Raw genomic sequence first — 237,816 nt, forward strand, 5'->3', positions numbered from 1 at the left:
CTGAATCCATCCCTGATGCAGTGCTCTGTCCAAGGAGCCCACTGCAATAAAGAAGACCTGGATCCTACTAATTTAGCATCTTAGGGGAGCTAAAGGAACTCACCTGGAATTCTCCAAAGTCATGGCCACTTGGGGTTCCTGGTTCTTACCCCTTGGCCTTCACTGGACCCCAGGATCAGCATGTGGTGGATGAAGACACCCTGGAAGAGGACGGGAGCCAGGACGCAGAGCTGCAGGGGCTGACAGAAGACGCTGTCTACACCACCATGCGCTTCTCCAGGCCCTTCCGCTCCTGCGACCCTCAAGACCAAGACATCACGGTAAAAGGCGGGGGTCGGGGTGGAGAACGTTTGAGCACAAGCGGCTTTTCCTCCTGGGGGGTGAAGTCACCCCCAAGCTGGAATGGCCACACATGTCTGTCAGTCTCGGCTCTTGGGACCTCCATCTCCCTCGGCCTTCCCAGGCACAGCCCCGGCCCTGGGCAGGGTGGCCTTCTGGTGACTCGGCCTCACACCCCCTCCCTAGTGTTCCCTCCTGAAGAACCTTGCCGGATCTTATGGGCCTTCAGAGCGTCACACACCCAATGCGACAAGGGCTCAGAGAGGGGATACGAGAGCGGTGTGGCTTGCTCAGCACCTCCAGCAAGTTAGCCTCTGGGCAGAACTGGAAGCCAACCAGTTCTGACCCCCAGTCTGAAGGTCTCTTTGCTCCACGGTGCAGAAGTGAGCAAGTGGCTTGTGATGGTGGTGGGGTGTGGGTCTGTGCAAAGTGCTGCTGGGGGGGGGGGTGTAACACCTCATTACACCTGACACCCCCAGAGTGACACTGTGAGGGTGCTGGCTGCCTACGGCCCTGATGACACCCTGAAGCTGGATCGGGAGCGGACGTTCGTGAAGTCCATCTTCCTGCTCCAGATCATCCACCCCGACGATCTCGACGCCCCCGAGGACACCGTCATCCACGACCTGGAGATCACAGATGTAAGCCCCTCCCTCCCAGCCTCCCCAGCCCCCTCCCACCTTCCACCCAACCCAACCTTCCCCCTGCACCCAGTCCTCAGGATGTTCTTGGGACCGAGGCTCCTCGGACTCCCCAGGGCCCCTGAGGATGGCCAAACTGGCCCTCAAGTGACCGCCCTTCCCTGATGTGTCCCTTCCCCTCCTTCTCTGGGAGCCCCACTCCCACCCACTCAGCCTCTGTGGGTCCTGCTCCAGTTCCTCATTCCAGAGGATGACACCACCTATGCCTGCACCTTCCTCCCTCTCCCCATCGTTAGCAAGAAGCATCACATCTACAAGGTACCATGAACCAGACCCAGATGGCGGGACATTGTCCAGGTGGTTGAGACAGGCAGTGGGCACGGGAGACTCTGAAGAGAAGGTGTTCAGACCACTGCGGGGACAAAGCGGGAGGGAAGTGACCAGGAGAACAAGGGAGCCAGGCCAGGTTTGGTGGAGGAGGTAGTTGCATGATTTCCAGAACTATACCTCCCAGTACTGTTTTATTTGAGCCCTGCAATGCAATAGCAAATCTGACTAAGATCATTAGTTAATACGTGTTTGCAACAAATGAAGTATAAGTGCTATAATTACGTTCTCTTAGCCCAGGAAAAACCGCAGGCCAGGGAGATGTGGCTGGAAACTGTCAGGTCAGCGAAGTCTGGCTAGAGGAAACTCAAATCTGTCACCTGATTTCACATTTGAGTGATTTCATCTCTGATCAAATAAATAAAAGTATGACCTTATAATGAGCAGTTAATGCGTGTGAGCCATTTTGGGTCTCGAGAGAGGGAATCCCACCAGGCATGACCACATGCTCAGCTATGGTGAACTGGTGAGGTTATCCAGGGAAAGGTGGGGAGTTCCCACTGTGGCACAGTAGAAATGAATCTGAGTAGTATCCATGAGGAAGCAGGTTCGATCCCTGGCTGTGGTGTAGGCCGGCAGCTATAGCTCCGATTTGACCCCTAGCCTGGGAACTTCCATATACTGCAGGTGCAGCCCTAAAAAGACAAAAAGACAAAAAAAAAAGGGGGGGGGAGTTGGGAGTCTTGGGAACTTCCTGGCTGGATCCAGTATGCTGGGCTCCCAGGAAGCCCTTTCAAAAGGTTGAGGGCTGGAGTTCCCGTCATAGCTCAGCAGAAATGAATCTGACTAGTATCCATAAGGACGCAGGTTTGATCCCTGGCCTCACTCAGTGGGTTAAGGACCTGGCGTTGCCGTGAGCTGTGGTGTGGGTAACAGACACTGCTTGGAGCTGGCATTGCTGTGGCATAGGCCACTGGCTACAGCTCTTATTCCACCCCTAGCCTGGGAACCTCCATATGCTGTAGGGGCAGCCCTCTTAAGACCAAAAATAAAAATAAAATAAAAGGGTGAGGGCTGAGAGAGGAGTCAGCATGTGGGGGAAATGGTAGTTTGGGGAAGGTAAAAACAGAGGAGATGGAAGAGAGAGGGAGAAGCAAGGGCCTGCACAGGAGAGGGAGTGGGGGACTGAGAACTTGGCCCAGAGGATCCTGACGGTGCCCTGTTCTGGGTCCCCCGCCCAGTTTGAGCCCAAACTGGGACCTCACAACGAGACCATGGTGCACCACATCCTGTTGTACGCCTGCGGCAACGCCAGCGCCCTCCCCACGGGCATCAGCGACTGCTACGGGGCCGACCCTGCCTTCTCCCTCTGCTCCCAGGTCATCGTGGGCTGGGCTGTCGGGGGCACAGTGAGTCCTGTGATGGGGGAAATCGCTAAGGGGATGCGTGGGGTCGGGCAACTGGGTTTGCTGGACAGACAGAAGGTGGGGGGGGGGGACGGAGGAGGTCTGGGACGAGGGCCAGAAAACAAGGGCAGGCCCTGGCTCCCAGCGCCGGCTTCCCAGTCATTCCCGCTGCCCAATCTCCCTCCATCCACCAGAGTTACCAGTTTCCGGACGACGTGGGCATCTCTATTGGGACGCCCCTGGACCCCCAGTGGATCCGACTGGAGATTCATTATAGCAATTTTCACAATCTTCCCGGTGAGCGCCTAGCGCGTTGAGACGAGGACACGGCTGGCGGGGCGGCTGCGCCCTCTACCGGCTGGGAGGAAGTCCCCCGAGGCCCCACAGACCCCTTCGGCTGGAAGCCCCCCCCCCTTTTTCCAGGGGGGCGGGGCGCTCTTTCCCCTCATCTTGTGACCCAGTCTCCTGCCTTCTGGGGGTTGGTTCCAGGGGTGTACGACTCCTCGGGAATTCGAGTCTACTACACGGCAAAGCTGCGCAAATACGACATGGGTGTCCTGCAGCTGGGCTTCTTCACATTCCCCATCCACTTCATCCCCCCGGGCGCCGAGTCCTTCATGTCCTACGGGCTGTGTAAGACGGACAAGTTTGAGGAGGTGAGGCCGGGAGGCACCCTGCCCCAGGTTCCTCGCTCCCCACCGCAGGTCTGGTGTGATCCTCCAGCGCGCACTAGCCTGAGCCCGACTTGGAGAAGGACTACTGCCCGGCGCACAACAGGATGGCTCACCTGGATGGTGCAGGGGAAGGCATGCGTGAGGGCTTTGGGGCAAGGAGAGGGGCAGGAGGGGCCAGTGGGGCCCAGAGGGGTATGTGTCAGTCATGAGAGGAAGGTGTCAAATATTAAAGGAGGGAGTTCCCTGCGTCATTCAGCCGTTAACGAACCTGGACTAGGATCCATGAGGTTGCTGGTTTGATCCCTGGCCTCGCTCAGTGGATTAAGGATTCCGAGTTTCTGTGAGCTGTCAGTGGGTTAAGGATCCCGAGCTGCTGTAGCTGTGATGTAGGCTGGCAGCTGTAGCTCCGATTCGACCCCTAGCCTGGGAACCTCCATATGCTGTGGGTGCAGCCCTAAAAAAAGAAAAAAAAAAAATATATATATATATATATGGACAATTGAAGAGCAGGGCATCATGAGAGTCCCTGTTAGACCAGGTGTGTCTCCTCCCTGCTACAGATGAATGGGGCTCCGGTGCTTGACATCCAGGTGTATGGCTACCTGCTCCACACCCACTTGGCTGGCCGGGCTCTGCAAGCCGTGCAATACAGGTAAGGAAGGCATGGGTTAGGAAGCTCTCTCTTCTGTACCTGCAAATGCAAGTTAGGGTTGGACATCAGGATTCCGCAGCATGAGATGATGCTTGGTTGGTTGGTCTAGAACTCTTCCTGTAGGAGAGAGGACAGGAATATGATGGTGGAGGGAGGAGCTTTTTGCGTGGTGGGCCATCTGCGCCCACAGAATGGCCTCACACACAGCTTCTCTTGTGAAGGGCCCTCCTCCCCGCTTCATCCTCTCCTGACTCCTGTCCCCTCCGCGTGTCTCCCTCTAGAAATGGAACACAACTCCAAACAATCTGTAAAGATGACTCCTACGATTTCAATCTGCAGGAGACTCGAGATTTACCTTATCGCATGGTCATCAAGCCGGTGAGAGCCCGGGGGGTTGGCATGGCGGGCACGGGGGGAGGGAGACAGGATCTGACCTCACGTTCATTAGCCACAAGAGGTCTGAGACGCTCTCAGTCCCCCTGCGTCTTACTTTCAGCCTTTGTTTCACTCCGCACAGGGAGATGAATTGCTGGTGGAGTGTCACTACCAGACGCTGGACCGAGACTTCTTGACCTTTGTAAGTCCCTCTCCCCCCACTGTGGTCAATGACAGCCTCCAAATAGAACCTCGTCCCTGGCCTTGGCAATCAAGTGACAGGGTGTTCCAGCCAGAGCCCCTCTCTTTCTCCAGTGGAGTTTTCCATTGACATGGGGCTTCACGCTGTCACATCCCCATGACTGTAAGAATACAGGATTCCCATTTTCCCTGTCAATGACCCACTAAGATTATGAAAGGAAAGCATGTGACAGGGTCCAAGAGCACGAACTCTGGGCCTGATGGCCTGGGTTTGAATGTCAACATGGTCGTTAATACCTTAGGCAAATGATTCAGCTCCTTTGTGTCTGTTTCAATTCATAATTAAGTATGAATTAAGAATTAAGAATACTGTCTCAGAAGGTGTGGGGGAGAGTCGATTAACACATGCAACGTCTAGATCATGGCCCGACCTGAAGTAGATGATCAGTTAGACTTAGCGATTGTAATTATGGTCACGAGGAGCCACACCCATGTTGTGTGTCAGGAATGGCTCGGTGCTGGCAGGATTCAAAAGGGATCGCATGCTTTCAAGGAAGAAATCACAGCCATACAAATGATTACAACACAAGACAGAAAGTGAAACACACAGTAAGAGAAGAACAGCGATAATGCACAAGGGGAATTCGCAGGGGGAAATATCATCGGGACCTCATACAGTGAACGGAGCGTGTGCCATACGCGAGTGGGACCTGCTTTTGACATGCAGAGATGGGGAATTCCAGAGACGCTTAAGAGGAAGTGGCTTTTGGGGGGAAACTCGGCATTTTATCTCATCTTTTCAACCATCTTGTCTAAAACCAGCGCAGGAGCAAAGGAGCTGTAGAGGAGGAGGACACCATGTGGGATATTTCTTTGGAAATCATATCAATGATTATTGGCCGGTTAGAAACAGAACAAGAAAGGAAGAGGTATGTTAAGGAGTAGATAATGATTAGTGAGCTGGAGTTCCCGTCATGGCTCAGTGGTTAACAAACCCCAGTAGTATCCATGAGGATGCGGGTTCAATTCCTGGCCTCACTCAGTGGGTTAAGGATCTGGTGTTGTTGTGAGCTGTGGTGTCGGCAGGTGGCAGGAGCTCTGATTGGACCCCTAGTCTGGGAACCTCCATATGCTGCAGGTGAGCTGGCTCTAGGTTAAAGGAAAAGGAAAACAGTATCACTGAATGACCACCTAAGCTAGTTTTTGCCTACCTGTTCCCATCTCTCTGCAGGCCTTTGTATCCTTGTCTCTCCAACTCGCTCTCTCTTTTCTCCTCCAGGGGGGGCCCAGCACCATTAATGAGATGTGCCTCATCTTCCTCTTCTACTATCCCCGAAACAACATCTCCAGCTGCATGGGCTACCCCGACATCATCTATGTGGCCCATGAGCTGGGGGAGGAGGCTTCAGAGTGAGTCATTCTGGAAGATAAGACCCTCACATGTGACCTCTGGAAGTCAGAGCACTTGTGTAAAGATTATTTGTCTGCCTTTTTTTCATGGACCACCTGATTTGGTCAAATACTGTTTAACTTTCCAATGCTGTTTACTAGTGACCCTTAATTACTTGGAACTAAGCGTCCTCCCTGAGACCCTAATGAAAGCGCTGAAACTCTTTTCCAAGAAAGATGTACGTCTATGCAGAGGCAGCTCATTTCACATACAATTTCAGGACATTTATAGTTCCCAGAAGTCACTCCATCAACCTTCTTAGACTTCATGGCCCCCAGATTAAGAAACTCTTTTTTTTTGTTTGTTTCCTTTTTAGGGCCATACCCGAGGCGTTTGGAAGTGCCCAGGTCAGGGGCTGAATCGGAGCTATAGCTACCAGCCTACACCACAGCCACAGCAGCTCCAAGCCATGTCTGCCACCCACAGCTCACCGCAACATCAGATCTCCGACCCACTGATGGAGGCCAGGGAGCGATCCCGCATCTTCATGTATACTAGTTGGATTTGTTTCGGCTGCGCCACAACAGGAACTCCCAGGAAACACTTTTTTTTTTTTGTCTTTTTGCCTTTTCTAGGGCAGCATATGGAGGTTCCCAGGCTAGGGGTCAAATCAGAGCTGTAGCCGCTGGCCTACGCCAGAGCCACAGCAACACGGGATCCGAGCCGTGTCTGCGACCTACACCACAGCTCATGGCAACGCCGGATCCTTAACCCACTGAGCAAGGCCAGGGATCGAACCCGAAACCTCATGGTTCCTAGTTGGATTTGTTAACCACTGTGTCACGATGGGAAGTCCAAGAAACACTTCTTTAAAGGGTCAGATGTTTCTTTCTCAGTTTGAAAAAATTCCCATGTCTGGGAGTTCCCGTCGTGGCACAGCAGAAACAAACCCGACTAGGAACCATGAGGTTGCAGGTTTGATCCTGGTGTAGGTTGCAGACGCAGCTCAGATCTGGCGTTGCTATGGCTGAGGTGTAGGCCAGCGGCAACAGCTCTGATTTAGACCCCTAGCCTGGGAACCTCCTTGTGCCAAGGGTGTGGCCCTCAAAAGACAAAAGACCAAAAAAAAAAAAAAAAATCCCATGTCTGAGTTTTGATGATATTTCTCCTTCTGCCACGCTCACAATTGCCTCTGAGTTGTAAGACACTGCTTGAGGTTTATGCCGCATGGAACTGATGCTAATAAAAGTGAGGCTGTTTTATACACATTTTGTCAAGGCTCTAAGTCGCCCCTAAACTAGTGTCCATTCTCTGTGCCCACAACAGCTCCATGGAGGGCATGATGGCCATGAACAATGTTGAGTGGACCCCGGAAAGCATTAAGAAGGCAGAGAAAGCCTGCAAGGAGGCCCAGCAGACGGTGATAATAAAGACCATTGACGTAAGTGTCCAGGAAACGCCACCTTCTCAGGGTTAGGGATGGTGTTGGCCAAGACCGGAAAAGAGAAGACGATGAGAAGCACAATGGCAGGGATACTGGATCAGAGAAGGAGAAGCTGAGGGAGCAGAGAGAGGGCTGGTGCTGCTCTGGGAGCAGAGTGGAGCCTCTCGGCAGGCTCGGGAGGACAGAGGACCATCTAGGAGGGCCTTAGGAGAGGAAAGGAGGTGGGGATGTTTCCATTCTAACCCAGTTCTTCCTTCTCCTGCAGGAGCTAGTGGAAAACACAACAGGCTGGATTCCGGAAATCGTCCCTACTCCCCGAGGCCCCTGCTTGGAGTCCTCCGGAGGCAAAGTGGAGCCCGAGGACCAAACCCCTGCTGGCTTCAGGGCTGCACCAATGGCCCTCTCCGTCTCCAGCGCTGCTACTCCAAGTCGCCTCCCCCTGGCTGCCTTCTTGCTTGGGCAGGGGACCCTCTCTTGGCTCCTTGCCACCCTGCAGGCTGGAGTCTGATACTGTCCCCTCACGTCATGTACGCAGGCCCCTTTCTGCTCAAGCCTCCCCCTTTATTATTAAACATAGAAACTCCCCTCCGCTTTGGCCCCCTAAAGTCCCCCATCTGTGCCCCCGCCCCTGACCTCAGCCATGACCCTGCAGGCCTGGGCGTGGAGCAGATTCCATAAAGCCTCTCCCATGACAAGTGCTACAATCCATCCTTTAAAATTTTAGAAGCATTGGTGGGACCACACGTTTTCTAACCGAATCTGGATTCAAGGCTGGGTGAGGCAGTGGATCTCTGGGCAGTCTGGGGCCCCAGCTCGTACATTGGGGAGGCTTTGTGGGGAGGAGGGGGCTTGAATGCAGAAGGGGTGCCCTGTAAACCCTCCTCAGCCCATGTTGGCCCTGGAAGGGCTCCTATTTCTCTTTCTTCCCCCGGCCATGAGGCAGAGGCAACAAGCCACACCTGTGATTTGTGGCAAAGGGAGGGGTTCTGTTTACAAGGGACAAAGACACCAAATTAAATAGAATTCAACTCGCTTACTGTTGCCCTTTCTTTGCTATGAGCCTTTGGTCCAGGAGAGGAGTGGGCAGTCTCTTGAATGGCTCAGGATAAGGCGTCCGGGTTATACAGATAAGATAAGGACGCGGTTACTGAAAATGCAACATCTAACACAGCCATTGCTGGCTTCATCTGTGCCTCTACCGCCAGGTGATCTTCGTTGACTCAATAAGCTTCACATTCTCACCTTCCCAGCACTCAGTTCAGGAGTTCCTGTTGTGGCACAGAGGAAATGAATCTAGGGGTTCCATCCCTGACCTCGCTCAGCGGGTTAAGGATCCAGCATTACCATGAGCTCTGGTGTAGGTCGAAGATGTGGCTGGGATCTGGTGTTGCTGTGGCTGTAGTGTTGGCCAGCAGCTGTAGCTCTGATTCGACCCCTAGCCCAGGAACTTCCATATGCAGCAAGTGCGGCCCTAAAAAGCAAAAACAAACAAACAAAAAAAACCCAAAAAACGAAAAAACAAAACTCAGTTCACAGGGTACCAAGCGCCTAACTGGCCAGGGAGGTTGAATTGGGCTCTGTAGATAGGTCAAGGGATGCTAGTCTACGAATTACCTTGCTCATTGTTCCTGTTGTCTAGAAGGAATCCCTACTCTGTCTAGTCCGAGGTGTTTAGAGGAAATCAGGGATCTGGCCTCAGGAAACTCTCTGCCACTGCTTGAGGAGCAGAGTAAAGAAAACACGGCTTCCCGGAAGCCAGAGGGATTGTGTGTCCACTACTGGGCTTCTCTGTTGTCACCATTCAAAGCATAGAGTGGCTTTCCTTTAGGTAATGGTTGAGGCCCTTTGGAAGAGGGTTGAAGTACACGAGTCACTTTCTACAGCATGAAGAAACACAGGTACCAATGAATCTAGATAGAAACTTAAAACAATCAAAGCAGACTTTTTCTCTTTGGTTTGCCCAATTAACGAATGTCTGACATTTCTATTTCAATCTGTGTTAGTCCAAGCCCCCCTCAAGGTAATTCTTTCAACTCTATTCTTTTAGGGGAAAAAAAAAAAAAAAGGATAATGAAAAGAAGAACCTCCCTGGATGAGTTTCAGACGCCAAACCTGGGTCTGTGCTTCAGCCTTCTTCTCAGGTCTGTCCTGACAAGTTCAAGTCCTCTGGGCAACTACCCCAAGGTTCTGCAGCCAGAATCTTCCAGTGTTCTATATGACCAGCTCATGGCCCAGTGTGGTTCCCAGGCCCCTTCTATGCCTTCTTCTGATTTAGCCTTTCTTCTCTCATTTTATTTTCTTTTTCATTTCCTGATCTCCGCATTTCATCTTCATGCACATATTCACAGAGCCCCATGGGTGAGCAGGCCATTAGGTCAGAAGAGAAATTACTGAAATGAATAGGAAATTCACAAGCGCATGCCCACTCGCCCTTGTGGCGCTGAGGTCAAGCTTCTGCATCCTGGGAGGCGGGGGCGGGGCATTTTTCACTTGGGTTCTCACATCCACCTCTGAGTGTGTCCCAGAGCTCCCTGACTGCCTCTAGAGAGGAGCTATATTTATGTCGACCTGTAAAATGACTCGCTTCTATATTTTAAAGGGGCGCATTTGTACTAGGCATGTATATATTAGACAGGGGGCTTGGACGGCCCTGCTGGGCAAATGTTTTAAAACTTCCCTACATGGGGGAGGAGTCTGAATTCGATGACCTCAAGGTTTTTTCCAATTTATATGCTTTGTGACTGCAGTTTCCTGACAGCCAAATGATGGCAAAAGGGGCTCAGAGTTGAGGTCAAAAGGGATGACCCCCAACTTCCTCGCAGAACATGCTGGCCCGTGGGGTCTCTGTGACCCCTCATCCCTCAGTGGTCTCTAAGTGCGGGTCAGCTCTGAGCGACTCTAATACGGTAACTGCCTCTCCACCCGCGTCCTCCACATTAAATGTGAAGGGTGCACAAAGGATTTATTCACTCATGATAGCAGGTGAATGTTTACAGTCACTCTGGTCTTTCCTGTGGAGTAACAATAATTTGGTACGATTTCAAATTCATGTACAAGTTGCAAGAATTCCCATGAGCTTTTTCACTAGCTTTAATCCATTGTTTTTATTTTGCCCCATTTTTCTCTCCTTCTCTCTCCTCTCTTCATGCCCCTTCTCTTTTTCTTGTCCTTCTTCCTTCCTGTTTCCTTTGTGTAGCTGATTTTTTTTTTTTTTTGTCTTTTGTCCTTTAAAGGCTGTACACGTGGCATATGGAGGTTCCCAGGCGAGGGATCGAATCAGAGCTGTAGCCGCTGGCCTGCACCACAGCCACAGCAACGCGGATCCGAGCCGCATCTGCGACCAACACCACAGCTCATGGCAATGCCAGATCCTTAACCCACTGAGTGAGGCGAGGGATGGAACCCTGCAACCTCATGGTTCCTAGTCGGATTCATTTCCTCTGTGCAGCGACGGGAACTGCCTTTTTTTTCTTTTCTTTTTTTTTTTGATAATTTAGTTTCTTATTCCTGTTTGCTAGAATTCTCATCACGTCGAAATTTCTGCTCTACTTAGCTGAGACTGAACAAGAAAGCTCCCGCGGCACTTCTCCACCCACCCCACCCCCACCCCCACCCCCACCCCCACCCCCACCCCCACCCCCCCACCCAATAGCTCTCAAACTTGTCAGCATGTTAGAGTCACCTGGGTGATGGGAGGCGGTACCCAGATGTTAGTGAGGGAATAAACTCCCCAGGTGTTTCCAATATACATCCAAGGCCCTCTAAACCACAAGTTCAATTGCTTCTGGCTACACCCGTGGAAGCCACGGCGTAGGTACAGACCAGCCCAAATGAACACCAGTGAAGAGGAGCCCTGGAAGCCCCTTGATTTCCGAGGTTAGAATTTTATTTATTTACTTATTTTTGCTTTTTAGGGCCGCGCCCGTGGCATATGGAGGTTCCCAGGCTAGGGGTTCAATTGGAGCTGTAGCTGCCGGCCTACACCAGAGCCACAGCAACGTGGGATCCGAGCCGCGTCTGCGACCTACACCACAGCTCATGGCAACACCGGATCCTTAACCCACTGAACAAGGACCAGGGATTGAACCCGCAACTTCTTGGTTCCCAGTCGGATTCGTTTCTGCTGCACCACAACGGGAACTCCCAAGGGTTAGAATTTTAGTGGCTGGGTTGTGGGGATCTCAGAGAAGGGATACATTCAGGAGTTTCAGGGGTCTCAGGGTTATTTACCTAGCATCACACAAAAAGTAAAGAGCAAAGAATGAAGAGCTCTCACAAAGCCAAGTCATGATTATAGACCAAAAAAAAAAAAAAGTGAATTTAGAAAAATCACCATTTAACAAATTGAGAGTAATAATTGAATCAGGTAAGAATCATCAATGGATGACAAAACTACTAGGAGGAACCTGATGGCTTCATGGCCCCAGAGTATTTCCTGGTAATGTAGGAATTAGTTACAATGAGGAAGAATATTAACTTTACCACAGAGAGACCTGGCAGACACCACCTCCACCAGGGAAGGCTGTTATCCGCGCCAGCTGTGGACCTGTCTTCTGATCAGGTAGGACAGGAAGGATATACCATCAGTTCTATGTTATGTCTACCCAAGAAAGGCAAAAACCTTAATATAATCATGAGGAAATATTAGACAAACCCCAAATGAGGGATATTCTACAAAGATCTGGCTTGTAATTGTCAAAATGTCAAAACCATGAAAGAAAAAGGGGCTCAGGAATGGTTCCACAGTAAAATCCAATGAAAGTAAATGCAGGAGTTCCTGTCGTGGCGCAGTGGTTAATGAATCCAACTAGGAACCATGAGGTTGCGGGTTCGGTCCCTGGCCTTGCTCAGTGGGTTAACGATCCGGCGTTGCCGTGAGCTGTGGTGTAGGTTACAGATGCATCTCGGATCCCGCGTTGCTGTGGCTCTGGCTTAGGCCGGTGGCTACGGCTCCGATTGAACTCCTAGCCTGGGAACTCCATGCGTGGCGGGAGCAGCCCTAGAAAAGGCAAAAAGACAGAAATAAATAAATAAATAAAGTAAATGCAACATGGGGTCCTCATCCAGATTATGGCTGCTGTTGTTACTGTCACTGTTTTGTGTTTTTTATAAAGAACATTATTGGGATGACTGGCGAAATTTGACTATTGTCTGTATAGATGGAGACATTGGATAACATTAACTTCCTGATCTGGCTGATTATATTGTGGTTGCATAAGAACATGTTCTTTTGTTTTAGGAAATATACACTAAGAGCATTTTGTGATATTGAGACACTGTGTCTAAAAAATGTCTAATTGTAATTGTGTGTGTATGAGAGAGAGAATATGGTAAATAACTTACAATTTATGGATGATATTTGGGAAATCTGGGTTAAAAGTATGTAGAAGTTCTTTATACTATTTCAAAATTATAGCTTATTTCAAAATAAGGATTAATTTTTAAAAAGAAATGAGCATAAGCTATTTACAAAGAGCATGAAAATAGAGCAAGTTGGGTTTTGTGTTTTTTTTTTGAGAAAGAGGCAGAGCAGTCTAGGGAAAAAAAGTCAGTTTAGAAAAGTGTCAGTTTTTTCAAGCTAGAGTTTTTGACTAAGTAGAGAATTTTCAGCCTGCAAACTATAGTATACCCTTGGATTAATTTCAGCTCTCAGGCATCACAAGTGAGTAATAATATGTATTCCTTAGAGTTGCAAATCACTAGAATTTTATAGATAATTACTTAAATAGCCAAAAGATGGTGATGTTTAAATTAAATAGGCCTGTTTTTCTACTTTTTTGAAATATAGTTGATACACAATATCGTTACAGGTGAACAATACAGTGATTCACAGTTTTTTGAATTAAACTGCATCTATAGTTAATATAAAATATTAGCTATATTCCCTGTATTGTATGATATATCCTTGTAGCTTATTTTATACATAAAAGCTTGTACCTCTTAATCCCCCATCCCTATGTTGTCCCTTCCACCTTCCCTCTTCTCACTGGTAATCATTATTTTGTTCTCTATATCTGTGAGTCTCTTTCTTTTTTGTTATAGTCACTAGTTTTCTGTATATTTAGGTGGCACGTACAAGTGCCCTCATACGATATTTGTCTTCGACTTATTTCACTTAGCACAATGCCCTCCAAGTCCATCCATGTTGTCGCAGATGGCAAAATTTCATTCTTTTTTATGGCTGAGTAGTATTCTATGTAGTATTCAATCATATATATACATACTATATCTTCTTTATCCATTCAACTGTTGCTAAACATCTAGGTTGCTTCCATATCTTAACAATTATAAATAATACTGCTATGAACATTGGGGGGCATGTATCTTTTCTAATTAGTGTTTTTATTTTTTTCTGAATATAGACCCAGGAGTGAAATTGTTAGGTCATATGATAGTTCTATTTTTAGTTTTTTGAGAAAATGCCATACTGTTTTCCATAATGGCTGCACCAATTTACGTTCCTACCAACACTGTGCAAGGGTCCCCTTTCTCCACATCTTCACTATTTGTTACTTGTAGGTGGTTTGATGATAAGCCATTCTGACAGGTATGAGGTGATATCTCATTGTGTTTTTGTTTTGCATTTCACTGATGATTAATGATAGAGAGCCTCTTTCCATGTGCCTGTTGGTCATCTCCATGCCTTCTTTGGAAGAGTGCCATTCACATCTTCTGCTCATTTTTTAAAAATCAAATTGTTTTTTAGATGTTGAGTTGTATGTGCTATTTATGTATTTTTTCCTTTTGTAGTGATTTTTATTTTTTTCATTATAGCTGGTTTACAGTGTTCTGTGAATTTTCTACTGTATAGCAAAGTGACCAAGTTATACATACATGTATACATTCTTTTTTCTCACATTATCATGCTCCATCATAAGTGACTAGACATAGTTCCCAGCGCTATACAGCAGGATTTCATTGCTTATCCATACCAAAGACAATAGTTTGCATCTATTATCCTCAAATTCCCAATCCATCCCACTCCGTCCCCCTCCCCCGTGGCAACCACAAGTCTGTTCTCCAAGCCCATGATTTTCTTTTCTGTGGAAAAGTTCATTTGGGCAGTATATTAGATTCCAGATATGTGATATCATATGGTATTTGTCGTTCTCTTTCTGACTTCACTTAGTATGAGAGTCTCTAGTTCCATCCATGTTGCTGCAAATGGCATTATGTCGTTCTTTTTTATGGCTGAGTAGTGTTCCACTGTGTACATATACTACATCTTAGTCCAATCATCTGTCCATGGCCATTTAGGTTGTTTCCATGTCTTGGCTATTGCAAACAGGGTTGCAATGAACATGTGGATGCATGTGTCTTTTTCAAAGAACGTTTTCTCCAGATATATGCCCGAGAATGGGATTGCTGGGTCATCTGGTAGTCCTATGTTGAGTTTTCCAAGGTACCTCCATTCTGTTCTCCATTGTGGTTGTACCAATTTACATTCCCTCCAATAGTGCAGGAGGGTTCCCTTTTATCCACACCCTCTCCAGCGTTTGTTATTTGTGGACTTATTAATGATGGCCATTCTGATTTGCGTGAGGTGGTACCTCATGGTAGTTTTGATTTGCCTTTCTCCAATAATCAGTAATGTTGAGAATTTTTTCATGTGCTTGTTGGCCATCTGTATATCTTCTTTGGAGAAATATCCAAAGATGTTTCAATTGGGTTGTTGGCTTTTTTGCTGTTGAGCTGTATAAGTTGTTTGTATATTTTAGAGATTAAGCCCTTGTCTGTTGCATTATTTGAAACTATTTTCTCCCATTCTGTAAGTTGTGTTTTTGTTTGTAGATTGCTTTGGGTAGTATGGCCATTTTTACAATATTAATTTTTCCAACCCAGGAGCATGGACTATCTTTCCATTTCTTTGCATCCTCTTTAATTTCCTTGACTAATGTTTTATAATTCTCAGCATGTAAGTCTTTCACCTCCTTGGTCAGGTGTATTCCCAGGTATTTGATTTTTTGGGGGTGCAGTTTTAAACGGTATTGTATTTTTTATTCCTTTTCTAATATTTCATTGTTAGTATACAGAAATGCTACTGATTTCTGAATGTTAATCTTATAACCTGCTACTTTGCTGAATTTGTTCAGTTCAAGCAGTTTTTGGGTTGAGTCCTTAGGGTTTTCTATATACAGTATCATGTCATCTGCATACAGTGACAATTTTACCTCTTCTCTTCCAATTTGGATACCTTTTATTTCTTTTGTTTGTCTAATTGCTGTGGCTAGGACTTCCAATACTATGTTGAATAACAGCAGTGAGAGTGGACATCCTTGTCTTGTTCCAGATTTTAGTGGGAAGGATTTCAGCTTTTCTCCATTCAGCTTTTCTCCACAGTATTATATTTGCTGTGTGTTTGTCATAAATGGATTTGATTATGTTCAGGAATGTTCCCTCTATACCCACTTTGAAAAGAGTTTTTATCATGAATGCATGTTGGACTTTGTCAAATGCTTTTTCTGCATCTATTGAGATGATCATGTGGTTTTTGACCTTTCCTTTGTTAATGTGGTGTATGATTGTATGATGTTGATTGATTTGCATATGTTGAACCATCGTTGTAAACCTGGGATGAATCCCACTTGATCATGATGTATGACTTTTTTATATGTTGTTGTGTTCAGTTGGCTAAAATTGTGTTGAGAATTTCTGCATCTATATTCATCAAAGATATTAGCCTATAGTTTTCTTTTTTTGTGGTATCTTTGGCTTTGGTATTAGGGTGATGGTGGCTTCATAGAAAATTTTGGGAGTGTTCCTTCTGCTTCAACCTTTTGGAAGTGTTTAAGGGGGATTGGTAAAAGTTCCTCTTTATATGTTTAGTAGAATTCGCTTGTGAAGCCATATGGTCCTGGACTTTTATTTGTAGGGAGTGTTTTTATGACATATTCAATTTCATTTCCAGTGATCGGTCTGTTCAGTTGATCTATTTCTTCTTGATTCAGTTTTGGCAGGCTGTAAGTTTCTAAAAAGTAGTCCATTTCTTCTAGGTTGTCAAATTCATTGGCATACAATTGTTCATAGTCTTCTCTTATGGTTTTTTGTGTTTCTGCAGGATCTGGTGTGATTTCTCCTTTTTCATTTCTTATTTTGTTTATTTGGGTTTTTTCTCTCCTCTTCTTGGTGGGTCTGGCCAGAGTTTGTCAATTTTGTTTATCTTTTCAAAGAACCAGCTCTTGGTTTTATGACTTTTTTCTATTGTTTTTTGAATCTATATTTTATTGATTTCCTCTCTGATCTTTATGATTTCTTTCCTTTTGCTGACTTTAGGTTTTGTTTGTTCTTCTTTTTCTAATTCATTTAGGTGATGGGTTAAGTTGTATATTTGAGATTTTTCCTCTTTTTTGAGGAAGGCCTTTATTGCTGTGAACTTCCCTCTGAGTGCTGCTTTTGTGGCATCCCACAGATTTTGAGTGGTGGTTTCTTCATTAGTATTTGTCTCAAGGTGTTTTTTAAATTTCCTTCTTGATTTCCTCATTGAGCCATTGGTTTTTTAGTAGCATGTTGTTTAGTCTCCATGTAGTCAGTTTTTTCTCATTTCTTTTCCTGTGATTTGATTTCTAGTTTCATGCCATTGTGGTTAGAAAAGATACTTGAAATAATTTCTATACTCTTAAATTTGTTGAGGTTAGCTTCATGCCACAGTATGTGATCAATTCTTAAGAATGTTCCATGGGCACTTGAGAAGAATGTATATTCTGATTTTTTTGAATGTAATGTCCTGAAAATGTCAATTAAGTCTAACTTTTCTATTGTGTCCTTTAGGATCTCTGTTGCCTTATTGATTTTCTTATTGATTTTCTAGAGGATCTGTCCATTAAAGTGAATGGGGTTTTAAAGCCTCCTACTTTGATTGTACTCCCATCGATTTCTCCTTTTATGTCTGTTAATATTTGTTGTAGGTATCTGGGTGCTCCTATATTAGGGGAATAGATATTGATGATTGTAATATCCTCTTCTTAAATGGATCCTTTAACTATTAAATAGTGTCCTTCTTTGTCTTTCTTTATGGCCTTCATTTTAAAGTCTATTTTGTCTGATATGGGTATTGTAACTCCTTCCTTCCTGTCTTGTCCATTGTTATGAAATATCTTTTCCCATCCCCTCACTTTCAGTCTATGTGTCCTTTGCCCTAATGTGAGTCTCCTGTAGACAGCAGATTGTAGGTTTTGGGGTTTTTATCCAATCTGCCACTCTGTGTCTTTTGTTTGGAGCATTTAGTCCATTGACATTTAAGGTAGTTATTGATATGTATGTATTTCCATTTTAAACCTTATTTTCCAGTTGATTCTATGTATCTCTTTTCTTCCTTTCTTTTTTTGGTTGGATGATTTCCATTTATTCTATGCTTGAGTACTTTTCTCTTTAGTTTTCATGATTGTAATATTTGGTTTTGATTTTGGTTGCCCTGTTTTTTAAATATGTTAATCCCTTCTTATATCTGCCTGCTTTAGCCTGATAGTCATATAGGCTTAAGTACATTATTAAAATTAAAAAAAAAGAATCTATATTTTCTTACTTTCCTCCCTCACATCCTATGATTTTGAAGTCTTTTTTTTTTTTCTTTTTCTTTTTGGTCTTTTAAGGTCACACCCACGGCATATGGAGGTTCCCAGGCTAGGGGTCTAATTGGACCTACTGCTGCCAGCCTATACCACAGCCACAGCAACACCAGATCCGAGCCACTTCTGCAATCTACACCACAGCTCATGGCAATGCCAGATCCTTAACCCACTGAGCAAAGCCAGGAGTCAAACCCACAACTTCATGGTTCCTAGTCACACCACAGTGGGAACTCCTAAAGTCTTTTTTTAATATGTTTAGATCTGTTCGCTGGCTTGATTGCTTTCCTGTTGTGGTTTCCTCCATTCTATTTCTTCTTACTTTTTTTAATTTAGAGAAGCCCTTTCAGTATTTCTTTTAGAATGGGTTTAGTATTGCTGTACTCTTTTTGCTTTTGTTCGTTGGAGAAATTCTTTATTTCCCCTTCTAATTTAAATGATATTCTTGCTGGATAGAGTGTTCTAGGTTGCAATTTTTTTCCTTTCAGCACTTTCAATACCTTGCCACTCCCTTCTGGCCTGTAGTGTTTCTGTGGAGAAATCAGCTGATATCCTTATGGGGGTTCCCGTATAATTAACACTTTGCTTTTCTCCTGCTGCCTTTAGAATCCTCTCTTTAACTTTTGCCATTTTTATTATAATGCATCTTGGTGTGGGCCTGTTTGGGTTCAGCTTGTTTGGGGTCTTCTGTGCTTCCTGTATCTCGATATCAGTATGCTTTAGATTTGGAAAGTTTTCAGCCATAATTTCTTCAAATATATTTTCAATCTCCTTTTCTTTCTCTTTTCCTTCTGGAATTCCTATTATGTGTATATTGTCCCGCTTTATATTATCCCATAGATCTCTTATATTGCTTTCATGTTTTTTCATTTGGTTTTCCGTCTGCTGTCCTGATTGGGTGATTTCCATTTTTCTATCTTCCAAGTCACTAATTCATTCCTCTGCATTATTCATTCTGCTCTCTAGTGCCTTTAGCTCAGTTTGTGTCTCAGCAAATGAATTATCTAATTTTTTATGTTCCTCCTTATATTTTCTAGTTCCTTTCTAAAGGAATCTGCATTACTGTTCATATCTGCTCTTAATTCCTTCAGTATTTTTACTACCTCCCTTTTGAACTCAGTGTCTGTCAAACTGCAGAGGTCTGTTTCATTGTTTACTGCTTCAGGTGAACTCTCCTGTTCTTTTAACTGGGAATGGTTCCTGAGCTTCTTCGTCTTGTTTATGCTTTTCTTTTTCTCTGAGTATAGGGAAGCCAAACTATAGTCTTGGAGGGCTGCGTCTATGCAAGAGTGCCCCTTTGTATTTTGTGGGGGTTACTATTTATTTTTAGCATGGGAGTTTGAATATTTGCCATCTTTCTTCAGTGTGGACAGGCCATTATCCCCAGGGTGCTGAGTGTGTTTCCAGGGAGAAGGAGGCAATGGGTAGGGCTAGTAGTCAGTGCCTGGTTTCTGGGCTCTTAACAGCAGCAAGGACCTGCAGGAAGGTTGTGCAGGCTACTCCTAGGGCCCTGGGAAGTGGTGATGAGCCGAGGCAGATTTACAAGGTGCCCAGAGCATTTGGCAGTGGCAGCAGCAGGGTGTGTGAGTTCCCAGGGGAGTGAGAGCAACAACAAGTAGTGTTTGATTGCAGTGCCCTCCTCTGAGGTGACTGGAGCTTCACCTCAGGGACCCCTAGTGGTAGCGGGCCATGCCCACCTCTGGAGTCAATGATAACTGTGGTGGTTTGCCCTGGCCACCTGAAGACCGTTCAAGAAGTGCCCGTCATACTCAGCCCACATAGGAGGTGCTGCACAGGCTGTTGCTAGTTGCAGGCTCCTGGGACGTGACAGAGATCAAATATGTGGTCACTGCTCAGAGCTTTCAGCAGTGGCAGCAACAGGGCTGGTGTGCTCCCAGGGGTACGAGAACAACAACCGGTAGTGTTCGCTCTCAATGCCCTCCTCTGTGGTACCTTTGAGGTGACTGGGGTCACAAATGGTGCCTGTTCACGGACCCCTTGGTGGTGACGGGCCACACCTACCTCTGGAGTCAGAACTGCGGTGGTTTGCCCCCGCCACCTGCAGACCGTGCAAGAAGCACCCATCCCGCTTAGCCCATGAAGGAGGTGCTGCACCAGCTGCTCCTAGTTGTAGGGTCTTGGGAAAGGACAGTGATCAAACATCTGGGGGCCACCTGGAGTGTTTGGCAGCAGCCGATGCAAGCCGGGTATGTTCCCAGGACAGTGAGAGCAATACCATATGGTGCTTGGTTGCAGTGCCTTCTTACTGGGGCCACAGGTGGACCCCACTCCCAGGCCCCCTGTGGTGGTAGGCCATGCCTCCCTCTGGCTTCCAAGACGACTACTGCAGGGCATCCCTGCTGCCTGTAGGTCATGCGAGAGGCACCACATCACACTTAGCCCTGTGCTGCCCTTAGCCCACACAAGAGGTTTCCAGCCAGCCTAGCTTGCACAAGAAGCACCTAGTCTCCAGTCTCCCCTAGCCAGAGCAAGTGGCTTCTTGCTCCCCGTAGTCCGCGCCAGAGCCGGCCCAACCTCTGAGACCCCATGCGCACGCATGCGCGGGGAGTTTCCTCTGGCGTCCGCCCCTCCTGCTCTCACCCTCCCCAACAACGGCGCCTTGCTCCTCCTGCGGGCCCAGACCTTCTCCTGGGTTCCCTCCGGGTGGCGTTCCACTCCCCAGCCCATAGCACACCGCTCCCCTGCCCGTGGCGCACTGCTCCTTAGCCCCTAGCTGTCCCCACACAGCCAGCCCAAGTCCTCTCCCCAGGACTAACTCCCTGAGCCCGAGTCTCAGCACCCAGCCCCCGCCTGAGTGTCTCGGGCTGTGGTGTCTGTGCTGGTGGTTCAGATCATCTATGCAGCTCTCACGCTGCTTTGCTGTTCTTAGTGCAGCTGCTGTGCTTGTCTCCGCGACTGAGGTCCTTTCCACTCGGCTGATCTTGCGTTGGTCAGGTGGCTTCCCAGGGCGCGGGTTCCTTTTCTCCTTCACAGCTCCATCTCAGGAGTGCTAGTCTCGTGTCCTGATTCCTTTTTTTCTCTCGCCTTTTCTTTTGTTCTACCCAGTTATGTCAAGGGTTTCTTGCTTTTTGGAGGTTTAAGTTCTTCTGCCAGCGTTCAGTGGATGTTCTGTGAGCGTCGTTTTACATGTAGATGCGTTTCTTTGATGTGTTTGTGGGAGAAGGTGAGCTGACCTCTTACTCCTCTGTCATCTTGATCCACCCCCCCCATTTATGTATTTTGAATATTAGCCCCTTATCTGTCATATCATTAGCAAATATTTTTTCCCATTTAGTAGGTCCTCTTTTCATTTTGTCAGCGGCTTCCTTTGCTTTGCAAAAGCTTTTAAGTTTAATTAGATTCCATTTGTTTATTTTTGCTTTTATTTTCTTTGCTTCAGGAGATGTATCCAAAAAATTATTGCTATAATTTATGTCAAAGAGTGTCCCGTCCATATTTTCCTCTAGGAGTTTTATGGTTTCCAGTCTCATATTTCGGTCTTTAATCAATTTTGAGTTTATGAGAGTGATGTTGAAGAAATAGGGAGATTTGTTTTTGTTATGTTTTGGTTTTTGGCCACACCCATGGCATCCTTAGCCAGGGATCAAACCTGCATCACAGCAGTGATCCAAGCCACAGCAGTGAGAACGCCAGATACTTAACCCACTAGGCCACCAGGGAACTCTGAAATAGGGAGGTTTAATCTAGATGGCTAGCAAGAAAATAGTGGCCACCTTAGGAAAAGTTATCAGAAATATGGTTTAAGATGAAAAACTAAAGCTTGTGAATTGACCTCTGAGGAACCAAAATTTATCTTCGTCCCAGGAAAAATGTTTTAAAAATAATACTGCCCAAAAAATTCAATGGGCGACCTTTGGAGAATGTATTTAATCAGACCCTGATGAGGATTGGAAAGATAGGGTTTAGAGGAAACTGTTACATGAGGTGGAAATTTTAAGCTACACAGGCTTAAAATCTTTTCCAACTCGGCTGTGATTCTGTCTCCGCAGACACTGGGAAATACGCTTGTATTGCCTTCATAACACGGTCTGTCATCTCTATTACCAATGTTCTTTCTGAAACATCACCTATTTAATAATTCAATAAAAGCCTAAATTTTTCACAAGCTAGAATTGGAGATATATTTATCCATAAAGGTCACAGGAATTATTATAATCCTCAATTATAACTTGTCCAAAAGAAAAACACAACCTCCAATTCTAATTTGAAATCAGAACACCTTGTATTGCTCTTAGACTTATCATATGATACAACTTCTCACCTTGGGGGAAAGCAGCTTTTCAAAGACCTTTAACCATCTTGTGGCCAAATGAGGCAGCCCCTGCCGAGGCTGAGATCACCTCTGAGGTTTTACCATCTCCTAGTGCCGATCAGAGATCCCCCAGCCGCGGGAGATTGCTGCTTCCCCCAGTACAGTGTCAACCCCACCTCCCTTCATGCCCCACTCACCATGGTGTGACTGTACAGTGTGGTTTCTTGCAATAAGTGTTTAAACATTTGCTATCCTTTTTGGACAAAACTGCAGTGAATTGAAGTATAACCAGTGTATAGACACCTGGTACAGCTAAGTTGTGGAACAGCTATCATCCTGTCCCCGCAGTGCAGAGCCTGGACACAAGTCCCTCCTGGGAAAACACTGTGACACTCAGCATCCCACTGCTGGAGCGAGAGAGAAGCCAGGCTACCTGAGCCAGGGTTCTCATCAGTGAGTCCACCTACAGTGCTCTTTGAAGAGCAGGATGAAACACCGACGTATTAAATTTCATCGTAAAAAAACCAAAGAATATTTGACTGGCAGGAAATGTATTTCCCATATAAAATAATGTGCATGAACTTACACACACACACGGTCATATGAACTCTACCAGCTATGTCAAAATTGTTTTGTCTGTTATTTGTTCATACGTTGTCCTAAGCTAGAGCTCTTGAGAGGGGGACATATGAGGACTTCTCTTGTGGTGCAGCAGGTTAAGGATTCAGTGTTGCCACTGCTGCAGCTTGGACCACTGCAGTGGAATGGGTTCAGTCCCTGGCCCGGGGAACTTCTGCATGCTGTGGGCACAGCCAAAAAAAAAAAAAAAAGAATTATAAAAGGTAGCATATGAATATTGGTAAGTATAAAAAGCTTAAGAGAAATTATAGAAAAATAACATAATATTAGGATAACTATATCCATTAACTTATTTTGTAAAATGAAGAAATAGGGGCATTATTTAATTTAATAGTGAAATATTTTGTCCCAGCTGAAAGGAAAAAAAAAAAAAAAGGGAGGGAGGGAGGAAACTAAAACCCAAAACATTTTCCACAGAAGCAGCATAACAGAGATACTGCGGGGGAATATTTGGAGAACAGCTTTTCTTTACACAACTTCAGTTTGAAAAAGCAGAGTCAGAAAAGCCTTATTATAAAGTATCAGCACTGAAGAGAAACTGCTCTGCTATCAGGGAATGCAAGGGGAAGAAGAAAAAACTTTAAACAGACTTAAGAACACTCAGGGAACCATGTAGTAATAGCAGTAATAATAAGCATTTGTATGGGTTTTTACAGATTGAAAATGCCCTTCCATATACATGGCAGTTTTGATGTTTACTCCGTTTCGTAGATGAGGAAATTGAGGCAAGGAAAGGGGCCCCACCTGGTACAGGTTGTGCTCTTAGAACTGGTCTGACGGCGATGAGCACATGGGGTAGGGGCTGATGCAAGCACAGACACAAGTTAAGCTCAGGGCTGAGAAGCAGCAAGCTGGTATCTGCCCTCACCTCTTCCCTCTCTCCAGTTTCTGAACCTGGTTCCAGGGTCACACCTTGTGCATGGACTAGAGTTTCAATTCTCAAGTTTCTTTAAACGTCTCAAGTAAGTGCAGGCCTTTTTTTTTTTTTTTTCTTTCCCCCCTGTTTGTTGTTGTTATTGTTGCTCTTCTCTTATTAGGAGTATTTAACCTTTTCAGAATTCCATCCTTGCAGTTACATTCGCTGCATCAGCACAACGGGATTGGAGTTCAGTAACTACAGAACCATGGTTGTTTGAACGAATTCCTCCCCAGTTTTCCAAATCCCAAGTGACTTTAGTGAAGCCTTTGGCCAACAAACCTGGTCTGGCGGGGTTGGTTGGCAACAGAGTCCCGTGCACAGAGCTCTTTGTCTGGTATCAGGGTGTGTGGTGCCAGCAGACACCTTGTGAAAAACGAGTGAGGGAGTCTTGGACCAAGTCCATTCCCACAGTTTAGAATGATGATGCGTTTCGTTCTGTTTTGTTTTGTCAGGACCTAAGAGTGAAACTGGGATCCTGCTGTTCCAGGGAGGTAATCCTCAAACTCTGGGGTCTCAGATTCCCTTTACATTCAAATTTAGTGAAGAGCCTGTGCTCTGTTCAGGTGGGTTGTCCCTACTACTGTTTATTGCATTAGAAATGAAAATTGAGTCATTTGTAAAATATTCTGTAAAGTATTTATTTCTTCATGCATTAAAAATAAGATATCAAATACATGATGACATAAATAATATATTTTTAATGAAAGACATCTTTTCGAAAGCCAAAAAAATATTAGCGAAATGAATAACATTTTATAATTGGCAAATGGGTTTAGTGTCTGGCTTAAGAGAAGACAGCGAGAATCTTGTCTTGGTTTCTATATTTATCTAGTGTGACAACACAGAGCACAGTCTCTGGAAAAATGGCATCATATACCAATGAGAGAAGGAATGAAAAAGGCAAAAACAATGCAGTGTTAACACGAAAAGAGGCTTGACCTTGTGGACTCCTGGAAGTGTTCGGGGGACTGCATATTCAGAATACTGTCCTAGGGTTAAGCCTTCAAATAGCACCCACCTGACAATATTTGGTTATGCCCACACATCTGCTCATGAGGGTGCGGGAGCGCTAAGAAGTAACATATCCGGAATAAGTGGAAGAGGGGATATGAAAGACCAAGACCATGCTGAAAGTCCCAAAGGACAGAAGGAGACTCTAGATGGTAAAATGAGGAGGAGAAAGCTGGTAAGTAAAAGACAAAGCAAACAAGACTACAATCCATGGGCAGCAACTGCCTCCCTGATGGCCTATCTTCACAAACTCATCTCTGTCTGAGTGATTTCTGGTCTAGAGAAGGGTTAGCGTTCCGTAAGTGAATTCAGTCATTCGTGTAACAGTAACAACCGAAGATTATCTTATAAATAAGTGTAACCATAATTCCCTCAAAGTACTTTGCATCCATCCAGAGTGTTGAAATGAGTGGTGTTTGCATTCATAGGTATAGTAAAATTAGTACTTACAGCAGTCATAAATGCATTACTAGTTGGAGATATGCTCAAGCTGGGAAGAGTAGAGGTAAGAGTAGGAACGGAACTGATGAGAGGAGTTTGGAAAGAAGTGGTCATGACAAGAATAGTGTTATTTGTCCTAATAACATCAGTATGTGCAGAAAAAAACAGTACTCCCAAGAAACAATATTACCAGTGCTAGCAGCAGACAGACTTGTAGAAAAAGGAGTAGTCAGTCATAGGAGAAAGAGTATGAGTATCTGCAGGAGAAGGGGTAGAAAAAGTATTACCCATGCTATTGTCCCCAGATGTTGTAGGGGAAGGAGAATTTGTAATAGGAGCATCATTACCGGGGGTATCAACATCAGCTTTTGAAGCAACAGTAACATTCACAGGATGAATACTTTCAGAAACATTAGCCATAATAGAAAAAAAAAACTATTGCAAGTGGTATCAGCACCACTGTTTGTAGGAAAAGGAGTAGTTGTAATTGGACTAGTATTATTAGTACTAGTAGCATCAATACCTGTTGAAGAATGAGTAGTGGTGATAAGAACAGCAGTACCAGTGCTAGTATCAGTAGTACTTGTTGGGAAAGAGGTAGTTGTGATAGGAAGAGTAGCACAAGTTTGAGCAGTTAGCAGTATTTGTAAGGAAAGGTACAGCATATAAGAAACATCCATACTCACTGCAACTTCAACAGCACTTGTTGGGACAGGCATGGTTGTGATGAGTAACTTTAGCGCTAGACAGCAGTAGTATTTGTAGATGTAGTGTTATTAGAAACAGTAGTACCAGTGAGAACTTGAGTAGCATTTGTTAAGAAAGGAGTGGTTGTGACAGGAAGGGTAACATCAGTGCCAGCAGTGGTAGCATTTGTAGGGGAAGCTGTCGTGTTATCAGGAACGGCAGTGCCAGTTGAAATTTCAGTAGTACTTGTTGGGAAAGGCATGATTGTGACAGGAAGAGTAACATTCATGCTAGGAGTGGTAGTATTTGTAGGGGAAGATGTTGTGGTGTTTAGAATAGAAGTACCAGTTGGCACTTCAGAAGTATCTGCTGGGAAAGGTGTGGGTGTGACAGGAAGGGTAACATCAGTGCCAGCAGTGGTAATATTTGTAGGGGAAGATGTTATGTTATTAAGATCAGTCGTGCCAGGTGGCACTTCAGGAGTACCTGTTAGGAAAGGCGTGGGTGTGACAGGAAGGGTAACATCAGTACTAGCAGTGGTAATATTTGTAGGGGAAGATGTTATGTTATTAAGATCAGTCGTACCAGGTGGCACTTCAGGAGTATCTGTTAGGAAAGGCGTGGGTGTGACAGGAAGGGTAACATCAGTACTAGCAGTGGTAGCATTTGTAGGGGAAGATGTCATGTTATCAGGAACAGTAGTACCAGTTGGAACTTGAGTAGCATTTGTTAAGAAAGGAGTGGTTGTGACAGGAAGGGTAACATCAGTGCCAGCAGTGGTAGCATTTGTAGGGGAAGCTGTCGTGTTATCAGGAACGGCAGTGCCAGTTGAAATTTCAGTAGTACTTGTTGGGAAAGGCATGATTGTGACAGGAAGAGTAACATTCATGCTAGGAGTGGTAGTATTTGTAGGGGAAGATACTGTGGTGTTTAGAATAGAAGTACCAGTTGGAACTTCAGGAGTACTTGTTGGGAAAGGTGTGGGTGTGACAGGAAGGGTAACATCAGTGCCAGCAGTGGTAATATTTGTAGGGGAAGATGTTATGTTATTAAGATCAGTCGTACCAGGTGGCACTTCAGGAGTATCTGTTAGGAAAGGCGTGGGTGTGACAGGAAGGGTAACATCAGTACTAGCAGTGGTAGCATTTGTAGGGGAAGATGTCATGTTATCAGGAACAGTAGTACCAGTTGGAACTTGAGTGGCATTTGTTACGAAAGGTGTGGTTGTGACAGGAAGAGTAACATCAGTGCCAGCAGTAGTAGCCTTTGTAGGGGAAGCTGTCGTGTTATCAGGAACAGTAGTACCAGTTGAAATTTCAGTAGTACTTGTTGGGAAAGGCATGATTGTAACAGGAGGAGTAACATTCATGCTAGGAGTGGTAGTATTTGTAGGGGAAGATACTGTGGTGTTTAGAATAGAAGTACCAGTTGGAACTTCAGGAGTACTTGTTGGGAAAGGTGTGGTTGTGACAGGAAGGATAACAACAGTGCCAGCAGTGGTAATATTTGTAGGGGAAGATGTCATGTTATCAGGAACAGTAGTACCAGTTGGAACTTGAGTAGCATTTGTTAAGAAAGGTGTGGTTGTGACAGGAAGAGTAACAATACTGCTAGCAGTAGCAGTGCTTGTTGTAGCAGAACTAGTACTAATAGTCTCAGAGGGGGTAGCTCTAGTAGTAAATGTAGAAGGATATGAAGAACTCTTTGGGAAGGTACTCATCATTGGCGTAGTTGAAACTATAGGACCACCATGAATCCAAGAAATCGCAGTTAACTTTTCCAGGCTGATAATCTTGTCAGTCAATTGAATAGTTAGTGTCTGCCAGAAAAGAAGAGATAAAGTTGGTATTTTAGAACTTAAACATCACACTTAAGTTATACCTCAAATTATAATAACAAAAAACAATGCAGTCATTCTTTTCCATGAGAGTAACAGAAGGATATGGAGATTCCATTCAGGTCCCACTGCTTCTGACAGATAAATATGAAGACATATGCTGTGTGTTTAATGCCTATGCTGGAATCTGTTTCTTTCCACTTCGTGTAGTCAGAACTACATTGCTCAAAGGTATTTTCAGTGTTGTCTAAAATCAGTGTCTATAAAAGTCTCTTTATTTTGCCAGTAGATTTAACCCTGTTGTGTTCATGTTTCAGCATCTCCAACACCTCCATAATACGCAGCTGATGTGCTAACAGAGTATTTCCCCCAAGAAGACATTAAAGATATTCTGCATAGTCTTAACTGGAAGCAGTAATTTGCAGTGGGTGGCTCTGAACTCCTTATAGTTCTGAGACTCCAGAGAGAGAATTTATGTGAGAGTTCATAGGGTCATTTTCTAAAATCCAAATATCATCAAGGCACTCTTTTTTTTTTTTTTCCCAATTTTTTAGAAAACAGAAACTAATCCTTGTCACTTCCTATGTGTCAGGAACCATATTTATTACAGGGCTAGTGTTCTAAAGTGGGGTACTTTTACCTCACTTGAGGTTGCTCTTGATATCTCTGTTGGTAATTCATCACCAAACAGTCGGCTTTGGTAACTAAAGCAAACTCTACTGGAAGGTCTAGTAGGGTCTCTGCTATTTATGTCATACTGTTCCGGTAACCCAAATAATTTTATCTCATATCACTGAGGAAACATATTCATTTTGATGATTACCAGGGTTTAGGCCAACTGTCACAAGTCTATAAGAGCTATCGCTTCGACTAGCGATATGAATAATTTTAGGAAGATGGGAGGAAAATGACCAATTTTAGACGATCACTATTTCCTTTGTTTTAGCCTCTGCCACAAAAATAAAGTTGATGTACTAGCCTGGGAGACCAGCCTTAAAACAGCACAAGTTCTCTGGGAAACACATGGCAAAGGTTTCATCAGGCGCCGATCCCTGAACTATACTGGGAGGATCACTAATGTGCATTTTATTTTAGATTTTGCTTTTTAGGGCCATGCCCATGGCATAGAGAGGTTCCCAGGCTAGGGGTCTAATCAGAGCTATAGCTGCCGGCCTACACCACAGCCATAGCAATGTAGGACCCAAGCTGTGTCTGTGACCTACACCACAGCTCACGGCAACGCCAGATCCTTAACCCACTGAGCAAGGCCAGGGCTCGAACCCGCATCCTCATGGATCCTAGTCGGGTTTGTTAACTGCTGAGCCATGAAGGGAACTCCCTGAATTTTATTTTTTTTTATTTACCTGAACTTTAAAATATAGTTCAACTCTGCAACTTTTCAGGAATACATCTATTGCACATATCTATAACCTTTCAAATAGAAGTAAATATAACAATGATAATAGCAGTGGTGATAATTTAGCACAATCATAAAATTAACACATGATGTGATAACATTCCATTGAGACATACCTGATTATAAGGGTCACTCTTGAAAGTCATCACCACAAATTGCTGGTTGTCATAGGTGAGAGTGACTTGTGTTACATAAGTAGAGTTTATGCCCCAGATTCTAATATAGCCAACTTTCAGTGGATTAGAGTCACTCAAATACTTATTGTGTATGGTCTGAATTTGCAATACGTTCTGCAAAAAAATGTATAAAGAGAAAAAATACATGATGCATCTGTTGATAGACTATATTCCACATAATAAAATGTTTTCTAAAAAAACCTCTAATTACTATTGTACTGGCTGACTTATTTTATGTTTTTGCCACACCTATGGCATTCAGAAGTTCCTGGGTCAGGGTCCGAACCTGCACCACAGCAGTGATCCAAGCCAGTGACAACACCGTACCCTTAACCCACTGGGCCACCAGGGAACTCCTGTTGTTTTTTTATTCTTAAACACTTCATGAAGACATGTCTTGAGTACTTGCTACAATAAATTTGATGAGGCCAAAAAATAGGTTTCTGCATCAACATTATGAAAGGTATTTTCCTATGTTATTACCAGCTCTTACAGTGATTTTGAAAGGAAAGCACGAGCATTTCCGTTTTATAGGGAGGAAGCTGAAGCTCTGAGAGATGAAGCAAGCAGCTCAAGGCCACCCAGCTCAAGGACACATGATTGGAACCATAATGGGCCTGCGTGCCTCACACATTAACATGTGATGAGCAAAGAGTCATGGCAAATGGTCCCTAGAGGAAGGAGAGTTTGCAGCAAATACAGGAACTTATCTAAATCATGAACTGTTTTAAGTCTCAATACAAGGGTTAAAATCATGTGAGCTAAGTCATGAGGTGGTCCATGAATGCGACCTAAATGGAAAGCATAGTGAATATTTGTTACAGGTATTAAGAGAAAGGAAAAAAAAATCACTGTGGGCGGAGGGTCATCCAAAAAGGACTTAGGGAGTTCCGTCCTGGTGCAGCGGAAACGAATCCGACTAGGAACCAGGAGGTTGCGGGTTTGATCCCTGGCCTCGCTCAGTGGGTTGAGGATCCGGCGTTGCTGTGGCTGTGATGTAGGCCGGGGCAACAGCTCCGATTAGACCCCTAGCCTGGGAACCTCCATATGCCATGGGTGTGGCCCTAAAAAGACAAAAAAAAAAAAAAAGATTTTAGGCAATAAATCCAGGAGAGAGTTGTAGTAGAGTGAAGCTATAAACTCCTCGACTCTGGCAGCAATGGTAGAAAGAAAAGGAACTCTGTTCAGCTAGCAATGTGGCGGATTAACAAGGCTTTTGTGACTGATCAGGTAAACAGAATCAAGAGAAAATGAAGAAAATGGAATAGAACAGGAAGTAAATGGATGTGCTGGAGCTAGTGCTTATTGATTTGGAAGATGCTCTTATTAAATTGCCTGGCATTTTGCAAGCCAGTTGAAAGCATAAAACTGGCTACAGAGGTAGGAGGACTTACACGACAGAAATTAGTAAATACTACAAATCTGCCTCGCCAACCCCCTCTCTCCCATAACCCCATACTGGCCAGAACACCTTGGTAAATAATAATGCTCAGGGGAAGCTGCTTTCTGTTTCTCTTTTTAGGGCCACGCCTGCAGCACATGGAAGTTCCCAGGCTAGGGATCAAATCGGAGCTGTAGCTGCCGGCCTGCGTCACAGCCACAGCAACATAGGATCCAAGCTGAGTCTGTGACTTACACCACAGCTTGTGGCAGCACCAGATCCTTTAGCCCAGTGAGCGAGGCCGGGAATCGAACCCACAATCTCATGGATACTAGTCGTGTTCGTTACCAGTGAGCCATGACAACTCCTCCAATGGAGATTTTAAAAAGGCCATCTTGGGAGTTTCTGTTGTAGCCCAGCAGTAACAAACTCAACTAGTATCCATGAGGACACAGGTTGGATCCCTGGCCTTGCTCAGTGGGTTAAAGGATCCGGTATTGCCGTGGACTGTGGTGTGCGTCACAGATGCATCTCAGATCCCGCATTGCTGTGGCTGTGGTGTATAGGCCAGCAGCTGCAGCTCTCATTTGACCCCTAGCCTGGGCACTTCCATATGTTGCACGTGTGGCTGTAAAAAGACAATAAATAAATCGTCCATCTTAGATCATCCAAGAGTCAGCTGACCCCCAAGGTGTGACCCCCTTGCCCCCAGATACGTGATCATCCAAGCAGCCTAACATTTCCATGGCTGATGGCAGATGGGTGTGAGCCAGCCAAGATCAGCCACGTCCAGCTTTAGGTCATCTAAACACTGCAAACTGATGAGCTATATAAGCATTCACTGTTACATGCTGCAGACGTTTTGAGGCTATGAGTTATGCCCCACTGGCGTGCGACAGATAGCTGACTAGCATTTACCTTTCAAAACTTTATCAGCCAGAAAATGTTCTCATCTCCTAAGAACACATTTTACATACAAGGATCCATTTCTCCCCAGCATTATATGAATTACAAGTTTCTTTTTATAGAGTGATGGGATACTAGAAAACTGCCAAAATAAAACCTGTTTCTGTTTCTTATTTGAAGGCTGCTAAAAAACCCGATTTATAAAAGTAAAGGCAGGAAGATGTGGGATTTTTTTTTTTTTTCGGTCTTTTGTCCTTTTAGGGCCACACTTGCGGCATATGGAGGTTCCAAGGCTAGGGGTCTAATCAGAACTGTAGCTGCCGGCCTACACCACAGCCATAGCAACGCTACATCCTAGCCGCATCTGCAGCCTACACCACAGCTCACAGCACTGCCGGATCCTTAACCCACTGAGTGAGGCCAGGGATGGAACCCCCAACCTTATGGTTCCTAGTTGGATTCATTTCCTCTGTGCCACAAAGGGAACTCCTGGGATTTTCTATTCATATAGTCCATGGATAATGCCTATTCTGTAGCTAAATGGAAAAGGGTCTATAAAATTCAGTAAAATCATCTTACCTGAGTTGCTGTAAAGTTTGCCAAGAAATAGTTTCCGTTTTCATAGGTGTCTGCAAGCAAGAAAAAAGAATAAGCAACAACTCATTGTTCTGACCACAGTGGGTAATCCTGCAAACAGAAAATATTTCAGTGGGATCACAAATACTGGTCAAGAGAGTAACGCTGTCTCTGAAGAGCAGTAACGATAGTGGCGGAGGGGCTGTTTCACCCCAGGTTAGTGCAGGGACATACACATGGAAGAGGGAGTTTTGAGGTGAGGGTCAGGAGGTTGCAAATATAGGAGAATCTGGATTGAACTAAGAATGGACACCACAGGAGTTCCCGTCATGGCTCAGCGGAACCGAATTCGACTAGGAACCATGAGGTTGATGGTTCGATCCATGGCCTCACTCAGTGTTGCCATGAGCTGTGGTGTAGGCCAGCAGCCACAGCTCCAATTCAGCCCTTAGCCTGGGAACCTCCGTGTGCCTCAGGTGCAGCCCTAAAAAGCAAAAAAATAAGTAAATAAAAATAATAGACATCATAGGTGAAAAGGCACGGAGGCTACTGATTGTTTTGCCTCTGCCAACACAGTAAGCACACGGCTGTGATGATAAAGGCTCGATGCTGAGGCGAGTGGTTAGGAATTCAGGCTGTCAGACTGACCTGGATTCTGATAAGGTTCAAGTCCAGCCACTCCCTTAAAACCTGATGTGGGTGTGGCTGCTTCATATCCTTTCTCTGATTTTGCCCTGTTTGTTATTATGTTAACCACCATGATTAAAATGTAAAGTACCTTATTTTAAATGCTTGTAATTTAAGTTTTATTTATCTTGTATATTAATGATACATTTTATTCAGCATGTCCAGAATTCTCTATTTAATCGATTATTATTATTATTTTTGTCTTGTCGTACTTTTAGGGCCACACCTGTGGCATATGGAGGTTCCCAGGCTAGGGGTCTCATCAGAGCTGTAGCCGCCAGCCTACACCAGAGCCACAGCAATGCAGAATTTGAGCCGCATCTGGGACCTACACCACAGCTCACAGCAACGCCAGATCCTTAACCCGCTGAGTGAGGCCAGGGATCGAACCCACAACCTCATGGTTCCTAGTCAGATTCATTTCCCCTGAGCCACAACGGGAACTCCTATGTAGTCAATTAAATGTGCATTAAACATGCACATGATAAGCAGTATCTTGCAGATTTCACAGATGAGGAAGTACAGGTAAAGAAGTATAAAGCAACTTTCCAAAATACATATAACTAGTAAATGACTGAAATGGTATGTGATTCCAGATCTTTTAACATGTCACATGCTTAACCCACTGAGTGAGGCCAGGGATTGAACCCGCATCCTCGTGGAAATTAATAAGGTTCCTAACCAGCTGAGACACAAAAGGAACTCCAAGAAGGGAAAGTTAAACTACTATTTGCAATGTCAACAACTCAGAACTACTTAGGATCCACTTGATAAAATATGTGTAAATCACATGCACTGAAAATTACAAAACATCACTGAGAGTAATTAAAGAATATATAAGCAATTGAAGATAAGATGAGATAGATAGGGGCTGTCCCAAAATTTACCTATAGAACTGTAACCAAGCTGGTGCCCTGTGGGGCTCCTGGACACACAGGCTGTCTGTGTCCCGTTTCTTGTTTTAGGGAGTGAGCCTCAGCCTCCATGACCTTCCCTGAGTCCCAAAGGGCAGTTGCTAATCAGGGAAGGGAGGGGATGCAGAGACCAGGGAGGGGCTGTCAAGAGATAACAGTGCAGCCTTGGGGCAGGTCCTCCTCAAGGAACATACATAACAATATCTTCCAGCCTTTCTGCCGAACTCAAACCCCCATCAAATGGAAGAATGACTTGATGAAGCATTCTTCATTCGGGGAAGAAGGACACCAGATAACCAGTCCTGGGGCCACCAGACACAAGCTTTGAAAGACAATGCCAGCTCGCCTCTACCCTGATCCTTATCCGTGGCTCTATTTTCCATTCCCCATTTATAAAACCACCTCCTAACTCCTTGGCGAGGGGGGGGGGGGTGGCACAGTCTTTAAGGCATTAGCCTGCTGTGGCCCTCTTTGCATGGCACAGCAATAAAGCTGTTTTTTTTCTACTCTGTCTCCTCGTTTCTATTTAGCAATGGCAGACAGATGCCAAGTTTGGGCAACAGAATCAATGCAATTTCAGTTAAAATTCTAATAAGTTTTTGTTAAATCTTGACAAGTTGATTTTAAAATCTGTATGAGGCCCTAAAAAGACAAAAAAAAAAGAAAAGAAAAGTGGGAGGGGCAGGCAGGAGGAGGGAGTCTTGTGTAGGACTGAACACTCTACCTGTGGGATCTGACACCATCTCCAGGTAATTCCTGTTGGAATTGAAGTGAATTGTAGCACACCCAGCTCATGTCCCAGAATTGCCTGCTGGTGTGGTGAAAACAGCTCCCCCCGCCAACCCCACACACTGGAATTGGAACCAGAACCCTTTTTGGGCCAGGCACAAAAAAGCACAAATCATAAAAGAAAAGCATAACTAAACTGGTTTTTATCAAAATTAAAGTTTACTCTTTGTAAGACACCATCTTGGATTTGAAAGGGCAAGTAAATCATGTATCTGATAAAAGACTGGTATAATACCTACCTTTTAGAGTTCAATAATAAAAAGACAAATGACACAATAAAAAAATGGGTGAAAGGACTTGACCTGATACCTCACAGAAGAAGGTGTCTAAACAGCCAGTATACATGATATATTGTATCATGTATCAACATCAAGGAAATGCACATCAAATCCATGAGATGTACTATGCACCTACCAAAAAGGTTAAAATTTTAAAAACTGGCAACTACAAGTGTTGGTGAGGATGTGAAAAACTGGAACTATAAATTATTGCTGTTAGTGATGAGACATAGTACAGCCACTTTAGAAAATAATTTGGCATTTACTGCCAAGGTTAACTATACACTCATCATATGAGACCCAGCCCAGCAATTCCACGTCCACATTTTTGCCAAAGAGAAGTGAAAACATATGTCTACAAAATGACATACTCAAATAGCCATGGCAGGTTATGCATAATGGTTAATAAGAAAAGAAACACCTGAAATATTTATCAATAAGTCAATGGATAAATAAAGCGTGGGTAAATAAACTCCATAAGATGGAATGTTATTCCAGAGTCCAAGTTAATGACATTTACATGCAATAATACAGGTGAATTAAAAAAAAAATTTGCTAAGTGAAAGAACCTAAACACAAAAACAGGACACAACTGTATGATTCTATTTACATAAAACCTAGAAAAGATTAATCTATAGTGACAGGAAGCAGATCAGTGGTTGCCAGGGCTTGTAAACTCGGATTGGCAACTGGGGGGCAGTTTGCTGGAAAGAAGTGAAAGGGGTTTGTGGTTATGAAAACATTCTATATCTTTTTTTTTTTTTTTTAATGGCTGCACATATGGCATAGGAAAGCTCCTGGGCTAGGGGTCAAATTTGAGCTGCAGCTGCTTGCTTAAGCCACAGCCACAGCAGCACTGGATCAGAGCCAAATCTGTGACTTACACCACAGCTTGCGGCACTGCGGGATCCTTAACCCACTGAGCAAGGCCAGGGATCAAACCTTCATCCTTAGAAAAACTATGTTGGGTTTTTAACCCACTGAGCCACAGTGGGAACTCTCAACATTCTATATCTTTATTGTGGTGGTGGCTATACAGCTGTATACTTTTGCCAAAACTTAGAGAATTGTATACTTAAAATGGATATGCTTTATTCATGTAAATATAACTCAATCAGGTTGATTAAAAAATAATAATTTTAGTTCCCTTCATGGCCCAGTGGAAACAAATCTGACTAGGAACTGTGAGGTTGTGGGTTCGATCTCTGGCCTCCCTCAGTGGGTTAAGGATCTGGCATTGCCGTGGGCTGCGGTATAGGTTGCAGATGATCCTGCGTTGCTGTGGCTGTGGTGTAGGCTGGCAGCTACAGCTCTCATTCAACCCCTAGCCTGGGACCTCCATATGCTGCAAGTGCAGCCCTAAAAAGCAAAAAAAAAAAAAAAAAAAAAAATTTAGGAATCTCTCCTATGGGAATAATCTGAAATATGAATAAAGGTTAATATTCAGGGATGTTATTTTTTTAATTTTTTTGCTTTTTTAGGGCTGCACTTGCAGCATATGGAGGTTCCCAGGCTAGGGATTGAATCAGAGCTGCAGCTGCCGACCTACACCACAGCCACAGCAGTGCCAGATCCCTGACCCACTGAGTGAGGTCAGGAATCAAACCTGCAACCTCATGGTTCCTAGTTGGATTTGTTTCTGCTGTGCCACAATAGGAACTCCTCAGGGATGTTACTTATAACAATAACAACTGAAAACATCCTTGGATCCTGTAGTGAGATTAACTATAGAAAGTTTGATAAATTATGTATAGGAAGAAAAGGGCAAAGAAACCATGAGACTTACGGGACATTTCCACCCCAAGGCCCCTATTGGACAAGGACTGATACAGGTAATTAAACAAGGCCAATAGGAGAAAACCACATCTTTCCAGACCCCACAATGGTAACCCCCCATCTTTAAGGGATAAAAACCCCTATAAGACTTTGCTTGCTTGCAAAAAAAAAAAAAAAGAAAAAAAAAGTTAGACAAATTATGGCATAACCTTTCAACAGAAAAAGATAATTACAAGGGTATTTATAAGGGGTATAAAATAACATCTGACATATTTATGTCATTATGTTACATGCAAAGAAACAGGATTCACAAATTAAATATGCCGCATGTTTTCAATAATATTAAAAATTAAGCATTATTTTAAGTAATATGACAGCAAAAGGCAATATGGCAAAAATATCAAATGGTTTACAATCTTTTCTAATTTTTTATCTTTAAAATGTTTTCTTTAATGAGAATATATTTACCCTTATAATGAAGAAAACCAAAAGGAGGAAACCTTTAGAAATATTTTACTCTTGAAAAATAAGCTATAAATTCAGTAACTACTACATGTTACAAGATTAGAATGTTCTGGTCCATAGGAATAAGTACTGGAAAATGGAAATCTGTGTATCTACAGAAATGCCTGGGGAAGACATTCTGATTATAGTGACAAAACCCAGTTTATCTAAGGCAGAACTATCTTATCCCTAGGTTGGTGAAAGAACTCATACAAAGCAATATTTCACTGATATAAGTATCCTTCTGACAATGTTTAATTCCCTGTTTCTAAGATACCAAGAAACGTTCTAAGCCCTCATCTGTCTCCTGAATGAGTTTATTTATTTATTTTTTTGTCTTTTTAAGGCCAGATCCAAGTCGCATCTGCGAGCTACACCACAGCTCATGGCAATGCCGGATCCTTAACCCACTGAGTGAGGCCAGGGATCGAACCCGCAACCTCATGGTTCCTAGTTGGATTCATTTCCACTGTGCCATGATGGGAACTCCTGAGTGAGTTTACTTAAGAGGAAAAGGGTTATAGGTGGCTAGCCCAAATAATAGAGCCAGGTCTATGAGCCACTGAGAATGAATGGTCAGCTTGATATCTGCACCCACTCTTTCATCCGAGCGAGACAGTTACACAGATAAGTTACTCTGGCTGAATCCATAACATCAGACTGATGAACTTGCAAAGCTGGGGACCATATACCCTTCTATTACAATTACAGCATAATATAAACGAGCAGGCAAAAGCTGCAAAAATTCTCAACACCATCACGTTATTACTAGTTGTAGAAATAGAGACAGGTTTTCAGTTCATGCCAATTGTATCCTGAGCCTCTATGGTCTGGTTTTCCTGAATGCTGTGTGGGGGCCCTGGGAAGTTCCTACTCACCGATGCTTTGTCCATCATCCCAGAATATCTGACCGTCAGCTCTCCCATTGCTATCCAAAGCAACAATCAATCCCATAAATTTCTGTCGACTGTGGAAAAAAAAAGAGTTATTTTTCTCTAGATTGTAGGAACGAAGGACAGCTTTTGTTGTAATATTAGTAATCCAGAAAAAAAAGCACATGCATTAAAAATGCACATAAAATTCCAAAAAATAGGTAAAATGAGATACAATTCAACATACTTAAGAGATAAAAGAATAAAACCTTTATATTTTAATGAAACATTCAATATAACTTTTAACTTTCAAAAATCAAATACAAGCTACTTCTTTAGCAAGAAGACTGCCCTCCTTTAGTAGCTTCCAGAATGCTACAGAATAAAATGCCATGTACTTATCCTGCATTCACAGTCCTCCATGGCCTGATAACTGGCTTGAATTTTATTTATTTTATCCCTCTCCCTCATCAGTGCACCTGTTAAATGATGCTCGACTATCCCCCAAATCCAACTCATTGTTCACCCTGAGTTCTTTAATCTTCCCTGAATGGCTCTTTCTGTTGTCTTCATACATTCAAGTTCTATTTATTATTCAAGACTCAATTCATGGTTTCTTTTTTTTTTTTTTTGCCTTTTCTTGAGCTGCTCCTGCGGCATATGGAGGTTCTTAGGCTAGGGGTCTAATCGGAGCTGTAGCCACCGGACTACGCCAGAGCCACAGCAACGTGGGATCCGAGCCGAGTCTGTGACCCACACCACAGCTCACGGCAATGCCAAATCCCTAACCCACTGAGCAAGGCCAGGGATGGAACCCGCAACCTCATGGTTCCTAGTCAGATTCATTAACCACTGTGCCATGATGGGAACTCCTGGTTTCTTTTTTTTTTAATATCATTAATTACTTATATTGCATTACAGGGCTGCACTGGCAGCATATGGACTTTGCCAGCCTAGGCGTCCAATGGGAGCTACAGCTATCGGCCTACGCCACAGCCACAGCAATGCAGGATCCGAGCCTCCTCTGTGACCTACACCAGAGTTCACGGCATGGCCAGATCCTTAAACCACTGAGCAAGGCCAGGGATCGAACCCACAACCTCCTGGTTCCTAGTTGGATTCGTTTCTGTTGCGCCAGGATAGGAACGCCGAGCTCAGGTTTTTAATAAAACCATGCTTTACACAAGGCTGAAAGTTAACTTCCCTCCTTTTGAGTTGTTACTGTTCTTGTCATGTGTCTTTTTTTTTTTCTTTTTAGGTCTGCACCCATGGCCTATGGAGGTTCCCAGGCTAGGGGTCAAATCAGAGCTGCAGCTGCCAGCCTACACCACAGCTACAGCAACGCCAGGTCCGAGCCACGTCTGTGACCTACACCACAGCTCAAGGCAATGCTGGATCCTTAACCCACTGAGCGAGGCCAGGGATGGAACCTGCATCCTCATGGATACTACTCAGATCCATTTCCACTGAGTCATGACGGGAACTCCATGTGTATGTCTCTCCTGATATAACGTGTTCTCTTTAATTAATGTGTGTGTGTGTTTTACATATGTATAAATCTCTCCTTGAGTCCACCAAAGTAGACCTGGGAATGAGTACTCAAACCTTGGGTAGACATAACAAATCTAAGATGTCCCAGTTTTAAAAAAATAATGTGAAAGAGGGGTTAATAGATGCAGACGACTGCCTTTGGAGTGGATGAGCAATGAGATCCTGCTGTGTAGCACTGAGAACTATGTCTGGTCACTTATGATGGAGCACAATAATGGGAGAAAAAAGAATGTATACATGTATGTGTGACTGGGTCACCATACTATACAGTAGGAAAAAAAATAATGTATTGGGGAAATAAAATTTAAAAAAAAAGAGGTACATGCTGCTATCCTCAGCAAAACTTTTGCCCTGAGGCTCTGACACAGGGCTACAGAGAAAAGATCTCCCCGAGGCCAACGTCAGGAACTCCTTCTCTCCCAGACCCCACCCAGAAGGCACTGATGGACTCGAATCCGGGGAAGTGTCCCTAGTTAGTTTATTTATCCCCAGAGCCTCTGTTGAGGCTGCCTCGTTATGGCCAAGCGAGGCCACCAAGCGCTGCGTCTCTTCCTTACCTGGAGAAGGTGTTCATCGCAGGTTCCTGCCAGGGCAGGATGTAGCCTCCTCTGATATGAAGGTTGATATGGTCAAGGGGAGCCGCCAGGATTTTCCACTCACCTGGCGATTCACTGCCAGATTCCTAGAAGGGAGAATACAGGCAAGGAATGATTTCTAAAAAAAAAAAAAAGACAAAATGAATCCATGCCTTATGACAAGTCTGTCCTTTCTAAGGAAGTATGTTGGAAAGTCAGCAAAACACTGCAAATCTAAGGAGAAAAATCTGATTTTCAGCTTTGCTAAAATCTCAGGAAATTTAGTCTTTTCTCTGTATTCTCCAGGAAAGGTGGGGGTTGGCAAGAGTCAGTGTACCATGGCTGACTATTTATAGATTTATGGATAAATGCTTTTATGGATATTTAATTTAAGCAAACTTAGCATGGCCAAAAGGTTAGAAATTACTGCCTTAGAAAATATGTGCCTAGGAGCTCCTGTCGTGGCTCAGTAGTTAGCGAACCTGGCTAGTATCCATGAGGATGTGGGTTTGATCCCTGGCCTCGCTCAGTGGGTTAAGGATCCAGTGTTGCTGTGGCATAGGCTGGCAGCAGTAGCTCCGATTTGAGCCCTAGCCTGGGAACCTCCATATGCCGCAGGTGTGGACCTAAAAAGACAAAACATATATATATATATGTGCCTAGAAGTCAGGAAAAGGTTCTAGCCACCTCTCTCCAGCTATGTGGACCAATCTGGTTCTTGACAAAATATTTCAGTTCTTACCGTGCTATAGTCATACCAACGGGCTCTGGGAAAATAAGCAAGGATCTGAAAAGTGTTCTGAAACATAAAATCAACATGTCATGATGAATATTCCGATAATTTAAATTTTTGAAGTTCTTCCTATATAATTAGCATTAAAAAGGGGATTTGATTAATGATTTTAAGAGTTTAAAAGGTCATGTTGAGAAAGATCCTGGGAAATTATTTTTTAAACACACAGAAAAGGTAAAATTTTTTAAAAAGGTAGATTTTTGTGAGGATGCAAGGTGACAAGACACTAAAATGGGAATCAGTTGTGGCTGTAAAGTTTTCATTAATGGCGTCCTTTAAAAAGATAAGGATCTCCCTTAGAAGTTCTAGAAATGCATTTGCCTGAAAATAGCAAGCTGTGCAGGACAATTTGTAAAATGCCCTTCCTGTACTTTAGATTATGTGATGGGAGGGTTTTTGGTTTGTGATGGAAAACTCACACTTTCCAGAACAGGGCTGATCAAGATGGCAGGACCCAACATGAATTGCTGGTCTATGTCCCATGTTGTAGCATCCTTGGTAAACCTTTAAAAATAAACACGAAAATCTGGAGTTCCCATTGCGGCTCAGTGGCAAGGAACCCGACTAGTATCCATGAGGACAGAGATTCAATCCCTGGCCTCACTCAGTGGGTTAAGGATCCGGCGTTGCTGTGATCTGTGGTGTAGGTCGCAGAAGCGGCTCAGATCTGTGGTGGCTGTGGCTGTGGTGTAGGCTGGCCGCTGTAGCTCCAATTCGACCCCTAGCCTGGGAACCTCCATATGCTGCAAGTACAGCCCTAAAAACATACATACATACGAAAATCTACCCCTACTGTTATGACAGTTGCAGAAGGTTATTCCTAAGACACCCCAGACTTGCTGCCTGGGGGACCCGGCTATACTCACTCATGGAGAAGGGGTCGGACAACAGTGCTGCCTTCAACGTGAGCTTTGTGCATCAGCGTGTAGAGGTAAGGCAGCAGGGCGTATCTGGTCTGGAGGACTTTTCTTGAGAACATCTCAAAGGTTGAGTTCCAGGCCACAGGATCTTGCCTCTATAAGAATAAAGGAGCATATGAAAGGCCACATTCTCTTTACTGAATTCTAGTGGAATCGGAAAAGGACCAGCAGGTGAGTTCCCACTGTAGCATGTGGAAATGAATCCAGCTAGTATCCATGAGGACACGGGTTCAATCCCTGGCCTCGCTCAGTGGGTTAAGGATCCGGCGTTGCAGGGAGCTGTGGCATAGACCAGCAGCTGCAGCTCCAAGTTGGACCCCTAGCCTGGGAACTTCCATATGCCATGGGTGTGCCCCTAAAAAGAAAGAAAAAATATATATAGAAAAAAAGGGAGAAAAAAGAAAACCAGCAGGCACACATTCTATATACGGGTTACTCACCCTTTCTCCCTTCATTTCTAGTCTCCTCCTTCCCTATATCTGGCACCTTCTAAACTAGAGCCTCTTGTTTCTTTCTCTTTACCATGGACTCCTCAGTACCCACAGGGGTCTGGCCTTCGCCCTGCACATGTGTAGACAGATGGATCTCTACACGGTACTGACATAACATAGAGATTTAAGTAAATACAAATGCATTCTTCTTAAAAGCAAAGGCAGACTCTTATTTTAGCCGTCTAGGGAGCCATAAACCCTTCTCTCCTTGTAGGCGCTAATTGCCCAAGAAGTGAGAAATAGTGTGTGTGTATTTTTTTTTTTTTTGTCTTTTCTAGGGCCACACCAGTGGCATATGGAGGTTCCCAGGCTAGCGGTCTAATGGGAGCTATAGCCGCCAGCCTACACCACAGCCATAGCAACGCGGGATCCTTAACCCACTGAGCAAGGCCAGGGATGGAACCCACAATCTCATCGTTTCTAGTCAGATTTGTTGACCACTGAGCCACGACGGGAACTCCAGAAACAGTATATTTGTGAAAATTGTTGGGAATTCTGGGGTTTTAAACTCGCTGAGTTTTCTACGAAATGGAGTTGCTGGGGATTTTTCGAATTTTTCTCAGCAAGTAACTATGATGACCTTGAGGGGTAAAAGGAAATTAGGATGTGAGAACACAGAGCACCTGCCATGTAATCTGCTTCCTCACCCTTGTCCCAAAAGTGTTGTGGTTCCTGGAAAATGGATAAAACGCCCCCAGCTGCATCCAGCGGACACACATCTCATATTCAGCATCTCCAAAGAACCCACAAATGTCTGCTCCTGTCTGAGAAGATGCAAAATCAGAGCATATTTTAGGGGGGGCTTTTGTGGGCTGCAGACACAGTGAAATCTGACTGGGTAAACAGCAAGGCCCCAATAGGACTTACATAAGAGACTCCAAAGAGACTGAACTCCATCATGCCTGCAAGGAGAAGACACAGCTGCGTTGGACACACGAGAGCAGCCCTTTGGGAGGGTAGGTTTGACCCAACTCTTCTGCACCAGCTTTGAAAGTGCTGGGCCATTCACGATGAAAATATCAAAAGATGGGTGTGGATTAAAACTCACAGCCACAGAGAACTCAGCTCCCGTGGATATCACCGACCCCATGGATGATGAGTAGACATAACCAGTGCTGCCGAAGCGCACACACCCCAGCCCCCTCCCCACCAGGTGAGGCCCCTGGGAATAAGCCCACGCACCGATGATAGATTTCCTCAGCTGGTCCCACGCTGCCGTGTTGTCGCCCAGCCAGTGTCCTGACCAGCGGCCAGAAGAGGGGAAGGTGGAGCGGGTGATGACGACTCCTCGCTGTCCGGTCACCTCCTGCACCGCTCTGCTCGGAGGGGAACGAGAAGGTGAATCTGAGAATGGCCATGGCGCTTTGTCACAGAGAGTAGCTTCAGCCTAGAGCATGAGGCGACAGTGGGGCTCCCTTTTACACCGGAGAGCGCTTCCCTAAAAGCATCTGCTATTTTAAAGTACTGCTAGGAATCCTAGTGAACTTCCCAGCCGGACAACTGGAAGTAGAGCATCACCTAAAAGGTGGATTTTTTTTTACTTTTAAAAAATGTCTAGGAGTTCCTGTTATGGTGCAGCAGCAAAGAATCTGACTAGGAGCTATGAGGTGGCGGGTTCGATCCCTGGCCTCGCTCAGTGGGTTGAGGATCCAGCGTTGCCGTGAGCTGTGGTGTAGGTCGCGTATGAGGCTCAGATCCTGCGTTGTTGTGGCTGTGGCGTCGACTGGCGGCTGTAGCTCTGATTCTACCCCAGCCTGGGAACCTCCGTATGCCGTAGGTGAGGCCCTAAAAAGAAAAAAAACAAAGTCTAATTAACCACCTGTCTCCATAGACCTAAGAGGAGGGGTGGGGTGAAGTATGGGGCAGATATTTATAGAACAGTATTTCCATCCCAGGCATTAACACAGGTCACGTTCACGTGGACTGGCTCACAACCTTGGCCTCCTTTTACTATGAGGAAACTGAGGCTCAAAGGGACAGACTGTCAGAGACGATCCGGCAGTCATGCTGTCACAGCAGGCAGATAGGTAGCTACGAGCAGAGAAGGGGGGCGTGAGGCCAGAGGTCAGGAAACCACACACCATCGCATCACGCAAACAGCAGGGTCCATGGGCAGACGAAGAAAAACAGGACCTTCCAAAATGACAGGAAGCCACACCTTTTGGGGTGATAAATGCCTTGGAGGCAGACGAAGAAAGGTGGAAAAGGGTGTACATCTCTAGCATCTAAAAGTAACCTGATGCTCATTATGCCCTCATTATAATGAAGATTTAAGAAATTATAATAAAATTAGTTATGCAGATAAGAAGTACCCATCATGCACAGATGCCATCACACTTAAAATAAAAGCTACATAAGGACGAAAATCCCTCCTCCCTTTGGGAAGGGGGAGCTGGAATGAAAATTAAGGAATACAACACTCCTGAAACCCCAACTTCCCAGTGAATATCCTGCGCTTGCAATTACCAGGCAGAGCAGCTGCTCGCCTCTCTGCCCGCCTCTCTTTAAGTGGTGTATTTCTGACTTAAATAAATCCTCAATGTTCTTTTTCAATTTCCATCTTGTTTCTGAATTATGAGACAAGAACCTAACCTTAACCTTACTTTTATTTGGATCCCAGGTGGCAGACCTGGGATCCAAATAAATATATATATGACAATAACTTTATTTTTTATTTTTTTTACTTTTTTTTTTTTTAGGTTTGCACTTGCAGCATATGGAAGTTGCCAGGCTAGGGGTCAAATTGGAGCTATAGCTGCCAGCCTACATCACAGCCACAGCAATGCTAGATCCAAGCCACATCTGAGATGTACACCACAGCTCACAACAACGCTGGATCCTTAACCCGCTGAGCGAGGCCAGGGATCGAACCTGTGTCCTCATGGATACAAGTGGAATTCATCTCCTCTACGCCACAACAGGAGCTCCCAACAACTCTTTTTTGGAGTATTACAGGCTTCAAGTTCCCTTCAAGGAGATTAAACCCCAAATCCACGTGTCACTGTCAGGCCCCTTTCCCACCTTGAGCATCCTGGTAGGGAAGGCAGGTCGCCCAACCTGTTCCCCAGGCAAATAAGGTATCTTGCCCAAGACCAAGCAGAAGATCAAACCGGGCCTCCACTCAGGTCCGCACTGTGGGGTATAAAGGCTACTACAGAGTGAGTCGGGCCTTCATTTCAACCTGCACATTTGTGAGTCCTCGCTCCCTCTCTGAAAGTGTACTTTTGCGTTAATTAATACGTAAAACGTCCACTGTTCCAGTGCTTTGCTACGGCGAGAAAGGGCCCAAGGACACTGCAATGTATCAGAGCCAAGGAAAGCATATCTAAGTACCTAATGAGGAGTTCCCGTCATGGTGCAGGGGAAACGAATCCGACTAGGAAGCATGAGGTTGTGAGTTCGATCTCTGGCCTCACTCAGTGGGTTAAGGATCTGGCATTGCTGTGAGCTGTGGTGTAGGTTGCAGATGCAGCTCGGATCTGGTGTTACTGTGATGTAGGCCAGTGGCTACAGCTCTGATTAGACCCGTAGCCTGGGAGCCTCCACATGCTGTGGGTGCAGCCCTAAAAAGACCAAAAAGAAAGAAAGAAAAGAACACGAAGTTACATGGGTCCATTTAATTACATGGAGCCACATATTACATGATCCCATTTTTATGAAATGTCCAGATTAGGCAAATCATATAGACATATAGACAGAAAGCAGATCAGTGGCTCCTGGGTATAGGGCTTCCTTTGGGGATGAAGAAAATGTTCTAAAATTTGACTGTGCTGACAGCTGAACATGAATATACTAAGTACAACCTAAATGCTCACCTCATGTTTTTACTGAGGGATATTTGACATTTAACATTGTGTATATTTAAGGTGTGAAACACATAAATTCAGTAACTTATGTACTGCAATACATTTGCCACTGTCGTGATAAACAGCACCTGCTCACCTTAAATAGGTGAAATTAGCAACCAACCGGATTAATCCACTTAAAGGTATTTTGGTTGCTAGGCAATTATGCCTGATATTTTGACAGGCATCATGTAAATACAAGCACCATGTATATATGACGAGGCAAAAGTACCAACGTGGAAAATGATCCTGCTGCCAGTGACAAAAACACACTCACTCGTAGGTGGGTCTGGTCTGGGACCAGCCATAGAGGCTGTGGACGTCGTAGTGCCGCACGGGGGAGCCGTCGGGCAGGATCTGCTGGCTCTCCATGCACAGCGTCTTGTTGCTCAGGCCCCCGTCCCTGGACTCCAAATCTGAGGAGGAGATGCTGAGTTACTTCCTGAAAAACTTCATTTGCTCCGTCACTAGAAATGCCCATCGTCTTGGCATGTCTCTATTTCAATAGACAACCTTGTTACCAGTAACAGCTCCAGTGCCAAGAATTCTTTATCTAGAAAATCAGCGTCCTGTGGGTTTATAATTCCTGAAGGGTAAGAACAGGGTATGGAGACCAAAAGGCACCCTTCTTTTTCCCCAGCTCTTGACATGTATGGGGGGGGGGGCTCTCATAGCCTATTCCTGACACAATAAACCCCTCTGTTGTTGTAACTGTTTCTTCCACTAGATGGCAATATTCTCAAGGGAACAAACAGGTCTTACTTCAGTAACTGGTTTTGTTTGTTTTGATTTTTAGGGCCACACTTGAGGCATATGTGGGTTCCCAGGCTAGGAGTCTAACTGGAGCTACAGCTGCCAGCCTACGCCACAGCAACGCCAGATCTGAGCCATGTCTGCTACCTACACCACAGCTCACGGCAACGCCGGATCCTTAACCCACTGAGTGAGGCCAGGGATTGAACCCACAACCCCATGGTTCCTAGTCGGATTCGTTAACCACTGAGCCACGATGGGAACTCTCACTGTTTTAATGTTACTAAATCTTTCTGATTTGCCCGATACACAAATATTAAATTAAGGGTGGAAGGAGAAAAAGGAAGAAAGGAAGGAAGGAGGAAGTAAGAAAGGAGGGAGCGATGGGAAGTAAGGAAGGTCAGGGAGCAGTGCGAGGCACAGCAGTGACCTGCACGTCGAGAAACTTGGATCCCAGAGTCCATTCCGTAAATCACTGATAGGGTGTTTTGGATAAAATGAGTCCCTTCCTTCCCCAAATTTCTGTAAGGTGAAAGAGTTCAAGCTCCTAAGACACTTTCAGACCCAAGGTCCTGTGATTATCTATTTCTGTTTGCACCACAGGACAACCAGGGAATGCCTTTCATGACGTTTCTGTGAACCCGGGTGTGGACTCGATTTTCATCCTCTCAGCAAAAGAGCCTTTGTGTGTATGTGGTGTGTGTACGTGTGTGTATTTGGGGTGTATGTGTGCGGTGTGTGTATATGGGTGTATGGTATATGGATTTGTGTGTGGTGTGTGTGTGTGTGTGTGTGTGTGTGTGTGTGTGTAGGGGGCTGTCTGGAGTTTCAGCAATCAGTTCAGTCAGCCGTGTCATCAGACACACCATGTGCTTGATTTCTTTCACAGCACATCATGTTATTATTTCTCCATTTAATTATTTATTTATTGGCACTTATTCAAGGTTATTTTATTTGGGACTTTCCGTCATGTTTAAGACGTAAAGTTTCTTGTTTTCTTCCTCCAATATTAGCCTTTGCTTTGAAAATAAGAGGAAAATTTGCAGGGTTTTTGAGCAGGGAAGGAATTTGATGACATAATCATTTTACCTACACGGCATATAGGGTGGATTATTCAGCACTTCATCGCTGCAGCCCGTGACAGAGCCATCCACAAAGTTTGATGGTTCATTCATGTCCTGCAATGAGTTAGCAGAAAAGACTCCATGACGTAGGAGGCAGTGAGACCTTTGCCAGGGACGACACTGACCTCCCAGAGATGAGCTCAACCCCACGCCAGCTGCTTGCTTCACGGACTCTGGGTAATCTCAGACATTGACCCAAATGGATTCTAAAAATTCCTTTTGGTTTAAGAAGAGCATTAAACTCCTAGTTTACTTGGCATTTTCAGGCCTGTGATAATTGTTTCATGGAGGCAAAATGGTGAAATTATGTTGGAATCAACTTAAGAAAATCTCTTAATTCCTCTCCCCCATACAACAAGCCCATCTTTATTTTCCTATGCATGGACAACTTACGTGTGTGTGTGTGTGTGTGTTTAGGGCCACACCTGTGGCACATGGAGGTTCCCAGGCTAGGGGTCTAATCGGAGCTGTTGCCATGGGCCTATGTCACAGCCACAGCAATGCCAGGTCTGAGCCACATCTTCGACCTACACCACAGCTCACGGCAACACCAGATCCTCAACCCACTGAGCGAGGCCAGGGATCGAACCCACAACCTCACGGTTCCTAGTCGGATTCCCTTCCGCTGAGCCACAACGGGACCTCCAACATCAACTTACTTTTTAGCTGCGGTCCATGGTTACTATGACCTATTCCTTCTAAGTCCAGTAGCTTAGACTAATTCGCACATCAGCACAGACCCAACTTGAGGAGGAGTATCTTACAGTCTTAAAAAATTGTAGGTAACTCAGAAAGAAGTGGAAATCAAATACCACCTTGCAGCAATGCTGGATCCTTAACCTGCTGGGCGAGGCCAGGGACCAAACCCGTATCCTCACAGAGACAAAGTTGGGTCCTAATCTACTGAGCTACGACAGGAACTCTGCCTCCCCATGTTTTTTCGTTTTGTTTGCTTTTGCTTTTTAGGGCCGCACTCACGGCATATGGAGGTTCCCAGGCTAGGGGTCAAATTGGGCTACAGCTGCTGGCCAACGCCACAGCCACAGCAGTGCCATATCTGAGCCATGTCTGCTACCTATGCCACAGTTCATGACAATGCCAGATCCCCGACCCACTAAGTGAGGCCAGGGATCAAACCTGCATCCTCATGGATGCTAGTTGCATTTGTCTCCCCTGCACCACATTGGGAACTCCAGCCTCCTCATGTTTTGACTACTAATATTTCCAAAGAAGAGGCATGAAGGGTAACGTACAATCCACAATCCATCAAACTTCAAGCTCTTCTCTGGCTCGCGAGGGTTTCTGTAGAGTTCTTCTATTTCCTTCTTCCACCAGGCAGCCGTGCTGTTCCGCAAGAAGTCGGGAAAAGCCACATGGGCTCTGTACAGCTGTAAGGGTGACACAAACTCTGGTGAGGGGTCTCAGCCTATCTGGGAAGGGGAGTGTGGGGACTGGGAAGGGGTGATAAGCAGGTATTTGTACCAGCACTGCCCAATCAGTGCGTGACCCAAACTCGGGTCTGCAGCCTCTGGCTGCACAGTTTACTGTGGACACTAAGAGGTCAGGGAAGGAGATTTCATTCTCTGTTTTCCTGCAAGGTTATTCTTAAATCCCCATTAAACATGAGATGTGCTTTACAACTGGGCATTTTAATCATATGACCTGAAAAATTAACTGCTAGTGTCTAAACAATCAAACGCTAGAACACAAATGCTTTTTCTATACTGGCCAAATGAAGGTTATGGGCCACCCAGGGAAAAGTGAGCTGCAGTGTGGAGGGGATGCTGGATACCCAGACCAATGTGGCATTCAGAGCGGAGGTCAAGGCCATTTCGCCTTCTTTGCTTACGTTTTCTTTTTTTTTTTTTCTTTTTAGGGCTGCACTCAAGGCATATGGGGTTAAATCCGAGCTATAGCTGCTGGCCCATGCCACCATGCCACAGCCACAGCAACTTGGGATCTGAGCTGCGTCTGTGACCTACACCACAGCTCACAGCAACGCCAGATCCTCAACCCACTGAGCGAGGCCAGGAATCAAACTCACATCCTCATGGATAGGGTTGGATTTGTTTCCGCCGCGCCGGGATGAGAACTCCCTACGCTTTCCCTTATATGTAGATAATTCATTAAAAACTAGCCTGTTCATAGCCTCTCCGGTGAAAATACCCTAGACTTTGCCGAATGTTACTGTTCAGACAACATCAAATTCAAACGCAACACAACCCATTAAGGCTGCACGTGTGAAGGGAGGACTTAAGAGGTCCTCCTGCACATCTCCAGCTTAGTTTCGTGTGGAGCTTCCATTTAAGGATCCTTTTCTGCCCCCCCAAATTACCAGCTGACAAGTACCTTCCGCTCAGAACTACCGAACCCAACACCAGGATAAATCTCAGAAACATCCAGATGTTTAAGGCCATGTAGACAAAAATCTGTAACTGTACCTTCACCTGAGTGTCAGGGTCAAGGGACCCATCCACATTTACATTAGGCAGGTCTGGCCAAACCTAGAGAAAAAGAGGAAAAATCAAAACCTTTAAAAGGCATTGCGCACAGACCGTGAGGTGTTTCTCACGCTAGACTCCAACGACATGCATCTCCATACAATTCTGGGCGATATCTGCCAGTAATAAAATTGCCGAGTTTGAATGTACGAAATTCTGTTAAGTGAAAATAGGCTGGGATCACAACTCATTCCATAAATTTTTTAAATTTTATTTTTAAACTTATTTTTTGTCTTTTTAGGGCCGTACTCAGGCATATGGAGGTTCCCAGGTTAGGGGTCCAATCAGAGCTGCAGCTGCCAGCCTATGACACAGCCACAGCTACAGCAACGCCAGATCCGAGCCACGTCTGTGACCTACACCACAGCTCAAGGCAATGCTGGATCCTTAACCCACTGAGGGAGGCCAGGGATTGAACCTGCACCGTCATGGATACTAGTCGGGTTCGTTAACTGCTGAGCCACAAGGGGAACTCCTAAAATTTTATTTTTGAATGTCATGATTGACTAAACCCATTTGAAACACACCCTTTGAATAATCACCTTGCAAATGATTATTCAGTTCTCACTGCTATCTGTCATAGACTTATAACCAGATTCCTCTTATGAAAAATAAATGTTAAGTCTGAATTTAAAGGAATAAGATTGACTTCCATTCACAAGCTGTAAACTTAGTCTCAGTGCTTTTAAGCAGTACCATGAGTTTCTGGGGACCCCAAGTATATGCATCATTAAAAATGCCATAGGAGTTCTCATTGTGGGGCAGCGGACACAAATCCAACTAGGAACTATGAAGTTGTGGGTTCGATCCCTGGCCTTGCTCAGTGGGTTAACGATCTGGCGTTGCCATGAGCTGTGGTGTAGGTCGCAGACGAGGCTCGGATCTGGCATTGCTGTGGCTCTGATGCAGGCCGGTGGCTACAGCTGTGATTCGACCTCTAGCCTGGGAACCTCCATGTGCTGTGGGTGTGGCCCTAAAAAGGACAAAAGAAAGAGAAAAAAAAATGCCATAGTATCAACCAATTTCATCTATAATTAGAAGGACATTAACTATATACATTGATTAAATGAGCATTTAATATATGCTAGGCACTCTTCTATGGTCTGTATCTACTGAGATTTAAGTAGGAAATAGTCCTTATTTTCTAATTCACGTATGGAACATAACGAGCTAAGTTGTGTGCAATACTCTTTGAGGGCAATGATACAGAAAAGGGAGAAAAAAGCTAGTCTTTGCTTTCTAAGGGGGACTATTTTTTTTTATTTATTTATTTTTAATCTTTTTTGTTAAGGCTGCACCCGCAGCATATGGAAGTTCCCAAGCTAGGAGCTGAATCAGAGCTACGGTCGCTGGCCTATGCCACAGCCACAGCAACACCAGATCCAAGCTGCATCTGTGACCTACACCACAGTTCATGGCAATGCTGGATCCTTAACCCACTGAGCGAGGCCAGAGATTGAACCTGCGTCCTCATGGATGGCAGTCAGATTCTTTAACTGCTGAGCCATGATGGGAACTCCTAAGGGGGACTATTGAAGTTGGTCTTGAAGGGCAGATATTACTGGGGTAAGCTGGGGAGGAAGCATTCAAAGGCACAGTGAGCACCACAGGTGCCCAGGGCAAGGGGAAGTGACATGGGATTATTACGGAGCAGTTCGATTCTGGCTAAGAGCTACTGTCACCTGGAGTCAGGAAGTTCACTTAAAATCTTGTTGCTATGAATCAAACCATGAGGATAAGGATTGAGGCCACACAAGGGAATTAAAGGAGATAAGAGGAAAATAATCGATGGCATGTAGTGATTTAGTTAGATGTTGATTAAGCTTCCTGGGTCAAAGATGAGAGTGAGTGACTGGGAGACAGATTGCCGAGCCATTCCCGAAAGGAGTCTTCATGTTTGTTAAATGACCAGCTGGGAAACATGAGGGTGGGGTGTTGGAAAACTTCCAGACGATAAACAGAGCTTACTGATTTCTTAGAGGATTAGGCCTGAAACCTTGGTCTTATTCATATTTATCGAGCTAAAAAGCAACAGATTTCTACTTATTCATAACTTACATATACATGTGTGTATGTGTGTATATATATATATGTGTGTGTGCGTATACATATATATACATATATATATATTTATTTTATATACATATATTTTTGGCCGCACCTGTGGCATATGGAAGTTCCCAGGCCTGCGATCAAATCCAAGCTGCGACCTAGGCCACAGCAGCAGCAATGCTGGATAGCCTACCCACCGCACAGGGCCAGGGATCGAATTGGTGACTCCACAGAGATAAGCAGGATCAATAACCCACTGCGTCACGGCAGGAACTCCAAATTACTCCCTATATTTTACCAAGATTTACTAAAAGCCTCTTTTATCTTACATGTATGTGTGTATGTATCTATTTTGGCTACAACCATGACATGCGGAAGCTCTTGGGCCAGGGATCGAACATGAGCCGCAGCCGGGACGATACTGAATCCTAAACCACTAGGCAACCAGAGAACTCCCAAGAACATCTTTTTTTTTGTCTTTTCTATGGCCACACTCACAGCATATGGAGGTTCCCAGGCTAGGGGTCTCATCGGAGCTGTAGACGCCGGCCTACGCCAGAGCCACAGCAACGCAGGATCCGAGCCGTGTCTGTGACCTACACCACAGCTCATGGCAACGCTGGATCCTTAACCCACTGAGCAAGGCCAGGAATTGAACCCACAGCCTCATGGTTCCTAGTCGGATTCGTTAACCACTGTGCCATGATGGGAACTCCCCAAGAGCCTCTTTTAATCAAGACATTGTGATGCTGATTAATTACAGGCCCCTAAGCCTTACCTTTCCCCAGACAATATCACTGTTGTCTGGCCATTTGATGAATACATTGTTTTCCTGCCCTCTGGTGAATGTGAGATACTGGGTCTCATTGCCAGAAATGGCTGGATCCTGCAATGAAAGGGTTTAGAACAGCAAGCATGAGAAAAACCTCCCCACAAAAAGTCCCCTAAATTTTTTAACAATTCACAGTGCAGAAAAAATGGTGAAGCTCAGTATCTCTCTCTCACACACACACACACACACACACACACACACACACACACACACCCACCCACCCACCCACAGACAAATGAGAGATCAATTAATATGTTGATGTCTATAACATTCTTGAGGAAAACAATTCCTGGTTATATAGCAGCATAATAAGACATTACCCTGAAGTGGAAAAAGGCAATTTATTGTGTTTTCACAGGGTCATAGCAATATTCCTTAGGAGTGTGAAACTATCTTTTCTATTCTGTGGCCCAACTTGTCTGTGTCTAAAGTGACATTCTCTGTTCACCCCATCCCACACGTGCCCCCACTACTCTCCATAAAACATCCTATTTCATAACTATCATCACTCTCTATCTGATAATATCTTTTTTGGAAGGGGGAATTTTTGTTTTGTGTTTTTAATATAAATTTTTGAATAGCTTAATCCCCATCTGTCCCACAAAAATCTGATACTAAAAAAAAATACTAAAAAATACTAAAAAAATACTAAATCTGATACTAAAAAAAATACTAAAATACTAAATGAGTACTAAAAATACTAAAATACTAAAAATACTTAAAAAAAATACTAGAAAAGCTTGAAAATGGCTTATGCATCAGCCTATGAAATTATCTTTTTTAATATTTATTGGCTGTCTCCTTCCAACAGAATAAAATCCCTATAAGAAAAAGGATATTGTCTTCATTTATTTACATTATAAACATACACACACACACACCCCTTTTAGAACAGTGATTTCTGGAGTTCCCGTCATGGCTCAGCAAAAACAAATCTGACTAGGATCCATGAGGATGCAGGTTCAATCCCTGGCCTCACTCGGTGGGTTAAGGATCCAGCATTGCTGTGAGCTGTGATGTAGGTCAAAGGCGCAGCTCGGATCCTGCACTGCTGTGGCTGTGGCGTAGACCGGCGGCTACAGCTCCGATTTGATCCCTAGCCTGGGCACTTCACAGGACGCGAGTGTGGCCCTAAAAGAACAGTGATTTCCAAGGCCCGGTGTTTAATTAAGACTTGAACGAATGAATGGACAAAAGTGAGCAAATACCGCTATAACTTTTGGAAGCTGGAAGGGAGGACCATTTGCCGGCAATTATTTCTGTGTTTACCAGGATATAGCTTCCAAAGTGAAATAATAAATTGGTATTCTGGGTCTTAACTCAGTTAAGATTAAGCCTGATGAAGGTTTCGGATGACCTTTGATGAAAACATCTTAACACTTGATTTTGTTCCTATCTTCTCATAAACTTTCGTGAGTTTAATTAAGAAAAAAGAAGTCCCTTGAGCCTCATCACTGCTGAGTAATGGTTAAGGGTAACTTAAGAGGTTTTGGAACCCCTCAGATAAAGGTGAGATTAAGATACAGCTGTTCCTTCTAGGGGAAAAGCCTGAAATAGATGCTTGTGTGTGTGTGTGTGTGTGTGTGTGTGTGTGTGATATTCAGTGTTTCAGCACAGTTCTTCTAACTTGACCAAAAGAACAGTAACAATTAATTGCATCCAGTGACACTCAGTTATGAAAAATACATATTGCAACGTACTATCTTTTAAAAGCCACTTTTCACTGGTTCTTCCTTCGTTTATTTGCTTTTAAATACTTTAAAAATTATAGATTCACAAGAAGTTCCAAAAAATTTTCAGGGAGGTCTCATGTACTCTTCATCCAGTTTCCATCAATGGTACTATTTTTAAACTAGGGACTTAGAAAACAAGATCTCATCTTTCTAACTACCTACCAGAATGAGAATAAATCTCATGCCATTTTTCTTCATTTGCTCAATCAGGAGGCCAAGGTTCTGAAAGCTGGGGCTGAGGGTGAAGTCCAGCTTCCGGTCCATGTAATCGATGTCAACGTGCTGGACGTCCTACAGGAGGAAGCATGCATGAGGGTTGGGGTCCTGCAGCAGGGACGGCTCGGGCAGTCTCCAGTCCTCCTGCTTGCTGACCCAGCCCGGGCCCCTCTTAATTTCTTATCTCAGTACCCTCTAGACAGACCTTACGATTCTGCTGAGGGAGATTGCTTTCTGATTCCTACATCTAGCTCACCCGCCCCAACCTCTTCTCCTGTTCTTCCAACTGGATTCTCCCCTTTCCTTCCCTGAGTTAATGTCTTTTCCACTCTTCAAGTCTCAAACCCATTGAGTCTCACACAAGTGCTGGTTGAACGTTCAAGGGCAGGAAGCCCAGGCGTGCCTGAGAAACAGAAAAGCTTGTACAGCTGTTTCTGTCCCCCTCCAGTAAACTTGACTGAAAGTATTCACATTTAGGACTACACTATTTTATGGCTTTCTAGAATGTATGTGTATATGTTTCTGCCATCCCCATTTGGCTGGATGGCCCCTGAGATGAAAATCTTGTCTTCCCTCTTCTCTGTACAGTACCAACCCAGCTTTCTGAACCTGAAATTCACTCAATCCATGATTATTAAATCATGGCTAGAGTGGTTAAGAGTCAGCTGGGGAAAAAAAGATGCTCCTTTGCAGCCTGAAGGTGAGAATCACCTGTATTGCCTTAACACTCCTGGTAAAGAGGGAGCAAAGATTTGTTCATAAGCCAAAGCATGGAAAAGAATTGCCTCAGTGAGGTAGGCAGATCTATGGATTTTTTTTTTAATCTTTTATTTTTTCTAGTTTCCTAATTTATGTTTAATAAGTATCTAGAAGAGAAGCAGATAAAAAGAAACAAATGAAGCCTGCTGAATGTTTCAGATGACCTTTGATGAAAACATCTGAACACTTGATTTTGTTCCTATCTTCCTGTCATGAATTGTCCTCCAAAAATCTCAGGAGGTGAACTGAGAGCGAAGAGAACAGGTGATGAGAAAATGATCATTCTAAGAGGAGAAAGAGCATGTTGTTTATGGAATTCTGCCTGGTGACAGCAATCAAGTGCACTTCTAGGGCATTTAGGAGATACTGTCATCACAGGATATGCTTGTGTGTATGTGCGTGTTGAAGAGAAAGTCAAGGCTTGGTTTTAACTGCTTTCTTTCATACTGTCACTTTATGTCCATTCTCTCCAGGCATAGCCTGTAACCTCCTAAAATGGTCATAACCGTGAGATGATTTTCAAGTCCCCTATGTCACGCCTTCAAAACCCAGCCATGGCTCCCCAGGATGTTCCTGGCAAAAGGGAAGGAACACTAGGCTCCAAGCACCCCCCAAAGTGCTGAAGGATTTACACAACTCGCAACTCTGAACACCTGATTTAAAAGGAGCTCATGAAATAAATTTAAAAAGCAATGTTTCCTAGCTCCACAGCTTCATTTTCTGTATCCTAAGGTAGTCATTCGTTAATTTCTATGAAGAAATCTCAATCTCTGATTAGCCACCAGCTCCCATAACTAATTAAACCACAGTCTGAGTGAGGGTTTCATACGTAGGGAATCTGAGCTGCCACCATTGCATCATACAAATTGGAAATTTCAGCATCATTCTGGTATCCATAGCGACTCAGCTGGAATCCCAAGGCCCAGTATGGAACCATTGCTGGCTGACCAATCAACTAGAATAAAAAAGAAACAGGGATCCAAGTAGACTTTTTAGAGAAGAAAAGATGATTGGCTTATTCTTGAAGTAACTGGAGCACTCCTATGGAGTATTGTCAGATCTAAGAGGCCTCACTCAAGAGAAACAGGAAAGTCACCTAAATATGGAATAACCACAAAGACACAGCATGATAGAAAGTCTCCTTATACTCTACAGCCTCCGCTCTAGGCAACCTGAGAACTCAGTGGTTGTCATTGCCTAGAGATTTTCAGAAAGGCTACTTAGCAAGTAGCTCAGAGAACTATGGGCTATCAATAGGTCTTTAGAGCCCTTTAACACTAAAGCCTGACTTTCAGAAAAGAGGGCAAATCATGCCATAGGAACACCCAGGGGCCTTAAAAAAAAACCCTTGGGCTTTCTTAGTGCTAAGAACCTGGTAATATCCACTAAACACTGGCTGGTTTATCACTGAATAGAAGGACTTCCAACCTCGGTGTATTGCTGAGTTACAAGCTCGGGGGTTGGCCCCAAAACCATATAAAAGTCCAAAATCCCTCCTGTGGTGCGGTATGTCAGGGCAGGAGTCGGCTGGAAGGTCACATCTATAAAAAAGGAAAAAAGAAGATGAGCATTATTGGAATTGTGAGTTATCCAGATACCAACTCTGCCTTAAAATTTGCTACTTTTAGGAGCTCCCATCATGGCCAGTGGTTAACGAATCCGACTAGAAACCATGAGGTTGCAGGTTCGATCCCTGGCCTTGCTCAGTGGGTTAAGGATCCGGCATTGCCGTGAGCTGGGGTGTAGGTTGCAGATGTGGCTCGGATCCCGCATTGCTGTGGCTCTGGCATAGGCCAGTGCCTACACCTCTGACTTGACCCCTAGCCTAGAAACCTCCATATGCTGCACGTGCGGCCCTAAAAAGACAAAAAATAAATAAAATAAAAATAAAGCAAAATAATAAGGTCACCCAAGAGAAGGGACAAGGATTAGTCAAAATTGTACCCCTAACACCTGTCCTGGAGCTCTCGATAAAACTTAAATTAACAAATGGAGTATCAGTTTATCTGGCCCATTTCCCTTGCCCTGGACTTACTTTATTCCTGGTGATATTCCAGATTCCAAAAACGTGGTCACAGCTGTTTATGCTGGAACACGGGGAGTATGCGTGAGACTTACCCATGGCGTTGCTGTTCAGCAGGAGGACTCCGTGGGCATTGCCATCCTCCTCCAGTGCCATGTAGTAGGGGTGGACACCGTAGGAATTCTTCTTGTACTGGGAGAGCCAGGGGGCGAATAGGTGGGTAAGCAAAAAAAGAAAATCGAAGAAATCATTTTCGCATCATAACCCAAACAGCCAACTCCGACTCAGTACTGAAGCCTCAGTTCAATGTCCTGTCTTTTGCAAAGCCTTCCTTGACCTGTTCCGCTACCCCGAATAAAAATCTAAGTGCCCCACTCCCCGTGCCATCCTTGTTTCTCATGATCTAATTTTATTACAGCACTGATTATCCTGTTAGCATTATTTCTGCTTTTATCTCTCTTACTAGCTCATAAGCGTCTGAAGAACAAAGATAATATCTTATTAAATAAGACAGCATTTTATTCTATGTGCTTAATACATATAACGTATTCACTAAAATTTTATGAAATAAAATCCATTGTCTGCAGGAAACGTATATTGATATTTTAAGGACCAACAGGGCAGAAGATCCTAACATATGGCTTATTTCATCTGAGAGCAAAATGTATCATTATAAAGTGGAGCTGAGGAATAGGGCTCCATATACGGGCGTGCAGATTAAAATAAGTGTGCCCAGAGAGAAAGTGATTGAAAACCTTGTTTTTCTGTGCTTACCGCGGGGGGCTCATCTCGGGCAAACATTCCCCACATGTGCCAGCTCATGTTTCTTCTGAATGTCGTGTGCTCCGTCTCCCCAAAGCCATAGAGGTACTGAGACGGGAGGCGCGTGGAGATGGAAAGGAACAGGTCGTTGAAGGTGAAACCAGGGAGCTGCGAGTCCCAACTGCAACACAGGGGCAGACCTCGGAGCTGAGCTGAGCACAGGCCCGGGCAGACATGGGCCACACAGGGACGACGAGTTGATCCAGAGGCCTCCTGAGTGACTGCACATCCGGACTCGGGGTCAGATACTGGGAGATGACCCGGGTCCCAACAAGGGCCATCACTCACTCCCAGGGTCCTGTGTTGGCCTTTCTATTCTGCGGTTGGCAGGACTAAGAGCTCCTTTAGTGGGTCACGGACTCCTTTAGAACAAGGAGCACGTCTTCCTCATCTCATTGCCTGGCACATCAATGCCTCTCATTGCCTGGCACGCCAGCTTGAATGTGCCAATAAATGGAGAAGGTAGAAGCAAATTTTTCAACAGAACATGTGTGACTCTTAGAACAACTTTTCTGGATTGGCCAAGGAACTTCTCACCAAAGAGGGTAACACACGGAAAGTCTGACAGAGAGTCAAAGAGGGCTGGAGGCAGACGCGCACACACAGGGGCACAGTTTCTACCCTGATGGGGTGGCGAACGAACGCCAGCCCCACACGAAAGCCAGATCTTGGCTTCATTCCATGCAGCGGCAGGACAAGAGAGGAGAGATGACAACTCCTTTTGTGCGTGACATTGTAAAAAGGCTTTGAGTCTAAAATCTCAATAAAAGCCAAGACTGAAAAAGCCATTTGGCCCTCCTTAGTAATCTCTGCCCTTCCCTCCTGACTCTTCTGTTTTCATTTCTTAATGAGCACAGAGAGAACTGATTTCCATCACAGGTTATCCGTTGTAATTACTAAATAGCTTTCTGTTCTACTTAACAAGAACAAGGAATAGAACATGTATTTTCCTTTCTCTAAAAATAAATATCAGTTTGTTTAAATCTTTGATCAATTAATTTTGCTTGCTGAGTTAAAGACTAACAGAAAACACAATTCTAATTGAAGTAGGGGCAATAGATACACTCCCTGTTTACAAGCGTTAGAGTCTCTAAGGTTAATATCTCACTGGCATTATTATTATTATTATTATTATTATTATGGCTTTTTAGGGCAAACTTCCATCTGCAGCATATGGAAGTTCCCAGGCTAGGGGTCAAATCGGAGCTACAGCTGCCGGCAACACCACATCCCTAACCCACTGAGCAAGGCCAGGGATCGAACCTGCAACCTCATGGTTCCTAGTCAGATTCATTTCTGCTGGGCCATGGCAGGAATCCCTGCATTAATTTTTTTTCGTATTTTTTAGGGTCACACCCGTGGCATATGGAAATTCCCAGGCTAGGGGTCGAATTGGAGCTGCAGTTGGTGGTCCTCACCAGAGCCACAGAAATGTGGGATCCAAGCTGCATCTGCAACCTACACCACGGTTCACTGCAACGCCAGATCCTTAACCCATTGAGGGAGGCCAGGGATTGAACCTGAATTCTTGTGGGTACCGTCAGGTTCTTAACCCCCTGAGCCAGGACAGGAACTCCCACTTGCAGCCACTGTAATTAGATCTAGAGCCACTTGGATTAGCATCAAAGAGTGCTTACATCACAGTGCCAGAGCTTTTTCGTCGAATCTGGATCCCGAAAGGATTGTTCTGAATCCTGACATCATACAGCCGGTTTGCAGTGGAGCCAACTGGAGAGGGAGGTGTGTTCAGAGATACTGGGACCTCATACCTTTTATTAGTGGGATCATAGATCTGCCAAGAAGGGAGAAGGAAACTTTCTGACGGTTTCTCATACCTCCAATCCCTCCTGTGACCTTATACTCCTCCGTTCTCATGTTTTCTGGCCAGTCTGAGTCATCAGATCCGGAGGCATCTTATATCCCCAAGCAAGTAGATGCATGGCCCTCCCACCTACTGTGCCTGATACACAGCCTGACCTCCCAAAATGCAGGGTAAGACCTATTCAAAGCCAGCCAGGGCACTTCTAAAACACCCGTGATTTAAGAGTGTGGGACCTCACAGATGCAATGCACGTGTGTGTGGTATGTAAACACATACGTGCAGGTAAGCGTTTAAGATTCTGTGTGAGCATGTGAGGGCATGTTAGACATAAAAGCGCTGAATTTTCCTATGAACTCTGGGACCTTCTTACTGGTTGAGCTTCGAGCTGTCGTGCAACTTTTCCCACCCTAAGGCTGCTCTTTTGTACTTACCACTTGTTCCTACCACCCCCACCGTTTTCACGTGCAGGGGAAGAAAAAAAGAGAGAAGTGAAAAGCGTTATCCAAGGCCAGGGAGTATAGCTTGATTGCCAAGCATCCCCTTCCTCATGACGTTACTGGTCCACGTACTCCGCTTAAGTATCGTCTTAAGCCTTGCTTCTCAGAATGGTGTTTCGCAGACCAAAAGCCACTTTCACAACCTTCAACAGTGTGAAGCAGCATCGCCTGGCAGCTGGTTAAGAACGCAGACTCTCAGCCTCCCCCAGACCTTTTGCATCTGAATCTCCCTTTTCTCAAGACCCCAAGGGTGATGCCTCAAACACTGAAATTGAAAAGCAAGGGCTAGAGCTGAGCTGTGCCAGGTGGGATCCACCCCCCCCCATGTGGCCATTAGTCCTTTAAATGTGTTGTCTGAACTGAGACTCACTCAAGTGCACACTAAACAGCACATTTCAAAGACTTAACATGATTAATTTATCTCAATAATTATATTTGGATTACAGGGTGGAATGATATTTTGATATATGGATGCAGTAAAATGCTATTAAAATTAATTACGCTTGGCGTTTCTTCGAATACATTTTAAAAATATGGTTATTGGCAAACAGGTGGTTCACACTTTCTATTAGAGCAGAAAGGGCCTCAAAGTGTGGCCCTTTAAGTTGCAATATCTTCATCACCTGGAAACTTGCTGGCACTGCAAATCCACCCAACAGAAACCCCGGGGGTAAGGCCCATCTGTGGTTTAACAAGACCTGCAGGTGGTTCTGGCATGTGCTGAAGTTTAAGAACCAGAGCTAGAGAAATAGCTCTGATGCTGGAAGTGACTTATTCTCACTTGTATGACTTACTGTAAAGTCACACACGTTTATATGACTGACTACCAAGTAGACGTGTTTTCTCAGGGCTAAGGACCGACTCTCTGAGGATGGTCATGACTTTGAGGGCTCACTGGTGTAGGAAGCTCAGTGCCTCTGTGGACCTAAGGCCACATCCTGGCTCTTCTTCCTTCTGACTTTCTGACCTTCACCTGTCTGGGCCTCAGCAGCCCCACCTGTAAAATGAGGGATTCAGATGAAAAGATGTTTCCATGTCTTCCGTTTGTACGGAGCTGCCAGTTAAGAGCTCCGTCCGTGGAGGACTCTGCGACACGGGCTTACCTTGAACTGCAGCATGGTTTCGGTGTGGTAGGTGACGCTCACGCGGAGGAAGCCGATCTTGGCGGAGAGGGGATCGGAGGCTGAGGCAGCCTTGGCGGCGGCGGCGGCTGCGGGTGGAATTTGCTTGCCCCGTGAAGACGGTGGTGCTGCCGATTCAGGGGCTGTCAGGTGGGAAAGGTCTGTGGTGATGCCCGTGGGCAGGTACTGAATGTTGCTGGCGGCGTAATTAGGGATGGTGTCGTAGAAACAGGTGGGCACGCCGGGCACCGTCGTGGGCTGGAACAACGGGAGGGACTCTCAGTCAGCCTCTGAGGTCGCACTTTGAGGCTCTAATTACTGGAGAAGGTGGTTATAACGCAGACTGCCTCTTACACTCTGTCCATTATTACGGGTTAAGCTGCCTTCCTCAGAAGAGATGCTAAGTCCTAACTCCTGGTATCTTGTTTGGAAACAGGATCTTTGTAGATAATGGAGTTGCAGGAGGCCACCAGACTAGGGCTAATCCAACTTGACCAGTAGCCTTGTTAAAAGGGGAAACTGGGACACAGAGATAGACTAAGAACACCAGGTGAAGACGAAGGAAGAGATCAGAGTGATGTTTTTATAAACTGAGGCACAGCAACGATGGCCGGAAAGCCGTCAGAAGCCAGGAGAGGAAGATGAAGCAGTTTCCCTCACAGCCCTCGGAAGGAACCAACTCTGCCAGCACCTTGATCCTAGACGTCCAGCTCCCAGAACTCTGAGATAATAAGTTGCTACTGGACCTCTCATTTTGGTGCAACAGAAATGAATCCAACCAGTATCCACGAGGACGGCATTTCGATCCCGGGCCTTGCTCAGTGGGTTGGGGATCTGGCATTGCTATGAGCTGTGGTGCAGGTTGCAGATGGGGCTGTGATGTAGGCCAGTGGCCACAGCTCCAATTAGACCCCTAGCCTGCTCACTTCCATATGCTGTGGGTGCGGCCCTAAAAAGCAATAAAATGAAATAAAATAAAATTGCTATTGTTCTAAGTTACCAGTTTACAGTATTTTGTCACGGCAACCCTGGCAATGCACACACACACACACACAGAGGCCCCCTCTTAAGGGTGAGTGGTGACGTGCCAGTAGCACCTTGATCTGAGACTGGAATTCTAAGGCAAGGTTCCCCTCCCCGTGGCCCTATTGTCCTTATTGTGACCTTAAGGAAACCACTTATTTCTTCTGGCCTTCAGTCTATTTTTCAAACCGAGAGAAGCAGACTTATCTTATTTACGGCATGGACTTTCCAACAGATGGAAAGAATTACTTAAAATACTCAGTGCATTCCCAACGAGTTCATCCTAAGTTTAAAAAAACGTGCGGTGCTGAGTGCTGTGATTGGAGGAAAGGGAGCGCCACAGAGGCAACGAGTTTCTTCTAGTTCAGGGTGAAACGCTGAGCACCTATCCCACGGCATGAACAAAATAATTCATCGCTTGGCACAGTATAATTTTCTTCCTAAAGTCGGACTGCCTCCCGTTCAACCCATCAGCGTTTAGCCCGTGTTTCCCAAGTGCCTAATTGCTGGTGGGACACTGTTTGCAGCTTCCTGCTCCCTGTGGTTATCTGGCCACCTGCTCCTGGTCCTCACCTCCCACAGGCACCCCCGCTGCTGGCAGCTCTCCTCAGAGACCGCAGGCTCCTCGGGGTAGCAGTTGAACTTCTGCAGGTCATGCACTGGAAGCTTCCACTCAATGGAGAATTCTTGTCCCAGTAACAGTCCCTGGAGATCCGTGATGCTCACCACCTGAGGGAAGAGGAAGGAAGCCACGGTGGTGACGGTGACGACGTGGGGCTGCCTGGATCACGCCCTTCCCTGACGGGCTGGGAGTCAGGATCGGGGGAGCCCTCTGTCCATCACCGCTTTGACGTGGGCTGTTTGTCACACTGTCTTTTCTCCTCTGGGGCTTTTGACCTTCCTGTCAGGAAAACGAATCTGACTTATTCCTGACCATGTTAAGGAACACAGATCACAAGCATGGTTGGCATTTCAAATTCATTGCCCCCTGGGTACTGCTGCTCATCCATTTTAATAACAATGGGAGTAATTAGCACAGCTCAACGTTACTGAGTATTTACGTGGGTCAGGCGCTGTGATAACCACTTTATATGCTTTATCTCTATTAATCCTATAAAGCAACCCTGTGCTATTAATAATATGGCTCTCTCCATATTACAAAACAGAACCCTGAGGTTCAGAGAGGTTTGCTGCTTTGGCCACAGCTAGGCACAGAAGAGCGAGGATTAGAATGCCCTAAACCCAAGCTCTCGTCCTCTGCTACATGTGTTTTCATAATGGAAGGGGGCTACCCTAATAAACAGTGAATTTCCCAGTGCTTGAAATAGTCAAGAGATTATCACATAAGGGAACCACTCCATAAGAGCAACCGCATATCACCCCATCATGTTCTACTAAACTCTCTTTCTGTGATGGTATAAAAAGAGCTTAAAACACTAAGAAAAAATAATACCAACAGTGTCTCAAAGAAAGTCTTTAACTTAGATGAGAGAACACACGTGTAAATACTCTCTAGAACTAGGCCAATTTATTGAATAATATTTTCTTTCTTTTCCTTTTTTTTTTTTTTTTTGGTCTTTCTAGGGCCATACCTCAGGCATGTGGAGGTTCCCAGGCTAGGGGTCAGATCAGAGCTACAGCTGCCAGCCTATGCCACAGTCACAGCAACCTGGGATCTGAGCCACGTCTACGACCTACACCACAGCTCACGGCAACACCAGATCCCCAACCCACTGAGCGAGGCCAGGGATCGAACCTGTGTCCTCATAGATACTAGTCGGGCTCTCTAACCGCTGACCCACGACGGGAACATCAATTGAATAATGTTTTCATAATACTACGTCTGCGGTTAGCATGTCTGCGTTTAAATTTGCCCAGAGGAGAACTGCTGTCTTTCAGGGTCCCAACTCCTACTGTCTTCAGAGTCCTAATGCAAACAAAGCTCAAGCGTCCATATGCAGGGGATTCTCCCTCTGCATCCCTGCGATTTTCCAGCGAGCCAGCTGTCTCTGTGACCGCCCAAAGTCAAAAGAGCAAGGGACAGCTGGCCGTCAGAATCTCAGGTCGGAACTGTCAGCGAGGGGGTCACAGGATGGCACAATATCCCACCTTTGTCGAACTGGTGTAGACAACGCTTGAAATGGGGGTGGCAGCATTATTAAGGAAGACAGTAAAATTAGCAGGTTCCTTGTCCATTCCCAAGATTGTGATATTTGTAAATGTGAGTCCGTTGGGGTCTGTGTACGTATTTTTTATAATCTTTGCCTGGAGACGGTTCTGGAGGAGAAAAATAAGTCTGTTTCGAGATCAGATGTATCACACTGTAATTGTGCCCAAGCACCACCCACTACCTTTCTTGCTGAGATTGAAGGTGTGTGGTCTCTAAGGTTCTAAATGGTGCCAGGTGTTTCGCTTTGCATTTCTCTAATAATCAGTGGTATCAATCATCATGCTGTAATGAGTTAACTATGTACAATTTTATTTGTCAGTTACACCTCAATAGAGTTCAGAAAAAAAGAAGCGCCTGCTTCAGCAGCATATACACTAAAGTTGGAACGTCGCTGGATTTAGAGAAGATGAGCACAGCCCCTGCCCAAGGGTGATGTACAAATCTGTGAGGCGCTGCATGTGTTTTAAACAAGTCATGAATGGTCACGTGATACACAGCACAGTGACTGTATTTTACCGTATAGTTGATCATTGCTGAGAGAGTAGATCTTAAAGAGTTCTCATCACAAGAAAAAAATTTGTAACTGTGTGTGGTGATGGATGTTCATTTGACTCACCGCTGTAATCACTTCACAATACGAATACTGAACCATTATGGTGGACACACGAAACCAATATGATATTACATGTTGATTATGCCCCAGTAAAAATAATAAGTTAAAAAATTTCAGGGCTTTGTTCAGAGGTAGAACTTAAACAAAAAAATAAAATAAATGGTGCCAGGTGATGGTCCTGGAGAAGTCTGTCACCCAGACTCATAAGAATCCTAGTTTTTTTTTTTTTTTTTTGGTAATGTTTTGCTTTGGCGTACAGGTTATTTACTGATTCTATTACCCGGAACAGGTTCTTCATCAAACGCATCCTGATGTTCTACAGGCTTACGGGTCTGACAAGATGAAAACTTTGCTTTTGAGGTTAAATCCTCTAGGACCGCTCTTACCCCACATGACCCAGTTTCTACAGCAAACCCAAAATGCAAAAAGCAGTCAGAGAAGAGAAAATGCACTGTGGGTTCTTCAAAACCAGTACTCACAGAGGTGACAGAAAAATCATACAGAATGTATTTGTTTTGAGCTACAGCATCTGAAAGAGAAAGACGAGGAGGCCCTGTTACTACAGGAGGAGAGAGGCAGGGCACATTCCTCTCTTCACTGGAAACACCTCTGCCGCCTAGTCCTGCTCACCCAAGTTCCACCTGTTTTGGCAAACCTCACAGAGGCGTCCTGCACCCCTTCGAGCCTCTGAATTCCGTGGCCCTCTGTGGTGCCCTCTTGTTGGCATTTAAAACACTTTGGCGCCACAGGCCCACTATCTTGCTGGACTGGGACTTCCTCAAGGCAATGTCTATGGCTTATTCATGCTTATCAGCCCCGCGCACAGCACAATAACGAATAGCCAATAAATAACAAATGTTAATTCTACATAGGGCAGGATTTTAGATGGTGAGACCAGAAGCTTATGTGAGGTACTTATACGTGGCAAAAAACACTCCCCAGATTACATATTTGCCCCTCAAGAGCAACCGAGGCAGTATTTTACAAATCTATTAGCAAAATGTTATTTGGTATTAATAATAAAACCTAGAGCAAAGAATAATTAAATCCAGCAATGTCTGCTGCTTTGATAGGGGCAATAACATACAACTTGCTCATTTGAAGTCTCCCCTAATGCATGCGCTTGGCCAACTGAACTTTAAGAATAAATTGATTCTGGAGTTCCCATCGTGGCTCAGTGGTAATGAACCCGACTAGTATCCATGAGGACACAGGTTCAATCCATGGCCTCGCTCAGTGGGTTAAGGATCTGGTGGTGCCATGAGCTGTGGTGTAGGCTGCAGACATGGCTTGGATCCCATGTTGCTGTGGCTGTGGTGTAGACCACCAGCTGCAGCTCCAATTTGACCCCTAGCCTGGGAACTTCCATATGCCATGAGTGTAGCCCTAGAAAGACAAAATAAAAAAATAAGAAGAAACTGATTCTAAGCTACAGCAATCAGCATTGGTGAAAACAGGGTTCGTGCCATACTGGGCAACTTGCAAAGATGAACTTCCACCGAGAACCATGGTGATGGTGCCATGAGCAAGTCTACCTTTAGAGTCACCGTCATCCCAGCACAGCTGCCCCTTTGCTTCTCTCTTATAGTCCAAGGCAATGATGAGTCCCAGGGAATTCCTCCGACTGTAAAAGAGCAATTCTCTATTTCAGAGAAGGAAGAGCTAGAGTGACGTTAAACCAGCCCCCTTCCTGTCCCCGGGACAGATAATCTCCGAGAAAATCCCAGATGCTAAGTCAATGCTGACACTGTATGAAAACACAGAAGCAGGGCGTGGGTGGATGGCAGGCAGCAGGAGGTAGTTCCTGCTGGGTTGGAGCGAGAGCTAACAATCAGCACTCACTGGGTGCTCACCACATGGCAGGCACTCTTTAAGCGTCTCGTGTATTCTAAATCATTTCTGTTATTTCCTTTGACCCTCTTAATAACTCTAAAAAGTTGAATGACCATCATCACCAATTTACTATGATAAGCAGAAACAAAGAATGGAAGCTGCCCATGTTAACACATTAGGTAAGAGGCAGAGTTAAGGCTTGAGCCCAAACTTTCTTGCTTTGATCTTGAACCTATTGATTTTCACATGACTTTTTTTTTTTTTGTCTTTTTGTCTTTTTAGGGCTGCACCCACAACATATGGAGGTTCCCAGGCTAGGGGTCTAATCAGAGCTGTTGCTGCCGGCCTATACCACAACCGCAGCAACTCGGGATCCGAGCTACATCTGCAACCTACACCACAGCTCATGGCAACGCTGGATCCTTAACCCACTGAGTGAGGCCAGGGATCGAACCTCTAAAGTTGTGGTTCCTAGTTGGATTCGTTTCCACTGCACCACAATGGGAACTCCCACATAACAACACTTTATCTTCTGTTGAACTTGCATTGCATCCCTCATGCTTAAGGGAATCTACTTAAGGACAATTTCTGACCCTAAGGAAATTATCACGAGTAATATTCTTTTCTATTGACTATTCTTTTCTAAAAACTTATTTATTTTGGCCATACACGCAGCATATGGAAGTTCCTGGGCCAGGGATCAAATGTGAGCCACAGCTGCAACCTGTGCCACAGCTGTGGCAATGCTGGATCCTTAACCCACTGTCCCGGGCTGAGGACTGAACCTGTGCTTCAGCAGTGATCTGCTGTAGAGATCATTGGATCCTTAATCCACACCAGAGTGGGAACTCCTTGACTATTATAATCTGATTCAATCTAAAAGTGAAAGACAATGGAACTGGAAAGGAATTGAGACTACATTTATCTCTGGCTAAATGAAGACTGAGCTGCCAAATCTGGGCTTGAAAGCACGTGAGAAGGATTACTCACTGGAGATGTTTTCCCTTAGTTTATCCACCTTCCGTCCCTATTTTCCTCTCCTGTAACACCCTGCCCCTTAGAGCACCAGAGCAGTCACCTCTTAGAAGAGTGAGGCACTTACCTGGCCTCTGTGGTTGTGTTTGGCTGCTGGGTGGGAAAGATGTAGCCCCCTCGAAGGTGAAGTCCTATCCTGTCACCTGGCAGTAGCATCTCCACAAATTGTTTCCTCCATTGGGTGGCTACTCCCTAACCATCAAAAGGAAAAAAGATCACATAATAGGCTGTTTGGGCTAGCCATGACCTTGGAGATCAGCTAGTTCAGCTGCCTCATTTTATTTTTTATGTATTATAGTTCATTTATAATGTTCTGTCAATTTCTGCTATACAACAAAGTGACCCAGTCAACCATTTATAATATATATAAAAAGACAATAGAGGAGTTCCCGTCGTGGCGCAGTGGTTAACGAATCCGACTAGGAACCATGAGGTTTCGGGTTCGGTCCCTGCCCTTGCTCAGTGGGTTAACGATCCAGCGTTGCCGTGAGCTGTGGTGTAGGTTGCAGACACGGCTCGGATCCCGCGTTGCTGTGGCTCTGGCGTAGGCTGGTGGCTACAGCTCCGATTCAACCCCTAGCCTGGGAACCTCCATATGCCTCGGGAGCGGCCCAAGAAATAGCAACAACAACAACAACAACAAAAAGACAAAAAAAAAAGACAATAGAGCAAAAATAAAATAAAATTAAAAATAAATAAATAAGAGAAAAACAAAACCCCCTCCCACTCCAAAGGGTAGTGCCTTGCCCAAGTCACATAAGCAGTTGATAGCAGAGATTCCAGTCCACCCTATTTCTCTGAAGTACCCCATGCTGTGATTCCACAACTGGGCTTCAATTCTCTAGGTCATCACTGCCCAAGACGCATCACTAGTCCAGAGAGCTGCATAGCAGCCAGGCTGATATAATGAAAATTGCCATATTATTTCAATGATTCATTGTACATCTGGAAAGGCCTTCTTCCCAGGAAAGTACCCACTAAAAGTACCCCTGTATTATTCTAGCCCAAGACCACGGCCTCAGAGTTGCCCTCAGCTGGAGGCAGGTCTCCAAGCCCAACAGGGCTGCATCACTTACAGTCTCATAGTCGTACCAGATGGCGTCCGGTATGTATGCTTTTGCAGAGTCCACACCCTAGGGCAACAATAACAAGCACTGACTTATGTAATAACTGTATGGGAAAAAAGACTGCACACATGCACATGTGTAAGCAACTCATTTTGCTGTACACCTGAAACAACACTGTAAATCGATTATAGGTCAATAAAATTTGAAAAAAAGAATGAGCAGGAGTTCCCGTCGTGGCTCAGTGGTTGACGAATCAGACTAGGAACCATGAGGTTACAGATTCAATCCCTGGTCTCGCTCAGTGAGTTAAGAATCCAGCATTGCTGTGAGCTGTGGTGTAGGTTGCAGATGCGGCTCGGATCCTGTGTTGCTGCGGCTGTGGTGTAGGCCGGCAGCTGTGGCTCCGATTCGATCCCTAGCCTGGGAACCTCCATATGCCGTGGAAGCAGCCCAAGAAAAGGCAAAAAGACAAAAAAACAAAACAAAACAAAATAAAACAAAAAACAAAACCCAATGAGCAGCACTGGCACATCCCTTTCCAGTTTGCACAACACATAGTTGCATGTGCTCCTCTCAACAACCAACAGAGACAGGTGGGATCATCCCACTGTACCAGCAAAACACAGATACTCAGAACAGTTGGGCAGTTTACCCAAAGCAGAGCTGTTTCTAGAAATTACATTGGTTTTGCTTTGAGGCTCCTGGAAGAAGCAGAGAAAGTTTATTCCCTGAGTGATTTGTAATCTGACAGGTGGGAGGAGAATGAAGCATCTAAGCCCCCAGAAGAGGCTTCTAGGAGGACCACTTGCTAGTTAGCAGGATGGACCATGAGATGCTGTGGCTAAAACATTAGCTCCAAGGGCCTTTGACGTGAGTTCCTGGGCCATCTCTCATATTTATAAATGGATCCATTTCTAAACATCAGCAGGACCCCTCCCCTATTCTTCCCCGCTCACCCCTGCCCCAAACTCCACTTAGGAAGGGTGTGTGTGGTCCCTCACACACAGGCTCCAGCATAACACACCTCCCACTCCCCACCCAGCATCTCCCTCTCCTTCCACACACCTCTCCCCACCTCTTCTCTTTTGCCACTCTCCACCCCAGGAGCACACGCTCTCTGGTCCAAGGGAAACACAGACAGCTGGCCAGCCCGAATGCGCAGGCATTTAAAGCCCCCATCAGTACCACGGCCACATGCTTAAGGAAATAAACATTCAGGTAATTTTGCAAAATATAGATTGTTTTGCTTGGTAAAGAGTTGGGATCAAGAATTACAATTTTTCAGAGTTCCCATCGTGGCTTCGCAGAAATGAATCTGACTAGCATCCGTGAAGTTGCGGGTTCAATGCCTGGCCTCACTCAGTGGGTTAAGGATCTGGCGTTGCCATGAGCTGTGGTGTAGGTTGCAGATGCAGCTTGGATCCCGCATTGCTGTGGCTCTGGCGTAGACTGGCGGCTATGGCTCTGATTCGACCCCTAGCCTGGGAACCTCCATGTGCCTCAAGTGTGGCCCTTAAAAAAAAAAATTACAATTTTTCTAATTTCCAAACTTTCATGATCTGTCTCTCTCATATTCATATATTAATACATATATAAACACAGCCACAGAAACTCAGGACCCACTTCTTCAGCTATAGAGCAATGAGGACAAGTGGGAAAGTCCACCCCATTGTTGAGATTATAAACACACTTCATATAAAACAGGCGTGATGAGGAGTCCAGGCCCCCAGAGGAACTGCTCGTGCACCTCCCACGTGGCTGGGTCCTGGTAGAACCTGGAAAACAGAGAAGGCAGGTGAAGCCTCCCTGATAGGACAGCAGCACATTCCCTACTAACCTTGCTGCTACTAACGAAGTAGGGGAACTTGGGATCTGAAAAGGATTCTTTGCAGGTCAGAAAGCTTACTCATGGACGAGGGGCCTGGCTACGGTCTCCCCCAAGGAATGAGCTCGGTAGAAAAGGGTGTAGAGATAGGGCAGCAGGGTGTAGCGGATGTTCAAATAGTGTCTGGCGGAATTCAACAGCGTTGAGTTGTTTTCACTAAAGGCAGCCGGATCCTGGTCCTAGAAGAAAATGTCAGCAATTACTAAATATTTCCATCAATATTTTCAAGGGCCCTGTTGATAAGAAACTTTCTCAAAAGGGAACCCTCCTACACAGTTGGTGGGAATGTAAATTAGTACAACCAGTATGGAGAACAGAATGGGGTTTCCTTAAAAAACTAAATATAGAACTATCTTATGATCCAGCAATTCCATTCCTGGGCACAGATCCAGAGAAAATTATAATTTGAAAAGATACATGCACTCCAATGTTCACTGTAGCACTATTTGCAAGAGCCAAGACTTGGAAGCAACCTAAATGTTCATCAGCAGATGAAAGGATCAAGAAGATGTGATACATATATACAATGGAATATTACTTGGCCATAAAAAAGAATGAAATAATGCCATCTGTAGCAACATGGATGGACCTAGGAGATTATCTTACTAAGTGAAATAAGCCAGACAGAGAAAGATAAATATCACATGATATCACTTACATGTGGAATATACTTTTTAAAATGATACAAAAGACCCTATTTATAAAATGGGAACAAACTCACAGATTATGAAATCAAATTTATGGTCACTAAAGGGAAACCATAAATGGGGAAGATGAGATTAACATATATATGCTACTATATATAAAATAAATAAAAACAAAGATCTACTAGATAGCATTGGGAAATCTACTCAATATTCTGTAATAATACAGGCGGGAAAAAAGAATGGATATATGTCTATGCATAACTGATTCACCTTGCTGTACACCTGAAACTAACACAACATTGTAAGTCCACTAGTCAACTATGCTCCAATAAAATTTTCAAAAAAAGAAGAAGCTTTCTCAGATGAAAGTAGCAATGTTTTCCAACTTGGAGGATGAGAAAGCATTTCCAGAACTGAAAGGACCTTGGTCCTGCGCCTTCATTTTACAGATGCAAAGAACAGCAGCTACAAGGCTCTTGCAACGTAAAACTGCAAGCAGGCGGCAGAGTTTACATTTGACATACGTTGTCTCTGGCAGCCTCGGGGTGATGAAGGAGCCCACAGAGGTTGCCATGGAGGTAAAGGTGCTGGTTGGGTCCTTCCACAGCTGCTCCAGTTTATGTCACATATTCAGGTTTCTCAGGAGTTTCCCGTTGTGGTACAGTGGTTAACGAATCCGACTAGGAACCATGAGGTTGTGGGTTCCATCCCTGGCCTTGCTCAGTGGGTTAAGGACCCAGTGTTGTGAGCTGTGGAGTAGGTCACAGATGCAGCTCGGATCCAGAGTTGCTGTGGCTCTGGCGTAGGCTGGTGGGGCTACAGTTCCTATTAGACCCCTAGCCTGGGTACTCCATGTGCCGGGAGCGGCCCAAGAAATGGCAAAAATGACGAAAGAAAAAAAAATTCAGGTTTCTCATAATGCTTCTTCTGGCTAAGCAGATTAAGGCCGTATTCCTCCCACAAAAGAATCTGAAAGCCACTGCCTTAAGCCACATTGCCTACACCATGATCTATAAGCCCTCTCTCTTCCTTTCCTTACACTTTTAGAAATGTGCGATTTTTAAGATTCGTTGTAAATTTTCAATTTAGGTTTGTCTGTAATGTTTTCACCATTGAAATGTGTTTTATTCTCTCTATTCCAAAGACAGTGACTTCTATTTGTTCTCCAATACACAATGTGCAGAAACAAAATCATGAGGAAAGTTTTTAGTAGATTTTATCCAAGAACAAAGAAAAATCCCTTTAGATGGGAAATCTAATTCTCTTAGGACCCAGAAACAGAAATTTCCATTGATGATGGGCAGTTGTTTTGTTCATGTCCATTGTAATTTTATTATTTATTTATCTATTTATTTTGTCTTTTTCTCTTTTCTAGGGCTGCACCTGAGGCATATGGAGGTTCCCAGGCTAGGGGTCTAATTGGAGCTGTAGAGCCACAGCAACGCCAGATCCGAGCTGCATCTGCAGCCTACACCACAGCTCACGGCAACACTGGATCCTTAACCAGCTGAGCGAGGCCAGGGATCGAACCGGCAACCTCACGTTCCTAGTTGGATTCGTTAACCACTGAACCACGACGGAAACTCCTATTGTAACTTTAAAGATGTGAAAGATATGCATGCCATATTTAGACCTGGCATCCTGTACTGTATTACTGCAACTGAATTTTAGAGGAAATTCTCTAAATTTATTACCCTTTTCTTGGTTCCTTAAGATGTCCATTTCCGCCCTCCACAAAGAACTGCTCCATGAGACCACTCCGCCCCCGCAGTGTGGAGTTCATGAAAACCCCGAGTCCAGATCCCAAAGAAACCATCCTCCACAACCTCCTTCTCTTTGGTCTCCATCCAAGAAAGTCCAGAGCTAACGCTGCCCATGACGATGGCTACACGGTACGTGAGGCCGTTTAACACCTGAGATGTGATCAGTAAGAATGAGGAACTGAGTTTTTAACTTTACGTGATTTTATTTAAATAGAAACCAAAATAGAATTAATGTAAAATAGTTTTTCCATTAAACATCGTTGTTTTGGCAGGATTACATGTCCTCCAACTGCTTAAAATTTAGCATCCAAATTGCTATGTGTTGCCACTGTCACGTGCACCCTGAATTTTGAAGACTTAGTGGAAAGAATATAAAATAGCTCATTAATGTGTTGGGTTAAACCCAGGTAGAAATGATAATGTCATGGATATACTGAGTTGCATAAAATATTTCAAGAATAATTGCTCCTGTGTCTTTTCATGTCTTAAATTTACATTTAAACATACACGCGTGGCCCGCGTTATCCTCCTACTGGACAGTGCTCGTCAAGAAGAAGGGAGAAGAGGCACGGTAACCTAGCAGCCCGACAGCACCTCTCCATCAGGTCCTTCCAGGCCGTCTCTTCAGGAAGTGCGCTTGCCCTACCTGCGCCCAGCCACCTGCTTAGAAGGTCAGAAATAGCATCTTTCTCTAGATCACCAATGGCTAGGAAGGCCCAGGGATACAATACTTGCTTGTGAATCTTTCCCAGCTTAGAGACGTGTCACTGGATAAAGTCAAGAACTTGAGCTAAAATGAGGCTTGGTTAAGTGACGCTGATGAGCCCATTAAGAGCGAAACCACTTGGATGTGAAAGATTTCAACCACAGATTGCATCATTAAAAGCAAGGGCATCCCTCCTTACTCACTCCTGCCATCACCAGAAACATCTCCTTAAGGGAGACTTCGAACCTACAGCCACACACCTGACCATCAAAGCCTGGACTCCAGATAGAAGAGGATAAAAGGGTCATGAGAAGTAGCAGATGGTCTCCCAAAACCACTCATAGAAAGACGGAGTGTTGTAACCGGGTGGGAAAACGTTCAGATCGCTGCCCTGCCCTCCCTAAACCCTTCCTCCATATCTAGGAGGGGTCTCCCTTGTAAAAACAGAAGTAAAATCTCCGTCAACTCCAATCCTTTCGTCTTATCTAAGGTGGAACAGAAGTGACAGCAAAACCACAGACACCTTAACAAGCCTCCTCACCTTTGTTGATATGTCTCCAAATAGAAAAGCATTCAATTATATACACATGGTTCCCCACAGGCCTCCATCCCAATTCCCTGCTTTTTAAGCCTAACACCCAGGATTTACCTATTCTGCTCCTGCACTGAGGACCAATCCCGAAGGGATCTTCTTCAAGCCCCTCTTTGAGTACACGCAGAGCAGACAGTCCAAGAAGTTTCCACCCCTTTTCTTGGAACCTACCCTGAACCCAGGCCCGTTGTGATTCCTCGATAGCGGATAAAATGCTCCAAGCTGCATCCACCTTCTGCAGAGTTCCTCTGTGACATTTTCTGCATAACCACAGATGTTGGCGCCCACCTGGAGAATCAGCACACACACAGCGCAGTGGTCAGTGAGGAAGGTGAAGGCTCTGACTGGGTACCTATGTAACAAGGCAAAGGAGGACCTCTTGTTTGCATTCTTCCGTGTTTAAGGAAGTCCCAGGCTTCCAGGGCAAGCCTCCAGCTAAAGGGAGAAAGAAGCAAGTATGCATCGTGGATCTACTGTCAAGAGGAAGAATGACTCTTGTTTCAAGGGCGCATCCTCAATATTCAGTTCCCAATTTCTTTTTTCTTTTCTTTCTTTTTAGGGCCACACTCGCAGCATATGGAGGTTCCCAGGCTAGGGGTCAAATCGGAGCTGTGGCTGCCAGCCTATACCACAGCCACAGCAATGCAGGATCCGAGCCGTGTCTGTGACCTACACCACAGCGCGCAGCAATGCCAGATCCTTAACCCACTGAGCTGAGCAAAACCAGGCATCGAACCTGCGTCCTCACGGATGCTAGTCAGATTCGTTAGCCGCGGGGCCTTGATGGGAACTCCCTGATTTCATACTTTGCTGTTTACTGACACTCTGCTGATGGAATTTTTCTATGATACTAATGCATTTTACTCATGGTGTCTCTTTCCCAACTTCAGAGAGTCCATGGATGGCCACCCAAAGACAAAGTTTTACCACCCTACCTTCAGAAGGCAGTTTACACAGCACTGATTAAAACAATGTCAAAGGATAACAGGTGAAGGTCCCTTGACTGAGAGTGAAACTCACCATGGGAATGCCAAATAGGTTGAATTCCAGGATACTGGGAATGGACCATCGGAGATCATCCCATGTGGCTGCGTTGTCCCCCAACCAATGACCAGCAAATGCGCCAGATCCGGCAAAAGTAGAACGGGACAGGATGAAGCCTCTTTTATTGGAGAGGATGGCCTCCATCGCCCTGAAAAGGAACACAGTTAATTAACTGTGAAGTGAGCTGTGAGCATCTAGGACTCTCTCATACCCAGGGCAGTAATGGGCTTTCCAACCGAACTCAGAAAAAAAAACATCAAAGTATCATGAATCAGGTGAGCAAATTAGTTTAGCATTTTAAGAGCTTTTTTCCCACTTCTGCATATAAAGTTTCAGATCTCACAGGACAGGACAAACCTCTACAGTCCAGTCCCCCAGGGAGTTTCTCTAGGTTCCTGTCTTCTTTCTCTAGGTTCCTGTTTCCTCTGTCTTGTTGGATCTGGTTGTGCTCTTGGCTTTGGGTCAACCACACACTAGAACCATGTTTTGAGGTCTTGGCCTCATCTTCTCCCTCTAGACAAAGTTCTCCCAATGTGCCTTGGCCATGCCTTGCTGCCCATTGACAATCCTGTTTGTTAGCACAATGCCAGCTCGGGCTGGAGCCCTGTATCCACTGTTGGCCTAAGAGTTTGTACACCAGCTGGGCTCCAGGCACCTGGGTACCTCTGAAGCTTCAGAACTTATTATTAGCAGCAATCCCTGATGTTAGAAAATCATAATATCTACAAAGTAATATTAATTGAAATGAGAATGCCAAACAAAATGCTAAATTAAGTGACAAGTAAAATGTCAACAATGACATATGACACTTTCTGCAAAGCATATACTATTCGTATCGTATTACACATAAATATTACATATCAAATAAAACTGTAAGAAAGGAATTAAAACGAGGATTGTTAGACAAGGGAGGCTCTTTTCCCAGCTTTTGTTCTGCATGCTCTTTCACGTAGGCACTTTACTGAAATTTCCATGCCTCCCTTCTCCTTCTACAGTTCGTACCTTCCTTTGGATTCCAAAACCAGGATGGTAACGCCCAAGCCACCATTGCTGCTAGCGCTCTGCAGGCAAGCGCTTCTACCTTTCCTTCCAATGCGTGGTCTGAGAAAAGCGTACCACCAGGCACCAGGTAAGTCCCCCCAGACCCTACGTCCACCTCTAGTGCTTCCCCACTGTGTGTTCCCAAGGTCATTATAGAGGGTCTCTAAATGCAGAATGCCTTAGAATGACTCAAAGGAGAACACTCGGAACTGGAAGACTGGTTTATGGAAGTTAAGTGCCCTGTTCTGACAATTTAATGACCCAGATAGGAGTAGGTTGGCAGAGAGGGCCCCTTCTTCAAATCTCATCCCCCTTCCCCTTTCAGATACTTTGCCTTCATTACCACTAGCCAGAGGCTTTATTCCATTCTGCCACCATCAGACACAAAAGAAACATATTCAACTTAGTGTGAACTGAAACAGGGATGAAGTTATCTGAGGTTTCTAGTTTGTTTGTTTGTTTATTTATTTATTTTTAGGGCCGCACCTGCAGCATATGGAAGTTGTCAGGCTAGGGGTTGAATGAGAGCTGCAGCTGCAGGCATACGCCACAGCCACAGCCACACCACATCTACACTGCAGCTTTCGGCAACACTGGATCCTTAACCCACTGAGCAAGACCCATATCATCAATGGAGACTATGCTGAGTTCTTAGCCCACTGAGCCACAGTGGGAACTCCTGGTTCAGGCCACTATGGTAACACAGATGAGACAACCGCCTGTTTTTTCCCAGCTCAGACGGACAATCTTATTCAGAGATGCTTACATGTCTATTTTCTGTCCCTAGGTTCGGTTTATTTATGGTCAGGTTCTGATCTCTGGGAGGATCTGCTATTCTGCGTTCAGTCTAGAGGCAGGTGAATTTCATCCTTTGGGTAGATCCGTAACCACTCTGCTTCCAGGTAAGGTGGAGCCAAAGAGTCATCAGATCTAGGACTTCCCTTCTCCCGATACCCAGATCCTACTGGATGGATGACTTATCTGTATTTACACCAATTCTGCCTCATGCCCAAAGGCCAAGTTATGTTTATTTCCACTGTTCTCTGGGAATTTAGGCCATTCTGCCCAACCCAGGGAAGTCAGGACACCTCCTACTTTCTTACTCACAGCTACCTTTTAGCTATTAACCACAGCTAATGGAATGTATTCATCAGCCCCATCATGGCGTCGCAGGACTTGACCACACCCGGAGACAATAACAACAAAGCAACTTAAACCCTCTTTCCCTCCCCCTGCCCGTCCCGACGCTTCCTTCCTGGCCTGGACATTTATCCACTCCCTCTCCCACCTTCCACTCTTGCAGAGATGCATCTAAGAGTCCAGGTAGATCAGAATAGCAAGGGGCCACTGGAAACAAAAAGCTGAGTTTCTCATGTCAAAGATGAGGAAACTGTCTTGTGAATCTAGTTATTAACTAGATCATTACTTATTATTATTTACTATTATTCCTGTTATTTCCTCGGAAAGGTAGAGTGAGAGACAAAGAAGCCAAAAAATACAAGATAGCAAAATCAGAAATGTGTGTTCTTCTTGAGGCTTTTTTCCCCATTGAGATAAAAAATCCTTGTTTACTAGACAAGGGTTCTCTCTCACCTGGATAATCCAGCATTAATACAAAGTCATGCAGGCAAAATGGTGCCAGAAAACAGACTCAGCACAGTCTCTGCCTCTAGAATTAAGTTCCCTGGAGGCTCATCCCGTCCTCGTCCTCAGGCCAGGCATTCATTCAACAAGTGTCTTTAGTTCACACATGAAGGATAGAGGGGCAACTTTGCCCTCAAGAAATTCACAGGCCAGCAAGAAAAAAAAATGAATACTTAAAAAGGGTAAGACTTTTGGAGTTCCTGTCATGGCGCAGTGGAAACGAATCCAACTAGGAACCACGAGGTTGCAGGCTCGATCCCTGGCCCCACTCAGTGGGTTAAGGATCTGGCATTGCTGTGGCTGTAGTATAGGCCGGCAGCAACAGCTCTGATTAGACCCCTAGCCTGGGAACCTCCATATGCCATGGGTGCAGCCCTAAAAAGCAAACAAAAAAGTGGTAAGATTTTTCATATTAAACATATTGCAGTATTAACAAAGGTCGCACCAAAAGAGGAATCAATGTTTTCTAGAACTGTTAGGAATGTTTCTAGAACGAACATCGGAGATAAGGTTTTTTTAAGATAAGCATCAGTCTGTACAATGGTCAGGTGAGGGAAGGCCATTCCATGCAGACAGAACAGGAGATGTGAAGACACAGAGGAATAAAACAGCTTTTTGATTTGGGAACAGTAAGCAGTCATATTTCACCAGTGCATAAAATATGAGAAGTGGCAAAGATGAAAGAAAGATTCTAAGGGAGGGTTGGGTTATAAAACCCCGGGGTGATTAGATTTTATTGTATGGAAAGTACCAAGCACAAATAACTTTACACTGGAGAGTGAAATGAGCAGACCTGTGATTCAGAAATCACTTTGGCAGCAGTATAGAGAAGTGCTTCTGTTGTTGTTGTTGTTGTTGTTGTCTTTTTAGGGCCACACCTGCAGCATATGGAGGGTCCCAGGCTAGGGGGTAAATCAGAGCTACAGCTGCTGAGCTACACCACAGCCATAGCAATGCCAGAGCCGAGCCATGTCTGTGACCCACTGAGCAAGGCCAGGGATAGAACCTGCATCCTCATGGATGCTGGTCAGCTTTGTTTCCGCCGAGCTGTGATGGGAACTCCTAGAGAAGTGCTTTTTAAACTTTAACATACATTCAATACACCTGGGGGTCTTGTTAAAAGGCAGATTCTGATTTCGAGGTCTAGAGTGAGGCCCAAGATGCTAATGTGTTTCCAGGTGAGCTCATGTTGCTGGTCCTTGGCCCATGCTTTGAGCAGCAGGAATAGAGGACTGATCAGTGGGAGACCAAGCTGAATTCAGGGAAGGGAGAAGAGTCACAGGAGTAGTGTAATGCTGTGTACAAACAATGACGACGACCTTAACTAAGAGGTGTCAGTGGGGAAAGAAAGGAGACAGTTCTAGAAGTATTTTAGAATCAAAAGGATCAAAGACCGATGACACGTGAAGGTGTGAGACAAAGAAAGAACTCAAAGATGATACCAGGTTTCTGTCTGGGGAGTCTGGTAGATGGGGATGGTGCTGCCACCAACCGAGGTAGGGAATTTAACAGCTTCAAACATGGTCAGCTAGGGAGTTCCCGGCGTGGTGCAGCGGAACCGAATCAGACCAGAAGCCATGAGGTTGGGGTTTGATCCTCGGCCTCGTGCAGTGGGTTAAGGATCTGGTGTTGCCATGAGCTGTGTTGTAGGTCACAGATGTGGCCTGGATCTGGTGTTTCTGTGGCTGTGGTATAGGCTGGCAGCTGTAGCTCTGATTCGACCCCCTAGCCTGGGAACCTCCATGTGCTACAGGTGTGGCCCTAAAAAGCTAAATAAATAAGTAAATAAAATAAAAAAGGTTAGCTAGCGTGTGGGGGCTGCGCAGAAACAGGTAACAGAGTAAGGTGCATGCTAGTGGAAGTATTATAAGATGTTCAATTACAGAAGGTCAGAGGGTATAGTTTCGGATATCTGGGTCTGAAGAACAGGGAAAGATCTAAGCTATAACTATAAATTTAATAAATAAAAAATCCCAGATCAAATCACAGTAAACACCAGGAGAAGAAGGCTGAGGATTGATTCCCAAGACTTGTCAATAGGAAGAGAGTAGACCTTATACAAAAAAGACCCTGATGCAAAGTCTGAGAAGGGGCAGCTGGGAAGAGAGCAGCAGTGCCAGGACAGAGGGGCGTCTTGAGACCAAAGGAGCACTCGGTGCTGCCACACGGGCAGGGAAGTCGGGTAAGAGAGGGCCTGAGAAACATCCCATAAGCACATCAAATCTCCCTGATCCCCACTGTGGAGGCCCAGAAACACCAAAGCAAAAGGAAAGAAGCAGAGAGAGATTGACAAACTCTTTCCTAAGCCACTGGAAGATCCCCCAGCCAATTCTGCCTTACAAATCCACAATTAAAATCTCCTTAAACGGTAGCCCTGAATGTCTTGCTCTCTTAGGTGTAATGATCGTATTTTACCACCTTCCAAGGGAAGAACTTGCCGGGAGCTATTCCTCAAGTTACAAGGTCATCAGCAAAAAAATCCACGTGACGAGGTATGAAAAGGACTGAACGCTTTGCAGGAAGCATCTGTCTCTTTCTTAGACTTGCATACTGAGTGGTGGTGGTGGTGGTGTGTGTGTGTGTGTATGTGTCTTGGGCCAGAGGGGAGGCTGACGGAGGGACTGGAGCGGGCAGTGTGTAGAGGGCAGGGGTGGGGAGCCAGGAATGCGTGGTGTGTGGCATGGCCAGATCCATACAGGATGCTCAGGTGGACTTGAATTTCATCTAAACAATCATTTTTAATACAAATATGTCCAGTGCAAGTTTAACTCGGTGGTCTGTATTTTTATTGGCTAAACAGGGCAACCCTAGTGTAGTAACCCTGGTATATTCAGTAACAGGATGCAAACAAGTGCCATGTCCAACTAGGGGCTCTAAATACATGACTGCTACTGGCTATGAATAGCTTTAAAATAATGAAGTCCCTTAGTCACAAGCCAATCAAAAATAACCCCGCACAGAAACCAAGGGGTTACATGAGAAAACCTTTTCAGCTGCCTGTAAGATTTGGATTTCTGCATCCCTAGAATTACAAAAAAAAAATTTTTGAAAAACATGCTTATAAAGGACAAGAGAAACCCTCCTTCACCTCCCACTTCCCCAAATCTGGCATTAGGAGGAAAACCAAGCGCTTACCTGTCTGTGGCTCTTGCCATGAAGTAGCCATAGAGGCTGTGGACATCATAGTGAAGGCCCTCGTGAAACTCAGCGTCCATGCAGAGGGTTCTTGCAAAAAGCAAGCGGTCCAGGACACCTGCGGGGAAATATCCACCAGTGACACATGGCCTTATCAACCAACTTTAACAAAATAACTACCTAGTCCTTTGCTGCTGCTTTTCTTTTTTCTTTTTTTGCTTTTGTGCTTTTTAGGGCTGCACCTGCAGCATATGGAAATTCCCAAGCGAGGGGTTGAATCAGAGCTATAGCGGCCGGCCTACACCACAGCCACAGCAATGTGGCATCCGAGCCGAGTCTGTGACCTACACCACAGCTCACAGCAACGCCAGATCCTTGACCCACTGAGTGAGGCCAGGGATCAAACCTGCATCCTCACGGATACTAGTCGGATTCATTTCCACTGCACCACAACGGGAGCTCCTAAACTTTTTTTAAGAAGTGAAGTAAGATTGTTCGAGTGGTTTCATGAAGAAGAATTGAGATCCTACCTCTAGAAACCATTACAATTACCATGGTATTGCCCTTTTCTCATACCTAAAATGCTCAACATTTTCTGCCCTATGCCCTGTAATCACTTTTATTTCTTTCTCATTTTTAAATTATTTTTTGAGTAGAAGTATAGGTGATTTACAATGTTGTGTTCATTAATGATTCAGTCATGTTCTTTTTCATATTCTTTTCCATTATGATTTATTATAAGAGACTGAACACAGTCCCTGTGCTATAGAGTAAGACCTTGTTGTTTCATACATAGTAGTTTGTAACCCCAAACTCCTCACTGATGCAACTGCTTTTTTTTTTTCTTCTCTTTGAAGACCAGTGACTGGGGGCAGTATCTGCCCCTCCTTCATGCAGCCTGGCCTGCACACAGGACCTCAGGATGAGGCACAATTCCAGAAAGCAATGCAGCCAGGAAACACTGAGGGTGAATTTTTTCCACCGGCCCCACAGGATCAGGGTTTGGAGTCAGAACTAAGCTGAATTACCAAACATGAAGAGTTCCCGTTGTGGCGCAGCAGAAATGAATCCAACTAGTATCCACGAGGATGCAGGTTCAATCCCTGGCCTCACTCAGTGGGTTAAGGATCCGGCATTGCCATGAACTGTGGCATAGGCTGTAGATGTGTTTTGGATCCTATGTTGCTATGGCTGTGGTGTAGGTCAACAGCTGTAGCTCCAATTTGACCCCTAACCTGGGAATTTACATATGCCACATGTGCAGCCCTAAAAAGCAAAAGAAAGAAAGAAAATTCTGTTTCTGGCACAGTTCAGCTTGTGAAACGAGATTCACAACTACTTCAATTATAAGAAAAGACACTAAAACTTCTCCAGGGTCAAAGCTAATTTATCTAGTCTTTATCATGCTAATGTATACTGTCCAATCCTGAAAATGTGAGGAGCGGCCCAGCTATGAGGCATAGCGGCTGGTTATTAATATATAGATAGACCTAATGCTGGCAGGGAGGGAATGGGGTGCTGGACAGAGGCAGGCAGAGGTGATGAGATTGCAGTTTTCTGTCTGAAAAAACACCACAGTTTTGACTAAGAAGAAGATTAAAAGGGAAACCCGAGGAGTTCCCTGGTAGCCTAGTGGTTAAGGACTTGGCATTGTCACTGATGTGGCTTGGGTTTGATCCCTTGCCTGGGAACTTCTGAATGCTGCAGGCATGGCCAAAAAAAAAAAAAAGGCGGGGGCACATGATAAGTTGATCCACAGTGAAAAAAAAATTGGGGGAACACAGACTGAGCAGAGAAGGATAAAGAAGAAATAAGAGAAGCAAACAGATTTTGCAAAAAGTTAAACAGTTTAAAGTCAAGATTCCACCTAAAAAAGTTCTCCACTCCTACAGTGACCAAAGGGGTCTAAAGAAAGAGCTAAACTTTGGTTCAAGGGTGCATTTGAAGTGAACAAACTGGCAGAGACTAGCTGGATGTTTACCAGGCCTGCGTTCTCTCCCTGGAAATAGAATTCACATTTTAACTTAAAATTAAGCTGAGACTGTGTGATTGAATTCTGGCCAAAGGAATGTGAGCAAATTGAATACGCCCCAGTTCCGGGTGTGTCCATAAAGCTCCCTCTACCCTCTCTCTCACCCAGGAAACTGGGATCAAAGGATTTTGAGAGGAGAGAACAGGCTATAGAAGTAACTAGATCCCAGAGTCACTGCCTGGATGAGAGCCATACATGCCCCTCTAGACTATTACATAAGCAACAAGTGAACTTGCGTTGTGTTTATCTACTGAGATATGGGGTTCATTTGTTTCCAGCTTTTGGCAGAATCTATTTTCTCTGCTTGTCTCCATTTGTCTTTCTCTCTTACACACACACACACACACACACACTATTTCAAAATCAGGGACTGGATAATTGACTTTGATTAGAAAGGGGACCTACACCTGTCTGTACAGCAGAAACTGGCACAACATTGTAAACCAACTTTTATTAAAAAAATAAATGGGACCTAAAAATAGAAAGGACATAAAAGGAAACACTGATACTTTAAATTGCTGCAGAGGAAGGAAGGAAGGAAGGAAGGAAAAAGGGAGGGAGGGAGGGAGAGAGGGAAGGGGGAAGGGAGAAAGAAAACAAAATTAAACATTTACTGTAATGGAAGGTAATCTATACCTTAACACAGTCTGATAGTCTTTGCTTAGTTTAAAAGTAAACCACGTGTATGAGGGGTTTAGAGACAGGGAACAGGATGGAAAAACGTAAAACCCTACAGCCACCGGAGGTGTGGCTTCACCGTGTCCCTGCCCCAGGATTGTGGCAGAGACCGCACAAGGCAGCAAGCTCTCTGGCGGGTCAGTGCCGTCAGGGTGGCCAGGGTGTCTGGGGGTGGGGAGTCCCCTGAACTAGGAAGTGGAATGTCTCGTGGCCGCACTGAGTACCGTGAGGTTGTTTTACATGTCCCGTGCCCAGGACACGAGCAAACGGGTGAACGAAAACTTACGAGGAGTGAAAGGAGGAAAGTTCAAGTTGTTCAGTTCACACTCATGATCAGGACTTTGGAGGAAGCTGGATACTTCATCCGTTTCCTATAGAAACACAAATACACAAGTGGGAAATGTTACTGACACACAGTAGCTACTGAGTAGTAGTTACTGAACTAGAAGCCCACAGTGTTCTTGACCTGCGTTTCTTCTTTGGGGTTAGATGATACATAAGGTGTCTTCTAGCTCCAAATGTTGTCAGGCACATTTCATCTTTTATACTGAATGAATTGTCAATCAGTTAAGAAATAGCATTTCAAAGACTGATGCTTACCTTATAAATAGCGTGATTTTAATTATTGCTATTATTGTTTCAGTATTGTTTTAAAGAACATAAGATAGGATAATATTTCAATTTTTTAAATTTCCCGTCTTTTATTCCACTCGGTGTAGGGCAAAAAGAAGATATAATGAGCTCATATCTTTATTTCTTCGAAGTTGATTAGAAATACATGATTCCTAATTCTGATTTTAAAAAGTTAATTTTTAAAATTTCAAACACAGGGAGTTCCCAGTGTGGTGCAGTGGAAACGAATCTGACTAGTATCCATGAGGATGTGGGTTCGATCCCTGGCCTTGCTCAGTGGGTCAGGGACCTAGCATTGCCGAAAGCTGTGGTGCAGGTCACAGACAAGGCTTGAATCCCGCATTGCTGTGGCTGTGGTGTAGGTCGGCAGCTGTAGCTCCAATTCAACCCCTAGCCTGGGAACTTCCATATGCCATGGGTGCAGCCCTAAAAAGCAAAAAAAAAAAAAAAAAAAAAAATTAAATAAAAAAAATCAAAGACATATTCCCACCAGCTATCCCCACCTAAAAAAGGAGGGGATCATTAAATTTTTCTCTAATCATTAACTTTAATTTTAATTAATCAGTGTGACAAACAGTAACAATAGCTTCTAATAAAACAGTATTTTTAAAGTTCAAATGCAGTTGATGGAGGAAAAAGCTGAAGCCATGAGAAACTGGAGGACTTTCTCAAAAAGAAATCACCAGTTAGTGTTAGATACAGAAGTAAAACCCAGGTTTTTTTTGGGGTGGGGTTAATTTACTGCTTATAAACTCAACATTAAGCAAAAGGATTTTAAATACCACTATGTCAAGCAAACTGCTTTATTACAGATCAAAGTTCATCTCACAACTGGAGAATCTCTGTTTGCAAAAGAAGCTTGATCCTGAAATAGCAACTTACAATCCACACTCCATCAAACTCCAGAGTACTGTTAAATTCAACGAACTGCTCTTTCCACCATTCAGTGCAAGCTGGATTACTGAAGTCAGGAAAGACTGTCCATCCTGGGTACCCCTAAAGAACAAAAATGAAAGCTGCGTCGATTAGTGTGTTTGATGGTTCACTGAGAGTTTACTGCTGGTGACGGCTTCTTCTCCTAGAAGCCCCCCCTGCATCTTATTACTTTGGAATTGAATTTTGTGACTCTCCTTTAAAAACTCCACAGTAAAATAACTGCAAGGAACCAAAAAAAAGAAAAGAAAAAAAAAAAGGAAAAACAACTGATTAACTAGATAAGAAGCCACCAAATGTCTTTTTCCTATTTAAAAAAAAAAAGAAAGTAAAATTCATTATGTCAGGCCCACTAGGAGATGAATCATTTAAAGCATTGGAAATCTAGGTAGATAATATTTGAGAAGAGAACGATTGATTTCTTTTAGTGTGTTATTAATTAAAGGTCATTTAAAACCCAGTTTGAATCATGATGTTTATTAATAATGTGTTAGTTTGGGACATGTAAGTAGCCTTTTTAATTTTTAAAAATTTTTTAAAGTGATTTCTTTTTCATTATGGTTGGTTTACAGTGTTATGTTAATTTTCTACCATACAGCAAGGTAACCCAGTCACACATACATATACACATTCTTTTTTCTCACATTATCATGCTCCATCGTAAGTGACTAGATATAGTTCCCAGTGCCATACAGCAAGATCTCATGGCTTATCCACTCCAACGGCAATAGTAAATTGTCTTTTTTAAATGGTTAAATGAATTTCGCGTTTCTTATCCAGGGCCAATATTTCTTACCCTATCTTCTCTTCCTATCTATTTCTATCAAAGTGTAGCTGCTAACATTTTCCACAGATAGCACACAGATACAGCCATAGCCAAATTACTAAAAATTGATGGGACAAGGGTTTTGTGCATAATTTCTTGCTCATTTTCCCAGCAAATTTATAGGTTGTCATTTAGGGACAACTGTACACTCAAATAATAAAATGTATGCAATTTATATATGCATAAATAGTGACTATATATATATATCACTATCACTACAGTGACAATCATATTGCAAGACATACATGTATCAAACTGTACACTTTAAATTTATACATTATATATTAAATATATTTCAATTAAAAAAAATCCTTCAGGAGTTCCCGTCGTGGCGCAGTGGTTAACGAATCCGACTAGGAACCATAAGGTTGCGGGTTCGGTCCCTGCCCTTGCTCAGTGGGTTAACGATCCGGTGTTGCCGTGAGCTGTGGTGTAGGTTGCAGACGCGGCTCGGATCCCGCCTTGCTGTGGCTCTGGCGTAGGCCAGTGGCTACAGCTCCGATTAGACCCCTAGCCTGGGAACCTCCACATGCTGCGGGAGCGGCCCAAGAAACAGCAAAAAGACAAAAAAAAAAATCCTTCAGAAATTTAATCATTCTACTATTAAATCTACTGGTCTAAAAACAGTAATAAAAGAAAACTTTAAAGTCATGAAAACCATAATGCTACCATAACTTGCCTTCTACCCATCCTCATACCAAAAGCGCAAACTTCCCCAAATGACTGTAATTTACTGATTTTTCTGAGAAATTACCTGCCCAATGACAGCACCTTTGTTCCCCAAGATCCACACTCTCTTTTCTCTTCCATTCACATAAGGCGGGTAGTCAGAGTTATTTACGATGCCAGGATGCTAATAAATAAATAAAATCATAAGTATTGTTTTGCAACTTTTTTCCACTTTGAAAGGAAAAACTAGGCAACCATTCTGTGTTTGTACATACCATCATAATTACATATTTCAATCCATAGCTATGTAACTCTCTGACAAAACCTGAGAGATTATAGAAGGCCATTCCATCAACAGTGAAATCCTTCTTTCCATCCATGTAGTCTATGTCAGAGTACTGGACATCCTGAAAGACAGTGCTGGTCGGTTAGAACCAAGAAATAAGACCATGTTGCTGGAAAAATATGAGCGTTCCACAGGGATGCAACTAGAGACTCTCACACTAAGTGAAGGAGGCCAGAAAGAGAAAGACACGTGCCATATGATATCACTGATTTTAATCATTTCTTAATGATTCTGAAACTTCCTGGACTTGCTACCTTCTAGGAGTAACTAAGCCCTTTTGAAAAGATGCTGGCACTTGTAGATTGCAGGTTTACCTCTTTATCCTGATAGAAGCACGTAGTAAGGTATTGGGAGGAACTTGGGGTAGGGACTAGGTCTCGTTCATCCTTGAAACTTGAAAGCGTGGATGCTTGACAGAAAACAGGTGCTCTTTCAACGTTTGTTTGAATGAGCATATTAGTAACGCTATAAACGTGTTCTAACTTGGAGTCTACACATCAAGCTAGAACATATCAGAGAGGGGAAAATGGTCTTCCTGCCTTACAAAATGGCTAGAGTCATAACGAACAAAGATAAAGAACAAAGACATAGAGCTTCATGTTTTAACTTTTTAAGTGACAGTTGATGTACAATGTCGTGTCAATTTCTGCTGTCATTATTTTTCTCTTTTAAGAAACCAATTCTTTTCTAATGACAATCAGGCGACTCCAGGCTAGAAGTGACGGGGAGTTTCTAGAAATTGGGGCCTTATTTCAGAACGCTCAACTTCTTTACCCACCCGCTGTGTCTAGAGTAACCCTCCCTCGGTCCCATAAGCTTACTTACATCTGACTTTAAACATCTGCACGTGAAAAGGAGGCGAAAGCACAACTGCCAACCATCCTTAACTAAATGAGACTGACCAGAAATTAAACTGTCAAATCTCCAAGAAGAGAAAAAGTTTTAGGAATCCTCCAGAGGGCTCTTTCCTTAACCCTGTGCCCTAGACTCAGAAATTGAAAGTCTTAAGCGGACTATCCGGACATAAAAATACCTCACATCTCAAGATCCAGACAAGAGAAAGCACTTTGCCACCACAGCCTGCGGCATAAGGCAGATCACTGAACTCATACAGTAGATGAAATCAACCACATTTTCTAGGAAGGCTTCCTTTTTCCTAATTCTTCGTTTTAAAATTATTTTTCACGTGTGCCATAGTATAACAGTGACTACTATTGTGTATAAGATTTGGCAAGGAAGTCAGACAATTAAGGGCAAGAGATAGAAAGCTTAACCCTAAATGAGAATCATATCTAAGGAATAGAAGCGTTTCTGCCACTAACAGTTGTGTGACCTTGGATGAGTCATTAACACTCATTCAGATGTGCATATGAAGGGGGTAAGTGACATTTCCCAAGGTCATGTGCATGGTGCTTAGGGGTCCAACGGGGCTATGGTGATAGGCTCTTGGATTCCAGACAATCTTTTTTTCCTAATCTACCATATACTCCAAAGATACATGAAGGTCTTCTAAGTGCATTTTCCCCATGTAGCCAAGCATGCAGAGGCTCTGGCGTACAGGCCTGATGGAAAATGTGGCTTGCGATGGATGTGCTGCCAGGGTCGCATCATCTGTTGTAACACTGGGCAATCATTTAGGACCCCCATGTCCTCCACAGGCCTGTGGAGGGAAAGATTCCATCCATGGAAGCTCATTTGTTTGGGAATCAGCAACACTTCCCATCAGAAGCAGGGGGACAGCCTGAAAGCAGCAGCAGGAGTTCCCATTGTGGTGCGGCGGAAATGAATCAACTGGGAACCATGAGACTGGGGGTGCGATCCCTGACCTTGCTTAGTGGGTTAAGGATCCAGCATTGCCGTGAGCTGCGGTGTAGGTCACAGATGCGGCTCGGATCTCACGTTGCTGTGGCTGTGGTGTAGGCCGGCAACTGTAGCTCTGATTAGACCCTTAGGCTGGGAATCTCCATACGCTGCAGGTGCAGCCCTAAAAAGAAAGAAAGAAAGAAAAAGAAAAAAGAAAAAAGAAAGCAGCACCACCTGTCGTCAAAAGAACTGCTTTGGGCGAGTTCCCATTGTGGTTCATCAGGTTAAGAACCCAACTAGCATCCATGAGGAGGCGGGTTTGATCCCTGGCCTTGCTCAGTAGGTTAAGGATCCAGTGTTGCTGTGAGCTGCAGCACAGGTCGAATATGTGGCTTGGATCTGGCATTGCTGTGGCTGTGGCTATGGCCAGCAGCTGCAGCTCCAATTCAACCCCTAGCCTAGGAACTTCCATAGGCAGCAGGTGCACCCCCCCCCCCCAAAAAAAAAAAACGTCCTGCCATTTAGCTGGAATGGTCTTAGAAAAGTTGCTAAGCATGCAGTGTCTCCATTTCCTCACTTACAAAGCACCAATAAATGGGAGTTAACCACAAATGCGAAAGCACTGTGTAAAATAAGAAAGATGTGACAAGACTTGGTCTGATTCCTCTTGGAATTGGATGTTTACAGAGAGCAGATGTGGACAAAGTAAAATGAGACCCATGATTAATTTCCCCTTAACACCAAAAAAACACTGTGGGCGTTTTCTCACAGGAACAAGTCTCCTGCCTCCCCTCATTGCTATTCTGAGAAGGGACTAAAAAATCCTGAGATCAGGCCAAAGTCTTTTCCACTTGTACAGTCTTCCTTCTGAAGCTGACCAAATCCGTGCCTGCCACACAGATCCAAAGATCAAGCCCAAAATACGTTGATAACTTCATTAACCATGATACGCATCTCCTGAAGAAACTTAACAAATACTAGACATCTAATAATTATGTATGAATGAGTTGACACGAACATCATAAATACTCTGCGATCCTAGAGCTTTCAAAATTAGAGTTGGCTATATCTGCAAAGAGTATACAGGTCACTACGAGAAACTCACTTACTGTAAGTCATTATTATAATCAGCAGCTCTTAGTAACGCTATCACCCCAGGGGTTGCTTTCTTGTACGTTAACAGCTAACTTTGATGGAGTTTATCCTCTGTGCTACATGCTTTCTGTGCAGAGATGAAGGCATTTTTCATTACTAGCCCACCAAAGTAAGTGTTATGTTCTCACTTATAAGGAAGGGAACTCAGACGTTAATCAACTGGCCCAACATTACATAAGGTCGGGTTCTCTTCCTGGCTTTATGCAATGTTGGGCCAGTTAACATCTGAGTCTTGGTTCCCTCCTTTATAAATTATAAATGAGAACATAATTAGCTATTATCATAGATTATAATGGATATCTATTATCCCTCCCTTATAAATGAGAACATAATTATTACAATAGCTATTATCTATTATAATAGATCATAATTACCTAATAATTATCTATTATCCCTTATAAATGAGAACATAATTATCTATTGTAATAGCTCATAATAAATATCTATTATAAGAGCTCATAATTGTCTAAATAATTATCTATTATCCCTTATAAATGAGAACATAATTATCTATTGTAATAGAAAATTATCTAATTATCCATTTACTAGTAGACACGAACATGATAAATGCTTTGCAATCCTTAAGCTTTCAAAATTAGAGTCAGATAATCTTATCAAAAGCTAAAATTCAAAAATATATCCATCTGTCCATAAACTGTGCTCTTTCCATGGTGAAAGAGAGAATCTAGCATGCAAATCTCTGATAGTAGATATGTATGTTTATCTATCCACCTATCCATCTACTTATATTTTTCCCAACAAACTGAATTAGATGCAAAAAACCAAAAGATAAGAAATGGTATCTTATATATGATAAGAGAAGTTCCAGCTTACATATGGGATCTCAGCTGCACGATTTCGGTTTACAACTTTTTTCAACCCGTCGATGCCACCATAATCCCTACGACTAAGCTGGAACCCAAGACTCCAGTAGGGAGGCAAGAATGGTCGTCCAACAAGCTGAAAAGATAAAGAAGTGTCTAAGCATTTAGAATAAACACTGTAGCACTGTGTCCCGTCTCATTTCCTGTAAAGTCCTCAGCGCTAAAAATGTCAGAGCCAAGAGTAACCTCCTAGGGTAATGTGCAAAATTCTACAACTCAAATGTGTCGACTATACATGTAGTTCTGACAACTGCAATACGAGAAAATAATGGGATTTGCTGAAAATGCTTGAATTACAATATTATCTTAGGGGTGGGAGGAAGTAACATTCATCCCCTCAATAAATATTTTCTAAGCGTTTATGATGTGGCAAGGGCTGACGTCGGCACGTGGGATATAGCGGCATAAAGCAAACACAGGTCTGCCCTCACATAATATAATTTTAGGTACATTCTAAGCATAAAGGAATACAGACTGCTAGGTGGAATGGTGATAAAATACGGAACTGTGTTTAAAATCCAAGTCTGAGTTGCTCAAGCCAACATTCTGAGAGGATCCCAGATACAGCCCAGTCTTACATGTTCCCTGAGAGCCACTGTCCTGTCCTCCCCCAAGAGAGTTCCCTCAGTAGGGGCACTCTCTCAGGCCTCTGAATTCCCACAGAATGCATCTGCATCTCATTAACAGCATTCATTATAAGGTATTTCCTATCATAATTATTTCAGGCTATGTCACAATTCTCCTATACGATTATAAATTCACTTGCAACTGGAATTATATTTCATATGCTTTACTGCCTCATCTTAAATCACTTCATCTTTCTGGTTTTAGGCTAAATGGTGTCTAAAGTTCCTTCCTGCCCCACAGTTCGAATCAAAAGTAAATAGCACAGTTCCCTTCACATAGTTTCTTTTCACTAATGAACGAATAAACATTGCTGATTTATGGCCTTAGAGCTTTGGGATGATGGATCATACAGAGACGGACTATGAGTTCTTTGAAAATAGGATGGCCTCTAACTTATTTTTACATTTCTCAAGACTTGCACCATGCCTCTTCAGCATGCAAAAGGCACACAATAAATGTGCCTCAACAGAAGGGAAGCCTGATCTCTGCCAGAGGTGCATCACATTTAGTGAATAAAGATACTGACATGGCACAAGTGAGTTTTCTAATCCAATTCTCTCTGTGTCTCGGCTAGTGCTGCTCCTGTTTGCCAGGTAGCCGCTTCCTTTTCACTGCGCTTCTCTTAAAGACTGTGTTTTGGGGACTTATCATCTTTTCAGGTATCAAAAGCCTGGCTTGAACAAATTTAAGCAAAAATTAAATACATAAATGAATGAATGGAGACCCTCCCCCCCCAAAATGCCTCAAAATAAAATAACAATGAATGAAAGATCACGGTCCCAGCATTTAGAATCCAAAGTTTACTCATCAATTTTATTTTTCTCTTATTAATTTATAGTAAGTGTTTGAGATCTAAGTGCAAAGCCCTTACCTCCAGATACTCCTGAACCACTTGTTCTGGAGTATTTCCCAGGAACACGTAGAAGTCGAGAATGCCCCCAGTGGTACGATAAGTGATAGCAGGAGCGGGCTGGAGGGTGACCTCTGAAAGGATTAAGTGAGAATTGTTATGGAGTTCCTGTTGTGGCTCAGCAGTAAAGAACCCAACTAGTATCCATGATAATGCGGGTTTCATCCCTAGCCCTGCTCAGTGGGTTAAATGATCCGACGTTGCCATGAGCTGTGGTGTAGGTTGCAGATGTGGCTCAGATCTGGCATGGCTGTGGCATAGGCTGGCAGTGGCAGCTTCAATTGGACCCTTAGCCTGGGAACTTCCATATGCTGCCAGTGTGGCCCTTAAAAAATTTTTTAAAAAAAGATGAGTCGTTGGAGTTCCCGTTGTGGCACAGTGGTTAACGAATCCGACTAGGAACCATGAGGTTGTGGGTTTGATCCCTGGCCTTGCCCAGTGAGTTAAGGATCCAGCATTGCCATGAGCTGTGGTGTAGGCTGCAGACGCGGCTTGGATCCTGCGTTGCTGTGGCTCTGGTGTAGGCTGGTGGCTACAGCTCCAATTAGACCCCTAGCCTGGGAACCTCCATATGCTGCAGAAGCAGCCCTAGAAAAGGCAAAAAGACAAAAAAAGAAAAAAAAGATGAGTCGTTAGAATGTTGTGGTTAGAAATACACTCTTCTCTGGAATATGAATATATGACCTACCCAAAACAGGCCTCGGTCTCATTCTGAAAGAGATGAAAATCACGTATGCTCTTTTTCGTAGACTGCTGAAGTTTATCAAAATATTACATAAGTAAAAAAAAAAAAAAAGGTAAAGAATTGATTTTCTTAAGAAAAAGTGGGGCAAATTCTGTTTTAATCTGGTCATATAAAAATACAAACTTCTGTGATTTGCGAGTGATTTAACCTAAGGGAAACGTTTAAAAAACCTTATTAGATGAGTTTAACTACAATTACAAAATAAAAATAAACTCTCATTAGAGTACCATTAATCCAGAAGCCAGAGAAGGAAGATTCTGGAGTGGGGGAAGGGGTGGGCTATGAGAAGCAGCCTTTAAGACACAGCCTTGTTGCCTACAGAACAGAGAGCATGGTTTATGTGTTGAGATCTGCAGGTATCTTTGAAACATACAGGTATCTGCCGGTATATTTGGCTCAATGGAGCCTATAATCTTTAAAATATCATGAGGACCCGTGCATCAAAAGAGAACAAAAGAGAACCGTGTAGCCGTTTTCAATAAAAATAGCTTCCAGCGCGAACTGGATTTGTAAACAGGGGAACCTAGTCTTGGGGTCCAGTTTCTATAGAAGCACTGCAGGTCCAATATGCCTTCTGTCAAACACTGATCTCACCATGAAAATAATTCTTATAGAAGCAGCTTCCTAATACGTATTCCCATCATGACAAAAAGATGTTTCTTACCCATGGCATTACTGTTCATCAGAAAAACCCCAAAAGAGTAGCCGCTGGTGTCTTCAAGGCACAGGAAGAATGGGTGAGCTCCATACAGATTAATCATACCCTGACAACAAAAACGAAAAGAAATGACAGTAGTATGTGTATGTCAAAAATGTTTTATTTACCCTAACATAAACTCAAAAGCCACGCACAACATGTACTCCGCCAATACTTACTGTAGCTTAGGATTGTACCAAAAAGGTTTTGAAATGGTAACATCAACTGGCAAATGGATAAATAAAATATGGTATATGCACACAATGGAACAATGGAGTACGGTTAGTAACAATAAGGTCTGAGGAGTTCCTGTTGTGGCGCAGTGGCAATGAATCCGACGCGTATTCATGAGGAGGCAGGTTCGATGCTTGGCCTCGCTCAGTGGGTTGGGGATCTGGCATTGCCGTGAGCTGCGGTGTAGGTCACAGATGCGGCTCGGATCTGGTGTTGCTATGGCTCTGGTGTAGGCTGGCAGCCGTAGCTTTGGTTCAACTCCTAGCCTGGGAACCTCCATATGTGGCAGGTGCGGCCCTAAAAAAATAAAAAAGCCAAAAAAAAAAAAAAGGCATTGTATCCTTTAAATAGGGGAAATGTTATGGTATATAAATTATACTTCAATCAAGTAATTTTTTCATTGGAAAATATCTGCAATAACATACAACAAAATGTTAGCAGAAGATGATACTATCATGAACAATTTTTAGTTTCCTCTATGTCTCACTGTATTTTCTACTTTTTCTGTAATTAACATATAATACTGAGTATAAAAGCTTAACATTTTTTAAAAAGATACAGTCACAGGACTGTGATGAGCATTAATATAAAAAGGGAGAATATGTACAAATCTAAGTGCTGTGAGAACAAGCGATATTGAGATTATAATATACAGAGAGCTTTACAAAAGCTTCCTGTGGGATATCGCAAACTCAGGCCCTGGTATAGGGCTGATTATGGAGAGAGAGAATCAGCGTTGATAATGTAAAGTAGAGAAGACCTGAAGCCCATGCAAAATTAGGCTGGCATTATTTATTGATTGATTTTTATTTATTTTACTTTATTTGAGTCTTTCATCTTTTTAGGGCCGCACTCGAGGCATATGGAGGTTCCCAGACTACCGGTCGAATCAGAGCTGTAGCCTCTGGCCTATGCTGCAGCCACTGCAATGCCAGATCCGAGCTTTGTCTGTGACCTACACCACAGCTCATGGCATCGCCAGATCCTTAACCCACTGAGTGAAGCCAGGGATCGGACCTTCGTCCTCATGGGTACTAGTCAGATTCATTTCTGCCGAGCCACGATGGAATTCCTAGGTGGCTTTAAGATTATAGCCAGGAATACCTGTGGCATAACACTCAAACAGGTGATAGAAGACAGACTAAACTGTTAGAAGTATTAAAAAGAAAGAATGAGAAGTTCCTGTAGTGGCTCAGTGGTTAACGAATCCAACTAGGAACCATGAGGTTGCGGGTTCGATCCCTGGCCTTGCTCAGTGGGTTAAGGATCCGGCGTTGCCGTGAGCTGTGGTGTGGGTCGCAGGCGAGGCTTGGATCTGGCATTGCTGTGGCTCTGGTGTAGGCCAGGGGCTACAGATCTGAATAGACCCCTACCCTGGTAACCTCCATATGCCTCGAGTGTGGCCCTAGAAAAGACACACAAAAGAGGAATGAGAGGTGGAGGGGGTGGTGGAAGAGAGAAAAAAGAAAGGAAGGGAGGGAGAGAGGGCTCCTTTGCTACAAATAAACTGTTCCAAACCAGTTCTTCTCTTACTTTAATATGCATGGGATTCGCTTGTGGCTCTTGCTAAAAGGTAGATTCTAACCCAGCAGGTCTGGGCTATGGCCCAAGGTTCTGCATTTCTTTTTTTTTTTTTTTTTGTCCTTTTTTGCTATTTCTTGGGCCGCTCCAGCGGCATATGGAGGCTCCCAGGCTAGGTGCCCAGTCGGAGCCGTAGCCACCAGCCTATGCAAGGGCCACAGCAACTTGGGATCTGAGCCGCGTCTGCAACCTACACCATAGCTCACGGCAACGTCGTTAACCCACTGAGCAAGGGCAGGGATCGAACCCGCAACCTCATGGCTCCTAGTCGGATTCGTTAACCACTGCGCCACGACGGGAACTCCCAAGGTTCTGCATTTCTAACAAGCTCCCAGGTGATGCCAACACTGCTCTCTCTAGAACATACTTCGGCAAGTAGACCAACAGTAAAGCTCCCAAAAGAGGCATCTTTTAGTTTACAAAGTTCTACTGAGAATGGCTCCCGCTCAAGCATTCCCCTGGACACTATTCCATTATTAAAGTCAATAAAGGTATCCTGCAGAAGTATTTTCTCATATACATTAGGCTAAGGTATAGACATTTAATGGTATTTTCCTTTAAAAGTGAGCTATAAACAAAATTGATATATTACTGATCATCAGTTTATAACCCATGAGAACAAATGTTCTCCAACACAAACAGATGTAAACTGAGCAAAATAATATATGGACATAACTCTGTAGGTTACTTTGCGGAGCAGAGAGAAGGTGACCTTACCGTGAGGAGTCAGCAGGAAGAAGGGAACCTCACCTGGGTGGGGGTGGCATCCCGGGTGAAGATGGGCCAGGTCCTCCAGGCCATGCTGTGGCGGTACTGTTGGTGCACGTGTTCTCCCAGCCCGTACACGTTGGCGCTGGGTAGCCGGAAGGACAGCTGCAGGTACTGCTGGGCAACCTGGAGGGGCCCGATGCTTGTGTCCAGCCTGGAGTAAGGGCCATGGAGTAAAAGTGGCCGTCACCACACTGCTCTCTCTGCTAGCAAACTGTCTGCGCCTTTTCCTGTACACTTGGAGAACAGCTGTTACATGTGTTCTCATCCCCCACTTTTCTGCTATCTTTGAAGCCCTTTTCCAGGGTGTCTCTGATGCTTTGATTCTAGCGGAGCAGAGCATTGGAGATGCAAGACCAGAAACTCAAATTAGACGATTGGAGGAAGAGAGTAAATGCGAATTTAGATCATCGACTTCCTGCCAGGCACTGCTTCAGACGCTTTAAAAATAGTTTTTATAAATGCTTTATCAATATTTAAGTAGCACCTCGGTAAAAAAAAACTATTTATAAAGCATCTAGAACAGTGCCTGGCAGGAAGCAGACAGACAGCAGATGTAAAGTCACATTTACTCTCTTTTCCCAATCATCCAACTTGAGTTTCTGGTCTTACATCTCCAGAACTTCCACATGCATATGATCCAGCAATCCCACTCCTGGGCATTTATTCAGACAAAATTTTCATTGAAAAAGATACATGCACCCCTGTGTTCACTGTAGCACTATTCATAACAGCCAAGACATGGAAACAACCTAAATGTCCATAGACAGATGAGTGGATTAAGAAGATGTGGTATGTACATACAACGGAATACTACTCAGTCATAAAAAAGAACAAAATAATGCCATTTGCAGCAGCATGGATGGAACTAGAGACTCTCATGCTGAGTGAAGTAAGTCAGAAAGAGAAAGACAAATACCATATGATATCAACTTATATCTAGGATTGAATATTCAGCACAATGAACCTATCTATAGTAAAGAAACAAACTCGTGGACATGGAGAACAGACTTGTGGTTGCCAAGAGGGAGGGGGAGGGGTGGGATGGACTGGGAGTCTAGGGTTAATAGATGCAAACTATTGCATTTGGAGTGGATAGGCAATGAGATCCTGCTGTGTAGCACAGGGAACTATATCGAATCACTTGTGATGGAACATGATGGAGGGTAATGTGAGAAAAAGAAAGTATATATTTGCCTAACTGTGTCACTTTGTACAGCACAAACCGACAGAACACTATAAATCAACTACAGTAAAAAATAAATCACAGTAAAATTAGGAAAAAAATAGCATCTCAGCACACACAGCAACAGTGGATGTTTGCATTCCCTTTCTATGTACAAGGAAACAGACACTGATGAGGTGGGGTCATTTGCCTGACATTATACAGCTGACGGGTGACTCACAAGTGCCAGGATTCAAGTACAGATTTCACTGATGCTAATCTTTGTGTGTCCTGCAGTATGATTTATGATTTAAGCTCAAGCTGCTGTTAGGTCCTTGATGGTAAGTGTCTCAGGAAATAATAATTTGGAATAATAAAGAGTGAGGCTGAGTTCCAATGTAGATGGTGACCCCAAATAATAAAATTCCCTCCTTCTTAACAGTCGCGTTTTTCTATCACTGAGCAAACAAGCACGGCATATTGTAGTATGCTCCGTGCTGCAGTTATGACCTGTGCTGCAGTGTTAATGATTTACAGTAACAGCTTTGACATTTTTGGAGGTTCAGACATTTTCCTGAGTCATACTTATGTCTTCACCCACCCGCATGAAGTCAGGATGAATGACCCTGGTAAGTACATTCAAAGACATACAAAGAGTGTGGAAAAGCTCACAGGACTCTCTTGTTGCTCGTCCTCATAATTTTGATGCTGAAGGGTTTGTTAATGATTTCTACGTGATAGCTCGAATTGGAGGTATCAGCAGTCCCATCGTCGAACAGCTTGACACTTTCATGGGGGACTTCATAGCGTATGTTATTGAAATCAGTGACCTGTCAAATGCAAAACAGAAGGGACACTTCCTTGCAGCCCATTTCAAAGGATTTTCACTTTCAAATAACCCCCAATAAGAACGCTGCCAATTCTTGATCGGGTGTTTCCTGATTTGTAAGAAGCAATCACCCAGTCATGTGTCTCCCAGCAAATAAAATCGAGTCTGCCCATCCCACTGAGAGGTTCCTGCCGAGAGCAACAGAGGCACCTCCTGCCTCCATGGCTCTAAGCAGTGCACACAGGAGAATGATCGGAACCCCGTGCAGACGTCCTGCTTTCTTTAGGGATGTCGTCGGTGGGAACCACCAAACCGACCTTGAAATGAAAACGATTGGATGTCTGGTACTCAGCTGTGAAGAGGGTGTCGATGACGTCATCTCCAAACAGGGATGGGGTCAGCAACCTTCTCAACTGGGCAGAAAGCACTAGGGGTTGGGGAAGGAGAGAGAGGGGTGGAGGGGGGAATGTTTATTTTGCAGTTACCTTATCTGGCCCAGCCCGCAGAAAGCTATCTCCTGTGGCAACATGAGGGCAGTGCTCACCTGTGCTTGTATTTTTAACCCAACTGCTGACTTCATAGCCCCAGTTTCTGGGGAAGAAGCACCAAGGGATATCAGTGTTTGCGACAGGCTTCCAGCAGCACTTATATCTCCATCTGCAGACATCCTGTGATAATGGCACAGAATTAATGGCACAGAATAAGCATTCCATGCCATGGAGGAAAGAAAGTGTTATTCGTTTACCTACTTATAACCAATTTTATTCCAAGAATTTCACCAGTCATAATTCTATTCAAGAAGAATTTCACCAGTCATAACTCCATTCAGTCATTTATTTATTCTTATTTTACTCATACATATACCCATCCATCCAATTTATGCATTTATTACTTGCCAAACAAGGAACTAATAGGAGGTCCCTTCGTGGCTCAGTGGTAAAAAACCTGACTAGGATCCATGAGGATGCAGGTTCCATCCCTGGCCTTGCTCAGTGGGTTAAGGATCCAGTGTTACCATGAGTTGTGGTGTAGGTTGCAGCTGCAGCTCAGATCCCTCATTGCTGTGGCTGTGGTGTAGGCTGGCAGCTGCAGCTCCAATTGGACCCCTAGCCTGGGAACTTCCATATGCTGCAGGTGCGGCCCTAAAAGACAAAAAAAAAAAAAAAAAAAAAACAAGGAACTAATAATGTGGGTAAATCAGACACAGTTCTTGACCTTCAGCAAAATTACAGTCAAGTAGTAAGGCTGGACAATCACAGTATAATGAGGGCTGCAATAAAGTGTGCCCAGTGGCTAAGGGAACACACCCACCAGGCACTATATCCAGCCTAGAAGGCTGTGAGAGCGGTGGGGAGGGCTTCTAGGTAAGTGGAAGGAAGTCCAGTCCTACTGGACCAGGAGGGGTTAGACAGGTGAACAGCAGAGCCATACTCCAAGCAGAGAAAGCAGCCACGCGTGACAGAAAATCCACAAGTTCATCTGGCCAAGAACAGTGAGGGAGAAAAAGGAGAGTGGAAACACATAGTGTTCACACTCCAGGTGAGCTGCGTGCCAGACCAGGCCCTTTGGACACTCTCGTGAGGAAGAGTCACGGAAATGCCTAACAGCATGGTGTGAGAACACGCATTTCTAAGAAGCAAAAGAAAGCAAAGAAAAACGGAGAAAATTAAGATAGAACTGGGACAGACGGGAACATCAAAAGGTTCAAGGGTCCACAAGGTTAAAAATAAACCACATGTGGTTTCTCAGAGTGGTTTCATTACAGATTTTAAAAAGTATTGGTATTTGGTGAGATAGACTTGCCAACAGTCTTATAAATTTCAGATTAACTTAAAGGTGTTTCATTATAATAAATAAATAAATAGATGGCAAATGGAACCAAAATGTTGAAATATGCACAGGTCTTCGGCTCTCCACCCACTCCATTTACATAAATTGATAGAAGCATGATCAATAAAAAAATTATAAATCCATTATAAGACAACAAAATATAATTCAATATAGCAGGCCAGAAAAGTTATGATATTCCTGAAACATAGAAAATAGACTTTATCAGCTCTAGGGAAAACACATGTTCATAGCCTAAAACACTCGAGGAGAAAAAGAACAGCTCTAAGCCAAGGCAGTGCGGAGACGTGGAAGAGAACATGGGTGCAATTCTGGATGATGAATTGGGAAGCTCTAGGATGCACATTTAGCTGCCCAATCAGACAGTCCTTATAGCTATTAGACAGTCCTGCTAATGAGTGAGCATCCTGAGGTATTTGTACAGAAGCTAAGGAAGTGGGGGGAGATGCTTGGAGCCAGAAGGTGTGACAATGCAGCAGCATAAACTGCCCCTCCTCCCAGACAAGTATCCATCTGTGTCCACAGGGGTCCTTCCCTTCCTTCCTAAATACTCAGTCAACAGGACAGGCAGGTGTCGATAATTAAATACAAAGATAACAGTCAAGGACCACGGAACATTGACGAGAAACCAACACCATGATAGAAAGCCACCAACCTTCATAAACAAAATAAACACATTGGAGGAAGCCACTAATAGAAAAAAATGACAAGCCTTCAAAATAAATATAATTGCTAATTTCAGAGAGAGGCCAACAGCTCTGTTGTTGCTTCTACTAAGAAAAGCAGCGAATAATATTGAAAGTTAAGATACCTAACAGCAGGGTTTAAAATGCCTTCATGTTTGGACTAGATAACAAAGAAACAGGAGAAGAAAAAAAGTGTCAAGGCAAGAAGACTATTATTAATTAAGCTGAGGATTATCTCAGCACACGGTGCACAAAGATAAAGAAATGGAAGTATGGGAGAAAGGGTAAGTCGAGGGACTGATGGACGGCAGCACTCAACTAGAAGATTCCAAAAGGAGCTAAAAGGCGAAGGAGGAATAAAGGAAAGGAAGAAAGTCATGTTACATGTCATGAACAACTCAATGCCCAACACTGGAAACAAGGAAACAACAAAATAAAGCCATAAGAGCTACATGAAAAATGAACGGGTAAAAGCAGTAATTATTGAACAAGAAAAGCTGCACATATCTACAGTCTACACCACAGCCACAGCAATGCCAGAGCCAAGCTGCGTCTGCAACCTGCACCATAGCTCGTGGCAACACCGGATGCTTAACCCACTAAGCGAGGCCAGGGAACGAACCTGTGTCCTTATGGATACTAGTCAGATTCGTTTCTGCTGAGCCACGAAGGAAATGCCAAGAAATCTTTTAATGCAATTCAAACACTGACACCCCCCCAAAATCTCAAGCAATGATCTATGATCTAATATGGCCCTACATTTTAAAAGCAAGTTATAAAAAAGATATCTAGTACAATTGACTTTGTATTAAAACCAAAACACCAAAAAGTAAATAAACATATGTGCCATATATATAAATACATATAAACATAAGCAAAAGCATAGAGAAATCAAGAAAATGATACATAACTTACTGACCTGATTCGAGGTAGGGATTTGGAGGTGGAAAGTATTATGAATAAGGACTTTTAAATTTTATTCTGTACATAACTATAGTCTCTGAAGCTTTCTTATTAAAGGAATATTTCCAGGATATATCTTGTGATTAAAAGAACAAAAGAATCCGTCACAACACAACTCAGAAAAAGCATAGTACTGACACGTATTTCAAATGCTGACATCTAGTGTAATTGCTTTGAAAAACCATATAACAAATCAGTTTCCTGCCTATTATCAACAAAGCAATCACATTACAAACATGCCACCTTCTTACATGTATTTACTAATTCTCCATGTGTATAACATACTCCTGCCTCATCCTTTCTAGATTAAAAAAAAAAGTTTTGGAGTTCCCGTTGTGGCGCAGAGGTTAACGAATCTGACTAGGAACAATGAGGTTGCGGGTTCGGTCCCTGCCCTTGCTCAGTGGGTTAACGATCCGGCATTGCCGTGAGCTGTGGTGTAGGTTGCAGACGCGGCTCGGATCCCGCGTTGCTGTGGCTCTGGCGTAGGCCGGTGGCTACAGCTCCGATTCGACCCCTAGCCTGGGAACCTCCATATGCCGCGAGAGCGGCCCAAAGAAATAGCAAAAAAAAAAAAAGTTTGGAGGGGAATCAATAGAAAAAGAATTTGGGGGTTCTGGATAACTTCTGGGTAACTGATTTTCCTAAGTCTGAGCGAGACATTCAATAGTTCTACTACCTCTGAAAGTGAGATCTGTAAAGTTAATTTTTTTAAACGTCCTCCCTCATAATTTTATTATTTTATTTTTATTGCAGTTGATTTACAATATTCTGCCAATTTGTGCTGTACAGTAAAGTGATCCCGTCATACAAATATATATATTTTCTCATATTGCCCTCCATCATGTTCCATCACAAGTGACTAGATATAGTTCCCTGTGCTACACAGCAGGATCTCATTGCTTATCCATTCCAGATAAGTCTGTCCCTACTGACCCCAAACTGTAAAGTTTAAAAAAAAGGTCAGTTGCTTTGCCATAAATTATTCCAAAGTCTAGCAACCTCGGTCCAGTACAGTCACGTAAACACCACTTTCACATGTGATCTGCCCTGACAATCCTATTTCATTGTCGAACCCTTTCTGCATCCCACACATCAAAAGTCCAACCTTTGAGATATACAATCTCCTTCCATTTCCATAGTTATCACACCACCACACACCTGAAGAAACTAATACCTGGATGATAGCAGTTACCTCATATAACAAGTTCTGTTTTTGCCAATAATTTAAAATTACTTAATTTTTCTTGGAATAGCGTTAAATAGCAAACAAACAAATAAAACCATGGTAACGAGTTGTGAGAGATACCACACAAGAAAGGAAAAACGTTTTAGTGCTATTAATGCTACCGTTGTCCCGATTTCGGGGCAGAAGATCCCACCTCTTCCTTTTGCACTGGGTCCTACATATTGGTGGCCAGCCCTGCTCTCGACTGCTGTACCCCTCCTGAGGCGCTCGGTCTGAAGCCTTTTCTTACCAGAATCCCCTTCCATCAACAGTCCTTTGGGGGCTCCACCTAGTTGTTACTGAGATGAAGGGCACCCTTGCTCCCCTGGCTCCTCTGCTGCTCCCCTTGTGGAATCTAGAGCTGGAACGGGACTGACTTAGAAATAATCCAGGGCCTCCACAAGCACTAGAGGAAGAACACCTGCCACAGAGGAAGATGCCACAGCTTCTCAGTCCCCTTCTAACCTTGACTTGACTTGCGGAAGCAGCCAAACGCTGCAATCTCTTATCTGGCCCTGCCTGTTCTCCCTTTGAATGACCAGTTTGGGCAGAAAAAGGCTTCTGGAAGACTCAACTTCAGCTGTAATCCGTGACAGCTTGGTTCCTCTCTGTCCTGTCCTGCCACTCCATGAATAAGCCATGAGCAGGCTTGAGCAGGTGAAAAGCTCCTGTTAGTAGCGACTGGTTTCATCAAAGCCTTTACGAGGGGTCCCGTAAAGCAGCGCTTGGGAGTTTGTTATGTTTTGTATTTGTCTTTTAATGATATAGCAGAATCACCTCTTCTTAAAAAAAAAAAAAAAGTGAGAAAGATAATTCTGGCAAATGTGCAAACACCACAAAACTGGAAATAAGAAACTTTATAGGAAACTGAAAACGAGCAAAACAAGATTTGTTTGTTTGTGAAGGATATAAAGAACATACAAATGTATCCTCAAGATTTATCATGGAACATTATGATCTGTCAAATTAAGGTATCAATACTCTCTAACAAAAACAAACAGATCAGAGGAAGGGTAAATACTCTAACACAGTGCTGCCCAACAGAACTTTCTGTGATGACAGAATTGTTTGTCTCTGTGCTAATACAGAACCCACGAGCCACAGGAATATTTGAAATGTGGCTGATATAATTGAGAAATTGTTTTTTGTTTTTGTTTTGTCTTTTTCCAGGGCTGCACCTGCAGCATATGGAGGCTTCCAGGCTAGGGGTCTAATCAGAGCTGCAGCTGCCAGCCTACACCACGGCCACAGCAATGCAGGATGCGAGCCACGTCTGTGACCCACACTACAGCTCACAGCAACGCCAGATCCTTAACCCACTGAGAGAGGCCAGGGATGGAACCCGCAACCTCATGGTTCCTAGTCGGATTCATTAACCACTGAGCCACGACGGGAATGCCAGGGAACTGCATTTTTAATATGGCTTGCATTTAGCTGCTTTAAAACGTGCCTACCAATTGAACAGCACAGTTCTAATGCCTCCTAGGTCAAACCCAGTGGTTTTTTTGGGAGACTTCTCTAACGACTGCCGAGGGCTGGGGGTTGGAAACAGGAAGAGAAGAAAGCTCTTAACAGATGTCTTTAGACACTTACACAAGACCTTAAATTCTCCACAGCCTCAAAATGCACTAGGTAGCACAACCTGCTGTAAGGAGCATGGGGGAAGGATACTTGGGGAAACCAAAGTTTGTCCTTCCCACTCCTGGCTAAGGCCAGTGGGAGGGAAAGGCCTAGGATTTGGGCCACTCAGATGGGAGGAGGATTCTGGTTCCACACAGACTCTTTAGGCTAGGCCATGCCTGGAGCATCTGTGCATGGAAATCATTGCTGTGGGGCTGGTGGGGACCTGAAAGTGGGGTGCTCATTTCTGGACAGGGTGTCCAGAGCCAGAGGAGGATTTAGAGGTGGAAGGAGGCCCCGAGGGCCCTTTCTGGCCACCTGCAGGCTGTAGCGGCTCTTTCTTTTTGGGATTAAGGTCTCGTTCCTGCTCTTGAACACTTTGCTTGTTCACAAAGGAGTCAGTCTCTTCCGTGAGTAGGTTAGTGTTGTAGGCGATGGGTTTATCCATGTTGAAGCATTGCTTGGCCAGTGGGCTAATGCCATAGCTGGTGGAGGCATACAGCCACTGCGGCGAGTCCAGGTGGGTGATGAGCAGGCAATAATAGGCAGTAAAGGTATCTGTGAGAAAATGCCAGTATAATGCTGTTAAGGAACCAGACCTCAGAGTCTTGTGCGATTGCTGGTTTTCCTCTTTTGTAGACAAGAAAAACCTCCCCATTCCCTTTGCAAGGATCCAGCTCAAATATCACACTGCATGAATTAAAGCGAGGCTTCTCTGGCTGGTTCTCACTGGCTTCTTGGGTATCGTCCTCCAGGTCTGCCAGAGTTGCTGCATTAGGAGTTGAGTGCATGGAAGGCTGGCTGAGTTGAGTCAGTTTTGAGATGCTGTTAATTGCCATGCAGCTCAAAGGAATGGTATGTGCATCCAGCTTCACTCTCCATGTCATATGGAAGCCATCTGTTATCAGGTAAAAGTTCTGTAGATTTGCACACAGCAGGCAGTTACTTTTTTTGTTCCCATGAAGAAATCATATGGGAGTTCCCGTCCTGGCACAACGGAAACAAATTCGACTATGAACCATGAGGTCGCGGGTTCGATCCCACTTAACCCACAGTGGGTTAAAGATCCGACATTACCCTGAGTTGTGATGTATGTCACAGACGGGGCTCGATCTGTCGTGCCTGTGGCTGTGGCCTAGGCCAGGAGCTGTAGCTCCCATCCGACCCAGTCTGGAAACTCCATATGCCACAGGTGTGGCCCTAAAAAGACAAAAAGAAAATCATATGACATATGACGTCCAGCGGGTACCTCTTCTATGATGATTACCTCTGTCAAAACGGGGGATGATTCTAGGATGCGGGTGATGCCCAGAGTCTGCTCTTCCAGGTGGGGCAGCAGCAGCAGGGGCGGAATCTCTTCCCTGGCTCATCCCGGCTCAGAGCGCCGCCGGCGCAGCGGCGGGACCGGCGCGGGAGAGGGGAGGTGCCGCCGTCACGTCCACGGCCTGCTGGGAGTTGTAGTGCTCTGCGCCTGAGAGCGCGGCGGGGAGGGGCTGGGGGCTGGGGGTGGGGGCTGGGGAGGTGGGGCGGCTGGACTCGGCGGGTACCCGGTACCACGCCCCCCGGACGCAGAGGCGACTCCGCCCTGATCCTCCGGCTGGGCTGGGCTCTCTTTAACACCAAACTTTTTCTAAGGAGTGCTGTCCAGTTGTCTTCCAACTTGATTTTTGTGTCATTTTCCATTCAGAAAGTATTGGCTAATAGAAGCTGAGAACTGAAAATTGACTTGGAAATTATCTAATCCAACTTCCATTTGACTCAAGGATTTTTTTTGGTAGAGTCTCTGATAGATGCTTTAATTCTGTGAATGATGGGTAGCCAACTTTTTCCAAAATCAGAAATTCCTCTTTTAGAGTTAATATTTTGCTGCAAATCTTTTTCTTTCTTTCCTTTGTTTTCTTTCTTTCTTTCTTTCTCTCTCTCTTTCTTCTTTTCTTTTTTTTTGCCACACTCGTAGCACACAGAAGTTCCTGGACCAGGGATTGAACCCACACCACAGCTGTAACCAGAGATATAGCAGTGACAACGAGGGATCCTCAATCTGCTGTGCTACCAGAGAATTCCCGAAGCTATTTCTTATATTTAGTTAAAATCAGTCTCCAGAAGTTTCCATTCTCTAAAATCTACTATAGTTGTGTATTGCTTTTTAGAATATCTCAAGCTATATTGAAAAATTAGAAGGAAGAAATATGTTTAGTGTTACAAGGAAAAATGGAAATGTATATTGGAAAAAATATTAAAGGTCATTATTTGTAGATAATATTGCTGTATAAGGAAAATCCAAAAGAGTCTATAGACAAGCTAGGAGAATTGATGAGTAAATTTAATTGACTTATCAATAAAATCAACATATATATTCAAAAATAAATCCACATGCCAACGACAGCTATATGGAGAATTAAAATTTGAAAATAACACTTAAATAAAATCAAGCATCAGGTAGTAAGAAAAATTTTTGAAAAAATTCAAGTCCTCTATACCAAAAATATCAAAAATAAAAATCTTAATAAATAGAAGGATATGTCACATTTATGGACTAGAATATTCACTCTTGTAAAGACAGCAATTCTCCCAAAATTAATCTGTGAATTTTATGTGATCAGAATAAAAATTTTGGTAGGTTTCATGAGAAGCTGATAAGCTGATTCTAAAATTTATTCGGAAACATAAAGAGTCAAAAATAGTCTAGGCAATATTGGAGAAAAATAAGAATAATTTGGAGGATTTACACAACTACATATCAAGATCTTATAAAGCTATAGTAACGAAGGCAGTGTGGTATTGGCAAAAGGACAGGCAAACTACCAATGGAAAAAAATAGAGATTCCAGAAACAGATCCACACATATAAAGAAATAGTATCACCATGCTGTACAGTAGAAAAATATATATATATATATATAAATGATAAAAAAAGAAGAAGTAATAAAGTTTTATAGTAGAGGTAGCTCTGCAATGCCAAGGGGAGGATGATAATTTCGGCAAATGGTGATGGATCTATTAGAAATTCAAGAAAAAAAATGTCCTGGACTCCTACCTGTTACCATACACAAAAGCCAATTCTAGATTGATTAAAAATCTAATTTTAGAAGATGAAACAGGAGTTCTCTTCCTGGCCCAGGGGAAACGAATCTGACTAGTATCCATGAGGACACAGGTTCAACCCCTGGCCTCGTTCAGTGGGTTAAGGATCTGGTGTTGCCGTGAGCTTTGGTATAGGTCGCAGACACGGCTCAGATCTGGCATTGCTGTGGCTGAGGTGTAGGCCAGCAGCTGCAGCTCCAATTCAACCCCTAGCCTGGGAACTTCCATATGCCGTGGGTGCAGCCCTAAAAAGAACAAAAAAAAAAAAAAAAAGAAGAAGAAGAAGAAGAAGAAGAAGAAGAAGAAGAAGAAGAAGAAGAAGATGAAACAATAATGCTTTTAGAGAAAAATATAGATATATATTTTTCTAACCTTGGAGTGAGCAAGAATTTTTAAATAGAATACAAAATGCACTAACTATTCAAAATTGATAAAGTGGGTTTGTTGAAATTAGGAATCATCTTTCATTAACTCTCTCTGTTAAGAGAGTTAAAGTCAAACCACAGCATAGATACTTAAAAATATCTAACAAAAGATTTGCATCCAGAACATATAAATATTACAAAGCAAAAAGAAAAATATGAACAGTCTAATAAAAAAATGGACCAAAAAAAGTAATTAAAAAGCACTTCACAAATATGATTATCCATCTAGCCCATCAGCATATGAAAAAGTGTTTAACTTTATCAGTCATTAGGAATGTACAGGTTAAAACCACATAATGATTATATTGAAAAAAATAAAAAACACCAAGACTAGGTTAGAATATAGAGCAAACAAATTTCATATATAATGCTAGAGGGAGTGTAAACTGGTTCAAATACTTTGAAAAAATATTTTGCAATATTACATGTACATATCCTATGAACTAGAGATTTCATTCTTAAGTATCATTATTTGCCTAGTATATAACTGTATATTTAATAAAAGAGCCACGAAAACCATTTTAGGGAGTTCCCACTGTGGCTCAGTGGAAATGAACTGGACTAGTATCCATGACTATTCAGGTTCAATCCCTGGCCTCACTCAGTGGGCATTGACGTGAGCTGTGGTGTGGGTTGCAGATACAACTTGGATCCTGTGTTGCTGTGGCTGTGTCATGGGCCAGCAGCTGTAACTCCAATTCACCTGCTAGCCTGGGAACTTTCACATGCCGCAGGTGCAGCCCTAAAAAAAAAAAATTTCTTAGAAACAGTGGGAAATTTACATTGGCCAATTATATAATTAACATAGTATGTTATGATATGGTATAACATAAATATATAAACATAATATAAAATACATATAATAAATATAAGATAACTGTTAGTAATAAAATAAGCACCTGTTAGAAAATATAATATATTGTATTTATAGCAGAAACCATGTATATAACATATCTATGAAAAAAACTTCATAATGCATATGTAATAAAATGTATATTAAGAGAAATAACAAGCTCGGTTGAGAAATATGCATATATATCAAAGAGGGTTGAAATGGAGAGACTTCCTATGATTTTAAAATGGGAAGATTTTAAATTATTATGTCCTTATTACCTAAATTTAACCTAAAATTTAATACAGTCCCAATTAATATCCCAATAGGACATTTGGGGACATAGAATATTGAATACAGGATAAATAAATAAAATCTAAATATACACACCTTATGATAAAGTCACTAAATCATCACTAAGCAGGGTTCAAAGAGTTGATATTCTTGCAGAAGCTACTCAAGTTTAAAAAAAAAGTATTTTTTTAAGCTCATTCATGTTCATCTCTTGCCAATAACATGATTTCAGAAGGCTCTTTTTATAACAAGTCACTTGAGCTCTGTACGTGTCTCGGTCATCCATGTATGCCTGATGGCCTCTATTCCCAAGGAACGCATCGTCTGGCCCTCAAGCATTTAACCTTTCCATGGCAATCCCTGGAATCATACTCATGGCACACTTAGCAGCACTGGGAACTCACCTTCTCCTCTGGACTTGAGACCCCAAGGGCCAACATTCTTGTTAGTTCCTTCTCCTCTTCCCTTTACCCTACTCTGCTTCCCCACCTTCCTTAGTGTTGCTGTGTATTTCAACAGGGCAGGAAAGAAAGAACTCCAACCAAATCAAAGGCCCATCAGCCACTCCATCACCACCCTCTCCCCGCCTCACACACTCATCATTTCTTTGAAATGAAACCCAGCAGGCCAACAGCAGGCAGCTGACCTCTGTCACTTTCTGGCCGGGAGCACAGTCTATCCTTTCTGCTTCAGGGACTTCTGGGCACTCCGGAATAAATGAAGTATCTGCATAGAAATGAAGGAACAAAGCTGAAAATCTGTAGGGTGATCACAGTTCCAGGAAGGAAGCAGGTGTACAGACTTTGAGCCAGTTCTCCAGTCAGTGATCACTAGTAGCTGGTATCTACATTTGCATAGATTGTTTAACACTTCTCCAAGTGTTAAACACATTTATTCTTTGTTTAGTTGGGGGCGGTGTTGAAATATAAGTCACATACCATAAAATTCGCCCGTTTAAAGTGTACAATGCAGTGGCTTTTAGTATTTTATAATCTTGTGCAATCAGAGTTTCCACTCTGGCCCAGTGGAAATGAATCTGATTAGTATCCATGAAGGTGAAGGATGAAGGTCCCATCCCTGGCCTCACTCAGTGGGTTAAGGATCTGGCATTGCCATGAGCTGTAGCGAAGGTCTTGAACACGAGTTCCCGTTGTGGTGCAGAGGAAATGATTAGGAACCATGAGGTTTCGGGTTCGATCCCTGGCCTTACTCAGTGGGTTAAGGATCTGGCGTTGCCGTGAGCTGTGGTGTAAGTCACAGACACGGCTCAGATTCTGCATTGTTGTGGCTGTGGCATAGGCCAGCAGCTGTAGCTCTGATTGGACCCCTAGTCTGGGAATCTCCATATGCCTCAAGTGTGGCCCTAAAAAGCCAAAAAAAAAAAAAAAAGATGTGAACAGACATTTCTCCAAAGAAGACATGCAAATGGCCAACAGGTACATAGACAGATGCTCAACATCACTAATCATCAGGGAAATTCAAATCAAAACCACAATGAGCTATCACCTCAAATCTGTTAAAGGAAATAAAAGATAAGTGCTGGTGAGGATGTGGAGAAGTTGCAAACGGGTCCAGCCACTATGGAAACAGTGTTGAGGTGCCTCAAAAAATTAAAAATAGGACTACATGTAATCCAGAAATCCCACTTTTAGTTATTTGTCCAAAAGAACTGAAACCAAGATCTCAAAGAGATATCCACATTCCCATCGTAGTTCATTGTAGCACTGTTCACTAAGATGTAAAAATTACCCAAGTTCTATTGAGAAATGGATAGATAAAGAAAATGTGGTATATACTAGAGTTCCCGTCACGGCTCAGCAGTTAACGAATCTGACTGGCATCTGTGAGGAAGGATGCAAGTTCAATCCCCGGCCTCACTCAGAGGGTTAAGGATCTGCTGTTGCTGTGAGCTGTGGTGTAGTTTGCAGACATGGCTCAGATCCTGCATTGCTGTGGCTGTTGCGTAGGCCAGCAGATGCCGCTCTGATTTGTTCCTAGCCTGGGAAACTTCATATGCCACAGGTGCAGCACTAAAAAAAACAAAAAACCAAAAAACAACAACAAAAAAGAAAATGTGGTATATACACATAGTGGAATATTACTCAGTCTTAAAGAAGGAAATATGGTCATTTGTAGCAACATGGATAAAACATGAGGATGTCATGCTAAATGAAATAAGTCAGTCACAGAAGGGAAAATACTGCATGATTCCATTTGCATGAGATAGCTAAAAAAAGTCAAACTCACAGAAGCAAAGAATAGAATGATAGTTGCTGAGGGTTGGAAGGAGAAGGAAATGGGGCATTGCTAATCAACATATATAAAATTTCAGTTATACAAGACAAATCAGTTCTACAGATCTATTGTACAGCATTGTGCCTCTGGGTAACAATACTGTATTGTACACTAAAAAATTTGTTAAGAAGATACAACGAATTAAATTAAAAAATTCCTTTTCAACTCATGGAAACATATCCTCAAAAAACATCTTTAGATAAGTCCAATATGTAAAATAGTTAAAAGTGGAACAACTCTGCATAAATTAAAGTATGGTTTAGCATGAATGCAGGTATGAAGACCTAGTTTTGCGCTAAATAAAAGAAACTACTTATTCATATATACCTGGATAATAATCTCATGGGACTTGTTTTCTCACCTCCCCAAACCCCCCACATTTTATAGGAAAAAAGCAGTAATAGGTTAAAATTATAGCAATGGTTTTCAAATCATCCTACAAAAGCATAACTGTTCTTAGAAAGTACCTTAATGTTTACTGTGAAAAGCAGTGAAAAGAGAATGAGTAGGTAGGGTTCCGTTATCCGTACAGGTTCTTTTCAGGGCATACTAAATCTCCATTTACAAAGTCAGCTTTAGCAAGCAGAATAAATCTCAAAGTCATTTTAAGAATAGATTTTTGTATTACACGTATTGTATTTTTATTTAAGTATAACGTGTGTGGAGGAGAGAGAAGGCGTTGTGCTGGGTGGTTCTGTGGGAGAAGAGTTTCAAAGGTATCAATGAAGAAATCATGGCTATTTAATCAGAATATGGGCTGGAGGCTAATTGTAGTTGACATATACAGGCCAAGTTAATCAGCCCTTAACGCCCCTGTAACTTGATTTCCTTTTCCATCAGGTAATGGCACTGTTCCCTCAACTGTTCTTTCTCCTTGAAGATTCTATTATTTTATGACTCCATGTTGAAGGACAGGCTTCCAAGGAAAGCCTAATTTTTCACCTTGTTAGACTTGCATCCAATGGGACTTAGGGCACCTTGAATATCACTAGCATTGAGAAAGAACACATCATTTGGAGATTTATTTAAATGAATTGTGGGTGTCGATTTTGAATGATGCAATGGGATGGGTGACATGCTCAAGGATGAAGAAAAAAAATGATCTCCTATTACCAACCCTCCCATCCCAGCAGCCAGAAGCATCTCCCTTACCTGAAGGATTTTCCAACACGAGAAGCAGCAAGAGGATATCTACGGCCAATATAATTAGGACAAAGATGATCAGAAGGATTTCCAATATGCTAAACTTCCTCGCCATCTAGATGGACAGAGATAACAGGATTAAAATAAGACTTGTGCTTGCCAAGGGGGAAGGGAAGGGAGTGGAATGGACTGGGAGTCTGGGGTTAATAGATGCAAATTATTGCATTTGGAATGGATAAGCAATGAGATCCTGCTGTATAGCACTGGGAACTATATCTAGTCACTTATGATGGAGGATCATGTGAGAAAAAGAATGTATATATACGTGTGACTGGGTCACTTTGCTGTACAGTAGAAATTGACAGAATACTGTAAACCAACTGTAATGGAAAAATAAAAATTATTTAAAAATTTTTTTAAAAAAGTAAGTTACGAAACCCCATCAATCCAAAAGAATAGTAGGCATCATGATTAGAGCATGAACTCCTTTGCAAGATGCTTGATTATCAACATTCCTCTTTATATAATCCTGAGAATACTTGTTTCTACTCATCACATTTCCAATTAACTCCGGTCAGTGCACCCAACACCTCTAGGACTCTTGACCCTTTTGTCAGCAGATGGACTGAGTATTGTCCAAGGAAAAAATATATCAGGCACAAAAGAATTGGAGGGAGAGATGGAGGAGAGGAACAGAGTATAGTAGGAAGTGAGATGAGGGGTTGAGATGGCTCACAAAGCCCTTCTAGATGCCGCTTTGACCTCACACCCTCCCTGGGCAGAGAGAAGAAGGTCCACTCAGGGAGGGGAAAAGTAGCAAAACTTGAACCTGGGTCTTATTCCAATTCCCATGCCATGGGGTTCAGATGTTTAAATGTTTAGAGGTCACTAATCCTTTGACTCTGGTAACAAAAATGTACCTAAACCTGATTGTCAGTGTAAGGCTTACCTGTGTATCCACAGCAACACAGATCCACGTAAGTTTGGTGGCTCACTATAGCTCTATGATCATGCAGAGACCCAAGTTTTAACATAGTTGGTATTTTGGAGGGTGGGAAGTGGGAATCAAAGAATTTCGGTTCTCGTCCTAGATTCCACACTGATCGATGGGTGTTTTAACTGCTTGGATGTGTGTTTCTTCATTTACAAAATAAAGTCAGAGTCTGGAGGTGTTCTCATTCTTCTGCTCTAACTATAGCAGATAATGCATGCCTGACGATTTCATGACAGCCCTGCGCTTCAGTGACTCTCATCATCCCCATATTTCCATCATCCCCATCATCCCCTGGAATCTATCATTCTCCAGAACTGCTCCACTTCTGAACTCCTACCGCTACTTCCTGTGTACCGGTCAAGTCTTTCTATCCTTTCATGTCATTGCTTCCTTAGTCCTTGATCACATTAAAGCTTCTGTTCTCTTTCATTTCCTTCTCATCTCTTAGCCTCTCCTGGCTTTCATCCCATCCGTATCTGTTATTGTTCACATCTTCTTTGATCCCTTATATAGTCTATGGTAATGCACTCATGAACGACCCGTCCAAACATCTGCCTTCTGGGTTTATGCACTCGGCCTAATGTAAACACTGCTGGGTTCATAATCTCCCAAATATCCTGGGCTTGCAGGCTGACAATCTTGCCAGCTCCTCTCATTTTTTGTTCACAGCACAAAGTTCACAGCACAAAGTTCTTTTCAAGCCCCAACCTGTTACTGACACTCTTACTCTCAGCCAATATTATTTCCAACATCATGGATAACTATTTTGCAGAAATTAGTTCATCTCCCTGCTTTGCAAACCAACCTTTTCCATAAAAATTATCCATATTTAGGTAAGTCCTAATCAGTCCCCCTCTCTTCTCAATGGAAGAGTTCCCTCCACTTGTCTAAGTATCATCCTACCATCTGCTCTCCGTATCTCACAGTTCGAATTGCTCAAAAATCTTATTCCACCCATTATCCTTCTTCTCTCTTCATTATCAACCTCTCCCTCTGACTTTGCTCTTTCTCCTCATATTTGTATCCCAAGCTGCCCGAAACTCTGTTGATGACTGTTTTTTTCTCTAGACCATTATTACTTTCTTTTTCCTTTCTTGGTAACTTTCCAAAAGATAATTCCACCCTGCCTGCACTGCCTTCCTCATATATTACCAGCATGGTTTCTGTTTCTTGCATTCCACTGCCAAGGTCACTCAAGGCTTAGCTGCTGAATACAATCTCTCAATCATTTAGAACTATCAACCACTCCCTCCTCTTTCCTCTTTAAAATTGTCTACCTTTGGATCATTGGATATCCTTTGATCTCAATTTTCCACCTACTTTTCTAGCTCCTCTTTGGTTTTCTTTGCAGTCTCCTTTTTCACTAAGTGTTAACATTGCCTGTATTTCATCATAAGTCCACGATTCACCCTCCTTCAGCCATCTCCGCCACTCACATGACTTTATGTAATATCTGAGGGACAATCCAACCTGTATTTCCAGCTCAGAGATTTGGATTCATATATTTAATTGCTTATTAGAAGTCTCAATTGGATTTCCCACAAACGTCGCCAAATTTAACATGTTTAAATGTGAAATAATCTCTCCCCATATCCTAATCCAATCCAACTTCCATCGATTCTGCCAAATTGGCTTCTTCTCAAATAATCAATACCTTGAAGGACAGAATTACAATTTCTTCAAAAAGCTAGATATCTTTTTGTTTGTGGGGTTTTTGTTGTTGTTGGTTTTTTTTGTTTGTTTGTTTGTTTTGTTTTGTTTTTGCTTTTAGGGCCACAACTACGGCATATGGAAGTTCCCAGGCTAGGGGCTGAATCAGAGCTACAGCTGCTGGTCTGTACCACAGCCACAGCAATGCAGGATCTGAGTCGCATCTGTGACCTGAAGCACAGCTCACAGCAATGCTGGATCCTTAACCCACTGAGCAAGGCCAGGGATTGAACCTGCATCCTCATGGATACTAGTTGGGTTCATTTCTGAAGCACAAAAACAGGAACTCCCGAAAACCTAGGTATCTTTTTGACCCTTCTCTTTCTGTTAGTTCCTACAGCCAGCTACAAGTTCAGTCTTTCAAGTGTGTTCCTTCTTCTCCGTCCCTACTGGAAATGCTTTAGTTTGGGCTATAATTTCAGGTCTGAACTGTCACCACCACTGCCCTGCTGGCTCCCTGCTTCCACTGTTCTTGCTCTTGAAATCTTCTAAACACAAATCCTCTAAAGAGCTGGACTGCTCTTTGGCACAAACACAACTGTTTCCATTTTCTTATACTCAAGACTTTGGTGGTTCTCCAGATAAAAACAAACTCTTTGGCTTTGTAATCAAAAGTCTCCTGACACCTCCCATGCCCAGTCCTCAGCCTCTTCTCCGACATTTCAGCTAACCCAATATTTATGCAGTGATCATCAATAAGTTGACATGGGCAAAGAATTGTCTCATGCTTTCTTTTTTACTCTCCCTCTATTTTAACTTTCCATTTCCCTGCACCCCTGCTCCTCTCAACCCCAGCCCAATGCCATGGCCATTTCTACAGGCACTTTCTTCATTTCTCAATTGAGGAAGCTTTTAGGTTAATGTTTAATAAGCCAAGAAAAGAAGTGCCTTCACTGTGAAATGAGGGCCAGGAGCAAAGATCTATAGCCAGTTTGCCGACGTGGAATTGAGGACTGAGGTTTGGGATTGAAGTTGGAATTTCTTAACTCTTCTTTCCTATGTGCCTAAATCCACCAAGGGTCTCTCCACTTGTCTAAATTATCCAAAGGATTAGTCTAATCCCATACCATATTATTATTTTCCTATAAAATCCCTATATCAAGGTTGACCGGGCAGGCATCACGATTCCCATTTTATCAATAAATGCTAAGGAATTTTGTATAACCATGGTTAGTGGTGGAACTGAGGCAAAAATTGAAGCTCTACTTCTTGAATTGGTACTTGAGTATTCTCCCTCTCCACGGGGTCTTCCAGACTGAAGAGCTTAAAGATCTAGAGACTAACTCTCCATTGGTGGAATTTTGGCCGGTGCGAGAAAGCTGAGGGACTTACCCCATACGCTCACAATGCCTGACTTAGTTTCTTACACATTTAGCCTATGATTCACGACCACAGCAGACACACGGTCCATCAAATAGCCTCCCTCTCCAAGATGGTTTCTCTCCATGGGGAGAGTTTTCTTTCTAACCTTTACAAACCAAAAGCAAGCACCTCTTCCATAGCTCCTCAGTCCTCTGGGGAAGCAGGCTCAACGTCTGTAACTCAGGAGATTTAGGTCACTCGGGGGACCACCCCAGGTATGTTCCTGCCGTGGGAACTATTGTCATCCAGGCAGAGGGTAGGAGCAGGGATTCCTGAAGCTAGAAATTCTTCCCTGCTTAGAAACCCTTCCTGCCCAAAGCTGCTTTTCTATACCAAATGTTTTAAGAATAATTAAAAGCCTAGTTATTATTAAAAAGCCTTAATGATTGGGAACCATCTCCCTTCCTGCCCAAAGAAGCGCCCTCCTCCCACTTCATGCCACCTTCCGGGAGTCATCAGCAGGAGCTGATCTGTTTATTCCTTCCTTGGTTTCTCTCAGTGAGAGAGGAACATATCATACCAAGACCCTCCTCACCTGCCCTCCCCCAAACACACACACACACACACACACCCCTCTCCCCTCTCCAGTCGGCCCGTGAGTCCATGCACTGTCTCATTCCTACTTCTCATGGTGGAAAGGGAAGAAAATCAAGTCCAGATCCAGGAAAAGTTATGAATTGTCCAGATCACATGGCAGAGAAGGAGACAGGGACATTTACGAGGAGAAAGGGATGGTACTTGTTCAGAGAACCATGTGCATGGGGAGAAGTACTCACCTCATAGCCGTATCTCTTTATGCGCTGTGTCTGTCCTTCAGTGCCTCTTAGGAGCACTGAGCAAAGGCGACTGGGCCGATGTAGACACCTTCTGCCAGGATTGATTTATTGCCTTATAAAGTTGATGGCAATGGGAGGAGAGGAGTGCAGTTTTCAAAAGACCATAAAAGGGCTCTTATTTTCCTTGTGACCTGGAGAAAGCTCCATTTGTTAATAAAAAGGGAAGGCGGGGCTTTTTCTAATAACTATGCCTTTTCAGTGTTCCTGTTCATATCCTATTACTTTGCTTGTCACACTATGTTATACTTGCCTGTGTGTCCATGTGGCCTAAAGAGTTCAAGAGCTAGAGTCTTCGCCATCGTCCTCACTGCTGTGTCCCCTGTGCTTAGCATTCTGCCCAGCCTCCACTATGTTCTTAAAAATATAGCTCTTTGTTGAATAAGTAAGCAAAAGAACAATAATGCTTCATTCATCACATTATTCCTTTCTCCAAGTTTACCTTCAAAAAATTTTTTAGTATAACTGAGTTTTGCATTAATTCAAATAAGCCACCCCATCATTAGTCTCATAAGAGAAACACCATTAAAATGGAAATTGTATCATGTTAACAAGGGAAGACACTTCTACTGCATACTTGTCATGTTCTCTGACTGCTCAGCATCTTCAAAAAACTTGTCTAGGAATTCCCACTATGGTGCAGCAGGTTAAGTATCCGGCATTGTTTCTGAAGCGGTTCGGATCACTGCTGAGGTGCAGGTTTGATCCCTAGCCCAGCATAATGGGTTGAGGATCTGGCGTTGCCACAGCTGTGGCATGGGTAGTGGGTGAAGCTTGGATTAGATCCCTGGCCCAGGAACTTCCATATGCCATGAGTGGAGTAAAAAAAAAAATTCTAATACTTAAAGAACTTCTCACCTTGAGAATTCTGCCTCCCCAAGGAAGAGGCTAGAAATTCTCATTTTCACAGTCTTCCTTTTAGCCAGTGTAGAGGCAAGTTGCCTGGGCTTGGCCAATGAGATATGCCTGTGATCCAGAAGAAAGCGGACAGAAGAAGGAAAGGCCATGTGGAATCCAGGAAAGTGGAGAGACATCATTTCAGAGGCATCAGAAACAAGGGACCTAGTATCATCCTATGCTCTGTGTTGGGGTGCTAGTTGCCAGATGTGTGCTAAGGGACATAGCAGTGGACTATCCCCCTGGGTAACTGTGCTCTTGTCCTTGGCCATGTAGCTTACAAACCTGATGCTCAAGCCCTCATGGAGTTTTAGCGAATCACTAATATCTTAAAAAAAATTTTTTTTCTTAAGATAGCTAAAGTGGAAGTCCTTAAATTAAAATATAGTTTGCATACCCTAACATTCATCCTTCTGAAGTGTACCATTCAGTGGTTGTTAGTATATTCACAAACTTGTGCAATGATCACCACTAATCCAGGACATTTGCATCATCCCAAAAAGAAGCCATATACTTAGTGGTCACTTCCCTCTCCCGTGTCCCTGAAACCACTAATCTATGTTCTGCTTATATTATGGATTTTCCTATTCTGAATATTTCATATGAATGGAATCATGTAACATGTGGCCATTTATGTCTGGCTTCTTTCACTCAGCATGTTTTCAAAGCCTATTCATGTTGTTGCAGGTATTAGGTATCTGTAGGAATCAATATCTTATTTCTTTTCATGGCTGGATGTCACCCATTGTATTGATATATCACATTTTGTTTATCCACTCATCGGTTGATGTATATTTGGGTTGTTTACACTTTTTTATTATGAGCAATGCTGCTATGAACATGCATGAAAAAACTTTTGTATGGGCATATATTTTCAATTCTTTTGGGGATATACTCAGGAGCGGAATTTCGGGTCATATCTCTAACTTTTGGAAGAACTGCAGAACTGTTTCCCAAAGTACTGGCAACATTTTACTTTCCCACCAGCAATAAATGAGAATATTAGTATTATATAGGATACTGCATATTCTATCTATAGAAATATATGAGGGTATGCTATCTTTTGATGGTATCTAAATAATATAGTACCCATAGTAGTCCATGTTTGCTTCAAATGCTCAGTGCATGGCAAGCACACACACACACACACACACACACACATACACACAGAAACTTGGTTTCTGCCTCTATAAACTCCTGGAATGACATACACATCTTATCTTTTGCACCAGTCCAAGAGAACCTTTGTTAGAGGGGAAACGCACCTGGATCTCATTTCAAATTGAGACAATATCTTGGCAAAAGATCAAGAAAGGAGATTTATTGTTACACAAGATCTTTCTATTCTTTGTGTAATATTTACATCCCGTGCCCACTTGTGATATCATTCATATTACCACGCTGACCACCCCAGCTAGAACCTGTTTCCTAAAGTATAGAAAATAGCTAGCTTCACCACCGCGTCCTGCTAACTAGCAACTGAAAGATATTAGGTCATATGCTTGTGTTGTCCAGTGAAAAAGTAACAGAGATGTTTTGAAGGGAAGAGACAAACTTGGGAGCCAGGATCTTCCCGTTGTAAGAAGGCATGGTGAAGTTAGCTATGGGCAGAACTCAAATGATCAAGGCAAACCGATGGTTGGAATCATCAGGTCAGAAACCAACAATATGTGTGACCCTTCACTTTGAGAGCACCATCCTCCAGGGCCAGACGCAAACCTCTCAGTGATTTTGCTGCAGCGACAGGGAGAGGATGTTGGTGACACACAGACCATATCCGCCAAGGCCATCACCACCTTGTCTTTGTAGGTACTTATGGGCATTAATGTAACGAAGATGTTCTTCATAAGAAAAGGAATGGATTTCTTCTTTGAGTGCTGGGATTGTTATTTTTTATTTTGGCATACCAATGAAAAGATCAAATGAAATGATGTGGCCTGGAGAGGAGAGAATATGGAATATGTCCCACACGTTCCCCTCAGAACTGGCCAGGAGTGTTAAGTACAGGTCCTTGGGAAGCTTTGGGACCCAAGGCTTTGGGGAGCTGCTCTGGGGTAGCTACAAATGGATATGGCTCCATGGGCAGAGCCATCCTCACAGTGTAGACTGGGCGTCAACCTCTGGGAGGTCCTTGTGACCTTTTCAGGTTTGTGAGGTAAAACTACCTCATAACACACTGAGGAGCTATTTGCCTTTCTTTTTTCTTTCTTTTTAGGGCTGCACTCATGACATAAAGAAGTTTCCAGGCTAGGGGTTGAATCGGAGCTACAGCTGCTGGCCTACACCACAGCCCCAGCGACATGGGATCCAAGCCACGTCTGCGACCTACACCCCAGCTCAAGGCAATGCGGGATCCTTAACCCACTGAGTGAGGCCAGGGAATCAAACCCACGTCCTCATGGATCCTAGTCGGGCTCGCTAACCACTTAGCCACGAAGGGAACTCCCTTATCTTACCTTTCTTACTCTCTTTCTCTCACTGGCACACAGTGGAGTTTTCCAGGGGCTACATACATAACGTGATATCACAAAAGACTGAATGAAGAAGTAGATATGAGAACTCCTTTTTTTCTATTAAGCCGTATTTTAAAGAGATTTGTAAAAAGGGAAAATAATGCAAATCTTCTGACTTTTTGTTTTGGAAAATGTAGTTAATTTTTAATATGATAACTCTCAAGAGCCATAACCCCATGAGCGAAAGCTTTTGGAATCGATAATTTTTAAGAGGTGCTGGGACAAAGCCATTTGAGGACTGCTGATCTAGTGCACTAGGATTTTCAAATGTTTGACATATGATGTTTCATATGATATATCGTAATGTATGTGATATGATGTTTTACATATGATGTTTTCATATGATATATGTAATGTATGTGAGGATGTACACATATATGCTGTACTTGAATAATTTTATATATAGTATATACTTAATATATGTCATATATTTAAATAACATATACACTTTATATAGATATTTGAAGATATATTTCAATATATTACATATATGTAATATATATTTATATACATTTAAGATTCTTTAACTAGAATTCCAGTACGTAAATAAATGAATGACTGAATCCAATGTGGAGGCTCGGAACACTTCCATCCCACTCTCTCCCCACTCTTAGAGGGCAACAAAGAGCTCGGGGTCTCTGCACAGTCCATGATTTGGAAGTCACAGCTTTAGTCTGACACAGTATTTTGCAAACAAGGAAATATGATCCCAGAGAGACAGAGTGACTTAACCAAGTCTCTTGACCCTAAAAATTGCTCCTGAGGTTTGTTTGTTTCGTTTTTTTTTTTTTTTTAGGGCCACACCCACAGTATATGGAGGTTCCCAGGCTAGGGGTCGAATTGGAGCTATAGCTGCTGGCCACAGCCACAGCCACAGCAACACGGGATCCTAGCTGCACCTGCAACCCACACCACAGCTCACGGCAACGCGGGATCCTTAACCACTGATCGAGGCCAGGGATTGAACCTGCAACCTCATGGTTCCTAGTTGGATTCATTTCCGCTGCACCACAACGGGAACTCCACTCCCGAGTTTTCTTGCTAAAAGGGAAGAAGCATAAAATGCCTCGACCAGCAGACCTAACACCTGTGATGGAACAAGGAAAGATCAGTGTTATACTTAGAAATGGACAGCTCTGCTCCAGAGAGAGAAAATGAGGGCGCCACAGAGCCAACCCCTCCACTGAACCCCCTTTCCCAGAGCCACTCAGAATTTTTCTAATTCTAGACTAGAAGTCTTCATGTCCATATGGAACTGCCTGCTTAAAAGCCAAAAGTTGAATGAATTCAAGAGAAGGTGACAGACTGAGCCTTGGGAGCCCTTGCAACAATTAAACAGCTACATAGGGTCTGAGTTGCAAAATGAAGTCTGGGGAGCTGATAACTTAATATAGGGGTTCTTGAACTCAGGTCCCCAAAACTACAGAGGATATAACTTAATCTCTAAATATAGATGGAAAAAAATACATCTTTTTTCTCTAACTGAAATTCCTTAGATTATGAATGTAGACAGCAGAGCACAGTAATTTTAGCAGTGCACGAGTTTTTCAAAAATAGAATCATCAATATTTTCATATCACATTAAGAAACTGCGGTCATTACCGCAGTTTATATACGTATAACCGAATCACTTTGCTGTACATCTGAAACATTGTAAATCAACGACACTTCAATTTTAAAAAAGAAATGATAGTAGATACTTCAAAATATGGGGGTTTTGTTTTGTTTTTTGCTTTTAGGGCAGCACCCACAGCATATAGAAGTTCCCAGGCTAGGGGTCGAGTTGGAGCCTGCATCACAGCCACGGCAACATGGGATCCAAGCCGTGTCTGTGACCCACACCACAGCTCACAGCAATGCTGGATCCTTAGTCCACCGAGTGAGGCCAGGAATCAAACCCAAGTCCTCATGGATACCAGTCAGATTTGTTTCCGCTGCGCCACAATGGGAACTCCATCAGAATATTGTTAATGCTGCTCATCACGGTGAAGTTATCACGTTTTAAATTCCATTTGCTGGGTCTTATAGTTAATGTGGTAATTAACAAACACCTCATGTATTAACATATTAAGTTAAAAATATTTGCATATGTTTTAATAGGATTCCTCTAAAATAGTATGTATTTTACTTTTTGCATTTAAGAACATCATTCTTTTTTATTTTTTCCATTATAGCTGGTTTACAGTGTTCTGTCAATTTTCTTATTTTATTTTATTTTTTTATTATTTCCCCAATATAATTTTTGTCTACTGTACAGCATAGTGACCCGGTTACACATACAGGTATACACTCTTTTTTCTTGAGTAAGAGGACGTGCTCACCTTCTCCCACAAACACATCAAAGAAACGCATCTACATGTAAAATGACGCGCACAGAACATCCACTGAACGCTGGCAGAAGAACTTAAACTTCCAAAAAGCAAGAAACCCTTGACATAACTGGGTAGAAAAAAAGAGAGAGAGAAAAGGAATCAGGATGGGACTAGCACTCCCGAGAGAGAGCAGTAAAGGAGAAAAGAACCCCACACCCTGGGAAGCCACCTGACCAATAGAAAGATCAGCCGAGTCGGAGGGATCCCCAAGATGCCGAGAAAAGCACAGCAGCAGGTCTGAGAACCAAAAAGCAGAGTGAGAGACACAGATCATCTGAACCACTGGCTCAGACACTACAGCCTGAGATGCTCAGGTGGGGGCTGGGCACCGAGACTTAAGTTCTGTCAATTTTCTACTGGACAGCAAGGTGACCCAGTTACACATGCATGTATATATTCTTTTTTCTCACATTATCATGCTCCATCGTAAGTGACTAGATATAGTTCCCAGTGTTATACAGCAGGATCTCATTGCTTATCCATTCCAAAGGCAATAGCTTGCAGCTATTAACCCCAAACTCCCCGTCCATCCTACTCCCTCCCCCTCCCACAAGTCTGTTCTCCAAGTCCATGTTTTTCTTTTCTGTGGAAAGGTTCCCTTGCGCCATGTTTTAGATTCCAGATATAAGTGATATCATATGGTATTTGTCTTTCTCTTTCTGACTTACTTCACTTAGTAAGAGAGTCTCTAGTTCCAACCATGCAAATGGCATTCTTTTGTTCTTTTTTATGGTTGAAGGAACATCATTCTTAGGAAGGGTACCATAGGTGCCACTAGACTGTCAATAGGGCCCTTGACACTACCAATGTTATAAACCCCTTCATGCCTTCCTCAGAGACTTGGCAATCAGGAATCTCTAGTCAGAAATCTTCTCCTTGCGCATCTTGTAGCAGCCAGAGCCAATCTCCTCCAACATGTCCTGATGACAACATTAATATTCCTCAAATATCAAGTAAATAACTTTTCTTCCTGGTAGCCTTCCTAGGCTAATCAAAGGATAGCTGACACATTTCCCATCTTTTTGTTCAAGGCATTCTTGTGATTGTTTTTTTGCATTTCACTAGTTCCATAGTTAGTGCAGGTTCTCATCCCAAAGCCTCTCATTTGGATAGCTAGAACACTTAGGAGTTCCTGTTGCGGCTCAGCAGATTAAGGACCCAATGTAGTCTCCATGAGGATGGGAGTTAGATTCCGGGCCTCCTCAGTCAGTTAAGGATCTGGTGTTGCTGCAAGCTGCGGCATAGGTCACAGATGTGGCTCAGATCCAGTATTGCTGTGGCTGTGGCCTGGGCCTCAGCTGCAGCTCCGATTCGACACCTGGTCCAGGGATTTCCATATTTCACTGGTGCAGCCACAGGGGTAGAGAAGAAGACACTTAGCTAACTTAACAACATTATTTTTCTGTAGCCTTATGGAAGCATTGACACATGAGTACACAGGCATAATTGGGCTTTCTGGTGTCAAAAAAAAAGAAAAGTAGAGTGGCCATACAACCCAGCAATCCCATTCCTGGGCATATATCCAGACAAAACTGTAATTCAAAAAGATACATGCACTCTTATGCTCACAGAAGCACTATTTACAATAGCCGAGACATGGAAACAACATATGCGTCCATTGACAGATGAATGGATTAAGACAATGTAGTACATATACACAGTGGAATACTACTTGGCCATAAAGAAGAACAAAATAATGCCATTTGCAGCAACATGGATGGACCCAGAGATTATCATATTAAGTGAAGCAGCAAGAGAAAGACAAATACCATATGATATCACTTATATGTGGAATCTAAAATATGACACGAATGAACTTATATATGAAACAGAAACAGATTCATCAACAATGTTGTAATTCAACTATACCTCCATTAAAAAAATAAAAGAAATAGGAGTTCCCGTTGTGGCGCAGTGGTTAACGAATCTGACTAGGAACCATGAGGTTGCGGGTTCGGTCCCTGCCCTTGCTCAGTGGGTTAACGATCTGGCGTTGCCGTGAGCTGTGGTGTAGGTTGCAGACACGGCTCGGATCCCACGTTGCTGTGGCTCTGGCGTAGGCCGGTGGCTACAGCTTTGATTCAACCCCTAGCCTGGGAACCTCCATATGCCGCGGGAGCGGCCCAAGAAATAGCAACAACAACAACAACAACAAAAAAAGACAAAAAAAATAAAAAATAAAAAATAAAAGAAATAAAAAGACATAGGAAAGTAAATACAGTCATCTCTAATTCACCTACATTCATTTTCAAGTAATACTAAAAGTAAATATCCCTGTTGAACATTGGTATATAATTTCTTTATTCCCAATTCTAACTATCTAGTGTTTCAACCAATAGTCTTGCAAATTCTGTTTTTGCTAGTTGATATATTCCCAGATATAGTAACTGAAAGGAGGATTAAAGCAACAACATTGGCCCAAGTACACTCCCTGCAAACTTATATCTTAAGAAAAACCCACACCAGAGGCATAAGGAAAAGGGTAGATACTCCTAAATCTGATCCTCCACTGTGGGTTAGCCTGTGGGAACTCTGATGCCAAAGAGAACAAGACCAGTTCACAAGGGTTTGCTGAATAAGAAGTTTTCATGTCAAGGTGAAACTACCCATGGTCAAATTACCACAAAATGCAAAATCTCTTGTAAATCTGTTTTATTTTTCTTTGGCATGTAAATTGTATGCATTTGTGTCAACTGTGGTTATATACATTAGGCACAGAGTAGAGAAATAAAATTTACATATTTTGAAGCACACCACTGCAAAAGTGAGTCATTTTTTACATTCAAACTCCTTCCTTCAGCTTCTCCTGCTTAAATCTTGTCCCCAGCCCTACGCCCACATGCTAAGGATTTATCCCAACCTTACTCTTGCCTTCACGAGACTTGGCCCTTCCTTCCTTCCTCCCCACGAGGCTATCACTCCTAATATCTTACTGTTACCCTCCACCTTGTCATGATCACTTTTATCCGCATCACCCATTCCCTCTCATCGTCCTTGTTTACCTTTCCTGCCTTTGCCTTTTCTTGCCCTTATATATGCTCTTAGCATGTCAGCTCATCTCCCTATAACCACAGGGAGCAGATGTTCTTTCTGGGTACTTCGTTGAGATGTTAGTTGGCTCTAGATCTGAACTGTCCTGGTCAGATGCCTCTTGCGTATTTGGCAAAGGTGGGCCCATTCCCTGATTACACACACACACACACACACACACACACACACTTCATCATGTGCCCAGTGAATCTTCAGTAAATTTTGTATGAGGCGCCATCAGGACCATACTAATCACACTGAGACATGAAGGTAACCCCCAGTTTTCCACACTTCCCTACTGCCTATACCATAGGGCTACGCCACAGACAGAACATAAAATTAATAAAATATTTTACCCATACTGGGCATGAATCAATTAGAAACACACAATAATTTCATGAGGGTGAAGTAGAAGTAGTTTCAAAGCCATGCATAGTTAGGCTCTTGCTCTAAGAATCCGGAGCGCTTGTCCACGTCAAGGAACTGAAATTATGTAGGCTGAGGTTTCTGTTGGTCACGTCAATGTTTAACACCTGTTGGGAACCAAAGAAAACGTGCTGGACATCTAGAGATGCAAGTTTCCTGCCCTCAGACAAATCAGATACAAGCCAATGGTCCCTATAACACTCTGACACTGTCAATGAGGCATTGGCTAGCTTCTAGACCGCCCTCAGATTTTCAGGGGAGAAGGGCCTTTCTTAATCCCTTAGAGGACCTAGAGTCATTCGGTGACAGGGAAAAGATGACAGGACCCTAAATAACAAAACACACAACCACTAAAGAGAAACAACCGCACAAATTGGAGGAAATGCCCTCATTTCCATTCCTTGGAGCCTTCCTTTATTCCCCGCTTCTCCAGTTTCCTCACAGGGCCTTGATGATTGCCAATAAGTCTGATATTTCAGCCTTTTCTTTTTTTTTCTAGGCAAATACTTTCCATAAAGTTTTAGCTTATGCGTCAGCTTGTGTGTCAGTGACAAAATTGGGCAAAGTCCTTTACAAGCTCTTGGTGGAGTCGGGGCAGTTACTTGACAAGAAAACCACAAATATGAGGAAACAAATAAAAAATACAAAACCGAAGGAAAACTTTTGTTTCAGGCCTTGTTATCAGGAAGGATTATGAAAGAAAAATAGTTTAGGAAAAAGCAAGAAGTAAGCATACAAAGGAAGAGACTACTTATTGCCAGGATAGGTTATGGAGCCACTACACTGCAGTAATCCCAAGGTGCAGATTTTCATATATTTGATATTCCTGAAATCACTATGGTTTTTTTTTCCAAATGATTTCAAGGAAATGAAATTTTATTTCTAAATTTATTTAGTAAAAATTTTTATTTTTTCCATTATAGCCAGTTTATAATGTTGTGTCAATTTTCTACCATATAGCAAAGTGACCAGTCACACATACATATATACATTCTTTTTCTCACATTATCCTCCCTCATGCTCCATCAGAAGTGACTAGGTTGAAATCAGTATGTGTCATGCAAGCAACAGCCTTGGGATTACTGAGAACAAAGGAGCACTCTGGACAACGGTGTGCATGTGTGACCTTCGTTGCTGTTACTGGTGTGATGAATGCATGGAATGCAAACCACTGAAGAATTATTTTAGAAGGAGTATGACTCCTGGCAGGTGGCCGAATCAAGAAAATGCTTTGATGAAAACTTGTATAAAGCATGATGCTAGTGGTTTTGGAGAAAAATCCCAAAGTGAGCAGTGAAAGAATTTTTATGAAATGACATATCACCAATACTTCTGATAGGACAGAGGAAATGCCTTAACCAATTCATGCCCCACATGCTTCTTTTAAATAATAATAAATAATACAAAAAATAATTGAAAATATCTATATAGAAATTTAAATATGAAAAGAAAAATCTGAGACATAAATTGGTTAAGATATTTCTTTTCTTTTTCTTTTTTTTTTTTTTTTTGGCTGTTCCTGGGCCAGGGATCAGATCCAAGCCTCAGTTGCAACCTATGCCACAGCTGCAGCAACACTGGATTCTTTTTTTTTTTTTTGTCTTTTTGCCTTTTCTAGGGCCGCTTCCATGGCATATGGAGGTTCCCAGGCTAGGGGTTGAATCAAAGCTGTAGCCACCGGCCTACGCCAGAGCCACAGCAACTTGGGATTCAAGCTGCATCTGCGACCTACACCACAGCTCTCAGCAACGCTGGATCCTTAACCCACTGAGCAAGGCCAGGGATCAAACCCGCAACTTCATGGTTCCTAGTCGGGTTCGTTAACCACTGAGCCACGACGGGAACTCCCGGTTAAGATATTTCTAATATTTCTTTGCATGTAGAGTTTGCCTTTTCTAAATCACTTTGGGGTTTTTTAATGCTAAAAAATTATATTTTGATGTATCAAGTTTTTTTTTAATTTCCCCAATACATTTTTTTCCTACTGTTCACAATGGAATACCACTCAGCCAAAAAAAAGAACAAAATAGTGCCACTTGCAGCAACATGGATGGAACTAGAGACTCTTATACTGAGTGAAGTAAGTCAGAAAGAGAAAGACAAATACCATATGATATCACTTATATCTTGAATCTAATATACTGCACAAATGAACCTTTCCACAGAAAAGAAAATATAAATCACTTTGATGCAGCTTTATCAATGTCCAGTACTTCCTTTCAACATTTTCCTCTATAGTATCACATTAAAATTATGAAAATCTCTACCTAAAGAAATTTTATAAAGCTCTCTATAGTTTAAAAATAGGAGTTTTTCATGACAGGAAAGCACTGTATCATACATTTGTAGCTTTTTTTTTTTTTCTTTGTGGCACAAGGAATGATGGAGGAATTTGTAACTGATGGTTTCTTATCATTGATGAGATATGTTAAGTTCAAGATATTTGGGCAGTAGATCTCTGAGGCAAAGACAAAGCTTACAAAGATTTGCAGAAAGGAGACATACACAAAAAGATCCAGACCATTAATTCCTAATGATGAGAAACCCTGAATTTTCCCTCCACCTCTATGCTGTCCCTTCCAACACCCTGAACAGAGGGACTCCTGAAGGGCTTTGCAGGAGAGGGTGTCAATCAGAAGCGAAGCAGCCAGGAATTGCATTAGGTATCTCAGGGTCGGGGAAATACCATTTGGACTTTTCACTGGTCACAAACCTGTGTTGCAGAGTCGTGGATGAAGATGGGTGTTATAACCTCGCCGCTCGCAGAGATGCTCACACTGGAAATGGGGGCACTGCCCACTCCCCAGATCTCAATGTAGCCCAGTTTCAAAGGGTTTGTATCACTGATGTATTTGTTGAAAATTACATGACTCTGCATCGTATTCTGTCAATTGGAGATAAAAGAAACCAGAGTGGGGAAAATGGCAAAATTTGTCCAAAACTTTCACAACCTCTTTTTAAGCACAAATGCAGATCAATCACGAAATAAGACAACGTCAGAGCCCTCATCTTGTGTCACTGGATAGTGAGACCGTGATTTCAGCATCCTACCTCCCGTTGCCAACTATCATCTAACTTTGCATTGGGTGAGCAACTTCAGGGGCTCCAGGACCCCTCTCAGGAAACAAGGAATCTCAGTTATCAGAATCTTATGACACGTGGAGCAGTCACAAAATGTGCAGGCTGTTTCAAGGCAATGCAGGAAAGGAGGCTGGAAAATAGAGTCTATCCATCTGTGTCTCAGTGAACTGGAAGTAAGTTACTGATGAAAAACAAATGGGTTTAATCACAGAAAAAGTCCTGAGGGTATATTATATCTCTATCTGAAATCTAGAGGGAGAGAAGGCTGGAACTAAGACGATGAACAGTGAAGGAAAGCTAGACGGTAGCCTGTAGACCTTAGGAGGTCCAGCCTCCAGCATTACCATCTAGTAAGCCAGGAGCGCTCCCTTCCCCATGGTACCAGTCACACTCACCTGGCTGACAGAAAAGTTGGCCAGGTAATAGAGTCCTTGTTCATAGGTATCTGCAGGCAAACAACAAAGTAAGCGTGACCTGGAGCTCTGCGCCAGAATTCTAATTGCATACTTGTTTTGGTTGAGAAGGTAGGGATGATTTTTATTTCATTTTCCTTCTTTACAGAGTTCCATTTTGGGAGATGGGTCAGACTCTGAACCCAACCTCGGTTTGCACAAAATGTTTGAAATGAGTGTACACAGGCGCCTCTAACAGAGTCATATCGGGATAATGGAAGTTTCCTAACATCCCTCTTAATCCACATCTCTTTGCTGGGGTCTACCATGCCCGACACCTTTGCAGTCACCTAAGAATTTCCAGATTCCTTCTTTTTTTTTTTTTTTTTTTCCAGGGCCACAACCGCAGCTTATGGATGCTCCCAGGCTAGGGGCTAAATCAGAGCTGCAGCTGCCGGCCTACGCCCCGGCAACAACAATGCAGCATTTCCTGATTCCTTCTGCTAGAGGCATACAAATTTGCACACCCGTGCACATACAATCACATCACAAACACCAGGACTGGTGTCTCAGTCAGTTTATCTTGAGAAGTAGTAGGTAATTTTTTAAATACAATCTCCAGAGAAGAGACTCTTTGTCTTTTATCCTGAATTTATGCCACAGATTGAGAGAGAGATGATGCTCAGCATATCCAGAAAAGGTGGGCTAGCCAGAGCCTTGCTTACAGGTGCCCCCATCTACACCCCACGTTTGTGGCTTTCTTACTCTTTCCCATATGCTTGCTTCTTCCTAGGTTGCTTGTCCTTCAGTCAGAGGACACTGGCGATCTTCTGGAGCTGTGCTGTCCAAGACGGTAGCCACTAGCCAAAAGTAGCTCATTAACCATATTTAAATTAATTACAATTAAATAAAAGTAAATATGCAGTTTTGCAGATGCCCTTGTCACATTACAAGTGCTCAAAAGCCACATAAGCCTCATTGCTACCATGGTGGACGGCAAGATACAGAACATGTCCATCACTGCAGAAAGTTGTATTGGGCATCGCTGGCCTTGCAATAACCAATGGTACGTGAGACACCCTCCCGAGAGTTTACTAATTCCTGTAAAGGCCTCGAGGGAAATTCCCCCTCATAAACAGGCCAGCTTATAGAGCCATTGGCTCTCCTTCTGGGACAGTAAACCATGTAATGAGGGAATGTGCCCTTGCATGTAAACCATATATGGAAGCACAGCCCAGTTGGTCACCAAGAAACTTTCCTTATGGCTCCTATCCTGCCATCTTCCATGGCGAATCAGGACAGCTAGATAATGGTGAGAGATTCGGGCTTAAGCTTCATATACGTGAGGCACTGGGGTCATGTACAATATGTGCCATACACTTAACAGTAACAAACGGCTTTATTTAAGCAGAGTGTCTTAACACAGGAGTTCTCAGCGTGGCACAGCAGAAACAAATCCGACTAGGAACCATGAGGTTGTGGGTTCGATCCCTGGCCTCGCTCAGTGGGTTAAGGATCTGGTGTTGCTGTGTGCTGTGGTGTAGGCCACAGACATGGCTCGGATCCGCCGTGGCTGTGGCTGTGGTGTAGGCCGGCAGCTGTAGCTCCGATTGGACCCCTAGCCTGGGAACCTCCATATGCTGCAAGTGCGGTCCTAAAAAGCAAAACAAACAAACAAAAAAGAATCTCTTAACACAGAAAGGAAATAGCAGCCCTATCAGATACCCAGGAACCCAGAGGATGGTTTTGACGTGAATGAATCCTAGGTGGCCCTTACTCACCAATGCTTTGCCCATCATCCCAGAAGAGCCAACCTTCAGCGGTCCCCTCATCATCCAAGGCAACCTTGAAGCCCATGAATTTCTGACGGCTGCAGTGAGGTAGGAGAGAGGTGTGAGCCAAAAAAAAAAAAAAGCCCAGGATAGTCATAAAAACATCAAGGAAGTGCTTCATGATACAAAGCCTGGGTATCAGGATTCAGAAGATGTGCGATCCAGTTCTAGTTCATTCCATGATTGGCTCATGTCAGGAATGAGTGAATCAATCAAGGGGAATTTTCCTTTAAGGCTCCAGAAGCCCATAGGGGCTCTACAATATCTATAAGTTAACTACAAGCAAACTCACTCACTTCCTTTCTTTCCCTACTGTTTCAAGCTTTCATCACCTAATTTCCTAAATACACATATAGTGAGTTCCGTTTGCAGATGTACTAAGTTCTCCAGTTTTCAACTGAATTTTTGTAATCAAGTGATTAGAGCTGCAAGAATTTTAGTTTGACATCAGACACAGATTTTAGTCCATGCTCAACTGCCTAGTGACTGTGTGACTCTGAGTTAATCACGTAGTCTCCTGAAGCCTCTCTTTGCTCGTCGGCAAAATGATGTTGATAACCATACTTATAACATAGGGCTTATTTTTCCTTTTGTTAAGAAAAATAGAGGAGTTCCTGTCGTGGTTCAGTGGTAACAAACCCGACTAGGATCCATGAGGATGTAGGTTCAATCCTTGGCCTCACTCAGTGGGTTAAGGATCCATCATTGCTGTGAGCTGTGGTGTAGGTCACAGCATTGCTGTGGCTGTGGTGTAGGTAGGCAGCTGTAGCTCTGATTCGACCCGACCCCTAGCATGGGAACATCTATATGCCATGGGCGCAGCCCTAAAAGCAAAAAAAAAAAAAAAAAAAAAAGAAAAAAAGAAAGAAAAATAGATAATATCCAAATAGAAATCTCCATCCTAGCACAGTTCTAGGCACAGAGCAAACATTCACCTGATGTTAGCTATTACTAATTATTATATAGACTTAGGTCTAGAATTTTAAAATCTTGTTTATAAGGAACTTCAGCCTCAGGCATCAACTGCCATAGAGCTTACACAATTTTTCAGCAAGAGTTCTCTTAGCAAGGAGTCAACTAGGATCAAGACAGTCTAAAGCTAGCACGAGCCACAGTTTCTTCTGTTTGACTTCCATTTTAAATGTCACTAATTAGACCTAATATCTCACCCACGTAGATCTAAAATAGGTGTCAATAATTGCTCAAATAGTACCAAATCTGAAAAGGGCTAAAATACAAAAATGCTTAGTAAAAAGTGCGTTGGAGCCTGCAGGTGTGGCTCAAGGACTGGTGGGTCCATGGACCCTGTGGGGAAAGGGACATCTGGGCACATCATTCACCTGTAGTAAGTGTTCTGTGCGGGCTCTTGCCAGGGCAGGATGTATCCCCCGCGGATGTGAAGATTAATGTGGTCCAGAGGCGCTGACAAGTCCCTCCACTCTCCTCGGGCGTTAATGTCCACTCCCTGTGGGCCAGAAGCATGAGATGATGGACCGATGCACCGACCAGACATCGCGTCCACACTCTGGACCCAATGCCCGTTCGGGACCTGTCATCACACTCTTCCGCACTCACCCAGATGCTGTGCAGCGAGGATGAAAGTGAGCTGACTCACTTCACAAATCCTTATCTTTCACTCACTCTGTCTTCTCTTAGGCTTAACATCTTGAACCTGCCTCAGAGGTGACAAGGAGAAGTGTCTCTTGCCCCAAGCCATAAACCTCAGTTCCTAAGAGACTGTCCTTCCACGAGTTCTCTACCGAGAGAAGGCTTCTAGCCTTTAGCACTCTGGACAATTTGGGCCAAAAAAACTCTTTGTTGTGGGGACTCTTCTGTGCTTTTTGGATGTTGACCAATGTCCATTACTAGATACCTGAAGCATCTCCCCTACCTCCCACCATAACGTGACAAACGAAAATGTCTCCAGTCATGGCCAATGTCCCCTGGTAGGTAAATCCACCCATTTGAGAATCGCCACTTTGGAGGTAAAAAGTAAAGCTACCATGACATTTCTTCATTTTTAGTCCCTGATGTTCATTCTATACAGATTTGAACTGTATAAAACTAGGAGCAGGAGTTCTCATTGTGGCACAGTGGAAATGAATCTGACTAGCATCTGTAAAGATGTGGATTCTCAGTGGGTTAAGGATCCGGAGTTACTGTGGCTGTGGGGTAGGTTGCAGGCGGGGTTCAGACCTGATTCGACCCTCTAGCCTGGGAATTTCCATATGCCTCGGGTGTGGCCCTAAAAAGCAACAAACAAATAAACAAACAAAAAACTAGGATTAGGTGACAGAAGGAAGCCCAATGACAGGGACCACATTCTCTGGGCTGGACCCTGCTTCATGGGCCTGCCTCAAGACCACAAAGTCTATAGGACTTAATAAAAATTCCAGCCCCAAATCTCTGGGCTTCTTCAGTTTTCTTACTGCTATCATGAGAAAATTGAAATATATGCTCTCGATGACATTTTATTGCAGTATCTTCTGAATACTGGACTTTTCCTCCACTGACTGTCCTGCCTCCAAGTGAAACTTGATTAATGTAAAACCATCAAAATTATCTTCCACTAAATTCTCTATTTCTGTCAATGTCTTCTTCATTCTACTACATATTATGGCTAAATGTGATATGACACCTTGTCAGGATCTCCTTTCCAGTACCTAATGTGTCACAAGTTTGCTTAATGGCCTTTAGTTTCAGACTGGGCTAGACTAACAAAATCCTACTAAAACATCTATAAAGACATGACTGTAAGATAAAATCTAAAAGCAGCACTGTTAAAATGAAAAGATAACCAACATGACTCTGTACAGGTGAATTTTCATCTTTTTCAGCCATACCCGTGGCATATGGAAGTTCCCAGCCCAGGGATCCAATCTGAGCTGCAGCTGTGGCCTACACCACTGCTACACAGCTGCAGCAAAGCCAGATCCTTAACACACCGCACTGGGCCAGGAATAGAACCAGCATCACCATAGAGACAACGCAAGATCCTTTACCTGCCATGTCACAGCAGGAACTCTGTGAATATGCCTTCTGCCTTGTTTAAAGCATGCTTTCTTATTTTAAGCATATCCCCTTATCTTTCTAAGGAGGAGAACCTTCTAGTTAATTTTTTAATAACATATGTACAAAAGATTATCCGAACAAGTACACAGCTCAGTAAAGTTTTACCACATGAACACATGTGTGAAACCACCACCTAGACCAAGAAGTGAATGTTGCCAGCATCCCTGAAAACAGTCTCATCCCCTCTCATAACAATCACCACACCAAAGGCAGCAACTACTCTGATTTCTTCCACTCTTGTCTGTTTTTGATGAGTAAGTCTCTCATCCATCTCCATAAATGGAATCATTCATTCTTTACCGTCTTATCTCTGACTACGTTTGCGATGTTCATTATCTTTATTAGTGTAGCAATAGTTTGTTATTTTCATCGCCCTATGGTATTCAGTTTTAAAAACAGATCACAACCTATTTATTCATTTTACTGTTGATGGATATTTGGCTTATTTCAAGTTTTTTAAAAAACATTTGACAAACAATGCTGCTATGAAACATCCTTGGACTTTTTTGGTGAAAATATACATACTCCAGGAATAAACCTATAACATTATCATTTCTTCCCAGATATATAACATATATAATTATAATTAACTGGTTTATATCAAGCACATAATTAACATATACAGTGATATATTAATTACATGCATAAGATATATAATTAATAACATAATTACATAATTAATCATACAATTAAGATCATATTACAGTATATGATATGACATGATGCTATATATAATACATATATCAAACACATGAAAGCTCTAGTGCAGGTTTGTTTTTATTTTCTGCATTGACAATATTACATTAATCTAACCTGGGAGATTACATAAAAATAATAATCAAAAACATCTTGAAAAAGGGTGATGACCTATATCACATATTAAACTGTATTAGAAATACGCAATCAGTAAAAATGTTCAGAACTGACAAAATAAGTAGCTCATAGATTAAAAAATCAAAAATAGAAAAGAGAGACCTTTCAGACAAATTCTAACGTATATAACAGCAGTATATGATAAGAGTTTAGCAAAGCAAAAATATTGGGACCCTTGACCCAAAAAGGTTTTATCCTAACATTTCACTATTCACTGAATGAATTCTAGTGACTTAAAAAAAATTAATTTGACTATATAAAAGTTAAAATTTCTATTTAAAATCATAAGCAATTAAAATGCAAATGACAAAGTAGAAAAATATTTCCAAATAAATATGGCAAAGTGTTATCAACTTAAATGTGTAAATACTCTTTAAAAATCAGTACAGTTTATCTTAACAGCAAACTGCAAAAGAACAGAAAGGTCACAGAGTGTAAATGGCCTGTCAAAGGTGATCACAAATCGAATCAATGACAAGCATCAGGAACCATATTGCCTTTAAGAGTGACACAAAGATGAACATAAAATTAAAAATAAAAAACTCGAACAGTCAAAACTGACAAAGACTTAGGGAAATGAACACTCTCATCAAGTGCCGATGAGACTGTAAATTGTTTCCGAAATTTTGCCAACTTATATTAAAGATTTTTGTATTAAGCAGCTTCTCTGGCTAGGGGTGGAGCTAGGCCATGCCCTCTTGAACAGACAAGATGGAAATTTAGGCTAACAATGTTTAGTTGAATGGAAGGGAGGACAGTTTAAGTTAACTCTAGAAATAGAAACTATATGAACTATATATAAACTCCTCCCTCACTTAAGTATGTAATAACCTATGTAACCACAAAGAAACCCAGCTCAGGAACAGGAGCAGCTTGAATCTTCTGCTCCAAGTGGATAGCTTAAGTTTCCATTCCATCTACCAAGTCCAAGTTTTTCCATGCTTTTGATAACATCTGTAATATATAGTTCCTCTTCATCTTTTAAAATATTAAGTATATTTTACTGACATTTCTGTAGACTGTCAATGGACTGAGTGGTGATAAAACCTTTCGGAAAGCAATCTGCCAGCCTCTATCAAAATGTCCAATACTGTATCCCACTTCTGACACCAAAAAACCCCCCCCCAAAACCAAAAAACAAAAACAAAATAGCAAAACAACAACCAAAAAAACCCCAAAATGTCCAATACTTTGTCCCAGCAATTTCACTAACTAAAACTCATACCAAGGTATATATATAATTAATCGCTCCATTAATTAGAAAAAGAAAACACTAAAACAGACAAACCAAAATCCTAACTGCCCATCCACAGAGCTGGTTTGCTAAATGATTCCATGCAATGGAATATAACACCATTGCTAAAAAGAATATGGAAGAGCTTCAAGTGCTGATATACAAAGATCTTCAAGATATGTTATTAGGTGAATTAATCAAAGGATTTCATAGTATGTCTGGTAAGGTCCTATTTGTGTAAATAAAAGAATACACATCCTAATCTCTGCACAAATTTTTATCACCAAAGATACATAACATTGTTAATGGGGGCAGCTTTAGAAGGGGGACCAAGGATTGGGAGACAGTGATGACGGTAAATTTTCCAACGTTTTCCTTTCTCCAATGTTTGAATTTTTACTGGTGGAGGTATTTTTACTAGCCTAATGTATTTTTGGCACCCTACATGTCTTTCAAGGTATGTTTCCAATCCCATGTTCCCCTGATGTCTTCCACCCTTTAACCAGTATACCTGCATCTTTTCTTCCTCTAAATTCTAGACTTGGCATTCCCGTCATGGCTCAGTGGTTAAAGAACCCAACTAGCATCCAGGAAGATGTGGGTTTGATCTCTAGCCTCGCTCAGTGGGTTAAGGATCCAGCGTTGCTGTGGCTGTAGTGTAGGCCAGCAGCTACAGCTCTGATTCAACCCCTAGCCTGTGAATCTCCATATGCCGCAGGTGCAGCCCTAAAAAGACAAAAACAAAAACAAAACAAAACAAAAAGGCCATGTATAAAATCAGCAATTCCAGGGAGCTTTTCTCTTCTTTGATAGTTCTTACATTTCATATTTCTTTTGCACGGCATATATAATTATGTGCATATGTATTAGCGCTTATAACATACAAACTTAAGCGCCAGGTTAGATGGTGAACTCCACAGGGAAACTCTTCTAGGATTCCACACCCAGCTGGTAAGGTGGTTTGCACCTGGGCAAGGCTAGGACCAGCATGAGACATATGAGGTGCCTAAGGTACAAGGTTAAGGAAGGCACTCACTCTCAGAGGCCACCTTAAAAAGGAGTGAGTGCCTCCTTAACCTGTGTGCCCCTAGGTGCCTCACTGGCCTCACCTTGGCCCTGACCCCACACCCAGGAGCCTCAAGGTACTCAGGACAACTGTCTGTTAGTGAACAGGACAGTCAGCATGCAAACCCAGGACAGAGACTAGGCTTAAGGAAGCTGGCTGCTCCCTCTGGGAAAGCCCTGCCTGGGAGCACATACCTCCCTTAACCTACTGCCACCCAGAGGGCAGACCCAGCCCAGCATATAATGGGGTGTCAAGGGAGAACTCAGAGCTCCTTGAGACAGAGAAGGAAAGGAACAAAATTTCCATTGCCCTTGCAGGGTGTTCACCCAATCCCACTACGAAGGGCTTGGATAAAAGGGCCCAGAGGGCTCTGCCTCTTGTTCTCCTGCTATTATCATTTGGCTGTATTTTTAGTTCTCTGCTTTGTTCTCTTCAGAAAAGTCAGCAGAGTTTTCTCCTGGTTGGAAGGATGGGAAACACCACCTTTGACCCTTCCTCAAGAATCAAACTCTGATTTGTCTGTATCCCTGCGAAAGAACACTGCCTCAAAGCGTCTGTGAAAGATGCTGTTTTCCCAGCTGAGTCTCTGGGGCTCAGACTGGCCCAGAAAAGTCACACAACGGGGAAGGTCACGTTCCTTCCACATTTCTAAATGCACCTGCAGCGCTCCAGCTCGGAGGAGCCGGGCCTTGTGCTTCTGTGCACATTTTACGCGCTACCTAGGATGGTGCTTACCTTAGAAAATAACATTTAATAACTCCTCTTTGAGCATCCGTGCTATAAAAGAAGGTATACCGTCAAAAGACAGAGAGGAAAAGCCCCTAATACCTCTGACCTTCCAGCCTGTCAGGGAGGACATGAACAAAAACCAGTTTCCACCATAGTGTCCAGGGTTAATACTAGTGTCTGCCACGACATGCCTCTGTGAATAGAGGTGGTAAAGGAAAGATGAAAAACTAACATACAAACAACATCTACAAAAGGCCAGGCACTCCACGAGATGCTTTTATACATCGCACAACAGTTCTGTGAGGCAAGCTGTCTTTCCCCACTTGGAGGTGAAAAAAACCCAGGCGACAGGGTTAAAAGTGACTTGACCAAGGTCATATATCAGGTGGGTTACAGAGCCAGAATTTGACCTGAGGTCTGTCGGAGTCTAAAGCCCCTGAAAGCGTCCACGCTACCATTTTCCTGAGGGTGCATATAAGTAATTAGAAAGACTTACCGTGTAATAATCATACCAGCGGGCTCTGGGGAAATAGGCAGTGACATTTCTGGCATTCTAAAATTAAAGCGACAACAACAAAAAGGCATGAGCAGTGGGTTCAGCATCTAGGGCAGAATTGCCAGTCTGCACAGTAAGGGGTCAAAACAAGAGTGATGGCCTTGGGCCACTCAAGGTTAGCAATTGCTGGGAAGGCTTCCTGCCCCAGCTCCTTCTCAAACTGGGACACTTGCCTAACCGAAAATGGCGGCATCTATAAAACTTGCCGGGATCTAGGACTTTGGGTGGGGGGGGGGGGAAATCACCATTTGCTTATAGACTTATCCCATACCTTCTCTAAAGAGACAAACTGAGGTTGGGTTTGGGGCAGAAAAAATTTTGGTAGGTTTATGGCACCAGTGCTTCAGAAATTATGATCAGTGCAATAACTTTTGGGGAGGATCCAATGAATTGGTATCTTAATCAGAAGCCAAATCATCAATAAAGGAAGTAAAGACGTGGCTACCTGAGGACCTCTTATAGAGGAAAGAGAAGGAGTAGCCAGAAAGGACAAGATTACACAGAGCTGCAAACAATCCTTCTGGGAGTTCCCGTCATGGCTCAGTGGTTAATGCATCTGACTAGGAACCATGAGGTTTGTGGGTTCAATCCCTGGCCTCGCTCAGTGGGTTGAGGATCCAGCGTTGCCATGAGCTTTGGTGTAGGTCGAAGACGTGGCTCGGATCTTGCGTTGCTGTGGCTCTGGCGTAGGCCGGTGGCTACAGCTCCGATTAGACCCCTAGCCTGGGAACCTCCATATTCCGTGGGTGCGGCTCTAAAAAGACCAAAAAAAAAAAAAATCCTTCAGAAAAGTTTTGTTTTAATGGTGATAGAGGATTGTGAGGATTTCATTATAGTAGTGCTGTCCCCACCTGACTCATACTCCTTATTTCAGTTAATGATGAAGTGATTACATCTTCAAATGTATCCTAAGGATTTTTCCTTCTCAATGGTCCAATGATTCAGAATTTGTCATGTTGATTTTAAAGATGAGAGAGGTGAGGAATAGAACACCTAAGAGACAGACTTGAGCTTAGAGGGAGAGAGAGAGGCAGAGGGAGAAAAAGAAACACGTCTCTGGAAGTTCCCATTGTGGCTCAGTGGAAAGGAGCCCAACTAGTATCCATGAGGACGCTGGTTCGATCCCTGGCCTTGCCCAGTGGGTTAAGGATCTGGCATTGCCGTGAGCTGTGGAGGAGTCACAGAAGAAGCGCGGATCTGACGTGGCTGTGGCTGTGGTGTAGACTGGCAGCTGTAGCTCCGATTTGACCCTTAGCCTGGGAACTTCCATATGCCACAGGTGCAGCCCTTAAAAAAAAAAAAAAAAAAAAAAAAAAAAAGAAAGAACATATCTCAGGACCCCCAGACCAGGTTTTTCTTCTCGACTGTTCACCAGCCTCATAGGTGGGATCTTCCAGTCATCAGAGGCTCCCATACTCACAGGTTCCAGGACAGGGCTGACCAGGAAGGCTGGGCCCAGCAGGAACTGACTGTCTAAATCCCAGGTTACCCGGTCTGATACAAACCTGGAAAAGAAAACCAAGGTATCACAATTAGGATCCCAGTAGGTCCCCAGCTCAAGGCCTTGAAGCACCTCCTCAGTTCAGACCCAAGTGGGAAATCCAGCTGCTTCTATGCCATCCTCCACTCTTTCACTAGGTCTCCGTTAATCAGATACGTACCCACTTTCTATATATAATGTTCTTCAAACCACAGCAATGGTTGCATTTAGACATGTTCTCACCAATCAATATCCCCATGTTTCTTAACCACGGCACATTTTAATGCAAGAATGGCCTTCATTGCTCAGATATCCTCCTGGAAGGCCTTCCTTTGTGATCTGAACTACTACAAAGATGGGTAGGTCCTTCCATGCCCAAATTAGAGCAAAATTATTCTATGCTATATTGTATATCATTTTGAGACTTTTTAAAAAAATTCAATATCCTTATCAAAGAGCTAAGGAGTTAATTGACACCATGCTAAAAGAGTCATAAGGTACGGTCTATACCTAAAGAGCTTTGGGCAGAGGCAATTCGTGTCTTTAAGTTAATTTGGAAGAATTGTTTTCTTCAGCTGCCACCACATAGAAGGAAACGATCCCATGGGCCCTGGAGCCCTGGCTAGAAACTCACTCGTGGAGAAGAGGCCGCACGACCGTGCTGCCCTCTGCATGGGCCATGTGCATCAGGGTGTAGAGATACGGCAACAGGGTGTATCTGATCTCCAGGACACTTTTGGAGATGTCCACAAAGGTGGCATTCCAGGACACAGGGTCTTGCCTCTAAAGAGAAAATAAGAGCATTCAGGGCTCACTTTAGGGGGTCTGGGGGTCTGGGGGCACTTAAGGAGGTCAGTGAACATTTATGCCAACTGAAGATCACACATAGCTAAACCCACGATGACCACAGATGAGACACAGAATATTTTTAATAGGCTGAAAGGTCACTCACTGATGCTTTCCCAGGACAGATGAAAAAAACATTCCCCATATGCAATTTGGGTAGGGGGATATATTTGGTATAATGCCCAAACCAAAAGAATAATCTAAAGGATACTAAGGAATATGATTCATCAGAACATGAGACTTTTTTCATGTACCTGTTAGCTATTTGTGTATCTTCTTTCGGAAAATATCTATTCAGTTCCTCTGCCCGTTTCTAAATTAGCTTTTTTTTTTTTTTTTTGCTATTGAGTTGTATGAATGCCTTATATATTTTGGATATTAAATAAGTTGCAGACATATGGCCTGCAAATATTTTCTCCTATTCTGTAGATTGTCTTTTCATTTTGCTGATTCCATGTAGAAGCTTTTGAGTGTGATATAGTCCCACTTACTTAAATTTGCTTTTGTTGTTTGTGTTTTTGGTGACATATCCAAAAAAAAAAAATTGCCAAGAACAATATCAAGGAGTTTTTTTTCCTATGTTTTCGTCTAAGAATTTTGTGGATTCAGGTCTCATGATTAAGTCTTTAAACCATTTCGAGTTAGTTTTTGTGAATGCGGTAAGACAGAGGTTCAATTTCATTCTTCTGCTTGTGATCACCAGGTTTTCCTACCATCATTCACTAAAGGGTCTGTTTTCTCCACTGAGTACTTTTGGCTCCCTTGTCAAATATTAGTTTACAGTATTAGCTCTTAATTCTGTTCCATTGGTCTCTGAGTCTATTCTTATGCCAATATCATACTGCTTTTATTAGTGGAATGTTTTCCAGTTTTCCTCTTGTTATAGATTTCTAGTTTCCAAAGAAGACATACAAATGGCTAACACGTATATAAAAAGATATGCAACATCACTAATAGTCATGGAAATACAAATCAAAACCACAGTGAAATATCACCTCACTTCTGTTAGAAGGGCTATTATCAAGCAGACAAAAAATAACAAGAATTGGTGATGCTCTGGAGAAAAGGGATCCTTGTGTATCTTTGATGGGAATTTAAACTGGGAAAAAATTGGGGTTCATCAAAAATTTAAAAATAGAACTACCATGTGATCCAGCAATTCTACTTCTGGGTATATATCCAAAAGAAATAAAATTAGTGTCTTAAAGAGATATGCACTCCCATATTCATTGCAGCATTATTGGTGACAGTCAAAATATGGAAACTACCTAAATGTCCATTGATGGGTAAATGGATAAAGAAGATGTGGTACACACACACACACACACACACACACACACACACACACACACACACATATTTACAGTGGAACATTACTTAGACATGAGAAAGCAGGAAATACTGCCATTTATAACTACAGGGATGGACTTTGATGGCTTCATGCCAAGTGAAATTAGTCATAAAAAGAGAGAAAGTTACTGTATGATATCATTTATATGTGGAATATGAAATATTTTAAGTGATAGAAACAGAGCATAGAGTGGTGGTTATCAGGGGCTGGGAGGTGAAGGAAATGGGGAGATGTTAGTCAAAGAGTAAAGGCTTCTTGTTATAAAGTATCCACATCTATATTTATTAATAATCTAAAAATGTATTATATCCAGACATAATTTTCATTGAGAAAGACATATACACCCCTATGTTCATTGCAGCACTATTTAAAATCGCCAAGACTTGGAAACAACCTAAATGTCCACTGACAGATGAACATTAAGAAGATCTGGTACATATACACAATGGAATACCACTCAGCCTTAAAAAAAGAACAAAATAATGCCATTTGCAGCAGCATGGATGAAACCAGAGCTTCTCATACCAAGTGAAGTAAGTCAGAAGGGGAAGGACAAATACCATATGATATCACTCATATCTGCAGTCTACAGTATGGCACAGATCAACCTATCTACAGACAAGAAACAAACTCATGGACATGGAGAACAATCTTGTGGTTGCCAAGAGAGAGAGGGAGGTGGTGGGAGGGTCTGGGATTTTGGGGTTGGTAGAGGCAAACTACTGCATTTGGAGTGGAGAAGCAATGAGATCCTACTGTGTAGCACTGGGAATTATATCTAGTCACTTGCAACGGAACATGACGGAGGATAATGTGAGAAAAAGAATGTAGATATACATATATACACACATATATATCTGTTTGTGTATGTGTGTGCCTGGGTCACTTTGCTGTACAGCAGAAATTGACAGAACACTGTAAATCAACTATAATAAAAAATTAAAGAAAAAAATTTCTGGTGATCTAACATACAACCTGGTCCCTATAGTTAACAATACTGTATTACATACTTGAAAGTTGCTATGAGTATAGATATTAAAGGTTCTCACCACAAAAAAGAAATGATGATGAGTGAAGTGATGGGGTGTTAACGCACCCTAGTTTGGTAGTCATTTCATAATATATATCAAAAATAAAAAAAGAAAGAAAGAAAGAGGAGTTCCTGTTGTGGCTCAGCGGAAACAAATCTGACCAGCATCCATTAGGACGCCGGTTTAATCCTTGGCCTTGCTCAGGGGGTTAAGGATCCAGCATTGCTGTGAGCTGTAGTGTAAGTTGCAGACGTGGCTTGGATCCTGCATTGCTGTGGCTGTGGTGTAGGCCGGTGGCTGCAGCTCCGATTTGACCCCTAGCCTGGGAACTTCCATATGCTGCAGGATCCGCCCTAAAAAGACAAAAAAACAAGAACAAAACAAAGAAAAAAAGAAGAAGGAAAGAAGGAAAGAAGAAACATGAAGGTTTACGGTGTTGAAGACGTCCTTGGGGAATACACACTGCAGTTCTTGTAGTTAAAAATTGGAGTCAGTGTTCCTGGTGACACAAAACGTTTGTGCTCTGAGTTTAATGTCCTACCCTGGTCCCAATGGTGTTGTGGTTCCTTGAGAAGGGGTAAAAGGCCCCCAGCTGCATCCAGCGAGCACACATTTCAAACTCAGCATCTTGAAAGAATCCACAGATATCTGCTCCCGTCTGAAAGAAGATGGGATAAAATGGTCCTGTTAGTGATTTCTGAGAGATGGCACCATCTGTCGGTGATGAGGAGTAATGCAGAGGACACTTACATAGGAGATGCCGAAGAGGCTAAACTCCATCATGCCTGCAAGGAGAACCAGAGCTGCGTCAGAGAGGGCCCTGTGGCCTGCCCCTCCTCCTTCCTCAGAGAATCCTTGATCCAAGACCCCCACTCCTCTCCCCACCAGCAGCCCACACACCGATGATAGATTTCCTTAGCTGGTCCCACGCAGCCGTGTTGTCGCCCAGCCAGTGTCCTGACCAGCGGCCAGAAGAGGGGAAGGTGGAGCGGGTGATGATGATCCCTCTCTCTCCCGTCACTTCCTGCACAACTCTGCCCGGAGGGGGACAAGAAGGTGACTTGGGGTGGGGGGACCACAGAGCTCCTCCTCCCTGAGCTCCTGAGCCCGGGGCATGGCGACAAAATGTTTCCTGGGTCACAGAAGGGAGTATGGAAATCTGAGCCATAATGACATCCCCACTGGCTGATTCTAGATGGTGGAGATAATAGTAAAAGTTGCTCCTTTACATAGTGTTTTACAGTGTTTTAGTAAGAGCGCCACAATGTAATAAGCTCACTGGATCACCTAAAAAGAAGAAGCAATCACTAAATCTTGCTATTTATTTACTCAATATGTAGTTTTGTATATTTGGGAAAGAAGAAAGTGAATTCCTTGATAAGGCTTTCCTAAGGATCATTCTTATTAATCACTGACTGAGCACACAAAATGGGAGAGCGCCAAATCCATAGAATACCAGTCAGCTATCCACCAAGATACCCACTCCCCCCCAAAAAAAATCCTAATAAGACATGAGTCACTTTCGTAATGAAGAGCCCTCCAATCCTCCATATTCCCTTATAACTAAGATTATTATAGCATCATCTGCTAACTGCCTGTGTCCCCATGTGTATATCCTCTGCTAGGACGATTAGCCTCTCACTGGCAGCACCATGCCTTATTTAAGTCTGTCCTCCTTCCTATGACCACAGGGTCTGGCTCCATGAACTGCTACATAGTTATAATTAAACACGTCTTAACCCCTGGAAGAGGGAGTGAAAGGAGAAGCAGGGCAACTTCATGAGTCACTGGCTGGCCCTGCAGGCTGGCCCGACTGGAGAAGGGAGGTGAGGGAGGACTCACTCGTAGGTGGGTCTGGTCTGGGACCACCCGTAGAGGCTGTGGACGTCGTAGTGCCGCACGGGGGAGCCGTCAGGCAAGATCTGCTCGCCCTCCATGCACAGGGTCTTGCTGCTCAGGCCACTGTTCCTGGACTCCAAATCTGAGGAGAAAGATCCGGTGAGGTGAAAGCCACCCCTGCCCGATCCTCTTTACCCCTGACCTCTCTTCAAGGCATTGAACTCTGGATCGGAAGGCTACCTTGACCCCTGCTGGCTCCCTCTCCTTCCCAGGGGCATGGAAGCGTGCTCGGCACTGAGCACCAGTGGTACCTGCTGGTGTTTTCAACATCAAGTGCCCTGAAGGGCTCCCCAGGAGAAGGCAGGGGAAGAACGCCCTGCTGACAAACACTCTCCAACCTCAGCTGTTAACATGTACATTATCCCATGTAATTCTTTTTTAACTTATTTTTATGATTTTAATTTTTTCCGATATAGTTGATTTACAGGCTTCTGTCAATTTCCACTGTACAGCAAAGTGACCCAGTCATTCATACACACACACACACACACGCACACACACACGCACACGCACATTCTTTCTCTCACATTATCCTCCATCCTGCTCCATCGCAAGTGACTGGATATAGCTCCCTGTGCTGTACAGCAGGATCTCATTGCTCATCCTCTCCAAAAGCAATAGTTCGCATCTATTAATCCCAGACTTCCAGTCCATCCCATGTAATTCTCATAAATTCTAGTAAGATATAATTATCCTCCTGTTACAGGCTAAAAACCTGAGATTTGGAAATACCAAGTAATCTGCTGAAGGTCAACCAATTCATGGAGAGGAGAATTTCCAGAGCCAAGATACGAACACAAGTATAACATTAAAGTGCATGGACTCCACGACATGGGGAGGCCGTGACTTTCCACCCACTGGTGGTGCAACAAATTCCTGTGGATGGATTTATGTGAGCTTGGAGAGGTAAGAAACTTAGTTGTAGAAGCCTCTGGAGACATCACCAATGTTAAATGTTTTCTGAAAAACAATTTGAGACATTCACCCCAAAGGGCCAATGACTTGCCCACATCAACCTGCGTAAAGTTCTTAGACTGTGTTTGTCTCCCTCCCTCCCCCAAACCAGAGCATCAGTAAGGATGCGCCTGAGCATCAGAATGACCCCCTGGCTCTTGGGCTCTTCCGGGCCTTGCTCCTTGTAGCTGTGGCACTGCCAGTAGAGGAGGCCAAGGGTCCTTACATGGCATGTAGGGAGGGTGGTTCAGAGAGCTGTCCCTGCAGCCTGGAGAAACTGCCCCATTCACAAAACTCGCCGGTTCATTCATATCCTAGAAATGTCAGACACAGATACGTCTCACTTTTAGTTTCTGTTTTCTGGTTTTTTTTTGTTTTTTTTTGTTTTGTCTTTTTAGGGCTTCACCCTCAGCATATGGAAGTTCCCAGGCTAGGGGTCGAATCAGAGCTGCAGCTGCCAGCCTACACCACAGCCACAGCAATGAGGGATCCGAGCTGCGTCTGTGACCTACACCACTGCTCAGAGCAATGCCAGATCCTTAACCCACTGAGTGAGACCAGGGATCTAACCCATGTCCTCATGGATACTAGTCAAGTTCTTAACCTGTTGAGCCACAATGGGAACTCCTGGCTCACTTAAAAAAAAAAAAAAAAAAAAGATTCTCTCCTATCAACTCAGAGACAAGGAAGTAGAGAGTGACCCAGTATTGTAAGTTGACCCAATAAGTTATTTGCCACCCAGTAATGCCATAGATACCAGCCCAGGGGGCTCATCGAATCCAGCTTGCAAAATGTCAGTTAGGTCCTACAGAATGACTGAATGACTGACTGGAGGATTTGGGGAAAAAAAAAACAAAAACAAAAACAACAATCTAAGTGAGTTAGGGTGCGAGGCAGGCTCAGTTCCAAAGATTTCTTGGTAATCACCTTGGAATTTTACAGCAAGAACTTCAGGCAAGGTACAAGGTATGGGGAGTATCAGAACGTTCCACTCCTGATGGGAGGAACTGCAGTTGGATTTGTCCAAAGTCTTTCCTGGATGACTATGAGCCCTCTTGATTAAAGGTCAGTGATACATATGCTTAGCCACAGCAGGACAGAAATACCCCTAGTCACATGTACACAGACACACAGACACACACTTACAATCCACATGCCGTCAAACTTCAAGCTCTTCTCGGGATCCTGTGGATTGGTGTATAGTTCTCTCAGTTCCCTCTTCCACCATGTGATAGTCGAATTACGGAAAAAGTCTGGGAAGGCCACGTAAGCTCGGTATTGCTACAAAAATTAAACATAATTAATTTGTCCCAAACAAACATATGAGACAAAGAACAAGCATTTCCTGAAAGCTTAACTCATGCAAAGCCTTGTACCATGTAATGGTAGTTAAACAGAGTTTAGGTAATGTTCTTGGCTTATTTGAAATACAGTGAGTGCAAAGAAGAGAGATGAGCACAGATTAGACACCTTATTGTGTGGAAGCCATCCACGGACTGTTTTCCTTTTTCTATTGACATGAACGGTAGCCATCACAATGCTGAACTCACTATTTCATCTGTTAGATACCCATCCCTCAACTTCTGTTCTGCAATTTCCTAAGGACTCTTCAATGACAAAGCAGGAGCCATGGAGACTGCAGCTTGAAAGGAAGGGGCAGACACAGATGCACTGACAACAGGTCGGAAAGAAACACCCAGGCAATTCTCCACTAGGAAAAATAGGTGAGAGGCAAGATGGCATTTTATTATATTAGACTGTCCAACTGGTATGCATCTGGGTTTTCTACCTTTTCGGAATCAACTGAAAATTTCAGTTGTGTATCAACTAAACTGAGGAATAAGGAGAAAGTTTCAACTCTCTTTTTTCTTATCTTCAAATAATAAAAACTGTCTTTATTTTAACCTGGAAATTAGACCCAAGGTATAACTCCTGAACTATAACCCTTCTGAGAGTGAGGGCCTTGTTTTATATTATTCTTATTGCCTTTTGTATACTCCCCACCCCCACAACCAACCAGGGCTTAGCTTAGAGCCTGACATAAGATAAAAGCTCAGTGCAAGACTGGGAATTCACACCACTTAGCAATAGCAAATATTCGTAAATTTCTCTATCACCTATGTTGCTTGTTATGAAACTTAAGGATCCTTTCAACATCTCAGTAAATAGGATACTCTATGTTTTTCAGTGCATTTTAAGAGTTAAAAGCTAAAAACAGAGAGGACTCAAATCAATAAAATTAGAAATGAAAAAGGAGAGGTAACAACGGACATCACAGATACACAAAGGATCATAAGAGACTACTATATGCAACTATACGCCAATAAAATGGAAAACCTAGAAGAAATGGACAAATTCTTAGAAAAATACACTCTTCCAAGACTAAACCAAGATGAAATAGAAGAGATGAATGGGCCAATCACAAGAACTGAAATTGAAACTGTGATTTAAAAACTCCCAACAAACAGAAGTCCAGGACCAGATGGCTTCACAGGCGAATTCCATCACACATTTCGAGAAGAGCTAATACCTATCTTTCCGAAACTATTACAAAAAATTGCAGAGGAAGGGACACGCCCAAACTCATTCTATGAGGCCATCATCACCCTGATACCAAAACCAGACAAAGATACCACAAAAAAGAAAATTACAGGTCAATTTCACTGATGAACATAGATGCAGAAATCCCCAACAAAATACTAGCAAACCGCATCCAACAATACATAAAAAGGATTGTACATCATGATCAAGTGGGATTTATCCCAGGGATGCAAGGATTCTTCAATATCCACAAATCAATCAGTGTGATACAGCACATTAATAAACTGAATAATAAAAATCATATGATTCTCTCAATAGATGGAGAAAAAGCCTCTGACAAAATCCAACACCCATTTCTGATAAAAACCCTTCATAAAATGGGCATAAAAGGAACCCACCTCAAGATAATAAAGCCCATGTATGACAAACCCACAGCTAACATCATTCTCAACAGTGAAAAGGTGAAAGAATTCCTGCCAAGATCAGGAACAAGACAAGGATATCCACTCTTGCCACTACTACTCAACATAGTTTTGGAAGTCCTAGCCACGGCAATCAGAGAAGTAAAAGAAAGAAAAGGAATCCAAACTGGAAAGGAAGAAGTAAAACTATCACTATTTGCAGATGATATGATACTATACCTAAAGACTCTACCAGAAAAATGTTAGAGCTCATCAATGACTTTGGCAAAGTCGCAGGATACAAAATTAACACAAAGAAATCTACTGCATTTCTATACACTAACAATGAAAGATCAGAAAGAGAAGTTAGGGAAGCAGTCCGGTTTACCATCACATCCAAAAGAATAAAATACTTAGGAATAAACCCACCTAAAGAGACAGAAGACCTGTACTCTGGAAACTATAAGATGCTGATGAAAGAAATCAAAGATGATACAAACAGATAAGACATACCATGCTCATGGATTGGAAGAGTCAATAGTATCAAAATGACTATTCTACTCAAGGCAATCTATAGATTCAATGCAATCCCTATCAAATTACCAAGGACATTTTTCACAGAACGCGAACAAAATATTTTAAAGTTTGTTTGGAAGCACAAAAGACCCAGAATAACCAAAGACATCCTGAAAAAGAAACACAGAGCTGGAAGAATCAGGCTCCCTGACTTTAGACTATACTACAAAGCTATAGTCATCAAAACTGTATGGTACTGGCACAAAGACAGACATATAGATCAGTGGAACAGGGTAGAAAGGCCAGAATTAAACCCATGCACCTACAGTCAACTACTCTGTGACAAAGGAGGCAAGAATATACAATGGAGCAAAGACAGCCCCTTCAATAAGTGGTGCTGGGAAAACTGGACAGCCACATGGAAAAGAATGAAATTAGAACACTCCCTAACACCATACACAAAAATAAACTCAAAATGGATTATATACCTAGACATAAGACCAGACACTATAAAATTCTTAGAGGAAAACATAGGCCAAACACTCTCCGACATAAATGATAGCAACATCTTCTAAGATCCACCTCTTAGAGTAATGGCAGTAAAAACAAAAATAAACAAATGGGACTTAATTAAACTTAAAAGTTTCTGCACAGCAAAGGAAACCCTAAACAAAATGAAAAGACAACCCACAGAATGGGAGAAAATCTTTGCAAATGAATCGACTGACAAAGGATTAATCTCCAAAATTTACAAACACCATCTGCAGCTCCATACCAAAAAAATGAACAACCCCATCAAAAAATGGCAGAAGATCTAAACAGACAATTCTCCAAGGAAGATACACAGATGGCCAAAAAACACATGAAAAGATGTTCAACATCACTCATTATTAGAGAAATGCAAACCAAAACCCCTGTGAGGTACCACCTTACACCAGCCAGAATGGCCATCATCAAAAAGTCTACAAACAATAAGTGCTGGAGAAGGTGTGGAGAAAAAGGAACCCTATGACACTGTTGGTGGGATTGTAAATTGGTGCAACCACTATGGAAAACAGTATGGAGATGCCTCAGAAAACTAAAAATAGAATTACCATTTGATCTAGCAATCCCACTCCTGGGCATCTATCCAGAGAAAATCATGACTCAAAAACACACATGTACTCCAGTGTTCATTGCAGCACTATATACAATAGCCAAGACATGGAAACAACCTCAATGTCCGTCGACAGAGGAGTAGATAAAGATGTGGTACATATACACAATGGAATATTACTCAGCCATTAAAAGGAAAGAAATAACAGCATTTTTAGCAACATGGATGAACCTAGAAATTATCATGCTAAGTGAAGTCAGCCATATGATGGGACACCAACATCAAATGCTTTCACTGATAATGTGGAATCTGAAAAAAAGGACACGATGAACTTCTTTCCAGAACAGATACTAACTCACAGACTTTGAAAAACTTATGGTTTCCAAAGGAGACAGGTTGAGGGGTGGGGGGATGAAAGAAACAGGCGAGGGTTTGGGATGAAAATGCTATAAAATTTGGTTGTGATGATCATTGTACACTATGAATGTAATAAAATTCATTGAGTAATTTAAAAAAAGAGTTAAAAAGCTAAATGATGCTCATGGCAAGTGTGTAGGGGTGGAGGGAACAACTGAAGGAGGACTCAGTCGAGGGAAACTCTAGTTCTTATACATGACAAAGGCAAGTAGAAACTCTTATGTCTAGATAAAAGGCCAAGAGGAACACAAAGACAAAACTAGAAATGGACCAGTGTACAGGGAGCCAGCTCACAGAGAATTTCAAGGGTAGTGAGCTGCATCATTGAGCATCTCATGAAAGGGAGGCATTCCAAGGATGTCTTTTGGTTAGAAAAGCCAAGGTAGGAACATGGAACCAGCAAAACAGAACCTTTCACTAGAAATGGAGCCCCAGCTCAGGCAGGGTGAGACACAGGGGGCAGAAGAGGGAAATGAGGACTAGAATAAACAGGGTGGTACCCGAATCCCGAAGGGGATACAAGTGAGAAAGCTGACCAGCAGTGATTTACTAACCTCACTAAAGATGCTCTGAGGACTCTCACCCATGAAATTAAAAAGGTATTGGCTCTGCCTCACTCCTGTCTGTGGAATTCCTCCTTATTGCTTTTGCCCTCATTTTCCCTGGTCCTCAGCTCATGATGTGTCCACCTGCATGTCTGGCCCATGGGTACTTATCACAGTTCACTGTGTGCCACCAAAATGCGATTCCTAGACTCTACGTCAAACCTACTGTATTAAATCTCTGAGTTCCAGATCTGGAAACCTACTTTTCATGGGCTTCCCGCTCCTAGTTGGTTGGTTGGTTGGTTGGTTGGCTAGTTGGTGTTCTACTACCCTCGGTCAAGCCTGGACATCAGTAGCCTCATGCTCACCAACTGCATCACGTGGGTCTTATTAATATAAATAGTTATAATTATTCTACCTACTGAAAATGTCTTAAACACTACCTGATAGATGCCCTGACCTCCTGATGATGCATGTCTCATCAAGGCACAACTGGCATTTAGGGTAGAATTCTTGATGGAAAACCCCCTGCAATCAGAATTATGTGCATCCCTGGACACTGCTCACTAAATGCCACTTGATGCTTCCCTTGTGATAACCAAAACTGCCCCCACAGATTCCCAAACGCCCTTGAGGTGTCAGGGCTGCCTTTAATGGCTGATAAGTTGTGGTGCTCATATAGTGGTGGTCAATGCCTGGATTGCTAAAGTAGCTCCTATCCCCAGCATAACGATTAAAAAGTCATAGCACTAGGAGTTCCCATTGTGGCACGGGAGAAACAAATCTGACTAGTAACCATGAGGTTGCAGGTTCAATCCCTGGCCCTGCTCAGTGGGTTAAGGGTGTGGTGTTGCCGTGAGCTGTGGTATAGGTTGCAGACACGGCTTGGATCCTGCGTTGCTATGGCTATGGTGTAGGCCAGCAACTGTAGGTCCAATTTGACCCCTAGCCTGGGAACTTCCATGTGCTGTGAGTGTGGCCTAAATAGTGCCCCCCCCAAAAAAAAATTCATAGCATCAATATATCTATGTATGACTGGGTCACTTTGCTGTACAGCAGAAATTGACAGAACATTGTAAATCAACTATAATAGAAAAAAATAAAAATCTTAAAAATAAATAAATAAATAAAAGTCATAGCACTGGCATAAAACAGGCACAAACACCAACGGAACAGAATAGAAAGCCTAGAAATAAACTCACACATATGTAGTCAATTAGTCTTTGACAAGGGTGCCAAGAACACAAAGAAGGAAGATAATCTTCTGTAAATAGTTTAGAAAAACATGGATATCCATGCGAGAAAGAATTAAACTGGACCCCTATTTTATACTGTTCACAAAATTAATCTGATAAAATTGGTAAATGTTAAGACCTGAAACCATAAAACTCCTGGAAGAAACCACAGGGTAAAACTCCTTGATATTGGTCTTGGCGATGATTTTGTTGGATCTGACACCAAAAGCATAAGCCACACCAGCAAAAAGAAAGGAGTGGGACTACATCAAACTAAAACGCTTCTGCGCAGTAAACAATAAAAAATAAATAAAAGGCAACCTATAGAAGGGGAGAAAATATTTGCAAATAAGATACCTGATAAAAGTTAATATCCAAAATACATAAGGAACTTATATAACTCGATAGCACAAAAACAAACTGATTTAAAAATGGATAAAGGCCTGAATAGACATATTTCCAAAGAAGACACACGAATAGCCCACAGGTACACGGGAAGGTTCTCAGCATCACTGACCATCGGGTAATGGCAAGTCAAAACCACAATGAGATATCATCTCACTTTTGTTAGGATGGCTTTAACGAAAAAGATGAGAGATGACAAGTGTTGGCAAGGACATGAAGAAAAGGGAACCCTCATGCACTGTTGGTGGGAATGTAAATTGGTATAGCCATTACGGAAAATAGCATGGAGTTTCCTCAATAAAAAAAAAATAGAACTAGCGTGTGATCCAGCAGTCTCACTTCTAAGTATATATCCTGAAGGAAACAAAAATCCATATCTTGAAGCAGTATCTATGCTCCCATGTTCATTGCAGCATTATTCACAATAGCCAAGATGTTGAAATAACCTAAGTGTCGGTCCACAGATGCATGGATAATGTATATACTATTCAGCTATGAGAAAGAAGGAAACCCTGCCATTTTCCACTACATGGATAAACCTAGAAGGCATTATGCCACTTGAAATAAGCCAGAAAAAGACAAATACAAAACTTATATGTGGAATCTGAAAAAAAAAAAATTGAACTCTTAGAGACAGAAGGTAGAATGGTGGTTACCAGGTGCTAGGGGGTAGGGAAACGAGTGCATGCTGGTAAAAGCTTGCAAGTCTTCATTTGTAAGATAAGTTCTTAGGATCCAAAGAACAGCATGGTAACTATAGTTAACATTGTATTGTATACTTAACAGTTGCCACGAGAGTAGCTCTTAAGCATTCTGACCACCCACATACACAATCGGTATACGAGATGAGGGATGCACTGATTAACCTGATTCTGGTAATCATTTCACAATATATATGTACACTAAATCATCACATCATATACTTTAAACATACAAAATTTTCTTTGTCAGTTATACTTCAGTTAAGCTGGGAGAAAAATACGGTAGAATAAAATCAATCAATCAATCAAAGTCAAGGAGTCTATGACCCTGTACTGCTCTAGCAGATCCTATGTCCATGTGGGCTGCCTGGACCACCAAACTACAAGGCATCTTTTGTAAGAATCAACAGAGATCACAGGAAGCTAGGTCCTCTGCCTTGGATCCTCATCTGAGATCCATGACAAGTTTTAACATATGGCTGGAAACTAGGAGGTAGGTGCCAAGCTGAGAAATCCAAGAAGGATGGGGGGATTGATAAGAGTAAAGATGGGGGGAGGCTGCCCATGATAAAAAGATGTACAGAGAAAAGTATCCAATCACTAAAGACAGGGGTTGGAGTCTGTTTAAAAGGAAAACTCAAGGCAACAACAACCACAAAAGCAACAATAATAAAAACAACAGTAAATACATCAATTCAGGCAAAAGATAGGGTTTCTTAGAGGTGCCATTCTAAGAAATTTCATGGATGTTGGGAATCTGACAGCCTTGGATTTGAAATTACCACTCTGTCAGCTAAGACCATGCACACAAGTACCTTAAACTTTCTGAGTCTTAGTTATGCAAAGATTATAATACCCATCTGCCAAATGGGGTAAAATATTACACATAAGGTGATTGGCACACAGGCAGACAATTCCCTCACATTGCCCATGCCCATGGCACAGGGATGGATGGCCAGTATCCTGAGTACGGCTGCGCCTTCCTGGCAGCCTAACTTCACCCAACATCCACAAATGGTCTTTTACCTCCACTTGACTGTCCCAGTCAAGAGATGAGTTTACAACGATATCAGGAAAATCAGGCCAGACCTGTGGAGAGAAAAACATTCAAAAGCAATGTGCTAAGTGATTTTTCTCACAGTATTTCCCAAAACACTATAAACCACACCCAAAGGGTGATAATACTTTGATTTTCTTGTAGGACTGATCTAGAGATAAGTGGATTCCACAATACACTTTCACGCCTTAAAAATTCCTTGATGGTGTTGACAAACACTGATTGAAAAAAATGAACACTTCTGACCTCAGAGTCCAAATGGAAAAGGCAAAAGAAAAAAAAAGTGCAAAAACACTACAGCTCCCACCCCCAGGCTGGGGATTTTAGGGCATCCCTGCTAAGAGCCTTACCTTTCCCCAGACAATGCTCCCATCACTTGGATATTTGATGAAGACATCATCTTCCACACCCCGCGTGAACGGCAGGTAGGGTTTTGTCTCGTTACCAGAAATGGCTGGGTCCTGAAATCAAAGCACAGGTCAGGTGAGAAAACCAAAGCCAGAGAATGACCTGGGACAGAGAGAAACAGAGAGAGAGAGAGAGAGAGAGAGAGAGAGAGAGAGAGAGAGAGAGAGAGAGAGAGAGAGAGAGAGAGAGAGAGAGAGCATTCCTCAAAAGGGAAGGCGCCAGCTTCCACCTGAGCTGTAGAGCTTCTGTGAATCTGGGAAAATACACCTTTCTTACTGAATCTCAGTTTCTCTGCTCATGGTGTGGAAGGAAACACAGTACAAAGCTTCCTCCACCAAAGCCCATCCATTCCTCCAGGCGGACTCCTTTCATGCACACAGGACTAACCAGAATGAGGATGACCCGCATGCCGTTGGCCTTCATGCGGTTAATCAGAGCTGGAAATCCATCAAACTTGGGGCTGAGGGTGAAGTCCAGCTGCCGCTCCATGTAGTCGATGTCCGAGTACTGCACGTCCTGGAGGAGGACAAAGGAAACTCGCAAAGTCCAGGTTCCAGATAAGAACAATGATGCTCTAACCAATGGTGAATTTCAGTGGCATCTTTTTGATTCTTTCAAATCCCACTTCGGTTATTCATTAGGTATTAGGTTCTGGAAAATTCAACTGATTTTCAAATTTTCAGTTGTGAAATACAAAAATAAAACTAAATTAGCAAAAAAAATAGGATGATAATGCCAACCTGGCAGGGCTACAGGCATGAATGAAAACAGCAGGTGAGAAAGTGCTTTGCAAAGGGCCAGTATAAGGGTTGATTGTGTCACCTCCCCCAAGAGGCTGCCGCTGGCATCAGTGGTTCAGAATCAGAGAAAATAACATAAACTATCCAGTACTAATACAGCATGGATAGTAAATCCACTAAAAACAAAACAAAAGCACATGTAATTGCTTTAGAAACCAATCCTAGAGGTTGTCAGACACAGATGTCTAATTAAGAACAAAATATTGCATGTTATTGAAATTAAAGATTCATGAAGAAGCTAAAATAGAGCTAAGGAAAAGAAAACAATTCAGCATTGACGTTTGCACAGTGGGGTCTCATTCCACAGCTGACTGGCATGCGTGTTTCGTAGGGCAGGTTATGTATCTCCTAACAGTGAGACTCATCATACAAATATAGACTCTCAGGTGTACAGAAGCATCATTTTCTCAAAATATTCATTGTTGCTAGCAATCCTAACATAATTTATATATTTTCCCTTATATCATTAAAACATGAACATCAAAAAAAGAATAAAATATTTCATGCATACTTTCCATTAATAGGAACAATTTTACACAATAGAAAAGCAAGAGAATAAAACTGGATCTGTAAATGGTTTATGGAACCACTTCTCTACTGAGTGGACCTCCTTGTCTTCAACCGAAGGCAGAGTTTGTTTCCCTATGTTTTTCCTCTGGAAAGCAGTCAAGATCCCTACATACAACCAGGAATTAACACAAAGCTGTGTGAACACCGGGCTTCAACACTGGAAAAACATTGGAATTGAGGTTTTATCTATATTCACGATGGTCTGACTGAATTTGGGTCAATTTCTTTTAAGTTAAACTACCGGTTGAGCAACCTTTTATTTCTATGGTACCAAGGATGTTTTTGGCCAGAGGTTGTGAAGTCACGCGAAAGGAACGGAAGCATGGTGTAGCAGAAGAGCCCTACAACTGGCCCAATGTCCCCCTCCTTTGGCAAATCACTGTGACTCTTCAGGTTGGGGACAATGACTCCCCCCAACCTCCGTATTACTGGGTAGGGGTGAGGCTGAGTGTGATATTGTATGAGAAAGTACTTAGCTATTTTACAGAACTTGATGAAAATCAGACAAACGGATCCAAAAATAGAGATAAACGGGGTTTGGCTGTGGGGTCCTAGGGCCGGCACGCCACAGACTGACAACGTACATAGGGGATCTGGGCAGCCACCATATCATCATACAAGCTGGCAATCTCAGAGTCGTTCTCGTATCCATAGCGACACAGCTGAAAACCCAAGGACCAGTAAGGAACCATCACTGGCCGACCGATCAACTAGAAAATAAACAGAAAATTTAATCCTTAAAAAGAAGAATCTGGATTAAAGTTGTACACAAAGAAATAAGAGTATTTTTCCGGTGTCCCCAGTTAGATAATCAACAAATTCAAATCCAGAGAGAAACTAAAAGGATGCAGAGCCACTGGGATAACTTGAAGAAAGCGTCCTGCTAGACTTGACCTCTCCCTAGGAGTTTTAAGAATATCTGATTTTACTCTGATTTCCTAGTGGCAGTCTGGTTTATGGGTTAAGACCACAGAAGCTACATGCCTGGGTTACCTTATAGGCTCCAATCTCTGCTGGCTATGACTCTGGGTAAAGCTAAATAACCTGTTGTATACCCATTTCTACCCTTATAAATTGAGGATAATAATGCATTTATTTCATAGTGATTTTGTGAAGACTAGATGAGTTAACGTATGTAAAGTGCTTTTACATGTGGTAAGTAATATATCAGTGACATACAATAAGTTTATATTACTGTATATCAGTGATATATACTGGTATATATTAAAACAAATATGATAAGTGTTTGTTGCTGCTGCCAAAACAACTGTCATGACCACTATGACCACAATTACCACCCTCACCACCACCACCACCGTCATTACTATCATTGCCACCATCGCCCTCACCACCACCCTCACCACCACCACCATTATCATTGCCACCAACACTCTCACCATCACCGCCACCTCACCACCACCACCCTTACCACCACCACCACCCTCACCACCACCATCATCACCACCACCCTCACCACCACCCTCACCACCACTCTCACCACCCCCCCCACCACCATCATCATCACCACCCTCACCACCACCACCACCGTCACTATCATTGCCACCACCGCCCTCACCACCACCACCACCACCCAGACCACCACCACCACTCTCACCCTCACCACCACCATCATCACCGCCACCCTCACCACCACCACCACCATCATTATTATCATTGCCACCAACACTCTCACCCACCCCCACCCCCCCACCATCATCATCACCACTCTCACCACCACCACCCTCACCACCACCACCACCGTCATTACTATCATTGCCACCATTGCCCTCACCACCACCACCACCCTCACCACCACCCTCAATAGCCTCACCTCCAGCACCATCATCACCACCACCTTTACCACCATCACTATTACCATTGCCACCGCTAACTACCCTCAGTGGTACCACTACTACATATAATCTTCAATGCTTTGGGAAGCTATTTAATGGTTATTGGGATGTATTTATTGCTCCTTATTCTATAACCTACCTGTTTCCCCAAAAGACCAACGATTCCAGTTATCATTTGAGAATTAGATAATGTGCTGTATAAATGATTGATAACCAATGAATTCCTACCTCAGTGTACTGCTGAGTGACAAGCTCTGGAGTTGGCCCCAACAGCACATAGAAGTCCAGAATTCCTCCTGTGGTACGGTAAGTCAAGGCAGGCAGGGGCTGGAAGGTCACATCTGGAAATGCAGGAAAATATCAGTTAAAGTGAAAACCTTCAAGGGAGAAATCACCCCTGAAATTCAAACGCTCTCCCTCTTAAGAGTATTGAGAGAAGGTATGTTGTACTCTTTCTACACAGAATTTTAAAAGTTAAGGGAAAGTCTGCAGAGTCCCAGGCCTGGATTGTTTTCCTCTTGATGAGTTAATTATCTTATTATATGTTTTGTCATTCTATTCTTTTAAAAATTTTAACCATTTTATTTTAGAATAGTTTTGAGACTCACAAGAAGTTGCAAAAATAGTACTAAGTGTTCTCTTGGACACCTCACCCAGCTTCCTCCAATGATGACATACTTTTTTTTTTTTTTGGTCTTTTGCCTTTTCGAGGGCCGCACCTGGAGGTTCCCAGGTTAGCAGTCTAATTGGGGCTACAGCTGCCAGCCTACATCAGAGCCATAGCAACACCAGATCCGAGCTGAGTCTGCAACCTACACCACAGCTCACGGCAATGACAGACCCTCAACCCACTGAGTGAGGCCAGGGATCGAACCCGAAATCTCATGGTTCCTAGTCGGATTCATTTCCGCTGCACCACGATGGGAACTCCCAATGGTAACATCTTACATAACCCTTGTACATTGTCAAAACCAAGAAATTGACATTGATGTAATACTGTTATAGCTCAAGGATGGACTTTATTCAGACTTCACTGGTTTTTACAAGCATGCTTTTTAACCCCACCTCCTGATTTTCCACTTCTTTTCCAATATACCTCACCCTTGTACCCCCAGAGTGTGTGCTCTGACCCTCTGCTTCATCACAAATTCAAACTGTAGAAGTGACTCCCACTGGCTGACCTGCAGGACATATAGGACTTGCTTGGCTTTGCTATCCCTTCTCACATTGTTTATGCCAAATAAGAGTTGAGTTAATTCTTGTTACTACATGTTAGTGAACTCAAATAAACAAAAAGGCTAAACAGAATGGAGAATAAAAAACAAAAAACACTGTCTACGAGATGATAATTTTGACTTCGGGATGACGTGGTCAAACACATTCTCAAGTTCCTCAAGAATGACTCACAATGGAGTTCCCATCGTGGCGCAGTGGTTAACGAATCCGACTAGGAACCATGAGGTTGCAGGTTCGATCCCTGGCCTCGCTCAGATTCCTGGCCTCGCTCAGTGGGTTGAGGATCTGGCGTTGCCGTGAGCTGTGGTGTAGTTTGCAGATGCGCTCGGATCCTGCGTTGCTGTGGTTCTGGTGTAGGCCAGCAGCTCCAATTGAACTCTTAGCCTGGGAACCTCCATATGCCACAGGTTCGGCCCTAGTAAAGACAAAAAAAAAAAAAAAAAAAGAATGACTCACAAAAATAAGGGGAGATGCCGGCATCATCTTACCCATGGCGTTGCTGTTCAGCAGGAGCACTCCATGGGCATTGCCGTCTTCCTCCAGTGCCATGTAGTAGGGGTGAACACCGTAGGAATTCTTCTTGTACTGGGAGAGCCAGGGGGAGAAGTGGCAGAAGGTTAAAAGACACTGTGCCATGTGCGGCAATATGGGTGCAATTAGAGATTATCATACTAAGTGAAGTCAGAAAGACAGGTGCCATATGAGATCACTTATACATGGAATCTAAACAATGCCACAAATGAACCTATCTACAAAACAGAAACAGACTCACAGACGTGGAGAAGAGACTTGTGGTTGCCAAGGGGGAGGGAGTGGGATGGACTGGGAGGTTGGGGTTGGTAGGTGCAAATGATTACATTTAGAATGCAGGGGCAATGAGGTCCCGCTGTACAGCACAGGGAACTACATCAGATCTCTTGGGATGGAGCATGACGGAGGATAGTGTGAGAAGACTGTGTGAGTATGTATGCCTGGGTCACTTTGCTGTACAGCAGAAATGGGCACAGCATGGTCAATCAACTATAATTTTTAAAAAATTTAACTAAAAACAAACAAAAATGATATCTTGGCTGAAAAAGAAGCTCAACTATTGATGGATAAGATGTGTCTAGTCTTCTCTGTGAAATAAACTAAACACATCAGAAACAAAGAAGCCTGAGGATCGGCCCGCTTGTCTAAAAGCAGAACGTGATCATCTACAGAGTCTGGGAAGATGGCGCATGACGTGTGCAGAGTGTGGGTGGACAGAGGCAAAGACCCAGGCCCCAAATGCTCGGCCCTCACCCCTGGGGGTTGGTCTCGAGAAAACATCCCCCACGTGTGCCAGTTCAAGTTTCTTCGAAAGGCTGTGTGCTCCGTTTCCCCAAAGCCGTAGAGGTACTGGGAGGGCAGGCGTGTGGAGATTTGGATGAACATGTCATTGAAGGTGAAGCCAAGGAGCTGAGAGTCCCAACTGCAACACAAAAGGGTATGTTTGGAGAAGAAATGGGCTGTTTAATGGCTTTCTGGGGGAAATTGACCTCTTGACTTCCTCCCCCCACCCAGAACCCTGTTAACCTCCCACACAAAACATAAAGTCTATGAGATTAAAATAATCATAGACGCCCTTGCTGCAAACCCAGGTGCCCCCTGCTTTGTTCTATTTCCCCCTATTGCTGCCTCCTTCCAGGGGTCCCTCCAGAAGGCCAGGTCCAGTCACATCCACCAGCTGCCACCACTTCAGAGCAGCCCTAGTTTCACTTTTGCTCCCCCTACAGTCCATTTTCTACATAGCATCCAGTGTGACTTGTTTTTTTTTTTGTCTTTTTGTCTTTTTGACATTTCTAGGGCCACTCCTGTGGCAAATGGAGGTTTCCAGGCTAGAGGTCTAATCCGAGCTGTAGCCGCCGGCCTACACAACAGCAACACTGGATCCCAGCCGCGTCTGCAACCTATACCGCAGCTTATGGCAATGCTGGATCCTTAACCCACTGAGCAAGGGCAATGATCAAACCCGAAACCTCATGGTTTCTAGTCGGATTCATTAACCACTGAGCCACAGCAGGAACTCCAGCATCCAGTGTGATATTTTTTTAAAGTATCTCATATCCTGTCGCAGCCCTGTTTACAATTTTTCTGTGATTCCTCACTAAAACGTCTCATGACATCTGTCATCAAGGCCTTTCCTGATCTGAAGCACCTACACCCCAGCCTCAGCTCCCCCCCTCACCTCCTTACTTACCGTACTACTCTATGGATTCTGTCCCACCCGCCCCGCCTCCAATACGGCAAGCTTGCTCCTGTTTCATAGCCTGTGAAGTGACTACCCAATCTGTCTGAAGTGTTCTTCCCCTTCCCCCCAATCACCACATGGGAGCTCCTTCTCCTCAACCAGGTCCTATTTCAAACATCACCTCCTTGGAGAGACCGACTCAGATCACTGTATCAAAAGCATAACTTTCCCTTAAGTATCAATGATGTTTTCTTACCAAGCAGCTGGCACAAACTAAACCTCCATATAGCTTAACTTAGATTATTTTGTTATCTCCTTATTATTTGTGTCATAAAAAGAGAGTCCTCCTCTTCTATAAGCACCTCATATGAAGAAGGTACCCCACGCATTTGTCCATTGGATGAACTGCCTCGGGAATTTCTCCCAGGGCACTCAAGATTTTTCACAAGAGCAGACCTGAGGGAGATAATGTCCTCATGGATCTGGAAATGGATAGTGTGTTTCTTTGAGCAGGATATCCCCAAGGACAAGGGACCCGGCAGTGAAGCTACAGGGAACCACCCGTTCCAAATCAGACTTAGGAGCCACTTACATTACGGTGCCTGTACTCTTCCGGCGGATTTCAATCCCAAATGGATTCTTCTTAATGAGGACATCATACAGGCGGCTCTCAGAGGTGCCAGATGGAACCCTGGGTATGTTGAGAGGAACTGGCACTTCATACCGGTTGTTGCTGGGATCATAAATCTAGGGCCAGAGGAAATCGATTTTAGGCGAGGATAGTACTCTTGAAACTCACGCCCTTAGCTGAACCGTGATGTCTTCGACAAAAAGTCTGAACGCCGCATTTGTCTTCTTTAAGCTTATGATGCTGGAAATGTCATTAACAAATCAAAGAACAGTGCAGATTGTCCTTTTTTTTTGGTCTTTTCTAGGGCTGCTTCCCGTGGCTCATGGAGGTTCCCAGGCCAGGGGTCTAATCAGAACTGTAGCCACCAGCCTACGCCAGGGCCAGAGCAACGTGGGATCTGAGCTGCATCTTCGACCTACACCACAGCTCACAGCAACGCTGGATCCTTAACCCACTGAGCAGGGTCAGGGATTGAACCCGAAACCTCATGGTTCCTAGTCGGATTCGTTAACCACTGCGCCACGACGGGAACTCCCAGATTGTCCATTTTTATCTGGGTCTTTCAGGTCACATTTTTAAAGCCTCCAGTATAGTAACACATTCCTTTGATAGTGGTTCTTTCTTGGAAAGTCAGTATAGTAACACATTCCTTTGATAGTGGTTCTTTCTTGGAAAGTCAGTCTGGAATTTATGAATATATTCTTCATTATTTTGTGTGTGGGTATATGAATGTATGTGAATACCTGAAAAGTTTTCTGAATTGAAAAAAATCCCCCTCCAAAAAAACCATGAACTCTACTTAATATAATTATAGATGGTCGGGCTAAAAATGGGGTCTAAACTGATTCATTGAGTACTTGCTACCTTCTTGCCTGATACTGTACTAGACCCTAGGATTATTAAACTAAGGCATGGTTATTGTTTTTAAGAAATTCACATGCTAATAGGCAGTGAAACAGAGGTGCCCCCAACACCTGAGTGATGCCTATTAGTGTCGAGCTGTATAAAGGCATTGTGAGATTATAAAGAAGGAAATGTCTAATGATGTTTCTGCAAGACTGGCATGGCTTCGTGAGGGGGAAAGGCTGAGCCTTAAAAGCTTTGCAGCCGTTAACCAAGCACAGAAAGCAAACCAAGTCGTTCCTGGCAGAGAAAGGTGCGGCTCTCAAAAAGACAAATGACCAAAAAAAAAAAAAAAAAAACCAACTAAAAATAAAAACAGCCCATCATTTGTCCTTAGATGTAATTAAATCACGAGGGGAAGATATCACTATATTCGTGGAGCTACTTCACATCCATCCCAAATTTCATGTCCCCAAACTGAACTTTATCACTTTATGTTGAGCTATGTTGCCCAAACCTTTTCAGTGTTCCCATCTCAGTTAATGTCACCGCCATCCATGAGAGGCACAATCCACAAACACAGTCATCTTCTTGATGCGTCCTTCTCACTCATCAGCTGCTTGGAATCAGTCATCAGATCCCAGATAATGCTACTTGTCATTTTCTTGAAGATGTCCACCTCTCCATCTTGTTTCTGTACCTGGTCTAAACTCAATCCCTCATCTGGATTACCTAACCGTCTCTTCTATTTTTTTTGTCTTTTTGTCTCTTCAGGGCCACACTTGCGGCATACGGAGGTTCCCAGGCTAGGGGTCTAATCAGAGCTACAGCTGCCAGCCTACACCACAGCCACAACAACGCAGGATCCAAGCTGCGTCTGCAACCTATGCCATAGCTCACGGCACCACCAGATCCTTAACCCACCGAGTGAGGCCAGGGGTCGGACCTGCAACCTCGTGATTCCTAGTCGGATTCGTTTCCACTGCGCCACAGTGGGAACTCCACTAACTGTCTCTTTTTTATCCCTCTTGTCTTCCCAACCACTTTCCTTATGGTAGACACACCGATCTTTTCGAAATGCAGTGTAGAACAGACCTGACTGTCCTACTCGTGGTTTCCAGTTATTCTCAGGATGAGGATCTCGTGTACTGCAGCGTGCCGAACTTAGAAGAGCAAACTCATTTCAGGGTTCTGTTACCTGGATGAGCCGAAAGCAATGGAACTGAATAGTGTCGAGTCAGGACTGGATACATATCCTAGAAACACGTACCTTAAACTGCAGCATGTTCTCCTTATGGTAGGTCACACTCAGACGGAGGGAGTTCACGGGTACCGAGGGCAAAGCGGAGGCATACAGAGAAGACTTTAAGGAGACAGCAGCTGTGGCCCCAAATGAGTCATACTGAACATCACTGACAGAGTACAGCTCATTGATAAAATAGCAATAAGGGGCTCCAGAAGTGGCTGCCTGCAAAGTAAAGCCAAATAAAGCTCAGTATGAGTCCTGGGATTATTAAATATAAAGGGGGCTAGAAAAGGAAGTTTGCAGGGAGATGAAGATAAAATGACTCATTTTCTTATATACTCTTTGGTTGGTGACATACCTTATTTTATTTTTATTTTTTGTCTTTTGAGGACTGTACCCGCGGCATATGGAGGTTCCCAGGCTAGGAGTCTAATCAGAGCTGTAGCCGCGGGTCTATACCACAGCCACAGCAACGAAGGATCCAAGCCGTGTCTGCGACCTACAGCACAGCTCATGGCAATGCCAGATCCTTAACCCACTGAGCAAGGCCAAGGATTGAACCCGCAACCTCACGGTTTCTAGTCAGATTTGTTTCTGCTGCACCACGATGGGAACTCCAGGTGATGTAACTTTAAATTCCCTGTCTACATGCAAAGTATTTATTAAAAAAACAAAACACAAACTTCCACTTCTGTCCCTACATACTCCTCATATCCAGCTAAAAACTCCGGTTGCTTTGGAGGTCCATCTTTCCATGGATTTTAAGTATTGATGTCGGGACTGGTGCTCTGCTCATCAAACTCTAGATGAAGTAGAGAGGATTTATTTTCATGTCCATTAACATGTCAGCATCGTTACCTCCCAGGCGCAGCCACGGGCAACACAGTTCTCTTCAGAAGCACCCGTCTCATCAGGATAACAGTCTATTTTTTCTTCATCCCTTATCTTCGCACCCCACTCCACTGTGTAATTTTTTCCCAGCTCAAGTTCAATTTCTGTGATAAGGGCCACCTGTAAGAATGGGGAAATATGCAGGAAATGCATCCTCAGGACAAAGGCCCTGAAAGAACTGAAACTTCCTTTAGAAAAGAAAATAGACATTAGACCAGAGTGTCAACAATCCAAGTGACATGAGGTGGAGCTTACACGGAGAGTGACAGGGGGCAGGGATCTATCCAGTAACCACAGGGCAAATGTCACGATTCTATCAGAATCGTGTACCTGACATTTTGAAAAGAATCGGGCCAACGAAAAATTTCTGTAACCCCCCCTTTTCCTTTCTCCCCCAACTCCTCTTCCTTATATTGTCAGGAAGGCTTTCCTCTACAATCTCTTCGGAGCAGAGCACCCCAGAGGACCCAGTGTCACCCCAAATTGAGCTCGAATTCTATGCACTGTGACATAGGGACCTAGCACCCTCCAGCTTCCAGCAGAGCTAAGGGAGCAGAAGGTTTTTCTTTTTTCCCACAGAGCATGGTGGTGGGGAATCCATAACGTTTTTGTTGAGATAGGAAGGGATAAAAATGAATTTGGAACAGAAAGGGGTAGAGATTCTTTTCCCACTGAATTTAAATTGGGCAGAATTTAAGATTTCCCATATGTAGGGTTGCCTGTCCCCTTCCCAATAGTTCCATGTGTAAAAACTGTTTCCTACAATGTAAATTCAAATAATAAAAGAATTCCTGTGGTCATATATTAATTATTTATCAAACATTTAGTTTATTTTTATATGTGCATCCTTCAAATGGCTTGCACTTTCCTGTACACGTAGCCAGCCATATAATTATTTCTTTTTTTTTCTTTTTTTGGCCCCCACAGTATGCAGAAGTTCCCAGGCCAGGGATCAAACTCGCACCACAGCAGTGACTGAGCCACAGCCGTGACAATGCTGCATCCTTAATCTGCCAAGCCATCAGGGAATGCCATACAATTCTTTTTTTTTTTTTTTTTTGATGCTGAAACCCGGGACACACAATTCTTTATTTCTAACCCTATAATGTATGCATCCATAATGTATGATGTCAGGACAAAAATGTCAAATGCCACCTATATACCTTGTAGGAGAGGACCAAGTTCACTTGTTTTCCCCAAATTTGGAAGGTCCCTCACAAACCAGCCATTCCCAATCCCAAATTACTTGGAGAACCTCTGGGAAGAGGTGTTTGGGGAAAGGATTCTGTATAATGCTAAGATTTGGGGGGAACTGATTACAATGTGTTCAGAAATATCAGGTCTCATTACTATTGCTGAAAAATTATTTTATTATTGTCATCTAAGTAAGTAAGTATCCATTGGCTACGCTTATCAAATGCTTTGACTTAAAATATTTCCTAAAAATATGTATTGGGGTGAGAATCTAAGCTTAATTCTGTACAGAAAAAAAAAGTACCTCAAAAGTTTTATTACCAGGAATTCCCACCTGCCACCTGAATGAACCCTTCTAGCATCAGTCAGCAGCTTTCAGACCCACTTTTCCTATAATCTTGTTCCCCACACTCCTGACTTTGTTCTCCTTCTGTCCCAGTGAGAAAGGCAGAAGAATGAGGGGAAAATAAAGGAATAAACAGGAACAGACCAGTTTAATCTCACTCCAGATTCTCAGCATCTCCTTGTTCATCCTCCTCTGGCCCCCTCTTTATTTTTTCTATCCTAACCCTCTGACTTCCTCGCCCTCATCTTCAGAGTGTGCTCTGCTCCCTCAGAAACCCATGTAACCATGGCAAGAAGGAACCTCATAAGCTATGAAGAATTCTTGATAAACTATCTCAAAAGTGGGGTTTTACCTGTAGGTTAGAATCATAAGTCACATTAGGAGAAACTTGAACTGGGATATCATTTTGTTTCACTATAACGTTGCTAGGTTCCTGGGTCCCGAGGATTTTAATCTCTTTAAATACTAAGTTATTGGGGTCTGTGTAGGTTGAATGCAAAATCTTCACATCCAGGCGGTTCTGCAAAACAATTAAGCACAAAGGTCTGCCTTGAAAACACAGATTCTCAAGTCACTCAAATATTTCATCCTATGTCATTTACATCTGGAATCTAATATATGGCACAAATGAACCTTTCCACAGAAAAGAAACTCATGGACTTGGGGAAAAGACTTGAGGTTGCCAAGAGGGAGGGGGAGGGAGTGGGATGGACTGGGAATCCGAGGCTAACAGATGCAGACTATTGCATTTGGAGTGGATGAGCAATGAGATCCTGCTGCATAGCACTGGGAACCATGTCTAGTCACTTGTGATGGAGCATGATGAGAAAAAGAACACATATACGTGTGTGTGTGTGTGAGACTGGGTCACTTTGCTATACAGTAGAAAACTGACAGAACACTGTAAAGCAACTATAATGGAAAAAATAAAAATCACTAAAAAAATAAGATCAAATATTTCATCCTAGACCAGATACTCCAAACTGCTCTGAATGCCTCTTAGCTATCTCTACTAATATATGCTAAGTAAAAACTTATTTTCCCCCCAAGGGGAGGAAAAAAAAAGTATATGTAGAGAAATACATACAGACATAGAGAAAAGTTTTTAAAACTTCATTTAAAAATATTGACTGCTTTGATTTATCCACATCATTGTTTCTTTCTACTGATATGGATGATTCAGTTATTGGGTTTTAAGTCATAAACTGAAATGGGTTCACCTCTTGTCATAAAGGCTTGGTCATAAATGAAGCTATAAATATAATTACACAACTACACAGACACACATGAGCTAACGGTCAGCCAAAAACTTGAGACACATAAAAATAAACTACTTACTTGGGTGACAGAAAACTCACACAAGAGATAAACTTTATTGGCCACAGTATCTGAAAGTGAGAGAAAAGCAAGTTAGACTCTGGCCTGCCCACGACAGAGGAGGAGATTTCATCGTGCTCCCTGAAGCCACACGTTGAGAAGGCCAAGACTGATAGATAGCCTCCAAGGCCAAGCCATTGTCCTCCCTCTTCCTTCCGGCCTTAACCTTGAGAAGGACCCCTTCCAAGTGAATCTATTTCCTAAGCTTGAGCCACAGAATGGTCAGTATGTTGGAGAGAGAAAAATGGGCTAAGATGCCCGGCTAGATCCAGGCATACCAGAAAAGTGTATTCTCAGTATCTCACTCGAATGGGTGTGTTTTACCTACTATCCACATTTGTTCATAAGTATTTGGGGGGAAGAGATGTATACTGAAAGGCAGAAACAGTCTTGAAAGTATCTCTCTCGGGTGCCTGTTGACACTTAAAAGAGAGGCTGTGTCTACAGCTGGCCAATGGGCAAATTCTAGGAGGTAGAGATGTGTTTCCCTTCCGTCCGTGGTCCATCTCAACCAAAACTCTTCTCTCAAGTGATTAATGCCACTGTGCCTGGTGAGGTTTCTCCCAGGGCTGAATGACCAGCAGGAGCAACTCAGAGATGCAGCCTTGGAAATGACCACATTGCTAGAAGAATGCTCACCTTTCGTTTCCCCGTCATCCCAGAAAAGTTCGCCTTTGGCTTCTTTGTTGTCATCCAGGGCAATGATAAGACCAAGCGGGTTCTGGCGACTGTGGGAAACAAGATTAACGTAAGAGGAGTCCCCTTTGTGGCTGGCTGAGCAGAAGCAAATCCGACTAATATCCATGAGGACACAGGTTCATCCCTGGCCTCGCTCAGTGGGTTAAGGATCTGGTGTTGCCGTGAGCTGTGGTGTAGGTTGCAGACATGGCTCGGATCCTGCATTGCTGTGGCTGTGGTGTAGGCCAATAACTGTAAGTCCGATTTGACCCTTAGTCTGGGAACTTCCATATGCAGCGGGTACATCACCCCTCCAAAAAAAAAGATTAATGTAAGAGGAAAGGAAAGGACCTGATGCTCAAAGAATTTTGCTAAATGCGCTGTGCAGGATTCTAGCAGATTTCAAATGTGAAAGGTTGTTAGCCGCAGATGGGTCTGCTTTCCTTCAGACACGAAGGCAAAATCAACAGGGGCATCATTCTCTAGAGTTAGCTATGTCTCAGGAGACAGCAATACTCCAAACATCAGCAATAAACATCTAGGTAGGAGGCAAGAATTTAAGCACCAGAATCACTGCAATCAATCACTATGATAAAAGCTGCTGATGCAACTATTATTTTGAATATAGACTGTTAGACGAAGAAGCTCTAGATAATAATCAGCTCAGCCTAGTCATTTTAGAGATGACAGGTGCAGGAGGAACATTAACTGTAGTTGGGGGTACATTCTTTCCCTGCCGCAGAACCATGTTGACTCAGAAAGCGATAAAATGCAATAGGCTTCTCTATAAGAGCAATCTTCCTAAATGGATTATTTACTATGGTTAATTTCAAGAGAGAAAAAGAAAACATTCTAATTATCTGCTGTATATAGAATATGAAACACAAAACACTACTCAGAAGATGCTGAAACAGATGGACACAGAGCTAGAGGGAGAAACAAGGAGCAACTTTTGTTTGGAATCTCGTCTTATTTCACTGCTCCTGTTAGGTCCGTCACTGAGCTCACATTCCCTACAGTTTTCTTTCACAGTTCAGCCTTTCACTATGCCCTGTGCAAGCCAAGTTCCACTATCAACAACATCACTTCCTTTCATTCAATGCACAGGTACTGAGTAGCCTTCATTGCTAGGTAGTCTAAAAGATGTAAAAACATGCAGACCGCAGCTCCATTGATGACCTTAAATATTGCAGGAAAGATTAAACACATTCCGCAAATAGTCAAAACGGGCAGTAAAGAATGGCACAAAAGTTAAAATACATATAGGAGCCCATACTGAACACTTTCGGCAGTACGGTAGCCTAGAAATTCTGGAGAGCATTGCATGCCCTGAAGGACTCACCCACTGAAATACTCTTGGCCCCAGCTACATTAAACACATGATCCTTGAAGGGTGCTACTGTGAAAGCCAAGCTGACAGCCATCCCGGCTTGCAACCTGAGAGAAGGCTAATCATCTCTGGAAGAAGGACGCCTATATTTGGATCCTTGAAATCACCACATTTTGAAAAATAAAACAAAAATTACTGAATACATAAGGTAATGGGCCAACATGAAAGAAAACTGGCAAAAACAACTAACAATAGATTTAGAGTCCACCAAGGACTGACTTTCTTCCTGTCTTTCTTTCTTTCATTTATTTGCCGCGCCCACAGCATGTGGAAGTTCCCAGGCCAGGGATCAAACGAGAGCCACAGCAGTAACCTGAACCACAGCAGTGACAATGCCGAATCCTTAATGCCACCAGGTAATTCCAAGGATTTTAGATGACAGAATTTTTAGATTCAAAGTATAACATGACTAGGACTGAAATGCTTAATAATGTTAAGGAGGAAAGAAAAAAAAATCAGCTAGGTAGCAAGAAAGTATAAAAAATGACCAGAAAGGTGGAAGTGCTAGCACTCCCTCTGCTGGAATTGTTGGGGAAGATTTCTTGCAGATGAAATCTGGGTTTAATTTGGAAGACTACTAAGTGTATCAGGCAAAGAATGTTGAAAAGGGTAATAAGCGCTGAAGCCCAAAGGCAGTGAAACAGATGAGCATGTTTGGGGAATAACAAGATTTGGGGCATGGCTGGTCTATAGGTGTGTATTCAGGTGTGTCAAGAGGCACAGCTGTTTAACTTGAAACTAGATCATGATTGGCCTTAAACCCTCTACTAATGATAGCATGTGGATCTTAACCTGTGAAGCAACAAGTTGAGATATTTGTTACGAAATGATAACTTTGGCATCAGGATGCAGAACAGCATGAAGCTGAACAGTTAGAGAAAAAGAAACCAGCTGGTATTGGATGTATAAGTGTTTTCCACCAGTATCATAAAAGTCTAAATTTGAAAAATTAAGGTAGTAAGGGAGGTTAAAGAGAAAAGACAGATTTCTAACCTCTGAAAAACGCTCTCTTAAAAGCAAGTAAGCTAATTTGTGTAGAGACAGAGATATGCATGTGCGCTCCCTCTAGAACAGATGGAGTCTACAATCTGAGGATCAAAGCCTCATCAAGGAGGAACCAGGGACACGAAGGAGATTGAAAGTGCACAGGAACTCCATTTCGCACTACAAGAAAGAAACAGCTCAGTGGGAAGAAAAGAGATTAAATGAGATTATAGGAGACTGGCAAGTGGACCCCAGTCCCTAGAACTAAGAATGAGGTGTCAAGAGCATAGCACAGTGGATGGTGGTCTGATGAAGGCAGGCGGGATGATCAACAGACCCCCTTTGCCTGGAACTGAGATATTTCCCAAGACATGAGACTTCCATGGCTGAAACTGAAATAGTCCTGGGAAAATCAGGAAGGGTCACCACTCTAGCAGTCACTATATTTTAGGAGAATGTGGCGGGGGGGGGGGTGTTTAAAAAAGGACAGGATGGGACTTCCTGTCGTGGCTCAGAGGTTGGCGAACCCGACTGGCATCCATGCGAGCATGGGTTCGATCCCTGGCCTTGCTCAGTGGGTTGGGGATCCAGTGTTACTGTGAGCTGCGGTGTAAGTCATAGACGTGGCTCAGACCTCGTGTTGCCGTGGCTGTGGCGTAGGCCGGCAGCTTCAGACTCCTAGCCTGGGAACCCCCACGGGCTGCGGGTGTGGCCCTAAAACGACAAAAGACAAAAGACAAAAAAAAAAAATGATAAAAGGACAGGATGAAAGCCTTTCAAAACACATCTGGATATAGCTCTAATTCATAGCTTCCCTAGAAGCGGCCTGGAGGATCCAGGGGACAGAGTCTGATGTCCTCCCCCAACCTGCCCCATCCCCAACACACACACACACAATGCCTGTCTTCGGCACCTTCTACGTGGGCAACAGATGGGAACAGAGACAACCAGCTTTGACAGCCTCCCCTTCAAGGAAACCCCCCATGCTGTACCTGGCCACAGTGGTCGTGGCTGGCTGCTGTGTGGGGAAGATGTAGCCTCCTCGAAGGTGAAGTCCGATTTTGTCTCCAGGAAGCTCCATCTCCACTTTTTGCTTCCTCCATGTCACTCGGCCCCCCTGGTGCAGGCAGAGGAAAGAAAAAAGGATGCGAGACAGCACATCGCCTCCGCCTCTTCCCCACATGCTGAGCGGTCTCCAGCGCTCTCCTTTTCCTGCCGAGCTGAGCTGCGGGTCTCATCAGGCAGTCAAACAGGAAAAGGGAAAACAGTGCAGAACCACAGGCTTTGTGACCAGTTGGGGGTTTGGGGGACCATCCATGTCATGCTGAGGCTATCTGACACACGTTACAGGAACCGATGGTTCTAAACAAGAATCTGACTCACAGCCAAGCTCATACTGTCCGCTGGCCCCAATATTTGCCTGTGGGACATTTTATTTCGGTCTTCATCTTATCACCGAATAAAGTATACGAAAGTTTCTTTTTTATGTTTTATTACAACTGATGTCAAGTCTCACTTTTCTGACTCTGCTATGAAATGGTTGGAAACACGTTCTTCAGTGCACAGATAGATGTTTCCCTCTCTCCCGGGAGATAGCTTGTCTATGCAGCTTGAAGAGTTTAAGAAAAGTCGAAGCTACTTACAGTTTCATAATCATACCAGACAGCATCAGGCACATATGCCGTCACTTTCTCTGCACCCTGAAATTAAAACAAAATATTGTCCTTCATGGCCCAGCCTCTTAAGGGGGCAAAATGGACTTCTGAGCATTCCCTAGAGAACTTCTTAACCACATACTGAGAGTACATAAATGACCTTTCTTTTCTCTGCTAGCAAATCATGCTTTTCTTCTAATAGAGGCAGGAACTTGGCAACTCAAAAAAAAAACAAAAAAAAAAAAAAACAAAAAGCAAAAACCCAGATGGCACCACATTAGGAATAATAATATTAATATTGACATGTGTGTTGTGGTAAAAATTCCAGCTTTACATTGCTTACCTCATTGAATCTTCCCAATGCCCCCAGTGATATGTGCTATATCACTATCTCACCTTGCAGCTGGGGAACCAGCAAGATAACTTTCCCCAGGTCTCACTGGTACCAAGTGGCAGAGGCAGCAAGCACAGCCTGATCAGCCTGACCTTACAGTGAACGCTAGGCCACTGTTCCATCCTGCCTCTGTATCATGGAGCAAGTTATGATCTGCTACGAGAATGTGACAACACACAGGACCATTCTTTTTTTTTTTTTTCAGGGCTGCACCTGAGGCACATCGAGGTTCCCAGGCCAGAGGTTGAATTGGAGTTGTAGCTAAAGCCACAGCCACAGCCACACAGGATTCGACCCGCGTCTGTGACCTACACCACAGGGCACGGCAACACCGGATCCTTAACCCACTGAGTGAGGCCAGGGATCAAACCCCCATCCTCCATGGACACTAGTCAGATTCGTTTCCGCTGAGCCACAACGGGAACTCCATAGGTCCATTCTTAAACCCAGGGTCACGAGTAGATGCTTCTGTACTGATTGGGAACTTGGTCAAGGAAAAAAAAAAAAAAAACACCTAGAGGAAAAAAAAATGTGTACCTATCCAAATTCCCCAAACCCCAGCACATTGTCTTCATGGCTGACCCAGCCACAGGTGGTGGAAATGCATTTGGAATAGAAAGAAGATAAACGGTTCCAAGAAGAGAGAAGAGTTTGGAGGTTAACAAGATCGAAAGAAGAGACTGGAGTTCCCGTCATGGCGCAGAGGAAACGAATCTGACTAGGAACCATGAGGTTGCAGGTTCAATCTCTGCCTTCACTCAGTGGGTTAAGGATCCAGCGTTGCCATGAGCTGTGGTGTAGGTCACAGACACGGCTCGGATCCCACGTTGCTGTGGCTCTGGAGTAGGCCGGCAGCAACAGCTCCCATTAGACCCCTAGCCTGGGAACCTCCATATGCTGCAAGTGCAAACCTAAAAGGACAAAAGACAAAAAAAAAAAAAAAAAAAGGAGAGAGAGAGAAGGAGAGAGAGAAGAGACCCCCGCCCAACCCCATGCAGTGTGTCTCTGTGGAACACTTACCTCATCCAGAACAGGAGTAATGAGGAGGCCGGGCCCCCATAAAAACTGCTGGTACACATCCCAAGTGTTGCTGTCCTCATAGAACCTGGAGACCAGAGAGATGGTCACTGAGATTTGGACCAATGCATCCTGGCAGCTCTCCCCACAGCCTGCCCAAAACATGCAGGCATCCTGCCTGGGCCAACTCCCCCGCCCCCAATTACGCTATGATACCTATTCGATCCCTACACCCACACTCCTGCAGGGAGATCCACTTCCCCAGCCCCTGTAACCTCCTATTTTGCCCCAATTTGCCTTTTCAATATCTATGCCAGGCAGGTTCCAGGCTATAATTCTATTTGCCATATTCCTCTCAAAAAAAAAAAAGTAAAATAAGCAATACATTTTAAAACTTCAGCTGACCATCAAAAAGTAACTGGATCTGATCACACACAAAAAAATAGCCCACAAAAATTTTATTACTGCTTTCTCTTCTAGGATATCTGCCCTTTTTTTTTTTTTTTTTTTTGCCTTTTTAGGGCCGTTCCAGTGGTATATGGAGGTTCCCAGGCTAGGGGTCGATTTGGAACTGCAGCTGCTGGCCACAGCCACAGCCACAGCAATGAGGGATCTGAGCCGTGTCTGTGACCTACACCACAGCTCATAGCAACATCAGATCCTTAACCCACTGAGCAAGGGCCATGGATTGAACCCACGTCCTAATGTATGCTACTCGGGTTCGACAACCACTGTGCCATGATGGGAACCCCGGATAGCTGCCTTTTTAAATAGGGAATCCCAGGAGATAGCAAAACTGTACCCCAAATAATGAATATATATTACAATATATATTATAATAATATAATACCTGAGGGCCTAAAATGTCAGACACATTAAGGGAATCAACTGCATTTTGATTCTGAGAAGGAAAGCCTCCTTAAGTGTTCTTTCTTAGAGTATTAATTGGCTGATAATAAAAATTCTGAATTCTGGAAATCCTCTATAATGTTCTTATTCATACATAAATGAGTAAGAGGTTCATTCCTAGAGCCTGAACATAGTACATTACCATCAGTTTCCAGCTATAAAATCCTTTAAATTAAGACTAAAGAAACTAGGGACGAAAGAGCTTAAATTATTTGTCTAAGGTATAGAATTGGTAGAACGAAGACCCCAAGCCCGAGGCTTTGAGTCTAGTTCTCTCCCCCAAAAGGAAGAGGCTATAATACTTAAATATGCCTAAAATAGTATCGAGGCAGCAACAGCCTTGCAAATACCAACTGGGTACTCAGGTTAAAAAAATTCATTCCAGGGAGTTCCCATCGTGGCTCAGCAGTCATGAACCTGGCTAGCATCCATGAGGAAGCAGGTTTGATTCCTGGTCTTGCTCAGTGGGTTAAGGATCCAATGTTGCTGTGAACTGTGGTGTAGGTCACAGACACAGCCTGGATCCCAAGTTGCTGTGGCTACAGTGCAGGCCGACAGCTGTAGTTCCAATTACCCTAGCAGGGAACTTCCATGTGCTTCAGGTGCAGCCCTAAAAAAAAAAAAAAGAAAAGAAAAGAAAGAAAAAAAAGAAAAAAAAATTCTAGTAACTTTTTGAATTGTTTTACTTTTCACCCTTACATTTGACGACAGAGTCAGTATCACCCAGTTGCACTGACAAAATTCCCTTGGATTAGGTGAACTTACTCATGCAGAAGGGGCCGGGCCACCGTGTCCCCCCGGCTGTGAGCGTGGTAGAAGAGGGTGTAGAGGTAGGGCAAGAGAGTATAGCGGATGGAGAGGTAGTGCCTGGAGGAATTCAGCAGCAGAGAGTCAGCTCCAAAGGAGGCAGGATCCTGGACCTGAGAAGAAGCAAGAGGTTGCAATTGTGATCCGGCTACAAATCACAGAAACGTCTGGAGCATTCCTGACCCCATTCATCACCACTAAGAGGTTCATTCTTGCAAGACCCGGGGGCCTAGCTTGCCAACTCTGCCTCTGAGCAGCAGGGTTGGGCCCAGGGAGATCATTTCACCCAGCAGGTGGCCATTCTTCACTTTGCAACACATGCCCCTCATCCATTCTAGAGGTGCTCTCTCAGGAGGCTCCCGTTTCAATAACTTTGACGTATTTCCTCCTTTAATTCTTTTACAAGCAACATAGATAAAAGGTATAAAGGTTTGATTAAAAACCTTCACAGAAAAAAAATAAAATAAAATAAAACAAACAAAAAAACCTTCATAGACTTGGCATTTCCTTGACTGCTGCAATAGAAACAGCAGAGGCTGGGGCTGCCGGGCATTTTAACAGTGCATCATGAGTCCTGGTTAACTGCAGACGGCAGTGTGTTTCAGCCGAAGTCAAGCACCAGGTAGGATGCTGGCTCAACAGATTTCTCAGTGAGGATGCAGAGAGATCCAGTTGTAAAGTATACCAAATCCATTTTTTTTTTTTGTCTTTTTAGGGCCGCACCCACGGCATATGGAGGTTCCCAGGCTAGGGGTCGAATCGGAGCTGTAGCCACTGGCCTACGCCACAGCCACAGCAACACAGGATTCGAGCCGTGTCTGCAACCTACACCACAGCTCACGGCAATGCCAGATCCTTAACCCACTGAGCAAGGCCAGGAATTGAACCCGTATCCTCATGGATGCTGGTCGGGTTTGTTAACCACTGAGCCATGACGGGAGCTTCTCAAATCTATTCTGGTCCTACTTACCTTGTAGCCTTGGCCGTTGTGATTCCTGGAAAATGGATAGAAAGCCCCCACCTGCATCCACCTCCTGCAGAGCTCTTCAGAAGTATCCAATAAAAAGCCGCATATGTCAGGACCCACCTGCAGGGACAGACAGCAACAGCCTGCACACCTCACTCCCATGACTGTCCCCTGGTCCTGGGCTTTGCTTTATACCAGGGATCTGCCAACTGAACTTTGCTAATCTCTTCCTGACAAGGCTCACACAGTGTGATCGAACTGAACTGGGCTATATCCTGTGTCCACTCTCCAGGGCCAGGCGACTTTAACACTCTGTGCCTTTGTTTCCTTATTTTCTCAACACGGGCACTAGTGAGCTACAAAGGGTTTTAGTAAATGACATGATGTAAGTTAAACACTTGATGCACCATAGCTTTCGGATGAATAGTAACTAGACATCCTGCTATTATGATTTTGATCACAGAACTAGCAGGATTAATTTTCCAAAGCCCAAATCTGATCAGGTCATTCATCTTTATAGCAACACGGATGGAACTAGAGACTCTCATCCTGAGTGAAATAAGTCAGAAAAAGACAGATACCATATGATATCACTTATAACTGGAATCTAATATACAGCACAAATGAACATCTCCACAGAAAAGAAAATCATGGACTTGGAGAACAGACTTGTGGCCGCCCGGGGTGGGGGAGAGGGAGGGAGTGGGAGGGATCAGGAGCTTGGGGTTATCAGATACAACTTGGAATGGATTTACAATGAGATCCTGCTGAGTAGCATTGAGAACTATGTCTAGATATTTATATTGTAACAGAACGAAGGGCGGGAAAAAAAACTGTGTGCATGTAAGTGTATCTTGGCCCCCAAGCTGTACAGCGGAAAAATAAATAAATAAATCAAATTCATCTAAAAAAAAGTAGCCAAATATATTTGCTAATATATGTAATATTAAAAGTTATAACGCATGCAAAAAAAAAAAAAACCCCAAGGTGTCCTGCCGCTTGTCCTCTTAGCACCTTAAAACCTGGTTCCGACCCACCTTTCCTGCATCATTTCTCATTCTGGTCCTACACACTGATCCTCACAGACACATCAAAGTCTCCCCCTTGCTGGCCTTGCTCAGGTTTGTTTCTCAATCTTAAAATGACCTTCTCTACTTTCAAGGTTAAACTCTAAGTACCACCTTATCCATGAAGTTACTCTTGAGTCTCTCCTGTGATTCCCTTGTTCTTAGAATCTTGTCAGAGCTGATAAGTCCCTTTCTCAGGACCTCTTTTATCATTTAACTTATGTGTTCCTGTTGGCACTTTTATCTTAGCTTATCATAATTATGTATATTGGGTGGGTGGGGGAGAAGGTGTTGCTGCTACTATATTTATGTTTCTCTCCATCCTCACAAGGTATGCCTAGCTTGCACATATCTTGCACGTAGTAGAAGCTCAATAAATAGACATGTTGCATTTAACTAACAGATGCCAAAGTCATTCCTAGGGTGCTGGCAATGTTGTTTCCTTATCTAGGTGCTGGGTACAAAAATGTGTTTCAGACTGTGAAACTCAAGAACTATATATACACTTAAGGATATGTGTACTGTGTGTGTGTGTGTGTGTGTGTTACACTTTAATAGAAAATATTCTAATGATAGCACCTCAAGGTTGCACTTTCTATCCTTATTAAGCAGTGCAGAATAGAAAGTTGTAGCATAAGAGTCCTACTGACGTGGATGAAGCACATGCTCTCTGGACATTCAATCCCTGAGCCATGGAGGAAAGGGGAGCTTTATCTTTTGGCAACTTTCTAGCATGGGGTATTTTGGGAACTGAGGTTAGCAAGAGAGAGTGGGATGTGGACTTACCATTGGGATACCAAAAAGGTTGAACTCAAGCATGCCAGGGATGGACCATCGGAGATCATCCCAGGTAGCTGCGTTGTCTCCTAGCCAGTGGGCTGCAAACTTGCCAGACCCCGCAAAGGTGGAACGGGTTAGAATGAAACTTCTCTTGTTAAGGAACACAGTCTTGACAGCTCTGGAAAGGGCAAGAGATTTAGAGAGTCAATGTGTGTGGCCTTAGCGTGTCTTAGCCCAGGGCATGCAGTGACAACATCTAGAATCTCTAAAGTTACTACCACATTCTTCTCTTCCAGTTCTTTCCCGTAGGGCTAGAGTTGCTGTTGGGAGCAGACTGCCCCACTGCTTATGTTTACATTTTGGTTTGCTTTGTTTTAGGCATTTTATGGACATCATTAAATCCATAATTTCCAAAATTTTCAAAAGCAGTCTTGAAAAAACTAGTAACTAAAAGTACACAATGTTTATGGAATAAAGTTGAAATTTGACTTGAAATAGATATAAATACATTAGTCTTTCCCATCACATGGTTTCAAACACACACAAACATGAACCTATGAAAAGTCTCCTGAAACTTGAACTGTTTTTAAGTAGAAATACTTTGGCCATGTTTTGTTACAAGAAAAGACATTTAAAAATTATATAACGATGTGTGTACTTTTAAAGTAATCATCTATATTTTTAAAATTAGAAGTGTCTAAACATAAACCTAAAATTTTTTGCTCTATAATTTTTAACAACTCTCAAGAAGGCTAAAATTACACCCTTGACTTTGCTAATGAGTGAGTGTGATTTTGACCTGGCTTCCTGCTGTCACAGTTATAATGAATAGAGCAAGTTTTCAACACAACTTCCTTACTTTAGAATTTCTATCCACACAAAGGTAGAAAGAGCACAGTAAAAGCATACTGAGCCAATACTTAAAACCCCAAAGCACATGAAGTCTATAAATTACTTAACCCTCCAAATGCCAGTCTATATAGTATGGCAGAGGAGAAAATACATCAGCCTTGGACTCATGCAGAAATGAGTTCGAATTTTGCTTTTACAATTTATTGGCTGTTTGACCTTGGTCAAGTTACTTTTCTTTCTCTCTTCCAACTTCCCATTCATTCATTTATTCATTCTTTCTTTCACTGTATACATACCACAAATATTTATTGGATTCCTTCTCCCCTATGGGCCCAGGATTGTCTTCATTCATTGGACAATAGCAAAGATACTTATCTGCGGAGTTCTTAAAGAGAGTGCACTGGTACCTGGCATCTACCAAGACTAATACTTTGATCATGTTGGTCCACGGCAATGACGGCCTTACTCTGCTGTGGCGATCGCCATGGAGTAGCCGTACAGATTGTGGACATCATACTGCTTGCCCCAGTGCTGCACGGCATCCATGCAGAGAGTCTTGCTGAAAAGGTACCCATCCAGGATCCCTGGGACAAAAGAGGGGTCAATTGATGAGAGCCCAGAAAGCACATTCCCTGCTCCTTAACTATCACCTGAAATGGGAGCTCCCTGGGGAGGCATCTTTTGTAGCCATCCTGAAAATGATTGCATGGCTTCCTCACTGACAGAGGGGCAAACACGGAGCTAGTTTCTCAGATATACAAAAAATTGTGCTGACCCACACACGTTTCTCCACCTGGGGGCTCATGTGACCAGGGGCAAGCCTTTGGAAGTAAGAAGTTCCATTTTAGACTTAATCTGAATTTTTCAAACTGAGCTAAGTTAATCAGGCCAAGAACAGAAATATTAGATGAAAGTGTAAATAATGGCTCACCTATCTCTCCATTGACCAGATATTATAAAGGATGGCTGCCTAATCTCTCCTTCATTCATCCATCCAATCTTTTCTGTTCCCATTGCACCATTCTGGTTCAGATCCAAATCACCTTTAGATCTTAACTGTTGCAAAAGTTTCTTAATGGCTTATTTACCTCTGATCTATTGATCTTCTAATTCATATTAGAAGGACACATTAACACGAGATCAATAATCCTAACACCATTTGATTGTCATATTTACTGCTTACTAAAATATAAATAACTTTTATCATCAAAAGAATGAAGCCTCCCATCTAAGTCTCTCAATATTTGATCCTAATCCATCTTCCCCAAATCCCCATTTTCCCATCAGATTGGAAGTCTTCACATGACACTGGAATTCTAGTAGTTCATTCCTTTCTTTTTTTTTTTTGTTTTTTGTCTTTGTTGTTGTTGTTGTTGTTGCTATTTCTTGGGCCGCTCCCTCGGCATATGGAGGTTCCCAGGCTAGGGGTCGAATCGGAGCTGTAGCCACCGGCCTACGACAGAGCCACAGCAACGTGGGATCCGAGCCGCGTCTGCAATCTACACCACAGCTCACGGCAACGCCGGATCGTTAACCTACTGAGCAAGGGCAGGGACCGAATCCGCAACCTCATGGTTCCTAGTCGGATTCGTTAACCACTGCGCCACGACGGGAACTCCTTCATTCCTTTCTTAATCAAGATACAATTTGCTGTGAGCCCCTGGCTTTCTTCAAACTACAATAAATGCTGTGATTCGAGGGCCACACCCTGGAGGATAGCGTTGTTCAAAGTTCACCCAGATCTCACTAGCAACAGTCACTGACTCTGTCTTTGACCCTCCGAAGCCATGGGTTCTGGCTTCCTTTTACCCGATGATATTTGTCTGTTCTCCATTCTCTTGGTATCCCCAGACTTGATCCTCATTTGAAGACCAAACCTGGTCTCTCTCGAGTAAGCCCTGACCTGTCTGGGTACATGCCTGAGCCACTAGCCTCTGGTTCCTGCACCTGATCTTCTCTGGACTTTCCCCAGAAGTAGTTCAAACTGTAGGTAAAAGGACTAGATGTCGTCTTTTGAATTTATGCCTTATTTAGGAAAGCACAGAGTGGATTTTCTTTCCTTGTTTTCTTTATAGAATACTCATGTTTTCCTTCTCCTATACACATGTATGTACAAAATCTCTTGCCAGGTTGTCCATATCTGTTTTTATGAACCTAAAGTGCCAGATATGCATTGCCACTTGAATCATACTACCCACCAACACTTACTGGGAGTAAATGGAGGATAATTTAGATTGCTCGTGGAACATCCTGAAACTGAACCATCCACAAAGTTGGCGACTTCATTCATATCCTATAAGACAAAAGGCACAAACTATGAAGAAAGAGTAGTATGTCCTGGTATATTGTACTGATGGTGTCTTTTTTGGAGGACTCAGAGAAGTTAGTCCATATATTTCTTTTCTTTTCTTTTTCTTTTTCTTTCCCTTTCTTTCTTCCTTCCTTTCTTTCTTTCTTTCCTTCCTTCTTTCCTTCCTTCCTTTCTTCTCTTTCTTTCTTTCTTTCTTCCTTCCTTCCTTCCTTCCTTCCTTCCCCTCCTTCCTTCTTTCTTTCTTTTCTTTCTGCTTTTTAGGGCCACATCTGCAGCATATGGCATATGGAACCTCCCAGGCTATGGGTCATATTGGTAGCTGTAACACAACCACAGCAACGCAAGATCCAAGCCATGTCTGCAACCTAAACCACAGCTCATGGCAACACCAGATCCCTGACCCACTTAGCGACGCCAGGGATAGAACTTGCATCCTCATGGAAACTAATCAGATTTACTTCCACTGCACCACAATGGGAACTCCTATATATTTCTTTTTTAAAGAAGTTTTTATGTAATAGAGGAAAATAGATGTTCCTGTCCTATCTTCTCTTCCATTGATTCTCTTCCTATTGATGGTTTCATGCAGAAGGTTCTTAAAATGATACATGCCTATCATCATTGAAAATGAAAAATTCCCAAAAACATTAGGGGAAAAAATATTTCAATTTATAAGATCCATGCATATCAACTCATACGTGCTCTAAATATCCAAATATAGCTATGAATGCACACAAATAAATGCATATACATATATAAATATATGCACAGAGTGAGAGAGCAAGCCTGTGCCAAGAACTGTACAAGTGAGGGGTCTGGGAAAAGCATACCAAAATACTAATGGTCAATGTCTTTGGTTATTTGGTTAATATCATTTAGGTCTCCTCATCTTTTTTTTTTTTTTTTTTTGTCTTTACTGGACTGCACCCTCGGCATATGGACGTTCCCAGGCTAGGGGTCCAATCGGAACTGTAAGTCGCTGGCCTACGCCACAGCAACACTGGATCCAAGCCATGTCTGTGACCTACACCACAGCTCACAGCAATGTGGATCCTTAACCCACTGAGCGAGGCCAGGGATCGAACCTGTGTCCTCATGGATAATAGTCGGGTTTGTTACTGATGAGCCATGATGGGAATTTTGATTCTAAGCTACATGTTTTAGTAAGATTATTTGAATAGTAAGATAGGGAATACCTAGAATTCTGGCCATAGTGGCTTTTCTCTCCTCCACTTCCCCCCATGCTCTATGAATCAATGATATCAACATATTAGCCATCTCGTCATTAAAATGTTAAGAACTCACAATCCAGATTCCATCAAAGTCTACTTGATTGTGGAAAAGTTTAAATTCATTTGCCCACCAAGTGGTACACTTGGGGTTGGTGTAATCAGGAAACACAGTTTTTCCAGGCCAGACCTGCCGGAGGAAAAGAAAGACTTTGATCAGAGGAAGTTAAATGAATACAGAGTAAAACAGAGGGCAGAGCAAAGAAATTTCTAATACAATCATGGCAGCAGAGGTGCACAGGCATGGGTCCTTTTCAGTTAGGAATGTGAAGCTCTTCAAATACTCAGAATAAATGTCAGGAGGAGTCAAGGAGTCACTTAAGGGAAAACATATTTTTAAAAAATGGTTAAGTCCTTGCTAATCTTCAACTCTGGCTCTCTGTTCCTGCTCCCTTTCCTCACTCCCACTCCTAGAAATGGGAAGTGAGGGAGAGGACTGCACAACTGCAACTGACCCAACACAAGTTGTGGGTTCCGACCATCAACCCCTGAAGTCTGGTCTTTTCCTATCCACTCCCTCTCAGGTCAGCATATTAGGTTATTAGAACTACTGGGGATTGGATGGATTAGAAGTGAACCAGCAGATAACACCATGGAAAACAAGAGTAAATAAAAGTTAGAGAAAGAAGTAGTCGTACTTGTCTAACACCGCAGAGGAATCAAGTAAGAACAGGAATGAAAGGGTTCCATTGGATTTGCCAATTCGGAGGTGATCAATTTGCCTAATTTGCCAGTTAGGAGGTGCCAATTAGACTGTGGTCAGCGGAAGGCTGGATGGGGTGAGGAGGTGGCTAATCACTATGTAAGGCTGTCGTTAGAGGGCTTTGCTGTGAGGGAATTAAGAGCTAGGATGGCTGGTAGGTATTTGGGGAAGCATGGACAAGCGAAGTTGACCCCTGGCATATATAAGGCATCCGAAAGGTGTGAAACAAAACCATCACACACACACACACACACACACACACAGCCCCTCCACCAGCCCCAGCGTCCCTGTTACCTCCCCAATGAGTGGAGTCACTCCATCTGGATCATTCACCCATATCTTCGCATCTGAACCCCGGTCATATGGGCCATAGGGATTACTTGGGGAAGAGTCATTGGAAATGGCTGGATCCTAAAAGGAAAAAGACACAGTGAAGGGCCTTGCTTTAAGCTAGAGGCACTGAAAGGAGACTGGGAATTGCGGATGAGGGAAGGGAAGGTGGATGTGAGACAAGGAAGAGCAAAGTACGTGATTTGGGGAAAAAGGAGGAGAGCGCATACCACAATGATGACCAGTTTCTGTCCGTTATTGTGTAAATCTTGAGCCAACTCAGGGAAGCCCTTGAAATCTACTGGATTATAAGTAAAGTCCTTCCTCTTATCCATATAATCAATATCAGCATGCTGAACATCCTGGAAGAATACACAACAACACAGCCTCACCCCCAAATCAGATTAACTGGGTCACCTTGCCTGGCATTAAAAGCCAATCTAACAGGGAGTTCCCATTGTGGTGCAGCAGAAATGAATCCCACTAGTATCCATGAGGATGTGGGTTCCATCCCTGGCCTTGCTCAGTGGGTGGGTGGGATCCAGCGTTGCTGTGAGCTGTGGTGTAGGTTGCAGGTGCGGCTCAGATCCGGCATTGCTGTGGCTATGGTGTAGGCTGGCAGCTGTAGCTCCCATCTGACCCCTAGCCTGGGAACTTCCATATGCCACAGGTATGGCCCTAAAAAGAAAAAAGAAATTTTTTTCTTATGTAGTAAAAAAAAAAAAAAAAAAATCTGGGGAGAGAGTATAAAGTTTCTTACTTCCGAGAGAATTCTTTATTTTGGGAGGACTTCTGAAGCCTTACTTACATAAGGGAGCTGTGCGGCACGGTTTCGCTCCACGACTTCTCTCATGTTATCTAGGGTTTCATAATCATAACGACTGAGATGAAATCCGAGTGCCCAGTACGGGGGCAGGGCTGGCAGTCCAATGAGCTGAAAGAATGATGTGAAAAGAAAGTCAGCACACGCGCGCAAATCATGGACTTGGAGACTAGACTTGTGGTTGCCAAGGGGGAGGGGAGGGGGTGGGGTGGTTAACAGATGCAGACGGTTGCCTTCGGAAGGGATGAGCCATGAGATCCTGCTGGGTAGCCCTGGGAACTATGGCTAGTCACTTAGGACGATGGAGCATGATAATGGGAGAAAAAAGAATGTATACATGTATGTGTAACTGGGTCACCCTGCTCTACAGTAGAAAAACAAATAAAAGGTAAAAACTCAAAAAAAAAAACCAACAAAATTTCTCATGAACACACACACACACAAAGAAAGAAAGTCAGCACACACTCCATTATTAAAGAAACGTTTTCTAAGTGTTAGTTTGGAGGCACAGAACACATCCCACCGTCCAACGCACTAGTTCATTAATGTCAGATTGCTCGACTGTTACCCCAGACTCTATAAATCACCGAGGGTAGGGTCAACTTGGAACAGCCTATTTATAATAGCTACTTAGAACAGCCCATTTGTATGTGTCACGCTTGCATATTAAATTTACGTTTCTTTGTCTTCAGGATCTCCTTAGTCATGGTCATGACGTGACAAGTTTACCTGCAGGTACTCTTGAACGACTTGCTCTGGAGTGTTTCCCAAGAGCACATAGAAGTCGAGAATGCCCCCGGTGGTGCGGTAGGTGACGGCTGGGGCGGGCTGGAGGGCCACCTCTTGGAAGATTAAAAAGGAAGCAAAGAAACATGAGAATTGATTCTAGAGTAGTCATTACAAAGTGTGAGGCGAGAGGATCACCAATCAGCTGAACATTAACAAAGTGACTCTAATGCCTCAGATTCTTTCTACAAAGGGACCAATTCTGACGACCAAAGTCCAAGCTCACAGCACAAGAGAGAGGAAAGCATGTGTTTGATGAACTGTTACTGTTTCAATAACTGGTGGCTGAAGTGTCTTCACTGGTGTCAGGATGTCATGAAAAAGCAACCGGTTTCTTGAAGGGGTCCAGAATAAGTCATTTTGACATAAAAATTATTGTAAGCTGAAGATACTTGAGTTTCTGAAATCCCTTATCCACCCAGAAGCAGAGCCTCTCAGAAGAACCCAGTTGTCATAAACCCTCTCTGCTGGAATAAAACTAATGTCCAAGACAATAAGTTGGCCCCACAACCAAACAGCCACACTCATAAGAATATCCTCTTCCAACTAGTCTCCTAAGGGCTCACTGATCTGTCCAAAAAGTCATTTGTTGTCCCATTAAATGCCCTTGATCCCCCCCCACCTCCTCTTCTAAGAAGTCATTTATCTCACCCTAAGCGCCTTCCTTCCCCTGCCTATTAGGATGGCATACAAGTCCCGAGTTTTAGGCACCCCTCTGAGTTACTCTTCACTGAGCACTCCTGTGTGTATGCATGTTGCCTATGTAAACAAAATCAGTCTTTTCTCTTGCTAACCTGTCTTTTGTCGGATAGAGTCGTAGGACCCCGAATAACAAACCCGTGGATAGAGAAGATGTTTTCTTCTCTGATGTTCACAACTGCAGAACATGCTGTCCCCACCCCATCATTACTGCAGGAATATAGCCCAGCTAGACACATGGAGGTACCAGCCACAGTGGACCTCACCTTAAGCAAAAGCCAAAAATGTCAGGGGTTATATTACAAATTCAAAATCCCTCTAAGCCCAAGGGGAAGTCTCCTAACAGCCTTGGCTGGCATTAGGGATCCAAGATCTCAGGATCGACTGAAATGTACTCTTTGGTCGTAAGAATGACTCACATGGAGTATTTAGAATCCTGTGCCTTCCCCTCTGAACCTGACTCAAATTGTTTTCTGGTTCCTTTCAACTACCTGAAACTGCATAATCTTAGCAATTATCTGTCTCTTCTTTGACTATCAGGCATCTTAGAATCATCCAAGATTCTATTAAGTATTTCAGAAGCATCTTAGATCAGTTAGAGTGGATCTCAGACAATCTGTGGTAAAGAATCAGATCTTCATTTTTTAAATTTCCAGTTCTTTGCAAACGGATACTTACATGAAATAACATAAGAAAGGAATTGCTAGGAAAAGGATCATGCATGCACTTGGATGCTACAGCCATGTTTACTCTTAATTAATTTCTGTACTATCTTACCACAGACCTAAAGCAGTATGTGATGACCCATCCACGGACCATGCTCTGAGTAGCACCTACCTAGTTCCTCGAGTTCCAGTTGAGAAGAGGGTAAGGATCAAGATTCTATGCCCACTCCACTACCAACGCTGGCAGAATTTTTCTTTTTTTTTTTTTTTTGCCTTTTAGGGCTGCACTCATGGCATATGGAGGTTCCCAGGCTGGGGATGAATCAGAGCTGTAGCCACCGGCCTACACCACAGCCACAGCAATGCCAGATATGAGCCGCATCTGTGACCTACACCACAGGTCATGGCAATGCTGGATCGCTGACCCTCTGAACAAGGCCAGGGATCACACCTGCGTCCTCGTGGATGCCAGTCAGATTTGTTTCCGCTGAGCCACGATGGGAACTCCCCCCTGGCGGATTCTGATTCCACACCTCTTCCCCTACGGTGATTGCTCTATTGCCCTCAGATTGGCTGTTATTACTGCAGGCAGAAAAGCAGTGCAGACCCATCCATCTGGTCTAAAACCTTCAAAGTGAGGAAGTGAGTGGCTTTCTGGAATCCTATGATGTTACACCTCTTGGTCTTACACAATCTGTACGACCCTCACCATTCCACCCTACCTTGCTGCCCTTGGAGTGTCTCAATGTGACATTCACTGCTCAGTTGTAGCTCCTTGGTTAGGCCTGGCTACTGTCACCTTAGGCCCAGAGCGACTACCTGTTTCTTACCAGAGCCTATATGAACCCCTCAACTGGACGGAGGTCTGACGAAGGAGAAGAACAAGTTGGTAGAAACTGCCTCAAAGAGGTTATGAAAAATCATTCGTTGTTTTCACTCTATAATAGAAAACATTCCAACAGGGGCAACCAGATTCAAGAAAATCGTAAGTGAGGAAAGAAAACGCTACTCATGGCTACCATGGGTCAACAGATAATGCAGCAGGAAAATGGGACAATCAGAACATACGCGGCCCTAAGCTCTGGCTCAGCCACTCCTTTTCTCACCACGCTGTAAGGAAGGGACTGAAAATCGCTCTCGTGCCCTTTTTTTTCATGTATATCCTTTAGTCTTTACCCATGGCATTGCTGTTCATGAGAAACACTCCAAAGGACAATCCACTAGCATCTTCAAGGCACAGGAAGAATGTCTGTGCACCATACAAGTTATTTCCATCCTGCAGAAAGACAATTAAAAACCAAAAACTTATAATCTGATAGTCTAAACCCCACATGGCCAGAAATAGCTCGGGGAATCAGTGTTAATCACGTGAGTAACTGACAAGGAACTCATGGGCAAAGAAGATGAAAATAAATTTTTAATATAAGGTCTCTGTTTGTTGATGTTAATCAGATAAATTAATATCCTCTTATAGAATGAGCCAGCTATGACCCTTTGTCTAACAGAAAGGGGGAAGCCTGTGATATCTTAGGATGTGGGAGAGCAGGAGTTTTGAAATGGTAGTTCAAAAAGCTCTTCTCTCAAAGAGGCTTGTCTTGACCTTGTCTCCAAGAGGCTTCACCTAACCCCACTGGCAAAAACCCCCATCACAAGCCTATTGAAGGGAGGATACTACCCCCATTTTAAAGATGGGGAACGAAAGACATGGAGAGAGAACGAGCCCAGAACCACACAACTGCTGAGTAGCGGTGTCAGAATTCAGACCCACACAGCCTTACCCTAGGATCTTATTCTTAACCATTTTACTGTACTGCTAAGAGGCTATGATGTTCAGTGGAGAGGGGCCCATCTGGAAAGCTTACCCCATTGGGGACTGTGTCCCTGGCAAATATGGGCCAGGTCTTCCAGTTCATGTCATGCCGGTACTGCCGGTGCACATGCTCGCCCAGCCCATACACGTTAGCGCTGGGCAGGCGGATGGACAGCTGCAGGAACTGATCAGCAAACAGCAGGGGCCCGATGCTGGAGTCAAACCTAGACACACACGAGCGGGAAACGCAGGGACAGGTGGGCAAGTGGAAAGGAAAGAACACGACTGCTTAGGAAATTGGCTTAAATATTGAGTCTCTGAGATTTAAGCCAATTTCCTAAGCAGTCCTCAGCTGTCCTCTGGGACATTTTGCCATGGACATCAAAAGATCAGGATTTCTCTAGGGCGGTTACCATTCAGCACATTTCTTAGGTTTGTCCCCTGGACACGCCACTGCACGATTAGAATTCCTACATTACAGTGGATGTTCCACAGAGAGTTACTGGGGGATGGGTGTTGGATGGAGGGGAAAAGAGAGAGGAAAAATGATCCAACCACAGGAAGAAAGACAAAAAGCACACAGCGAGGAGGAGGAAGAGGGGAGGGGGGAGAGGAAGGGGAGGAAGGAAAGGAGGAGGGGAAGGAGGAGGGGGAGGGAGAGGAGAAAAGAAAGAGAAAGGAAGGCAGGAAAAGGTACACATTTAGGGGTGGAGAGTCTGGTCACCAACAGTGGGCTCTCAAGCTTCAGGAATATTGTAGCAATGCCCCCTTTTCTAGGTTTGCAAACCTCCCTCCCCTGTAACCTTCATACTCTGATCCCCAGATAGGTTTCCAGAACTTACAGAACACGACTGTTGCTTGTTCTGATCACTTTGATGCTAAAGGGCTGTTTGGAGACCACGACTTCATAGGTCAAGGGAGAAGCAGCATTTCCTTGGAAGGGCTGGACGTGTTCATGAGGCACTTCGTATCTGTCCTGATTTTGGTCAGTTAACTGTCCAGAAATGTGAAGGAACGAAAGCCAAGATGAAAACTTCTCTGTTGTTCTAAAACAGAAACAGACCTACAAGCACCAGTGCCTCCCGGTATCTCTGCTCAAGGTACCAAACTTGGGTGCCAAACGATACCATGTCTGAGACAGACATACAATTATGTCACCAAATTCAGATGTTTAACACTTGGGCATAAGTTAGTCTTTGGGTAGAAATATACACAGTAAGTCTGCTGATATGAGCTAGCTCTAGAATTTTCCAAGCTGTGATAATTTTTTTGCCCTCGCTACCACATTCCACATGACGTCAAGGGAAAATAAATGAAAATTAAAGCTCACCAGTGAACTCTAATAAATATTTAGGAAGTTATCACACTGAAGGAAGGCGCGGAGATGCTTTCAACATACCGGCGCTAAGTACGAATAACACCAGTAGAGAAAAATACCTGCATTAGCAAGGTTTTCTCTTTTGTGGTAACTGCAGTCACCAGGTTAGAAAGCAGAACCTCTCAAAAAAAATTTTTTTTGTTAAATAAACACCCTATGATATCACTTATATGTGAAATCTAAAATGGGATACAAAGGAGCTTATTTTCAAGACAGAAACCGACTCACAAACGTATGGTTACCAAAGGGGGGCGGGGGGAGGAAAGGATCCATTAGGAGTTTGGGATGAGCAGACACAAACTATTATGTGTAAAACAAATAAACCACAAGGTCCTACTGCCTAGCATAGAGAAATACATTCAATATCCTGTAATAAAGGATAATGGAAAAAATATGAAGAAACAAACATAAAAAACCAACTACAACCTTAAAGTGGAAACGAGTCGCTGTCTGGTATTCTGCTCTGAGAAGGACGTTGTTGATATCATTTCCAAACAGGGATGGAGAAGGCAACCTTTTCAACTGGGCCGTGAATCCTAGTGTGAAGGGGGAAAATGCTGTGTGACAGCTGACTGTGTAAATTCGCACACAATAGCCACATACAAGTAAGCTTTATGTCAAAGGCACTGGCAAAAAGCCTTTATTTCCCACAAGAAGAGGAGTCGCAGACATACACCTCATCGGACACACACACTGTCTGGGGCCAGATTCAGGTTCTGAAGCTAGGTACTGGCCTTACCTTATTCAAAAGCCACGTATACATCCTTTTTCTCCCACTATCATGCTCCGTCGTCGTAAGTGACCTGACATGGTTCCCAGGGCTACACGGCAGGATCTCACGGCTCATCCATTCTGAAGGCAATCTCCCCGTCTCTTAACCGCAGGCCCCTCATCCCTCCCACTCCCTCCCCCTCCCCCTTGGCAACCACAGGGCTATTCTCCAAGTCCCCATGCTATACAGTAGGAAAAAAAATGTATTGGGGAAGTAAAAAATAAATAAATAAAAAATAAATAAATAATATATATAAAAAAAGAAAAGAAACATTAAAAAAAAAAAAGCCGGAGTTCCCGTCGTGGCGCAGTGGTTAACGAATCCGACTAGGAACCATGAGGTTGCGGGTTCGGTCCCTGCCCTTGCTCAGTGGGTTAAGGATCCGGCGTTGCCGTGAGCTGTGGTGTAGGTTGCAGACGCGGCTCGGATCCCGCGTTGCTGTGGCTCTGGCGTAGGCCGGTGGCTACAGCTCCGATTGGACCCCTAGCCTGGGAACCTCCATATGCCGCGGGAGCGGCCCAAGAAATAGCGACAACAACAACAAAAAAGACAAAAGACAAAAAAAAAAAAAGCCATGCTTCTCTTCAAAATCTGGATGAAAATATCCTTCCAAGGCCTAACTCTCATTTCACCAGCCAGTCAGGCACTCATGTACCCTTTATTTATTTATTTTTTCAAGTTTTTAGTTTTTATTTTTTTTATTTCCCCAATACATTATTTTTTTTTTCTACTGTACAGTATGGTGACCCAATCAATGTTTACATGCATGTAGCTCATATCATATACCCTTTACACTCTCAGCTCTCAACGCGGTTTCTTCTTTTTTGTTTTACGGCCACACCCACGGCATATGGAAGTTCCTGAGTCAGGGGTTGAATCCAAGCCGAAGTTTCAACCTAAGCTGCAGCTGTGGCAATGCTGGATCATTTAACCCACCGTGCTTTGAGCGGGGGATCGAACCCACGCCTCCTCAGGGACCCAAACCCGAGTGGATTCTTAACCCACTGTGCCACAGCAAGAACTCCTCTCGACATGTTTACATCCATTTTTCCTCCTCAGTTATTTCCGTATTACATCACAGGAAATCCTACACATTGATGCCGTCTCCCTGGTTATGTGACAAGCAGGCTAGAGTGGAGACCTTCTTAGAAAGGCCCATCAGGTCACGAGTCCCTGGAGGAGGAGCAGGCCTCTTCCTTTATGCTAAGAGGCTCCCCAGAGTAGTCACCTGCTGTAATCCCCCAGAATGTGCATTATTATGTCCTCATTTTTTTTCTTTTGTCCTTTTAGGGCCACACCCGCAGCCTATGGAGGTTCCCAGGCTAGGGGTCCAATTGGAGCTGTTGCTGCCAGCCTACGCCACAGCCACAGCAATGCCAGATCAGAGCCATGTCTGCGTCCTACACCACAGCTCACGGCAATGCTGGATCCTTAACCCGCTGAGCGAGGCCAGGGATCGAACCCACAACCTCATGGTTCCTAGTCGGATTCGTTAACCACTGAGCCATGAGGGGAACTCCTATGTCTGCATTTTAACGTGGGAGAAAGATGGGGAGATATTTGGTCCATGAACACTGACACTGACTAGTTAATTTTTGTGAAATGTCGATAACATTGGAATTGTTTCCATTTCATTAAAATTACATTATATTGGAGTTGTAAGTAGTCCCAGAGGTTAGTGAGTTCAAATCCCTCTCTTCAAACATTAGCAACTTGGGGAACCAAGAAGTCATGATTTTTGGACAGGATTACAAAGGTAGAGCCAGGAATTGAACATCTTCGAACTCCCAAGACAGAGAGTGATTTTTTCCCCCTAAATATCAAAATAGATTCTAGTCCTTGCTCAAGAGCAGTGCCCACCTTCTGTCACATGCAATGGTGGCTGTAAAAGCTATACCCTGCCCACTGCTACCGTGTCCGGAGCCAGCCTCCAGAGGACCTGGAACTCCTGCCTCAGGACCAAGTCTGGCTTACCTGCATTTGTGTTCACAAGGTCACCCTCCACTTGATAGCCATGATTTGTAGAGTAGTAGCACCATGGCACACTTATGGCTCCCTGAGGTTTCCAGCAGCACCCACGCTGGTCACAAGTGGCCTGAAATAAGAGATGAGTCAGAGTAACTCCATTTATGTGTAAAAAATTAGCACGTACAATTTGAGCTTGTGGTATCATGAATCTCATTTTACAAGTAAAGGACCTGATATTTAGAGAAATCGTGCTGTATCCCAGTCAATGTAGTGCTTGTACTCATGACTAATTTTTCTAGCAAAAATCCTTCCTCGTTATTGGTATCAATCAGGTAATAGCATATGATTGCAGGGCATTTCATACCTGTCGACACAAGAAAACTAACAAATTTATTTATATATTCTAAACTATAATAAAACAATACAATATCACCAGTAGCTGCCAGTAACCCAAAATTACAAATGGAGCTTCATTAACATTGGTTTTTGCTTTGCAAAAATAAAAAAAACACTTTGCAATTAACTTCATTCAGAAGTTTTGAAATCGAGGCAATTTTGCTTTGACTTTTAAATGTGTATATCACATATGTGTGTACTTAGTATATGTGACATATATACATATAGTATATATATTCATAGTATGTAGATATATATGTATACATATAGTCTCTCAACTCCTCCCAAAGCAGAAAATAATTGTTCCTTGAAGCCCAATTAGATTCTAAATCTTATTTAAGAAAGGTTGCTTGCCTTTTACTATAATTAATGACTGAATTACCTGGAGACTAAAATGAATACAATCTCTTTCTCATATCAACTAATTTGGAAGAAGCAATCAGGTTAAATGCAAAAAAAAAAAAATACAAAGAAATCACTCCGCTTGAGTGTAAATAATAAAAGACCAGCAAAAATAACGGGTTGCCGCTTCCAAGATTAGATGACAGTATGTCTCCCGTCTTGCTTCCTTCCTTCCCTTGCTCTGCTGCAGCCCCGACTCTGGGAGAAGTGAGGTGTTAGACTGAGGACTGACCCACATGGTGAGGAACTGAGGGAGGTCTCTGGCCAACAGTCAGCAAGGCACTGAGGCCCTCAGCCTGATAAGCTCTGAGCAGCTGAATTCTGCTAATGAGCACAGTAAACAGGCTTGAAAAAGATCAAGCCACAGCCCCAGATGACGTCTTGGTCACAGATTTCTGAAAGATTATGAGCCAAGTGCACCGGGATATGCCAAAGCCAAATTTCTGACCATAGAAACTGTGAGAAAATGTTTGCTGCGTGAAGCCATTAAGTTTGGGGATAATTTGTTACACAGCAATAGATAACTAACACACCCTGCTACATTATTTTACAGATAAAAGACTCTCAGGCCACAGAGGTAAAGTCTACAGGGCTGAAGTGACCTGCCAAAGGTCACTTAGTCAGCTATTGAAAAGGCAAGGACCACAAGTTAGGTCTCTTGCTGGCCCCTTCCTATAGTCTGGGTTCAGCATCTGCTGGTTTTCAGGAGGATAGGGCAGTGCTTTATGAACATAAGAAAAAAACTGCTTAGATAGATGAACAATTAGATTTAGTCAAATGCTAACAATCAAGATTAAGGATGGAAAAATGGTGTTTATCCGTGGCGTCCCCCTATTGCTATGGAAACAGGGTTCACTGTGAATTCAATTCAGTCAGCATTTTTTTTTTTTGTCTTTTGTCTGTTTAGGGCCACACCTGCGATATATGGAGGTTCCCAGGCTAGGGGTCGAATTGGAGCTTTAGCTGCTGGCCTATGCCGCAGCCACAGCAACACCGGATCCGAGCTGAGTCTGTGACCTATACCACAGCTGACGGCAACGCTGGATCCTTAACCCATTGAGCAGGGCCAGGGATACTATGGGTTTAACCAGGAACTCCTTTTTTTTTTTCCCTTTCAAAACCCACTCAGATGAAACTGCAGCATAACAGGAAAAGAGAAGGGTGTTGAAGAGTGTTAAGTAGAATGGTTTTTGCATGCTCCCCGAGGCTTAATAATTTCTTCATTGAACTGGAAAGGGCAAAGATCAGAGTGGTCAAAGCAGCTCAAAAAGTGAACCACCTGTTGGTCCTCTGGAAACCCCGGATCCTGCAGTGGAGCTAAGCAGTTACGAGGAGAAATAGGGGAGAAGCAGAGCATGGGGCATATAGACAAGAGAGTAAAGAACAAGTGGAAATTCCCTGGTGGCCTAGAGATTAAGGATTTGGTGTTGTCACTGTTGTGGTGCAGGTTTGATCCCTGGCCTGGGAACTGTCACATGTTGTGGATGAAGACAAAAAAAAAAAAAAGGAGTATGTGAAACTTATGAAAATAGTTGTAGAGAAAAGCTATAAATAATGACAACATGAATAGGATTGGAGGCACACAAAAACAATTAGACCCAAGATACAAAATGCCCCTTTAAGCTGAGAATTAAAATTTAAGAGAAACTGCCAAAATAATATAGAGCATATAATTTCCAATACAGTATTAAGGAGAAAACCAAGGGGAAAAATTCTTAATGCAACAAAACTAGGAGGAGTTCCCTTTGTGGCTCATTGGTTAATGAACCCGACTGGAATGCAAGAGGGACTGGGGTTTGATCCCTGGCCTCTCTCAGTGGGTTAAGGATCCAGCATTGCCGTGAACTGTGGTGTAGGTCACAGACACAGCTTGGATCTGGCGTTGCTGTGGCTGTGACTTAGGCCAGCAGCTATAGCTCTGATTAGACCCCTAGCCTGGGAATTTCCATATGCTGCAGGTGTGGCCCTAAAAACCAAAAAAAAAAAAAAAAAAAGGAAAGAATACATGTACTTGAGGGTGGGGTGGGTGGGGGGAGTACATAAAAAACAGAACAAATGGAAAACACTTGGCAAAATTGTTTTCATGTCAGTTATCACAAGGCTTAAACAACTTAAAAGAAAAGGATAAGCAGATTATATTTACAGAAATAAATTCTGCTGAAGCTTATAGGAGGCACACCCAAAATTTAAGCTCACAAAAGCACTAAGGAGTAAAAGCGAGGAAAACAGATATGTGAGAAAAAATGCTAACCAAAGGCTAGTACAGCTATAGTAATATCTGACAAATAGACTTTAAGTAAATATTCATTATTAGGGAGACATACAGTCACTATGGTGATGAAAGGTTCAGTTCGCCAGGAAGAAATGACGTCTCACGTCTGATGTGCACCTGATAATAAAGACTCAAAATATGTATAGAAAAAACTTAAAGAATCACAAGGCAAAATTAGAAAACATAGTCATACACAATGGAATATTTGTAAAGAAACCCCTCAATGATGGATTGATAGATAAAATAGGCAAAAAGAAAAGAGATTTTACTTTTTACTTAATAGATGCACATGGGCTCTTGCACCAGCACAGATAGAAGGACTGGATTGTACTCAGAGCTGGTGAGAAGCCAGATGCTGAAGACACAGCTTAGGACCTAGTCAAGCTCCGCATTCTCCTCCACCCCCCGTGCTTCTTAACATTTAGAGAGAGGGAAGAAACAAAAAGGAAGATTTTATATCAAAATCAGACATGAGAGAAAAAGGAAAACTAGCACCTAGCGTTATCCATGAACATAAATGCAAAATCCTAAAGGAAAAGAGCATGTAGCATTAACAACAGAAATTAGCAACATATTAAATAAATAATGGCCAAGCAGAGTTTCTTCCAGAAACACAAGGAACCTTTTTAACATGAGAAAATCAACTGTATAACTTTTCAAAATAATTTATGAAAGGAAGTAAACAACCCAATCATTTAAATTGATCAGCTATTCATGATACAAAATCTTAGCAAAACTGTTTGCCAAGTATAATTCTTTACTGGGAATAAAAAGCAGAGTCCTTAGCAGAATAGTGGGTAACTACCTAAAGCCTATAATAAACATCTCACTAAATGTGAAATGTTAGGAACATTGCCTTTAAGGTAAGAAAAAAAGTGAATGTTTTCTTGTGGTGCAGAGAGTTAAGGATCCAGTGTTGTCACTGCAGGAGCTTGGGTCGCTGCCGTGGCATGGGTTTTGATCCCTGGCCTGGGGACTTTTACATGCTGCAGGTGCAGCCAAAAAAAGAAAAAGAGAAAGAAAAAAGTAGCTGACCCATGTCTATGACTTCTTATAATTAATTGTATACTGGAGGTGCTAACACTATAAGACTAATAGGACAAGAAAATTAAGAAAATTTGTAAAACTAAAAAGAATGAAGTCAAATTGTCATTATTTCCTGATAATATTGTCTAGGAGGAAATCCAAGAAAATTTATAAAAATAAATTTAGATTAAGTTAATTACTATTATATCGGACCTTCTATTTTCTTCTTAAAGTTGTAAGTTTTTCTTTTCCTTTCTTTTGAAATACGATGTGTTATAGGAATAAATAAGCTTGCCTTCATTAAAACGAAAACTTCTGTTCATCGAGACAGCATAAAGTAGGTGAGCCAGCCTCACAACAGTAGAATACTTGCAACATGTATAATAAAAATAAGGATTAGAATCTAGAATAACACAAGCAAGAAATGTGTACAAATCAAAGTGGAAAATAACTTACTATTGAGATTTCATATGCCTTGAAATGCATGCCCCATTAAGTCATAAGGAAGCAGCTGATCTAAGAATTTTTAAAAATGAGGACCTCGGCAACTATAGCATTTATAAAAGATGGAAAGCAAAGTTGTGAGGGAAATACCAACAGGTGAAAAGGAAGGATCCTAGGTGCAGGGACAGAGGGCCTGTCACTGTCACGTCACCCAGCCCTCTCCTGCCACTGGAAGGAATGGGTCCGCAGTGGACCTTGAGCATTCAGCCCTGCCAGCCATCCTATCCTGGGTGCTGACTCCTCTAATCCCGTATCCCTCTATCCATTTGGTACTGACACCTACTCTGAGTAAAATTAGCATTTCTATGTAGCTACATGTCCTCTGACACCTGCCTCATCAGGAGGTGAGGTCTATTGACTCTGGACTAGCCTCTGACTGATAAGAATAACAGACAGCAACAAAAGTGATGCTACACAGGTTCTCTTTAAAGGTCTGGCAGCTTCCTCTCCATCTCTTGCAACCCAGAGCTACTGTGTAAGAAGTCCGATGACTCTGCTGGAGAGACAAGTGAGAGAGAGACTCTGAAACTACATGGAAAGGCAGAAGGGCCCAGGTGAAGTCTGCCTTAGGGCCATCTTCACCAAGGTGCCAGGCATGAGAGTGAAGCCACCTTGGACCCTCCAGAATGGATCAGCCTCCAACTGGGCACCACAAGGTCACCACAGTCCATACCACGCAGAGCTGAAGAACCACCCAGCCAAACCCTGCCCAAATCTCTGACCCATAAAATCAGGAGATACTACAAAATGATTGTTGTTTTAAGCCGCTAAGTTTAGGGTAGCTCCTTTTGCAGCAGTAGAATTTAAGAAAACAGGCGCCTTGGAGTTCCTATTGTGGCACAGTGGACATAAATCTGACTGGTGACCATGAGGTTGCAGGTTCGATCCCTGGCCTCACTCAGTGGGTTAAGGATCCAGCATTGCTGTGGCTGTGGTGTAGACTGGCAACTATAGCTCTGATTCGACCTCTAGCCTGGGAACCTCCATACACCGTGGGTGTGGCCCTAAAAAAAGCAAAACCAAAAAACCCAAAAAACAAAACAAAACAAAACGAAAAACCCAAACCAGGGGACTTGAGCCACTATAGTGAGGCTGGTGTTTTAGTCCAACATGAAGGAATGTGGAGCAGGTAAGAAGCAGCAGGGCTCACAGCTGTCCAGCTCTTCTGGAACAGCTGTATCCTAAAAGCACTGGATGCATTCATTCAAACAAACTAGATCCCAAATCCAAGTATAAGTACATTTTTAACCATCCAGGTTCCATATTTCTTCTGCCCTCTGTTGTTACAGATAAGGCAGAGAACTTGACGTTGTGAACGAAAGGTAGAAAGTCTTGATACAAGAGCAAGAAGTGGAAAGAAGGGAAGTATCCCAGTTTCAAATAAAGGCAGCACTTTTAGAAGGTGAAAAATATTTGGTAAAATACTTCCAAATCACCATCTACTTATTAACACATTACCTAGTTATTTTCATTTATGTCCAAGTTTGAACAAGTGAATGAATGATTTAAATTAATCTCAACTCATTAAGGTGTCTTAATTACAGATTATGATATATGCACTTTGAGTCTTGTTTGGTTAACAGGGCCACTTCCTTTTTATCTCAAACTGAAGTTTGATAGCAAAGACTCTCAAAGGAACATGCCACCTCTACAATTTTTATGATCCGGACTTTCTAGGCCCCCAAAACTATGCTACAGTGAATGTTCACAGAATATCTGCTAGGACCTAGAGACCACTGTTTTTAAATCTTGTTAACCATAGTGTTTAGCAGAGTTCCTGGCACTTGTTCAGTCATCATATGTTAATGAATAAATCTCCGGAAGCACACTGTCTCCTTTTGCTGATAAGGACTTGACCGTTTTCAAAGAAATGTGATGTAGTGATCAAATCTCAGAGTTTTTCAGAAGCAAAGCCAGGACCAAAAGCTAAGACCCTGGCTCCCCACCAACATATTTCTGCCCAGTGGCTATACTATCAATTCAAGGCATGAAACATAACCGAAATCTATACCGGGGGCTTCATGACTCACTGCTCTTCCCAGCAAGACAGCTCTTAACGAATCCTGAGTGAACAGAGTAATTTTCAGGGTTGAAACGCATAATGATCTTGGAAAAATGCAATATCCTTGCTGATATCTATCATAAAACACATTCCATTAACCACATCGATAAGAAACTGCAATTTGGAAAAAGACATCACAAGCCAATAAATAAATAACAGCTATTTACCAAGTGTGTTATCAAACATGATGAAGTTTCTGAATAAGAAATAGGGTAACCTCTCGATATCATCATAAAGATGATGACTCGTGTTATTATTATCCACAGGAAACACATAATTGTAAGCCGTTCTCTGCTTAACCATTCTGCCATGGTTACTTAGGGCATGCAGGTTTATTTTAAGCACGTAAAGCTGTTCTCCCATTTGGTACAGTGCATTCTAATCCTGAAAATCAAAGCGTTTACAATTCTTATCTACCATCTCTTTCTTGAGCTGGATATCTGGAATTTACACTAAGTATTTCTGCTCCCTGCACCCAGAGAATCTTTCAACTCTGAATTCTGGAACTGTGGATATAAGGTTTCATCAAGGACGTGGGAAGGGATAAGCTCTTTCGGAGTGGACAGGTTTGGGCTAAGTGTAGGGAGCTGTCTCTGAAGTGTGCAGGGGTGGTCGGTCTAAATGAAACCACAGAGACACAAGGAACGTTAAATAGGGTCTTAGATGACAAAACAATGTTTCTGAACACTGTCCAATACGTTACCCAATAAGTACTCAACTTTGGTAGACATATAATGAAAGCAGCCCATTCAGGAGAGTAGCTTTAATCATGCCTGTCACGGAAAAGGCAGAGGCAGAAATGGGATTCAGAAGACACGCTAGCAGCCTAAGAGCAACCCAAGCGGAGTTAGGGCAGTGAGGATGGAAACGAAGCGCTTTTTCTAGAAAATACTGTTCAGGAAAATGTTTTAAAATATGTAAAATACTGGCCAAAAGGATTGAGGGGAGGAGTCGAACAAAAATTCTGCTCTTTCTGCTCCAGAGACTAGAAGCATCAATAGAACCGCTAACAAGTCTGGTAGTTGAGAAAGAAAAGCAGATTCGGTGAGAGGGTGATAAGTTCAGGCGATGTTACTGAGAGACAGCCAAGCCAACAGGCCCTGCAACCAGCTGCCAGCCCAGAACAACAGACCAGGATGAGAGAGTTAGGTAACCCAGCCACGTTCCTTGCTAAGATCCACGAAAGGGACTCCTGGCTCTCAACCTCTCCAAAAGAAAGTCTCCCTGGAGTGCTCAGGGTAGTTTGACAGATGACTGTACCCTGTCCTGGACACGGGATTCCCTCTCATTATTGGGATAAGAAACAATAGGATGTGTAACAAAGAATCATCTGCAAGGAAACTTCAACTGTTAGTTCTTTATAAGTAATCTCAGAGGAGAGAAGGAGAGAGGAATGATAAAATCATCTAGCAATGGCCTCAACAGGACAACACGCTGCTTAGCCTAGTGTCAGGTTCAGAATCTCTTCCCACTCTCTCCTCCGCCTAGCTACACACCTCCCTTTGACAAATCCAACACACACACACTATTATCCATCAATTCAGCCTCTCAACAATAGTTTGGATCAGCATATAGCACCCAGGATACGTAAAACACATAACAAAATGAAAAAAGAAAAGCAAACCACGGAAAGCACGTCTCTCTGGCTGAGCTAAAGAGGAACAGACCAGTGAACGAATGCCAAGGTCACAGATTAATTCAGTTGCGTATAACAAATAGAAAAAGGCAAAGGTTGTTTATTGAACTATGATCTTGATACCACAGTGTTTAATCAGAGGTCTTATAATAAAACCAAGGGAACATTACTGAGGCAGCGATGACATCTGAAGTTCACCTAGCCAATAACGAGATGGGGAAGGGTGGGAGAGAGAACAGACTGAGGATGTGTTGTATTAGTCTTCTACGTGGGCTTCTGAGCAAGTAGCTCCTAGAACACTACTGCTTATGGGGGCAAGTAAATGGGTGTGGATCAACTTTCTGGAAACACCGTGTGCCAACCATCCCATACAATGTATCCAGACCACCATTGCTACGACAAAGCAGCACATTAATGGTCCCCATCACCAAGCTCCAATTGACATTATAGTCTTAAACAGGATACACTCTCTGGCACCCATCCTGCCTCTTGGCCACATAGGACCACTCAATATATCAGGTATGTGCCCCACAATTTCTGTCACTTTGTTTGCATTATCTCCTCTGTCTTGAATTCACTTTTCATTCCTCCCACTTCTGCCAAAATCCTACTTATCATTGATTCCGGACTGTCACATTTTCCTTAATAATCATCTTTTCCACAATGGGATCCGTGTAGTATTCTTTTGTATCGTGAATTTTTGTTTTATAGTCCAGTTATTTATTTACTTAGCTTACCTCCTCTACTTATTAAATCTATCATCTAAAATACTAAATTTTGTGGAGTTCCCATCGTGGCTCAGTGTTTAATGTACCCCACTAGGAACCAAGAGGTTGTGGTTTGATCCCTGGCCTTGCTCAGTAGGTTAAGGATCTGACATTGCTGTGAGCTGTGGTGTAGGTCACAGACGTGGCTCGGATCTGGTGTTGCTGTGGCTGTGGTGTAGGCCAGCAGCTGTGGCTTCAATTTGACCCCTAGCCTGGGAACCTCCATATGCTGCGGGTGCAGCCTTAAAAAGACAAAAATAAAAAATAAAAAATAAAAAAATATTAAAATACGAAACTTTGTGACATTTGGCCCCATTCTGAAGTGCTTTCTCTCCTCTCTCTCTCCTATCTTCTTTTTTCTTTCTTTCTTTCTAAGGCTTTTATTCTCTGTCTTCTTGGTTTCCCATTATGTGATACTGTTCAGAACGAAGTGGCTGCTCCTGGCTGTGGTGGGTGACATACAAAGCCAATCTCTTTTACCTAAAATCCAAGATCTTCAAAAGTCTGAATTCTCCTTTGCTGTTCAGACTCATTTCTTCCTGCTCCACGCAGGCATGTGTCTTCACCAATTCAAGAGAAAGTTGTGCTCATTTCAGTCAAGGTAAGCCCCAGATGAACAGGTCTGAATACTACACAAGTCTCAGAAAGGTGAACAGGTCTAATTGGGAGTCCTTCCATGTTAGCAGGCATGCTGTCCAGGCTGCTGCCCTTCTGTGGCCTCATGGCTGGTCACAGGACTGCTTTGTCCTGTCTGGGGATTCCCTGACCCTTGACTCTTTGCCATACCTATGCTCTCGCCTTCCACACAGCCTCCGGGCTTCCTCACCAGCTTTGTCTGATCACTCTGCTCCTAACTACAGTCCCTGTGCATTTTCTCTACTCCAAGCTATTTATCTGGCTCTCTGCCTTAACTTCCACCTTCCCTACTACCCCAGCCTATCCTTATGGTTGATCTCTCATCTGTTTTTTCTTTGCTACCTGAAATCTGTCTCAGCATCTATGCTATTTCAGTTGACACCAAAGGCTGAAGCAGTAACAATTTCCACTTTCCACAGTTCCCATTCTGTGACCTTGTCCATGTTATGGCTGAACTGTGTCCCCAGAAAAGATATGGTGAAGCCCCAATCCTGAGAACCTCAGAACATGATCTTACGTGGAAATAGGATTGGTGCAGATGTGACTAGTTAAGATGAGCTCATAATGGAGCTGGATGGGCCCTTAATCCAATATGATCCATGTCCTTACACAAAGGGGAAGTGTGAATAGAGATACATACACAGACAGACAGACACACACAGAGGACGCCCTGTGAAGATAGAGGCAGAGAATGGAGTGATGAAGCTACAAGCCAAGGAGGGCCAAGGACTGCAGCCATCACTAGAATCTAGAAGAAAGACATGTAACAGATGGCTCTTCAGAGCCCTCAAAAGGAACCAACCCTTCCAAAGCCTTGATTTGGGACTCCTAGCCTCTGGACGTATGAGAGAGAAACATAAATAGAAAACAGTATCTTTTGGTTTGGGGATCTTTAAACAAACCAAAATAGTAACCCTCAAGAACTTCATAGATTATTTTGGCCCACTAACAATAGGATGGCTACAGTGGTAAGTGTGAGAGTACCACATGCCCAAGAATCAGGTGCAGCAAGCATCCTTTCTGTGTCTGATACAAATCGGCCATGTACTTTACTCAGATGGCTACATTTTGCTTTTATTCATGCTCAGTATGAAACAAGACTGATACTGGTATGGGCCAGGCAACACACTTTATAATTGTAACAGTCAGCTGGAATTCAGTTAATGACCAGGAAGTGCTGCCCCAAAGTAAATGCCCACATGCCTGCATTATCTTTAATCTGGTACTTATTACCTCTTCCTCATAAAACTTGGCTCTTGAAACTGTGTCCTTAAATACTATTTTATGCATGGGAATGACTTTTGATTGTAGATCCGAGATACCCTTTTGGAATTTTGAGAGGAGAAAGAGAGCAAGAAGCAGAGTCAGTAACAGAGTTAGAGAGAACTAGCAACCAAGCAGTGTTACCAGATATAAGCCAAATACATTTTTAGTATAAGTAAGTCCCAAGTCTTGCAAAGGACATACTTATACTAAAAATGTATTCATTGTTTATCTGAAATTCAAATTTAACTGGGAAGCTTGTACTTTTATTTGCTGAAGCTGTCAACCCGAGGGAATTTTCCAGTACTTCTTCTTCCAAAACGACACTGTCATATAGGTATGAATATAGGATTACTCTTCCTGAGCCACCAATAATTGCAATGCAAACAGCAAACTAGAGAGGCTACAAACAGAAACATACACACATACCCTTCATCGAATGGCATAAAATCTTAAATGAAAACAAGCTCCAAATTCAAACCTTTGTTGGTGACTGGTCAGGGATGCAGTTTATCCGTTCCAACTCATTTGCCACGGCACACTCAGCCGAATCAGGGGTACTTGGCCCTGGAGTACTAGGATCTGAGGATTATCCCAAAAGCAAACATAAAATCACTTCAGACAGATTTAATATCCAGGCTTTCAATAACCCCATAGTTCTCAACATTTCCAATTATATGGACTCCACTACTGATTGAGTTTCATTCTATGACCTTGAAATGTACACACACTTTACAAAGCCTCATTTTGTTCTGGCTGATCACATCTCCCTTTATGTATGCCTGCACCATCTCCTTCAACCAGCAAGGCCCTCCCCTATGAGACAGTGCATACAAGAGCAAGTAGCTGGACTCCATCATTGGATTGGGAGCTCACCAAAGTGGAAACCAGATCTACCTTCCCTAGTCCAGCCAAACTGTGCCTTGGGGGCCCAATCATATTGCACACAGCCTGATCCATACATAAAAAATCGCTATCACACAGTCACACTGTTTTTACATATCATCTATAGCTGCTTTTGTCCATTGTAGGCAGAATTAGGCACTGAGGACAGAAACCAGAAGCCTACAAAGTAAGTCTAAAGTGTTAAGTATCTGCCCTTTACAAAGAAGTCTGTACACTCTGCTCTGTTCCTCACCAGGCAATACCTCACCAAGGAACACTTCTGAGTGACAGCATTCTTATACAAATGTGTCTCCTATGACACAAAATGTAAAAGGAGGCCAGCAATCTAGAAACCAGCAGCTGGAATCTATGCCCATTGATTGCTTGATGCAGATTTAAACATCAGCAAAATAAAGCAAGCATGCTTACTGCATTCTCAAATAAGGAAATAAGATTTCTTGAAGATTCTCTACAATCAGCTAATGACCACATGAAGACAAAACAATGCAGCTTCTAATTAGTTTTCTTTTCACTGGGGTTTCCAATGCAAAAGTGGTAGATTAAAAGAACCTCATATTTGTACCAGATTCTGAATAAGGGTTTTAATGCCACCCTTGGGATCATAGAATTTTAATAGTTGAACAATCTTTGAGATTATTTAATTTAACTTCCCGCAAAAGTAGAAGTGGTGTGGCTGAGGATGATGTAGGAGGGGCAAAGGTTTTCCCTGGCTCCATACAGGCCCCTCATTGCCTGCTCCACCCAGGAAGCTGCTCCCAGATGATCCCGAGATAAGTCATGGACGACTCAGCTCCATCCTGCCCCTCTTTTAGAATAAAACAGTTCAATAAACTTTCAATTAAAAAAAGAAACTGCAGTAGCTGTAACTTTCTTAAAGAATCAAACTTGGCCTTAAGATACTTTAATTGATGACATACGGACTGCCTTCCATTTAAGGGCACTGTTAATTATGACAGTTAGCAAAGTTGGAATTATTCCATGGAATTTGGCAAAAATATTCCAAGTGCCAGTTGTGGAATCCTGCACTGTGCTAATTGGGAAATGGAAGAGTCAGGCCTACCATGAATACCTGTTGTGCTGTCACAGTTTGAGTCAAGGGCTCCCCAACACACATACCACACGCACACATACACACACACCAGAGAACGTGAAAGCGGCACTTCCCTGTCATTTATGAGATTTGTGCTCTATAAGAGCAACACTGGAAGGAGAAGAACAGTTCCTCATTACCTTTTGATTCCAAAGACTCTCTGGCTGAAAGTACAAACAGAGGGATGGTGATGATAAACACTACGAGCAGAAGAACACTGAGCATAAGCTCCAAATCAGTGAACTTTTTCAACTTCTTTCTTGCCATCTACAAAAAAAAAAAAAAAAAAAAGAGAGAGAGAGAGAAAATAATTTTAGATTTGAGTTTTATTTAACATATACCTAGTAATTTTTTTATGGCCACATCCACAGCATATGGAAATTCTCAGGCTAGGGATTTAATCCAAGCTGCAAATGCAACAACCCTGGATCCTTTAACCCACTGTGCCAGGCTGGCCAGGGATCAAACCCTTACCTCCACAGCAACCCAAACTGCTACAGTTGGATTCTTAACCCACTGCACCACAGCGGGAACTCCAGCTAGCAAATTTTTCAATGGAAAAGCTCAAATGTATACACAAATGGAAGGAATAACATAACAAATGCCCACATATCCATCAACTAGATTTTAAAAACTATCAATACATGGCCGATCTCATTTTGTCTATTTTTGTTCATTTCTCTCTTGAACCTTGGATTATTTGGAAGCAAATCTCAGATTTCATATCTTTTAATTTGGAGACATTTAAGCATATTTTTTTAAATAAGAAATTTCACAAAAGCCAAGCAGCCAAATACTGTTATCATACTTAAAGTATTTTTTAAATAATTCTTTAATCATCAAATATCTGGTCAGTGTTGACATTTCCCTCATTATTTGATAGGCAGTTTATAGTTTCTTCTAGTCTCATAGGATAAAAATAAGATTTATATGTTCCTAATGATATAACATATATATATATTTTGTGTGAAAGGTAAGTCTTTTTTAACCAATAGGGTTTTGTTCTATAGATTTCCTCACAATCTGGATTTTGGTGATTGCATCTCCACTCATGCTAACATGTTTCTCCATCCTTGTATTTCCTGTAAATTATTACATCTAGAGTTTTGACGGACACAGGTGTATTGTTTTAGCAAGAATAGTGCATCAATGGCATAACACCTTCCATCAGGAGACACATAAAATCTAGCAGACTCTCCTGCTTTTTTTTTTTTTTTTAAATGTTCGCAGACACTGGTGGGGATTTCTTAAATTCATGATTTCACTGGGAGTTGTAATGTAGTGACACTCTTAGGCTATCATTCTTTGCTAATGTATTAAATACTCCTATAGAAAGAAATTTCCCTTCATCTATTATTTGGTTCATAGAAGTACAGTTTGTATAGGAGAGGTAAATAAACATTTGACTCTTCACTTACTGATTTTCAAAATAAGGAGTTGTTTCCTTAGCATACTCCAAAGAAGAACAGTGAGACTTTGGGGTCCAAGATACTTATGACCTCATAGATTTAAATCCATTTTATCTGTATTAATTGATGTTATTGTTAATATTAAATTTTTTTTTTTTTTGCTTTTTAGGGCCATACCTGAAGCATATGGAAGTTCCCAGGCTAGGGGTCGAATCAGAGCTGTAGTCGCCAGCCTACACCACAGCCATAGCAATGCCAGATCCTTACCCCACTGAACGAGGCCAGGGATCAAACCTGCATCCTCAGGGATGCTAGTCAGATTCGTTAACCACTGAGCCACAATGGGTACTCCTGTTCGGATCATTTCTGAGTCTGGGCTGAGTTGTGGCACTATCCTCCATGAGTAGCAAGTATATAATCCCCCATCACTCCCTTCATGTCCTTCTCCTGGATGCCCCAGATGTGACTGTGTGTTAGCACCTCCCTCCTCTGACCCCACTATGTCACTCTTCAGAAAGCTTGTCCTCTGCAGGTTGACATTCTGCATTCTCGCTCAAACATTAACTAAAACATATCCATGGGTCCTTTGTGCCAAATTCCAACAGCATCTTGTAAGATGTTCACTGTCTTTGAAAGGGAAAGCTTGAGACTTCATGCTATTGGCTTAGTTTAGTCCTGGGAACCCTGGGAATACCCTGTCTGCCTACCTAGGACAGCAGCAGCCTTCAGTGACTGCATTCCATCTTCACAACAATACTCAGCTCAAAGAATTGATGAGGCCAATTTTCCTACCATACAGATGAAAGGACTGAGGTGCTGTTGGCTTGAATGACAGTGATCCAAAGCTCAGGACAAGTCACAATTATGCAGCGGGACCTAATTGTCACGAGGGACAATTAAGAGGGTCTCCTGCTCCTGTACACTCTATCTGTGTCTAGACTTTGAACTCTGAGGATAATCTGTGACTAGAGGGCACTGAGGAAGGGGGACTTACCCACCCCCCTCAGTCATCCCTCTTGGTCCAAGAGCCTGGGATATCAATTTCCTGGGCTCATGCGCAGCTGGGTGGGGCCAGGGCAGAGGGTCCAGGGCCATCCTTCTGCTGGGAATTGCCTTCTCTGGAAATCAGACCCCTTTCAATGAGCCTAGTGACGCCACCTTCATCTTCCTGGTGCTCTATGATGTGAACAGTATCGGAAGAACCCTGCCATGCCTCAGCGGATGCCACCTGGCATGTCTACATGAGTGTTCGCAGATTTGGGAGCAAGACTGAGTAGAAAGATCACAACGAGGTCCTTTGTGCCACAGGTGCACTGTAGGGCCCTCATACCTCCTTCCCCAGAGGTAAAGGGAGGGTGAATGGAAACTGCTGTGCCTTCATCCCCTGAACCTCATCAGTGACTACAGGGGCACAAGGGAAACAGAAAGGAAAAATGAAATTTGGACTTAGAAAATAAGTTAGAAGGCATTGACTTATTTTACAAAAGGAGCCAAGTCAAGGTTTCTAGAAATTAATCATCTTTGACGTATGAAGGAGTGATGCATCAGTCTCTCCAGGCAGGTGTATGTTTTACGACCTCCACATGACCTTCGTGACTATTGCTCACATGAGTGAATAACAGCCTTCAGGTGAATTGTAACATAAAGAGAAAAAGCTGAATGCCCATCTTTTTATAAAGAGCATATACTCCAGTAAACGTGCTTTCTGGAAGACAACACTCTTCACCGTGCCTTCATAAGCCCAGCCACAGCTAAGCCTACATCTCTCCCCTGCTCTCCATACCCTCCTACTCCGGGCTCACGGCCTTGATGGTATCTCTGACCAAAATTGCCCCCAACTCCACTGCAGAACCCCTTTCCTCGGCTGATTTTTGAGTTGAGATCACAATCTGCTCTGAAATTCCCAGTACAATGGCTCTGTCTGCTTTTCTTCTTCTGTATTATTTCCAACTCATTTTGTTTGGGACATCTTCATTAGAACATCAATGTAAGTGGTATATATACACAATGGAATACTACTCAGCCATAAAAAAGAACAAAATAATGCCATTTGCAGCAACATAGATGGAACTAGAGACTCTCATACTGAGTGAAGTAAGTCAGAAAGAGAAAGACAAATACCATATGATACCATTTATATCTGGAATCTAATATATGGCACAAAGGAAACTTTCTACAGAAAAGGAAATCATGGACTTGGAGAATAGACTTGTGGTTGTCAAGGGGGATGGGGAAGGAGTGGTGTGGATGGGGAGCTTGGGGTTGTCAGATGCAGAAGATTGCCTTTGGAATGGATTAGCCATGAGATCCTGCTGTGTAGCACTGGGAACTATGTCTAGTCACTTATGATGGAGCATGATAACGTGAGAAAAAAAGATGTATACTTGTATGTGTGACTGGGTCACCATGATGTACAGTAGGAAAAAAAAGGTAAAAAAAAAGTTTGGAAAGGAAGAAAGGTAAAAGCCTGGGATCGGTCTACCATCTTGAACCCTTCTCTGAAGGTTTTGAACATTCCCCAGATTATTTTGATATTCAATTCCCCTTGATGGCTGTTTGAGAATCACTTGGGAGGCTTTGAGTTCATCAGTGGATTTAATAATATTGAACAACATTATCCTATGAGGGGGAATGGGAACCGCAAGTGTAAATTAAGGATGGTGCCATGAGGGACTAAACTGAAGCAGGACACAGTAATAAAGAAAAATAAAACATGCATCGTCGGACTGGTTTGTCACTGATTTGTTAAGGATTTTCATAAGATAAAACATTCAGGGGATGGGTGGCTCCTTGTGAAAGTTTTCAACCCCTTATCAAAGCACCCTTCCCAACACCTCCAGTAATTCCAGTATATCAGGGCATCTTCTCTAACCCCAGCTCATTTGTGATCAAGAATAAGTTTTGCTGAAGCTTTTTCTGTAAAGGTGGGTCTGCTTCCCTAGCTTTACAACACCTCTTTTCTTTTCTTTTCTTTTTCTTTTGTCTTTTTAGGGCTGCACCTGAGGCATATGGAGGTTCCCAGACTAGGGGTCGAATCGGAGCTGCAGCCTCTGGCCTATGCAAGCCACAGCTACGGCAACGCAGGATCCAAGCCGTGTCTGTTCATGGCAACATCGGATCCCTACCCCACAGAGCAAGGCCAGGGATCAAACCTGTGTCCTCACGGATGCGAGTCAGATTCGTTTCCGTTGAGCCACGTCAGGAACTTCCAGCACCTCTCTTTTTTCCCAAATCGTGAGCTCTGAGGGTGTGAGAGTTATGCCTGCTTCCTCCTCTTTATTTCCTTTCTAAGTACCTACCAGCAGGATCTGTATAATCGATACTTATTGACCAATAACATTTTATCCCCTGATTGAATATTTACAAAATTCCTGAATACTTCCGAATGATAATGCACCATGAAGCTATTTCACAGGCTACAGTAATGGTGCCGGCCTTAAGTGAGCTTAAACTCCAGTACCATTGCTACCTTTTACACGATAAAGCAATTATGGTAGAAAGAGAACACTGTTTCTTAAAATCAGAAAGCCTCAGTTTTATTCCTCATACTGAAAACAATTAGCTGGATGATCTTGAGAAATCTCTTCAAGCTTTCCAGGTCCATTTCTTCACTTAGGAATTAAAGCAGCTGAACAAGAAGATCTATCAAATTCGTCCCAGCTTTTAATATGTCATGTTGAGTGAGTCGCCCAAATTGCCGGCTTCTTTATTCTTTTCTTCCACGAAAGATGCTAAACATGTCTTGGGTATTTTCCTTCTTTGTTATTTCCCCAAGTTCCCCTTCTCAGCAGGAGAGCATGCGAGGCACAGCTTGAGAAGACCAGAGCTTGACGCTCAGCCCTACCATTTTCTGCCAAAAGAATTTCCTCAACGCTTGAGTTTCAGTTTCCTGATGGGCACGCATGGAATTAAGAACACCTACTGTTATTGTTATCTGTGGTCATCTTATTTTGAGAATCAAATAAAAACACTTTCAGTAATAAAGCATCACATATTCTTATAGCACTATTTACCATAAAGGAAAGAGTGAGTCTTGGGTATGAAACAGCAAGTTCCTAAGAAAGGTGTCGCTTCCTCCCTGTGTCACGGTGGCAGCAGCCCTCACTTGGTGCTTTGTGAAGTGGAAGATGCACATTCTGGCTGCTGTCCTGAGGAACTGGTTCTGACAGGAACTCCTATCTGCTAAGTGCTTTATGGCCCCATGTGCCAGGTGACTCACGTGTCACCCGAGACACAGGTGCAGAAAGCTAGGAAGAAGCAGGAGGAGCTGCGAGCAGCAATCCGGCCCATTCAAGGCCTGCTTTCTGCACCAGCCCACCTGCTGCTCCTTCTCCTGGGCTGCCTTGCAAATCACCGTCTTTACTCAGAAAGCACATCCTCGCTCTTCCCTCAGGCCTTCATCCCAACTCCCCCACTTAGGAATCTTAAATCCTCAGCTCAATTTGTCCGAAGCCTTCCTGCAGGCTCGCCTTCGTGTCCTCACTCGACCGCCACACGGTCCTCAGGCAGAAACAGCCTTTCTCACACACTGATGAGAAACTGCTGCTGGAATGCCCTCTTACCAGGCAAAAGGAAACGGGGCTGAACCTTTCTCTACAACAAGGCTTGCCTTGGTTTTTCTAAAATTAATGATGCTACTCCAATCTTTCTTACCTGTCCTATCCCCAATACCTCACATTCCCCAAAGGCTTTATAAAATACTCTGTGATACTCATCGTGCATGTAAAACTCCATAAATACTAATAACCTTCATTCCTGATATAAGTAAATTTAACAAATGAGGTCAAGAGCGATCTCATATTCACTGGCAAGGAGAGGAGTTATCAGAATACCTATGGAAGTGAGTCCATCTCCTTCTCTTTGGTGGTTGCTGATCGCTGTGAAATAGGGGACTGTTTTTCATACTGATATTTAAAAATGTCCCAAATGCTCACTGACAGACACTACAAAGGAAAAGTCACCCACCACTTACTAGTCAAACTGTAAATACCAGTTGCGCAATGAAGATTTGGCAAAAGCTACTCAAGTTATTTACACCCATCATCTGGAAGTCCATTTATAGAAACTTAGCCCATAAATACACTTGCTCATATGGAAAGCCATATATGTACAGATAGAGGTTTTTCACATGTAAGGGCAAAAGATTGTCAATAGTATAGAAGTGCATAGAGAGGACTGAGTAAAATATGAAATAAAACAAGATTCAATATTATTCAAAATCATGATACAGTGGAGTTTTTTTTTCCAAATCCACCAATTCTCTGATACTCTTCCCTTTAAGAGGTGGAGCCAGGCCCCCCATGCTTCACCCCTCGAGAGTGGGCTGGACTCAGTGACTCAATTCTAACAAATAGAACCTGGCAGAGCTTGTGACTTGCGAGACTGGGATGTGAAAGGCATTAGAGCTTCTCTCTGCCTCTTTCTCTTGGATTCCTTCCTTGCTCTTCTTCTTGGATCACCTCTTAGAGAAGCCAGTTGCCAGGTCAACCCTCCAGTGGAGCTATAGAAAGGTCCAAGAGCTAGCAAGGGTCTGAGGGCTTTTGCCAACAGCCATGTGAGTGAAGCATCTCAGGTTCAGGTTCAGGTTCTCCAGGCCCAGTCAAGCCTTCACATGACAGCAGCCCCAGGCAACACTGTGGCTGCAACCTCATGCAGACCTTGAACCAGAACCACCAAGCTAAGCATTGCAAACCCATTGGACCTCTGAGATAACAAATGTTTATTGCTTCGAGCTGTTAAATTTTGGAGTAATTTATCATGCAGCAACAGATAATACACATGAGTAAATGTGACTTTTGAAAAAATCATTTACATGTTCAAAAAATCTGTTTAGGAGTTCCCATCGTGGTGCAGCGGAAACAAATCCGATTAGGAACCATGAGGTTGCGGGTTCGATCCCTGGCCTTGCTCAGTGGGTTAAGGATCTGGGTTGCCGTGAGCTGTGGTGTAGGCCAGCAGCTGTAGCTCCGATTCGACCCCTAGCCTGGGATCCTCTATATAATGCAGGTGCAGCCCTAGAAAAGACAAAAAGACAATCAGTCAATCAATCAATCAATCATCTATTTGCCTCTTATCAAAATTCCTTTTGCATCATATATGCAAATATGGTTACCTGCTCTATGGAACAATAATAATTATTTTCTAGCTATATAAAAAAATTTCCTTAAACTTTAAGAAAAAAAAAACCCTCATCAGTATCCCCTGATTGATCTTACTTCTCAAATTATAGGGATTTCAATGGTGAAACCTACAATCTCAATGAGAAACATAATTTAGAAAAAAAATCAAGATGGAGAAAAATGGCAAAAGGCCAGTAGAATAAGTAATTTAAATAGTTTTAACTGATTTTAAAAGAAAAAAATGTCTTAAAAAAGCTGTTACTTGGCAGTCTGCCATCAGTCTTTGGCCACGACAAACATAAACTGTGCAGCTGAAAGGACATTAGTAGTGAACAATAACCGAGTAACGTGCGAAGAGGTTTACATAATCTGTGGCATGCGACCTTCATAACCTCCCCCCACTGAGTCACTGTACCATCTCCGCTATCAGATGAGGAAATTAAGCTTCAGCAAGGTCAAATAAGCTGCCTGATGTCACACAGCTGATAAGGAGCAAAGCCCCATTTGAACACCGCCCTTTGGACCCCACAGCCAGAACTTCGAGCAGCTGCTCTGTAGTCTATGCTATGATGCCCACGGTGTACTCCAGCTTAGGCTTTTTGTGAGACTGCTTTTATCAACCAGTATCTGGGTCATTAACCAAGTACTTAGAATGTGTGTGGCACTGGGCAGAGCACTTATACGCATTATCCCATTTCATCCTCCCAATCACCCCCTAAGCTGAGGTGGCTGTAACCATCCCCATTTCACAGAGAGGTCAGGCTTCAAACGAGGTAGTCTGAGCTGGACTGCCAAGTCCAGCTTCCAGGCAAGATGCAGGTACAGAAAATTTACATACTCAAGACAACAAAGCTTTCTAAATTAAGAGAAGGGAGGCTGTGTGTCTTTCCAAAGACAGCCTCTGGGTTAGGAGGCTTAGGAAAAGAAAAGGAAACAATTCTGCAACATTTCCATCTCCACAGCACTTGGGGGATGTTAATGTGGTTTTGGAGGCATCTGCAGCAGTCAGTTCACTTGAAGTTTACCACCCGCAGGACAGTTTTCAATTCCCCCAAAGCCAGGAGAACGAGTTGCCATTGCACCTCATTTTCCACGTTTATCAATGCTCTGACTTTGGAGGAATAGGAGCTCTGCTTGCAGCTTATTATTCACTCATTTATTATTTATTATTATTATTTATTATTCACTTATTTATTAAGCTCCTACAGTATGCCAAGCATGCTTTCAGGAACACGTTATGCAACAACCAACAAAAGTTTAAAAAATCCTTGCCCTCGTAGGACTTATATTCCTGAGGGTAGCAAAAAAAGGGACAATAAACAAAATAAATGAATATGCAATAGGTTAGGCTTTGATAAGTTCTATGGAGAAAAATTAAGCTTAGGTGCGAGGAGCATGGGGAATGTGAGAGTGAGGGTTGCAGTTTTCATCAGGCTGCTCAGGGAAGATCTCATGGAAAACTGCAAATTATTACTGGACATAAATCATGTGGACTCCATAGTAATGCTGTCCTCTCGAATTAAAACGGTTATATGAGTAATTACCAAAGCTCATTTTCCTGGTACTGTTATAATCATTTAGTCAGAGTAGATAGATAAACCAGGTGGGGCCCAAACTATGAATGGCCAAACGATTGAAATGGCTATCTGAATTCATCTGGGAAAACCGGATAATCAACATTCTTTTTTTTTTTTTTTCCTGAATTAGAGTTAGCATCTGATTTGCATATGGCAATCTAAACCTTTCTTTTAAAAATTCTTTGCCAAACAGGAGAAACAGGGCACTGCCTTGTAAATCAACTATACTTTTAAAAATGTTAAAAAAATAAAAATAGAAGCATTAAAAACATCCTTTGATAACACAAGGCAAAGAGAGGGTTAGTTTTATGGAGACTGAGAATAACTTGCAAAGACGATCCCCAAAACACCGTGGCTATTCCTCAAATTTTCTGGGCAAAATTTACTGTCGTAGCACATTGTCTCTTGGATGTTTAGAGAATAGGAAGGGGAAAAGTAGCTAACGGGCCTCATTTTCCCCATCTGAACCCTAAAGGGATCATGTCCGGAAGACAACTACGACCTACTGCGGGCGACCCCAGCAGCACAGCATGCAAAGGCATATTCTGAAGTTTTGCAATTTTGTTTTTTGGGTTTTTTTTTTTGTCTTTTTAGAGCCGCACCTGCAGCATATGGAGGTTCCCAGGCTAGGGTTTGAATCGGAGCTATAGCTGCTGGCCTACACCACAGCCACAGCAACACCAGATCCGAGCCGCGTCTGTGACCTACACCACAGCTCATGGCAGTGCCAGATCCTTAACCCACTGAGCGAGGCCAGGGATCAGACCTGCATCCTCATGGATGCTGGTCAGATTTGTTTCACTGAGCCATGATGGAAACTCCTTGAAAAATTATAAGTAGAAAATTTCTTCTTCTATGTTCATCTAGTCCTTAGTTCTCTATGCTCATGAGGCAGTTTGTAAAATACTAGCCCATCAAAACTCATCTGTGAGGGATGCCTGATAATAAAAGCCACTGGCATCTGTGGAAGCGTGATGAGCTACCTTCAACTGGGGGTACAGGACAGAAGGTCCCCCAGGCCATTTGGGTCCACCCAGCAGAGCAGACCAAAGACCCTTCCCTCTTCCTCCTCCCTGCCCACCACACACCACACGCTGCTCCACATCATGACCAAGAGCAATAGACAGGCTGGAGGTCCCCCTAGCGCACGAAAGCCACCGTTCAGACCCTCTTATCAGGAACCTGTGGGATTGATCTTGGCCTCCCTCCATTTTTCCAGTAGCAACTATTCCTTCTCACCTCTGTGGCCCGTCAGGAAAGAAACATCCACGTGTGTTCAGCTAGACTCTTAGCAACCAGTGAGGACACGACCCCTTCTCACTCTGTTTTACCAGAGACGGGCTGGCAACAGCCCATCACCTTCTCCCCTTCCCCTGGTACTTTTGGTCCATATTCACACAAGACAGTCCAGATCATTCCCTTTAGAACCTTCTTCCAGATTCTACAGGAATTCTCTCCCACGTCCCACCAAAGTGTGCACACTCCCCAATACTTCACATACACAGACACACACACTTTTTTTTTTTTTTGGCTGCACCCACAGCATATGGAAGTTCCCAGGCCAGGGGATCGAATCTGAGCTGCAACAGTGACCTAGGCCACAGCTGCGGCAATGCCAGATCTTAACCTGCTATGCCAAAGCGGGAACTCCACACACTTTTAGACTCTTCCTCATGATAATTCTTTATTTGATCAGTAAAAGGACCAAGTTCACAGGGATAGAAATAGATTTCGCAATTTCCTGACTATGACGGGTTCTCTAAATACCATTTCTCAATCACATCCTTTTAGAGGAAGTCCCAAAATGCCCTAACATACCTCCCAACTTCTGTCTCCTTTCCCCTTACTCCCTCACTTCATCTCCAGAATCAAGAAGAATTTCCACCAGCTGCCTCGCCCTGAATATTAAATCATTCCTCACACTACACACAGACACACACACAGGTCTGGCTCCTGCAGGGCTTGTAGATCCAGCCAAATCCAGAGGAACACACACACACACACACACACACACACACACACACACACACATACACACACCCCCCAAGGAAAAAAAGAGTTGAATTTTGTTTGATATGTGCGTTTGTGTTCTTTTGCGATCTGCTGTTCATGTTTACTCTGTCTGTGTTAACAAATGAACAAGGGCATTTGATGGCAGGAGACGAGCACCAGCTCCCCCCACCCCCAAGAGCGGCAGCCCTGAGTGTAAGCACAGACCTCATCACCGCCGCTGCCGCCGCCACAGCCGCTGCCTCTCTCTCAACGATGGGCTGGCACTGAGAGCAGAGCACAGTCCACAGAAAGCAGCCACAGCCCTGGTAACTGGTTATGGCGCTGATGATAATGGAGCTCAAATGCAAATGACCGTCCAGCTCTTTCTCAGGATCAGCTTTGCTGGTTAATTAGTAATCAAGGTCTTTCTCGGAGGAGGACGTCCCGAAGACCTTGGAGCAAGGAGCGACCACCCGGACCCCTTGGGCACTGGACATTTATGCCCGGTGAGGATACTCTGAGGGCTGAGTGGTGAGGGTACCAGAGGGGTGAGGATACTCTGGGTAGAAGAGCACAGACTGACTCAAAGCACAGGTGATAAAGGACAAAAAAACAAATAACTGATCTCAGTATCCCAGGGAGCACCCTCGCTCCTAGCGGCCCCTAATCTCGTCTGCTGATCTGTGTTTGAAGGAAATATTTCTGAAGATGTTTTTAAAATAGTCTTCCTCTTTTCTTGCCTCTACAAGAAGTGTCCTGAAGCTTTTTGGGGGGGAGGGGAGGTTGGCTAGAGACCCTTTGGCAATCTTGTGCCTCTTCTGGACCTCTCTTAGAATTACAGCTTTAAGGAGTTCCTGCGATGGCACAGCGGAAACAGATCCAACTAGGAACCGTGAGGTTGTGGGTTTGATCCCTGGCCTTGCTCAGTAGGTTAAAGATCCGGTGTTGCCGTGCACTGTGGTATAGGCCGCAGATGAGGCTTGGATCTGGCGTTGTTGTGGCTGTGGCAGAGGCCAGCAGCTGTGGCTCTGATTAGACCCCTAGCCTGGGAACCTCCACATGCTGCAGGTGCAGCACCCCCCAAAAAGAGTTACATTCTTAAATTCATGAGACAAAATACATAAGAAAAAAATCAATTTTGTTGAGTTAAAGTTACTAGAATACTTTTCAAATTGCAGTATAGTAATGAGTGTGCTTCTTTAATGATGTATGAAAAAATCCAGCAGCTGTCCTAACAGCTATTGCAGTTTCAAAATAGTGTAAACCGTTTTGAGATTATCTTCAACATATGATGTAAAAGTAATCACGACTTTTCTCAGAACCAAAGTCTCAGGTACGGCTAACACTACTGTGATCTGTGGGCTAAATTTATACTTAAAAGACCTACTAAATGTCAGTATTTCAGCAAAGGAAAAAAAAAAAAACCATGAAAACGTTCCCTTCCAAATTCACCTGTTCTCTGAATTAAATGCATGAACCCCAGGTTAAGAAGTCTCCTCTAGGAATTCCCTTGGGGTGCAGTGGGTTAAGGATCTGGCACTGTCACTGCAGTAGCTAGGACTGCTTCGAGGGTGGGTTCCACCCCTGGTCCGGGAATCTCCACATGCTGTAGGCATGGCCAAAAAACCCCCATGCTCTACTGCTAGGCAGACTCTCGCTCCGAGTCAGGCAGTGTGCTTGCGTACCTGCCACTCCAAGTGATCCCAGTGGTCCATGAACCCCCTGGTTCCCGTCCCAAGGAAGCCAGTACTACAACTGATGATGAGCATTTAGGAGCTTTTATTGCCACTTGTCAGAGTAGTTTATGTGCATTGACCCTAATAATTTTAAAATGGAGTGTTGTGTGTCTGCGTGTGTGTGTCTGCATGTGTGTGTGTGTGTGTAGTTTTAAATTTTATTTCCTAATAGTTTATTTTTATTTTAAATTTATAGAAGTCTGACTAACAATGAAATATCAGAACGAGAAAGAAAAAAAAATCCCTTCTAAAATCATATCAAAAATAACTTAGGAATAAACTTGACCAAGGAGGTGAAAGACTTCTATGTTAAGAACATATATGTTATAAAGATTTCTATGTTAAGAACATAGCCACTGTGATGGAGCATGGTGGAGGACAATGTGAGAAAAAGAATGTAGATATATACGTGTGACTGGGTCACTTTGCTGTACAGTAGACAATTGACAGAACACTGTAAACCAACTATAATGGAAAAAATAAAGATCATTTTAAAAAAAGAAAAAAAAAGAACTACAAAACACTAATAAAGGAAGTTGAAGATGATTCAAAGAAATGGAAAGATACCACATGCTCTTGGATTAGAAGAGTTACATATTGTTAAAATGGCCACACTACCCGAGCTAATCTATAGATTTAATGTGATCCCTACCAAATTGCCCATGACATTTTTCACAGAACTAGAATAATCCTCAAATGTATATGGAACCACAAAAGACCGAGAATTGCCAAAGCAATCCTAAGGAAAAGGAACGAAGCTTGGAGGCATAACCTTACCAGACTTCAGATAATACTGTAGCGTTGTAAAGCTACAATAATCAAAACAGTATGGTACTGGCACAAAAACAGACATATGCATCAACAGAACCGAATAGAGAGCCTGGAAATAAATTCAGACAACTACAGAAAATTAATCTTTGACAAAGGAGGCAAGAATATAAAATAGAGAAAAGACAGTCTCTTCAGTAAGTGGTGTTGGGAAAGTTGGACAGCTGCATGTAAATCAATGAAGTTAGAATACTGCCTAACACCATACCCAAAAATAAACACAATATGGCTTAAAGACTTAAATAAAGACAAGATGCCATAAACCACCTAACCGAGAAAATTAGGCAAAATATTCTCTGACATAAATTGTACCAACGTTTTCTTCGGTCAGTCCCCCAAGGCAATAGAAATTAAAGGAAAAAATAAACAAATAGAACCTAACCAAAAGTCTTTGCAAACCAAAGAAAACCATAAACAAAATGAAAAGACAACTTTTGGGATGGGAGAAAATATTTGCAAATGATGCAACAAATAAAGTCTTTATTTCCAAAATATACAAATGCTCACACAACTTAATAACAAAAAACAAACAACCTAATCCAAAAATGGGCAGAAGAAGACCTAAATAGACATTTCTCCCAAGAAGACAAACAGACGGCCAACAGGCACATGAAAATATGCTCAACATTGCTAATTATTAGAGAAATGCAAATCAAAACTACAGTGAGGTACCAACTCACACTGGTCAGAATGGCCATCATTAAAAAAATCTATAAATAACAAATACTAAAGAGAGCATGGAAAAAAGGGAACCCTGCTACACTGTCAGTAGAAATGTAAATCGGTGTGTGTGTGTCAGCCAATTACTCAGCTGTATACCAGAAACTAATACAACATTGTAAATCAATTATACCTCAATTTAAAAAAAAAAGGCAGAGTTCCCATCGTGGCTCAGTGGGAAGGAATCTGATTAGTATCCATGAGGACCCAGGTTCGATCCCTGACCTTGATCAGAGGGTTAAGGATCTGGCATTGCCGTGAGCTGTGGTGTAGGTCACAGACATGGCTCAGATCTGGCATTGCTGTGGCAGTGGCATGGGCGGGCACCTACAGCTCCAATTTGACCCCTAGCTTGGGAACCTCCATATGCCATGGGTGCGGCCATTAAAAAAAAAGGCCTTGGAGTTCCCGTCGTGGCGCAGTGGTTAACGAATCCGACTAGGAACCATGAGGTTGCGGGTTCTGTCCCTGCCCTTGCTCAGTGGGTTAACGATCCGGCGTTGCCGTGAGCTGTGGTGTAGGTTGCAGACGCGGCTCGGATCCCGCGCTGCTGTGGCTCTGGCGTAGGCTGGTGGCTACAGCTCCGATTAGACCCCTAGCCTGGGAACCTCCATATGCCGCGGGAGCGGCCCAAGAAATAGCAACAACAACAACAACAACAAGACAAAAGACAAAAATAAATAAATAAATAAATTAAAAAAAAAAAAAAAAAAGGCCTTGAAGTTCCCATTTTGGTGCAGAGGTGACAACTCTGACTAGTATCCATGAGGACATGAGTTCGATCCTTGGCCTCCCTCAGTGGCGTAAGGATCTGGCGTTGCTGTGGCTGTCGTGTAAGCCAGCAGCTGCAGCTCTGATTCAATCCTTGGCCTGGGAACTTCCAAACACTGTGGGTGCAACCCTAAAAAGAAAAAAAAAAAAGAGGTAAAAATGGTACTTATCCAATCAAATTTTAAAGATTAAACCCTATAAAACAATAAAAGACTTGGTGTTACAAAATAAATACACTCAGTGTCAATTATGACTATTTTGATCATTATGCCTCTGTTACAGCTGTGACTGGAGCCCAGACCCTGGACTCCCAACCCTAGGTACCTTCAACTACACCAATATCTCCTTCTCTCCTAAGGATTTAAAATGCCCATTGACATTTAAAAACAAAGAATTATTAGGAGCTACTTTGTCCAAGGCCCTGTTCGCACACTCACTCTATGATGTTGCCTGACTAGAGCTGTCATTTAAAAGTTTAGCCCTTGGATTTAAAGAGATGATTCAGGGCAGACCAAGGTACAGGACTGTGGAGTCAGGAAGGGTTTGCAGCCCTGGTGACACACAGCCTTGTCTGGGCCTGAGGATGACAGGAAAACAGGTCTATCTGGGAGCCATGTGGGCCGTGCAACTGTGAGAACCAGTGATGGGATGACAAGCCCTCCTCCTGGGAATACTCCAGACACCACCCTTCCCCAGACCCCATGACCCTGTCTGGTGCATGCATTAGCCCCTAAGCCACCTCCCTGCTTCCAACCCCTGAAAATACAACAATAACCACGTCCTAAACACAAGTTCATTCAAAACTTAGTTATTATGTGTGTGCTATAAACAAAGATCTATCAGAAGAGCAATGACAGCAAGAGTAAGGAACACTTACTATGGCCTAGGCCTCACGTTAAACGATTCACAGGCATGATTTCACTTTCCCCTTGTCACTACACTGTGAGGCAGTGACTGTCATAACCCCAGATTTATAGCTGAGAAACCTGAGGCACGAAGAGCAATTGCCAGAAGGTTGTGTAACCAACAAGCTGTGAAGCCGGAATGCAAACACCAATGCAATCTGGCCAAGCCCGCCCTGGAACATGGATCTGAGGCCTCTACAACCTCACAGCCAAGGGCATGTCAGAAGTCAAATGGTGGAGTTCCCGTCGTCACTCAGTGGTTAACGAATCTGACTAGGAACCATGAGGTTGTGGGTTCGATCCCTGCCCTTACTCAGTGAGTTAAGGATCCAGCGTTGCCGTGAGCTGTGGTGTAGGTCACAGACTTGGCTCGGATCTGGTGTTTCTGTGGCTGTGACGTAGGCCTGTGGCTGCAGCACTGGCTGGACCCCTATCCTGGGATCCTCCATATGCCATAAGACCAAAAAAGAAAGAAGTCAAGTGGTGATGCCACAAAAGACAAGAGAGTGCTGATAATGCCACTGGATAAAGAATACCCCCACCTAGAAGCAACAAGAGAGAAACCAAAAGCAAAGATGGGAAGGGAAGGAGAAAAGGAGAGAGACACTGGGGGCTAAGGGATCAGCAAAAGGCACAGAGGTGAGGAAGAATGGGGCCTGCTTTAGAAACTGCAGCAAAACCACAGAGAAGACAGCTGTGGAAAAGACAGGGACAAAAACTGGGGAAAAAAAAAAAAAAGGAGTTCCCATAGTGGCTCAGTGAAACAAATCTGACTAGCATCCATGAGGATGCAGGTTTGATCCCTGGCCTTGTTCAATGGGTTAAGGAACAGGCATTGCCGTGAGCTGTGTTGTAGGTCACAGATGTGGCTCAGATCCCACATTGCTGTGACTGTGGCATAGCCCCTAGCCTGGGAACCTCCATATGCCATGGGAAGTGTGCACTAGGGCCACGGCGTGGAGATTCCAGGCTGTTGGCAAGAAGATTTCCACCAGCAACAGGGACTGACTGCAGACCAGAAACTGCCCAGGCTGTCATAAACATGGAATAATTTATTTTTCTTTTTTTTCTTTCTAGGGCCGCACCCACAGCATATGGAGGTTCCCAGGCTAGGGGTCGAATCGGAGCTGTAGCCGCTGGCCTACGCCAGAGCCACAGCAACGCGGGATCCGAGCCACGTCTGCGACCTACACCACAGCTCACGACAACGCCGGATTACTAACCCACTGAGCAAGGCCAGGGATCGAACCTGCAACCTCATGGTTCCTAGTCAGATTCATTTCCACTGCACCATAACAGGAACTCCAACATGGAATAGATTTCTGAGCTCTCTGTTTAGCACTCCATATGCTGGATTATCTGTCTCTCTTAGTCTTTATTCAGACTATTACATTTTCCCACACCTCCAAGAGAGACTACGTCATACCCGGAGGGAACACTGGAAGCTGGAAGCTGCATGTCCATTGGAGTGACCCAAAAGCATGGAAGTGACCCATGCAACCCTGAGATCTTCTGTGGACATTCTCCAAAGATCAAAGAACCCCTGGATCATAGTCAGTCCTGAGCGAGAACCCCCTTTCTCCTGTGCCAACCTTCCCCAAAGAAAACTTTATTCAGGCTTCCCTTCTAAAACCTAAAATAATCGGTCTGTTCTTTAGGATAAGTCTCAAACTCTTCTTGCTCTTTTTAAGGTGCCCTTTATCATTTTTGACTCTACTTTTCCAATAGTTTTTCACTACGCATCAATCACCTTCGCTCATAGCTACTTCTGCATATTTCCTGAGGGCGGCCCTCCATGGGGATTTGCGTGCATCCTCTGTCTTCTGTGAAAACCCCTTTTCTATTATTGCAGAGCCAAGTTTAAGACCCATTTGGTCAGGAAATTTTCTCCAAATGTTCAATTCCCATTGATGTTTCCCATCTTCTGAACTGCTGAAATAATAGTATGTTCAAGCATAGAGTGTTTCCTTCCCACTTTATATAGATGACCACGGGGAGACAGGAGATATTCGAGATTAGGGTAAAAACACTGGCGAATTTGAGCAGCATCTCACATCAGAAAAGACACTCCTGGAGAACTGAGCAGACATTCAAGGAGAGTGACTGAACTGGGGAGTTATGGATTCCACCTCAATTAGCGTAGGCACACCCAGGGAGTAGAGAGACTCTCTTGGTCAGTGTATATATCCTGCAAAAGTAGGGCAACATCCAAGGATAGTATAGAAACTAGGACGCAGGTTTGATCCCTGGCCTCACTCAGTGGGTTAAGGATCCAGCGTTGCCGTGAGCTGTGTGCTGTAGGCAGGCAGCTAAGCTCTCATTTGACCCCTAGCCTGGGAACCTCCATATGCTGCAGGTGCAGACCTAAAAAAGCTAAAAAAAAAAAAAAAAAAACAAAAAAACTCCTGGGAATTAGAGACCACCCTACCCCAGATTATAGCAGGCAAACCTGGCAAGTTCAGGAGAAATCACTAGTCAGTGTACACACAACTGGGGGATTAGGGCAACAACCCCAGTCAATCTAGATACACCTGGGAAGCAAGCGAAACAAACAACATAGGTTCCCAGGCTAGGGGTTGAATTGGAGCTTGGCTACCAGCCGACACCACAGTCCCAGCAACACCAGATCCGAGCCGCATCTGTGACCTACGGCACAGCTCATCTGTCTGGATTTAACCTGTAATGAACTGGGCTTGAGTAGACACATTGGAGAATTAGGGAGCTTTCTCAGGCCAGGGTAAACACCTGGAAAGGCAGAGCCACATCACAAAGAAAACTAACTCGTTAGCCTTAGTCCTTTTCTCTAGAGTCAGTGTCACATGTGACTCTTACTACACCATTCGCAATAACCTGGTAGATTGAATATATGGAAAATGCACTCAAATTTGTATACTTTTTGAAAATTGTACTCATAGGTATATTAATATAACAAAAAAATACGAATTGAGTGGCTACTGTGACTTTATATGAATACAACTATTTAAAGTTTCTTTTTTTTTCTTTTTAGGGCCACACTCATGGCACATCGAGGTTCCCAGGCTAGGGGTTGAATGGGAGCTATAGCCTCTGGCCTACACCACAGCCACAGCAATACCAGATCCAAGCTGTGTCTTCGACCTACACCACAGCTCATGGTAACGCTGGATCCTTAACCCACTGAGCGAGGCCAGGGATCGAACGTGCATCCTCATGGATGCTAGTCCATTTCGTTTCTGCTGAGCCATGATGGGCACTCCTAAAATTCCTTTTTTTAAAAAAAATAAGGGGATACAGTGTTCTGTTTCATGGGTGAATATACCGCAAAGTGCTCAGAGGAGCGCTAGCCTCTCATCAAGTCCTGGCTGGCTGAGTACCGAGTCTCCATCAAAACCAGACCCATGTGAGAAGCCCATTCTGACCTCTGAGCTGAGCCCCAGTGGGTGTTATCCCATCCTCCTAGCATTGAACAGGACAATGAATTCTCCCGTCTCAGAATAAAATCCTTATTAAAAAAAAAAAAAAAACAACAGGATACTCATCTGTCTGGATTTAACCTATAGTGAACTGTGCTTGGGTTAGGTAATCCTGAAAGCAGCCCTAAATAAGCCTATTAATCTGAAACAGGTGAATATGACATTGAACTCAAATGAAATCATTGACTGGACACTGTTTCCATGTTAAGTCTTCAGATGGGAGTTCGTGGTCCCCTGCATGGCGTCATGGAAAGAGCATGAGGTTTGGAATCAAACTAGCCTAGGTTTGAATACTGGAATCTTGACTGACTTGCCACAGACCTTGGGCAGTCATTTAAATGTTCGGAAGCTCAACTGCCTTCTCTGTAAATTAGGGGTGACAATATGCATGACTTAATACTATCTGAAACCTCTGAATAAGTACCTGATATCCAGTGTTGATTTCCCAGTTCCTCCCCCACTTGTCTTTTCTGGAAATAAAGTCAAATAAAACCAGCAAGCAGCATCATTAGCTTCAATTCTGTTAACAACTCTTCCTTTAGCTTATTCTACTCCCAGGCACAGCCTCAGAAGTGTGCACTGGAGGAGCTGGTTTCTCTCATCTGTGGACCACAGATAGACAAGTGGCGCACATCAGGCCCTCCACACTGAACCATAGGCTAAGGGAGAAAAACCAGCCCAGCCCCCAACTTTGCTTCCACGGCCCCGTCACTCTCCCTCCTCCTCCCCCTCTCCCCACCCACCCCCACGCACACGCACAAGCACACGCATCTACACCCCTTCCTGTCACCAATCATCTCTCAGTCTCCATAACCTACACAATTGGGTAAATTGTACCTCTTTCTTTTTATTGCAACCGAGCTAGTTTTCCTTCTTTTTTTTCTCTTTCCCCCAAGAAAGCTCTTCAGGTCAGAGGGTCTCCGGAGACAAAGAATTTGCTTAGAGGAGGAGGAATTTCCTTGCCCAGAAATGTTCAAAGGAGAGTGAGAATAAAAGCGATTTCTACTGAGCATTTCAGCATTTCCCTCTCTTGTGAAACATCTATTATTCAGCAGTTGTACACGGCTTTTCATCGTTTCCTACTGCTCACCCCCCCAGAAATACCTGCAAACACAGGTACGAGTCCAAAGCGAGAGTTATTGGGGATAGTACATTACTTAGTAGTCACATGTTAGTCATAAAATTTATATGACACCTTGCAGTTTTCAGGACCTCTTGTATTATCTCTTTCATCGCAACAAAAAGATAAAGCAGGTATTATGAATCCCCATGTACAACGAGGAAACAAATGAAGAGAAAGGACTTGCTAAAGGTCATTCAAATAGTGGAGAAATTGAGTAAGTGCTAACTTAGTTTCGATCTAGTAATTCATTGTTCACAGAGTCAGAAGTTGGTAAATCCAGAAATTGCTTTTTCACATTAAATATCTGTTCATTCATTCAACAAATTCAAACTTTACTCTCTGCCACATACTCCAAAGAGAAAAACCTTAGAATCTGCTGCTGCTTATTAAACTCTACCACTCCCCCCTCACACACAGCTACTTCTCTTTTTTCTTTCTTTCTTTTCTTTTTCTTTTTTTTTTTCTTTTTTTTTTGTCTTTTTAGGGCTGCATCCACAGCATATGAAAGTTCCCAGGCTAGAGGTCGAATCAGGGCTGTAGCTTCCAGCCTACACCACAGCCACAGTAACACGGGATCCGAGCCACGTCTGTGACCTACACCACAGCTCACCGCAATGCCATATCCTTAACCCACTGAGCAAGGCCAGGGATCAAACCTGCAACCTCATGGTTTCTAGGCAGATTCGTTTCCGCTGCGCCGAGATGGGAACTCCAGATAGCTACTTCTCTTTAAGTTCAAATCTTATCCTAGAGATTCCCACCATTTCCTCCATGGCTCCTCTCCCCTACATCCAGGGAACACCTGCCCACTCCTGTAAGGGACCCCAACACAACCTGAACTCACTGGTCACAACTGACTGGACCAGCACTGGACTGATCCAACCTGGTCCAATCAGATTCTTTTCTTGGAAATTAGGAATTGAGACATAGATTTTGAATCATATTTAGACTGTGGGATCATGTCATGTTACAAAGAGGCAGAAATTAAAGTTTTACTGAAAATATCTGTTTGCCCAAAAGAGAATAGAGTAGACATATATAAAGGAGCAGAAGTGAGAGATGAGTCAACTCCAAAGAAGAAAAAGTCAAGAGACTAGCTGTTAGTATTTTTCTTATTTCTGTGAAGACCAATGCACAATAGAATTTCATGGGACTCTCTGGCTTCTTCAGTAGAATACTACTTTTACCATTACTACTGTCACCACCGCTACGACTAATTCCCACCAGCACCCTCACCACCACCACCACCATCACCCCCTCACCACCACCATCAGGACCGACCGCATGACCACCACCACCACCATCACCCCCTCACCACCACCACCATCAGGACCGCATGACCACCACCACCACCAGCACCCCCTCACCACCACCATCATCACCATATGACCACCACCTTCACCATCACCCCCTCACCACCACCACCATCAGGACCGCATGACCACCACCACCACCAGCACCCCCTCACCACCACCATCATCACCATATGACCACCACCTTCACCATCACCCCCTCACCACCACCATCAGGACCGCATGACCACCACCACCACCATCACCCCCTCACCACCACCATCAGGACCGACCGCATGACCACCACCACCATCGCCATCACCCCCTCACCACCACCATCAGGACCGCATGACCACCACCATCACCACCACCATCATCGTCATGACTATCGTCATCATCACCATCCTTTCTTGCATCCAGGTTCTATGAGTTTCTATACCTGTCAACCAAATATTCTCTTGCTGGCCTTGCTATGACAGACTCTCACCAAAATCTCTAACCATTCCAGTCCAACTTATAAGCAACACGCTGTCAGCATTTTGCTGGCTTCTACAACCACCTGCAATTACAGGACCTTCCTATCCCCATAGAGTCCTTCCAAATTGTTTGGCCTCCCCATAGAATTGTGCTTTTGGGATCAGGATATATGTGGCCTAGGCATATGCGGTGTCACATTGAGAGGTACACAACACATCTTGGAAAATCAATTTTAGTCCTTGGAGAAAAGGCAATTTGAATCAATATTTTGAATTATAAAAAATGCGACTAGAAAGTAATAGCATGCATGATTTTTTTCTACACAAAACACTAAACTTTACAGAAGTTCTCCTCTGTGATGAGACCCTGGTGAGTCTGATTCCCCCAGGGCCCAACTGCAGGGGAAAGTGTGAAAAGAATGCCATAAATGTCTTTAGGTACCACCAATGTCTCACAGCCACACACAGTCTCTCTCATTGTGGCCCACTTCCCTGGCTCAGCCTTTCTCCCCTACATACTCCCTCTCTGTGCTGCTCTATGGGAATCGCCACATTTGCACCATCTTCCCTGTCTCTGCTGGACAGTGTATCCACCAAGTATCACTGATGCTTGCTCAGAGAGCATCAGTGACCAGAGAGCAACAGAACAAGTCTGCTTGTCATCCAACGTCTCCCAGCTCTATCAACTTTTATGTAAAACCTCCTCTTCCATAATTCATATTAGCGGACAAAGCAAAGCTGAAGAGGGGTCTGTCCAGAGTACCTTCTAAAGGAATCCCTACCCACAGGTCCCTGCTGGGGACAGTGATCTAAGTATGTCCTTAACTACAAGATTCAGCGCTGGCACCTATGTTAACCAGGCCGGGGCTGGGCACTAGCCAAAAGCAGATGAGCCAATCTTGTCTCCCTTGCCCCCCTTCCTTTGACAAATTGGACTGCACAGGAAGCAGAGACCTCCTTCCTTTTGGGTCCTCTCTGTGCTTCCTGTTTTCTGCCTCTTCATGACAAGTGAACCTAGACAGACAGACAGCTGCCCTTCTCGTGTTCCACTTCTTTGTTTCAAACATCTAAAGTGCGAATGGACTCAGAATCCTTCTTGCAGGCAAGCTATCAGTTTAGGCATTGCACTCAGCCTTTAGCTGCAGTGACTCAAGCATTGTGACTTAAAGACAGAAAGAAATTACCTTTCTCACGCAATGAGAAGCCTAAAGCAGAGAAGCTGATGGTGTGGTTTTCGAAAACTCAAAAACTTGGAGTTCCCATCATGATTCAGTGGTTAACAAATCCGACTAGGAACCATGAGGTTGTGGGTTTGGTCCCTGGCCTCACTCAGTGGGTTAAGGATCCGGCGTTGCCATGAGCTGTGGTGTAGGTTGCAGACGCGGCTCAGATCCTGCATTGCTGTGGCTCTGACCTAGGCCACTGGCTACAGCGCCGATCAGACCGCTAGTCTGGGAACCTCCATGTACCACAGGTGTGGCCCTAGAAAAGACAAAAAAAAAAAAACCCTCAAAAACTTCAGGGTTGAGATTCTCTTGGCTTTTCCTTCAGGGCTGGTGCTCACAGAAAAAGAGATGAGGTGACAAGGCTTTCTATGAAATTCCACCCAAAGTCTTCTTTGTCTCACTGGCTACTCTTATCTGAAAGAAAGATGGGCAAGGTAGCTAATTTTTAGTTAATATTGGCATGCCCAGTAACACAGGGGTTCTGTGGGCAATGGGGAGGAGAGAAGTGGTAGTGTGTAGGCAGATGGCAATAACTACTATGAACAGAATGACAAGTCGGATGTGTGGATTCTGCCTAGGTCTCCTGCATGTGCCAAACCAACTCATAATGGAGTTCTGCTTTGGGAGCTTCCAGATGCTGGCCTAACCTTTAATAAAATAATACATGCCCCACGCCCCATTCCCCTGCTGTTCCTCTCATGGAATAGGAGTAACTGCCAGAGCTGGATTTGGAGATTTCTGGGAATCTTGGCTATATGCCATCTAAAAGCATCAACATCCTAACTCCTCACTTAGTAATTTAGTTACCCTGGCCAAGATATTTAACTAACTTTCCTAAAACTCCACTTCGTCATCATAGAATGGAAGGACCACTACACTCTTCGCAGGGCAACTGTGAGATTAAAGGATATTCAGCCTACCATATAATGGTAAATAAAGTCTAAAATTTCAATTCTGTAGCATACGGGGGTCACATTATTGCAAGATTACGTCAATAGCCAGGATGAGCTTGGCCGGGAATTCCAGGTCTCCTAGTGGTCTGGCGCCACCTACTGGCAGCTGTTGAATAATGATAGGAAGATTCTGGATCCCAAACTGGCTTAACTTCTGGGAAAATGGCAATGATCACACGATTCTGCACAGATCAGCCACCAAACCAGCCCAACACTCCTGCTGACCTCCAAAATCACTTCACTGTGTCCCAGGGCTGTGAGCCTGTTTCATCCTCTAACTCCTAGGGGACTGAGGTACCAGTATCCCTGTCCTCTCCTTCTAACTTCTCAACAGTGTGATCTTTTTCTCCTGCAGGCTGGTGTGTGGCACTTCAGCAAGCCTCCTGCCTCTAGAACCTCCACCTTTGTTCAAACATACTTTCAGATTTCAGGAGTTATGGGTATATCACTGCCCCAATGCTCCTACCTCTTAGGCTCCCTGAATCCTCTGCAAACAAAAATGAAAAACTCTTCCCTCCCAATGACTCCCTAATCTGTGTTATGTATGTGTGTGTCTGTATGTGTGTGTGCATATGTGATTTTCTGAGTGTAAAGACAGTTCCCATTGTGGCTCAGAGGTAATGAGCCAAACTAGTATCCATGAGGACACGGGTTCGATCCCTGGCCTTTCTCAGTGGGTTAAGGATCCGGCCTTGAGGTGAGCTGTGGTGAGGGTTGCAAAACGCCTCAGATCCCATGTGGTTGTGGCTATGGTGTAGGCTGGCAGCTGCAACTCCGATTTGACCCCCAGTCTGGGAACCTCCATGTGCCGCAGGTGCGGCCCTGAAAAGAAAAAAATGTACAGTTCTGTTTGTCAAACTTTGTAGGAGGTCAAGAGTTCCCTTTTGTGTCTCTGCCTTTCAGAATTTTGTGACCTTTTTTACCTCAGTGCCTTGTTGTCATTAATGTGATCCTTTCAGGATTCTTTTTGAAAAAAAATTTATTGAAGTAGAGTTGATTTACAATGTTGTATTCATTTCAGGTATACAGCCAAGTGAATCAGTCAGACCTATAAACATACCCATTCTTTTTTCCCATATACAGGTTGTTACTCCTTCTTGTCTTTAAATTTCAGGGTGACTACTACCTCCTACTAAAACGACACCATCTGTGGTGAAATGCACAGTTTCTTACTCAGTCTTAAGGTCTCAACCTCAATATTACTTCTAGGAAGCCTTCTCTGGACAAACTCCTTTCTTTTTTCCAGCTTTACTGAGAAATAATTGACAAATAAAATCATAAGATGTTTAAAGTCGCTATATGTGTACACTGTAAAAAGGACCCTTCTCATCTAGTTAATCAGCTCCATCTCTCCCTCTGTATGTATATGTACATGTACATATATTTGGTGACGATGTTTAAATTTTATTCTCTGAGCAAATTTTATTTATACCACACAGTGTCACCACCATAGTCACTATGTTACACACCTGATCCTCAGATCTTATCCGTCTTCTAGCTTAAGTCTGCACCTTTTTACCAACCTCTTCTTATTTCTCCCACTCCCCAACCACTGGCAATCCCTTTTTTACTCTCCATTATAAGTTTGATCTTTTTTTCATATTCCATATGCAGTTACAAGTGACACTATGCAGTATTTCTCTTTCTCTGTCTGGCTTATTTCACTTAGCATAAGGCCCTCAAGGTCCATCCATGTGGTCACAAATGGCAGGATTTCCTTCTTTCTTATGGCTAAATGATGCTCCATTGGCTCTATTCATCCATGAATGGACACCTGGGTTGTTGTCATATCTTGGCTATTGTGAATACTGCTGAATGAACGTGGGAGCTTAGATACATATTCGATGTCCTTTTCCACTGCCTTTGTATATATAGCCAGATGAGGAATTGCTGGATCCTGTGACAGTTCTATAACTAACGTTTATTGATTGGATGCCATATGCCAAGCAGAGTTCCAATCGTGTGACACATGTCAATTCAAATGATGCTCTCAACCCTCTGAAGTCGGTGGTATTTTGATCGTCATCTCCGTTGCATCTGAGATAAAGGAAGAGGTTTTAATCACCACGCAAGGCTGCACAGAGGAAGCAGCAGAGCCAGGCCCATGTTCACAACACAGAGCACCTTCCACTGGGGTGTTTGTGCTCCACAGACCCTTGGGCACACTCAGAGGGAGCAGACTGCCCACAGTCAGGCTAGGAGTTAGCAGAAAGGCCAGGGAAGCATGAGGCAGACCAAGCAGATGAAGAGAGGTGGGGGAGCTCCACCCCTTGGATGAAATGTTATCACACAACAAATAGCAAAGCAATTATACAACCCCTCCCCTTCCTCTCATCTTCATTCATAACACAAAATAAGTGAGTCAGTGAATGCAGCATGAAGGCAAATAATAATAGAAAAACTGAAAAATTAAAGCATCTGCAAGAGGGAGAAGAAGCACCGGATCAGGGAAAATATTGTAACACAGCCCCTCGTCTCCGAATGATCAGTTCTCCCATCTCCACTGAGCAGCTGGCCTGACTTTTCACAGAGCTTGCAGCAGGGATTGCGAAATCAGCTCATATTCCTTTAGAGATCAAGGAGAACTAGAGATGCTGGAAAGCCAGAGCTCACCGAAATTTTGGAACTATTAAAAGGGGAGAAAGCTAGATTTCAGAATTTACAGCCAGCTATGTTAGAAAAGAATGTCAAAAGTGTTAAAAATTAGTACTGCTAAGAAATGTCCTATGTATAATCCACAGGCATGTTACAAACTACTAAAAGCTTCATTTGCAAAAATTTCATTCATTCCAAAAACAGTTCCCGAGTACAGTGCTATGGGCCTCCATGAAACTTACATGTTGAGTCATGGGTGGATACAAGCAAAATAATTGCATATATGCAGAAATATACAACAGGTCAGGTATGAGAGGAAGCATCCAAGATGTGGGCAAGAGATGATGAGGCAAATGTTGAGAAGAGACCTTCTGAGAAGAAAGCGAGATGCTGGAGCATGTGGGGAAAAGCATGAGGTGGTTGGAATGGCAAGTGCAATGGTCCGGAGGTGGGAGGGGCCTGGCGAGTTCCCAGAACAGGAAGGAGGCCCAGGTGGCTGGAGTGGAGTGAAGGAGGAGGCAAGTATCTCAGATGACAGCTGAGAAGGGACAGAGGCCCTGATTCTGCACATGGGACCTCTGGGCTACTGTGAAAGCTTAGCTGATATGGTGAGGGAGGTGGGAGGCCTTGAAAGGTGTGACCAGAGCAATGACATGACCTCAGGTTTGCATTAACCACATCACTGTCGTTGTTTTGTAGAAAGTGTGGTATGGGGGTGCGGAGCAGAGAGAGCAACTGTAAGGCTTCCACAATGATATTCCCTCTCCCCTCTCCCTTCAGAGCAAGATGCTTGTCTTGTTCATGTTGTCTGCTTTTGTTTGGGGTGTTCTGGCCACTTCTGCAGCACCCAGAAATTCCCAGGCCAGGGATCGAACCCATCATCTGTATGAGTGACCTGAGCTACAGCAGTGACAATGCCAGATCCTTAACCCACTGA

At 43.4% G+C, this 237,816-nt stretch overlaps 3 protein-coding genes, 1 long non-coding RNA gene, 1 other non-coding gene and 1 pseudogene across 5 annotated transcripts in view; 3 read left to right on the forward strand and 3 right to left on the reverse strand.

Moving 5' to 3' along the window:
• LOC125117723 (putative DBH-like monooxygenase protein 2) overlaps positions 1–8,476 on the forward strand; it is a 9,598-nt gene extending 1,122 nt beyond the window's left edge. The window contains exons 2-13 of the mRNA XM_047763783.1: positions 174–320; positions 819–980; positions 1,215–1,298; positions 2,549–2,716; positions 2,908–3,010; positions 3,203–3,369; positions 3,948–4,039; positions 4,321–4,417; positions 4,557–4,616; positions 5,895–6,025; positions 7,332–7,446; positions 7,715–8,476. Of these exons, the coding sequence (XP_047619739.1) occupies positions 174–320; positions 819–980; positions 1,215–1,298; positions 2,549–2,716; positions 2,908–3,010; positions 3,203–3,369; positions 3,948–4,039; positions 4,321–4,417; positions 4,557–4,616; positions 5,895–6,025; positions 7,332–7,446; positions 7,715–7,957 (1,569 nt within the window). The 3' untranslated portion in view covers positions 7,958–8,476. The remainder of the gene's footprint in view (positions 1–173; positions 321–818; positions 981–1,214; positions 1,299–2,548; positions 2,717–2,907; positions 3,011–3,202; positions 3,370–3,947; positions 4,040–4,320; positions 4,418–4,556; positions 4,617–5,894; positions 6,026–7,331; positions 7,447–7,714) is intronic.
• Positions 8,477–23,614: 15,138 nt separating this feature from the next.
• Positions 23,615–24,866, forward strand: LOC125117497 (uncharacterized). Its single transcript, XR_007132634.1, has 3 exons — positions 23,615–23,888; positions 24,298–24,408; positions 24,678–24,866. It is a non-coding gene; the product is annotated as an uncharacterized LOC125117497 (long non-coding RNA).
• Positions 24,867–25,545: 679 nt separating this feature from the next.
• MGAM2 (maltase-glucoamylase 2 (putative)) lies at positions 25,546–114,772 on the reverse strand. Its single transcript, XM_047763393.1, has 49 exons — positions 114,667–114,772; positions 111,866–111,945; positions 100,785–100,908; positions 100,558–100,667; positions 100,084–100,241; positions 98,229–98,400; positions 95,631–95,730; positions 94,183–94,295; positions 92,635–92,760; positions 88,772–88,903; positions 88,582–88,680; positions 86,951–87,064; positions 85,722–85,806; positions 82,726–82,843; positions 76,882–77,053; positions 76,033–76,149; positions 72,175–72,332; positions 71,959–72,043; positions 70,278–70,334; positions 69,269–69,393; positions 67,869–67,957; positions 66,813–66,862; positions 65,660–65,827; positions 64,124–64,279; positions 62,657–62,785; positions 62,510–62,599; positions 60,725–60,879; positions 59,040–59,208; positions 58,361–58,457; positions 57,671–57,783; positions 57,072–57,197; positions 55,430–55,558; positions 53,481–53,588; positions 50,591–50,653; positions 49,403–49,537; positions 48,119–48,203; positions 46,550–46,688; positions 43,610–43,743; positions 43,295–43,329; positions 43,075–43,191; positions 41,883–42,031; positions 41,436–41,520; positions 40,966–41,022; positions 40,206–40,330; positions 38,104–38,192; positions 32,281–32,330; positions 29,355–29,528; positions 27,101–27,803; positions 25,546–26,863 (listed from the first exon to the last, which is right to left on the reverse strand). The coding sequence occupies exons 1-49, from the start codon at positions 114,770–114,772 to the stop codon at positions 26,040–26,042; spliced, it is 6,894 nt and encodes a 2,297-aa protein (XP_047619349.1). The 3' UTR covers positions 25,546–26,039.
• Positions 66,075–66,184, forward strand: LOC125117847 (U6 spliceosomal RNA). Its single transcript, XR_007132751.1, has one exon. It is a non-coding gene; the product is annotated as a U6 spliceosomal RNA (small nuclear RNA).
• LOC125117496 (tubulin polyglutamylase complex subunit 2-like) lies at positions 106,494–107,557 on the reverse strand (annotated as a pseudogene).
• A 13,201-nt stretch (positions 114,773–127,973) lies between the features above and the next one.
• Positions 127,974–230,206, reverse strand: MGAM (maltase-glucoamylase). Its single transcript, XM_047763395.1, has 48 exons — positions 230,052–230,206; positions 209,846–209,972; positions 208,191–208,291; positions 196,752–196,872; positions 194,432–194,541; positions 193,470–193,621; positions 192,680–192,851; positions 191,994–192,093; positions 189,397–189,509; positions 188,653–188,778; positions 188,075–188,206; positions 187,809–187,925; positions 186,828–186,941; positions 185,420–185,504; positions 183,678–183,795; positions 182,366–182,537; positions 180,516–180,632; positions 179,504–179,658; positions 177,833–177,917; positions 176,407–176,463; positions 175,756–175,880; positions 172,351–172,439; positions 171,673–171,722; positions 170,687–170,854; positions 168,762–168,914; positions 167,928–168,125; positions 165,776–165,930; positions 164,256–164,424; positions 163,460–163,556; positions 161,964–162,076; positions 160,467–160,592; positions 158,900–159,028; positions 158,455–158,565; positions 158,074–158,136; positions 150,337–150,471; positions 149,417–149,504; positions 148,180–148,318; positions 147,238–147,371; positions 147,088–147,122; positions 146,879–146,995; positions 143,744–143,892; positions 143,050–143,134; positions 141,570–141,626; positions 135,440–135,564; positions 134,049–134,137; positions 132,271–132,320; positions 131,508–131,678; positions 127,974–128,901 (listed from the first exon to the last, which is right to left on the reverse strand). The coding sequence occupies exons 2-48, from the start codon at positions 209,970–209,972 to the stop codon at positions 128,818–128,820; spliced, it is 5,478 nt and encodes a 1,825-aa protein (XP_047619351.1). The 5' UTR covers positions 230,052–230,206; the 3' UTR covers positions 127,974–128,817.
• Positions 230,207–237,816: the final 7,610 nt, after the last annotated feature.

This window comes from Phacochoerus africanus, chromosome 16 (assembly GCF_016906955.1).
Source record: "Phacochoerus africanus isolate WHEZ1 chromosome 16, ROS_Pafr_v1, whole genome shotgun sequence".
NCBI classification, from domain to species: Eukaryota; Metazoa; Chordata; class Mammalia; order Artiodactyla; family Suidae; genus Phacochoerus; species Phacochoerus africanus.

What these genes read in the sequence shown, in the direction of transcription:
- MGAM2 (XM_047763393.1), bottom strand. Translation starts at nt 114,772, where the DNA reads ATGGCGAGGAAGTTTAGCATATTGGAAATCCTTCTGATCATCTTTGTC. An exon ending in TCTACACCAGTTCGACAAAG is followed by an intron (nt 64,280 to 65,659) that starts GTGGGATATTGT and finishes CTCTTCCCTCAG; the next exon opens with GTGGTGAGCATCACGGATCT. An exon ending in GTCCGACCCCTTCTCCATGA is followed by an intron (nt 41,521 to 41,882) that starts GTGAGTATAGCC and finishes TTATTTTTAAAG; the next exon opens with GTTTACCAAGGATGCTACAA.
- MGAM (XM_047763395.1), bottom strand. Translation starts at nt 209,972, where the DNA reads ATGGCAAGAAAGAAGTTGAAAAAGTTCACTGATTTGGAGCTTATGCTC. An exon ending in GGATGACGGGGAAACGAAAG is followed by an intron (nt 171,723 to 172,350) that starts GTGAGCATTCTT and finishes TCTCACTTTCAG; the next exon opens with ATACTGTGGCCAATAAAGTT. An exon ending in GCTGGTATGATTATTACACG is followed by an intron (nt 135,565 to 141,569) that starts GTAAGTCTTTCT and finishes TCTGGCCCACAG; the next exon opens with GGAGTGGACATTAACGCCCG.